The sequence below is a fragment of the Tursiops truncatus genome, chromosome 15 (assembly GCF_011762595.2).
Source record: "Tursiops truncatus isolate mTurTru1 chromosome 15, mTurTru1.mat.Y, whole genome shotgun sequence".
Classification (NCBI taxonomy): domain Eukaryota; kingdom Metazoa; phylum Chordata; class Mammalia; order Artiodactyla; family Delphinidae; genus Tursiops; species Tursiops truncatus.
Window position 1 is genome coordinate 48486680 of NC_047048.1, and position 288358 is coordinate 48775037.

The 288358-nt window shown below is 39.6% G+C and overlaps 1 protein-coding gene, 1 long non-coding RNA gene and 1 pseudogene across 10 annotated transcripts; 1 reads left to right on the forward strand and 2 right to left on the reverse strand.

Moving 5' to 3' along the window:
- Positions 1-6675: 6675 nt before the first annotated feature.
- On the reverse strand, positions 6676-45871 carry BTBD3 (BTB domain containing 3). 9 transcript variants are annotated; one of them, XM_033839081.2, is made up of 6 exons: positions 45732-45871; positions 25887-25927; positions 14939-15224; positions 14361-14451; positions 13674-13792; positions 6676-10663 (listed from the first exon to the last, which is right to left on the reverse strand). In XM_033839081.2, the coding sequence occupies exons 3-6, from the start codon at positions 15079-15081 to the stop codon at positions 9631-9633; spliced, it is 1386 nt and encodes a 461-aa protein (XP_033694972.1). In that variant the 5' UTR covers positions 15082-15224; positions 25887-25927; positions 45732-45871; the 3' UTR covers positions 6676-9630. The 9 variants fall into 9 exon arrangements, with proteins under 9 accessions (XP_033694972.1, XP_073648758.1, XP_073648755.1 ...); XM_073792657.1 differs by lacking the exon at positions 25887-25927 and adding an exon at positions 44729-44821 and having other exon boundaries at positions 45732-45868; XM_073792654.1 differs by lacking the exon at positions 25887-25927 and adding an exon at positions 38953-39091 and having other exon boundaries at positions 45732-45862.
- Positions 45861-182111, forward strand: LOC141276517 (uncharacterized). The gene is made up of 4 exons (XR_012326212.1): positions 45861-46208; positions 47875-48108; positions 142293-142442; positions 180608-182111. It is a non-coding gene; the product is annotated as an uncharacterized lncRNA (long non-coding RNA).
- On the reverse strand, positions 56106-56676 carry LOC101337594 (transmembrane protein 14A pseudogene; annotated as a pseudogene).
- Positions 182112-288358: the final 106247 nt, after the last annotated feature.

A 288358-nucleotide genomic window follows, 5' to 3' on the forward strand; every position in this document is an offset into this window, starting at 1 on the left:
ACATGCAAGTTCGGAGCCCAAGCCTCAAGAGGCCTTGCACGTTTCCTCCAGATGCAGGTGACTTTCATGTGCCTCGGCCGTCGCCACGGGACCACGCCTGGGCTAGCTTTCTGGAGGATGAGAGGCAATCGGAGAAAAGCCACCCCAGCTAACCCTCACACGTGAGGCCAAGTCAGCAGAGCCGCCAAGACAGCCCGCAGCTGTTCCGAACATGGGAACATAAATGCATTGCAGTGCTACACTGAGCTTGTGTGTGTCTGCTACACATTATTTGTATTTGCATTATATGTATTTGTACTTTAACAAATGTATTTTAAGTATGTCATTCTGGGGGTCAGGTTGGAGGTAAGAAGAAGAGAACAGCGAGTGGGGGCTACAGAACAGGCTGGGCAGGGGCTCCACCAGGACCAGTGGGGGCGGGAATATCAGCCTGGGTTTGGAGGCTGGGAGAGGAGATCCTGCAGGCCAAGTGGCCAGCACGTACTTGAAGCAAGTGGTATGTTAGAGAGACAGGGCTCAGAACTGGAGTCCCCAGCATGGGCAGGCACTGAGACCAGTTAATGGTGATCAGAACTTAAGCAGGTGGCATGGTCCAGTGGGCCAGAATTGGGACCAGACACTGATGAAAGGGCTGGGGCTATGAACTCAGGGGTGCAGGTGGAGGGCTGGGGGGTACAGAGAGATTGACAAGAGTGAGCTCAACAGAGTTCAGGGTCAAGCAGTCAGGGAGTCAGAGGCTGGGCCTTCCGAAACCCCTAGTTTATTTCATCCACTGACGCAGACTGGGGTCGTTTGGGGTGAGCTTCAGGGTCCATGGGTTCGGAACATAAGCTTCAGACTGATTTCAGGGTGTGTGCGTGGTGCCAGAGCCCCCAGCAGGGAACAGGGTGCTGAAGCTAAGTGTCCATGTGGGTGTATTTTTTCCAGCACATTTTCTACACCAGGGGTTCTCAACCTTTCATGGGCATCAGAGTCCCTCATACCTGCTCTCAGCTTCACATAAACGCGACTGGCCCCTGAATGAGAATCTCTGGGGGGTAAGGCTCCTGAGGGCTTATTTTGCAAAACAGAGAACCCAGAACAAGGGACCAGGAACTAACTTCCAGGAAACCAGGGCCCAGCACTGGCTCAGGACTAGGTAAGCCTACAGATGGAGGACATCGTGGGGAGGGCAGGTGGAGAGCCACCCACAGTTGGGGGACACGGACTCGGAGCTGCCGGGGCTTCTGACACACCTGTGTTTACCTGAATAAAAACAATTAGCCCTTCAAATATTCCCTGTAATATTCACATCACTCATAATGAAGGTCAAACCTGCTTTCAACACACAGCAAATAATGTCAAATTTAAAACTGATTTTAATCCCCAAATAACTTGGAGAAGGGGTTATATCCAAAACTGTCTGAGTCTGTAAGCCAAGAAAAAAGAGCTTATTTTGACTCTAGCAGAACTCGCAAAGGGGACATTCTTTCACCTGCAAAATAGACTCCTCCTGGAAGATGTCTTCAAAAGGTCTTTCGAAAACCCACTGTGTACTCTTTTACAGAGTAATTTTCTGAATCCTAGATAACTTCCTAGCTTTGAAGGCGTCTGACATGCTAGAATCCACCTACCTCAGTGGTCTCTCATTAACACGACAGAATTTAAATGCTTACTAGAAATACGGCTAAAATATGAGAATTCTTCAACAATATAGCTCTTTGTAACTTTATATACTCCCTACCTATTGGCCATAGTTTATTTAAAAGAACAGCAACAAAATGACCCTTTTTAATTGTCTGCGTTGACAACTTTTAAAAAGTGTGTATAAACTAAAACTGGTTCTCATAAAGGCACATGAGGGAAATGCATGGGTTTAATTTGTGGCCTTTTATATTTTGTTTCACTTAACACTTTTATGATACTTCCTGTTTGCCAGGTACTGTCACAAGTGCTTTAGAAATCTTAATCATCATAATAACCCTATTAGGAAGCACTATTATTACTGCCATCTTTCTTGAGGAAACTGAGGCTCAGAGAGGTTAAGTAACTTGCCTGAATTCACATGCAGCTACAGCTTCAAATGCAGGCAGTCTTCCTGCATCTAAGTTATAAGCCAGCACCCTAAGTTGACTCTCTTTGCTTTTCCTTCTTCCTAAAAGAATCCTAGAATCAAGGGTGGGTACCTATAAACCATCTACAGAGGATGGTAGAGTAAAAACTGTCTTCTTTCCCTTTCCATAAGGCTAAATATAAAGCAAGAGGTTTCATTCCAACTTCACAAGCCCCCTTTTGACTGGATGTCACAGCCACTGCACCCTGGTTGTCTCTCCTCAATGTTTCTAGAATCTTCATCCTTCTCTCCACTTCCTGCCCCCCTTTGATCTTTGCTTGCATTACTCACAGCCCTACCCTCTCCTCCTGCCTCCAGTCTAATCCAGTCTACCCTTCCCTAAGTTCAGAAAGACGTTTGTAAATCACGAAACTGCTGTCTCATCTCAAACCTCTTCAATGTCACTGCTTTTTTCTGTGGATAAAAGCAAGTTCAGCCCAATATGTGAAGTGCTCCACGTTCCTGCCCGGTTTATCATCCTGCCCCAAGGCTGGCACACAGCAGACGGCCTCGTTCTCCCACAGGTACCCTTTACCTGAGCCACATCCAGCTGTTCCCAATCCCATCCCCCTGCTGTTTCTCTCCTGGAATTCCCTTCATCCCTATCCCTTCCCTCTAATTTGCGTCATCAGTCTCCACTAGATAATTCTGCACTAGATAATTCTAATGCATCCTTCAAAACCCAGCTCAAGCATCCCTTTTTCTTCCACCCAAGGGTGATCTAGATGACCCTTTCCATTGGTTCCACGGTAGCCAAGGCATTTCTCTACTGCCCCTTAACCCTACTGGTTTATTTCTGTACTGGCCCCTCCCTGACATACCACTCACTTAGATGGGTGCTACTCAAAGTATGATCTGCAGACAACAGTGTCGGTCAGCATCATGTGGACGTTCCTTGGAGAGGCAATTTCTCAGGCCCCACCCAAGACCAACCAAATCAGAGGGCAGAGGCCAGCAATGCACAACCCTCTGTGCCAACAGCACAGCAACACTGCACCGGACCAGAAGCTTCTGAAAGCACTCACCTTGTCTCATAGCACCTCTTACTGCCTGGAATGGAGCCAAGAATCCACGAATGATCAATGAATGAATGAACATTGAGTTAATCCTCTGAATGATTCATTAAACCTGATATGTCTTTCCTGGGGAGCTACATTATCCAAGAAACACTAAATACTAAAATACACTAAAAACTCTTTAGTCCACTTATGCCTCCAAATATTCTTAGAGTTGAAATTTTTCTTGAACTTTGAATTGGATAAGGCTCAGGAGTTCTGAGGGTTTGTTTCAGCACTATTTGAAGAGATGCTGAAATAACTTTTAAGTTTAGGGCTGGCTAAGGCATGCACAAAAGTGAAAATTCCTAAGATGCATAGAATGTCTCTCAAAAAGTACATTTTTATGTATTCTACTATAGAGCAGAAGGTAGTAACCTCCATTTCAAGCCTTGAAAGATTGTTTGAAGCTTCCTTAAATAGTCATTATCTCCCCTTTGATTATTTTTTGAACATAATAGTTTAGGAATGAAAATGCAAATTGTACAGCCACAGTAAAGACTGCTATATATCATATTTCACAGACTTTTCCAGATTCTCACAAAACAGTCTTTATGCTGTATGCTGGTCATGAAGGTTTACTGCAGCACTTCTTATTAAAATTAACAAGGCCTACAATGAGGTAACACCTCACACCAGTCAGAAACCCCATCATCAAAAAGTCTAAAAGTAACAAATGCTGGAGAGAGTGTAGAGAAAAGGGGACCCTCCTACACTTCTGGTGGGAATGTAAATTGATGCAGCCACTATGGAAAACAGTATGGAGATTCCTCAAAATACTAAAAATAGAGTTGCCATATGATCTAGCAATCCCACTCCTGGGAATATATCCGGACAAAACTTTAATTGGAAAAGATATATGCACCCCTATGGTCATAGCAGCACTATTTACAATAGCAAAGACATGGAAGCAACCTAAATGTCCATCAACAGATGAGTGGATAAAGATGTGGTATATATACAGTAGAATAGTACTCAGCCATAAGAAAGGATGAAATAATGCCGTTTGCAGCAACATGGATGGACCTAGAGATTACCATACTAAATCATGTAAGTCTGAAACAGAACACCATATGGTATCACTTATATGTGGAATCTAAAATATGACATAAATGAACTTATCCAAGAAACAGAAACAGACTCACAGACATAGAGACAGACTTGTGGTTGCCAAGGCGGAGGGGGTGGGGGAGTGACGGATTGGGAGTTTGAGATTAGCAGATGCAAACTACTATATGGATAAACAACAAGGTCCTACTGTAGAGCACAGGGAACTATATTCAATATTTTATAATAAACCATAATGGAAAAGAATATGAAAGAGAATATATATATATGTATAACTGAGTCACGCTGCTGTACAGCAGAAACTAACACAACCTTGTAAATCAACTATACTTCAATAAAATAAATTTTTAAAAAATTAAATTAACAAGGCCACTAGGATGACTTATTTTTAAAGTTTTCCAGGTACAATTTCATTCCTCTAAAACAAATTGATGTAAAAGAGATAGTCTATTAAACTGTTCACCTAAGTCATAAAAACAAAAAATACACCTTAATTTTGAAATAATTTTCTGTACTGCTGTTGCATTAAGTGAAAAACTCATCCTTAAATTCTAAAGCACAGCCTCTCTTCACAGCACTTAGCTTCGTTACTACCAAGAACAGCTTAAAGAGGAATCAGTAGGAGCAAACTAACATTTCAGTGGTAGTAGTCTAATAGGCAACTTTAATTATGTCCTGTACACAGACAAAAGTACATATTTGACAAAGTAAAGGGTGGGTGTTTTGTTTAACTATGTATCTTGAAGTGAGGAACTTGTTAGAAGCTCAAGTATAAAATAGTAGCATCTGCTGGCAAAACTGCTGTCCAATGGACATTTAAGTAAACAGGCAAATAGAAAACTACCATTATGAGGACATTTAAGATCTGCATAAATAGGAATTGCACCTTCCCCACCACCCTCACTCAAAAAAGGCTCAGAAGAAGAAACAGAGGGGAGATGCCCAAGTTGGGAAAAGGTACCCAACGATTCCTCAGTGACTGATCTACAGATGCTAGTGTCTTACACTGCTTGGTGTGTGACAAGGTGAACCACTGTCTTCCTCTCTTCCTCAAAAGTATTTTCGTCTCACCTACCTGACCATATCTTGGTTGAGAAACTTTTCTCACCAGTGCTTAGGTTGTTTATGGAAATAAACGAAGAGGTTCTGTTGTTGAAATGTTCCCCCGGTTTTAGTTTTGTTAGATGATCTATTCTAAAAAGTGGAGGATAACGTGAAGTTTTGAGCAAAGGAAGTAGTTGGTCAATAAATGTAAATGGCTCAGAAAAAAATGCTGAAATCTATTAATTATTGATAGAAATCAAAAGCGTAGTCATCTACTGCAGCATCTCAAAGGCACGCGCAGCCCTCTCTAACAAACACTTAAGGTACCCCCGGTTTTCAGGGCCACTTGCTTGTTTCGGCCTCTAAGTTTCATGCTATTTAGTTCCTCAGGAATGCTTTTCTCCTTCCTGTTTTTTTCCCAAGTTTAAGTCCATGGCTTTTGTAGGCAAGCCAAAGAGTCAACTGGGAAGAAAGTGTAATTTCAATGACATTTTGATCCTGAGTGCCGACAGAAGAGGAGGATCATTTCCAATTGTCTTGGGATACTGAAAACAAACACATGTGGATTAAGTTTAAAGAGCACCAGAAGAGATAATGGCTAAGACTTTCCTGGATTAAGGATCTTTGCAATCCAGGTTGTATCTGTAATTACACTGATGAGAATGGGTATTTCCAGTTCTCTTACTCTTTGGAATAATTCCAAAAATCCTTTGAGTAGGTATGCTATAGAAACTGAACTATGAGTAGACGAAGTAGTTAAGCAAATACACAGGGTTTCACAATAAACTCTAGTATAAAAGTAACAGAAAGCTGTAGTAAAGCAAAAAACATATGTACGTGTGTGTGTAATTATACGAGTGTGTGTGTGTGTATATGTACTTGATATAGGGAAATATAATGGAAAACAGTTGAGGACTTAAAAATTATATTCACGATTGTCATATGACATTTATCTTTTTTATTCCTAGACGTAAGCAATTATAACAAAGCAGGAATAAGCAGCAGCACTGGTCACATCTAAAGCTAGATGTGATCTGGTATCAACAGCCCAGAGTACAGGGAGATCTACTAGACATTTGAGCAACTCTACCCAGAATGCCAGCCAACCACAAACTCCATTCCTGGAATATAAATGTATCCATTCACTCCCTCTCATCAACTTCATTCACTCCCTCTCATCAACTTAACAGTCAGGCTTTCCACAATGCAACTGATTAACATATTCATTGTTCTTTTATGCTTTTGCCTCAGATTTTTACTTCTTTAGGGATCAAGGATATGTGAATAACTCAGCAAACAAATGCTCCTGAAAAAACCATCTCTGTAAAATATAAGTGGAACCAAAAGTGCCAGAATGAGTTTGTTGTTTTTTTTTTACTATTTCAAGGGACCTACAAAAATGCTAAGGAAAACAAATCTATGAACCAGTTTTATTTTATTTTCACTTAACATGATTATATACATTCATGTGTCTAACAAGATCTGCACTGTTACATTAAAAATACAGTACAATAACATTCAACATGAGGTACTTCATATTTATATATTTTTCCTTCATAAATAATGCTGTAAGCTACTGAATTCAAGCACTCTGATGCACAAGTGGCTAGTGTCTTGAATTAGCGAGCTTATTTAAACACCTTAAAAAAAAGACGGTTCAGTGCAACAGTTATGTAGAAATTAGACCATTTACTTAAATACTATATTAAGATATGCTTAAAGAATGTTACATTAGAACTGCTAGCCTAGCTCCCCTTATCCCCAGGATATAAACAATGACAAAGACTGCCAGGTACATTGGGAAAAGCATCTACAGGGCATTGTTCAATAAAGTTGCATTTATACACTACAGTTGCCCGCCTTGTCAGAACAATGGTTTCTAGTTTTAAAAGCTACAAAATTTGAGATTACCAAAGAAAATAAAGCAAGCACATTAGCCTTAATTCCATGTCACTGAAAATGCAGAAGGGAGAATAGGATTTAAAAGATAAAATTTTCTTGTTTTAAATACAACTTTCAAATTTAACCCACAGATCTTGGCACCAGCCAATCAGATGATGGATGGGTTTTGGTTTTTTCTTTTTCAGGTGATAGCAATTAATATAAAATTAAGTTCTTCCACACCTAGTGTACAGGATCTCACGTGGCTCTCACCCAGCGGTTCCCCAGCCTCTGGAGGGCAGCTACTAACAGGAGCACTGACCATGGGTGTTACTGAATGAACAATCTTCACTCTAAGGTTATCACACCCATCGCCAACAACCTGATATGATGAAATTAGTGCTAAATAAAGTTTCTTCTCCTCTGGCTTAAAAATTAGTGCCTTCCAATTAGGTATATAGTCTACCAATTTGCAAGGTAACTATGAGTTACCGAAATGTTTAACCATAATTTATAAATAAAACCCTTTGTAGAAGTATTTTTTAAATTGAAAACGTACCTTTATTTCATAGTTTGCCAAAACTACTGTCATCTTGCTAATAAGAAATAATTGTTAGATAATTTTGGAAAGTTGTCCTGGGAATACTCATCTATAATCACCGTAATAGCTTTTGATCATCTACGCTAACAGACATAGGTAATGGTAAAGGTGATTAAAACATTTCCCATAATCCAGTGTTCTCCTCCATCAGGGAAGCCAGCCGAAGCGACAAGCCCATGTCTACAGGGGGAGAAGTGGCCCAGAAGCACAGGCAGTCACTCACTGGGGCCCGGCTGGGGCCAGCAGGGGGACCATTTCTGTCCCAGCCCTCACTGACCAGGCAGGGAGGAGACAGTTCCTGAGCTGGCACGCACCTGAACGCGCACGGGCACCCACGCACACACCCACCCCAGGACTAACCCCTGCTCCAGAGCCAGCTTCGGGCTCACAGAGCAGAAGAAGGAGGCGGCCAGTGACCACACTCTGGGTGGCGGGGAAGCCATCTCAGGATCACGCTGGGCAGAAAAGCTGCCCAGAAACACATGGATACTTCAACTGGGAGTGGACACAGTGGACACCACCAGGGTCACAGGCACTAAGCCAGCACAAGCCTTCGCTGAAGGAGAATGTTTTGATGAGCTTTTCCCTCCTTTGTTTACATTATCCGTGGACAAATAAGAGAGCTGGATGTGATGCTGAGGCAGTGAATATTAGGTATCACCAAGTCTATCGCTCTAGACCATTTTCTAAAAACCCTGCAGGCATATATTGGCACTTTAAGATGGCCAGAGGCCAGATTCTAGCAGTCCAGGAACAGGACAGAATTATAATTAACTAAGAAGATACAATGTGGTCAAAGTAGATCCGGTGAAATACATTACAGATTAAGAAAAAAAAAAATCAATGAATAAAATATCTCATTACATTAACATGTGGTGCTACAAAACTAATTGTTATTCCATTCATCTAAAGAATTGTTTGGTCCTCTTTTCATGGGAAAAAGGGAATAGGAATTCTATACAGTACAACTTTTGAAAACCAGCAAATGGCAGGGATCAGAAGCTAAGCAGGGAAAAGGGTCTGACTTTTTCAAACTCTGTATTATAATTTGCCATCCATTAAACTATCTGTCGTATGGGACTTTTTTAGGCTTCCTTTTAAAACCATTTTAGTTTAAATTAATAGGCCTGCAACTTTTTCCTAATGACAATAAAATTTTATAATTTAGTTACTTCTAAAAGAAGTCTCTGTACTGCAATATTCTGTCTTCTAAACTAAAAGAATATAAATCTGTCTGTAGCAAAAGTCATGACCTAAAACTTCCAATTTCTTACTTTACATTGACACTTTGCAGTTTAAAACTTAACAATCTTATGAATTTAGGATTTAAGAAAAAGCAATGCCCAAAAGTAAAATATTTAAAAGGAAATAAAATAAGAAGGTAAAGTGACTACTGTCTACTTTCTTAATTATTAATTACCAAGCAAAACGTCTTTCAAAATTGTACACTGAGGTTTATCTGTTTTTTGGGAAGTGAAGGGTTCTGTTTAAAAATAATTCTTGTTATTGTTATTTTAGACTATTTATTCCTATTTAAAATAAAGCCCAAAAGGGAATCTGAGGTGATCTGAAAATTGTCCTAAGAGGGACAAAACTGGGAGGTCAGTGGGGCAGTTGGAAAAGAACTCAAAATCTCCCCAGATGTATAGATCCAACTCTAAGAACCACAAGCCTTGATGAGAACTTGGCTCTTTTACGCATAGAGTTAAAAGCTGAATGCTGCATTTTTGCCTGTACATAATTAAAAGGTTGAAAGAAATCAGAACCTGCCTACAGCTCCGTTCATTACAAACTACCTGCGCTGATTGCATATCTGCAGCTGAGCTAAGCATCAAGCAAGCAGGAGTGTGGTGTGCACCTCAGAGCCTGCACTGCTCCGGGAAGCGTGCTCAAGCGTAGAATATAAGTTCGGGGATCTGACCCCCCTGCACCCCAGTGCCGTTGGTGCTGTCCGACGAGCACTGGAACTGGACAGTGACTTTGCCACACTGAACTTCTGTCATGCCTTCCTGTCCAAAGTAGCTGAGCTCATTGCCGTCCAGGATCACGCTGGCCGTGTAGAAGGTGTCTGGCTCAATCTGCACCGGGTACTCGAACCACACGGGGAAGGTGTTGCTGGAGCCGTCTGAGAAGTACTTGCTCAAGTTCTGCCCCAGGACGACACCCTGCCGCTTGAGTTCGATCTTGGCACTGTACTCGGCTGAGCCGCAGCTGGAGCCGTACAGCCCGAAGCCCGCGATGAACACCCTCTTGTCGACGGCGAACTGGATGCTGTCGCAGCGGCCCCGGTAGCGCCACTGGTTGCTCCGGTAGGCGCACGACTGGAAACGGTGGCAGCGCTGCGGGACGAGGCCCTTGCGGGCTTTGCTCACGAACTGCAGCTCGGGCTTCTTGGCCGCGGTGTACCAAAGGAAGATGTCGTTCGTCTCGTTCAGAGTTAAGACTCCAGACTGTGCAGCACCGTTTGCAAAATCGTCCAGGGCCATGGTCGGGATGCGGATCAAGTAAAGCGCCTTCCCGAGGACCTTGCGCTTGTTTTCAATGCTCAAAGCCAGATCTTGTCGCTGGCATTCCACTTCAGCCCAGTTGAGAGCTGCCTCGAAAACCACAATTTCTTTGGCATTCAGAGTTTCCCTGCGGAGGATACTTTCTAGTGTCTGGAAGTCAATATCACAGAACCCCTCAGACTTGAGAGCGAGCTCGGCCTGGGCGTCGATCACCTCCCAGCACCGCTGGGTCAGGTCCGGTTCCTCAAACAGGCAGCTCTGGGACAGGAGGACACAGGCGTTCTTGGCGCTCAGGCTGGTCTCCAGGAAATTGACGCAGGCCCGGGCGAGGTGAGGGACGATGTACTTTTTGGCAGCATAAAGAGTGGCCAAGACTGTGTCAGCAGCCAAGTCAATTTCATCACAATAGATGTATCTGCAAGAAACAGCGCTGCATGTAAACGGAATTTTCACAAAAATGAGCGTGTCCAGTGAGAAAAGATGTAACTACTTTCAAGTTAGTTCCAAGAAAATCTTATGTAACAGTTATTACAAACATGATTAGAGATTAAAACAACATCTGAAATACATTCATAAGTTATTAATATTTCAACTTAGTAGAAAGTTTGTATAATTAAAGACATTAACTTCATGTAACCATTCTAGCCTCTATTTTAAAGCTACAAAATATAGAAGATACTAGAACATTCAAGAAAGGGCTGAAATCAAAAATAGTGAATATGAGGAAAAAATATAGCAAAATTCTATTATATATACTATACTATATTTAGTTAAAAATAACCCCTATATGTTTTAGGAGAAATATATGTATGTAGACTTACTTAAAAATTTTTCTGCAAATTCAGATGGAAACAAGTATCTTTAATATCAATACTGTAATGTTAGCAATGATTGCATCTTGACGCTTTTATATAAGAATGACTTGGATTTTCCTTAAACACAAAACAAAACCTGATCTTAAGATATTTTTCAAGTAGTTCCAAGTTCAATAGATTTTTAAATATGGGCTCCAATGCTATCTTCCGGTTAACTTTACATAGAATCCAACGCAGGCTTTGTATCTGGCTTTTTTTTTTAAACTCTAAATTCTTTCTTCTCCCCCACACATTCCTTCCACCTTCAGAATTAAAGAATACATTATTTCCAGATACACTTAATTAAAAAACAAAGTTAAGAAAGTCTAAGTATGCACTATTTGTGTGCTTCTGTGAAGTGTCCCCATTTCAGGAGATAAGACACTTCTTATTGTTTTGGGGGACAGTGTCAGTCTCCCAAGACGCTATGTAAAGATAGAAATCATCTGCTTCTTTTAGATGCTGTGGCTGACTAAGAGATAGTAATAACTGCACATGAGTAAAAAATACATACTAATAACATAATTAAAAAATGTTTCTAGCTACTTGCTGTGACATTTTCCTTACTGAAACACATATAACAGGAAATAAGCAATAGCTTCTGTAACAAAGTACAAAAATATAAGGATGGCAATGAGAAAAATGACCACAATCATGAATGGAACCTGAATTTTTTCTCCCAGGAAGCCCTTACTCTTTTCTGATAGACTAAGCCAGCCACTGGCAAGATGGCAAGACTGCTCGACTAAATACCTGCAGCACCAGGACCATGGGGAGGATTCTGCAGCACGGTCAGCACTTTGTAGCTCTTACCCTAGAACTGGCAAATGAGCAGTCTTCCCTTTTTCTTGACAGCCCCCTTTCCAGTAGTACTGGCTACTCACCCACAATGCAGGGGTGAGAAAAACCTGGCCTCCACTATCCCAGGCAACTACACTGTGCTGATCAAGCCCAGCATGACAGTAAATGGCACTTGCTACATTTCTGATTCTTACCACTTTACGTGGACTGCTCATATAATTTTAAAAACCTGTATCAAGATATATTCTAGGCAACACATTTATAAGAAAAGATGCCTGTCAAATGATGAATCAAATGGCTTAGGTGAAACGGAATTTTGTGACTCGTACTCGGGTTTCCTAATTATGTACATATGTCTGCGGCAACACAACAGTCTACTTGACTACAGTGATGACAAAATGCCGAACTAGTGTCAGCATTCTCCTCTGCAACAGAAATAATGTCAAATATACAAAGCTAACTTCACTGGGGAAAAAAACAAAACACAAAAATCGCTACAGGTAAAACTGAGTTCTGTATGTATATCTCTAAAACATTACCAAGGTCACAAAGTGTCTGTTCGTTAAAAGTAGCGGATTAGTTTATGTTTTGGTACTTCACGTGCTCACTTGCCTTTAATTTCCCTATCTCCCACTATGAAAGTTCTAGAGAGCAACAAATGGATTTCAAAACTATACTACACATAAAGAATTAAACACTTTAAAGTTCTGGAACTAACTATAATACTTATTTTTCAGTAGGCAGAAGACAATATATATCAGCATTTTAAATGTTTGTGGGATTACTGTCCAACTTGTTGAGCCAATGAGTAATTTTTTTCAACAAACATTGTAATTTATTCCAGTGACTCAAAATCCCCACAGCAGCAGGTAACCTTGAACTCTGGTACACTTTGGTGTGCTAGAATAAGAATCAAGAAAAATCACCTAAACATTACTTAGAATAATCGCTGGACCCTAACCACACAGTAGACTATCTCACTGTCCAGCACCAACACAGGTCACAGAAGTGGATTCTAGTTATCTGGTCAACATTTACTGGATTCTGCAAAAGACCCAGGAGAGAGAAAACTATTTTTTAAATAAATTTATATCTTATAACTTTACATTTCTGTATGACCAATTTAAGTTTTTCTGAACATATCCATATACATCTATAGAAAATTATTCATCTTTCAAAAATTTCTCCTCTACTACAAAATGCAAATGTCTCTTATCCTTGAGAAACAGCATCTGACTTCATGTGACAGCATGTGTACGTATGTGTGCATCAAGATCAGACAATTTCAACAGATAAGAAGTTTTATAATTGCTGATAGGAGACAATAACTCCTAGAAAACTTAAAAACCTCCTAACTGGTAGTATTTAAATAATGTATATAATTTCTGGAATTGTGAAGCAAAAATATAATTTATGTCTTTTTAAAGACTTCTTCACACACAATACTTTCAGAGAGAACATGCTCTATTAGATAACACACCAGAAAGTTCTTTTGCTTTAATTATAAGTCATTAAAAATGAAATCACTATACGTGCCACTTGCCCCCAAATTCCATGTCAAGGTGTGATTGTAAACGCCTGCTTCATTCCACATGCTCCCCATGAAAGGTGCACAGGAGTTTTCATCAAAAACACTTACAAGGTAAGCAGCACCCACTTTCTTCATCAGTCTCTCTTTTCTATTACCTGGAAGTTATACTTAACTGTGAAGCCATAAGAGCACAAAAACAGCATAAACAAACTCTTTCCAAACATACGCAAGATGCTTACTTCAGCATAGCGAGAAAAGCAGCAGGGTCGACATCTGGTATACGGATTTCATCTTTGTCCTCGGCAAGTTCTCCGTAAAACATTGCATGGAAAACAGAGCTCCCAACAGCTAAAACATACTGTGGAGAAAGGGAAATCTTATTTCATGCACTAAATTGAAAACACTTTCAGCACATCAATCCAGAAAAACAACTCTAAGCAATCAGCTTTAGTGGACACAGAGCACCTAACACCTGCTCTACTGACAAAGCCAAGGTACAGTGGATCTGGCCATGAAAGCAAAAGACAGAAGTTCACGCAAACCAGTCTCTATGCTGCTAATTATCAAGGCTTTAACAGACTGATGCTCAAGTTCCCTCATTATAAAATAAATAAAATAAAAGCTTATCTAACAGATTTCTCGGAGAAGGGTAAACATATGACTTTCCTAACCTATCACAACAACTTCCCATGACTGTAGAGTTAAGAGGGCATGTTTTTGTGTGAGACATAAAGCAGGGTAAAAGGAAACAAAGAAAAAAAATTAAGCGTGGCCAAGGCCCTCTGGAGACGCTGCACTTTCTCTGTGATCGGGTGAAACACGCACTGCCTGCCATTGGCAAGCTGCCCACCCCAAGTTCCAGGCTCACGGAGAGGGTCCCTCTTTGTAAATCTCAGTACTAAACGAGTAATGCATCTGTTGCTTACTTTGTGTCCTGGCAACCGCTGAGTCCCACCTGGTGGCCCAACCACAAAATGTACATCTGCCATCAAATCATTATTGAACATCACTGCATTTCTGTAAACAGAGGCAATTCATTAATTCACAGCGTTTTAACACCCCCTCCCCAACATACAAAACCCACAAAAGATTCACAAGCTAAACAACAGTTTAATAACTTCAGGGTAAAGCTACAAATAAAGGTTCCAACTATACAACTGCGTCTGTAATCACTGCAAACACATGGAAGTAACTGAAGTTTTTAAAAAAAAAAAAGTTATCCAAACTTTTCTTTAGACTTAAGGACAAATAAAAGGTTTCTATCTTCTATAACCCACAGACACAACCCTGTCACCTAAATGTTACGGCTTACAAAAACATTTTTATCTAAGAGGAAAACAGCTGTACTATTCTGGAAAAGATACAAGGCAGTTTTCCATTACCAATAAAGCTTCTGGGAAAAGAGGAAACGCAGATTTATGTTAAAATACATTACACGTTGTGCAAAAGCAGAAACTTCAACACAGGAAAACTTTTAAAGTAAATATGCTGGCCCGGCACTTACCTCTCTCTAATGGTGGGATAAAGACCCTGCCAATTCGGGGCCGGAATAAGGTTGTTGTTACTGAGATTCTGCTGGTGGTACTGCTGGACAGTGGTGCTGCTGGAGTTGGCTGGTTTTTTTCGGGGGAATATATCAGCAGCCATCTTCTTCTTCTTTTTAGTCTTCAAGGTAATTATTTCATAACAAACTGGAGGCAACTTGCTGCTGCTGCTGCTGCTACTGCTGCTGCTGCTACTGCTGGGATTTGTTTTCTTCGAGCTTTTCTTGGACCTGTTCTTTACCGTCTCTGGAAGCATCAAGAAGAAGGTGAGACATTTCATGTTCTTTTCCTTGTCATCTACCATGAGTACAGTAGGTCTCTCTTTATAGCCAGATATTCCAAATCGGTGTGAGCATCAAGGAAAAGAGGCTAGCACGAGCTAAGATGAGAGCAGAGACCAGCAAGCTGATATTTTGCTTCTTTTCTCAGCCGGGCAAGGTGACCTTTTTACTATGTTGAATTAGAAACTGGCTTTAAGTTTTATCCAGTACTGGGTCTGTTAAATACATCCCCATCATGATTCCTGTTTCTCTTATTTGCTCATAAAAATAACCCAGTTTCCTAGATCACCTGAAAATGCTACACTGCGCGAAGGTGACAGGCAGAGAGCCGTAGCACTTGTTTTCTGAATTAGGTTAGCAAGATGTGCTGGAGCCGCGTGAGTCTGTTCGGCCGGCTGAAGTTGTGTGGTGAATGGATCGGAGGAGAGTAGGTATTACAGCCCTGCAGATGGAGTCAGACAGCCAGTGCTCGGAGCCAATAGCTGAAGTCACCAGTCATGATTGGACCAAGCAAAACAGTGACACCTATTGTAGTGTGCATAGTTCTGATATTAAAGGAACAGCAGTTGCATTCTCTTGGCTACTATATTATTGTACATTTAAATAAGATAAACAACCTATGAGATATATTTGAAAACAGGAAGAGAAGAGTTTATGTCCACGGATTTTTCTTCAGTAGATGTGCATTTTTATTCCCCCAGTTAAACAAGCAGGGACTGATATCTACTGTTTCTAGTAAAATCTTTATCCCGGCAGCATTCTAGTACTTCAAACAAAATCTTCCATTCTACCAGCTAAAAGGGATTATTAATAGCAAAACCATATTAAACACATTTATTACAGCTTAATGGGAAGGAATGAAATTTTTCTTTTTCCTTTTTTAGTCTCTTTGAATGCAAGTTATAGTCTAGTACAAATAAGAGATGAGGTCATGTGTTCATTTTACCCCCCCAGTGTTTTCTAGCTCCTATAATGATCTTTGACAGGAGTCCCAGATCACAAAATACTGTTAATTAGACTAAAATGATACCAGTAGGTTTAGCTGCACTGAAACATAAGACACATTCTGGATGTAAAAATAAGATTCAAATGAGACAAATCTGGTAATCAGTGTTTAAAGGCTGTAATTCACTAAAAATATGTGAAATGGGGCCCTGTTCAGGACTTCAAAAAAATTCAACCTAAATGTTATGGTTACATGTAGCCTCATCACAGTTTTAAAGAATGTAATTCACAAATTCTAACACAAAACCAATAATAAGGCTACCCAAAATGATACATGCTGCACAGTTAAGATGCAAACAGGTTCTCTCGGCTTTGAATCAGAACAGTACTAACTACTACATGGTTTTTATAGATGTGAATCCTCCAACGTTTCTAGCTTTGCTGAGTAAGGAAAAACCAAAACACCTGCTGCGGGTTCCACACATGCACATACATTTCTAGGGGGGCCTAATGAGGAGAATGAAGCACTATCACTCCTACTGGCTTGAAGGGCGGCAGCCACGTGCTGCCCCCACCTGATGCACCTTCATGACCACAGCCCTGCTTGCTGCACCACATCCATCGGAATAATGAGTTCCTGAGAGCGAGGGCCCAACAAATGGGAGCTTTGGTTGCTGTTATAACCGACAATCTACTAAAGATAACACAACTAAAATCAGACTTTAAATCCCTGGGACCTGGAATCACTAAACTGAACCAAGGAATATCCTCTTTATTGTCATCATTATTATTCTTAAACCTGTTTACAAAGCCACTGCAGGACAGACTGTGTGCAAAGAGAACCATGGTCTTTAGCACAGGTTGTTCACCCCCATTTCGTACGAACTCTGAAGTGCCATGTATTTACTACAAGTACCGTATTCCCAGTCATAGGGCTAACACACACACACACACACACACACACACACACACACACACACTTCCAATTGCCTGCAGACACACTTCACCACACAATGTGTGTGTGTGTGTGTGTGTGTGTGTGTGTGTGTGTGTGTGAGAAACAGAGAGAAAGAAACACATGGAGAAAGGCACAAAGAAGAAACAAGTGAGTTCCTATTACAGCTAACTTTTCAGAATATGATTAAAAGCAAAGGATTTCTCTCCTGCTCAAGTGCTACTTAACTTCCTGACCATCACCATCCTAGGAAAGTCCCCAGGACAGGGAGCTCCTTTTGACTGGGATTAATTCCCTGTGTACTTCTAACAAACCTAGTAGCTGGCTCCTTCAGGTCAGAAGTAATCAATTAGAATGGAAGGGAAATGAAGGGTTTTGAGACAGACTTACCAGCAGCTGGAAAGCCAAAACAGACGAAAAGCATTAAAGACAGACACAATAACTTAGAAGTTTTGTGGTTTTTATTCATTTTGCATATAGTTCAACACCCTTTACCAGAAGCCTCCAAAAAACACTGCTCTTATACCACTAAATAAAGGAAAAAGTGCACATAATAGTTTAAGAAAGAAAATTATATAATATATATATTATATAATAATATAAATTTTAGAAAATGAGGGGTGGGATAGGGAGGGTGGGATGGAGGGAGACGCAAGAGGGAAGAGATATGGGAACATATGTATATGTATAACTGATTCACTTTGTTATAAAGCAGAAACTAACACACCATTGTAAAGTAATTATACCCCAATAAAGATGTTAAAAAAAAAATAAATAAAAGTAATGGTAAAAAAAAAAAAAAAAAAAAAAAGAAAATGTTCTTTATAAAATTAAGTTTCAGTTATTTAGAAAATTAAGTTTTGTGGAGAAGCTTGGAAATATTTATTAAACTGGAATCACCTAGAACAGTGCTGCAGAGAGGGGCCTTGTCCTTATTCATGGATGTGAGGACCGATGAGCACAGCTGTTTTAAAGACTTTTTTTTTTTTTTTTTTTTGCGGTACGCGTGCCCTCACTGTTGTGGCCTCTCCCGTTGCGGAGCACAGGCTCCGAACGCGCAGGCTCAGCGGCCATGGCTCACGGGCCCAGCCGCTCCGCGGCACGTGGGATCCTCCCGGACCGGGGCACGAACCCGTGTGCCCCGCATCGGCAGGCGGACTCCCAACCACTGCGCCACCAGGGAAGCCCTAAAGACATGTTTTTAACTACAAAAAATAATCCAGTTTTTTAAAAAACAAGAAAGATATTTTAATTTTTGTAGCCAATTTGGAAAGGCATGAAAATGTGAATAAAATCAAGACAATGAAAAGCTTACTGAGAGCCACCGTTTCTTCCCACGATAATAAGACAGTTAATATAAGGTCCCTGCTACTGCACGTGTGGTCGAAGGAGCAGCAGCAGCACCTCCTGGGAGCCTGTTAGAACCCATGGCCTCAGCCAGACTCTGCATCAGGATCTGTATTTTAACAAAACTCTCCAAGTAATCTATATTACATTCAAGTTTGAGAAAACCTCATACACATGACTAAGGGAATGTTACAAGGTCTTCCCAATGTTCCGGTATCAACATCTGGAGCCGCGTTTCACATTCAAGTGAATGGACAAATAATTAAAAATAATTTAATTTTGAACCTTCATGTCTTGTTCTGAAATTCTGATCAGCCCCTAAGTGTCAAATTCTATGATTCAGATGTGTAGACAGCCAACTGAGAGGTCCCCAAATATTTTTCAATTTTCAGGAAAAGAAGCTCAAGCCCAAATTATTTTAAAGGGCAGTGACAGAGACAATTAGGGGGAAAAATAAAGGATTAAAAAATGCCAAGTGTGAAACAGATGAACCACCTAATATTTTAAAATAATCTACTTCAAATTCTATTTCAAAAAATTAGCACTGTGGTACAGCACAATTAGCGATCAAATAGTCTAGTTCAGTCCTGGCTCAGCCACTAAAAATTAAAGAGCTGTGTGTGTGTGTGTGTTGGGAGGGGGAGGGAGGGAGAGTGTCGGAACACATCATTTAGCCTTTAAAGCGCCTACACAATGAAGAGGTTCATCCAGAATTGATGAGTGTTTCTCAAACTTTACCCTCAATCCACAGTAAGAAATCCATTTTGTATTCAGACCCGGTACTAACACCCACAAACACATATATCTATATACAGATGGAAAGAAGGTCACAAAACAAAACTTATGCTTAGCATGTTATGAAACACTCTGGTATTTTCTGTTTTATTCTTTTCTTTTTAATGTTGGTTTTGATACAGTCCATTGATTTCATGACGACAGTTTAAGTAACACTGGTCTAGATTATTTCCAAGGACTTTTAAGGCTTAACATCCTAGGGTTCTTTCCTATCAGGAATTTGGACTAGGGGCCACTAGACAAGGAAGAAGGCAAGGCTGCATCAACTTAATGGAGCCCATGAAACAAACCCCTCAAATCACATGCAAAATTGGGAGTCTGCGTTTATTTTTCTGGAAAGAGAAGCCATATCTGTCTTTCAGAGTAATTCATGATGCAGAACATAATAAAATGTTATGGAAATCGCACATTAATTTGAATAGTCAAAATATTCATTGTATCATTTTATTTTCTGCTTTCATTTCTATAGTCTATCTCATTAAACACAAATTATGGCTTCTTTCCCCCCCTTGAAATTAAATATAAATAGTTAAAATCCCATCTATTGAATCTGTAACCCATAAACATCACCCACTGGGTTGAAGAATAAAGAATACCAGTCTGGTATCTACTGTCAAATTTCACGTCTAAAATTTCTTTCTGGCTAGCATACCACTTGTTCCTACACGTCCTGAATTTTAAAGCTGTTATGAGACATGGTTAATTTGCCCTATTAAAGTAAATAACTAGGTAAAGTCAAGAAGCCCATCAATCTTTTATGAAAGTATTCTCAAAATACAAACATGCTGATCATGCAGTGTATTAGGTGTCGGGCATGCAATGGTGAGCAAGATTGGGAACCAAGCTTAAAAGGTTAGCGAATAGCAGTGGATTTCAGATAATTTTATAACTGCCGGAAAGTTCAATCACCTTTATCTCTTCCCATTCAATTCCTCATAATAATAAAATTATGAACAGAATTAAGCTCACTTAGATCAAATCATCCTCTTCACCACTGGAAGGTTTGCCAGACATCCGGTCTTTATTTGGTATTACAGAATCTTGTTTATTCAGTTTGGGGACTTGAGTAAGGTTTGGAACTAAAAGGGACTATAGAAATCATTTAATGCAACTCTGTCCCACAGATAAGGTAACTAGGGGTCCAGAAGATTACGGGATTTGTGAAAAGTCCACAGTTAGGTTGTGGGGCAATGTCCAGACTAGAGCGCAGATTTCCTGACTGCTTGCTTAATTGTGTCTGTTCCACTCGCTCTAGTTTTCACCCACAGTAATTACCCCACAATCTTATGTAATGCTTTATCTTCACATTTCTAATCTACTTCAAAAGAAAAACACACGTCCGAATTTACAGATATGAAAACCATGAACATATATATACTCTGTACCCTGCAGGAAGCAACTGCTAGAAGAATGGGAGGACACTTTCTGGGAAGAAACGGAGAGGAACTGTAACAGGAAGGAACACAGGAGCGCAGCAGCCATGAGGAAGCCACTCAAAACCAGAAGAGGCTCTCCAGTAAAATGAAAATTAGAAAGCCAGCCATTCATGGTTAATACCAACAAATGCGATGTCAACAACTAACAATGCTGGCAACTCTTGTTTAACTTGCTCCAACCTTGCACTCCTTGTCTGGACTTGTATTTGGTTTACTACAAGACACCTAAACAGCTACAGGGTGGACACCTCCAGAACCTAACAGAGGAGAGTAATATAACCTGATAAATTATGACGAAAGAGTGTTTTGGTTTTGCTTATCTTTCTCTTCAGTACTGAGCGAAAGTTATGTTTTGATCTGGGAGGTATAAAACATAAGTGACAAAATGGTGGCAATCCCTAAAGATAGCAACAGTTGCTGGAAAACAGACTATATGCATGTTAAATTCGGAAACAAATACAGTCAAGCGCTGGCAGCACCGTATAGTGGGAAAAAAAGAGCCAATAACTAGCGAACCTAGGGTTAGTTACTTAGAATCTGTAAACCTCATTCTACTCATCTGCCAAATGGGGTGATTCTACCTAGCTCATCCCTTTCAGGTTTCTCCTGAAGGCAGGATTACATGTTTGTGAAAGCACTTTGATAGAAGTTGAAAACGCTCTGCAAAGGTAAACTTCCACTATTAGTAACAATTGTACCCAAAGCAGGAAATATTTGTGATACAATTTTCCAAAACACAAAAACCCAAAGATTCATCTGGCTCCCTGCCCTCCTAATCTTCCTGGCTTACAGCTACTGACATTTCATCCATCTGCAGGCTTGCTCCAGCCCCACCAAGCAGGCTCCGGTTTGCTGGGGCTCTTGTTCAGATTTTGCAGGTGAGGTTCAATAATCAATATCTCTGTTGTGCATTGTGATCAGGTCCCAAACAATGCCAGGTGTGCACCTGGAACCCACATTCCAGGCTGGGTGTCCACTGGACTTCAAGGCCACCTGTTGGTGGATACCCAGCCGTACCCACCTCCTGAGAGAGCCCAAAGTGGCAATTAGTCCAGAGCCACCCAGCAATGTCTACATTAGCAACTCAATTTGGTCTCTCAACAATGACCCAATTTGAATTCTAGCACCAAGGGTGATGATAACTAAGACAAACACTTGGGCAAGGCATGCCTCTGTGTGGCTGGAGGGATGAGGCTCATGGGCTGTTTCACTAAGTCATTTCCTATTCACCACACAAAGTTCCAGTTAACCTTAAAATTGTACATTAAATTTGGAAAAAATGCCCAAAGGTAGAATGTGACAATTCTTTGAAGGCAGGAACAACGATTCTTTTAAAATTTCATGTAGCAGTTAACATGATATTTGATGATTATAGCTATGTCTATGGGTACCTTGTTTGGACTATTAAACAACTCAGCTAAATGCCGTATCATTCTCTATCATGTGTTAAATGAGGTGATCTTGAGAGGAACATATAAAATATATCATATGAGATACTCTAATGATAGGTATTTAAAAAAATACTATAAATTCTTTCGTAAAGTTTAAGATCCTTTAGTAAACAAGATAATCAATTGCTAATTTTTATATACTCTGAGTGATCTCATGTTAAGTTTCCTTGTGTGTGAAAGTTGTTGACTACACAATATCTCTTATCGTTTCCAATTCTAGATTTCTAGAATTAAAGAATCTGTATAATGTTTGTTAGAAATAATGATTTATTTAATATAATTTTCTTTATATCTTAATATTATGATTATAACCAAAACCCAACTAAAACTCTATGTATGTATATATAGACATGTGCCACATTTAATTGGTTATAAGATTCCTTTTCCCCCCCCACTGCAACATTTTAACATCTCTGAAATTGGGCTGAATCTTACAATTGATGGCATTTTATGAGTATAACTTCAGGCTCCTCCCCTTTCTCACTGGTACATAAAATAAAGGCATACCTTACAATTGATGGCACCTTACAATCAGTGAAATAAGGTAAAATATATATAATTCAACAGAAAAAAAGGGCTCTCTTCTTTAGGTTGGTTAATTATTCCCCTAACCAGGCAAGATGCCGGCTCAGAATTCTGGCTGAACTACATTAGAATAATTGAGCTTTCATCAACCAGTCATTTGATAAAGTATATAATCACAATTCTCAATTGAGACTGCTACTATGACAACCGATGATATGGTAAAAAGTCTACATGGAAATTCCAAAATGAGAATTTCCATTGCCAGGACTGGTAAGAGTTTCAGCATTAATACAATGTATTTCTCCTAAATTCTCATGGCACACAACTATACATGTACTTAAAACTCCTTAATAGAAGCCTATTAACTGGGTAATATTTGCTAAAGATATTTTATCAATCAATCAATCAAAGATTTATTAACCTACAACAATGTGATACATAGGTTAAACCTGGAGCTAAATGACTCCTTTGAAATTATTAATAATTTTCAAACAAATAGAATCAATATTAAAATATTAGTTTTAAGAGGGAGAAATATTATTATCATATTACAATGATCCCATTATATGTATGACTTTCTCCTAGGTACTTGAAAACAATTTATCCAAAGAAAAGTAAAACCAGGCCTCAGGAGGTCTCTTCTGAGAAGGCCCGAAGGGGGGCTGTTCTGACCCAACAGGGGACATTAAACCTATTGGAAATTCTGGAAAGAAGGACTCTGCCTGACCACAGCTGCAGCTTTTTCCAGGTCGGCTGTTGGCTTTAGTTGACAGAGGAGGAAAATATGTTTTAGTCAAATAAAAAATATTTTTCATAGATATTTTTTACTTTGCCTAGTATATTTTTTTCTGATATTAGGAAGATAATAACCAAACTCATCTCTACACTCAGATCATTAAAATCCAAAGGCCCTCTTCACTTACGTACTTAACCAAAGAATGTCTGGCTTTATTTGATAAAGCCACACTTTTCCAATGAGCACATGGAACAGGAAGAAAAAATCCTGACCACCTTCAAACCAACCTTCACACCATTCTATATCAGTCCTGTTTATTAACAGGGTAGATGTAACAAACCAATTTCCCAAACATCTACAACTTAGTGAAAAAGCTCTGCAAGATAAAACAAGATTCCCAAACATAAGTCACTTCACTGTGCATTTGCCCTCAGTCACTCAGGGGCACTTAGAAATGAGCACTGCTCTCCTCTCCCTCAACATAGTACAGCCCCCCAAAACACTTGAGGGAATGATATACATTATCTTACACTAAAAAATTTTATCACTGTAAAATCAGTAGGATAGTTTTGTTAAAGGCAAGGCGAGAGAAAAACAAAAACCAAAAAGCTTTAATTTCCTATTTTAGCAAAGTCACATAGAAAAGACAAGTTACCAATTTTGTGTTTTGACTATCACCATACACGTATCCACAAGAGCCTTAGTTAATTACTATTTAATGAAACGCCTTCCTTCATTTTTACAATGTATGTGACTAGAATGAAATATAGTTATTTTAAGCAAACAATACAAGATCTAAAAATAAGAGATCTGCTATACTGAGAGAAATTGTGCTACAGGAAAACACAAACACATCTGAAATTACCAGGCATCTTCAAACCCAATTTTTAATATATCCTTTCTAGAGTAGAGACCACCAAATGAAAGTGAAAAAAGCACATACATTTCTAAACTGAGTCACAAAAACATGTTCTAACAAAAAATCCACGTAGAATTAGAAGCCCGTGATGGAGGGTTATTATAGAAACCAGCTTCTGGCAAAAACTCAAAGTAAAATCTGTTTTAAGTCCAAATAAAAAAATATGTTTTACGCTACTTTTAATTAGCTTTAAAGTCTACAATTCCCCATGATTGTTGTGAAGGACACAATATAAAGGCACACTGTACTGTAAACGCTGGCATAACCTTAACTATATCAACACCAAGTAACATTCAGAGACGACCACCATTTGCTGCAGGAAATAATTATTTGGCACCAATAAAGTACCCCTTGTTGCTTCTATCTCTCATGCTGTTCTAACCAGAATAAAAGTTGAGGGGTTTCTATACAGAGTTTCATTGCATGTGTCAGAACTAAGAAAATGAGGTACTTTAAACAAAAATTCAATTCTAATAATATATTTAGCAAGTTTTCTTTTTGTTTGTTTTTTTAATTAAGAGCTACTATAGGTCAGTACAACTGCCCGGAGGTATAGTATAAAATTTAGTTGCTCATAAGATAATGCTCAAGTAAGTTTCATTTAGAAAGTCAAGACTATTCGTGAAAATATGTTCTCAAATTTGGGTTTCCCCAATCTCTGCATCACACGACAATAGGTAGACAGTATTTACATGTGTACCTAAGTAAAATGAGTAGATTAAAAGCATTCGAGTCAAAAATATATCTTCGAAAAGTGGCCACTCAACTATTAGTGCTCCAAATTTTTTAAGTAACACTCAGAGAAGCAACGGTTTTACCACAGTCAAGAACTGCCTAGACTCATACAAGATCCATGGTATTGATGATGACTGGAACCAAACCAATGAAGAGTTGACAGTCTCTGAAAAGGGTGATCAAAATTAAAGGAGTCAGGTCTCTGCATAAGCATTTTACTAGCCAGCTGTAGGGATGCCATGATCCACTGAGAGTTCAGTACAGGAGACCTGGTTGATGTCAGTATTTGTTTAATGTAATACTCTCTCATAAAATTTAAAATATGGCATAAAAAGGAAATGAAAAGGGGTATTTATTAAGTGGCATGTGGCCAAGTTTTTAAAATTAATTAATCCATTTATTTTTGGCTGCGTCAGGTCTTCATTGCTGCACGCGGGCTTTCTCTAGTTGTGGCGAGCGGGGGCTACTCTTCGTTGCAGTGCATGGGCTTCTCATTTTGGTGGCTTCTCTTGTTGTGGAGCACGGGCTCTAGGAGTGCGGCTTTCAGTAGTTGTGGCTCGCGCTCTAGAGCGCAGGCTCAGTAGTTGTGGCACACGGGCTTAGTTGCTCCGAGACATGTGGGATCTTCCCAGGCCAGGGCTCGTACTCGTGTCTCCTGCATTGGCAGGCAGATTCTTAACGACTGTACCACCAGGCGAGTCCCAGCATGTGGCCAAGTCTTAACCAACTACTCTGTGCTGCTCTTCCTAAAGAGGTTACCATGTGAAAGGAGGATGGTCTCACCTGTTGCTTCAGCATGCTAGGAGTGCAGACCAAGCATCTATCTAGGAAAAAAAAGAAGAAATTCTGTCTCATCTTTCTCAGCGAGAGGAAGCCACACAGTTTGCAGTGCATTCTGGATCTCCATGACCTGACTCCAAGCCCTGTGACTTGTACTCCTCATTCACTCACTTTGCAAACAAGACTATTCCTGAACTGAAATGAGCCCACTGCCTCCCGCCATCCTCCCTGCCCTCTCTTCCTTACAGCCCACCTGTCAGAAGCCTACCCATCCTTCACAATGCAGTCCACAGACACCTCTACAAGGAAGGTTTCCCAGCCTCTCCACGCTGCACTTTCCCACATTTCATCCTGCCTTAGGCAGTCTGACTAGGTGAGTTCTCCAAGGGCCTCACCTCCATGCCTCCCAACAAGAGATAAAAGCACCACACTCACACCTGGCTTACAATCATTCTATAACAGGAACGATCAAGTCCAGCACTTATAAGTCCATCTAGAACCTTAGATTGCATTGTGGAGTGCAACTGGTCCTGGGCTAACATGGTCTGAAACCAAGGGCTGTCAAGTTTCCAGCTGTCCGAGATGCAGGTTTACACGAGGTACAGTGGTAAAGAACTGAGACATCTGTGAACTGTGTCCTGAGGCTTCCCGAACATGTCTAAGCACAAATGTGGTTTTATAACATTGCATCCATCTAGCATCTAGTCCAACTGAAAATACTAAAGCATGACTTAAAGCAAGTCCCCATAGGTGCTCAGAGCAAGGCTTCGCTTCATTAGAGTCTAAAATTTGATAGATATTCGCATAGTCAGAGAGAAGTATGGGCTAATGAGGAGCAAGACTCAGTTACCCAGGAAAAAGCTGCCTTTATCAACTGGTCTCAATTCATGGCCTGGCGTATTTATTTATAGCACCAGTAGAGAATTTTAGTGATTTAATGAACTAGAAAGGATAATAAATCTCAGCAATTCACTTGAAAGGAGGAAAGCAGTCATATGAATAATCTTAAAAAATGGATAATTAAGAAGACTTTTATATGTGGCTTTGAAACGTGTTTCGTCTGTACTTAACGCTGAATGCAAGAATTTCTACTACATTAGACACACCCAATCTTCAAACAAAGTAATAAAACAGGCCTGTGTGTTCAGGACTGAGTATATGAATAGTCTAGAAACTCACCTCTACCCTGCAAACAAACCACACTGCTAGAGATGGGCAACGTCACATTTCAGATTACTGCAGGGCACAAGCACAAGCAGAAAAATGCACTTCTTAACACGTGTCTGTCTCGGTGAAACACTTTACTAAGAAAAACTGGAGTGTTAAGTAATCACATGTTTTATTTTTCTTCCCCCAAAATAAAGAATTTTCAACTTCGGTCTATGTATCATCTTACATTACTGGAGTAAGCATAAATGGAAATGGTCATATCAATAGTGGAGGAGCTGAATACCCTAGCCATGGCTGCAAAGTCTCTTGCTGGGTTGGTGTGTTTATGAAAGGAAACTTACCAGCAGCAATGATTTTTAAAATCATTAGTAGGGTTGATAATGTAAACAAATTGTTAAAATGTAGTGGCTTGAATTGTGTGTTGGCAAAAAATATAGCTTGAATTTCTAAATAACGTATTCAACTGGTTATAAAAGCACATTTTTTGGAAGGTGGGATGAAGTAAACACACTGTTTTGCGCCTGTTGGTTAAAGTGTGTGTCTTACTGTGTTAAGTATTTTAAGCAATTCTGAACTGCACTGGTTCAGAAGGTACTTGAAGTAGATGCAGTGGCTGAGGCCCTCTGAAACCTCTCTGTGACATCTGGCAGTGGCGATACATCACCAAAAGCCATCACAGGAGGAGCCATCTGCTCCCAACAGAAAAGGGAGGCTTAAACAGATAAGGACTGGTCCACAGTCAGGCTCTGTGACTCTTGCCTTTTCACAACTGAAGCTGCTGGTTCCTATGCCTGGACAGTCACTCCAGTGGACCCTAAGCAGCCAAAGTGAACAGCACTGAAGGACCTGTCAAGTGGCCTTGCCTTCCCTATGCCTCCCCACCCACACCTGGGGTCGGGGGTGGGGGGCTGGGGGATTTAGGAACAGTGATGAAACAGCTTGTGTGAATAGATCAGCTACTGTGCATTCCTTTGCCATAATCCATATATTATTTCATTGGGGAATCTCTATGAGATGCAGTAGTAAAAACTGTTGATTTTATTAAAATCTCAGCCCTTGAGTATACATTTTCTTAATATTCTATGTGATGAAATGGGAAGTATGCTTAAAGCATTTCTGGTGAAACTGAAATAGAATGGTTGCCTTGAGAAAAAAAATACTTGTGCAAATGTCTGTGTGAGAGCTGAACCAGCCATTTTTTTCATGGAACACCACTGCACTTGAGAAAATATGCAAAGTATGCTTATTCACACTTAGGTATTTAGCAGACATTTTCTCAAAAATGAATGAAATGAGCCTGTCACTTCAAGGAAAAGTGACTATTTATTGCCAATGAAAAAGCAAAAGTTAGAATTTTAGAAATCTTGATTATTGCCACCATGAGCTTGACAGCTTCCCAAGCTATCAAGACTTCTTAAAGACTGTTTCTGATTAACACAGGTGACATCAGGTAAATGTAATTTTTTATATTGTATAATAATACATGTCAACATTTTAAAGATCTGCATAACTCAGTGAACCAATGTTTTCTAATAACAATGCTATTACATTACAGAATCATGCATGTTGGTAAAAGGTCCATTCAAAGTACAAGACAGATCAATGGATTTTAGTATAAAAAGAATATAAAAAGTTCACTGATGGTTTTAGATTCCACATAGCAATCAACCTTTAAGAAATTACCATTCAAGTTTTGCTGAAGTTATCATAGAATATCCACCATTATCTGAAAAGACTATTAAAATACTCCTTCCTTTTCCAGCTATATGTGTGAGGCCAGATTTTCTTCATAAGCTTCAATCAAAACATTTATTTTTTAAACAAGTAAGTGAATATTAAATTTTTTTCTGTTTTCACTTCTATTCCAGTAAATATTAATAGAGATAACCCCTATAAACAAAAGCTCTTTGGGTTTCTTAAAATATTCAAGAGTATAAGAGTCCTGAGGTCAAAAAGTATAGGAACCACTGATGCCTCACCTGGCATCATAAGGAGTTTGGATTTTATTGTAAGTATGATTGTGGTAAGCTACTAAACATTTTCAAAGAAGATCCTTTAAAAAAAAAAACAAAACTGTAAGTGATCAGGGCCAGGTTTTTACACATACCTGCTTTTTGGTTCTACTCTACTAGAAAATAATAATTCGCAGAGCATAATTCTCAACCATTTTTTTGCACATTAGGTAGACAGAATGGAGGACATGAGAAAATGACAATCTCTGACACAAAAAAATTAACAGCAGTTGGGGCTTCCCTGGTGGCACAAGTGGTTACGAATCCACTGGCTAATGCAGGGCCATGCAGGTTCGAGCCCTGGTCCAGGAAGATCCCACGTGCCGTGGAGCAACTAAGCCCGTGTGCCACAACTACTGAGCCTGCGCTCTAGAGCCTGTGCGCCACAACTACTGAGCCCATGTGCCACAACTACTGAAGCCCGTATGCCTAGAGCCCATGCTCTGCAACAGGAGAAGCCACTGCAATGAGAAGCCCGTGCACTGCAATGAAGAGTAGCCCCCGCTCGCTGCAACCAGAGAAAGCCCGTGCACAGCAACAAAGACCCGACACAACCAAAAATAAACAAATTAATTAATTAATTTTAAAAAATACTTAAAAAAAATTAACAGCAGTCAAGGAGCTAATATTGTATTTGTTCTATTACATTGTTTGGCACCTTACCTTTACCCCAACCTCAGAAAATTCAAATACAAGGTACAAGATATATCAATTGACACCTTCTTTGAAGATCTTAAGAGAAAAATTTAAATGAACTTTGAGTAGACAACTGTCTCTAGCTTCATATAAACTAGCAAGAAAGAAGCAAGTTTCTCTCTCTGATAGTTTGCTCTCTGCTATAGGAAAATGAGAAGTAGCAACTGCTGCAAGGTAAGCACAGCTGCCAACATTTAAGAGAATTTGTTATTCACTTTTTTCCTTCATTTAGAGACACACATTAGACAGAAACTGCCTCCCCCTCCAACACACCATTTTAATATCTTCCTATATACTATTTCTATATAGTACAGTATTTGATATTATGTAATATCAAAATATTCTTCTATAATAAGTAATTGAAAACAGTATGTTGGAAATAAAGTTTAGGTTAGGACTTTGAAGAAGTCCAGACAAAGGAAATACAGCAGTGACTTTTCATTTAAAAATTGCTTAAAATATATATATATATATATATACACATATACATATATATATATATATATATATATATATATATATATATTTATTTTTGGCTGTGTTGGGTCCCTGTTGTTGCCTGCGGGCTTTCTCTAGTTGTGGCGAGTGGGGCCTCCTCTTCGTTGCAGTGTGCAGGCTTCTCATTTTGGTAGATTCTCTTGTTGCAGAGCATGGGCTCTAGGCACACGGGCTTCAGTAGTTGGGGCACGTGGGCTTAGCACTTGTGGCTTGCAGGTTCTAGAGCACAGGCTCAGCAGTTGCGGCACAAGGGCTTAGCTGCTCCGCGGCATGTGGGATCTTCCCGGACCAGGGCTCAAATCTGTGTCCCCTGCATTGGCAGGTGGATTCTTAACCACGGCACCACCAGGGAAGCCCTAAAAATTGCCTTTTCTTAAAAAGCTGGTGTTCAAACACTTCCTCAGCTTCATTCTTGAAACGATTTTAGAGGTTGTGCATGTTAGTAGGATTGTGATCCTCCTAGTTACCTTACATTCAGTAATTATATATTATTATAGAAAGACTGTAAAATCAAAATACTGGTTGATCTGACCTCAAGCATCTGATTTTCATATAACCCAACCCAAACACCATTAGGTATCGACATCCCTAACAAACACCCACTTGGTTGAGCACAACACTGGCTGGTGACGATTTTGAGAATGTGTTGGGAGCTGTATACTAGCCCAGAGTTCAGGATTGATTTTGGCATTTTGAGGAGTCTTTCATGGCAGTGACAGGAGAAAGGAGATAATAAAGTAACCCAGAATGTCAGGTAAGCATGGGCTGATCCCGTAAGTCCCAAAGAAATACTTGTTGAACAGTGTTAAATTAACTAGAAAATCTATTAATTCCTGTAAAGATATTCTACAGCATTTACTGAAATATGTGCTGAAATCCTTCGGGGGAGGGGTGGGGAGTCTGCAGAGAGACTGGTAGGGAGTGGGAGTGACTGCCCTTCCTGTTCCAGCAGCCGGGCCAGCTTCTAGCTCCTACTCACCTCATCTCCTGAGGCTACAGGAGGGATGAGGGAAGAAACCAGGAACAGGGAGGGAGCACTCTGGGATGCACCCCTGCCTGGGTGGGTGTCTTACACGGGGGTGGGGGGAAGGGCTATGCAAAAGAGGAAGCAACAGCTAGAACAGCGGGTTTGGCATCTGAACCTGCATCTGGAGCGGGAGGTGCTTCTGGGCCCCTTCTCATATTTTTAATGTGGACAGTAAGATTATTTTAAGAAGAGAGGCCTGCTGAACTCTAGTTAAGAATTTTATCATTTTCTAGACTTCCTAGGAATGTGATTCCCCAGTAAGCCCCCCAAAACACATCTAAATGCAGTTTGACTATTACACTTGACTTGCCACTACACGTCCCATGAACAAAGGTATGAAAATAGGTGGCGGTCTAGATGTGAGCCCTGTCTTTCCAGAGACCTACAGTGTAATGCCTGAAGGCCAAACTCAGTCCCTCACTACAGAGTACGTGTGTTTGCTGGTGCTGCTTCCGAAAAACTGGACAATACAAGAAAAGGTGGCAATTAAAAAAAAAAAAACTTCACAATGAAAACAAATACTTACACAGGTCCTCAGCCCAGCTGTAGAACTATAAAAAACAAGGTGTGTTTTCCAACTGGGCTATCCATTAACAACCTAAACTAAGGGATATTGTGCAATTCAGCAGCAGAGAGGCAGGTCAATGCTTTCCATTCAGTCTTGGCCAACAGTACTGACTGTTTCCAGTTCAAAATAAAATAAACTGTAGCAGTGGTAAGTCTTAAAGAATGAATTGTCACACTAACAAAGCAGAAATACAGAAAGGGCAGAAAGCAGAAACAAGAAGAACTACAATCCCGCAGCCTATGGAACACAAACCACATTCACAGAAAGATAGACAAAATGAAAAGGCAGAGGGCTATGTACCAGATGAAGGAACAAGATAAAACCCCAGAAAAACAACTAAATGAAGTAGAGATAGGCAACCTTCCAGAAAAAGAATTCAGAATAATGACAGTGAAGATGATCCAGGACCTCGGAAAAAGAATGGAGGCAAAGACTGAGAAGATGCAAGAAATGTTTAACAAAGACCTAGAAGAATTAAAGAACAAACAAACAGAGATGAACAATACAATAACTGAAATGAAAACTACACTAGAAGGAATCAATAGCAGAATAACTGAGGCAGAAGAACGGATAAGTGACCTGGAAGACAGAATGGTCGAATTCACTGCTGTGGAACAGAATAAAGAAAAAAGAATGAAAAGAAATGAAGACAGCCTAAGAGACCTCTGGGCCAACATGAAACGCAACAACATTCACATTATAGGGGTCCCAGAAGGAGAAGAGAGAGAGCAAGGACCCGGGAAAATATTTGAAGAGATTATAGTCAAAAACTTCCCTAACATGGGAAAGGAAATAGCCACCCAAGTCCAGGAAGCGCAGAGTCCCATACAGGATAAACCCAAGGGGAAACATGCCGAGGCACATAGTAATCAAAATGGCAAAAATTAAAGACAAAGAAAAATTATTGAAAGCAAGGGAAAAATGACAAATAACATACAAGGGAACTCCCATAAGGTTAACAGCTGATTTCTCAGCAGAAACTCTACAAGCCAGAAGGGAGTGGCATGACATCTTTAAAGTGATGAAAGGGAAGAACCTACAAACAAGATTACTCTACCGGGCAAGGATCTCATTGAGATTCGATGGAGAAATCAAAAGTTTTACAGACAAGCAAAAGCTAAGAGAATTCAGCACCACCAAACCAGCTGTACAACAAATGCTAAAGGAACTTCTATAAGTGGGAAACACAAGAGAAGGAAAGGACCTACAAAAACAAACCCAAAACAATTAAGAAAATGGTAAAGGAACATACACATCGATAATTACCTTAAACATGAATGGATTAAACACTCCAACCGAAAGACACCGGCTTGCTGAATGGATACAAAAACAAGACTCATATATATGCTGTCTACAAGAGACCCACTTCAGACCTAGGAATACATACAGACTGAAAGTTAGGGGATATAAAAAGATATTCCATGCAAATGGAAATCAAAAGAAAACTGGAGTAGCAATACTCATATCAGACAAAATTGACTTTAAAATAAAAAATGTTACAAGAGACAAGGAAGGACACTACATAATGATCAAGGGATCAACCCAAGAAGAAGATATAACAATTATAAATATATACACACCCAACATAAGAGCACCTCAATACATAAGGCAACTGCTAACAGCTAGAAAAGAGGAAATCAACAGTAACACAATAATAGTGGGGGACTTTAACACCTCACTTACACCAATGGACAGATCATCCAAACAGAAAATTAATAAGGAAACACCAGCTTTATATGACACAACAGACCAGATAGATTTAATTGATATTTATAGAACATTCCATCCAAAAAGAGCAGATTACACTTCCTTCTCAAGTGCGCACAGAACATTCTCCAGTATAGATCATGTCATGGTTCACAAATCAAGCCTCAGTAAATTTAAGAAAATTGAAATCATATCAACCATCTTTTCTGACCACAACACTATGAGATTAGAAATGAATTACAGGGAAAAAAATGTAAAAAAAACCACATGGAGGCTAAACAACATGTTACTAAAAAACCAAGAGATCACTGAAGAAATCAAAGAGGAAATCAAAAAATACCTAGAGACAAATGACAATGAGAACACGACGACCCAAAACCTATGGGATTCAGCAAAAGCAGTTCTAAGAGGGAAGTTTATAGCAATACAATCCTACCTCAAGAATCAACAAACATCTCAAACAATCTAACCTTATACCTAAAGGAACTAGAGGAAGAAGAACAAACAAAACCTAAAGTTAGCAGAAGGAAAGAAACAATAAAGATCAGAGCAGAAATAGAAACAAAGAAACCAATAGCAAAGATCAATAAAACTAAAAGCTGGTTCTATGAGAAGATAAACAAAATTGATAACCCATTATTAGCCAGACCCATCAAGAAAAGGAAGGAGAGGACTCAAATCAATAAAATTAGAAATGAAAAAGGAGAAGTTACAACAGACACTACAGAAATACAAAGCATCCTAAGAAGCCTACTACAAGTAACTTTATGCCAATAAAATGGACAACCTGGAAGAAATGGACAAATTCTTACAAAGGTATAACCTTACAAGACTGAAGCAGGAAGAAATAAAAAACATGAACAGACCAATCACAAGTAATGAAATTGAAACTGTGATTAAAAATCTTTTAACATACAGAAGTCCAGGACCAGATGGCTTCACAGGTGAAGTCTATCAATTAGAGAAGAACTAACACCAATCCTTCTCAAACTCTTTCAAAAAGTTGCAGAGGAAGGAACACTCCCAAACTCATTCTATGAGGCCACCATCACCCTGATAACAAAACCAGACAAAGATACCACAAAAAAAGAAAATTACAGACCAATATCACTCATGAATACACATGCAAAAATCCTCAACAAAATACTAGCAAACAGAATCCAAAAACACATCAAAAGGATTATACAGCATGATCAAGTGGGATTTATCCCAGGGATGCAAGGATTCTTCAATATACACAAATCAATCAATATGATACACCATATTAACAAACTGAAGAAAAACCACATGATCATCTCAATAGGTGCAGAAATAGCTTTTGACAAAATTCAACACCCATTTATGCTAAAAATGCTCCAGAAAGTAGGCAAAGAGGGACCCTACCTCAACATAATAAAGGCCATATATGACAAACCCACAGCAAACATCATTCTCAATGGTGAAAAACTGAAAGCATTTTCTCTAAGATCAAGAACAAGACAAGGATGTCCACTCGCACTACTATTATTCAATGTAGTTTTGGAAGTCCTAGCCATGGCAATCAGAGAAGAAAAAGAAAGAAAAGGAATACAAATTGGAAAAGAAGAAATAAAACTGTCACTGTTTGCAAGTGACATAATACTATATACATAGAGAATCCTAAAGATGCCACCAGAAAACTACTAGAGCTAATCAATGAATTTGGTAAAGTTGCAGGATACAAAATTAATGCACAGAAATCTCTTGCATTCCTATACACTAATGATGAAAAATATGAATGAGAAATTAAGGAAATAATCCCATTCAAAACTGCAACAAAAAGAATAAAATACCTAGGAATAAACCTACCTAGGGAGACAAAAGATCTGTATGCAGAAACCTATAAGACACTGATGAAAGAAATTAAAGATGATACAAACAGATGGGGAGATATACCATGTTCTTGGATTGGAAGAATCAATATTGTGAAAATGACTATACTACCCAAAGCAATCTACAGATTCAATGCAATTCCTATCAAATTACCAATGGCATTTTTCACAGAACTAGAACAAAAAATCTTAAAATTTGAATGGAGACAAAAAGGACCCCGAAAAGCCAATGTGGTATTGAGGGAAAAAAACGGAGCTGGAGCAATCAGACTCCCTGACTTCAGACTATACTACAAAGCTACAGTAATCAAGACAATATGGTACTGGCACAAAAACAGAAATACAGATCGATAGAACAGGATAGAAAGCCCAGAGATAAACCCACACACCTATGGTCAACTAATCTATGACAAAGGAGGCAAGGATATACAATGGAGAAAAGACAGTCTCTTCAATAAGTGGTGCTGGGAAAACTGGATAGCTACATGTAAAAGAATGAAATTAGAACATTCCCTAACACCATACACAAAAATAAATTCAAAATGGATTCGAGACCTAAATATAAGACTGGGCACTATAAAACTCTTAGAGGAAAACATAGGAAGAACACTCTGACATAAATCACAGCAAGATCTTTTTTGATCCACCTCCTAGAGTAATGGAAATAAAAACAAAAATAAACAAATGGGACCCAATGAAACTTAAAAGCTCTTGCACAGCAAAGGAAATTACAAACAAGACGAAAAGACAACCCTCAGAATGGGAGAAAATATTTGCAAGCGAATCAACGGACAAAGGATTAATCTCCAAAATATATAAACAGCTCATGCAGCTTAATGTTACAAAAACAAACAACCCAATCCAAAAATGGGCAGAAAACCTAAATATACATTTCTCCAAAGAAGACAATACAGATGGCCAAGAAGCACATGAAAAGCTGCTCAATATCACTAACTGTTAGAGAAATGCAAATTAAAACTACAATGAGGTATCACCTCACACCAGTTAGAATGGGCATTAGAAAATATACAAACAACAAACGCTGGAGAAGGTGTGGAGAAAAGGGAACTCTTTGCACTGTTGGTGGGAATGTAAAGTGACACAGCCACTATGGAGAACAGTATGGAGGTTCCTTAAAAAACTAAAAATGGAATTAGCATATGACCCAGCAATCCCACTCCTGGGCATATACCCAGAGAAAACCATAATTCAAAAAGACACATGCACCCCAATGTTCACTACAGCACTATTTACAATAGCCAGGACAGGGAAGCAACCTAAATGCCCATCGACAGACGAATGGATAACGAAGATGTGGTACATATATACAATGGAATATTACTCAGCCTTAAAAAGTAATGAAATTGGGTCATTTGTAGAGACGTAGATGGATCTACAGACTATCATACAAAGTAAGTCAGAAAGAGAAAAACAAATATCGTATATTAACACATGTATGTGGAACCTAGAAAAATGGTATAAATGAACTGGTGCAAGGCAGAAATTGAGACACAGATGTAGAGAACAAACGTATGGGCACCAAAGGGGGAAAGTGGCGGGGGAGTAGGGTGCTGGTGTGATGAACTGGGAGACTGGGATTGACATATATACACTAATATGTATAAAATGGATAACTAATGGGAACCTGCTGTATAAAAAAGTAAAACAAAACAAAAACAAAGCATAAATACAATGATCCCATCTTCAAAGACAAGGCAAATTCATCAGGTGATACATTCAGAATGTGGTGCTTGTGAAATTTTCTTTGTAATACGTATGGTAACTGAGGCTAAAATGTTTACACTCTCTGAACATGGGGACCTCCCCTGCTCATATACTATTAGAGAAAAATAAAGTAGATTTTTAAAAAACTAAGTAATTAGATAGTTTTTGAGGAAAAAAATTAGAAATTGAAGAAAATGTTCACATTTTTGTGTTCAGGTTACTGGCATTGGGTTTACACATTTCTAGAGATACGTACATAGTGGTTTTGGTTTATTGTCTATTCTTTGGCTGCCTTCACAATCTCTAAAATAATCATCTTTTTCTGGCACATGACTCACCTTATTTGCACAGTAATTGCCACAGTAAAAAGCCTACAAATATTTCTTGCTCGATCAAAAGAGGAGAGGGAGCCTGATGTTTCTGAGGTATTCTCAGATTTAAAGGACACAAAAGGAGACTCTAGAAACTCTGTAAGCAAGATGGTTGCTGCAGGGATGGTCACAACACATCTTGTCCGGGGAACTGAAGCTAAAGGCCTGAGAGCTTTTGACTTTGTGGATTTAATATCATGTTCAACTATGTGCTTCTCTGTGCCTCTGAAGGATTTCAAAATCACCTTATAAAAGAATTTATTTCAGCTAGAACCTCAGAGGATAAAAGGACTTAAAGGAGACTGAGAGATGGGGAGATGTCCTGAACAGCAAGAAAGCACAAAAGGAGAAAACAAGTGGTTGCATTCCACTTTAACAGATGGGTTAAAGAATAAACAAAGGAAGAGCACATCACTGATATTTACCAGAGAGCTCCGGCTCCCTGTATTTTGAAATGTTCCCAAGGTGAACCCACTGCCCACCGTTGCTTAAAAAACTGAAATCCAAAGAGAGCAGGTTCTAGAATTCAATTCACATCATTCAGATGTGAATCGAGTCAGTTGGCTAAGGCTTTCTGACAGTTAAGTGACCTGTTCCTACACACTGGCACAGTTTAGCACTTTACAGACAGTATCCTATTTAATCCTCATAACCACTCTCTGTATTATTATACCATTATAAATTATACATGTTCTTCAACTTCCCCGTTGCTGATGGGATGCTAAATCACCAATGCTAGATCCACAGATGCCAAAGGACTACACTGCTTTATGAAAAATTCATTGGAAAAAAAATGGAGAACGCAGACTATGTTCATTTATTCAAAAAACATTTACTGACCATCTTCTATGTACCACACACTTGGGACACATTAATGAACAGACATAAAATACCTGGCCACATGGAACTTACTGTCTAGCAGGGACGGGAAAAGAGAATTCACCAAAAATAAACAATAAATAAATAAGTCATACGGTAATTTAGAAGTTAGTAGATGCTATGGAGAAAGGAAAATGTAAAGCATTCCAAGAGGGATACCAGACACAGTTTGCAACTGTAAACAGCATAGACATCACTGACGAGGTGGTTGGTAGCTTAGTGAAGACCTGAAGGCAGTCAGAGAGCTGGCCATGAATGCATCTGGGGAGAAAATACTACAGGCAGAGGGAAAACCCAGCACAAAGACCTAAAAGTGGGAATGTGCCTGGAGGGTTCCAGGATCAGCAAGGAGGTAAGGATGGCTGGAATGGAGAGCATTCCATTGCAGGGAGAGGAGTGGGGAGGAGGTCAGAGGTCTTGGTAACCAGAAAGTGTCAGGCTTTGTGAATCATTATGAGTGACATGGAGAGCCAGAGAAGGGTTTTAAGCATATGCAACCTATGGTTATTATGTCAATAACATATTAAAGGAAGGCAGGGAAGAAGAAAGGAGAGGCCACTGCATACCATCCAGGCAACAGGTGCTGGAGACTTGGAGGAAGGTGCTTGCAGTAGACGTGAGAAAAGGGGTTGAACTCCTGGATTTATTTGGAAGACAGGATTCTGGATACATCTGGAAGATAGAGCAGCAGGATCTGCTAACAGCCTGGATGTAAAGTGGGAGAGAAAGAGAAGAGTCAGGATGATTCCAAGGTTTCGGCTTGAATAACCCCAAAAATGGAGCTACCCTGACACCAAAATAGGGCAGGCTACAGGGAGAGCAGGTTTACAGAGGAAGATCAGAAATTCTGTTTTAGTCCTTAAAATTGAAGTATATTTTACGTATTCAAGTGAAGAAGTCAAAAAAGTAGTTGGATATATGCATCAGGAGTTTAAGAGACCTACTTCAACTGGAAATACACATTGGGAGTCTAAAGGAGCTACATGGTACTTTATTAAAATCTTACAATTGTTTGTGACAAGAGTCCCACAAGAACTGAGCCCTGAAGTATTCCAAATTAACAGGCTGGTGTGAAAACAAACAAACAAAAAACCACACACGTTTTTAAAAAAAATGACTGAAAAGCCAGTGGTACAGAAGGAAAAGCAGGAGACTGTGGTGTCCTCAAAATCAAATGAAGAAAAATCAAATCAAAAGAGAGAATGACCAATTATATCAAGTGCTGCCAAGAGTAAAGAGGAGAATTGATTGTCAGATTCTGCAATTTACAATATTTTCTTTTGAAAAAGCCCTGGTGACTCTATCCCACACAGCCCCCACCACAGAAGACATGAATATCCACTGAATGTGATGTTATCTTTTAATTTTGTCACAAACTGAATTCATTTTTCTAAAGAATTATTCAGAAGGAAGGATTTACTCCAGTTTAATATTTGGGACTCAAGTCAGTAGATCTGTTAAGAAATACCAGTGATAAACTGTAGCTGCTAACAGTAATCTGCTAGTTCCTATTAACAGATTACTGCTAATTGAATTCCATTCAATTCCTATCCCTTAAAAAATAATAATGAAAATACCTCTAGGTAAATTGGAAATAAAAGGATAGATTTCCTCTGTCCTGATGAGGAATTATGATAAAACAAAAGCCAATATTGTACTACTGTTTTTTCTATTAAAGAACAAAAGTTTGCACATTACTGCCATTACTATTTGATAATGTTCCAGATGTATTTTATAATGTTCCAGAATGCTAACACTAGTGCAGCCTGCCATAAAACCAAAATAAAAGGTATAATTATTAGAAAGAAGTAGACACAAGTGTCATTACGTAACTAGGAAACCCAAGAGAATAAACTGCAAAGCTCTTAGAGTAAGAACCAGCTATAAAATAAACTTACAAAAATCAACAACCGTCTCTGTCAGTAACAGGCAATTTGAAGAACCCATCACAACAGCAACAAAAACATAAATACCTAAGAAGAACCCTAACAATAAATATTAGGACTTATATAAAGAGTAAACAAACAAACAAAACACCTCTGCTAAGAGACAGAAGGTCTGTATAACTTTTCACATCCCTTCAGAGAAACACTGACTACTTTATATGTACATGACAGTCCTTGCCAACGAACCAAAATAACTGGATATTTCTCAGTTCTAAGGATTCATCTGCAGACCATTCCAGGTTAAGATGGCACGTTTAACAAAACATTCAAGCACATCCTCTCTCTAAACTCCACAAAAATGGCAGTAAAGAGTTCTTTCCAGGTCTTCCCTGGTGGCGCAGTGGTTGACAGTCCGCCTGCCGATGCAGGGGACATGGGTTCGTGCCCCGGTCCGGGAAGACCCCACATGCTGCGGAGCGGCTGTGCCCGTGAGCCATGGCCGCTGAGCCTGCGCGTCCGGAGCCTGTGCTCCGCAACGGGAGAGGCCACAACAGTGAGAGGCCCGCGTACCGCAAAAAATAATAATAATAATAAAAAAGAGTTCTTTCCAGAAGACAAAGATGCAAGGACTTGAAGAACTGTAGTGGAAATTACAACAAAATCATGAAAGTGGAAAGCAGATGGACAAGTAGCAACTCAGCAGCCCTAAGAGTGAAATGCTCCACCACCAATGAGAAAAGCTGAGAAGCACTCCAGTTTGCTTCAAAACTGGAGAAAGGGTAGCGGGCTAAAATAAGGTTAGCAGCCTTACTTCCCGGATGCCCTTCCCACCTCCTGGCTGTGGAGCTCTGGCCCACAGTCCCTGCCTGAGCCCAGCAAGACCGGAGACTGATTCTTGGGAGAGTAGATAAAACAGGTAAGTATTTGGACTGTGAGAGCACCAGAACCTTCCCCAAAGTGAAGAGGATGCTAAGACTCCAGCCAGATGTCTCCCCAGCACTGGCAGCTGGACCCTTTCCTCAGCGCAGGGTGCTGCCTGATGACCACCCTCTGACCAACCCAACAGGAAAAGACCTCGTATGTGGTCCCAGTGAAAAAGAAACCAGTAACAGTCAAAAGACTGACACTGAGGAGCCTAAGGGGATGGGTGGAGGGCAATGAGAGATAGGGGACCACTTATTTTACAATAAGTATTTTAGTATTCTTAGATTTAAATTATGTGCATGTATTAGTATAAAGATAGTAATACAATTTTTATTTGAAAGGACAGATGACTATAATTATGATTTTTAAAAGAACAGTGTGACTTCCTCTAGCAGATACTTCTATATATTCTAAATGTACATTTAAAAAGATTTAACATTGATTAAGATAAGAGGTCAATGATAGATAAGTAAGACCTAAAACAGAATCAGACCCCAAAGCTAGTCAAGATCTTAAAATATAATAAAGGGAAGACCACAACCCATTGAGGAAAGGATGGACTGTTTAACACATGGTGCTAGTAGACTAGATGGGCTGGCTCAGGAGGGGAAGGCGCTGTAAAACAATTCACATCCATGCGCTAATATAGAACTAAATGTACAAGCCTAATAGATTTCCAAAAGTTTCGTTTCATTTACCTCACGTCTGTTTATATTTTCAAACGTAAATATTTACAAGGAAAAGTCGTAATGGACAAGATGGAGAGAGCTGACTACATAAAAGTAAAAATATCCTGTTGTTTGGAAAATACCATAAAGTAAATTAAAAGACAAATAACGAGCTGTGGAGGAAAAAAAAATTACAAATATGATAAAGGCACAATGCTTTTTACATTAAGAGCACATTTATATTATATGCTCTTCATATTACGAGCATATGTTATATAATATATATAGAATATTTAATTATACATATATTATCTCTTTATATTAAAAGATACTTTAACTCATTTTTAAAAATCATCATTTAACAATAAAATGGACAAAGTACCTGGACAACTCTCAGAAGGCAAAATGAACAAATAAAAAGCAAATTATTAATTTCACTAGTTACCAAAAAAATATGAATTAAAGTAAGACCACATTTTTATAGAAGATTAGGAAAGATTAAACACTGGAGTGCTGATACTATGGAAAGACCGTTCAGTGTGTAAGGGCATCGATGTGCTCTGGCATAAGCAATTTGGCAACAGGCCTCAAGAGTCATAAAAGAGTTCACCTCTGCCCCAGGAATTCTGCTATAAATCTAGCCTGAGCAGGTCAGAGACAGTAAGACTTTCAGACAAGGGCATTTACCCCAGCTCTGCCTGTGTGTCTGCTACTACTTTCTGAGACTACATCCTTTGCCAGACTCTGTTGAAGACCTTCCTCTATCTGGTTCTTGCCATCGCTCCAAAACTCTATGTTGCCAGCACAATTATTACCCCCATTCTATGGATAAAGGAAGCACAATCAAATAATTAGGTAATTAAGGTCACTTAGATCAGAAGTGGCCAAGCTAGGATTTGCAACCAGAATTTAATATCATACCTCCAAACACTGAAAATGGAAATATGTCAAAAAAGAGAAAACTAGCTAAATAAACTTTGGCATAGCTATCATTAAAAATCTTATTTTCAAAGAAGATTTAAGGGCATAGGAAATGTCTGTGATATATTAAGCAAAAAGGCAGCATTTAAAAATACAAATGAAATTAAAGTGCCAATTTTGCTTAAAAGTATATATACGCAGACAAATAAAACGGGACAAATGGAAAGCATATCATCCCATGAACAGGTGATTATTTCTGGATGTACCTGTGATTTTTATTTTTTTAACTTTTTTTGGTAATTCCCAAAATGTCTACAACAAGGACAATGGCTTTTCATTTTAAAATGTTTAAAAACCATAGAAAGAATAGAAATTCTCAACTGTAGATGCTTAGAAGGCCTCAAGTTTTAAACATGGAATGAAAAGTTTAGGTGAGCAGTTACTGCCTTAGCTGCACAGCATTACTGCTGAACTACAAGGTCCATCAAACGAGAGAGGATTTTCCACTATTATTTTCTTCTCAGAGTGAAATGGGGAAAATTAGCCTTACAGAATCTGCTTGATAACCAGAAAGTTAACTAGCACATAACACAAGAGTAAAGAAAACCTCTGCAATCCCCAATAGATGCTGGGAGTCACTATACTACCATAAGCATTTTGAACTGACTGATCGAATTCTGATTATTATTTACACAGTAAAGTTGGAAAGGTTTCATAAAAACAAAAAGCCTAAAGACACGTAAATATGTCTGTACTATTTTGTGTGGAACAGTTTTAAGAGTTCCTTGCAAGGTAAACTGGAATTAGTTGGCTGCGGAATATCTGTTTTGAACGTAAAAGAATGAACATTTTAAAAAAATTATCTTCGTTTGGATGTGTGTGTGTTGGGGAAGGGAAGGAGTGGGTGAATCTGTAGACAAACTGTGCCTTTCCTTTGTTATTTTAAAGTATAACGTTACAAGTGGTTTAACTTTTTGCAAAGAATCATGGCAAAGCACTTTCTAGGAACAAAACAATTTACAAACTGACAATGACATTTTTGGGCCACAAATTAGCAAAGGTTTTTGCATGGATATAGGATTATATTTCACTTTTAAAATTTCTTAAATATGTCTTCGGAGTTTAGAAAAATGATGCATATACTTCGTAGATTTGTGTGCCCCAAAGAAAAAATAAAAATAAAAAAAGTTGCTTCCACCTCTTTTGGAACTTTGTTACACAAGTTCTTAGTGCAAAGACTGGTAAAGGTAGAACAGAAGAGCTGCTAGCATTATCACTCCATACAACAGCATTAATAAATAATTCTGAAATTACTTAGTGAGAAAAAGTGGAATTGCGTGAACTCACCCTTACCTGAGCTGAGGCCAAGAACTGAAAAGGGTCATTCAAAATCTTTAGAAAAGTTAGAGTCCTATTCAGAAAACCAAAGGTAGACCCGTCCACTTCCCCTGGAAGACCCGTTGCTGTGGTAACCTGCAGTCACCCCTCAGAGTCGGTACATGCTGGGGGAGGGGATCCTCCCAGAGGCTGGAGGATGGTTAAGAGGGGAAACGGGGGAGGGAGGAGGAAAGAGGGTTAAAAGAAGATGAAACCCCTTGGGTGCGGCAGGGGTCAGGAAGGTGGGCTTACTACTAGGAAATTCAACACGCCCAAAAGAAATTCAAAACACCAGTTAGAACAATGTCTGGACGCTGGAGTCGTATTATACAGTTCAGCTAAAGTTTGAACCATTAGAGGCGCTTCCCTCCCTCCCTCCCCGGCGGGAACAAACCACTCTTTGTGAGTTCCTGTCTATGGAAAACGAAGCCAGAGTTTCGTCTCATCAGTTACAAACTGAATGCTACTTTGCAAAACTAAAATCTTGACTTTCTTAAATTAAACCTATGCTTCCCAAACTCTGCTGCACTATTGGAATCACCGAGGGAACTTTATAAACTACACACCGTGTTTTAATTGGTCTGGGGTGCAATTTTGAGCAGAGTTTTAAAAGTCTCCAATGATCCTTTTGTGCAGCCAGTTTTAGGAACTACAGTACTCTAAGAAAGGAAAAAAGAAAGCACAGTTATCTCCCTTTGTCTTTTTACGGCTAATAATAGAAATTAGCTGGGTTTCTCCAAGCACACACAGGACAATAGGTTTCTTGATAAATAGGAGTCCCCGGTATGCCCTAACAATACTTTCTTTGAGATTAAAAAAAACAAAAACTGGCAACATAAGCCCTTTCTTCCCAAGAGAGCAAATATCCTTCTTACCGAAACACCAAACTTACACATCTATTTTAAGAGCGAATTGGCAGTGAATACAGCTCAGAACTTGGAGGACGAGCTCCAGGACCAGAAAGAAACTGAACCCGCAGAAGCCCACCAGCATTCGCGGGGGTCCTGCGGCCACAGGGGCTGGGCGAAGGCCGGGGTGTCGGTCGGGCCCCGCAGGCTGCACCCCAGTAAAGTTGTTCCAGGGAACTTTGCTCCCGTTTCCAACCCGCGCCTCCCCGGGAGAGGGGCGCGGCCCCGCCACCTGCTCGACGCCTAGGCTGCTCGGCCGCGCCCCCTCCTTGGACCTCGGCCACCTTCGGGGGTCGCGCACTCAAAGAGCGCCCGTACTGCCGGCAGGAGCCTCGGGGGGTTCGCCTCGCCCCTCCCCGGCGTCCTCAGCTGCAGCTAGCCCTACCCTCGGGCCCGGACGCCAGGACCTCCGCGCGGGGCCAGCACCGTCCCGCCTGGAGCTCTTCCGGAACCCCACCCGCGCGGCCAGCGCCTCTCGAGCCGGGACGGGGGATCCGGGCGCCCCCACAACCCCTGTCCCGACGCCGGCCGGCAGCCCCGTCTCTGCCCAGCCAAGCTCTGCCCCTCCGGCCCGCGGCCGGGAGCGCGCCCCTGGCCCGGCGGTCCGACGCTGCGCACGCGCGGAGGCGCCCGTCCGCTCGCTCACGGTCCCCTCACTTACCGCTCGCTGTCCTTGTCGCCTCAGGCAGCGCCCGCCGTCTGCTCTGCTTACTGCTCGCTGCCCCGGCTCGGTGCCCGCTCCTCAGGCCCCGGCCCGGGCACTCCGGGAACCAGCGCCCGGCGGGCTCGGCGGGCACCCGCACGCAGGGCACGCTCCGCGGGGCCGCGCACGCGCGCACCCGAGCGACGGGAGGGGCGGGGCCGAGCGAGCTGCGCGCCCGGAGGCGCCCCTGGATACCGGGCATGCGTAGTGCCTTTCCCTTCCTAGGGTCTGGTGGCGTAGCGGGCTGTGACCCTGGACCTGTGAAACGTAGGGAAGTGGAAGAGGGCCAAAAGTCACCCTTCGCTGAGAAGCAAGTTCGCTGTTGTCCCACAAGTTGCAGTCTTCTTCTCTGTATCATTCGTCAATTAAGGTGTTAAATATTTATTGAGCACCTACTTTGGCAGAGACTTTGTGCAGAACACAGGGCATCCTCAGGTAATGGTGAATCGATTGCGTTTGGCTTTGGGATTCCTTTTCGGGCACTGAATCCAGCCCTCTCTTTGAACAGATGAGAAAAGTGCATAAATAGAGATCTTCCAGTACCTGAAACTGCAAACCTTAACTACACTCTTAAGCAGTTTGGGGAAGGAGAGTTGCCTCTGGCTGGGGTGATGAGAAAACTTTGAGAAGCCTGGAAGGGTAAGAGATGGAGTTAGAAGATAAGCTCACCTGGGAGAAAGGTCAACGCAAAGGCAGAAACTGCAAAAAAAAAAAAAAGTCAAGTAATATACGAGCTCATGAACCTTCTTGGGGACAAGTTTAATCTGAATGTGTTTTTCATAGTGAAGGGCAAAAACGGTGGCAGGAAGGGTACTTGAAGCTCGTCTGGAAAAGATTTTTGATGCTTCACTTCAAATTTTCAGCTTTTTTTAGTGGATAACTGATAAATACTAAAGGTGTGAGGGAGAAGAGTCTGGTGTTTCTGGCGGTCTGATTAGATGCAGAATTTTGGAATATAAGGTGAAGACTAGCAGTGAAATTCTGTAGAAGTAGAAGGGTCCTGAATTCAAGTGTTGGCATCAGAAATAGAATACATGGAAACGTTTTCAGAGATTGTGAGATTGTGAAGGACAGGATTCCCTAGTTTTTGTCACTGCCTGTTTGGGTGTAAAGAATTGTTTCTCATGACAGACACCTACTTCATTAGATTAGATCATCATCCTTGGTAGATATTTATTAGTGGATAAATTAGACCTTTAAAATGTACAGCTACAATCACTAAATGCTTCTTTTAACATGAGTTTGGTCCTGGGAGAATACATTTCTACTTAATTAAAAAAACATTAATTTGAGAGACAGTATATGTAGTGAAAAATATATGGACTTTGGAAAACAAAAACCCCTTTTATAAAGTCCAGATGCTCTGAAACAAACTGTCTGATGTCATGCAAATTACTCAATATCTGTGAGCCTTACTGTGTTCGTCTGTAATGTCAGGGAGGAAGAAATTTTCCTCTTCCCTTTTAGGTTCTTCTGGCTGGTGTAAGAATTCAATTGAGACAGATTAACAGAAGAAAATCAAACAACAGTTTAATAACATATGTGCATGGCAGAGAGCCAGGAAAACGGAGTAACTCACCAAAATGACTGACACCCTTATCTTAAATAGTATCTTCAGTTTAAAGGCAAAAGAAGATGTTGTGGGTCGTGGTTTGGGACTTGAAAGGGGGAGAAGGCAATTCATATAAATGTTTGGTAAATAACTGTTTGCTGGGTCAGGCAGAGACAATGGGACACAGAGTGGACTTTGATCTCTAAGCCCTATTCTGCTACCATCCCTAGCCCATATTTTTTGCAGGTATCTCTGGTGATAGCTCTATTCCTGGAATAGGCCCTATATCTAAAATTTTTAGGCAATTGGGGGGGAAGGTCGGAATTTCTTCCTAAGTCTTTTGGGCCTTGATTGTTTTCAGTTCTAAAAAAAATCTGCATACCAAAGAGACATTTTGGGGTGGCAAGTTTTGTTCCCCTACAGTAGCATGGAATCATAATATTTACCTTGTATGATGGTTAATTTTATGTGTCAGTTTGGCCAGACCACAGTACTCAGATATTTGGTCAAACATAGTCTAGATGTTTATGCGAAGGTATTTTTTTTCAGGTGAGATTAACATTTAAGTCAGTGGACTTTGGAGCGAAGCAGATTGCTTTCCATAATGTGCGTGGGCCTTATACAATCAGTTGAAGGCCCAAATAGAAAAAGACTGACCTCCCCTGAAAAAAAAAAGGAATTCTGCCAACATACTGCCTCTGGACTTGAACTGCAACTCTTCCCTGGGCCTCCAGCCTGCTGGTTCACCCTGCAGATTATGGATTTGCCAGCCTCCACAATCATGTGAGTGAATTCCTTAAAATAAGTCTTTCTCTCTCTCTCTCTCTCTCTCTCTCTCTCTCTCTCTCTCTAGTTGAAGAACCCTGACTAATATACCTTGCAAGGTTATGAAGATTACATGAGTTAATTATCATCTGAATCTGAAAAATGGGGATTATAATCTTTAACTTATAAGGTTATGACAAATTAAATAAAAATGGGTAAAGCACCCAGCACATGCTAGGGTCTGAATAAACGGCAACTGCTATTACTTGTAAATGAATACCAGAGGCAGAAACCAAAAGAGGAGAGAGTGTGGATATTGGCACTGTGAGATTTTCTCAGTTCACTGGGTAATACTATTAAATTTTAAAAATTGATATAGGAGGTAACACAATTTTGGTCTCCCTAGCTATGATATACCAAAAAGGTGATACGTATGAATATTTTAATTATTTTCAAATAAATGCCTAATGAGCCTAAAGATAGACTCTAGTTGTACTCTTAAAACACCAGACATGCAAAGCAGTGACATGATTTCACGTCTGAACATTTTATTTCAATTTAAGTGCCAATTAACTACTTGCTGCTAGGATGGAGCAACCTAAGGAGAGTTTACACTGGAAATAATTTTTAGTCTCAGAGTAGATGCATGATGTAGCATTCAATCAGTGTGTTTATTGAATCCCTTTTGGGGCAATCCTGTAGCTATTGGGAGCATGCAAAAATGGATAAGATATTCCATTTAATCTACAGATATTGCCATTTGTTATGTACTAGGCAACCTCCTTGCCCTCGGGGAATTGATCAAAGAGCCTATGAGTCCATAGCTATAATGTAAGGCAGAATGTGGCAAGCGCCTTAGGAGGGGCATAAATGATTGAGCCAGTTGTACTTTGCACAGTTTGGTTTGGCACACGCCAATAGGGTAGAGCAGCATCTTTTAAAAAAAGTTTGAACAAAGCTGGTAAGTGTTAAATAAAATAACATTCTCATTCCCCTGACTCACTTGCTTCAGTTCAGGGTTTACAGGGTATAATAAGAGAGGGCGAGGCAGGAGGGGCCTTTTCAAGCCATTCAGAGGTAAAAACTCCTCTTTTCCTCGTTTCCTCTTTCTTTTTCCGTCATGGCTGTTGTTTTGTTTAAAGGAGAATTTAACTTCAGAGTTAAAAAAAAAATACTTAGGTAAATTCCCCTGACCTCATGAAGATTTATGAGGAGAATACCTAAAAATCTAACATGACAATAACAAACAGTGGGGATTGGAGTTCATAAAAGGACAAGGAATAATTGAGTTGGAAACCATGAGCCAGGTGGACAGAGATGGCCATCATGTTTGTTCTGTAGCCAGGGCTGTCATGCTGTGACCCCCGTTTTCCTTTTGGCTGAGAATGAAATATTCCACTGTGGATGAGAGTAAGCCAACTGCAGGACTGACAAAAGCAAGTGATTTAGGGGAAATACACAGCATTTTAGTAATTTTTAAATAATCAGGATGTTATTTTATTATAAGAATTTGTGAATATATTCATTTCAGGAGCTTTGCCACAGTGAGTGGGAAATAAATTAATCTGGGATTGAAGGAAACTCTATACTAGAAAAGGAAGAGTTTTAATAAAATTGAAAGGAATAGCCTCCAGCCATGGATGTTAATTATCATCTGATGAATAATAATGATGATAATAGGAGATGTGAAATAAGTTAAAATAAATCCTGGGCCAAATTTTTTTTTAAAATTACCAACTCTGGAATGGTGCCTTGCAGAATTAACCAATGTGCTCACATTAAATGGTTTAAAATTAGAACTAATACATAGCTCTGCACTACAGATATACACAGCATCCTCTCTCCATGATTTTTTTTTTCTCCATGATTTTTTAAAATTAATACTATTCAAAAGAATTCAACCTGTTGAGTATCACAAGTAGAATGTTGCCTACTCAGTAAAGAGATTGGCAATATAAATATTTCTTATTATAAGAATATTTGATCATGAAAAATAAAAATATAAAATAAAATGGCTAGCAGGCACAATATCTATTATTTTTTCCAGTTCTACCTCCCTTTAATATTTTATGCCGCTGACAAAATGTCATTGACACACAACTTTTCAATAAGATGACTTTTGCACATTTTAATTATACCTGTAGTTTTAAATCCTAAGTAAATGTTCCATCAATATGACATTTAAAATATTAAATTGAGTATAATCATAAAAATTAAATGCATGTAAATTATTTTGCATAAGCAACGACAAAAACTGTGCGACAAACCCAGTACTGGGTTATAGAGGGTTGTTTCTTTAAAAATGAACCTCCTACACTACAGAAAATTATATCCAGTTTTCCAGAATGTAAACACATACTACATTAAGCAAGGTTTTGTAAAGTCACATGAATATTAAAATTATTTATATCCCTTATATTCTAGTTTAATGGGACAGTCTAGGTCAGTTCTAAGAAAGAAATGTTAGCCACAAATTTGAGCTAGATATGAAATTTAAAATTTTCTAGCAATATTTTAAAAAGTAAAACCAGGTGAAATTAACTTCAATAATGCATTAATCCAGATATTCAAAATATTATCATTTCATCATGTAATAAATATAAAAAATTATTAATGAAATATTTTACATTTGCTTTCATACTACATCTTCAAAATCTGGTTTGTATTTTCCTCTTACAGCTCATCCTAATTCAGACTGCAATTTCAAATAATTAGTAGCCACATGTGACTAGTTGCTATCGAGCTGGACAGCACAGATCTAGGACTAGGTTGTTGGTTCTCAAAAGTGGCTGCACATTGGAATCACCTGAGAAAAGATGAAAAAATGTTGATGCCTGTGTCATGGTCCCATGATTCTAGTGTATTTGCTCTAGGGCATCACCTGGGCACTGGGATGAAAAAAGAAATTCGGGTGATTCTAATATGCAACTAAGTTTGAGAATCACTAGTTTTATTTAAGGCATTATCAAAACTTAAATATTATGAGACCGGTGTCAGTTGTTCTTTACTTGAAACCAATAGCGTTTAAAAATCATGCTGAAACATACTAGCGGTGTAGCATATATAGCATACGTGGCACATGTGCATCACTAGTATTTCTTAATAAAATTAACAATTGCTAATAAAATTCCAAGCTTTGATTATTCAGGCCATGAGTTCTGATGTAACATGGACAATTCCAGGTAAAGATTTACTTCAGTGCTTGGTGAGAACTGTTGTGTGTTGGCACTTCTGTATTTGTTCTGTGGAATTTTTACTTTATGATTGTTTAGAAAATCTCCTAATAGAGAAACACCTCTGACAATGGGATCACAAAACTTTTCTATGATGCCTACATTTATTTAATATGTTTAACTCTTGCACTCAACATCCTACTGCCAGTATAAGAGCTAATTCACATTCATGACAAAAATTTCCCACCTTGCTTTCTACTCCAGTCATTGTTGATTATCTGTACCTAACATATCAGGTATATCTAATACCTCTCAGTAATAAACCACTCTAGGAATTAGTGGCTTTAAGACAACCTTTATTGCTTCCATCGAATCTCTGGGTCTGCTGTGCAGTTCTGCTTCTAGGCCAGGTGGGGTGCCTGGAACTAGTTGGTCTAGGATGGTCAACTGGAATAGCTCAGCACTGCTCCTCGTGGTCTGTTCGTCTCCAGTAGGCTAGCCCAGGTGTGTTCTCAGAGCAGTGGTGGCCCTCCAGAAACTGTGAAAATACCCAAGCACATTTTAAAGCCTCTGATTACATCAAGTTGACACTGTTTCATTAGCCAAAGTAAGCCACATTGGCAAGCCCAGAATGGATACAGGCATTAATTAATTTAATCTGCCATGCCTAGGTCTTATTTGGTTAGTCCTATCACATTTGATTCCATACATTTCCAGTTGTTCTTACTCTGCAAGGTTTCCTTTTCAATCTCTTCAGTAATTGCAGTGTTGACTATCTCTCCCTATTGTAAATGGGATCTCTCTCAAGTTTTATCAGTATCCTTCTGTCTTGTAGAACTTTTCTTTGAGGTTTAGTCATTTTTACACTTTTAAAACCTTTTTAAAATTGGTTATATGGGTAAATAACAAAAATGAATACAGTCTTTGATTAACCCAACAATCAGTAAACAGATATGTTTAAAACACTATGCAGTCTTGAATTCTAAAAGGGTTTTAAATGCTATGTATTTCATCAGAATTCTAAACCTGACTTCAAAAAGATTAAGTAACAAGTTCTCATATGCATACAGTTGTTGATAAACACTTCCTACTTGTCTGTTATCCATTTAACGTTTGTAGTTCACACGTGTGTTTTTCACCTCGTAATTGATGGCTCAATTCATCATGTAAAACCATTCCCGGTTGAATTTTGAGGAAAACATACTAAAGAGTTATATGGAGAGATTTTCTTAAACCCAGACATTAAAGTAAGAGGCATTGTGTTTTATCACTTGATTATATGACTGAGCTGTGTTTTTAAGAAATAAGCAAGTACATTTCCTTCTCTGGGTTTGCTTACTTGGCATCTGTGGAGGTTCAGAGTCCTATAGAAACCTTTTTTCTTTTTCCCTTTAAACAGGCATTGTAAATTGTTTGTTACTAGATTATAACCTTATAAGAGTAAATTACAGTTCATAGAGCTGTGAGTTACCATGCAACATTCTGTGCCTACATGAGTGAATGACAAAAAACAGACGAATAAAACACCACCTACTTGTATTGTGCTGTTTGCCGTTCTAAAAAGGGTTATTACTGTGCAACTCCCCATAAAGCTGGAGAAGGTATTCTTTCTGATCAAATAAGTTGGACCCCGAGAAGCCCTGTGGAATCTAATTCTCCCAAGGTTAGCTTTGTGGGTTTGGAATATTCCAGAATGTGACAGCAGAAAGTCATATCCCACCAGACCATTTAGCTTTGATTTTCCTCAGAACCAAACCTCCAAACAGGATTCAAGTGCAAGTAGTGTGTTTGGAGGTGATCCAAGGAAACACTGAGGGTGAAGCGGGGAAGTGAAACAATGAGCGGGACGCAGCCAGGTTACCAGCTGGAGCTCAGTCCTGTGGGGGACTGGGGGGACCGAGTGGGGAACACACACCAGGGATGTCCCAGTCGAGGCTGGAGGGAGCTGGGATTGTTATCCATCAATTCTCATCCAGTCCATCAAAGACTGAGGTTCTGCTCCCAGGGAAACTGATTTCCCTGCACTTCCATTCAACCTTTGCTTATGAGCTGAAGGTGGTTCAGTGGCCAGAAAAAAGGCAAAGAATCTCAATTGCTGGCATCTGGAAGACAGGCGTTTTGCACCAGTAAGTGTGAAGGGATGTGAGCAGGGCAGCTCCACATGCACCAGGTAAACACAGACACGGAGAGGCGTCATCAAGTCCCTTCCCAGGCAGACCTGAGTATTATCTTCATTCCCCTCAGTGATTGCCTCTTGTCCTCTGATTTCTAGTCCTCTCTGATCTTCTCAAAATGTGATGCTGTCAATGGAGGTATGCTCTAAAGATGTTCACAGGAGGCAGTGACCTACTGTGCCAGAGAACAACATGGGTTTGCCAAACCACCTGCTTACTTGCACACCTTAGCAGGGCACCTTACATCCAGACTGTTTCCAGAAAGTTTGGGAAAATTGTACAAAGGTGTCAACGTCTTGGAGAAGATCTGAAGACAAAGGCATTAGCAGATTTCCATCCAGAGCAGTTGTTCTCACCTGGAGGAAATTTTAACCCCCTCTCCCTTCCTGGAGATATTTGGCAATGGCTGGAGACCTTTTTGGTTGTCACAATGTGGGGGGAGGGGACTATTGGCATCAGGTGGTTAGAGGTCAGGGCTGCTGCTAAACATAATGTACAGGATAGCAGCTCCCACCCCACAAAGAATTAGCCATCCTAAAAGGTCAATTGTGGTACTGTTCAGGCACTCTGATCTAGAGAAAAAACATCAGTGGGAAAGGAAGAAGCTACATATCATTCATTCCGATTTCCTCTCCTAATCTTTTCTCCCAATTTTTGCTCTAACAAAGTTTCCATTGATTTCTAAAGGTGTTTCTAAGCATCTTGGGAAGCTCATTATGTTTGTGAAACTTTAGTAAATTGAATAAGGGAGTAGCAGTCTGACCTTTTAAAATGTTTCCAGATGCTGAGCACTGGATTGAAATGCTAAATCCAGAGAACCATCTAATGCTGATGAGTAGTGATATGGCAAAAAGGGCAGTTTTCTCTTGACAAACCAAGTCACAAAGGACAGAAAGACACTAACACTCAGTGATTAATTTCTGGAAACGTGACTAAACGAATCAAATTATGTATCATTTGATGCCATTAAATTTGAGTTCCTGCATTATACGTGGACCTTTTACTTTTCAAGCATTCTCAGTGTGTGAAATTGAATGTGCCATTTACAAGCTATCATGTAATTTTCTGTTTTCTGAAACAAAAGCAACAATCTGGGTACATTAAAGACCATTATATAATTGACAAACCTGCTTTTTAAAATTTGATCCAAAACATTTACAAATACTATCATTTGCCAAAGGGAGCTATTCCTTAACAGTGAAAAGTCATTTAAAAATTAAAACCTCCCCTACCTTTTTCCAACAGGAATATCTTCCATGTGTATACATTTTCACAGTTTATGAAGTTTTTTTATATCCATTAACTCACTTGATTTTCAAATCAACCATATGAATAGAACAGATATCATTTTCCCCACTTTTAAAATGAGAAAGCTAAAATTCAGAGAGCATTATTTGCTGAAATAAAAATTTGGTTGTCGGAATTCCCTGGTGGTCCAGTGGTTAGGACTCCACACTTTCACTGCTGAGTGTGCAGGTTCAATCCTGCACCCTGCAAGCCATGAGGCGTGGCCAAAAAAAGAAAATTTGGTTGTCTTACAAATAGCCGACACTATCAACACTACACAGTGTCAGCTGTTTGTAAGACAACCAAATTTTTATCACATCATATTACTTCGACTTGATGTTTAATTCCACGTTTTAAAATTTTTATCGAAGTATAACATACACATGGAAAACTATGCATAAGTGTGCAACTCAATTAATTTTCACAACCTAAAAGCATCCATGTAACCAGCACTCTCACCAAGAAACAGGACATGACCATCATCCAAAAGCCCACCTCATGCCCCTTTTGGACACCACTACCCAATTCCCCAGGATAACAGCATCCTCATTTCTGACAGCGTTGACTCATTTTGGCTGTTTTCAAATTTTCTATAAATGGAATCATACACTATGTCTCTTTTGTGTCATCCTTTGCTCAGTATTAAGTTTGTGAGCTCCATTCAGATTATTGGGGGTGGTTGTAGGTCATTCTGATTGCTGTATAGTATCCCATGTGTGACTGTTTCAAAATTTAGTCATCCAGTGTGATTATCGATGGGCATTGTGGCTGTTTTCCAGTTTTTCCCTGTTCAAACAGTGGTGCTGTGAACTTTCTTATACATGTCTTTGGTGGACAGAGGGACATATTTCTGTTGGACTTATACCTAGAAGGAGGATTGCTGAGTCAGAGGATTTGAATAAGTCAGCCTTGGTAGACATTGCTCAACAGTAGTGGTTGTACAGATTTACACTCCCACCAGCATTGTGTGACAGTGCATGTTTCTTATCCTTGCCAACACTTCATATTATCTGTCTTTTTTCATCTGATTCCTTCCGTTAGGTGTGGTATTACATCATGGAAATACTACATTTCGGTTTTAATTTAACTTAATTTTTTAAAACAGAATGTGTTTTATTTGAATACTGAATACGTTCTGTTGTTACAGAGTGTGCTGAGGCTGAAGTTTTTTAAGGAAAAAAAAGGCAGTAATACAATTAAAATGGAAAAAAAATGATTTCAAATATAACACAAATGACAAATAGATAACATTAGCATTCTGTGAAGCCCACTTAAGGGGCATTCCATCATCTGATACGTTGTAGTTTAATTTAAACTTATTTCAGACATGAGTATTTGGAACTATCAAAAAAAAACCACATCTATAAAACATGACAGCAAATCAAAGAGTGTATCACGATTTATTAAATATCTTTCATGAAACCAGTATGTGATAATTAGAAAACAGTTAAACCATTTGTTTAAAAAAAACCCTTAAACTATTGTCCATATTAGAGGTGACGGTATGTCTTTTATAGTTTGTAACATAAAATAAGACCATGTTGAACTTTCCATATTGAAATTTATCTTTTCAATACAAAGAATAGGCTCTGGCTGTTACATCAGAATGACACAAATTTAGGTTTCAGTTCCTCCGAATTCTCAGAGTGAGACAAGAGCAGCAATAAGACAAGTCTCAGAAGCATCATGAGGCTTAAACCTGCAGCCAGCCCCGCTGGCATGATTTACTTGGATCTCTTAAACCTCACTCCCATTGTGGTGTCCAGGAAGAAAGCTGTAAACAGTGATCGTTTTACACCTCGCTTGTCATTGGAGACACAGTAAGCTCCATAACCAGCCGAAAATCCAACAAAAAGACCAGCAATCAAAGATGGAACGCCACCTCTCTGCTTATATCCCAAAATGCTTACGGATGCCGCCAGGGCTGCATAACGAAAACCAACCAGGTCCATTGGCAAGGTCAAGTCTGGTGTAGAGTTACTTCCGTTGAATTTCTCTCTCCTCTGGGCCAGTCCAACTCCTTGAGGACTAAGCTCAGGTTCAGTTCGTCCTGTCTTTCTCACAAGCATCAACCTCACTGCCAAGCACTAGGCAGGTGCTCAGTAAATACTTGCTACGGTCTGGAAGCTGACCCCGCCGCCAGTGCCTTCTGACTCTGCGTGCTACCTCTCGGCACTCTCAATTTTAATTTTAGTAGTTGGAAGCTGAGCCTCTTGGCATCCCTAGCCTCTAGATTAAACGCTGATTTTCACACTAAAATTGGCTTTGTTGTCCCTAGTTCCCACATACATAAACGCAGGGCCTTAACACCCACTTCAGAGCCACCTGGTTATTTCTGATTTTCCATTTAGCCCGGAGGACACTGCTTCTGGATTTTGTCCCTGACCACTCGCTAGTGTTTGGTACCCACGAGACATGTGGTGAGGCATGAGGCGTGGTTCACTCAGAACCACGGATGCCGAGCCCCTAAGTGTACCATGTCTCCACCAAGAGCGGTTCTGCCCAGCACAACAAATGCTGCCAAGGTCCAGGGCTACTGAAGAGCATTCTGTTCTCCCTTCACGAGAGTCATATTCTGAGTTCCACTATAAGAGATTCTTTGTTACCTGGGCCCCAAAGCATTATCTCTGCCTCCACGTGCATCCGCTTGTCCTGACCCAGCTGGCCAAATCCCATGTTCCGGATCCTGTGTCATGACCTTCCTCTCTCCCTGGGTTAAATATACTTGATTGCTAGAGGGGCTGGGAAAAAACATCTCCTACTGGCCTCTTCATCCGTCTCTTCCTTCCTCCCATTTCTGACCCAGGAACTGCCTCCCATGAGTGAGTGCCTTCATCTAACTCCAACTGGTCTCCAAATCACAATTTAGCATAGCCTGGGATATTACGCTATAAAAACATTGTTTTTCTGAGAGGAGGGATACTTTGGAAGTTAGAAAATTATGAGCTGTCCATGATATAAAGAAGTATATCTGCACTCTCTCACTGAGTCACAGGACTACACAAGGTCGATAGTCCCCAGGAAATGGAGAGGCACCTGGACTCTTGAAATTGGATATATTCAACCTTCAATACCCAGGCACCTAATGTCTACAGATTTGCCAATATCTGTAAAGAATGACTGCAATAAGAATCTTCTCTAGTCCTGGTTTTAATTTTATTAACTGGGTAGATTGTCATAATAATCCCTTATATATAACCACCTTCAAATTAAGTGGCTTAAAATAATAAGCGTATAGTTAGTTCATGAATCTGAGGGTAATGACTTAGTCTGGGCCAAACTGAGCAGTTCTTCTAGCCTTGACCCAGTTCACTCACGTGTCTAGATTCTTAGCTGTCTATACAGTCATGGTTTGGATGGCTGAGGTGACTAGTCTCTGCTCTGGGTATTTTCCCTCCTTCCTCTGGGACCAACAGGCTAGCCTGGGCAGGTGCTTCCCGTGGTGATGGCAGAGGGCAAGAGCAAGGAAGCCCAGGTGTGCATCAGCTTTTCAAACCTCTGCTGGTATTATGCTTGCTGACATCCCATTAGTCAAAGTAAGTTATGTAGGTAGAACCAGAGTCTAAGTGGAAGAACTGCAAAGTTTGATGGCTAAAGGTATGTGTACAGGAAAGGGTAAAGAACTGGGCTATCACACGAAGTAAACTTAGACAAGCCACGTAATCTTTTTTTTTTTTTTTTTTTTTTTTTTTTTTTTTTTTTTTGCGTTATGTGGGCCTCTCACTGTCGTGGCCTCTCTCGTTGCAGAGCACAGGCTCCGGACGTGCTGGCTCAGCGGCCATGGCTTATGGGCCTAGCCGCCCCGCGGCATGTGGGATCTTCCCGGACCGGGGCACGAACCCGTGTCCCCTGCATCGGCAGGCGGACTCTCAACCACTGCGCCACCAGGGAAGCCCAAGCCACGTAATCTTTCTAAGCCTCATTTATGTTAGTAAATTAGAGATGATCGTAACCCAGAACCCCCCTCCCAAGTATTTCTAGTGATTTAAATTGTGATAACTGGGTTGCAAACATCTAAGTTCTTTATAAACTGTGAAGTGATGTACACATGTGAGATACCATTATGATGATGATGATGGTGATGTGCATTATTCTCTTTATTATATTTACGTGTTGTCCCTAATAATTGGCCTACACTGTCCCTGAGCAAAACTCTGAAGTGTGTTAGCTTGGCTTTCAGTGCCCCTGGCCTGACAAGTGAAGTGGCCTCGTTTTTACTAAGCCTCTCAGGAGTGTCCATTACAATAATCTACCCATTTTTAGGAAGCAGTCAATAAATGGATGAATACAGAATATGAATAGATGAATGAATAGATGAATGAAGTTTTCAAGGAAATGACTAGTCAACCCTTGTCCTTTCTTGCATTCAATCAAGATGAATTGGAATTGAGTGCCTTCTCTGGTTAGAGCTCCCTCAACCTGTTAGTAACAAGTACCAAGGATTCAAATAAGAAGAGAGACAGCTGCTTCCCTGGAGGAATTCACAGTCTATGAGTGAGAAACACTTCCAAACAAATTCAATTACAATGTGAGGCATACTCTATTGGAGGTGTGCGCCAGGTGAAGTGAGATCAACTGTGTCTTGTTAGGGAAGTAAGGGGAAGGTTTCAGAGGAGGCTGTTTGGAGCAGAGAGGAATGAGTGGCAGTTGCCCAGGCCCACAGGTAGGGGTGCACATTCCAGGCCAAAGAAACAGCCTACCCAAAGAAAGGATCTCAGAGAGGTGGCATGTTGGAACATTGTTTGGTTATACTGGAATTTACAATAAGATCCTGGGTTTAACGGGAAATGTAAGTTAGACAGATGGACAGGTGGGCAGACCTTTTATATTATCCCAAGAATTTTCATTTTGCAGGGAGGGGAGGGCACTGAAGAGTTGGGAAGGGAGTGTCATGTTCAGAATTTAGTATTAGAAGGACGACAGTGTCAGGGAGGACAATAGGAATGAGATTGCAAGAGTCCAAGTGAGAGGTGGCCCATCCCTGATCCTGGGCCAAGGAGGGAGGGATGAAGAGAGAAGGGTAGATCAGACAGAAAGTCACTAGAGCTAATGGGACACAGGAATCAACTTGATGGAGGAAAGAGATGTACCTGCCCAGAGCAGGAGCATAAAGAGTATTCAGTTAGGCACTGTGTGAGTCAGTCAGTGGATTGCTGGCATTTACTGAAGGCTTGCTTTGGGCAGACCAAGGAGCTAGTTACTGTGGTGCATCTAAAGATGCTGAAGATACAGGCCTCTGACAATTAGTACACGAGTGGCTGTAGTAAGTCACAGAATAGAAAAAGAGCTTTTATTGAGGAACAGTCCTTGTGCCATGAGATCATCAAGAAAGGGGTGAATGACCTTGATTAATTAGCTTTTATTTTAGGGGGCTGGGAAGTCTCATTCTAAGCTTGCATTGTTCGTGTCTCTATTAATTGTCCTAATGGATCCTATTCCTCACATGGAAAACCAGCTAAATGCCTTTCTCTCTTTCTAACGTGTGAAAAATGAATAAGACTCGAATGTAGAGTTCTCGAGAATCTTTTTAGTGCCCGTCTTGCTTGGTGATGGTTGTTTTGAAGAACATACAGTAAGTAACTAAGTAAATTGACTTACTTATCTGAAACATGTATTTTGAGAATTTTGTCATAGCCCAGTCAATTCGGAAGCAAATCATTTACAGTTAGAGGAGAAGAGCCTAACCCTTCACAGAGGACGTTGAAACTTTCCCACAAAGTATTGAGAGTGACTTCAAGCAGATTATACACTTTTCTTAGGGAAAAGTGGACTAGTGTTAGTGGGGATACTACATGAAAGGACTAGGTTTCTCAGCCACAGTGCAGATCACACTGGCATCAAGTCTGATAAGTGCTTGCATCAGGACCATGGAAGATTTGGTAGAAATCTATGTAACCCCTAGATACTGTGTTAACTCACAGTGTTTAAGCGTTAGGTCATCTGATTGGGCAGCTAGTCAGAAAGAACTCAATGGAAAAATATTGAAGAAAAAAAATCATTTCCCTGAAATAAAATGTCTAAAGAGAGTGATAAACTTACTTGCTGCCCCTTTCAAGTATAATGGCTACACTAATCAGAGTTCATCATAAGTTTTCATTTCTTTCCCCTAGTATTATAAATCATAAGGAAATTCAAGATTGGTTTACTCTCTTGAGCAAAAGGTAGGCAGGGAATATAAATGAATAAAGAAAGTGAGCTAAAAACTATGGACCTTGTCCCTTTGTAAGGGAAGCACCTACATTTCCATCCCCTGTCTACAGTTGCCATGTGGGAATGAGAGGTCTCATGTTATCAGACCTTCTGAGGATTCAAGAATAATTGGAAATTTAAACACTTCTAATATTAAATTTTTTTCAATTATTAAAAAACGACTCTGCTAGCCAAATATCATAAATTGCAAGGACATTATTTCACAACAGAATAAACTATGAAGTTATTGCTTACCTTTGAAGTTATTATTATATTTTAAAGTTTATAATTAACCTTTTGATATTGAAATAAATTTGATTTATTGCTTAGTTTTAACTTACACCTACTTTTGTTCTCACCCCTTTGCATTCTCAGTGTTATGTTTAGAGTCTTAAATGTAAAACCAGTCCCTTAACCAATATCTACTTATCCCTACTCTCCTTTCTGGGGATTCCAATGTTAGAAGCATCTTTAGTATACATAGATACCCATATGGACCACTGTGAACTTCTAAACATCTGTAGCCAACAGGCCAGTGAAAAGAACAATAAACAGAATCCAAAACTGGTATTCTGTTCCCGTGTAACCTCTATTTTCTAGTCCATGAAGACAGAGGTATCACTGATTGCTATACAACAGTTAAGGTCTTTGGAGAACTACAAAAAGGCCTCTTCGAGTATATGTATCTCTAAACTATCTGACCTAAACATTTGTACTTTCTAATGTGAAATAGAAATTTGCCACGGTGTCGTGTTTTGCTCCAACACAAATTTAATTTAGTCCAACAATTTGAAAAAATGAAAAGAAATATTTCGCTGATTGGGTTAGCAAATATTAGAAAGATTACAAATACCAACTTTTGATGTGGTTCTCTTTCACTCCAGGAGGAAGTGTAAGTTGGTGTAACTCTCAGAAACTCAGTTCAGTATTGTGTTATCTAATTAAAAAATACACACACCTACCCTTTGATTTAGCAATTCTACTTTTAGGCAGCGTATTGTAGCACTTTTCATAATCATAAAGCAAAAGCAATAATTCAAATGTTGTCTTAATAAATCACTGTATGAATGATGCCAGAGCCAGTGGTATGTTTTGCATTCACTGAATGCCAAATGGTGTTGACATGGAAATAATATATGTGAAGCAAAAAAGTAGGATTCACAACATTTCTATTATGGTACCATTTTTATTACAGTGCATGTACTGATATGAGAGAGAAACAGAGAGAGAAGAGAAGAGAGAGAATGGATGAGAGAACAGGCAGCCCTTGCTTTGCATGGTAGTGCAGCCTGTAAAATGGATTATGCAAGCTGTTCCCTACAACCTGTTTTAATTGTATAAAGAAATGAAAAACTAGTAAAATTAATCTCTATTTAGTATACTCTAATTTAAAACATTAGAAGCACTGGGAATTAAAGTGTTTCATTTCTTTAAAAAATTATCAGTAGTAGTTTGAATATCACTTGCCTTCTCGTCATATAACGTATGATATGGAACAAGCATCTTTTCTATGTCTTGGTGAATTGTTATCCTCCTTTTAAAGTCTGGGTCACCTTCCAGCATTTTATTCTTTGCACCGTCAAAGTCATGACATGTGTCTGAGAGTTTCCTTAATGGAGAGACTTGGTGGCATCACGTCCTTTGGGACATCTTCATCCTTTCATTAGAACTACATTCCACATTTGTGTCTATAAATGTACCTTCACTTAGTTCCTCTTCAATGGCAGCAGTGTCAACATTCCAGTGGTCCGCTATTTCTTCCATAACCCAGTTACATTCATTCTATCCTTATTTCACTTCCAACATCATCCCTTAAAAAGTTTTTTTTTTTTTTTGCTGAAGTTTCACATTTTTGGCCAATTTCCTCTTTCAGTTATTCATTTTTGAAAAATGTAACAGAGGTTTTATCCCTGGGAGATAGGGAGGCAACACAGGTACAAAGTTTGCTGTCTGTGTGAATGGAATAACAAATGCACAGAGACCCATCACTGACAGACTTTGAAGGAAATAATATCTTTGGCCACTGATCATGATGCATATCTATTATTTGTGAAGTGGTTGCTGGGCCCAAGAGCGAGAAGCAAAGTTTGCCCTTTATGCAATTACAGTTAATACAACAAGAAAACTGAAATTTGAACCACGTTGTTGGTTATAACTAAACCACGGTAGCTGGAAGTTTTGCATGTCAACGCCATGCAGATCAAGGACCGTAAACAAAGAAAGAGCCAGGAAGAGCTTGCAGCAAGATATTAAGGAGGAGTGCCTGTCTCTGGTTATTGCATTTGTATATGGTTTTATATTATTCAAAAAAATACATCCTTATGTGTATTCTAAATTTTTATACAATTAATACATATTATTTGTATAATACAAAAATAAACATTATTAAGAAAAAACGTAGTGCTTATTTTTCACTCTTATAAAACCCAATTAGGCTTTGATGTGAACAACAGATAGAAGGAGACAGTCCAGAGCGTTTGGTGGCAATGGAAACTGTTCTTTAAGAAATCTAGGAAGCGCACAGGAGGGAGAGGGATGCAAGCTGGAGGGGAGATGTTGGTTGAAGGAGTTATGTTTTCAGTGGAACAGACTCTCAAGCATGTTTAAAAGCTGTTGGAAAGAGTGTGGTTTAGACTATGAATAAGAGAAACAGGATAACTGATAATGTAAAACCCCTGAGAAGCTGGGAGGGGCAGGAGTTCAATCAAGCATGGGGAGGAGGCTTGATCTTGGTTGCGAAGAGGGCCACTGCTTTCACTGAATCAGAAGAGGGTGGTGAGAGAATGAGTTTGAATGGGTGGGGACGTGCATACCTGGTATCCACTTGCTCCTCTAATGAATTTTTAGCAATAGCTTTGAGCCAAGCACCGTCTTAGGTGCTTGAGATGCGTGAGTGAATGACACAGACAGAGAGCTTGTGGAGTTAGAGTCAATTTTGGTTACTTTTTCCTTATTATACTTTTTGGTTTTATTTCATGTTAAAGGGTAATGTGGCTGTAATTTTTCTGAGAAGGTAAGGGTCAGGCTATTGCTGTAAGGAAGCTGGAAGGGAGTTGGGGAGGCCCAGACGGAAAGTGTAAAAACCTTGTCATTGAGGGCTGGACAGAGAAACTTACTCCATTTGGGGGGGCACTGGGGAGATCCTTTTGAAGCTGAACCTTTGCCTTTATGAAAAACCATTGTGTGGACTGTTGCGCAGCTCTCTCCAGTCGAGCTTGGCTCCTAGGCAAAGATATAGAGAAAGCAAAAAAAAGAAGGTTTAGCTAAAAGAAGAGTCTTAAATTAATTTTCTCCCTGTGCATTTGTGCCCAATTTTATCTCTCCTTGTTTATCCTTTATCTCCTTTACCTTGAGTGCACTTGACAAAAGTTTATCTATTTTATTAATATGTTCAAATAATTTTCTTTTTTCCCCTTTTATCTCCAATATATTGTTTTTACCTTGATTAATTTAACTCTCATTTATCTTTGTTCATTTCAATGCTTTTTTTCTCAGCTTTTTCCCCATGAATACATAGTTAATTTATTATTTTTCTTGCTTAATAACAAGAGCATTTAAGACTATACATTTTTCTGAAGATAGTTTTGGATCCATGCAGTTGATTTTGATATATAGTGTTCTTAAATTTCTAAAATGTTTGTCATTTAGTTGTAATCTTTCATTTTATCTTTTTCTTCCCCAAGAGTTACTGAAAATAGAGTTTTTTAGATTTCCAGTGGGTTAGAGTCAATTATTATATATTTGATTTTATTACATTGTGGTGAAAGAATTGGGTGGTATAATTTATACTATTACTGAATTAAGGTATATTTATGTCCTTATATGTTATCAAATTTTGTAATCATTCCACAGACAGACACTTGGAAATAATGTACATTGTTAATAGGCTTAGAAAATTTGCTAATCATTCCTTTGTACAACCATTCCTTATTGAGTTTCTAATATGTGCAAGGAATCACGGTAGGTACTGGGAATGTAGGGAGAACAAGATAGTCAGGGTCCCTGTCCTGATAGAACTTATGTTTTAGTGCAAGAGACAGGGAGAAAAGAGTACACCTCAAATAAAATATAAGTTGCTATGAGTGCTATGAAAGAAGCAAGGAAAAGGACTTGAGCTAGAGATAGCAGACTGCACTCTGCATGGGGTGGTCAGGAAAGGCCACCAGAAGAACTTACACTCAGGCAAAGTCCTAGAGGATCATAAGCTACTGGCCAAATAAAGCCTTGGAGGGAGATCTTTCCCTGGAGAGAGACTGGAAGAGAACCAGGGAGCTGGCGGTACTTGCAAGGGAATGATTACAATGAGAGGTCATGGACTTTGGGCTAGACAGGGAAGGGAGGAAGAAATAAGCAATCAGAAAGTTACAGGGCCAGTATTTTGGAAGCCTCCAAAGAGCTGAAGAATTGGGGGCCATGGGGGTTTGTGATTTAGTGATGTAGGTAGAACAAGGGTGGCAGACAGAGAGTGGGGTGTTTAAACTCAAGATTTTAGAGACAGTGCAGTTTTTGGTGATGACTATCTAAAATGTAACCAGGGAGGGGGTGACTGAGTTGGACATAGTTGTTGAAGGGGTAAGGATCCAGGGGTCTGGAGCGTTGGAAAGTTCATCTCTATGGACGTTGTTGTATGACTTTGGGCAGAGAAGAAAGCTAGAGGCCAAAATCAGTTTATTGTACTTTATTGTTAGGTTCCCTATATTTTAAATAAATTTAATCTAATTGATTTGTTGACGTCTCAGATTCATGTTAAATCCTCCTGCTGGGATTATGATTTTTTGCTTTATATGGTTGATTCTCATTATTGGCAGTAGTTACATTCTAAAAGTACCCGGGAGACTGAATTAGCAAATACTAAGTCATTGCTCCGAGGGGAATGTTAAGTTAGGTTCCTGCAAGCCTCTGATCACAACATTTTTGTCCATCAATCAATATATAAGCTTGTTTTATGTGTGTTTCTGTTTAAAGACACTTTATTGAGTACGCATTTTTGATTCATTAGCATTGAGCCCATGGCCCACAGTACCATAACTTACATCTGAATGAAGCGTGTCTAACCCCTGTTTCCTCCATAAGGCACATTCAGCCTTCTTGCACTTAGGGATGTTACTCACACTTCAGCTCTTTGTTTAGAGTAATTTTAAACAGGGAGATCACCAACAAAAGCATAAAAAAATGTGAAAAACATGGCACTAAATAGACCATGAAAAGGACACTGGTTTACAGCCTGAGAGCTGAAACAGGTGAAACCCTGTTTGACCTCAGCGGTTAACTGCACATCGGGAGACCCAGTTTTTATGCCACTCTGCACACGTCTGTGAATGACTGCAAAAGTGCCACAAGTATTGATTTGGGGGGTATAAATAAAGTTTTTCAAGTAGGCAAATTCGCAAATATGGGCTCTGTGAATAATAAGGAACGGCTGTATATTGTGAGATTATTAATTGGCTGATTCATAACTATACTCTTTTCAATGAAGTTTTTATAATTTTGGAAAATTAAATGAACCCCTTTGCCCAAATTAAAACTTTCTGTCTCAAAAGCTTTATTTTGGCTAATGCTTATATTGCTATTCTTTGTTTTGTTCTGTTCATTTGTATTTTCCTGGAATACACTTCTTCATATAGCTGAATTTTGTTTTTTGAAACAATCTGAGAACCATTGCCTTATGATAAGCAAGTTTAATGAACATTAGTTGTTATAACTGTTTTGGCCAATTTTATTTGTGCCACCTTCTGTTTTGACTTTAGAACTCCCAGGTTTTGGGGAATTTCTTTCTCCTGCCCTTTGCTACATGATCAAAATCTGTTTGTTCCTTTTTTCCTTCTGTGGTCACTTGAAAGTTACATCATAATTCTCCACTACTAGTGATAACTTTAGCATGGATTGCTATTGTTTTATCAAAAATTGAGTAGATACAATAAATATGGTATAAAGCATACGAGCAGATAAAGAATAATCATGCAATGAACACCCTAGTACCAGTAATGCAATTTGATAGATGGAACAGAACGTTTCTATTAGAATTGAAGTGCCCCATTTCCTATGCTATTCCCATACCTACCATTTCCCTCAGAGGTAACTAGCTTGAATGTTGTGTTGTATCATTCTTCTGGTTTTCTTTTTTGTTTTACCACTTATGTTTATAACCTAAACAACATGTTGTTTTCATATTGCTTGTTTTTAACTCTATATCAATGGACTCAAACTGCATTAATTTTTCTGTGACTTGCTTTTTGGGGCTTAATATTGTGTTTTTGAGATTCATCCAGGTTGATAGATTTAACTGTTCATTTTCTAAAAATTGAATTACACAACTTATTTACCCAATCTACTGTTGATGGAAATTTGCATTGTTTTTGTTTGTTTGTTTTAGTGTTGTATTGGCGGTGCCATAAGCATTCTTGTATAAATCACCTGACATGCAAGAATAATGGTTTCTTCAGGGTATATTCTAAAGAGTGAAGTTGCTGGGTCATAAGATCAGAGCATCTTTAGCTTTCCTAAACAATGACAAATTTTCCTCAAAGTTTTTGTTTCCTTCTGTGTGAAGTGCCTGTTATGTCTCTTGCTCAATGTCTTTTAATTTTGAGTTGTAGGAAGAGAATGGATGGATGGATGGGTGGATGGATGGAGATAAACAGATAAATATCCTAACACTTTGGGTCAGTTATTAAGTGCTGCAAATATCTTCTCCCAGTTTTTAGCTTGACTTTTAACTCTCATTGATGTCTTATTTAAAACTTTATCTTACAGACATTTACATAATGACATAATACTTACTATCCTATTATAACTCACTTAATCCTCAAATCAACTCTATGATGTAGGAACTATTATCAACCTTACCTTACTTTTGAGAAAAGAGAGGCAGGGAATGTAAGTAATGTGCCGAAGTTCACAATGGTAGTAAGTGGCAGAGCCAGGATTCAAACCCAGGGCATTAATCTCTCAAGTGTGAGATCCCAGCTCCTATTCAGTGCTGCTTCTCTGTGCACTGAAAATCCGAAAATTCTAATTTTAATATATGCAAATTCATTAACCTTGTTCTTCTCAACTGAATTTTCTGTATCTTCTTGAAGAAATTCTTCCTTATCCCAATATCATAAATATGATTGTCCAGACCATTTCCTGAGAATATTATAGTTTGGCCTTTCAAACTAAAGTTTTTAATCCAGTGGAAATTATGAGTGTGTGTGTGTGTGTGTGTGTGTAGTAAAGGATCCAATTTCATTCTTTTTCCATAAGGATAACCAGTTGTTAAAATATTGATCTCTCTCTGCTGATGTACTATAATGTTATCTTTGTGATAACCATAGGGTAAAAACTACTAGAAATAAGTGAATTTAGTGATCAACCATTTGGGAAAAATCTACCACTTACAATAGCATGAATGGTAACTGAACAAAATAATATGTGATAGACCTGTACGATGAAATCTCCAAAATTGCTGAGGGAAAAAGAGAAGACAAATGAAAGGAGAGCTATACCATTTTTAAGGATCAGAGGACTCAATATTGTTAAGATGTCGATTCTGACCAAAATAGATGCATAGATTCAAAGTAAATTCAATCAATATTTCAGCTAGTGGTTTTATGGAAAGTCACAAGCTAGTACTCAATTTTATTTTAAGTCGGTTTTTGGCTAATCATTATTTCTCTACTGTTGATGATTTACAGAAGTAAATTTAAATTCTCCATATTGATTTTGTTCCAGCAAACTTGCTAAACTCTCTTATTCATTATAATAATATGCCTGTAGCTTTTTTGGAGGAATTTTTTTTACTAGACAGTCATATTAACTCTGAGTTATGACAGCTTTATTTCTTTCCTTCCAATCCTTATGTTTTATAGTTCTTGCCTTATTTCACTGGATAATACCGAATAGAAGTGGTGACAGCAGGCTTTTTTCTTGTCTTTTCTTTTTCCTGTTCTTAAACACATTAGAATTTTCACATAAAATTAGATGCTTGTCATAGTCCTTCCTTCTTGCCTCTTAAGATACAGTTTATCAAATTAACACAATTTCTTTCCATTCCTAATTTGTTCAGGAGTCTTTCTTAAACACATAATAAATGTAAGCTTAATTTCATGAAACATCCTTCCTAACTCTATTGAGATTATTTTAATATTTTTTTCTCTTTTAATCTGTTATTCTTTTTAACCTTTACTTATTCCTTCCCTAATGCTCTTCCTTTCTTTATGTAGATCTGAGTTTCTGACCTATATCATTTTCCTTCTCTCTAAAGAACTTCTTTTAACATTTCTTGCAAGGCAGTCCTACAGGCAACAAATTTCCTCAATTTTTGTTTGAGAAATTTTAAATTTCTCCTTCACTTTCAAAGGATAATTTTGCAGGGTAAGGAATTCTAGCTTGGTAGGGTTTTCCTCTCAACACTTTAAATATTTCACTGCACTCTCTTCTTGCTTGAATGGTTTCTGAGAAGTCATGTAATTCTTATCTCCTCTGTAGATAAGGTGTTTTCCTCTGGCTTCTTTGAAATGTTTTTCTTTTCTTTGATTTTTTGCAGTTTGAATATGCTATGTCCAGCTGTAGTTTTTTGTTTTGTTTTGTTCACACTTTTCCTGTTTGTTGTTCTCTGAGCTTCCTAATTCTGTGGTCTGATGTCTGAAATTTGGGGAAATTCTCAGTCCTTATTTGTTCAAATATTTATCTCGTTCCTTTCTCTCTTCTATTTCTGGTGTATCCATCGTGGGTATGTTATACCTTTTGTAATTGTCTCACATTTCTTGGATATTCTGTTCTGTTTTGTTTATTTTCAGTCTTTTTTCTCTCAACTTTTTGGTTTCTATTCACATATCCTCAAGCTCAGAGATTCTTTCCTTAGCCATGTCCATTCTACTAACTAGCCCATCAAAGACATTCTTCATTTCTGTTACAGTGTTTTAGTCTCTAGCATTTCTTTTTGATTCTTTCTTAGAATATCCATCTCCCTGCATATATTACCCATCTGTTCTTGCACGTTGTCCACTTTTCCCATTAAAGCTCTTAGTATGTTAATCATAGTTATTTTTAATTGCTAATCTGGTTATTACAACATTCCTCCCATATCTGACCCTGGTTCTGATACTTGCTCTTTTTTTTTGCCTTTAGTATGCCTTGTCATTTTTGTTGAAAGCAGGACATGATATACTAGGTAAAAGGAACCGTAGTAAACAGGCTTTTGTAATGTGGTGGTGAGTGGTAGGGGAGAGGAAATGTCCCATGGTCCTGTGATAGGTCTTGGTCTTTTAATGAGCCTGTGCCTCTGGACTATGGGCTTTACAAGGGCCTCTTTGTCCCCCCCCACTTAGATGGGGCAGGATGGCTAGAGGGAACTGGAGCTGGGTATTTCCCTTTCTCCAGGTCAGTTAGACTCTGATAAAACCCCAATAGTTTAGGCTGTGGTTAAATAGTTTACCCTGAGGGCAGGCTTTGTTAAGAATAGAATGCTCTGGCATATTTCAAAATAGCTACTTTTTCCCTCCCCCTGCTGGAAGCATGAAGGGATTTTTCTCCTACCTTCACTATGAGAACCTGGTAGAGCTCCAGGAGGTAAAACTCACAAATGTGGTGTCCCTCTTCCCCCAAGACTGCATCCCCCTGGAGTTTTTAACTCTCAGACTTATCCACGCTGAGGCTCCAACAATTCATCAGTTACAGTTGAGATTTTCTTACCCCCCAACTGATTCTTGCAGAGGTTTCTGCTCCTGTAAGTTGCAATTCTCTTTACCTGCCTGTCTGTGTCTCCAATATTTAGGGCAGCAGTTTGCCCTGCTGGATGGATGAATTCTCTGATAGATCTAAGAAGAGTTGTTGGTTTTCAGTTTGTTCAACATTTTACTTGTTAGGGCAGAGTAATGACTTCCGATCTCCTTACATGCCAGACCAGAAACCAGAGTCTTTTAATGTGTCAATATAGTGAATTTTATTAAATTAATTTAATATGTAAATTATAGGTATATAATTACATATATAATTTAATGTATAAATATGAAATATAATTTAATTTTATATAATTTTGAACCAACATCCTATTCCTAGAATAAATCCAACATGGGGTTTTCTATACTCTGCTCAATTCAGTTTGCTAAAATTTTCTTTCAGATTTTTAGACATATGTTACAGAATATCCTGTAAATTTCCATTCCCTGAGCTTCTTGTTTGGTTTTCGTGACATCATTATACACACCTCATAAAATGTTAGGGGATAGTCTTTCTCTTGCTGTTCTTCAGAAGAGTATGAGTAATATTTAAATTATCATTTCTTTGAATGTTTAGTACAACTTTGCCCACAGATCTGTCAGAATCTGGGATTTTCTTCATGGAGAAGCTTTTAAGTGCTTATTCCTTACCTTCAGTGGTTATAGGGCCACTCAGATTTCCTGTTACTCTTGAATCAGTGTTGATACATCATATTTTGGGGAACTGGTTTATATTCAGTTTTTTTTGTTTGTTTGTTTGTTTTTTTGGCATTACATTATTTTAGGTTCTTTTTAAATAGCTATAATAGCCAGAGTTATGTCTCCTTCATCTTTCAGCTTATTTCAAACTTTATTCTGATTCTTTGAAGTCTGAAGTATAGGTAAATTTCTTCAGGCACTATCTGTTTCTGCCTATGCCAAGTGCTTGGCAACTGTGAAACAGGGATCATTTCTGTTTTAGAAACAAGCTAGTTGTCTACCAAAACATTTTCTTCCTCATCCTAGGTACATAACGAGACTGTTATGTACTGGATGAGACTGGATGACTGCTCCAGTCATCCTTGGAGCTGACTATGGTCTTGAGCCTGAGTTCTTGTCCATGGAATATGAGTGGAGTGGTGCACCCATCTCCAAACCTGGCCTGCAGAAACCTTGCAACTGAATGAACACCCATTTCAGTTATCTGTTGCTGTGTCACAAACAACCCCCAAGATCTAGTGCCTTAAGACAGCAACTGTTTTATCATTTCTCATGAACCTGTCAGTTGACTGGGCAGTATTTTGCTAGTCCTACCTGGGCTCAGTTATGCAACTACATTAAGCTGTAAGTTAACTTGGGCTGGAAAGTCCAAGATAGTCTCTTTCGCACATAAGGGGCCTTGTTACCACTGTGAGCTGGGGCGTCATGATTCTCCCCTTTGTGGCCTGTCTCTCCGTGTGATGTCCCAACTCTCATGGCCTCTATGTGGCCTTTCTTTCCAGCGGGACCCGGACATCCTTTCAACATGGCAGTTGGACTCCAAGAGGGAAAATGTGGATACTGCCAGCCCCCTCACAGCTTGAGCTCAGAAGCCCCAGGAAGTCGCGTCCCCCGCATTCTACTGGCTGACACATGTCTCAAGTCCAGCTCAGCTTCAAGGGGTGGGGAAGTAGATTCCCACCTTTTATGGGAAGAGCTTCAAAGTCACAATAAGATGGGCACAGGGAGACATGATTCACTGGGGCCATTTTTCCTATTCTGACACATCACCCCTGAGCGTCCCCACACAGCATCCTCTCCCTCTCCCCGTGACAGGTAGATGCACATGCTCAGGGAGCCCTCCTGAGCCCTGTGATGAAGACAGAGGGGCTTCTGTTAGAGAGCACCTCACCTCCAGCTCCTGTTCTCTGGCAACTGCATGTGGTATAAGCAAGAAATAAACATGGGTTGTGTTAGGCCACTGATATTACAGGGTTTATTTATTAAAGCAGCTAATCTTACCCTAAAAATAGAACTTGAAGCTAAATTCACAGCTTGAGGTTTTTCAGACCATACAGGTAATATGAATTGGATTGCAAACCTGAGAGAGGAATATCTTGTGACTATAGACTCTCAGGGGATGTTTTGTCCTTTCCACTCAATGCCAAGGTCTGAGGTAATCCACTTGCCTTGCTGATCCATGTGGTGTGAAGCATGGGAGGGCTTGGAAAGGGTAGGCAGTGAGGACAATTTATTTCTTCATTTATCTTTACTCTGAGGATCCCATTCTATGTGGGTGAGCTCTGGCCTTGTCTCCTGATCCCAGCCAACCCTACCCCCAAATCAGGCTGTGAAAACCAACAGATCTCAAGTTCCCTTGGACTTGCAAATGGCCGCAGCCTGAAGCTGGCCTTGACTCTCCACTGGACTGTATGGATTCCTGCCCCCAATCAGTGTTTGGCCTCTGAGAATTCCAGACTTTCTCACCCACTCGTGCTTGCATTTAAAAATATGTTATTTATATTTTAGTTAGCATTGTAAATTGTTTTCACTAAGAGGGTCAGTCTGGTTCTGTAAATTTGAACACTGCCAGAAAGATAATCAGACATTTGTTTGTAGTGGTATTTAAATTTATGATAAATTTATGTGTTTCTCATGACTTCTACAGATGAACTCATCTCAGTCTACTTGTGTGAATTTCCTATTCACATCCCCTGCTTTTTAAAAACTGGACAATAGTACCAAGTGTGCTCCAAGAAAAGTCCTGATGATATTTCCACTCGCTGTGATCTCTGGTGGCTAGTTTACATCCCAGAACCACTAGTAACATGAAAATCGACACCACCCCACCTTTTCCTGCACACAGGGACTTATTGAACAGCTCATTCTTGCCTTCAAGTCCTGCTTTTCAGAGTTAGGTAATGTTTGTTTCATTCCACTGAACTCTCTCCTCTTTCCCGGGTAGTCTGCTATGAATTTTAGGTTTATCTGTGTTTCCTTCAGTTTAGCATTCTCAGCATTAAATCTATGTCTCAGTCTGAGTTCTCCCAGAAGCAGACCCTGAGACAAGCATTCAAAGATATGTATTTATTTGGGCGGTGATCCCATAAAGCTGGATGATCCATCAAACCAAACTCCCCGTTTGCATTATGAAAAGAAGATAAATGGGAATGTCCAGGAGGCAGAATCAGTAAGAAAAGAGGGTTAAATGAATAGCACCCTGTTCTATAATCACCTAAAGTAACCAAAATGATTACGATGATGATTAGCACTTATTGAGTATTTTCCATGAGCTTTTCACGAAGTTTAATTCATTTGAATCTCAAAACATCCAGTGAGGTAGGATGCTTCTTATATTCCCATTTTACAGAATGACAAATTAAGGCATGGATGGATTACTTAGTTGCCTAATGTCACGCAACTAGTAAGCAGTGGAGCAGAGTGTGAACACAGGCACCCCGAGGAGTTCCACACTCCTAAATACTAAGCTATGTATTGCCTCTCAAGTTTATTCTAGAAATGGATGTCCACTGTAGGAAATTTGGGAAATGTAGAAAAGCAGAAAGGAGAGAATAAAATTTCAGACAATTGTTTCAGTCAAATCTTGATCCCAATAGAACTTGTGAAATTTATGAGGTAGGAATTTTTAATCTGCTTTAAAAGTGAAAGAGCTAACACATTAGGAAAGCTACTCAAGGAATTGCAGCAAAAGGAAGAGGAGGGAAGAGAGGAAAGGAGGGGGGAAGGGAGGGAAGAAAGGGGGAGGTAGAACCAGGATATAGGGACTTCCTTGGAGGTCCAGTGGTTAAGACTCTGTGCTCCCAATGCAGGCGGCCTGGGTTCAATCCCTTGTCAGGGAACTAGAGCCCGCATGCTGCAGCTAAGACCCGGTGCAGCCAAATAAATAAATAAGTAAATATTAAATGAGATAAAATAAAATAATAAAATAAAAAGAACCAGGATGTAAACCAGGTTCTTCTCCATCCAAAGCACTTTATTTTAATACTCCAGTTGGCATGGGAATTTATTTCAGGAACACATTATGAGATCTAAGGACAATTCCGTTAGACTGTGTGGGTGCATGTTTAGTTGTAAGACTTCATAAATCTTTGAATCTGCACATGGAGTTTGAAGGACTTTGGTTTCAGGTAGCTCCTCTAAGGTCTGACATCACAGAAACTAGCGTTTACTTTTAACTTTATACCTTTGGGCTGGACATGAAAGTGACTGTATACTCTCCCATAGCCTTTTAAGAGCCTTGTGCTTTTTGAGGCTTATTGCATATTTAAAATCGACTCAAAATAGTATTCAGGTCATTTTCCTACTAATAAAAGGGGTATGATCTAAATGATCAAAATAAAATGAAGGTATATTATGCAATTTTAAAGGGAAGTGATTTGCTCTTTTTTATTTTAAGCACTGAAGTAGAAAGATGGATAGAAGAAAGAAATCATTAAAGGAAATTAAATTAGGAGTCAAGGAAGGGCAGGCTAATAACAACCAGCTTAATTATAATGATTTATAAAGACTCATTACAGGATGGTTTCCAAATATCATTCATTGGATCACAACAGATCTGACCTGGTACATCTTAAGTAAGCTGCTTCGTTAGCAATCAGTCTGGAATCTTGAGGACTGCCAGGCAAGCATCTGCAATCTGTTATTAGTGGGGAAAAACATAAATTATTTCAAGCCATGAAGTATGTGGTTGTCACTTAATGCACCATTATTAGATATTTTTGAGAGTATTGGACAAATGGCACAGTTAGGAGGAGCCAAACCTTCTAATTTAAGAAAACCTTGAGATGGATTTTTCATTTTGTGCCCAGGCTAATAATTAAAGCCTACTTTACATTCTTTATTTTGTCTTCGTGTTTTGCTTTCCGACTTTGGCTGATGGTTACTGTCTCTGGCCTAGATTAACTTTTTCCTTTTGTGAATAAACATGAATTATCTATAAGGAACCTTGTACCTAAAATGTCTTATAGTTGTTAATTGCTCAATTCCTAAGGCTTTCTGAGCTTTTTCACAAAGTGGCTTCAGTTTGTATGGGTTTTCAATGTGCTAATAGCTCGCCATTTAAAAACTAGGGATTTTAATACAATTAAGTTATCTCAGATGGTTTGTGCAGCGTGACTTGAAGCGTGGTCCCCAAGCTGGCAGCATCAGCATCACTTGGTGCTTGTTAGAAATACAGCTTCTCAGGCCTCACCCAGATGTACTGATTCAGAATCTCTGGCAGGCGGGACCCAAGAATCTGTGTTTTAAATAAGATTTCCAGGTACTTTTTTTTTTTTTTTTTGCAGTATGCGGGCCTCTCACTGTTGTGGCCTCTCCCATTGCGGAGCACAGGCTCCAGACGCGCAGGCTCAGCGGCCATGGCTCACAGGCCCAGCCGCTCCGCGACATGTGGGATCTTCCCAGACCGGGACACGAACCCGTGTCCCCTGCTTCGGCAGGCGGACTCTCAACCACTGCGCCACCAGGGAAGCCCCCAGGTACTTTTTATGTGCAATAAAAATATGAGGTACAGGAGGTTATGGCTGGGGTCAGCAAGCTTTTTCTCTAAAGGGCCAGCCAGATCGTTAAGTATTTTAGGCTTTGTTGGGCCATCTCTGTCACTATACAGCAGAAGCAGCCATAGACATGGGTATGGCTGTGTTTGAATAACATTTTATTTATAAAACACAAAATGGGCCAGACTTCACCCAGGGGCCATAGTTCGCCAACCCCCTGGGTTAGAGCATGGAGTGCTGGTTGTCCCAGGGTTTAATAGTATGTCTGGAAATTGGGAGACAGAAGGAAGGAGAGCTAAATTTGTAAATGACTGCTATGTACAAGGCATCTCTTATTTACCCCCAAAACATAGGCCTGCCGTATATAGCCATGAAGATCACGTGCTGAGAGCAGCAGTTGGTGACATTTGGATTTGTATAGTACACAGCCTGGATAGCTTTATGTGGGGGTCCTAGGTTTGCATCATCTTCACGTTATGGGTAAAGAAACTTGCCCAAAGATATACTACCAGCCGGTGTCAGAACCAGGATTAATCCTGGGTCTGTCTGGTTGCAGAGGCTGCGCCCTGCCCATTGATTCTGCTGAAAAATAGGTAACATAGCTGACCCTAGCTGCGGGCTATATATATTCCCCTTTCAAAAAGCATGAAGGCAAAAACTTGCCACTGGACATTGGAAGAACGAGAAAGAAAGAGAGGACTGTGTGTGTCAGTGAGAGACTCCAGTACTCCATGTACTGTTGACAATACATGAAAAACAACAGCAACTGAAAGATTACTTTGGAACAACATCGATATTAGCATTCTGGCAGGTTGGTGATAAGTTATCTATCAGTTAGCTATCACCACATAACAAACCACAGCCAAACTGAAAATAAGAGTTTATGATTGCACTTGTGGTCTTGACTCAGCTCACTCGTGTATCTGTGGTCCCCTGTGGGTTGGGCAGCAGCCCTGCTGGCCTTTGCTGCACTCTCCGTCATGTGTGAGAGTTGGCAAAGTGTAGGCTAGTCTAGGATGGTCTCAGCAGGGACCCCTGGGCTCTCTTCCATGTGGTTAACCTCTCCCGCAGGTTAACACAGGCTTTCTCTTGTGGTAAGATCTCAAGAAAGAGGGTGAGCAGGAGCGTGCAAGCCCTTTTGAGGCTAAGACTTAGAACTGGCAACCCCGTCATCAGGACTGAATCTCCCCTCAGCAAAAGATGGGGTCATTTCCCCACTTCTTGAGTTTTGTCTGCCTTTGTGATTTGCTTTGGCCGATAGATTGCAGCAGAAGTGATGGTGAACCACTGTAAGCATAGCCCTCCAGTGGTCTTGAGCCCTGCCCGGTATCTGTGCCCAAGCTAGCCTGCTAGAGGTGAGTGCCATATGGAACACAGACAAGTTACCCTAGACTAGCAGCTCCTCACCCACCCACAGCTGACCAGAGAGGTGTGGGCGAGCCTAGTGAGACAAGAAGAACCAGCCACCCGAGCTCAGCCGAAACTGTGGACACACAGAGTGCTGAGCTGACCACAAAGTGGTTATTTTATGGCACAAAAACTAATTGATAACAGATGTCATACATGCAAAATGACCACATTCTATGGACGAGGTGGGTAGTATTGAATCTTTCACTCCAATTTGAACTTCAAAAAATCGTCTAAAAACCAGTGCGGATCTCCTGGCTTATCTGTGGCTGCTATCAATTCCACCAGCATCTTTAGAGGTGTGCTGAGAAGTTTACAGAACATAATTCTTATCTGCAAGAAATTCGTAGTCCTGTGGGTGAGCCAGCTCTGTAAGTAGGTACATGGCAATGCAATATGATACACATTGACATAGAGCGTTGGAAGCACAAGGCTGTCAAAGAAGAGGGTGTGATTTACTGTGCTTGGAGAACTTGAGAGTGGCTTTCCAGAACTATTTCCTGTGCAGAGGGAGTGAAATTCCAGCGTAAATGACCTGTGCAAAGGTGACTAGGTTCCAAAAAACACAGTGGGTTCAGGGAATAATAAGGCTGGAATCTAGGACATTTAGCTCTCTCTAAGCTCTTATGTTCTGGGATCCCTACTTTTCCCTCTGTTTATCCAAGCCTTTGGGGTAGTAACCGCATCTTTCTCATATTCATGATCTAGATTGCCTCAACCCTAGAAGTGACAATGGCATTGACATTGCTAATAACTGGTTTTATCTCTGTTTTTCCTCTGTTCTCTGAGTAAAAAGTTCCTTTTATTAAATCCTCTCGGACAATACTTAGTGTGCCTTCTTGTTTCCTAACCGGAGCATGACCGATCCAATTCTTCAGGGAAATGATTCTGAGATTTACAGGCTAATATAGAGGATAATTTTGCAGAGGATTGGGTGGGGAGAATGGAGACAGGAAAACATGAAGATCAGGACAGGACTGCAGTTTCTTCCAGGCTAGAGTTATAGGGAACCTTACCTAAAGCAGGGGCCATGGGAAGGAGAACATTTGCTCAGCGCAAGATAAAAGAGTCACCCTTGATTCTCCTTTTTCTCTCTCTACACCCTCAACCCCACCCCAGCACACGCACAGACAGCAATTCCATTAGCAAGTACACTCAGTTCTCCACGCGGGAATGTTCTGAACCTGGCAGTGCTTCACTACATCTGCTGCAGAAATTCTAGTCTAAGCTGATGCCTTTCCTGCCTTGATGATGACGATAGCCTCCAACTTTCTCCCCTTCTCACTCTTATTTCCCAGATAAGGCAAATCCACAGAAATAGAGTATAGATTAGTGGTTGCCTTATTCAGAGAACAGCCAGGGGCATTCTTGAAAAACCATAATCCAGACCATATGGTTCCGTGCTTAAAACTCTCTAATAGATTCCCCTGGTAAGAGAGAGAATTGAAAGCTTTCCAGGTGCTGGTTCCTCCCTTCTCTCTGGTGTCATCCTACACCTCTCAACCCCTTAGTCATCGTCCTCCATCGGCACTGGTTTTCCTCCTCCCTGAATTCACCGAGCAACATCCTCCTCTGAGCTTTGCTCTGGCTGTATCCTGTGCAGAGAACATTCTCCTACTGGCTGCCCCTCAGCTGCCTTTTTTCATCCTTCCAGTCTCAGTTCAGAGGTCATCTATTCAGAGGGACCTTTCTTCTCTTTCCTTTCTGATGTAGAGCTTACCTTATCTCCTCATGTTCATCACCTCACTGTTTAATTTTCTTCGCAGCATTTATCTGAATACATTTTATCTCCTTTCCTTTCTCCCTCCTTCGTTCCCCCCTCCCTCCTTACCTCCCTTCCTTCCTTCCTTTTTCTGTAGTTTATTTTCTGGCTTCTCTCATTACAGTGTAATCCGCACATAAACACAAGGGCAGGGACCTAGTACACACTCAATAAGCAGTTTTTAGAGGGATGAATGCTAAGTTTAAGGAAACATTTCTGAGGTCAGTTCTATAGGCTGTGGCGACCATTTGAGCACGGGAGAAAGGGAAAAGGGAGGAATGGAGAAAAACTCCTAGATTTCTTTTTTTTTTTTTTACATCTTTATTGGAGTATAATTGCTTTACAATGGTGTGTTAGTTTCTGCTTTATAACAAAGTGAATCAGTTATACATATACATATGTTCCCATATCTCTTCCCGCTTGCGTCTCCTTCCCTCCCACCCTCCCTATCCCACCCCTCTAGGTGGTCACAAAGCACCCAGCTGATCTCCCTGTGCTATGTGGCTGCTTCCCACTAGCTATCTTTTTTACATTTGGAAGTGTATATATGCCCATGCCACTCTCTCACTTTGTCACAGCTTACCCTTCCCCCTCCCCATATCCTCAAGTCCATTCTCTAGTAGGTCTGTGTCTTTATTCCTGTCTTACCCCTAGGTTCTTCTTGACATTTTTTTTTCTTAAATTCCATATATATGTGTTAGCATACAGTATTTGTCTTTCTCTTTCTGACTTACTTCACTCTGTATGACAGACTCTAGGTCCATCCACCTCACTACAAATAACTCAATTTCGTTTCTTTTTATGGCTGAGTAATATTCCATTGTATATTTGTGCAACATCTTTATCCAATCATCCGATGATGGACACTTAGGTTGTTTCTAGATTTCTTGTTAAAATCAGGCTACTGGGTGATGACAACACTATCAACCAGATCAGGACTATCCTTAGAAGAGTGCATTTTGGAGAGAAAATGATGAAATTGATTTGGGACTATGAGAGTTATATGCTATAGAATACTTCGGGAGAGGTCTGCTGCACAGTAAAAATCTGGGTCTGGAACTCAGGGAAGTGGGGGCTCTGGAGACAGAGCATTCATCACCATCATTATAGATAGATAGACATTTATGCAAATATTTATAATTTGGCAACCCAAATTATAACATATACACTTATAAATATAAGCATTTAAAAGAGAAATATACTCACAGATTTGAAGGATCACATATACATTCATAAGTATAAAATGTAATATATAAATATATTCATAGGTATGAAGATATATGCAAATGCCTACTTCATAAATGTAAATGTAAAAGGGCTTTACATTCTAGGACAAGTGCAAATGGATATAAGCCAGGTCGATGGGAAAAAAAGATGGGATTTGTGAATTTTAGAGGCTGTAGAATCATTCAGAATCATTTTAGAAGCATATTACTTTGGGCCAGTCCAGGATATATTTAGGCCAGACTTCTGGCATTTGGTATTGTAGTAAGCAAACAGTTTGTATTTCTGTTTCTTTGGTTTTATGTCCATTTCTTGGTCCTCCTGAGTATCTGTAGTTTTACACCAGGGGAATTAGAGTGGGATTGTTTATTGCAGTCATCCTACTCTTCTCTGCTGGTTTTCCCGCAAACAAATCTCACCAGATTATGTGTAAACTGGTGAGAAATCCAAAGTGAAATGTGTATAGTTGTTCTATTTTAATGCTCTTATGGTGGAGATAAAAGGGTTCCCTCTACATTATGACCTTGAGTGTTAGAGAAAGAAAACCTTCTTTATTTCACTGCTTGGAGGGGATGCTGAACTTGTAAAATAACCATATCTATCATTAAGTAAATCACTCTTTCACAGGTCTTTACTGTGTTTTGATATTTCCAATGTAACCTAAGTTTCTTCCTGATAAACTTGTTACAAGGAGGTACCACCTGGCAGGTGTAAACAAATAGGTAAGAGCCCGTTAGCCTGTGTACATTCTGTGTCAATAGGATGCTTTCTGAATGTTTTTAAGTGATTCATCTTTTCAAGTACATTGAATATTTTCTCTGAAATATATTTGATATAACTAATTTGTTTAGAAATTTCCATCTTCTACATTTAATTCAGCAATTGTTTGTTACCTGTATATTAAACAGTACATAAGTATGGGAAGAGGTGGAAAGGGAGTGATACCAGACCCCAGCCTCCCAGACTTGGAATAGAAGTATCTGAGTCACCACAATATAAGGTATGCTGTGAACATTTAATACCACACTTATATTATCTCCATGAATCTTGGAGTCATTCAATAATCCCAGAGGTATTATTCAGAAAAGGAGGGGGAAGGAATGACATTGCAGTGAGGGGCACAGACCCTAGAGCCAGATTTCCTAGGCTTGAACTTTGGTATATTCATCAAAGTTAAGTGGTATTTGTGGCTATAACAAAGATCCCTGAAATCCCAGTGACATAATACAATGTGATTTAACTCACATGCCACTGCCCAGGGTGAGTCAGGAGGAACTCCTGTCTCCCCCTGCCTGCTGCAAGAGGTGATTCAGAGGCCTAGGCTCTTCATGGGGTGGCTTTCCATCTTGGGGTCATTTGCTTCCAGCCAGAGAGAGAGAGAGCATAGAAAACCATGCCATATATTGGCGGGACCAGACCGGAAAAGTGGCCTTCACCACTTTTGCCCACATTCCAGTGGCCAGAATCAGTCACATGGCCCTGCCTTGATTCAGGGGCAGTTGGAAGTGAAGCCTTCCTGCATCACTGGAAGAAAACTTGGTTTAGCGCCCACATAGCATCAACTTTGCCATGCCTGGCTCTACCATTTGTCAGCTTATGAGTCTCCCTGTGTCTCTGTTTCCTCATCTGTAAAATGGAGATAGTAATAGCACTCAAATGGTTGTTACAAGGAATAAGTGTGTCAATATATGTAAAGTGCTTAGAAGAGTGCCTGGTAAGCACAATTGAAGTAAGTTAGCTATTCCTACTTTATATGTGAGAAAAATTACCATAAGGGAGATAGGAAGGGCTATAGCATTTCAGAGTGGTAAGAGACTATTTTTATCGAGGTGGGGTGTGGCTAGCAGAATAGCCCCCCGCAAAGATGTTTACACTGTAAACCATGGAACCTATGAATATGTTTTGTTGCCTGGCAAAAGGGACTATGCAGATGTAATTAAGGTTATGGACCTTGAGATGGGGAGATTATCCTGGATTATCTGAGTGGGCTCAATCTAACCACATGATCCATTAGGAGCGGAGAACTTTCTCAGTCGGAGGCAGAGGGGATGTGACAGAAACGGAAATCAAAGAATCTAAGCTTGACAAAGTCTGGCTTTGACAACAGAAAGGCCAGGGATCTCAGTACTACAACCACAAGGAGCTGAATTCTGCTAACAACCCAAGGAGTTTTACAGTAGATTTTTTCCCCAAGAACCTCCAGGTAAGAGCCCAGCTGGTCAACACCTTGACTTCGTCCTTGTGTATGTTTAGCAGAGGACCAAGGCGAGCCTGCCTAGACTTTTTACCTACAGAACTGTGAGATAATCAGTGTGTGTTGTTTTAAGCCATTAAGTTTGTGGTAATTTGTTATGACAGCAACAGGAAACTAATAAAAAGGAGGGTCAATAAAGTATTCATAATAGAAAAGACACTTGAGATGAATTTGATTGACAGGCAGGATTTTGTTACTTGGATAAAGTGAGAGGACATTTCAGATGGACCAAACAGCTTTGAGCAAAGGAGGGGACTGGGAAAGTGGGGTTGGGGGTTGTCAGGGTCGAGTTTCATACAGTATCAGGGATTTATCTGCAGGGGTTGGTGCTTAATTCCACAGCAAATGAGGAACGATTGCTGGATTTTGATCAGAGAAATGATGTGCTCAGGGGCATACGTTAGGAGGGTGTGGAACAGTAGGTAAATGGGAAGAGTCACGAGCTGAGATGGTGATCCAAGTACTTACACAATAGATCATGAACTAAGGCGGTAGCTTTGAGAGTGGAAAGGTGGACACTCAAGTAAGACTGTCCTGGGTTGGGTTCTCCAGAAGCAGACCCTGAAGCGAGCGTCCATGGGGAGGTAATTTACCAAGGCGTTGCTCTCAGTAGAAACCAATGAGGGGGTGAGGGAAGCAGGACAGGGAAGGTGAAGACACAAGCAAGAGTGAGCTTTCAGGGCAAGCCCCAGCCTCAGCCTCATCCTACAGGGAGCTCTGGAGCATAAATGTCCCTGCAGAGTTTGTTTTGTTTGAAGGTAAGGAACTGGGCTTTCATCCTTCTGCCCTGGTCACTCTTTGGCTGTGGGCCACCCCAGGGTGATATGAACTCCCAGGCGTCGGGAGTAAAGAGTTCCAGTAGTCTCAGGGCAGCTCTCTGAAGCAGACCTCAGGTACGAACCATTGGAAGCAAAGCGACACAGGCTGGTAGATGGACGTGGAGAGCTGGTGAGAGGGACGCCCTGGGTCTGGGAGCTCACCGACAGTGCCAGCTGTGGAGGTTTGTGCAGCTTAAGGATGGGGCAGTTGATGGGATGTGAAGGTGAGCGAGATGGAAGGGAATTGAGGGCGGCACCAATTCCACAGCCCTTTGCCCTGGGAGAATGATGGTGCCAGGGACAAGAATAGGGACATCAGGAAGGAAAGTTAGGCCAGATGTAGAAAGACAGGGAAGACGGTGGCATCCCTTTGGGGTACAGAATGTGCAAAACTCTCTTTTCCGTGAACACATTATTTAGAACACCAGAGGCTCAGCTCAATTTCCAAGTGATGCAAAGACCCTAAAACTTTCTGAGTTGTATGAACTCCAAGCTCCTGTGATGGTGGGGCTCCATTTCCTACCTCAATGCCTTGATTTCTTTCCATTTTCCAAAAATATCTAACTAATTTTCACGTGGTCAGAATGAAACATTATTAAATGCTTTCACTTACTCTGAGGAAACATAATTGGATGGCAACGTTTCATTGCTACTAAGGATGAAAGTTGAACTAGATATTGATGACATTAGTATATTGCTCAAGTTAAACAGAAATGAACAAGAAACCATTATGCATTTTCTCTGGGCTCCAGGGTTAGTCTAAATGAAAAAAAAAATAAGTGCTGTCGGTTATAGTGTACACAGAAGCACACTGTGGCAAACAAACTAAATTGTGATAAATGAAAGAAAGGACCAGGCACTCAAAGAAAAAAAGTATTTCCTAATCTAACAAATTACTGAATCGTTACTCCAGCAAGAAGAGTGGGGAGAATACCGTGTTCTAACTTCAGTTCCATTTAGCAAATGATTCCTGGGTGCTCTTTATATGCAGGAAGCTATTCTAGGTCTTCTGGGAGATAGAGAATGCCTGCATTGGCTCCTTGGACAGCCTGCTGGTCTAATATGTGAGAGGTACATCCTTGAAAAGCAACCTGGAGAGTCCCTACAAGCTTTGTCTCTGGAATGACAGTGTAAATTTAATTCCTATGGTGCCATTAAGCTACGTGATCCTGTGCAAGTCATTTCACTGCTTTATTCAAGATTCATTGATTGACACCTGCCGTGTACCATGCATTGCAGATAATGTAACCTTTAAGCCGCCTTGGAGCACAGGGGGGTGATAGCATCTTCCTCAGAGGGATGCTTCAAGGATAAAATGACCTCCCCTTAAAGTGTGGTTCCTGGATGGGCAGCATCCACAAAACCTGGACGCTTGCTCGAAATTCAGATTCTTGATTCTGTCCCACACCTGCTGAATCCCAGGCTCTAGGGAGGGTGTCCTCAAATCTGTATAACAAGCCCCCCCACCCCACATGCTTCCCAGGCAGGCTCAAGTTTGGGAAGCACTGGATCCAATGAGGGAGCGTATAAGAGCTGGCATGACGTGGTGACTAAGACTGCAGGTGTGGAGCCGGGCTGCCTCCCCATCTGCACGTTGGATAACCTTGTAACAACATACCCTGAAGCACAGTGTCTCTGTTTCTTCATTTGTTCAGTGGTGAATAGTGAAGTAGGGTGTATGTAAGCACTTAGAAGAGGATCTGGAACCTTGTTTCAAGAAATACCACCCATTGTCATTATTAAAGGACTTAGCTTGATAAATATTGGCTATTATTTAATGCACGGGGATGCTCAGTGTATTAAGACCTTTGGGTTCAAATGAAGATTCCAATTCAAGTTAGCTCTAAGGCCTCAGGCAAGTGCTTAGCTTCAGCATCTCTGAAATGGGAATGATACTAGCAACTGTCTACTGGAGTGAATTCTAAAGGTAGTGTGCAGAAGGCCCCCAAAAGTATGACTTTGGCCTTGGTCTTGCAAACTCTTATCACTAAACAAAGTGCACAAATTTCCAATTTGTGAAAACCCAGTCTTATGGCCCAGGGATCCTGGAATATAAGAGAAAGATGAATCTTAAGGTCTAAAGTCAGGAAAAATTTTGAATGAATAACAACATAGGAAACAGCTAGATACCAATATCATAAGGAATTTGTGCAAACCCAGTTTCTGTGTAATGGAAAGCATAGAAATCAACCAGGAGGAAAAAATAAATCAGAAGTAGAAGAAGAATGGTTTGGAATGTTGATTGATATATCAGTCAGCATGGGCTAGGTTATTCTGGATAACAAATAGACCCTGTATCTCAGTGTCTTACAATCAAAAAAGATTAGTTTCTTGTTCATACTTTGTGCCATTTGTATGCTACATGTAGCTTTGTTCCACATCCTCTGCACCTTGAGGTGCAGGCTGACTAATCTGTGCACTATTTATCTCTGAACACATTAATGTGGCAATTTCAAACCACCACAAAACTTCAGCAGTATTCAGGAATAAACATTTACGCTTTTTGCTGAGTCTGCATGCCTGCTGGACAGTTCTGCTGATCTGGGTTAGGCTCAGTTGGTCTCAGCTTGGCTCCCTTACATATTTGGTGGTTGACTTGCAATAGACTGGTCTAGGATGGTCTCAGTTGGGACATCTCATCTGTGGGCCCCTCATTCTTCATCCTCATTCTTCCACAAGCTTAAGCCAAGCTTTTTCACATGACAGTATCTGGGTACCAAAACAGTGAGTGAAGCCCTCCTGCAAATTAGATTATGAAATAGCACATCATTGCTTCTACCACATTCTATTGGCCAAATCATGTCATGGACCAGCCCAGATTCTAGGAAAGAAGAACTCTGTCTTTGATGGAAGTTGCTACAAAATCACATTATCAAGGCAGAGATGAAGAGTTGCAATCATTTTTGTCATCAGGTCTTAAAATCTAGAACATTGTTGGTCAAAAAAGAAGTGAACATAGGAAATGTCCTCTTGTAAGTGACACACATCACTTCTCTCATATTTCTTTGTCAGAGCAAGCCATATGGCCAAGCCTGAGGCCAACGGGGTAGGGAAATAGAATACTGTATCACAGAAAGGGCAGTGAATATTTGTAAAAATAATAGTCTTCTCAAAAGAGAGAGAGGGAAAAATACAGGTTTCTTCAAGTGTGTTGGTGCCTCACAGACATTATACTGGCAGGAGAATGTTTCCCAGATGTTAGACATGACATGGAAATGTTAATAATACCCTTTTATGCTTCCAAAGGGTTGTCCCTTAAAAGTCCCTGAAGCATTTAGGGACTCCCACTGTCATAATCTCCAGTTCAGTCAATACAGCCTATTATCAATCTGACCCTTGGAAGCAGCAGGCGTACCCTTTGTGCCTGATGTGGCAAATAGTACAACATACCCCCAAAGAACCCTGAAAATCGGTATGTTTTCAAAAGTTGATTCCCATTCAGTCAAGGTGCAGCAGGTACTAATCCAAGTTCACAAACTCAGGTGTGTAAGAAATTCAGCTCTTTTTATTTCCTGTAACTCTAGTTAATTTCTATTATGAGACTCTGTGGCACAATGGAGTACAAATTTGATTTTAATTAATTCAGGGTTTCCACATGCTTGCCTAGGACTGAATGTCAGCCCTGGGGCTTTCATTGTGCCGTGGCTTGAGTGGTGTGCGATCAGGGATATGGAGTCCTCTGTCATGTTGGCATCTGTTGAGCCATCCTTCATCCTGGTTCTCATCTTTGGTCCTACAGACCAAAGATGCCAATCCTACAGTCTGTCTGTAAGATCAGACAGACAATCCTACAGTCTGTCTGTAAGATCCCAGAGGGGGCTCTCTCTCCCCCACCTCAGGCTTGCTGGACACCTGGGCTCTGGGCCACATCAGCTGTGGGCAGCCTGGGGGTCTATGTGAATCCCTTCACGATTGTCATGCCATCCTGGGTCTTCAGGAGGCACTCTACAGACCCTACCATGATGGGGTTGAAGGCAGGGTCTTTGTGAGTTTGATCAGGGCCAACTGTCTAGACACAATCTGCTTCCCTTTCCATCCCAGGCTCTTACTGACCACCTAGGATTTTTACCAAAGGAGATCTAACCCCTTCCTCACTTCACTCCTCCAAATCTATCCTGTTGTTGTTTATCAATCCTGTCCCAAGAAGTTGAGTCTGAGATTTCATGGTTTCCTCTCTTAGGCAACCATCCCCATGCTCCTCCCTGCCCTCAAGTTCCTTTCTTTTGTTTGAGGGGTGGGTAAGCTGGTGAGCTTTGCTTTTGCACATCTTACCTTGTCCCAAATCTATTTTATTATCTGTGTGTGTGTGCTCTTTTTTTCCTACAGGACCTAAGCTTTTAAAACTCAAAAGCCTGGAAAGCAGTTGTTGTTTCTCCCCTTTTATCTTCCATTCCTTGAGGTAATAAACATAAAGATGATGCTGCTGGAATGGGGGTAAGGGGAAGAGATAGGAGTTAACAGGAATTAGCAGGAATAAAAATAACAAAAGCAAAAATGATTTTTTGATTGTTGGTGTGCTGGTAGATGCTTAATAACCATTCTTACATACACACACACACACACACACACACACACACACACACACACACACACACACACACACACACACAAAGCCTGGATTTGTAGTGTTTGTTGGTTGCCATGGCATAAATACCCCTACCATGGTTGATTTCAAGTTACCAATATGACATTACTGAATATAGAATTGGGAAGAGATGAGCAGTAGTGCACCATTTTGTAGCATTTTTGCCATATAGGTAAAAAAGACAATCTCAAGAGCTTACATAAGAGCAAATGTAGTAAACTAATTAGAAAGTGAAGAATTGTGAGTGCTAATTAACTTTTGTTTTTTAATATAATTTATTTAAATGTAAGTTTATATAATTTAATTTTTAGTAACAGTTTTCTTTAACCAGCTAACAAAATTCCTGAAAATTTAACAACAGGCTCCCAGCACACCGCAGTTGTTAATATTTTGAATACAATTGTTAACATTTTATAACCATATTCCTGACACAGAGGAAAGTAGCCTTTTATTGCTGAGTGTTGAATGGGTCACTTATCATTATGAACTGTTTTGGGTGCCTCTGAGCCCTACCTCACACCCTTTCAGACTCACTTGTGACGCATCTGTTGCCATCAAGCTCATGCTTGTTTTGTCTTTTGATTTATGCTCAGCACACTTTTTTGTTTGTTTGTTTTTGGTTTTTTTTGCGGTACACGGGCCTCTCACTGTTGCGGCCTCTCCCGTTGCAGAGCACAGGCTCCGGACGCACAGGCTCAGCGGCCATAGCTCACGGGCCCAGCCTCTCCGCGGCATGTGGGATCTTCCCAGACTGGGGCACGAACCCATGTCCCCTACATCGGCAGGTGGACTCTCGACCACTGCACCAGCAGAGAAGCCCCACACTTTTTTTTTTTTTTTTTTTGCCTAATGTAGAAGTGTGGGGATAGTTTATACCCACTGGAGCAACCCTTGACTGATGGGGAAAGAAGGTGATGGATCATTACTCCTATCTGTCCATCCTCATTTACAACAAACCTCAATTTCCCACAGTTATGGTAACTCCATAATGGACAGTTCCATTGAATATCCCCCATACTTCTTACATTCTCTGTTTCCTTCATTTCTGGTCTCTGAGAGAACCTCCCAACAAACTACCTATACCTAAGCCCATGTCAGGTTCTGTTTTCAAGAGAACTCTCGATTAAGTCACTGACTTTAATGTCACACTACTAGTTTAGAAGAGCTTATGTGATTCAAGGGTATCTGTAGTAATTTAAACCATGCACGTGTACTTTTCAAACAGAAAGACTATGATATTTGGACTAGCAATTTAGATTTCGTAGAAACAAAACAGATCAAAAAGCAGTGGTTTAGGCACTCTCTGGTATAGAGACAGATAACTTTCTCTCTCTACATGCCTTGGGACTTCAGATGACCTAAGGATAGGCCTTAACTTTCTGGGAAACAGCCTTATGAGACCATCTGTAATCATCTGGCTTTACAAACATGTATTAGATGTGACAGATTGTAGTTTTCAAGATGACCATAATAAGATCTCTCATCCTACTTGTTCTTCTTACAGTGTGAGTTTGACACACTTGCCATCAAAAGTGGGGTCTGTGTTTCCTCCCCTTCATCTGGACAGGCTTGCAGTTACGTCAGAAGGAATGAATGCTGTGGATTTCCAAGGCTGTTCAATAAATGGCAATGTAGCTTCCACTTGGTTTTCTTAGGACACTTTCTTAGAACTTCTTACAGCCACCATGTAAGCAGTTCAACTGCCTTAAGGCCACCATGTTGTGAGGAAGCCCAGTTTAGCCCATGTGGAAAGATCACAGGGAAAGTCACTGAAACAGCTTTGAGAGAGGCCCATCCAATCCCCAGCTGCTCCAGTCTCTTGCTGTTCCAGAGGCCCCAAGCCAGAAACACCCCGGTGAGTCCTTTCTGAATTCCTGTCCACATAAACCATGAGAGATAATAAATTGGTTGTTATTGTTTTAAAATTACTAAATTTCCAGTGTAATGAACAATAATAATTAAAATGAAAGAGTTGCTCGATTCATGTACCTCTCTTCACTTTGGCGGATAGCCAGACTTACTTCCTATTGTGAGAGTAAGGGGCAGGATTGCAGCTCAGCTGGGGAACAGTTAATTACTATAAATATATGTGGTTTTAAGTTTGGAGATAATAGTTGCAGCTCTTGACGACTGAAACAACTAAGTAGTAGATGGGTATATAATGCTGAAGGCGTCTTGGGTTCTATATTTTTAAGTAGAGATATTCTTTCTTTTAACTTTATAATTTTTATATAATTATAAATTTACAGAAAGTTACAAGAATGGTACAAATAAATCCCATATACCATTCATCCAAATTTACCAATTATTATTTTACCACATTTGCTTTATCATTCCCTCTCTCTCTTTCTCTCCCACCGCACAGGCACAAATACACACAGATGCTTTTTTTCTGAACTACTGAGAATAAGTTACAGAAGCTAGGCCCGTTTGCCTCTAAGTGTATATTTTCTAAGAACAAGGATATTCACTTCAATAATCAAAGCACATTATCAAATTCAGAAAATTTAATATTGATAGAATACTAATATCCAACCGACAGATATTATCTGAATTTCTGCAATCATATCAATAAAGTCCTTTTTACTTTTTTTCCCACTCTGGTCCAGGATCCAATTCTGGTTCACACATTGCATTTAGTTTTTGTGTTTCTTCATTCTCAAAAAGAAAGTTACTCTATTTTTCAGCTTTCTAGAAAAAGATGTCACTTTCTTTGTCATTACTATTAAAGAGATACAGGAAGCTCATCTGGCCTTCTTATGCTTTTGCAAGACTGTTTTGGAGACTGCACTCCAATACTGTCTATATCTCTGGCTTTACAAAGTTAGAATATAGAAAAGCTTTTGCACAGGTCTAGACGTGGCTGCTGCACTGTTAGCAGCTACCCAAGTAAACCCAGCGTGTCTGTGGAATTGAAAAGCACCTACGATCTGACATTTAAGAATCTAAAGAATAAATCAGAATCTGTAGGATTGGCGTTCCTTATGAATAAGTAATTAGTAATTACTACTGTTTCTTGAAATTGGAAGTATTTGTTTGTGAGGCTCTGAGAGGGTTATGTAATGTATTTGCGTTTGAAAACACAGAAGTACTGGATCCTTATTCTCTCTCCATCCATCTGACTCTTTGAGGCACTGGCCTGTTTTCTTTCTGACTTGTGAATTGAGAGTGGTGTAAGCTCACTGATTTCTTTTCTTCCCTTTTTTTCTTTTTAAACTTTATTGAGAATAGTTGATAAATATAATTGTCTATATTTAAAGTGTACAATCTGATGGTTTGACATACATATACATTGTGCAGTGATTACCAAGATCAACATGATTAACACATCCATTACTTACTAACATTTTTTTTGAGGTGAGAATACTTGAGATTTATTCTCAGCAGCTTTCAAGTGTACAGTAACATATTATTAACTAGAGTCACCACACTGTATATTAAAGCCTCAGAACGTATTCTTCTTATAACTGAAAATTTATACCCTTTGACCTACATCACCCCATTTCCCCTTCTCCCTCCCCCAGCAACCACCATTCTATTCTGTATGTCTCTAAAATCACTTTTTTAAAAAAAGATTCTATATATAAATGATGCAGTATATTGTCTTCTCTGTCTGACTTATTTCACTTAGCATAATGCCCTCCAAGTTCATCCATGCTGCTGCAAATGGCAGATTTTCTTTCTTCTAAGGCCGGATAATATAAGATATATAAATAAATAATAAATATATATAAATAAGTATATAATACAATATATATTACATTTTCTTTTTTTTAATTTATTTTATTTTATTATTTTTTAACATCTTTATTGGAGTATAATTGCTTTACAGTGGTGTGTTGGTTTCCGCTTTATAACAAAGTGAATCAGCCATACATATACATATATCCCCATATCTCCTCCCTCTTGCGTCTCTCTCCTACCCTCCCTAACCCACCCCTCTAGGTGGTCACAAAGCACCCAGCTGATCTCGCTGTGCTATGCGGCTGATTCCCACTAGCTATCTATTTTACATTTGGTAATATATATATGGCAATACCACTCTCTCACTTCGTCCCACCTTACCCTTCCCCCTGCCCGTGTCCTCAAGTCCACTCTCTATGTCTGCATCTTTATTTCTGTCCGCCCATAGGTTCTTCACAACCTTTTTTTTTTTTTTTTTTTAGATTCCCTATATATATGTGTTAGCATACAGTATTTGTTTTTCTCTTTCTGACTTGCTTCATTCTGTATGACAGACTCTAGGTCCATCCACCTCACTACAAATAACTCAATTTCATTTCTTTTTATGGCTGAGAAATATTCCATTGTATACATATGCCACATCTTCTTTATCCATCCTTCTGTCGATGGACACTTAGGTTGCTTCCATGTCCTGGCTATTGTAAATAGAGCTGCAGTGAACATTGTGGTACATGACTCTTTTCGAATTATGGTTTTCTCAGGGTATATGCCCAGTAGTGGGATTGCTGGGTCATATGGTAGTTCTGTTTTTAGTTTCTAAAGGAACCTCCATACTGTTCTCCATAGTGGTTGTATCAATTTACATTCCCACCAACAGTGCAAGAGGGTTCCCTTTTCTCCACACCCTCTCCAGCATTTATTGTTTCTAGATTTTTTGATGATGGCCATTCTGACTGGTATGAGGTGATAACTCATTGTAGTTTTGATTTGCATTTCTCTAATGATTAGGGATGTTGAGCATTCCTTCATGTGTTTGTTGGCAATCTGTATATCTTCTTAGGAGAAATGTCTATTTAGGTCTTCTGCCCATTTTTGGATTGGATTGTTTGTTTTTTTGATATTGAGCTGCATGAGCTGCTTGTATATTTTGGAGATAAATCCTTTGTCAGTTGCTTTGTTTGCAAATATTTTCTCCCATTCTGAGGGTTGTCTTTTTGTTTTGTTTACGGTTTCCTATGCTGTGCAAAAGCTTTGAAGTTTCATTAGGTCCCATTTGTTTATTTCTGTTTTTATTTCCATTTCTCTAGGAGGTGGGTCAAAAAGGATCTTGCTGTGATTTCTGTCATAGAGTGTTCTGCCTATGTTTTTCTCTAAGAGTTTTATAGTGTCTGGCCTTATATTTAGGTCTTTAATCCATTTTGAGTTTGTTTCTGTGTATGGTGTTAGGAAGTGTCCTAATTTCATTCTTTTACATGTAGCTGTCCAGTTTTCCCAGCACCACTTATTGAAGAGGCTGTCTTTTCTCCACTGTGTATTCTTGCCTCCTTTATCAAAGATAAGTTGACCATATGTGCGTGGGTTTATCTCTGGGCTTTCTATCCTGTTCCATTGATCTATATTTGTTTTTGTGCCAGTATCATACTGTCTTGATTACTATAGATTTGTCGTATAGTCTGAAATCAGAGATCCTGATTCCTCCAGCTCCATTTTTCTTTCTCAAGATTGCTTTGGCTATTCGGGGTCTTTTGTGTTTCCATACAAATTGTAAAATATTTTGTTCTAGTTCTGTGAAAAATGCCACTGCTAGTTTGATAGGGATTGCACTGAATCTGTAGATTGCTTTGGGTAGTATAGTCATTTTCACAGTGTTGATCCTTCCAATCCAAGAACATGGCATATCTCCCCATCTGTTGGTATCATCTTTAATTTCTTTCATTAATGTCTTATAGGTTTCTGCATACAGGTCTTTTGTCTCCCTAGGTAGGTTTATTCCTAGATATTTTATTCTTTTTGTTGCAATGGTAAATGGGAGTGTTTCCTTAATTTCTCTTTCAAATTTTTCATCATTATTGTATAGGAATGCAAGAGATTTCTGTGCATTAATTTTGTATCCTGCCACTTTACCAAATTCATTGATTATCTGTAGTAGTTTTCTGGTAGCATCTTTAGGATTCTCTATGTCGAGTATCATGTCATCTGCAAACAGTGACAGCTTTACCTCTTTTTTTCCAATTTGTATTCCTTTTATTTCTTTTTCTTCTCTGATTGCTGTGGCTAAAACTTCCAAAACTATGTTGAATAATAGGGTGAGAGTGGGCAACCTTGTCTTGTTCCTGATCTTAGTGAAAATGGTTTCAGTTTTTCACCATTGAGAATGATGTTGGCTGTGGGTTTGTCCATGTGGCCTTTATTATGTTGAGATAAGTTATCTCTATGCCTACTTTCTGGAAGGTGTTTATCATAAATGGGTGTTGAATTTTGTCGAAAGTTTTTCTGCATCTATTGATGTTTTATGGTTTTTATCCTTGTTACAGGATTATTAACTTGTTAATATGGTGTATCACATGAATTGATTTGTGTATATTGAAGGATCCTTGCTTTCCTGGGATAAACCTGACTTGATCACGGTGTGTGATCCGTTTAATGTGCTGTTGGATTCTGTTTGCTAGTGTTTTGTTGAGGATTTTTGCGTCTATGTTCATCAGTGATATTGTCCTGTAGTTTTCTTTCTTTGTGAAGTCTTTGCCTGGTTTTGTTATCAGGGTGATGGTGGTCTCGTAGAATGAGTTTGGGAGTGTTCCTCCCTCTGTTATATTTTGGAAGAGTTTGAGAAGGATAGGTGTTAGCTCTTCTCTAAATGTTTGATAGAATTCGCCTATGAAGCCATCTGGTCCTGGGCTTTTGTTTTTTGGGAAACTTTTAATCACAGTTTCAGTTTCAGTGCTTATGATTTGTCTGTTCATATTTTCTGTGTTTCCTGGTTCAGTCTCGGAAGGTTGTACATTTCTAAGAATTTGTCCATTTCTTCCAAGTTGTCCATTTTATTGGCATATAGTTGCTTGTAGTAATCTCTCATGATCCTTTGTATTTCTGCAGTGTCCGTTGTTACTTCTCCTTTTTCATTTCTAATTCTATTGATTTGAGTCTTCTCCCATTTTTCTTGATGAGTCTGGCTAATGGTTTATCAATTTCATTTATCTTCTTAAAGAACCAGCTTTTAGTTTTATTGATCTCTGCTATCATTTCCTTCATTTTTTTTTTCATTTATTTCTGATCTGATCTTTATGATTTCTTTCCTTCTGTTAACTTTGGGGTTTTTTCTGTCTTCTTTCTCGAATTGCTTTAGGTTGTTTCTTTGAGATTTTTCTTTTCTCTTGAGGTAGGCTTGTATTGCTCTAAACTTCCCTCTTAGAAGTGCTTTTGCTGCATCCCATAGGTTTTGCGTCATCATGTTTTCATTGCCATTTGTTTCTAGGTATTTTTTTAAATTTCCTCTTTGATTTCTTCTGTGATCTCTTGGTTATTAAGTAGTGTATTGTTTGGCCTCCATTTGTTTGTAATGTTTAGATTTTTTCCTGTAATTGATATCTAGTCTCATAGCATTGTGGTCGGGAAAGATAATTGATACAATTTCAATTTTCTTAAATGTACCAAGGCTTGATTTGTCACCCAATATATGATCTATCCTGAACAATGTTCAATGAGCACTTGAGAAGAAAGTACATTCTGTTGTTTTTGGATGGAATGTCCTATGAATATGAATTAAGTCCATCATGTCTAATGTGTCATTTCAGGCTTGTGTTTCCTTATTTATTTTCATTTTGGATGATCTGTCCATTGGTGAAAGTGGGGTGTTAAAGTTCCCTGCTATGATTGTTTTACTGTCGATTTCCCCTTTTATGGCTGTTAGCATTTGCCTTATGTACAGGGGTGCTCCTGTGTTGGGTGCATAAATACTTACAATTGTTATATCTTCTTCTTGGATTGATCCCTTGATGGTTATGTAGTGTCCTTCTTTGTCTCTTGTAATAGTCTTTATTTTAAAGTCTATTTGTCTGATATGAGAATTGCTACTCCAGCTTTCTTTTGATTTCCATTTGCTTGGAATATCTTTTTCCATCCCCTCACTTTCAGTCTGTATGTGTCCCTAGGTCAGAAGTGGGTCTCTTGTAGACAGCATATATATGTGTCTTGTTTTTGTATCCATTCAGCCAGTCTATGTCTTTTGGTTGCAGCATTTAATCCATTTACATTTAAAGTAATTATTGATATGTATGTTACTCTTACCATTTTCTTAAGTATTTTGGGTTTGTTATTGTAGGTCTTTTCCTTCTCTTGCGTTTCCTGCCTGAGAAGTTCCTTTAGCATTTGTTGTAAAGCTGGTTTGGTGGTGCTGAATTCTCTTAGCTTTTGCTTGTGTGTAAAGGTTTTAATTTCTCCATCAAATATGAATGAGATCCTTGCTGGGTAAAGTAATCTTCATCGTAGGTTCTTCCCTTTCATCACTTTGATTATGTCCTGCCACTCCCTTCTGGCTTGCAGAGTTTCTGCTGAAAGATCAGCTGTTAACCCTATGGGGATTCCCTTATATGTTATTTGTTCTTTTTCCCTTGCTGCTTTTAATATTTTTTCTTTATATTTAATTTTTGATAGTTTGCTTAATATGTGTGGTGACGTGTTTCTCCTTAGATTTATCCTGTATGGGACTCTCTGTGCTTTCTGGACTTGATTATTTCCTTTCCCATATTAGGGAAGTTTTCAACTATAATCTCTTCAAATATTTTCTCAGTCCCTTTCTTTTCCTCTTCTTCTTCTGGGACCCCTATAATTTGAATGTTGGTGTGTTTAATATTGTCCCAGAGGTCTCTGGGACTGTCTTCATTTCTTTTCATTCTTTTTTCTTTATTCTGCTCTGCAGTAGTTATTTCCACTATTTTATCTTCCAGGTCGCTTATCCGTTCTTCTGCCTCAGTTATTCTATTGATTCCTTGTAGAGAATTTTTAATTTCATTTATTGTGTTGTTCATCATCGTTTGTTTACTCTTTAGTTCTTCTAGGTCCTTGTTAAATGTTTCTTGTATTTTCTCCATTCTATTTCCAAGATTTTGAATCATCTTTACTATCATTACTTTGAATTCTTTTTCCAGTAGACTGCCTATTTCCTCTTCACTTGTTTGTTCTGGTGGGGTTTTTTACCTTGCTCCTTCATGTGCTGTGTATTTCTCTGTCTTCTCATTTTGCTTAACTTACTCTGTTTGGGGTCTCCTTTTCGCATGCTGCAGGTTCGTAGTTCCTGTTGTTTTTGGTGTCTGCCCCCAGTGGCTAAGGTTGGTTCAGTGGGTTGTGTAGGCTTCCTGGTGGAGGGGACTAGTGCCTGTGTTCTGGTGGATGAGGCTGGATCTTGTCTTTCTGATGGGCAGGTCTGCATCCAGTGGTGTTTTTTGTTGTGTCCGTGACCTTATTATGATTTTAGGCAGCCTCTCTGCCAATGGGTGTGTTTGTATTCCTGTCTTGCTAGTTGTTTGGCATAGGGTGTCCAGCACTCTATCTTGCTCGTCGTTGAGTGGAGCTGGGTCTTAGGTTTGAGATGGATATCTCTGGGAGAGCTTTCACCATTTGATATTACGTGGAGCTGGAGGCCTTGGTGGACCAACGTCCTGAACTAGGTTCTCCCACCTCAGAGGCACAGGCCTGACACCCAGGCGGAGCAACAAAACCCTGTCAGCCACACGGCTTAGAAGAAAAGGGGGAAAGAAAGAAAGAAAGTAAAAAAATAAAGTTATTAAAATAAATAAATTAAAAATAAAAAAATTAAAAGTAATAAAAAAAAGAAAAAAATAGAAATAAAGAAAGAAGAGAGCAACAAAACCAAAAAAGAAATCTACCAATGATAACAAACTCTAAAAACTATACTAAAAAAACGGACAGACAGACCCCTAGGACAAATGGTAAAAACAAAGCTATACAGACAAAATCACTCACAGAAGCATACACATAGACCATCACAAAAAGAGAAAAAGGAAATATATATATATATATCATGGCTCCCAAAGCCCACCTCCTCAATTTGGGTTGATTCGTTGTCTATTCAGGTATTCCACAGATGCAGCGTACATCAAGTTGATTGTGGAGATTTAATCCGCTGCTCCTGAGGCTGCTTGGAGAAATTTCCCTTTCTCTTCTTTGTTTGCACATCTCCTGGGGATCAGCTTTGGATTTGACCCTGCTTCTGCTTGTAGGTCACCTGAGGGCGTCTGTTCTTCGCTCAGACAGGACGGGGTTAAAGGAGCAGCTGATGAGGGGACTGGCTCATTCAGGCTGGGAGGAGGGAGGGGTACGGATGCAGGGCGAGCCTGCGGTGGCAGAGGCCGGCATGACATTGCACTAGCCTGAGGCGCGCCGTGGGTTCTCCTGGGGAGGTTGTCCCTGGATCACGGGACCCTGGCGCTGGCGGGCTGCACAGGCTTGCACACAGCTTCCTTGGCGGCTGCAGTAGCAGCCTTAGCGTCTCATGCCTGTCCCTGGTGTCTGCGCTGATAGCCGCGGCTCGCACCCGTCTCTGGAGCTTGTTTAGCGGTGCACTGAATCCCCTCTCCTCGTGCACTCCAGAACAATGGTCTCTTGCCTCTTAGCAGTGGTTCACTAGCCCCCTTCAGGCTGTGTTCACGCAGCCAACCCCAGTCCTCTCCCTGGGGTCTGAGCTCCAAAGCCAGAGCCTCAGCTCCCAGCCCCCACCAGCCCCAGCAGGTGAGCAGACAAGCCTCTCGGGCTGGTGAGTGCTGGTCCGCACTGATCCCCATCTCTGCCAGTGAAGGGGCTTCCTAGTGTATGGAAACCTTTCCTCCTTCACAGCTCCCTCCCACTGGTACAGGTCCCATCCCTATTCTTTTGTCTCTGTTTTTCCTTTTTTCTTTTGCCCTACCCAGGTACGTGGAGAGTTTCTTGCCTTTTGGGAGGTCTGAGGTCTTCTGACAGCGTTCAGTAGGTGTTCTGTAGGAGCAGTTCCACGTGTAGATGTATTTCTGATGTATTTGTGGGGAGGAAGGTGATCTCCATGTCTTACTCTTCCGCCATCTTGAAGGTCTCCTTCTATATTACATTTTCTTTATCCACTCATTCGTCAAAGTACATTTACGTCATTCTATATAGCTTGGCTATTGTGAATAATGCTGCAATGCACATGAGGTTGCAGGTATTTCTTTGAGACACTGATTCCAATTATTTTGTGTATATGGTCAGAAGTGGGATCGCTGCATCATATGGAAGTTCTATTTTTAATCACTTGTTTCTTCTTAACCTAGTAGCTCCCCACATTTCTAATGTGTCTATGTTTATAGTAACATGTCAGAGTCATACATCGGGATGGATTCTAGACAAAATGGGAAAAGAAAAGTTTGATCATGTTTGCAGAAGTTGAGTACCACAAACGTTGTTTGTGAAATGAATAAACAATACCACTTGCGTGTTAGACTTCAAAATTATGCTTTTGTGATGAATAAAACAAATTATTTTGTTGAATGAATTGAATAATATATTATTGTCATCGTTGATTTTATCAATCAATAAATGTTAAAGTATAACGCTGTCAGGTCCAAGACACTCCACTGATTTTTCTTTAAAAGGAGCATCTATTGCACAAATAATTATTGGCATTATTAAGTAGTTAATGGACTATCTCCATTAAACGAGTCCCAGTCAATATTCTACTTCCCACCTGCTTCACCAAAAAGCAGCATATTCCTTGAGTTGGAACATTTTAGTTCTATAGAAAAAAAGTAATGAAAAAATTTTGACATATGGTTTGGTGATGGAGTTAGTAAAGAAATATCATCGTGCATGCTTAAAAAAATAAGTGTAGATTATGAAATGCTTTTAAATGTTAAGAACTTTGTAATAGTCATATAAGGCTGGGGCATAAAATCTTGACTTCAGCTCAGTTTCACATATTATGTACTGTCCTAACATAACCTCCAAAAGAAAGACTTCAAATTCAGTGCCACACAAAGAGGAGTAAGAATGTTTGCAACATCTTGTCAGAAATAAGATAAACCTGTATATACAGTTTAAAAGTAGAAGAGCTATTTTAAGCTCATCTGTGTGTTACAAAGCTCAGGACTTCGATTTCCTTTCATGTCACTAAGTGGAACAGTCCAATAATCCATAGCAAAATGCAGGGAAAGGGGAAAGAAAAGTTGAAAAGTTACCAAAACATTAATTATGCTTTTGAGAAACCTGCCAATGCAGTAGTGTTAAGCCCAGTAGCCTTTCAGGGCTGTGTGGGAGGGTTATGGCTTTCTCCTTCGTATACAAGAGGAGCCACCGCTGGATCCAGCTTTTTTTACTGTGATTCTTTTGTTCTCACTGCTCTGCATAAGAAAGAGAAAATGTTCTTAAGTAGTGTAAATAAGGTCTAAGAGCTAATGGGTTAAAATGAAGCTGTTGAAACCATAAAATTTGAGATGAAACTCTGAAGCCTTACTCTGACATTATCTAAAAATACAATAGTTTTCCCTGATAAAATATTTCATACACATAAATTATTTCTGTCTCTGTCTCTCACACACACTTTTTGGTGATGGCTAGATTAGCATAAAATTTTTCCTTCAGATACTTATAAAAATGCAAGCCTTTGGAAAAGTAATTTGAATTTATATTTGAACAGATACTTAATGAAACCAAACTATCAGCCAAACATGTTGTGAGGTGCACTAATTGAATCTCAAACAAAATTCAAACATATTTAACTGTGCTGAAAACACTGGAACAAAGTATATAGTCTCTAAACCTATTGAACAGAAACAAAACCGAACCATCAGTATCTTTTTTGATCCAAACCAGTAATTCATTTGGAATTTCTATTCCTGCTTTTAACTGAAAATTTATTCTGAAAGTGTGTCGGGTTTTATGTGGCTGTTTGGCCAGGTTGCTTACTCCTTACAGGGAGCCCCAGTATTCCTTGGAGCTCCGTTATAGGGAAGCAGCTATGAGGACCCTGGAGAAGGTGCACGATTTTTTTTCCAAAGCAAAGATTAAGTATAGTTGTCAAAGATAATAATAATTCCCACTGTTTTCTCAATTATTCCTCGGTTTTCTCTGTTGGAGAACCTTTTGAACAAATATCCATCCCACTGGCAATCATTTTAATTGGAATTTAGGAGATGGCTAATATACACAATAATACATCCAGATAAAATCAATGATCCTAAAAGGCCAAGTTGTTTTTGCCACTGCTCCAATTAAAGTGCAGCAGTAAAGAGCAGAACCGACATTGATTTTCCTTTTGCTTTTTTTGAAAATAGATCTTTTCCTTGATAAGCAATGAAAAAATGTATTCTACAGAACCTTTTTTTCTTTGTGCTGTATAAAGTTGCTTCTAATGTACTCTTGGTTATCTAGTTGATAATGAGCAAAGTTTATACCAATTAATCCACTGCTATGGTATTTCCTTTTGCTTGTTTTCATTCAATTCATTTCAAAATACCAAGGTGGAAAAAAGCAAAGACAGGAATTTAAGCTTGTCAGCTGCATTGAATATGTCACTCAAAGGCAGATTAACTATAGCAGTTTTACACACGATGTGGGGAGAGCATGCCCAAAATTATATTCAGGACAATAAATGAAATATACCAAGGTATTAAAGATTTTTAAAGAGGCTGTAAATTACAGGGTTTCCCTGGTGGCGCAGTGGTTGAGAGTCCGCCTGCCGATGCAGGGGACACGGGTTCGTGCCCCGGTCCGGGAAGATCCCACATGCCGCGGAGCTGCTGGGCCCGTGAGCCATGGCCGCTGAGCCTGTGCGTCCGGAGCCTGTGCTCCGCAACGGGAGAGGCCACAACAGTGAGAGGCCCGTGTACCGCAAAAAAATAAAAAATAAAAAGAAATAAAAGAGGCTGTAAATTACAAAAGGGAAGTACTGTTTATTTTATCTGAGTATATCACACCAAAGTGATAACCTAAAATTTAAAATCAAAATGTAAGTTTGACTTTGGAATACTCCCTTTCAACACTGTCATACACAACTGTGTCTATTTATAACATGAGTGCTGGAGGTGGGGCAGGGAGAGGAAGTGAATCATCAAAGATGTTTTGATTTCATGACAAAGATTCAATTGGAAGCTTACCACCCTGATGCACAGTACTATACCATATGAGTGCATACCTTGAGTTACAATTTCCTGTTATTCTTTATTCCTGTAAAACAAATGCAGCCCAAACGTGGAAGAAGAGTATAGTGGGTATAAAATGTATCTATCACTACAGGCTATGACAGAAAAAGCCATCCAAACCTCCATCCTGTTTCAATAATATCTATTTGCACGCATCAAGGAAACACAGGATTCTTTGTGAAAACCTCCAATGTGCTCGGAAATGTTTTATGGTCATAAAGTCACTCCTTTCCTGATTTAATATTAGCTCCAAGGGAGAAGATTTTTTTCTGCTGAATGGTGGCACCCTTCAGACCAATAAGGATCCTTGGAGGGTCTTTCTTCTCAAAATGAGTTATGCCCGGACCTAGTGAAGGCTGACGGGAACGCGTAACCAAGGGTGTTTACAACCCTGGGTCCCTGGGTCAGATAAGGGACCACACCGTTAGCCTCCACTTTCCTTTGAGAGCTACACAAAACATTCTCTCCTGTCAAATTGGGAAACTTCCATTAGTACTCATTTCTCGAAAAGGAATTATGTCTGCATCTAGAATATACACATTACCAAGATGAGCTTGGAATTGGATCTTGTTTAGGCAATCAAAACATCTTTGGTGATTCATTTCCCAACACTGAACTAAAAAAGTGAAGGCACAAATAACCACACTTCACACATAATTAACTCGAAAGGCAGCATTTCGCTGATCTGAAAGTCATTTCTAGATCCCAACTTCATAGAATTCCCTCCTCCTCTATCCCACAATGGCCCGATCCCCATCCACCTTCCCCCGTTATTGCCCACGTGGGAAGTGTATAAGATGCATTTGACATGCATTAGGGGGTGCAAATGACTTTTACATCATTAAGTGCAACTGAATACTCAATCCTGGAGTAGGCATCTTGTTTATTTTATAAGATATGGGTTTAGGATTAGGAGGAAGGTTCACTGTGTTATGCGGAAATGCAATCAGCATATTGAAAAGAATTGGGATCCTCAAAAAAAATAAGTTGGCCCGTTTATACAAAATACAAAAATAGTCAAAGCTTATCTGTGCTGTTAGAAGTAAGGACAGAGGTATCGCTGGTGGGGATAGTTACAGGAAGGGAACAGATAACGTTCTGTTTTTTGGTGGGGTACAAAAAGATGGAGCAAGCTCTACACTCCACGTGCACTTCTAGAAACTTTGTTTCTATTCAATAATGAGAGTAGAAAATTTACAGGCATGTCTAAGCAATGCCGTTTGCTTTTAGATCCAGTCATAGAACTGCTGATGACCCTTGGTATTATGATTTTTAAACTTTTCATTTTGAAATAATTATAAATTCACAGGAAGTTGCAAAAGATAGTACAGGGAGTCTCATGTAACCTTTACCTCGTTTTCCTAAGTGGTTCAATTTTACATGACTATGTTATAACCCCAAAACCAGGAAATGGACATGGGTACCATGTGTATGTATATAGTTCCAGTCATTTTAATCACATAAGTAGATTCCTGTGATGACCACCAACCAGAGACAGAACCATTCCACTCCCACAGAAATCTCTCCTGCTGCCCAGGGTCAGGTTCCACCCCTTCCTCGCCACCATTCCTAACCCCTGGTAGCCACTAATCTGTTTCCTATCTCTATAAGTTTGCCTTTTTGAGATTTTTATGAATGGAATCATACTGTATATTACCTTCTCAGATTGGCTTTTTTTTTTTTTAAACTTAGCATAATGCCCCTGAGATTCATCCAAGTTGTTACGTATATTAGTAGTTCACTCCTTTTTATTGCTGAGGCTTTCACAGTATGATGTAGATAGTTTGTTTAACCATTTACTTATTGAGGGATATCTTGGTTGTTTCTAGTTTGGGAATATTATAAGCAAAGCGGCTGTGAACTATCATGTATAGGTTTTTGTTCAGACTTAAATCTTCATTTCTCTGAGAGAAATGCCCAGGAATGCAATTGCTAGGTTGTACGGTAGATATATGTTTTGTTTTTTAAAAGAAATTGCCGAACACTTTTCCAGAGTGGCTGTACCATTTTACATTCCCACCAGCAACACATGAGAGATCCAGTTTCTCTGCATCCTCGCCAGCATTTATATTATCATTATTTTTACATTTTAGTTCTTCTAATAGGTGTGTTGTGATAGCTCATTGTGGTCTTAATTTTAATTTCCCTAATGGCTCGTGATGTGGAACAACTTTTCATGTGCTTATTTGCCATTCATATATCCTCTTCAGTGAAACATCTCTTCATACTCTTCAACTTCATTTTGTTTTCTTTATTTTTGCTATCTTGCCTAATTATGTCCCTCAATATTTTTAGCTCCTTCTTAAGATAACTAAAAATCTTTCCCTATTCCAGTATCTACAGGTTGTTACTTCTGCTAGTGATGACTCATTCTTCCCACTTGTTTCCAGAGTGCCTCTGCTTTCTCACCCCCTTTACATTGCTCATCCTCTTCATTCTGTCCAGAAAGTCACTTTCTAGACTCTTTGCCTCTCTTATACTCTGGTTACTGATGGAACTTCAAAGTCCTAGTGGATTCACATCAAATGACAGCATTTCCAGGAAGCCTTGACTTTTCTTACCAAATAAACATAATCATGAATCCCTTAAATTGGCAGCATACTTTAAAAGATAGTTCCAAGTGGCACCCTGGCAAATGCCGTTAGCACCCTATCCATACGGCATTTGGCATATTTTCCACACTGACTTCTTTAGCAGCAGCCACTCCTTTCTGTGTTTTTCTGCCCAGAGGCTTTCTCTGGCTTCCAGGGGCTGCTCTGCTGGAGCAGAAGTGCTGCGAGTAGCCCTCGATCAACGTTGAAGCTTCCTTGCTCCTGACTTGAGATTATTGATTGCCCAGAGTCCCCAGGTGGGATTAAGCCCCCCGTTGCCCACGGTGTTAACTGGCTTGAAAACACGCCTCTTACTGACTGCCTTCCCTGTCTTACTTTCCTGATGATATTTTCTGAGGTCCCCTTCTGCATAAACTCAGATCATTGTCTCAGGTTCTTCTTTGGGGGAACCCCAAAGTAGGTGAGGGGGATCTGGTTGCAACATCTGTCACCCCACTGATTGCCAGGGTTGATTCGGCTAGGCGGGTGTCCCCTCCCTCCCTCACCACTCCATGTGCATCCCTCCCGAAGCTGCAAGCTCAGTCGAAGAGGACCACCTTCCCCGATAGAGGAGGACTGTTCTTCAGTCAAGGGTATACGAGTAGCTGTGCTCCCCTGCTCGAACCTCCAAACAAGCTCTCAAGGTACCAGTCGGGCTGCTGTGGAGTAAGCAAGGATAAACGTGGCTGGAGTTGGAGATGAGCTCATGTAGAAAAGTTCTGACTTCCCCCTTGTTCAAATAGAGAATGAGAACAAGTGGCTGAAGAGAGTTTTATGGCCAAATTGCTTGGGAAATGTAATATTTCTCATTAATGTCATCAGTGTCTAAATCTTCAATGTATCATCAATGCACACAGGCTATTTCTCCTGGTATTTTAATGACTAATACACATAGTCAAACTAATTAGAAACCTTAGGATATTCTTGTTATATGGAAAATTGGATGCACAAACAAGGTTACAGGTTATATATTTATTCACTAAACATATATGAAGGCAGCGCACATAGGTTACATCTTGCGGTGGAGTTAAAGTGACAGTCTGTGAAATGGGCAGAGATACTAGCCCTTTTCAGACTGGGATGTACTGGTCATTGAATTTTGGTTAGACCTTACTCATGCTACGTTCTCATGTTATTAATCTCAAAGATGAAACAACCTAAATCTTGACATAAATCCTTCCCAAACCAGGGGGTTAAAGCATTAATACCAACTAGCTATATCTGTGACCAGAGGTCATGAAAGTTTTCTGCAGAGCTGAAAAATAGATTTCATTCTTGACGTGAGACATTGTCATTTATCAAAGAATTGATCAAAGTCTGTAAGATTCAGTGACTTTGAGGAGAAGAATGTTCCCTGGAGACCAGGCTGAGAGGTATCCATGAGGAGAAGAATGTTCCCTGGAGACCAGGCTGAGAGGTATCCAAATCCATTTCACTTCTGTTTGAAGGTAGACTTTCAGGATTTAAGTTACGCCATGAACATGAAAAGATGCCTGACATCACTAATCACTGGGGACATGCAAATCAAACTACAACGAGATATTACCTCACACCTGTAAGAATGGCTATTATCAAAAGGACAAGAGATAGCAAATGCTGGTGAGGACGTGAAGAAAAGGGAACCCTGGTACACTGTTGCTGGGAATGTAAACTGGTGCAGCCACTATGGAAAACAGTATGGAAGTCCTTCAAACAATTAAAAATAGAACTACCATATGATCCAGCTATTCCACTTCTGGATATATATTTAAAGAAATGATATCAGGACTTCAAAGAGATATCTGCACTCCCATGTTCATTGCAGCATGACTCATGATAATCAAGACACGGAAACAGCCTAAGTGTCCATTGACAGATGAATGGATCTCTATATATGTGGAACAGATGAATGGATCTATACATATGGATCCGTGTATATAATGGAATATTATTTAACCACAAAAAAGAAGGAAATCCTGCCCCTGTAACAAGATGGATGGACCCTGAGGGCTTATGCTGAGTGCAATTAGTCGGACAGAGAAAGACAAATACTATATGATATCAGTTATATGTGGAATCTAAAAACATAGAACTCATAGCAACAGAGAGTAGGATGGTGGTTGCCAGATGCTAGGCTGGGAAAATGGGGAGATGTTGGTCAAAGAGCACACATTTTTAGTTATAGGATAAATAAGTTCTAAGGATCTTTAGTACAGGATGGTGACTATAGTTAACAATACTGTATTGTACACTTGAAAGCTTCTATGAGAATAGAGCCTTAATGTTCCTACCATAATAACAACAACAACAAAATGGTAATTATATGAAGAATGTGTTAACTAACCTCATTGTGGTAAATATTTCACAGTATATACGTGTATCTAATTATCACATTGTACACTTTAAACTTATACGATGTTATACATCAATCATATCTCAATAAAGCCAGGGTGGGGAAGAGTTATGCCATGAACAGGGAAAAGAAATATAAATACAGTAAGTCCATCTTGGCATCTTCCTTATATGTATTTTCAGGAATAAAATATTTAAGAAGGGATAATTTATTTACATTAGACTAGCTTTCTCTTAGTTGTGTACCTTCGTTTTATAATCCTGTTATCATTTCTGCATAACAAATTAACCCCCAAACGTAGTGGTTTAAAACAACAGAAGGATTTATTTTGGGCAGAGTTCAATGGGGGATAGCTGTCTCTGCTTTACTTGGCTTCTGATAGAAAGGGGCTGGAATGCTATAATCATCTTAAGGTCTATTCCCTCATGTGTCTTGCTGAGAAGATGAAATAGTTGGGGCTGGCAAGGCCAGGGCTCCTGGGGGCAAGGCTGTCTATCTCTATGGGAGGTCTCCACATGGTCTCCCCTTCTTTGTAGCTTCATTGTAGCTGAACTTCTTGCGTATTGGCACTGGATTCTCAGAGTGCACATCCCAAAGGATTGCCATCAGGCAAAGCCATATTGCCTTTTATCACCTAGTCTCAGAAATCGTATATCACATCTGCCAAAGCCTATTGACTGAGACATTTACAAGGTTTACTCAGGTTCAAGGGAGGAGACACAGCTGAAGGAGTGTCAGTGTCACATTGTAGGAAGATGTTTGGCCATCTTTGGAAAATACTGTCTGCCATATCTTGCCTTTTCTAATATGTGCTGAACCGCAGACCTGCAGGCAAAATAGCTCACAGCTTTTGAGATCTGAGTCTGGCTCCCTGAACTGAAGGACCGGAAATGATAAAAAGATTAAGAAAACACTCATGTTACATACATTTTTATACCTGGGCATTGCATTGGAGTCAGACAGAACTGAGCCTGAATCTCAGCTCTGCTATTTTCAACTCAGGTTTTTTCATCTGCAAAAACGTGTGGAATTCCTATCTCAGGGTAGTTATGGTGATTAAATGAGATAGTTCAGGTAAATCCTGAACATAATGCCTGCCCATATGGTTACTGGTTTCAGAGGGGAGTGTGAGTGATGGAGATAGAAATGAATAGTAGTAAAAGAAGTGAAATATTTTTTAAAATGTCTGTTTTGAATCATCTCTGTAGGTTTTCTTCTGTGGTTCCCCTAAATTAACCAATAAGTGAGCTTCCTCTAGTTTTATACCACTCAAGCTCATGACCATTAGTGCTGTGTATTTGATGAATGCACATGGATTTGAATTAAACAGAATCAAATCAAGCGCCCTCTAAAAAGAATACCTCAGTTCTGTTCTCGGTTCAACCCATGAATCACTGTGGAACTTGGCACTGGTAAGCTTTGTGCGTTTTGCACAACTATAACATTGCCTTAGGGTTGACCCTTTCCACTGTAGAAGATCTATCAGTTAGGATCGGCAGTGAAACCCACAAATAGTGAGTGTGAGACATATGGCCTCCAAAGGGAGGCTGCTGCCCTTCAGAAAGCCTGTGAGCTCACCAGGGGCCCCCAGGCTCTCTCCTTCCATCCGAGGGCCCCATACTGCTTGCTGTCAGGGATCCTCATTCATCATGAAACCTCAAGCTCTGCTGGACGTCTTTCACTGCTCTCTTCAACTGTTCACCTGCTCTTACTTTCTAGCTCTGCATTTCATTGAAAGCCTTTAGAATCTTTGAGGGCAAGTAATGTGTGTACTACTTCTTTCATCCTTACAGGTATTTTTAACACCCACCACTGCCTAGACACTGTTCTCGGCCCTGGAAAGTCACAATGAGCTACAGAAGCTCCCTGTCTTAGACTGGGCTCCCCCAGAAGCACACCTGGAGACATGGATTCATGTGCAAGTAGCATATTTAGGAGGTGATCTCAGGAAACACCAGTAGGTGGGTGGGGAAGTGGAGCAGTAAAGGGAGGAGCTGCTAAGGGGTACGTTTTCCAGCAGGTTCAACACTGTAGACAAGTGGAGCTTGATCGTGCTGGGGAGCCCTGGGAAACAGTGCAGGTTACATTCCTCAGAGTGATCCTACCCAAGTGGGCAAGGGGCTGGGCTGTCTATACTCCCATCAACTCCCAACAGGGCAATTCCTGGGCCCCTCTGCAAAAGCTGGTCCCAGCAGCTAGAGAAAGCTCTCAGGCAAATAATTGTGTGTGATAAAAGGTGGTCCAGGGTGGACTGAAGTAATGAGTTGAGGGGATGTATTAGTTTTGTGGGGCTACTGTAACAAAATATCACAAACTGGGTGGCTTAGACAAGCAGAAATTTATTGCCTCGCAGTTCTGGAGGCCTGAAGTCTGAAATTAAGGTGTAGGTAAGGCTATGCTTCCTCTAAAACTGCAGAGGACTCCATCCTTGCCTCTTTCTAGCTTCTGGTGGACCGCTGGCAATCATCGACAGTGCTTGGCTTGTAGGTGCAGCATTCCAATCCTGTGTCCATATGTGGTGTTCTCCCCATGTCCTCATTTCATCTTCCTTCTCGGTGTGTCTCTCTCTGTGTGCAAATCTCCCCTTTCTATAAGGATACCATTTAAATCAGGGTCCACCTCGTTTTTACTTGAATATCTTGGTAAAGAGCCTATTTCCAAAGAAAGATATGTTCTGAGGTACTAAGGGTTAGGATGTCAACATAACTTTTTGGGAAGACAATTCAACTGATAACAGGGGGTAGAAGTGGGGTGCTGGCATCATCTGATGTAGTTTCTGCTTTAAAGAGCCTATACTCTAGTGGGAGGAAACTAACAATAAAGAAAAAATATAAGTACAATATATAAGATATAGGATGGTCGAAAGTGCAATGGAGAAAAATATAAAGAGGAAGTAGGATATTTCTTTGTAATCCCTAAAAGCCTTAGCACAGTTCTACACACAATGCTGGGGTTAAATAAACGTTTTTGTCATGACTACATGTATAAATATAGAGAGCATTACTATTTTTTTAAAGGTATTTTTTAAATTATGTGTAACACAAAGTTACTTAAGTCAATAAATTTTTAAGGAATTTCACATGTTCTGATTCTTTCCACTGCCAATCACCTTAGTTCCTCCAAACTCATAATTTTCAAGATAAAATAGCCCTTTCAAAAAGTAGTTATCATGTGAGTCAGCCCACAATTCTTTTTTTTTTCTTTCTTTTTTTTTTTTTTTGCAGTACGCGGGTCTCTCACTGTTGTGGCCTCTCCCATTGCGGAGCACAGGCTCCGGATGCGCAGGCTCAGCGGCCATGGCTCATGGGCCCAGCCGCTTCGCGGCACATGGGATCCTCCCGGACCGGGGCACGAACCCGTGTCCCCTGTATTGGCAGGTGGACTCTCAACCACTGCGCCACCAGGGAAGCCCCAGCCCACAATTCTTTTAGTTAAGCTTCTTTGATCTCCAATGAAATATGGATACACTTCAAAATTCCCCACCTGTAATCTTTGGGATCCAATTTCCTCAAGCGATTTACTTTAGGACCATGTTTAGGGTCAGGAGATGGATCTGCCTGGTTCTGAATTTGACACCCTCTAAAAATGTATTAGGTTCAAATCATATTCACTCCTAAGCCATCACATATTCACTCCTAAGCCATCACACAGTACAGATCGTTGGGACATGCCAATACCTAAGATGAAAAGTTTGTTGGGTTTTTCATAGTTTACTTGGCAGAGAGCATTACTATTTACATTGTTATTCACTGGATGTTTAATATCCATCAGAGATCATACAATTAGTGTACTGGGTCTTTGTGGAGCTTTTGTGTCTCTTGTTATTTTAATGGTTTGTTTATTTACTTACTAAGGACTTTTAGCAACTCCAAATGTTGAAATGTTGAGATCACTAAAGTGATCAATTAGAAGAAAATTGTAATCTCCCTGCAGAATTACTTTGAGGAAGAAGGGTTAACATTTTGATATATATGTTGATATAAGGTGCCTCCAAAAAAAGCAGTTTTATAAAACATTAGCCTGAAAAAGGAATGTCGACACTGAAACAGTCTCCAGTTTACTTAAGGTGGTCACAGTGATACCTCTTTCTATCCATCTCATGAGGCTCTCATTTGGTGCATTTAATTTTATTATTATTATTTTTTAAAGAAGATGTTGGGGGTAGGAGTTTATTAATTTATTTTATTTATTTTTGCTCTGTTAGATCTTCGTTTCTGTGCGAGGGCTTTCTCTAGTTGTGGCAAGTGGGAGCCACTCTTCATCGCGGTGCGCGGGCCTCTCACTATCGCGGCCTCTCTTGTTGTGGAGCACAGGCTCCAGACGCGCAGGCTCAGTAGTTGTGGCTCACGGGCCTAGTTGCTCCGTGGCATGTGGGATCCTCCCAGACCAGGGCTCGAACCCGTGTCCCCTGAATTAGCAGGCAGATTCTCAACCACTGGACCACCAGGGAAGCCCTATTATTACTTTTAATGCAACTCCTTAGCAACTCAGAAAGGGACATTCTAAGCATTGAAGGTATAATTATATACCACAGTTTCACAGTGGTAGAAATTATAGCAATAAAACCCTTCTAACTCTGTGTATTGTGGGGAAAAGTGACATTAATGCTAAACAGTGGGTAATAAATGAGAGGTGTTGTGAAGCAGTACAGTGACAGAAAAGTCCCCTTGCAGATCTTCTTTGTTTTTTTGAATAATTTCCAGTTATAAAAAAAAGGGAACAGGTCCATACTATAATCCCTTTCTGTTATTAATTGGAAGACGGACAATTTTAATCTTATTTTGACAGTCCTTACCTAAACTGTTAACAGTTTCTTTACTCTACGTTGTTAGATTAAACCACCAATTGTAGTTGTTGGTGACCGGGCATCCTCTCTCTGCTCTTTCAAATCTTGCTCCCTGGGCTCCATGCCCTGAGACCCAGGAGGTTCCACTCAATACTGGTCTTAAATATACACTTTTTTTTTTTTTTTCCTGAAAGCTACTAAGCACAGTTTGAATGCCAGTGCTTTCAATTAAACCTTCTAGGTTTTGTACTGGTGTTAAATAGGCCACCACCAGGGTTGGTTGCTTCCAATAAATGTAGAACTAAGGGAAACGGTAGTGTGTAGAGACAGATGATCTTTTTAAACAGTATAATGGAGATAAAAGATTGAACAAACTGCTCTTTTTCTTGCTTGAGTTAGAATAGAAACGTTGTAAATGATACTCTTAAACAACTGAACCACAGTAAATATATCCACTGACAGAGGAAAAAGAAAGAAAGAAAAAGGGCCTTTAGTTAACTGTGTTAGTGATTGGCAACTCATATGTCAGAACAGAAAAGAGAGCCGATCCAATATTCAGGGTTGATTTCATATTTAACAAGATTACATAGTGAAGAGACATTTAAATGATTGTCTTTCCTCCCCTGTCCTTCTTTCTGTCTTTTTGTGGCACGTGTGGAGGACCAGGTCAGCTTCCTCTAATTGCCATGCACTTTGGAAGGCCAAGAGGACAGTAGGCAAGCCCGTGTCCCCTGGCCCCCCTCACCCCCTGCACGCTCACTGTATGCAGTTATGAGTGTCTTCCTGAGCACTTTCTCTGTCAGTGGAAACCAGGCTTGGCCATTCACAGGGCAGGTGAGTGGTAGGGTGAAGTCCTTGTCCCTGGGGACAGTGCTTAATCTTCCCCCTTCAGATGAGGCAACTCCGAGTGAGGTGTGTCCTACACTCTCCCCAGATGTCCTCAGTTGGATGGAGCTCCAGTTGCTCACAGTGATAATCTGCCTGTAACGCACCCAGTATTTGCTTCCTTCCTTGCCTTGTCTTGTTTCCTGGAATCGCGCCTCCCCCCACCCCCACCCCCACCGCACCATAAACTACCATTACTCACATCCTCGTGTTACAATCACTATGAAGATTTTTGTGTTTTAGATATAAAGGAGCTCTTTGGCCTTTATAATTGCCCTTTTCTTCTTTTCTCAAAGCAATATTCACAGTCAGTCCAGATTTTTCCAGAAACCTTTTAATATTGCTTTTTTAAAAAGCCAGATCAGATTGTTTATGTCAGCATGATTCTGTCCTCTAACCCTGTATGGTCTTCTTACGCTCTCCCTTCTACAGGATTAATTAAAGCACTTGCTTCACAATCCAAAGGTTAAATAAAGTAGCCTGGGTCATACAGATCGGTTTCAAGTTGAAGTTGTCCTGACCAAAACTTCCTTTCCAACCCCCAATGCACACCATCTCCCAATAGTTTAGAGGCCAAGTAGCACAGCGGTCACTGGCTTGGTTGGAGGTTGTTAGCTTCTTCTTTTCCCTTAAACAGCACAAGAAAAGAAGGGAAACCAGGGCCAGGGTCCAGAAAGTTGCCTGAGACTATCGTGCTTACGCTTTTGTAGGCCAAATGGCCCATTACTTGTGTGTGGTTAATAATCTTTCTGCAGGCCTTCCTCAAAGGAGAGCAATAGTGCTTAAAATTATACCTTTTAAGGGAGGAGTCTCCATATGGTTTCCTAAATCTTAGAGAGGAAGGTATCACGTCTTTTGGAAATCCAGTAAGCTTACCCCTGGTCTAAAATATCCAGGACTTTGACACGTACATACTCTGGTTAAATAAATACATCAACAATTGTTTGAAAAATTGGTCTATGAGCAATAGTAGCAATAGTGGTTTTCTTTTTTCCTTCAAGGAAATAATTATTGAGATCCTACTGTGTACATGTTTTAAAAGCTGGTCCCCTATGCATGATGGGGCCTCACCAAAACTCAGGCCTGGGGGTACTTACTGCATCATGGAAAAGAGTCTGTTCCCTTCTGCTATAAGTTTCCTTGCATTGTGGTGTTTACAGAAGTGATTGTGTCATACCCAAGGAAAAGAAGCTCGCAGGATGAATGGGAGGATTAATGGGGAGGTTAAGCTCTTAAACAAATGCAGCTCACATTTATTTCTTGTTTTTTTGACCAGGATCCCAAACAGGTTTGCCCAAGAAGCATTCCAAAATGAGTTTTGGTGATTAGCTATCATATAGAAAAAGAAGTAAGATAACTGACCTGTCCTTTGTAGAAACGCTTCAACAATAGGACGAGGATTCCTACAAAATCTAAATATTGGTTTGTTTCCTCCATCTAGTTATCAGTGTCCACAAAGGCCATAGAGATATAATTGTTAAAGATTAAAGATAGGCACCCATAGAAGTCATTTCTCTAATTTGTTCCTTCAGGAGTGTTTTAGATGGTATAAAAAAAGTACAAAAGTAAATACCATGGCCAATACCAAAGTAGTATATTTCCCATGATAGGGAATGCCTTCAAGTAGATAGAAATGTGATATGATCAGGGCAGTAATGTAGAAACAGAACCGTCATGTAGGATATATCCTATAGAACTATATAGGTAGCTGGAATATAGAATTAGTTCAAGAAGTAATAGTAACAGCCAGTATCATTAGAGTGACCTGCATCTCTCCAGAGAGCTACTGAATCATAATCTGAATTTTAAGAAGATACCCTGCACAGCCTGAAGTTTAGGAAGCATTGCCATAGAGCCTAGACTTATGCTGTTCAATACAGTACCCACATCCATGTGTGGCTACTGAGCATTTGAAATGTGGCTAGCCTAAATAGAAATATGCTATGAGTGAAAAATACACACCAAATTTCAAAGATGTAGTATAAGAAAAATAATGCAAAATATATTACCAGAGATAAAGAAGGCCACTTCATAGGGGTAACTTCCTCAAGAGGACATAATAGAACTTCAACATACATAAAGAAAAAAAACTGATAGAAATGAAAGAACACATTGGCAAATCCACAATTATAGTCAGAAATTTCAATGCCCTGTCTCATCTCAATAACTGATAGTTGAGGTAGGCAGAAAATCAGTAAGTATAAAGAAATATTCTTTATAACATTTAAAAAAACATTCTTTTCATGTGCACATGGAACATTTATCAAGACAGACCATATTCTGGATCATAATACAAGTATTAGTAAATTTAAAAGGATTAAAATCCTTTATTTATTTAAGAATATTTATCACAATGGAATTAAAATAGAAATCAATAGCAGAAAGATCTCTGGAAAATTCTTATGTATTTGGAAACCAAATAGCACATCTAAATAACCCGAGAGTTAAAGAAGAAATCAAAGAAAATTAGAAAGTATTTTGGATTGAATGAAAATAAGACAACATATCAAAATTTGTAGGATGTTGTTAAAGCAGAACTTAGGGAGAAATTTACAGTATGTTTAAGTACCTATTTCACAGGAAGAAGGAAAGTCTCAAATCAATGACCTCAGCTTACATCTCAAGAAACTAGAAAAAAGAAAATAAATTAAAAATAAAGTAAGCAGAAGAAAGGAAATAATAAGATCAATGCTTACATTCAAGAAGTCAAAAATAAGAAAACACTAATGACAATTTGTGAAACCAAAAGCTGGACCTTTTGTGATGATAAATACAATTGATAAACCTCTAGCTAGAGTTAGCAGGAAAAAAAATAACATTAGGAATGAGAAAGATGATACTTATAGGGATACAGTAGGATAATCAAATAGTTAGCTTAGAAGGCCCATTAGGGGATTGTAGATAGAGAGGGAACTTCAGGGGACTTTGGGAGACCACAGTAAGATTAATGATCACTCAAGAAAGTAATGGGAAAATCCTGAAACAACGTGGGGTTGCTTGACTCATAAAGCAGAGCAAGTCACTTAGCATCAAAGCCAGATTGGCTTGCCTAACAACAAAACCAAGCTAATTTGCTTAGCAACAAAACCGTGCAACAGAAGCATGAGACTTGCCCCGAAACAATAAAACAATAGTGGAAAATAAGGCCTGCAACCTGCCCAGTGGTGTCAACAAGTTAATGACCCCCGGGACATGCTCTTTGCACACAAAAAAACAATCATTTATGGAAGGTGACATTTCAAAGAGAAAGACCCTCATTGTACTGAGACCTGAAGTAATTTTTCCATAGTGCCATGACAGTCCTGGCCTGACCATGTAGGGACAAAACTCCCCTGCCCAATCTGGAGGAAGGGCTGATAATGGAAGCGTGACATCTACTCAAGAATGAAAGTAACCATACCATTTTGCATTCCCACAAGCTTCTCCCCCTCCCCTTTCTTCCTCTGATTATAAAAATGTAACCTACTAAGTACTCAGGGCAGCACAGCACTCGCCTGCCTGCTTATAAGCCTCACAAGCATCCTATTCTAATAAATCACTTCTTACCTATCACTGCCTCTCACTGAATTCTTTTTGCGTTGAGACATAAAGGACCAGAGCTTTTCGGAGCCCCATGAAACGCCACCTAGCGGTTTCAATACCACTATATGTCCTACATATGTTTAAAATATAATAAGGGAAAATTATGAACAACTTTATGCCACTAAATTTGATAACCTAGATGAAATGGACAAATTCCTCGAAAGTCCCAAACTACCAAGGCTGACCCAAGAAGAAACAGATAACCTGAACATCCCTACTTCCAGTGATTAGGATATATAGCTAGTTTATCATGATAATTTAAAGAAATTGAATTCATAGTTAAAAGCCTTCCTCCAAGGATAAATCCAGGCCCAGATACTGGTGAATTCTGTCAAACATTTAAGGAAGAAATAATACCAACTTTAGGCAAAATCTTCCAGAAAATTGAAGAGGAGGCAATACTTTCTGACCCTTTCTCTGAAGCAACCATAACCCTGATATCAAAATTAGACAAAGATATTACAAGAAAAAAAAAAGGACAGACCAATATCCCTCTCTCGGGAACATAGGTACAAAAATTCCAAACAAAATTTTAGCATTTCAAATCCAACAATTTGAAAAAGAGAGAATACCTCATGACCATGTGAGGTGTATTTCAAGAAAACAGGATTTATTTAACATTCAAGAGACAATCTATTTAATGCACCATATTAAAAAAACTAATAAGCAAAAATCTTTGTGACTTTTGGTTAAGCAAAGAGTTCTCAACAAAAGTACAATCTATAAAAGAAATTGATAAATACTTTTTCAGAATTAAAACTTTTGTTCTTTGAAAGACAAAGAATGAAGAATTACAGACTAGGAGAAAATATTTGCAGATTGAGTATCTCACAAAGAACGTTTATCCACAATATATGAAGAACACTCAAAACTCATTAATAAGAAAACAAACAGCCCAATAATAAAATTTGCAAAATATTTGATCAGACACTTCACTAAAGAAGATATGTGAATGGCAAATACACACATGAAAAGGTGTCTTAAGATCGTTAGCCATTAAGGATATGCAAATTAAAACCTCAAGAGGATAACACTACAGACCTATTAGAATGACTGCAGTAAAACAACAACAACAACAATGCTAAGCGCTGATGAAGGTGTTCCACAACTAGAAGAGATACGCTGCTTGTGGGAATGCAAAATGATATGACTACTTTGGAAAAGAGCCTGGAAGTTTCTTACAAAGTTAACCATACATTTGCTTTATGACCTACCTGTCCCACAACTGGGTAGTTACTCAAGAGAAATGTAAATTTACATTTACACGTAAACCTATATACAGATGTTTATAAGCAACTTTATCTTCAAAACTGGACATGACTAAATGTCCTTCGATGGGTGAAAGGATTAAAGGTACATTCCTAAAAGAAAGAAGACTCACAAGAAAAAGAGAGGAGACTATTGTTACTTGCCACAAGATGTGTAAATAATTACATTATTTTGCTAGTTTAAAGGAGCCAGACCCAAAAGGCTTCTACTGTATGATTCCATGTATATGACATCCAGAAAAGGCAAACAAAAGGGATGGACAGCCCATTGGTGTTTGCCAGGGTTCGATTGGGGGGAAAATTTGAATACAAGGAAGGAAAGAGAGGGAGTTGTTTTGGAGGCTGGAACTGTTCAGTGTCTTGACATTCATGGTGGATACATGACTCTGCATTTGTGAAGGCAGAATAATAGCCCTCAAAGATGTCCACCTCCTAATTCGCAGAACCAGTAAATAGATTACCATGATGAAGAGGCGTTAAAGTTGTGTACAGAGTTAAAGTTTCTAATCAATTGATCTTAAAATAGGGAAATTATCCTGGATTATCTGGGTGGGCTCAGTATAATCACAAGTGTTCTTAAAAGTGGAGGAGGGAGGTGGAAAAGTAGGTCACCGTGATGTGATTTGAGAAGGACTCATCTTGCCTCTGCTGACTTTGGAGATGGAGCAAGGGGGCCATAAGCCAAGGAATGTGGGAAACCTGTAGCTGCAAAAAGCAGGGAAAGGGATTCTACCCAGAACCTTCAGAAAGAAATGCAGCCCTGTCAATGCCTCAGTTTTAACCAAGTGAAAATCATGTAAGACTTCTGTCCTACAGACTGTAAGATAATATATTTGTGTTATTTAATGCACTCAATTTGTGGTACTGTGTTATGATAGCAATAGAAAACTAATGCAGTATTCATTTGCCCAAACTTACAGAATTGTGTATCAGAAGTGGACTTGATGTTAATTAAAAAATAAATTGAGGGCTTCCCTGGTGGCACAGTGGTTGAGAGTCTGCCTGCTGAAGCAGGGGACACGGGTTTGTGCCCCGGTCCGGGAAGATCCCACATGCCATGGAGCGGCTGGGCCCGTGAGCTATGGCCACTGAGCCTGTGCGTCCGGAGCCTGTGCTCCGCGACGGGAGAGGCCACAGCAGTGAGAGACCCACGTACCACAAAAATAAATAAATAAATAAATAAAAAACCCTTAAAGTTACATAGGTGGTTCACAGTGTATTTCTGTTGGACAACACCAGTGTAAACCATCTCAAAAGCAGGGAATTACCTTTTTATCCTGAGTATTTAGCACAGTGGCTGATGTGAAACACTGTAACTACCAAATATATGTTAGATGCACATGTGAATTAGAAAAGGTGACTGGCATTGTGCCCTGCTGCTCTTTTCAAGCTTATCCTCCATCCCCCAGAAACTCAAGGACCCCCCCCCCCCAACATTCCCTCTGATACATTATCCTCTTCCTAACCTATTTCTGTTCCTTGTTAGAGCCAAGGAAGATGCATATAGATTAATCCTTTGTTTTAAAATGTATGTGAGTACAGGGACTCTGTTTTACAAGCAAAAGTTGAGTACATACAGGCAAATGCCTGTGTACTTGAGCTAGAGAATATTTAAAATAAAGATAATCACAGAAAATACAAGGCTTCGGTTATCTTCAAGGAGTATGTGGGCACCTTGGATGAAAAGATTCAAAATGTAATTACCCTGCATAGTCTTCTGAACTCAGACACTTCAGTATTACTGTGTATTATTTTTGATCATCAAGTAATTTTTACAGTGTCTTATTCTCTAGAAGAGGCTTAGGAATTTCATATCTTTCTGTTTTCAAAAAAGGAGACAAAGACTGCTCTTACTCAGATAATAACACTTTGTGTAAAACACTTTCATCCTTAATGTCTGGAATATAAACAAAAATGGAAGAAACCATGAAGATCTTTAATTTCCATGGCAAAAGTTAGCTCACATGGTTCAAGAAGATTCTTTACTTTTTGGAAGAATTGAAAACTAACTATTGTCCCTTAGATAGGGGCTGTAAACATCCTGAAATTACAAGTAAAATTTATGTGCGTTTTTTTCCTGGAGACAAGAAACATACCTTTCATCAGCATCACAAAGAGAACAGCCACTGCATTAGCAGATGCATAAGAGTCCACTTCTGGAGGAGAAAAGAAGAGTTATTTCATATATATTGCTCACATACCAATTTTCCTAAAATGTGTTTTGTAGAACAGTGGTCCCAAAAGCATCTTTAAGAGGAAAAGGATTCCACGGTGAAATCATGGGAAACATATTCTACTTTATGTATTTTTGGAGATTCTTAATACACAGCACTCATTTTTTACATCATAGGTCTTGAGAAAATTTACTTGAAAGTTAAACTCCACCTCTCACCATAGAGCAACATTGCTGGTGCATATTGTATGCACACACTGTGACTCTAAAGCCATATATTTATTTGTTTTAAATCTTTATTGAAGTCCCATATATTTTTAAAATCTACAACTGAAAGTTCTTACATCTGTTTATCTTAAAGAAAGCTGTTTTTATGAATGAAAGGTATTTTAGCTTGTGAATGATTTTGTCTAAATATCAGTCTTTAATATATACTGAAGGAAGATACTTTCTCATTTAAGAAGGAACTATGACTTTATTCTAATTGGATCCAACAGTAAAAAACAAAACAAGACATACCTACACAGTTGCTATTTCTTCCTTTTACATTTCCAAAGAATTTGGTAGAAAACTTGCTGGAAAAAAAAAAAAAATCACGTCTTGAGCTCTTTCGGGCACTCAATTCACAGATCTCATTGAATCCTCACTACACAGTGTAGTATTATACACATGTGGGATCCCAGGATCAGAGACGTTAAGGAAAAATTTTTTAACTAGCTTTATTGAGATACAATTTACATACCATAAAATTCTCCTGGTTATAATATACATACAATTCAGTAGTTTCCTTTTTTTAATTTTTAAATTTAATTTTATAATATTTTTTATACAGCAGATTCTTATTAGTCATCAATTTTATACACATCAGTGTATACATGTCAATCCCAATCGCCCAATTCATCACACCCCCACCCCCACCCACTGTGGCATTCCCCCCTTGGTGTCCATATGTTTGTTCTCTACATCTGTGTCTCAATTTCTGCCCTGCAAACCAGTTCATCTGTACCATTTTTCTAGGTTCCACATATATGCATTAATATACAATATTTGTTTTCTCTTTCTGACTTACTTCACTCTGTATGACAGTTTCTAGATCCATCCACATCACAACAAATGACCCAATTTTGTTCCTTTTTATGGCTGAGTAATATTCCACTGTATATATGTACCACTTCTTCTTTAACCATTAGTCTGTCGATGGGCATTTAGGTTACTTCCATGACCTGGCTACTGTAAATAGTGCTGCAATGAACATTGGGGTGCATGTATCTTTTTGAATTATGAATTTCTCTGGGTATATGCCCAGTAGTGAGATTGCTGGATCATAAGGTAATTCTATTTTTAGTTTCTTAAGGAACCTCCACACTGTTCTCCATAGTGGCTGTATCAATTTACATTCCCACCAGCAGTGCAAGAGGGTTCCCTTTTCTCCACACCCTCTCCAGCATTTGTTGCTTGTAGATTTTCTGATGATGCCCATTCTAAATGGTGTGAGGTGATACCTCATTGTAGTTTTGATTTACATTTCTCTAATAATCAGTGATGTTGAGCAGCTTTTCATGTGATTCTTGGCCATCTGTATGTCTTCTTTGGAAAAATGTCTATTTAGGTCTTCTGCCCATTTTTGGATTGGGTTGTTTGTTTATTTAATATTGAGCTGCATAAGCTGTTTATGTATTTTGGAGATTAATCCTTTGTCCGTTGATTCGTTGGCAAATATTTTCTCCCATTCTGAGGGGGTGTCTTTTCATCTTGTTTATGGTTTCATTTGCCATGCAAAAGCTTTTAAGTTTCATTAGGTCCCATTTGTTTATTTTTGTTTTTATTTCTGTTCCTCTAGGAGGTGGGTCAAAAAAGATCTTGCTGTGATTTATGTCAAAGAGTGTTCTTCCTATGTTTTCCTCTAAGAGTTTTATAGTGTCTAGCCTTACTTTAATGGTCTTTAATCCATTTTGAGTTTCTTTTTGTGTATGGTGTTAGGGAGTGTTCTAATTTCATTCTTCTACATGTAGCTGTCCAGTTTTCCCAGCACCACTTATTGAAGTGACTGTCTTTTCTCCATTGTATATCCTTGCCTCCTTTGTCATAGATTAGTTGACCATAGGTGCATGGGTTTATCTCTGGCCTTTCTATCTTGTTGCATTGATCTATGTTTCTGTTTTTGTGCCAGTATCATATTGTCTTGATTACTGTAGCTTTGTAGTATAGTCTGAAGTCAGGGAGTCTGATTCCTCCAGCTCCATTTTTTTCCCTCAAGACTGCTTTGGCTATTTGGGGTCTTTTGTGTCTCCATAAAAATTTTAAGATTTTTTGTTCTAGTTCCATAAAAAATGCCATTGGTAATTTGATAGGGATTGCATTGAATCTGTAGATTGCTTTGGGTAGTATAGTCATTTTCACAATGTTGATTCTTCCAATACAAGAACATGGTATATCTCTCCATCTGTTGGTATCATCTTTAATTTCTTTCATTAGTGTCTTATAGTTTTCTGTATACAGGTCTTTTGTCTCCCTAGGTAGGTTTATTCCTAGGTATTTTATTTTTTTTGTTACAGTGGTAAATGGCAGTGTTTCCTTAATTTCTCTTTCAGATTTTTCATCAATAATGTATAGGAATGTAAGAGATTTCTGTGCATTAATTTTGTATCCTGCAACTTTACCAAATTCATTGATTAGCTCTAGTAGTTTTCTGGTAGCATCTTTAAGATTCTCTATGTATAGTATCATGTCATCTGAAAACAGTGACAGTTTTACTTCTTCTTTTCCAATTTGTATTCCTTTTATTTCTTTTCCTTCTCTGATTGCCGTGGCTAGGACTTCCAAAACTATGTTGAATAATAGTGGTGCGAGTGGACATCCTTGTCTTGTTCCTGACCTTAGAGGAAATGCTTTCAGTTGTTCACCATTGAGAATGATGTTTGCTGTGGGTTTGTCATATATGGCCTTTATTATATTGAGGTAGGTTCCTTCTGTGCCCACTTTTTGGAGAGTTTTTATCATAAATGGGTGTTGAATTTTGTCAAAAGCTTTTTCTGTATCTATTGAGATGATCATATGGTTTTTATTCTTCAATTTGTTAATATGGTGTATCACATTGATTGATTTGTGTATATTGAAGAATCCTTGCATCCCTGGGATAAATCCCACTTGATCATGGTATATGATTCTTTTAATGTGTTGTTAGATTCTGTTTGCTAGTATTTTGTTGAGGATTTTTGCATCTATATTCATGAGTGATATTGGTCTGTAATTTTCTTTTTTTGTAGTATCTTTGTCTAGTTTTTGTATCAGGGTGATGGTGGCCTCATAGAATGAGTTTTGGAGTGCTCCTTCTTCTGCAATGTTTTGGGAGAGCTTGAGAAGGATGGGTGTTAGCTCTTCTCTAAATGTTTGATAGAATTCGCCTGTGAAGCCATCTGGTCCTGGACTTTTGTTTGTTGGAAGATTTTTAATCACAGTTTCAATTTCATTACTTGTGATTGGTCTGTTCATATTTTCTATTTCTTCCTGGTTCAGTCTTGGAAGGTTATACCTTTCTACGAATATGTCCATTTCTTCCAGGTTGTCCATTTTATCGGCATAGAGTTGCTTGTAGTCGTCTCTTAGGATGCTTTGTATATCTGCGGTGTCTGTTGTAACTTCTCCTTTTTCATTTCTAATTTTATTGATTTGAGTCCTCTCCCTCTTTGTCTTGTAGAGTCTGGCTAAAGGTTTATCAATTTTGTTTATCTTCTCAAAGAACCAGCTTTTAGTTTTTTTAATCTTTGCTATAGATTTCTTTGTTTCTATTTTATTTATTTCTGCTCTGATCTTTATGATTTCTTTCCTTCTGCTAACTTTGGGTTTTGTTTGTCCTTCTTTCTCTAGTTCCTTTAGGTGTAAGGTTAGGTTGTTTATTTGAGATTTTTCTTGTTTCTTGAGGTAGGACTCTGTAGCTATAAACTTCCCTCTTAGAACAGCTTTTGCTGCATCCATAGGTTTTGGATCATTATGTTTTCATTGTCATTTGTCTCTAGGTATTTTTTGATTTCCTCTTTGATTTCTTCAGTGATCTCTCAGTTATTTAGTAACGTATTGTTTAGCCTCCATGTGTTTGTATTTTTTATGTTTTTTCCCCTGTAATTGATTTCTAATTTCATAGCGTTGTGGTCAGAAAAGATGCTTGATATGATTTCAGTTTTTGTAAATTTCCTGAGGCTTGATTTGTGACGCAAGATGTGATCTATCCTGGAGAATGTTCCATGCGCACTTGAGATAATGTGTAATCTGCTGTTTTTGGATGGAATGTCCTATAAGTATCAATTAAATCTATCTGGTCTATTGTGTCATTTAAAGCTTCTGTTTCCCTGTTTATTTTCATTTTGGATGATCTTTCCATTGGTGTAAGTGAGGTGTTAAAGTCCCCCACTATTATTGTCTTACTGTCAATTTCCTCTTTTTTAGCCATTAGCAGTTGGGTGCATATATATTTATAATTGTTATATCTTCTTCTTGGATTGATCCCTTGATCATTATGTAGTGTCCTTCCTTGTCTCTTGTAACATTCTTTATTTTAAAGTCTATTTTATCTGATATAAGTATTGCTACTCCAGCTTTCTTTTGATTTCCATTTGCATGGAGTATCTTTTTTCATCCCCTCACTTTCAGTCTGTAGTTGTCCCTAGGTCTGAAGTGGGTCTCTTGTAGACAGCATATAGACGGGTCTTGTTTTTGTATCCATTCAGCAAGCCTGTGTCTTTTGTTTGGGGCATTTAATCCATTCATGTTTAAGGTAATTATCGGTATGTATGTTCTAATGACCATTTTCTTCATTGTTTTGGGTTTGTTTTTGTAGGTCCTTTTCTTCTCTTGTATTTCTCACTTAGAGAATTTCCTTTAGCATTTGTTGTAGAGCTGGTTTGGTGGTGCTGAATTCTCTTAGCTTTTACTTGTCTGTAACACTTTTGATTTCTCCATTGAATCTGAGTGAGATCCTTGCAGGGTAGAGTATTCTTGGTTGTAGGTTCTTCCCTTTCATCACTTTAAGTATTTCCTGCCACTCCTTTCTGGCTTGTAGAATTTCTGCTGAGAAATCAGCTGTTAAGCTTATGGGAGTTCCCTTGCATGTTATTTGTCGTTTTCCCCTTGCTGCTTTCAATAATATTTCTTTGTCTTTAATTTTTGCCAATTTGATTACTATGTGTCTTGGCGTGTTTCTCCTTGGGTTTATCCTGTATGGGACTTGCTGCACTTCCTGGGCTTGGGTGGCTATTTCCTTTCCCATGTTAGGGAAGTTTTCAACTATAATCTCTTCAAATATTTTCCCTGGTCCTTTCTCTCTCTCTTCTCCTTCTGGGACCCCTATAATGCAAATGTTGTTGCATTTAATGTTGCCCCAGAAGCCTCTTAGGCTGTCTTCATTTCTTTTCATTCTTTTTTCTTTATTCTGTTCCTCAGCAGTGAATTCCACCATTCTGTCTTCCAGGTCACTTATCCATTCTTCTGCCTCAGTTATTCTGCTGTTGATTTCTTGTAGTGTAGTTTTCATTTCAGTTATTGTATTGTTCATCTCTGTTTGTTTGTTCTTTAATTCTTCTAGGTCTTTGTTAAATATTTCTTGCATCTTCTCGATCTTTGCCTCCATTCTTTTTCTGAGGTCCTGGATCATCTTCAGTATCATTATTCTGAATTCTTTTTCTGGAAGGTTGCCTATTTCCACTTCATTTAGTTGTTTTCCTGGGGTTTAATCTTGTTCCTTCATCTGGTACATAGCCCTCTGCATTTTCATTTTGTCTATCTTTCTGTGAATGTGGTTTTTGTTCCACAGGCTGCAGGATTGTAGTTCTTGCTTCTGCTGTCTGCCCTCTGGTGGATGAGGCTATCTAAGAGGCTTGTGCAAGTTTCCTGATAGGAGGGACTGGTGGTGGGTGAGCTGACTGTTGCTCTGGTGGGTAGAGCTCAGTAAAAATTTAATCCTCTTGACTGCTGATGGGTAGGGCTGGGTTCCCTCCCTGTTGGTTTTTTTGCCTGAGGCAACCCAACACTGGAGCCTATGTGGGCTCTTTGGTGGGGCTAATGGCAGACTCTGGGAGGGCTCACACCAAGGAGTACTTCCCAGAACTTCTTCTGCCAGTGTCCTTGTTCCCACAGTGAGCCACAGCCACCACCCCCCACCTCTGTAAGAGACCCTCCAACACTAGCAAGTAGGTCTGGTTCAGTCTCTCCTGGGGCCACTGCTCCTTCCCCTGGGTCCCAGTGCTCACACTACTTTGTGTGTTCCTTCGAAGAGTGGAGTCTCTGTTTCCCCCAGTCCTTTCAAAATCCTTCAATCAAATCCCAGTAGCCTTCAAAGTCTGATTATCTAGGAATTCCTCCTCCCATTGCCGGACCCCCATGTAGGGAATCTTGACGTTGGACTCAGAACCTTCAGTCCAGTGGGTGGACTTCTGTGGTATAAGTGTTCTGCCATCTGTGAGTCACCCACCCAGCTGTTATGGGATTTGATTTTACTGTGATTGTGCCCCCCTACCATCTCATTGTGGCTTCTCCTTTGTCTTTGGATGTGGGGTATCTTTTTTGGTGAGTTCCAGTGTCTTCCTGTTGATGATTGTCCAGCAGCTAGTTGTGATTCTTGTGTTCTCACAAGAGGGAGTGGGAGCACGTCCTTCTACTCCACCATCTTGGTTCCCAGTCATTTCTAGTATATTCAGAAAGTTGCATAAGAATCAAACTTTAGAACACTTTTATCACCACCAAAAGAAACCCCATACCCATTAACAGTAAATCCTATCCCCACCTCACCTCTAGCCCTAAGCAAGCAGTAATCTACTTTCTGTCTCTATGGATCTGCCTATTCTGGATATTTCATATAAACAGGAGCTCACGGTATGTGTTTTTCTGTAACTGGCTTCTTAGCACAATGTTTCCAAGGTTCATCCATGTTGTGGCATGTGTGAGTACTTCATTCCTCTTTATGATGGAATAATATTCCACTGTAGGGCTGTGCCACATTTTATTCATCTATTCATCAGTTAGTGGACATTTGGGTTGTTCCACTTTTGGGTTATTTTGTGAACATTAGTATTCACATTTTTTTGTGGACATGTTCTCAATTCATTTGTGTATATACCTCAGGGTGGAATTGTTGGGTCATATTGTAACTCTGTGTTTGACTTTTGAGGAATTGCCAGACTATTTTTCTCACCCTGAATACTCTCAACTGAGCTCACATCTGCTTTTGAGCCCCTCTAATGAATTTTTAATTTCAGTTATTTAACTTTTCTACTAGACTTTCTATTTGATTCCTTTTTATAATTCTGTCTCTTTATTGATATGCTATGTTTGGAGACACACCATTGTCACACTTTCCTTTAATTCTTTAGACATGACTTCCTTTAGTTCTTTGAATATAGTTATAACAGTTGACTTAAAGTCCTTATCTAACTGGCCAACATCTGGGCCATTTCAGAGACATTTCCTATTGGCTGTTGTTTTCCTTTTGTAGAGGCAATACCTTCCTGTTTCTCTGTATGTCTCATAATTTGTGGTTGAAATCTGGACATCGTAGATAATATATTGCAACAACTCTGGTACCACATTTTTTCCCTCACCCTTCCACTCCTGTTTGTTTTTATTGCTGTTTGTTGTTGTTGTTGTTTCTTGTTACTGCTTTTTGTTCAGCAACTTCCCTAGACTTAATCTGTAGATTCTATATTCTCTACAGTGTGTTCTCTAAGTTCTCTGCTAGCTTTAAAAAAAAAAAAATCTTGTTTTTATTTTTAAGACTGGACCTAGGGTTCACCCTGTGTCAGTATACTTTAGTGGTTGCATGGATCCTGATGGTTCAGATTTCCTTAATTGCCTTGAGACAGTACATCTTCTTCCCACCTTTTGCACGAGGTTCTGTTTGAAGCATACCTTCAAACCTCAGGCAGTATAGGAGTTGGCCTTATCTTTCACCTCCTGCTTGCTTAGGACTTCAGGGTCAGTCAGAAGTGAATGGCTGGGCTTTCTCCTTACTCGGGTCTTCCTGGGCTCAGGGACATCCCTGGTCATGGGCATAGCCCTGCACATGTGAACAATCTTCTAGATCCTCGGGAATATGTCAGAGCTTTTCAAAGTTCCCTATGGTCATCTAATTCTCCAAATCTTCCTTTTGCATTTTGGTGAGGTTCTTGTTGGTCTCAACTGAAGCATACAGCCTTAGGCAGCTGTGATGTTAAGTGTTAGCAGTAGATTGCTGTTCTTTTCACTAATGCCCTGGGGATAGGACTTTTTCACCTGATTCACCTAAGCTTCAAGTCAAATCAAACAGAAACAACAACCTGGGCGTGGGGATTTTCCAGGGAGCTGCTAATTTGATCAAAAAATTGACTGTCCTCCGGAGATGGAGCTTTTACTGCAGCTCCAAAGTGGCCAGTGTCCTATTGAAGCTGCAGGCATTCCATGGCCACCTCATCCCTCAGCTTCGGAGGGAGGAGGATGGGAATATTGCCACGTGAAAATGACACAGACTTCACTGGTTTTTAATGAGATTCAGTAGCTTTCCTTGAATAGATATTTTTTGAATAGCTATTTTGTTCTGGGCCTTTGGTTAAACTCCAGAGTTACCAAATGGTTGAATCTGATCGTTTTGCTTGTATTTTCATTGTTTGTGGAGCAGTGCGTTCACTGAGGTGCATGCTTCACCATTTCATCTGGATAGTCTTAATCAAACTCAGGTATCTCAGAGTAAACAGCTATGCTGTTTATTGAGCATCCCTGTGCTTACTCAATAAATGACTTAATGAATATAAAATGCTCAGAAGAGTTTGGGGCATACATTGTAAGTATTATGAGATAGCTGTTATGATTGTTATTCTCCTGCCCTCTGCAAGAGCAGCTTCTCTCTTCTGCTTCAGTGTTTGTTGGAGCACAGTGAATGACAGACTGTTTGAAGCTGCAACTCTATGAAGCCACTGATAACTGAGGAACACATTTAAGATGTGTTTTCAAAGAGTTAACACAACAGCTAATAACCAGTGCAGAGAGTTTCAAACCCCAAGCTAGCAACGCAGATGGATAGCATCTACTCAAGCCTGGGAGTAAAACTAGGGTCAGTGTGGGCAGTGACTGGAAAGAAATTCAGTGTGATGACAAAGGTACTAAATCATACTGAAGGTGTCTCCATTCTTCAATTTACCCTTTTTAAATAACGTTCTTTTACTTTTAAAAACCTAATTGAGTAGAAAAATACTATTTCTCTTTTTTTTTTCTAAACTCTATTTCTAAGGATTGTAGCTGTCCATGGTCAACCTGCTAAAGTGCTCTCATGTTGATTAGAAGTGAGATAGCTAGAAGGAAATTAGAAGCCTCCGGAATTAGGTTATTTTACCTAAACCTTATAAATGGAGAACAACTCCCCATTCTATATAGGACAGATATATTTGAACTGGGTAGCATGATCGCTGTGAGGGAAAACACCTTTCGGAGCACAATGTAGAAACAGAATGTCTTAACTTTTAAAAGAATAAAAAGTTACCTGATATTACAAAAGCTTTAGATAATCCATGACATATTGACGTAAAATCTATGGGCGGTAGATCCAGTAGTCTTAAAGATGCAATAAGACAAGGCTAGGTATCTATATTTATCAGTGAAAAAAGGAAAGGCCTGCTTTTGAATGACACTGGAATTTAGACAGGAAGAGACGAATCTGAGAGAATGGTGCAAGGATCCAAATTTGAATACTGTGTTTTCATTTTATTTTTGTTTGGAGAGAGGCAAAAATCTATGTTTTTTTTTTTTTTTTTTTTTTTTTAAGGATAGCTAGAGAAAAGGGGACAGGCCAAGATATTCTCTTGACCTAGGTGCCCTGCATAGGTGCCCAGGTACCCAGGTTTGGAAGGAATTTTTCCCTTCCCTCTGTAGGCTTCAGGTGCTCCAGGGAAGGCTGCATGGATCCACGATTGGAAGCTTTGGAAGCTCAAGGAAGCAGCTCAGCTGCAAAGTAGTCACTGCACTGCAGAGAATGGTGGCAGCTGCTTCTCAGATGGAGGCCATCAACCAGAGGGATTATCAGTGAAGATGTCAAGGGGTGGTGTGTGAATTCAAGTGAGATCCACCCCTAAGGAGTTCTGGAAATAACTATTTGAGGCTCAGGGGAGGAACCTGACCTACCATCATGCTCCAACCAGGGAAATCTGAATTATTGCTAAGAATATGATTGCTTTAGTATCTACACTGATGACGATTGAAAACACCCCTAATATATGCCCAACAATGTAGTATATATATATTTTTAACATCTTTATTGGAGTATAATTGCTTTACAATGTTGTGCTAGTTTGTGCTATATAACAAAGTGAATCAGCTATATGTATACACATATCCCCATATCCCTTCCCTCTTGCGTCTCCCTCCCATCCTCCCTATGCCACCCCTCTAGGTGGTCACAAAGCACCAAGATGATCTCCCTGTGTGAAGCAGCTGCTTCCAACTAGCTATCTATTTTACATTTGGTAGTGTATATATGTCACTGCTACTCTCTCACTTCATCCCAGCTTACCCTTCCCCCTGCCCCGTGTCCTCAAGTCCATGTCTCTACTTCTGCATCTTTATTCCTATCCTGTCCCTAGGTTGATCAGAACCAGTTTTTTTTAAGATTCCATATATATGTATTAGCATACGGTATTTGTTTTTCTCTTTCTGACTTACTTCACTCTGTATGACAGACTCTAGGTCCATCCACCTCACTACAAATAACTCAATTTCGTTCCTTTTTATGGCTGAGTAATATTCCATTGTATATATGTGCCACATCTTCTTTATCCATTCATCTGTTGATGGACACTTAGTTGCTTCCATGTCCTGGCTATTGTAAGTATAGCTGCAGTGAACACTGTGGTACACGTCTCTTTTTGAATTATGGTTTTCTCTGGGTATATGCCCAGTAGTGGGATTTCTGGGTCATATGGTAGTTCTATTTTTACTTTTTAAGGAACCTCCATGCTGTTCTCCATAGTGGCTACATCACTAACAGTGCAAGAGGGTCCCCTCTCTACACCCTGTACAGCATTTATTGTTTGTAGATTTTTTGATGATGGCCATTCTGACTGGTGTGAAGTAATACCTCATTGTGGTTTTGATTTGCATTTCTCTAATGATTAGTGATGTTGAGCATCCTTTCATGTGTTTGTTGGCAATCTGTATATCTTCTTTGGAGAAATGTCTATTTAGGTCTTCTGCCCATATTTGGATTGGGTTGTTTGTTTTTTGTTTTTTGTTTTTTTGATATTGAGCTGCATGAGCTTCTTGTATACTTTGGAGATTAATTCTGTATCAGTTGCTTCCTTTGCAAATATTTTCTCCCATTCTGAGGGTAGTCTTTTCATCTTGTTTATGGTTTCCTTTGCTGTGTAAAAGCTTTTAAGTTTCATTATGTCCCATTTGTTTATTTTTGTTTTTCTTTCCATTTCTCTAGAAGGTAGGTCAAAAAGGATCTTGCTGTGATTTCTGTCATAGAGTGTTCTGCCTATGTTTTCCTCTAAGAGTTTGTCAGTGTCTGGTCTCACATTTAGGTCTTTAATCCATTTTGAGTTTATTTTTGTGTATGGTGTTAGGAAATGTTCTAATTTAATTCTTTTACATGTAGCTGTCCAATTTTCCCAGCACCACTTATTGAAGAGGCTGTCTTTTCTCCACTGTATAGTTTTGCCTCCTTTATCAAAGATAAAGTGACCATATGTGCATGGGTTTATCTCTGGGATTTCTATCCTGTTCCATTGATCTATATTTGTTTTTGTGCCAGTATCATACTGTCTTGATTACTGTAGCTTTGTCGTATAGTCTGAAGGCAGGGAGCCTGCTTCCTCCAGCTCCATTTTTCTTTCTCAAGATTGCTTTGGCTATTTGGAGTCTTTTGTGTTTCCATACAAATTGTAAAGTTTTTTGTTCTAGTTCTGTGAAAAATGCCATTGGTAGTTTGATAGGGATTGCATTGAATCTGTAGATTGCTTTGGGTAGTATAGTCATTTTCACAATGTTGATTCTTCCAATCCAAGAATATGGTTTGTATCTCCATCTGTTTGTATCATCTTTAATTTCTTTCATCAGTGTCTTATAATTTTCTGCCTACAGGTCTTTTTTCTCCTTAGGTAGGTTTATTCCTAGGTATTTTATTCTTTTTCTTACAATGGTAAATGGGAGTGTTTCCTTAATTTCTCTTTGAGATTTTTCATCATTAGTGTATAGGAATGCAAGAGATTTCTGTGCATTAATTTTGTATCCTGCAACTTTACCAAATTCATTGATTAGCTCTAGTAGTTTTCTGGTGACATCTTCAGGATTGTCTATGTATAGTATCATGTCATCCACAAACAGTGACAGTTTTACTTCTTCTTTTCCAATTTGGATTCCTTTTATTTCTTTTTCTTCTCTGATTGCTGTAGCTAAAACTTCCAAAACTATATTGAATAATAGTGGTGAGAGTGGGCAACCTTGTCTTGTTCCTGATCTTAGAGTAAATGGTTTCAGTTTTTCACCATTGAGAACAATGCTGGCTGTGGGTTTGTCATGTATCACCTTTATCATGTTGAGGTAGGTTCCCTCTATGCCCACTTTCTGGAGAGTTTTTATCATAAATGAATGTTGAATTTTGTCATAAGTTTTACTGTATCTATTGACATTATCATATGGTTTTTATTCTTCAATTTGTTAATACGGTGTATCACATTGATTGATTTGCATATATTGAAGAATCCTTGCATCCCTGGGATAAATCCCACTTGATCATGGTGTATGATCCTTTTAATGTGTTGTTGGATTCTGTTTGCTAATATTTTGTTGAGGATTTTTGCAACTATATTCATGAGTGATATTGGTCTGTAATTTTCTTTTTTTGTAATATCTTTGTCTGGTTTTGGTATCAGGGTCATGGTGGCCTCGTAGAATGAGTTTGGGAGTATTCCTTCCTCTGCAATTCTTTGGAAGAATTTGAGAAGGATGAGTGTTAGCTCTTCTCTAAATGTTTGATAGAATTCACCTGTGAAGCCGTCTGATCCTTGACTTTTGTTTGTTGGAAGATTTTTAATCACAGTTTCAATTTTATTACTTGTGATCAGTCTGTGCATACTTTCTATTTCTTCCTGGTTCAGTCTTGGAAGGTTATACCTTTCTAAGAATTTGTCCATTTCTTCCAGGTTGTCCATTTTGTTGGCATAGGGTTGCTTGTAGTAATCTCTCATGATCCTTTGTATTTCTGCAGTGTCTGTTGTAACTTCTCCTTTTTCATTTCTAATTCTGTTGATTTGAGTCTTCTCCCTGTTTTTCTTGATGAGTCTGACTAATGTTTTATCAATTTTGTTTATCTTCTCAAAGATCCAGATTTTAGTTTAATTGATCTTTGCTATCATTTCCTTCATTACTTTTTCATTTATTTCTGATCTGAAATTTATTTCTTTCCTTTTACTAACTTTGGGTTTTTTCTTTCTTCTTTCTCTAATTGCTTTAGGTTGTTTCTTTGACATTTTTCTTTTCTCTTGAGGTAGAAATGTATAGCTATAAACTTCCCTCTTAGAACTGCTTTTGCTGCATCCCATAGGTTTTGTGTCATCGTGTTTTCATTGTCATTTGTTTCTAGGTATTTTTTGATTTCCTCTGATTTCTTCAGTGATCTCTTGGTTATTAAGTAGTGTATTATTTAGCCTCCATGTGTTTGTATTTTTTACAGATTTTTTCCTGTAATTGATATTTGGTCTCATAGCGTTGTGGTCAGAAAAGATACTTGATATGATTTCAATTTTCTTAAATTTACCAAGGCTTGATTTGTGACCCAAGATGTGATCTATCCTGGGGAATGTTCCAAAAGCAGTTGAGAAGAAAGTGTATTCTGTTGTTTTTGGATGGAATGTCCTATGAATATCAATTAAGTCCACCTTGTTTAATGTATCATTTAAAGCTTGTGTTTCCTTATTTATTTTCATTTTGGATGATCTGTCCATTGGTGAAAGTGGCGTTTTAAAGTCCCCAACTATGATTGTGTTACTGTCGATTTCCCCTTTCATGACTGTTAGCATTTGCCTTATGTACTGAGGTGCTCCTATGTTGGGTGCATAAATACTTACAATTGTTATATCTTCTTCTTGGATTGATCCCTTGGTCATCATGTAGTGTCCTTCTTTATCTCTTGCAATAGTCCTCATTTTAAAATGTATTTTGTCTGATATGAGAATTGCTACTTCAACTTTCTTTTCATTTCTATTTGCATGGGATATCTTTTTCCATCCCCTCACTTTCAGTCTGTATGTGTCCCTAGGTCAGAAGTGGGTCTCTTGTAGACAGCATATATACATGTCTTGTTTTTGTATCCATTCAGCCAGGCTGGGTCTTTTGGTTGGAGTATTTAATCCATTTACATTTAAGGTAATTATCAATATGTATGTTCCTATTGCCATTTTCTTAATCGTTTTGTGTTCATTTTTGTAGGTCTTTCCCTTCTCTTGTGTTTCCTGCCTAGGGAAGTTTGTTTAGCATTTGTTGTAAGACTGGTTTGGTGGTGCTGAATTCTTCTAGCTTTTGCTTGTCTGTAAAGGTTTTAATTTCTCCATCGAATCTGAATGAGATCCTTGCTGGGTAGAGTAATCTTCATTGTAGGTTTTTCCCTTTCATCACTTTAAATATGTCCTGCCACTCCCTTCTGGCTTGCAAAGTTTCTGCTGAAAGGTCAGCTGTTAACCTTATGGGGGTTCCCTTGTATGGTATTGGTTGCTTTTTTCTTACTACTTTTAACATTTTATATTTAATTTTTGATAGTTTGATTAATATTTGTGTTGGCATGTTCCTCCTTGGATTTATCCTGTATGGGACTCTGCACTTCCTGGACTTGATTGAGTATTTCCTTTCCCATGTTAGGGAATTTTTCAACAATAATCTCTTCAAATATTTTCTCAGACCCTTTCTTTTTCTCTTCTTCTTCTGAGACCCCTATAATTTGAATGTTGGCACATTTAATGTTGTCCCAGAGGTCCCTGAGACTGTCTTCAATTCTTTTCTTTCTCTTTTTCTTCATTCTGCCTTGCAGCAGTTATTTCCACTATTCTGTCTTCCAGGTTACTTAGCCGTTCTTGGTCCCGAGAGACGGGCATGGACAGCTAACACTGATCCCGCTGCCACCACGAATCTTGTGTGGAAGCGCAGGTCAGTACCCACACACCACCCCCACCCCAGATGCCTCAGTTATTCTGCTATTGATTCCTTCTAGAGAATTTTTAATTTCATTTATTGTGTTGTTCGTCATTGTTTGTCCTTTAGTTCTTCTAGGTCCTTGTTAAATGTTTCCTGTATTTTCTCCATTCTATTTCTGAGATTTTGGATCATCTTTACTATCATTACTCTGAATTCTTTTTCAGGTAGACTACCTATTTCCTCTTCATTTGTTTGGTCTGGTGGGTTTTTACCTTCTCCTTCATCTGCTCCATATTTCTCTGTCTTCTCATTTTGTTTAACTTATTGTGTTTGGGGTCTCCTTCTCGCAGGCTGCAGGTTTTTAGTTCCTGTTATTTTTGGTGTCTGGCCCCAGTGGGTGAGGTTGGTTCAGTGGCTTGTGTACGCTTCCTGGTTGGGGGGACTAGTACCTGTGTTCTGGTGGGTGGGGCTGGATCTTGTCCTTCTGGTGGGCAGGACCACTTCCGGAGTTGTGTTTTGGTGTGTCTGTTAACTTAGTATGACTTTAGGCAGCCTCTCTGCTAATGGGTGTGTTTGTGTTCCTGTCTTGCTAGTTGTTTGGCATGGGGCATCCAGCACTGGAGTTTGCTGGCCGTTGGGTGGAGCTGGGTATTAGTGTTGAGTTGGAGATCTCTGGGAGAGCTCTCATCAATTAATATTACGTGGGGCTAGGAGGTCTGTAGTGTTCAAGTGTCCTGGACTCGGCTCTCCCACGTCAGAGGCTCAGGCCCAATACCCAGCCGGAGCACCAAGACCCTGCCAGCCACACGGGTTGGAAGAAAAGGAAGAAAACACAAATGCACCCCAAAACAAATGGTAAAAGAAAAACTAAACAAACATCTCCAAAGAAACATACACACACACACACACACACACACAAAAAGAGAAAAAAGAAAAAATAAAAAAAGGAAGAGAGCAATCAAACCAATAAAGAAATCCACCAATGATAACTAGCACTAAAAACTAAACTAAGATAAACATAAGACCAAAGACAAATCAGACGTAGAAAGCAAACCCCAAGTCTACAGTTGCTCCCAAAGTCCATCGCCTCAATTTGGGGAACATTCATTGTCTATTCAGGTATTCCACAGATGCAGGGTTTATCAAGTTGACTGTGGGGATTTAATGCACAGCTCCTGGGGTTCAGCTTTGGTTTTGGCCCTGCCTCTGTGTGTAGGCCACCCTCAGAGATCTGTTCCCTGCCCAGACAGGAGGGGTTTAAAGCAGCGGCTTATTAGGGCTCTCTTGCTCACTGATGCTGGGGCGAGGGAGGGGTACTGTAGTCATAATTGGAAGGAGGGGTGAGCCTGCGGTGGCAGAGGCCAGCATGATGTTGCAACAGCCTGAAGCATGCCATGTGTTCTCCTGGGGAAGTTGTTCCTGGATCATGGGATCCTGGCCGTGGCGTGCTGCACAGGCTCCTGCGGGGGTGGGGTGGGTATGTGTGCAGGTAGTGACCTGCACTTGCACACGGGATTCTTGGTGGCAGCAAGAGCAATGTTAGCTGTCCATGCCCATCTCTCGGGTCCAACATGATAGCCGCAGTTCTTGCCTGTCTCTGGAGCTCACTTAGGTAGTGCTCTGTCATCTGTGGGCACACGGAACAGGAATCCCCTCTCCTCATGTACCCAATGCAGTGGTCTCTTGCCTCTCCAGTAGGTCTGGACTTTTTCCCGGGCTCCCTCCCAGCTAGCTGTAGCACACTAGCCCCCTTCAGGCTGTCTTCACGTGGCCAGCCCCAGCTCTCTCCCTGAGGTCTGACCTCGGAAGCCTGAGCCTCAGCTCCCAGCCCCCACCCGTCCCAGCGCATGAGCAGACAAGCATCTCAGGCTGGTGAGGGCTGGTCAGCACTGATCCTCTGTGAGGGAATCTCTCCCCTTGCCCTCAGTACCCCTGTTTCTGCACTCTCCTCCGTGGCTCCAAAGCTTCTCCCCGCCCCACCCCCACCAGTGAAGGGGCTTCCTAGTGTGTGGAAACTTTTCCTCCTTCACAGCTCCCTCCCTAGGAGGTACAGATCCCGTCCCTATTCTTTTGTCTCTTTTTTTCTTTTTTCTTTTGCTCTACCCAGGTACATGGGGATTTTCTTGACTTTTGGGAATTCTGAGGTCTTCTGCCAGCATTCAGTAGGTGTTCAGTAGGAATTGTTCCACATGTAGCTGTATTTTTGACGTATTTGTGGGGAGGAAGTTGATCTCCATGTCTTACTCCTCTGCCATCTTGAAGGTCTCTGTCTAGTATATTTTTAAATCTGTGGTGTTTACAGCAATTCTCTAAGACTGCTTTTATCCTCTACACTTAGTAGATGAGAAAGGTAAGATGTAAAAAGGTAAGCAGCTTTCCCAAGGGTGCACACTTAGTATTTGGCAGAGCCAGAATCAGAACTCAAATCTTCTTCACCCAAAATGTTATTATCATTCCAGGACATCATCTCTCATGCACCTGTGGAAGTATGCTTCTTACTTGCACCTTCAAAGTGTCTGGATACCCATGTAAAGTGAGCAAAGAAGGCCCATAAACATCAACAACAACAACAACAAACATCAAAGGAAAAAGGCAAAGAAATTCAAAAAGAACGTCTACTGTTAGTGTGTTTTTTGGTCCTACAAAATCACAGTGAGAAAACGGGGAGGATGGAAATTTTTCTGCAGGAAAAGGGCTCAAAAGAGTGCAAAATAAACCTGACTCATAAGCTATTACTGTGATAATTTAGTGTACAGTAGCTGAAGTAACAATTGCTTTCTATTCATTTACCCAAGTTGGGAAAAGAAAGTTTCTTTCAAAAGCTGAGATGCTGATAATTGCTTATGTGAGCTTCCATTTTAAAGAAAAAAGTGTTGCTGAAGCTGGCACTGTTCGAGGGGAAGGGTAGTCAGTGTTGGAACATTTTGGATGAATTTTAAGAATTGGATGATGAAGAAGAAAACTAATTATGTCTAAATATAAATTAAACTATTTCTCGAAGGATACAATAGTACAGAATTACGCAACAAATTAGCCAGCAAGATATTACTATTCCAATCGAAATTATGCTGGTACATGAGAGATGCTAACCTTTTGGATAGACAATGTTGATTAAAAAATTGCCAAGAATCTTGGGCAATTTATGTAGTTGATTTTCTAAGATGTTGGAGATTTCTGTGCTGACATTGATAGTGAGCCCCATTTTTATGGACTGAATTGTACCTCCCCCAATCCCTGTGTTGGAGCCCTAACTCTCAGTGTGACTATATTTGGAGATAGGATCTTTAAGTAATTAAGTTTAAATGAGGCCATAAGAGTGGGGCTCTAATCCAATAGAACCGGTGCCCTTATAAGAAGAGGGAGCAACAATAGCAGTGCCCACACAGAGGAAAGGCAAGGTGGTGACATCCATCTTTGAGGCAGAAAAAGAGTCCTCACAAGAAACCTGTGCTGCTGGCACCTTGAACTTGGCCTTCCAGCCTCCAGAACCATGAGAAAATAAATGTCTGTTGTTTAAGCCAGCCAATCTGAGTATTTTGTTATGGAAGTCTGACCAGACTAATACACTTGCGCAGCAACAGTTCTCAAATTTGAGTGTGGCTATTTTATGTGGCTTATCATTTGTCAACATCATTTAGCATTCTTCTGTCAATCAATAGAGAATGTTTCAACATAAGTTAGTGATTTTAACTACCTTTGTGTCAATTTTAAAATGAGTGACGTGAATTAAGCCTGGCAGATATCTTTCTTCTCTCAGTTTACTTTCACTGCATATCATTTACATGGATCTCTATAAATTTTCTATCTGCCTGACTTTTCTTTCAACTAGAAATAATTTTGTTACCTTTTGAGTTGTCATTTAAATACCACTTCAAGTATTTTTACAAGGACTTTGCAATATCACAGGAAAAGTGTTGGTCTTTTAATTCCATAATGCCTTTGACATTCATCCAGGAAGAGGAAGTGATCTAAGGAAAGTACAGATGAAGCATGCATAGTTTTTAGAGCTCATGAAGGGTATGGATGAAATAAAGTTATCTCCAGGTATTTATCATGCTGGCCATCCATTCTTTCAACATAGTTTTTGAGCACTAATGTTGAACTAAGTTAATAAAGACACAGTGGGCTTTATGCAAAATACTCATTTCATCAGTTCTAAGCCAACTCCTCTATGACCCTTTACTCACTTTAACTAGCTTTCAAAATAACCCTATTCCTCTGTGGACTCTTTTAATGAAAGAGACCCTTTTTACCTTATTTCAATGTTCGAGAGACTCATATGTATTACATGCTCCAAAATATATATTGAATTGTGTTGAGGGCTACCTAAGCTAATTAATATCTTTTGTCCCTTAAAAACTGAATTCAGTAATAAAACTGCAATAGAATTATAGCTATTTCATCCTAAGTGCCTTTTAAAGTCAAATTTTTCATGCTCTGAGACCCAAAGAATGCATATATTTCCCTGGAAAATGGGGCAACTCTACAAATTCATGACAACTCCTTCAAACAAAAGGATAAAAGTGGATCAATTTAGCCAGACAATAAAAATTAAGTTACTTCTATTTTGACTAAAGAAAACATCTTCTTTTATGGAAGAATTTCAAAACTGCAAATTACAATTTAAAATGATAGCTGAAGGGCATAATCTACAGGAAGGCAATTTTTGTAAGATATATTAAACTTGAACTTTTATATTATATTTGATGAGATGTAAAATCATAGCATTTTAAAACCCAAAGAAGGGGCCTTGGAGAGCTCCCACTGAAAAGCAAATCACAAGAAAGAACTCTTCTATGTGTAAAATGCAAATTTGCCTTTGAAAGACGGAGCAGCATTTCCCCAGAGGTCCATGTGCAGAGTGATTTTCAAATAAAGACACCGATAATAAAAAACATTTTGTTCTCTTAATATCTGGTTAAAAAACCCCACACACTATAAACCAAAAAACAGGCATCCATCACCTAATGTGACTCTGCTAAGGATACTGCACGTTGCCATGGCACCACTGCAGGCTTGCTAGCTGGCCTGTCCACCTGGGAGAAACCTTGCATTGCATCCTCCACACCCACACGGTCTTAGGAGTCTCGACACTTTGTTATGCTTTGTTTTTTTCCTAATTTTCCATCCTGACACTAAATAAATAATCCCTGGGCTTTGAGATATAGCAGAACTAGCAAAAGGTTTGGAATCAAACATAGCCAGGCTTGGAATCAACCCCCACTCTGTTTACTAAGTAAGTGGTCTTGGTCAGCCACTTCATCGCTCTCATTTTCAGTTGAATAGTGAGACTAATGATGCCTGCTCACGGCATTGTAGGAGTTAGAGACAGTGCATCTAATCTAGATACTGTTTCTAGTACCCAGTGGGCACATTTATCATTATTCAGTTTATACGTGGAATTGACCAATTTGTCATCCAGCTGTAGTTTCTCAGTTTCAGTCTGGATTGAGTTGTGACCTCAGTCATTTAGTTTACACCCTGTGTGGATCCAAACTGGTTTGGATCAAGTCAAGTGAAAAATAGCACTAGACATGTTCACCTTTATTCTAATTCAGAATCAGTGAAAGCCATGATATCACATGCTGTCACAAGCCATGATGTCCATTTACCAAAATAGTGGCACACACACACACACACACATACACACACACACACACAGAGTTTCTTTGAGCAGCTTTTTGAGCAACTTTAAGACCTCTCGCCTAAATGCACAAGAGTCATGATGAATATTACGAGCAACTAGGTGCACAAGCGTTACTGAAAACTACTCTGTATCAGGCACTTTACAAGATGTCTGGGTAGCAACCATGAACCAGATGTTCACAGTCATGGACTTCATGGTATCATAGAGAAAACAGAAATTTAAAAATACTTACAAACCCCTTTCCAGCAGATTTTTTTTTACTACTCTTACTTCCCATGAAAATTTAACAATCAGTTTCCTCAGAACCCAGTTCTCAATTATGAGGCACTAGCTATTTCCTGCTAAAGTAATAAGGCTCCAGGACCACACATTTGTATTAGTACGTAGTGCTCTTTTGCCAAAAAATAGTTCAATATCTGGACTGAAGATTTCTGAGCAAAGGAAGAAAAGTGAATAGGAATAGAAATTGGTGTCACCTGGTCTGGTCGACCCAGGTTAAGTGTATGTAGTAAATAATCCACCACAAAATGTGTTCTCATCCTTCCTATTGATTTATTTACCTTTAGTGATAGAGAATGAATGAGCCCAGCCATAGTTATTATGTATCTTACACACTTGGTCGCCCAGGCTGGGTCTATTAGCAGGAATACACTGGTCCATCTGTACAATGAAAGTCTGGATTTTAAAAATTCAGGTTTGAAAAGGGATCGGGTGTGTGGTTATGAGAGGTGGGAGATAGGAGAGGCGGAATCAGGCAGGTGGTCCAAGGGTACAGACTTCTAGTTATACGTAAGTACTAGTAACGTACAGCAAGATGACTATAGGTAACGTTGCTGTATGATTTATAGGGAAGTTGTTAAGAGAGTAGATTCTAAGAGCTCTCATCACAAGGAGAATTTTTTTTCTTTTTACAATATATGTAAGTCAAATCAGCGTGCTGTGAACCTTAAACTTATACAGAGTGTATGTCAATTATGTCTCCATAAAACTGGAAAAAGTCAGGTTTGAATTGGTCATATTTCTTTGCAATACTCTTTGGCAGTATTTACAAAGCTAAATAGGCCTGTATTCTCTGATTACATGCATGAATTTTACATCTACTTGGGGATAGTTGTTGAAATTTTCCACTGATCACTTTGAAGCACAAGTTTTAAACCTTAATTTTGAAAAATAAATCAGATATGCAAAAAATTAGAATGAATAGTATAATGAATCCCATATACCTATTATTCTGAATCTTTTTTTAAAAAATTGGTTGCATTTGATTCATGTGTCCAATTTTTCTTTTATTTACTTTTTCATAATGTAATTTATTTTTAATGTGGATAGCTTTATTTTCTACCTAACAGTCTAGTAATTTGACAAAGACAGATGACCATCAAATACATTTATGCTGCATTAACGTAATGAATTGAACAGAAACGCATACTATGTTTACCAGATAATATGTATGAGAATTCTTGTGGCACCACTATCTTAATAGCCCCAAACTGAAAACAACCCAACTGCTCATCAATAAATAGCAGAGTGGCCAATCAGTCATGGCATAATTCATGCAATGGCTTGTGACATAGCAGTGACAATGAATAATGTGCAACTCTACACAACATCCTGCCTGAATCTCATGAACATACTGTTCAGTGAAAGAAGCCAGATAGAAAAGTGTACCCTGTATGACTCTCCTTCTTCCTAAGCAGGCTGGACTAATATACAGTGTTAGAAACCAGGATACTAGTAACCCTCGAGGGTAATGACTGAGAGGGAACCCAGGAAATTTCCGGCCTCCTGATGATGTTCTACTTCTTGATGTGTGTGCTGGTTTTATAGGTGTGCTCACTGAGTAAAAATTAATTTATGATTAATTATTAACTAATTAATTATGGTTTGTGCGCTTTTCAGGGTATGTGTCATACGTCTTTAAAAACTCCCGCCTCAGAATTGGGTCTCTCTCATAACAAGTGGAAGTGGGGAAAACTGGTCAAAAAAATCTATGAGAAGATAAGCAAGTTCATTTTGATCACTGTACCTAAAAAGATCTAAGAAGCAAAGGTGAGTCTGACCGCTATCTTTCAATATCCGCACCTTCTTTTTACCCCTTAGTTTTCAATGTTTCCTTTTGGACATAATTGAATCCAGTGACTGATGGCCAGTAATTGCATCAGCACTTGCTTGAATGTGGTCCTTTTATTGTCCTCGTTTAATTGTTGGTGTGCCCCACGCCAGTGAAATGGACAATGCAGTATTTTGGCTAAAAGCCTCCCAGGTTATGAGTAAACAGGCTGCTCAGACAGGACATTGCAGTGACACAGCTCACTGGATTGTCCGGTTGGAATAGAAAGCCAAAGCTGAATGAATGACTTTGTTCTTCTCCAGAGAAGACCATTGTTCTCATGTAGGCATCTATTTATTCACCAATCAGTCACAGAGCCACGACCCTACTCCAGGCCCCGTATTTCAATGTTGGGGACGGGAAAACAGCCACATGCAATCCCCGTCCTCATGGGACTGATGATTTAGCCAGGGGGTTAATGCATTTAACAAATATCTTAAATGATGGGCTATACCATAAGAGTGAATTATACAAAGGGCCTTGAAATAGAGAAAAATAAGTAACGGATCCTTTCTGGGGATCAAAGGGGACTTTGTTGAGAGGGTAACAATTGCACTTGATTACAAAGAATAAGGTGGAGCTTTGGAAGAGGAAAAAGAGGAAAGGGGAGTCCAGTGCGAGGCAACAGACTCTGTGAAATCATCGCTGTTAACGTGTACCTATGTGCCATGCTTGGGGGGAGTGGGGGAGAGGGGAGCTTAGGACAGCAAGGCTGTCCAGGCGGGATTACAGATGCATAGAAGATGCTGTTGGTGTCCCACCGAGACCCCTTTGCCTGGCCAGTGTGTTCTTCCTTTAGCTGCTGTGAGTGTTGGTTAATCTCTGCCACTTCTCCAGTCTCCCCATTCTGTAGGAGCCACCTCATCCAGAAATGCCTGAGAGGTTACAACCTCACCAGGGAAACCTGCAGCCAGTAGCGATCTGGGGGTGTAAGAGCCTGCTCCTTGCTTCATGACGAGGCAGCTCTGCGGTGCTGTTCATGCCTCAGAGCTCTTGTGGGATGGGGTGAGCTGAGACTCCAGCCCAGGCCACAGTCTCGCTTGGCCCCTCGAACCCGTCCTTTCCTGCTTCCCTTACCTCCCTTCCTCTGAGGACACACCTTACCAAAGGACGGGCACAACAGTCCCTGACTCTGCTTTTAGGGAGTCTCACCTAATACTTCAATTTTGATTCTGTAAATAATAGGGACCCACTGAGCATTTTCAGGCAGTGGATAGACCCAATCAGAACTGGGTTTTGTAAAGTTAACACTGTCATAACTTTGACTGCAACTTGGAGAATAATTTCTCCTGTTTTTCTTTAATGTATACTGCTTTTAAGCACTGTTCTGATATAACTTCTTGATACCCAGTGTGTGTGTGTGAGATTCTGTTTCTGTGAGGAAAATGTGATTATGTGATTGCGTCTGGGAACATGGAAAGGGCGTTTTCTCTTCTGTGTGTTTATTATTTTATCGTAATTGTGCTCCAGAATTTTCCCCTTTATTTAATTGTTTTCTGATAATGGTTTTATCAGTAGTACAGTTTTATTCTGTAGCAGTAATTCTCATTTCCGTGTACTTTGTTTGAAAAACATTCTTATCCTATAGTTCATTATTTCACAATATTATTAGAATTTGAACTTTAATAATTGAATCACGGGTGAGAGAGGTGATGAGCTCTCATTGGTGACCTTCTAGGGACCACTTGAATAATGTTATAGGGTTTCTTTCTTTTTCTTCCCTCCCTCTCTCCCTCTCTCCCTCTCTCTTTCTCTCTCTCCCTCTTTCTCCCTTTCTTTCTTGCTTTCTTTCTTTCTTCTTGGATAATTCAACATGTTAAATGTATAACAATTAGGTTTCTGTCTTAGAATAATTGCCTTTTAAATTCTGTTTTATAAAAACTCACTCTTGCTAATTAGTTGACCTTTATAAATAAAATATACATGTTTTATTTAACAGGTGCTGGGGTGATGTAGGTGTTTGCTGTAGAGTGTCACTGGAAATACAATTGCCTTTCCAGAACTGTAATTCTAGTCTTGATTCTTGCTATGTGAGGAAAAGAAATTTATGTATCTATACAATTTCTTCTCAGTCACAGGGGAAAGGAATAAACCTTTTTAAAAATTTATTTAATTAATTAATTTATTTTTGGCTGAGTTGGGTCTTTGTTGCTGCACGAGGGCTTTCTCTAGTTGCGGCGAGCAGGTGCTACTCTGTTGTAATACGCAGGCTTCTCATTGCAGTGGCTTCTCTTGTTGCAGAGCACAGGCTCTAGGCACGCGGGCTTCAGTAGTTGTGGCACGTGGGCTCAGTGGTTGTGGCTTACGGGCTCTAGAGCGCAGGCTCAGTAGTTGTGGCGCACAGGCTTCGTTGCTCCACGGCATGTGGTATCTTCCCAGACCAGGGCTTAAACCAGCGTCCCCTGCATTGGCAGGCGGATTCCTAACCACTGCGCCACCAGGGAAGCCCTAAACCTTTTTTAAAGATATTAAATACATTAGAAAGACATTGAAAACTTCAAATGAAGAATTACTCTTATTAAAAATAAAGATGTTATGCTCTCCTTTTATCTTTACCTGAGGAAATTCTTTTTAATCTGCAAAGCTAACTCACAATATCACTACCTCTATGAGAAGGGGACTGAGGACCATAATATTCATTCCTGTTTTTCTAATCCAGAAGCCAACTCTTCCTCTGAACTCCTGTAATATTTAGTTCTGGCCTTCTTTAACTGCCTTTGAATGCTCTCTTGGATTATAAATACGTAAATTTCAGTTAGCTATTACTGCATAATAAACTCCCCCAAACTCAGTGGCTTAAAATAATAAAAATGTATTATTGATCATAAGACTATGGGTCAGCTGGGCTATCCTTCGGGTCTCCTGTGGGCTCACAGCTGTGTTTATGGTCAGCTGTAGACTGGGAGGTGGCCCTGCTCTTTGTTGCTGGGTCCTCATGCTTGGGGCTCAGCAGCCTTGAGGTGGTCCAGGGTAGCTTTGGCTGGGACAGGTGGGCTGGAACTGGCACATGGGCCCTCCTGCTGCATTTATTAGTGAAAGTAGCTCTCGAGGCAGCCCGGGTGCGAGGAGCCAGAAACTGGCTCTGCTTCTTGATGGAAGGTGTCACAGAACCACGTTACAAAGAATGTGGTTCAGAGGGGAGTGAAGCACTGAGGGCTTTCTGTAGTGAATATATCACATATACACATGTTTGTATACGTGTCTTATCTCTCTCAGTCTAAAATCTTCTTGAAGGTAAGGGAATATTTTTTCTTCTTGTATTCCAGCATTAACAGTGCTGTTCAGAATGAACCTCTGTTGGTTTTAAGATCACAGCATCTCTCCCTCTTTTCAACTGATAATAGCTCTATTTTTGTCCTTTGTTATCCCTATCCAGTGTGATCCTAGTGGGTTTCTGGGTTTCTCAATTGGGTGTCCTAACCCAAGAGCTAGTCGAGGGATCAGAATGAAACTAAGGCTGAAACAATGAGAGTCTTTGAGAAATTTGATCTGGAAGACCCATTTAAGGAGAGAATGTGGTTGAAGCTGAGCTCCTCGCCTTCTCGAAGCCTGGTTCTTCCTTCAAATTTGAAGCCTCCCAGTAAATATCCTTTATCTTTGGAAAAACATCTGTCATAGGGACCTTACACACTGCCAACTCTCAAAAGTTTGTTGAATGACTGAATGAAGGCAAGAGTCCTTTGATCACCAACTATCTTTATCATATAAGAGTATTTAGCATAAGCTCTCCTAGGGCATGGACACCTTTGGTTTGGTCTGCCCTACAGTCTTTTCTCCAAGAACTGCCCCCCTCACATGCTTAATGAGGAACCAGCAAGTTACTGCAAGGGCACCTTAACTTGGGACCAAAGGATATTTGGTTGGGATAGCCAGCAAGTCCCTCAAATTTGTGAATGGGGATCCAAGACAGTCAGATAATCTAAAAACATAATATGTTAAATTGACAAGCTGTGAAGCATCTTTCCAGCTAAACAGAGATTTTTTCTGTGAGTGTATGAATTTGGGCAAGTCACTGGACCTCTCTAAGCTTCAATTTCCTCATCTCTAAAATAGACCACAATAGGTTGTCCAAGGCGGTTTAAAATATTACATGTGATCCTGAGTGTGAAGAACCTTCTATAATTCTTTGTAGTGTGAAGTTTAATTTCCTCTTATTCTCCCGTGTGGCTCTCCTTTCATAAAATATCTGATTTTGGGGTTCCTGAATTCCTTTTACCACAGATCGCACACAAAACTCCTATTATGTGCCACGTACTTTGTTAAGGTCCTTATTTAGTAGGAATAATACTGAATTCTTGTATTCCACTAGATGAAGTGATTTGCATATATTGACTGATTCAGTTCTCATAGCAATATCCTGGATGGATACTTTTATCATTTTACAGGAGAGGAAACCAACCCAAGACCCTGGCCTTTGATTCAGTTTCTTCCATCTCCTTCATCTTCAGTCCTTTGCCCAGTACTTTCTTAGTTTTGTGCCCTTTGGCTCAGAGCAAAAATGCTGATATTTCTGTGGCCCCCAGGCGTAAAAAGATGAAGCTGCTCACAACTGGGGTTGACTGGGCTTTGGTGCTCTGCTTGGCTCACATCCCACCTAACACCCCCTTGTGGCTTAGAGTATAAAAATTTCAATTGTCTATTTGCAAAGGTACACAGTTTGGGGTGATTTTAGAATGATTTTTTTAACAATAAAGTTTGGGGGAGAAAAATAGTTTTCTGAAGAAGACTCTCAGGTAACCAGAACACACAGCCTTCCAAATTGTCCTTAGAAAATGGACAGAGGCAAAGTACAAAGCTGGTCTCTAGTGTTACGGTATTTTATAAATTAAGGCTGATTCTACTTGTTAAATGACTCTTATTGCTGTCAACATGTTCCACTGTGTCATTTTCTAATGTAATGATCAAACGCCTAGGTTTCTAGATTAGCAATAAAGATAAAATTGTTTTAGAATCCATCCCCCCACTTCCTCACCTACTTTTTCTTTTCTTTGCCAAGAGTCAGGATTCTCCTAAGAAGACAAAATGTCTTTTTTTTTAATTTTTATTTTATATTGGAATATAGTTGATTAACAATGTTGTTATAGTTCAGGTGTACAGCAAAGTGACTCAGTTATACATATACATGTATCTATTCTTTTTCAAAATCTTTTTCCATTTAGGTTGTTACATAATATTGAGCAGAGTTCCCTGTGCTATACAGTAGGTCCTTGTTGGTTATCCATTTTAAATATAGCAGTGTGTACATGTCAATCCCAAACTCCCTATCTATGTCTTCCCCCAACTCTTCCCCTCTGGTAAACCATAAGTTGGTTCTCTAAGTCTGTGAGTCTGTTTCTGTTTTCTAAATAAGTTCATTTCTATCATTTCTTTTTAGATTCTGCATGTAAACGATATCATACGATATTTTGGCACATGAAAAAATGTCCAACATCGCTAATTGTTAGAGAACTGCAAATCAAAACTACAGTGAGATATCACCTCACACCAGTCAAAATGACTATCATCAAGAAATCCACAAACAATAAATGCTGGAGAGGGTGTGTAGAGAAGGAAACCTTCCTACACTGTTGGTGGGAATGTAAATTGGTACAGCCACTATGGAGAATAGTATGGAGGTTCCTTAAAAAACTAAAAAGAGAGCTACCATATGATCCAGAAATCCCACTCCTGGGCATATATCCAGAGAAAAACATGGTCCGAAAGGGTACATGTACCCCAATGTTCATTGCAGCAGTGTTTACAGTAGCCAAGACAAGAAAGCAATCTAAATGTCCATTGACAGAGGAATGGATAAAGATGTGGTACATATATGCAATGGAATAATACTCAGCCATAAGAAGGATGAAATAATGCTATTTGCAGCAATATGGATGGATCTAGAGATTGTCATACTGAGTGGAGTAAGTCAGACAAAATGTTTTGATATGCAGATTCCGGAACTAAAGTGTTCTGCCCAGCATTTGTGGGGAGAACACTTTTCCAGCATTTTTTATTCATAGTGCCTGTGAAAAAGAAACATGCTCACAGCCTCATTACTGAAGAAAAGGGTTGTGTTTTAAAATATGTGAATAATTAGCTCTACAAGGAAATTCTAATGGGAGGGAACAGCAATAGATCTCTATGTGATCAGAAGCACCTCTAGCAAACCATTCACTGAACAAGGGAGGAGGGAATACAGCTGTTGGTAAATATTCAGAATTGACACAAAGCTACAAGGAGGGACGATCAGAAACTTTCTCAGAAGACCTACTATGTGATAGTCACTATGCTCCCCTAAATTTCACAATAAACTTGAGTGGTGTTTATTATGACCCCCATGTCAGAGATGCTGTTGGTTCCCTTGCTTCAAGGCGGGACCAACTCTGGTGTAGTTCCAGCACCAGAACTGCCCATGGTATCAGACTGAAGCTTGACTTCAGCTGAAACCCCAGCCTTTCTTAGCTCCTTTCCCTGCCCTCTCCTGCTTTCCCCACTCCCTTTCTCCTGAGAGCACTCTCAATAAACCACTTACACAGAATTCTCCATCTCAGCCTCTGCTTCTTGGGAACCTGACTCAAGATGCTCCACTTTATTGATGGAATAAGGGAATCTCAGAGAGGTTAGAAACTGGATGAGCATAACCCAGCTCATATATGGAAGAACTGGGATTCAAATCTCAGCTTTTCTAACTTTACCAAGCTATTTCTTAATCCCATTTTTATGCAGAGTCAGTAGCTGAGATACTTAAAATACTCTTCTGTCTCTCTGCACTTTGGTACCAACACCATGCTGGTGACCATTTGCTGGTGACCATGGATCAAGTCTTAAGCCTACATAGCTGGTTCCAGGTTGTCAATATCTCTACTTGGATGTCCAGGACGTCTCAAACTTAACGTATCAAGCACTGAATACCCTATTTCCCCCCAAAGCTGTCCTTTTTGTAGCTCATTCCAACTCAGTGGATGGCGACTCCATCCTTCTGGTTGTCCGGACCAGAATCCTTGGACGCACCCTTGATTGCTGTTGTTCTCTCACACCCTCCTTCCAATCAATCAGAGAATCAGTCTTGTTTTATCTACATTCAAAAAGTAGTCAGAGGGCTTCCCTGGTGGCGCAGTGGTTGAGGGTCTGCCTGCCGATGCAGGGGACACGGGTTCGTGCCCCGGTCCGGGAAGATCCCACATGCCGCGGAGCTGCTGGGCCCGTGAGCCATGGCCGCTGAGCCTGCGCGTCCGGAGCCTGTGCTCCGCAGCGGGAGAGGCCACAACAGTGAGAGGCCCGCGTACCGCAAAAAAACAAACAAAAAAGTAGTCAGAATACTACCAATTTTGCTCAACCTGCACCATTACCACCATGATCTGAGCTGCTGTTATCTCTTGTCTGGGTTGGTGCCAAGCCTGTTAACTGGCCTTGCCCCAGTCTTGCCTCCATACAGCTAATTAGATCCCTCTGCTGGCTCTCATTTCCTTCAGAGTAAAAGGCAAGGCTTCAATAGGTCTACGAGACCCTGTGTCATGTGCTGCACCCCACCTCCTGTTACCTCTCTGATCTCTCTCCTACTCCTCTCTTCCCTCTCTCAATCCTCCCCTGGCACACTGGCCATGTTCCTCGAATGCACTAGCCATGCTTCTGTGATAGGGCCTTTGCACTGGCTGTTCCTTCTGCTTGGGACACTATTTCCCAAGATGTTTTACATGGCTCCCTCTCTCACCTTCTTGGAGTTTTTGCTCAAGTATCACCTTTTTATTTAAAGTTGCACCCCAACCCTAATAACAATCAATATCCTATATCTTACTTTTATTTAAAAAAAAATTGTCACACTTACCTTCTTCCAATATACAATGATAATGATTATTAATTAATTAATTAATTTATGTTTTCTTCTCCTTCTCTCCCCATTAGAATGTAGCCACTTGAGGGGAGAGATCTTTGTTTTTGATCACAGATGTATCCCATGTGCCTAGTAGCACTCAGTAAATACACACTGAGTGAACAAATGAATGAATAAGTGAATGAAACTTAGAAAATCAGTTACTTATGAAATTTCAAATGAAACATTTCAGATTGTCTATTTTAAGATGAGTTAATCATCAGCTGTTTCTTTTTTTTCTTCTACATTAGCATTTTCCACTCTGTCAAAGGACACGTTAGCCATCCTATATCAAATGGGGATACTTCTTGGGTTCATGGGGTGCTACAAAATCCATATTCCCACAGGATTAAAATGTTAATAGTCTATTTACACTTTGCTTGCTCATAAGTTTAATCCCCAGTTGCCAAGGAAGGAATTATAACAAACCTCTTCAAATCTCATAAGAAGACATGTAAGTATATGTACTCATAAAAAAGGACTGGAGAGAAACATCTCAAAATACTACTCTGTTCTCTCCAAGAGGCAGGACTCTGGGGAACTGATATCCATGTCCTGTGCACACGTCTTCTGAGGGTTTCTACAGGCTCTGGAACACTTTGGGTCTGGTTGAACAAAAGTTTCAGTCCCTTTCTCATGTCCTCCCTCAAACTGTAAAATTAGGGTGCTGCACCCAAACTTTAATATTCTTTCATCTTAAAGAAGGAAGGAACAACCCAAATATTTAAAAAATATCCCTTTCTGTATACTCATTATCCTTCAGTTATATGTATATTTTTCAACCACTTATATAGCTTTGAAGTTTGGTCTTTTATACATTTCCAAAAGGCCATGTTTTACAAGTGACACAATTGTCTTTTCTGTTTTTTTTTTAAACAACTTTATTGGAGTATAATATCTTTACAATGGTGTGTTACTTTCTGCTTTATAACAAAGTGAATCAGTTATACATATACATATGTTCCCATATCTCTTCCCTCTTGCATCTCCCTCCCTCCCACCCTCCCTATCCCACCCCTCTAGGTGGTCACAAAGCACCAAGCTGATCTCCCTGTGCTATGCGGCTTCTTCCCACTAGCTATCTATTTTACATTTGGTAGTGTATATATGTCCATGCCACTCTCTCACTTTGTCCCAGCTTACCCTTTCCCCTCCCCATATCCTCAAGTCCATTCTCTAGTAGGTCTTCATCTTTATTCCCATCTTGCCCCTAGGTTCTTCTGACCATTTTTTTTTCTTTTTTTTTTTAGATTCCATATATATGTGTTAGCATATGGTATTTGTTTTTCTCTTTCTGACTTACTTCACTCTGTATGACAATCTCTAGGTCCATCCACCTCACTACAAATAACTCAGTTTCATTCCTTTTTATGGCTGAGTAATATCACATTGTATATATGTGCCACATCTTCTTTATCCATTCATCTGTTGATGGACACTTAGGTTGCTTCCATGTCCTGGCTATTGTAAATAGAGCTGCAATGAACATTTTGCTACATGACTCTTTTTGAATTATGGTTTTCTCAGGGTATATGCCCAGTAGTGGGATTGCTGTGTCGTATGGTAGTTCTATTTTTAGTTTTTTAAGGAAACTCTATACTGTTCTCCATAGTGGCTGTGTTAATTTACATTCCCACCAACAGTGCAAGAGGGTTCCCTTTTCTCCACACCCTCTCCAGCATTTACACAATTGTTCTTTTGGATGGTACAAGCTCTGATCTGACTACTGTTGGAGGGTTATAAAGTCTTGGTATCCTCAACACTCTGTGACAAATTGTGAGTGCCCTCTTGGTGATCAACAGTGATGACTGTCCCCATGAAGATGAAATTCCCATCTACTGCAAGTACGGTATTGAATCTGTAGCTTAATGTGTTCCTGGCTCCTCAGGCGATCAGTATTTGCCCCCAAATAGCTTTGTGGAAAATAAGTGATCATTGACAGTTAGAGGTCATGCCCCATAAATATTAAAAGTTCTGGGCCGCAGGCATGTTTCAAAGTAGAGCCTGGAACTGCTCAGTTATTGGTAGCATCTTTCAAACTGCCAACAGCAGGCCTTTCAAACTAATCAAAATTTAAGACAAATAAGGTAGTTTCCTTTTTGACATCACTTTTTGTGGATGCAGGATTTTGCAAATTCAGAGCCTTCCAAATATATCCCATAGGAACACAATGTGGGTGACCTTGAAAATATTGCTCACCTTGCCGTTTAAGGAGAGAGGATCCCTCCACTTCCCCACCGGCAGTACTCTGAGAAAATAACCAATGGCTTCAGCAAGAAATAATGTTAACTAGACAGGGTTAATTACAGAAGGGGTAGAGAGCATTCACTATAATTGTTAATAATGAAGGTTTTGAGAAGAGATGTACGTATTCTGAAGTGGCTTGCAGATCAAAACCTGTCTGGATTTTTGTGTTTTGTTGAAAGGAAAACATAAACTGTGAGGACCAATTATGTTGAGCTACATTTAGAAACAATCAACTTGAAAAGAGAAGTTTATTCCTTGTATGTGACCTGGAATTCTTCCCATCTGAAAACAGGTGCAGAGAAGGCTCCATCTCGTGAGATGCATAAACATAATACATTTCTTGAGGGCATTTTTTTCCCCCTCAGATACTTGTTTTTGTTCAAGATTGTTCCATTGTCAATTAAATGCTAACTTCACTTCCATTCTTTGCTGCAAGGAAGTGCTTATTCATTAACTGGAAAGAAAAGGAAAGAACCCACAGCTGCCCAAGGGGTTAAACTAAACACTTTCTGTTTTCAACATCATCTGCCAAAAATAATGCATGACATTATAAGAAGAAAAAGATAAATATACTTGGGGATTTGAGAAAAATCAATTCATTTTATCATTGCATTATTTTTATGAGAAAAAAAAAAGCCAAAGAACTGTTTGCATTATGTGTGCAAATCACAACCACACATATTAAAATACAGAGGCTTTTTTTTTTTGCGGTACGCGGGCCTCTCACTGCTGTGGCCTCTCCCGTTGCGGAGCACAGGCTCCAGACGCACAGGCTCAGTGGCCATAGCTCACGGGCCCAGCTGCTCCGTGGCATGTGGGGTCTTCCCGGACCGGGGAATGAACCCGTGTCCCCTGCATCGGCAGGCGGACTCTCAACCACTGCGCCACCAGGGAAGCCCCAAAAGGCTTTTTTTATCTCAGTTCCTGAGTTCTGCCTTAGCCAAAAGTTAGTTTCTCCTCAAAGATGTGTAAAGATCCTTGGGTTTCTAGAAAACTCTTTAGTGAATGTGTCACTACCCTTAACAGGATTCTGATGGTTCTCTAAAAGTTATGACTACTTCCCTAAATTACTATTTGTACTTTTGTAAGAACATAGTTTATTCATTAAAAAGATGTGCTTTCAAATTCTTGATCAACAACTTCCTTCTTTTTTTGTAACTTAAGGAACAAAGGGAAAACAGTTTTGAAATTTATTAAAATATAGATTTTTTTAGTATATATTGGAGCTATGGCTACTTAATATTGATTACATTCATTTATTAAGGATATTGATTGCATTACTTTTGTATTAATTAATTGATGCTGATAGTGTACAGGATTCTACCACAAAATAAAAATTAAAACCTGTGAAAGTCACTCATTATGATTAATTTGTCAGCAGGTTGTTCAATGCTAGGAGAGTATTTCACTTCAAAAAAATTGCTAATTCTATCTTCTTCCTCAACTGTTTCAGTGGCAAGGAATTATTCCTTACAGTTCAACTTGATTTTTTCTCTTCTTTGGTCCTTAGAACATGGAATTGATCTGGTCACAACATCTGCAGGATAACACTAATAAAATTGTTCCTAGGACAGAAATTGATTAGTCTTTTATTTGCCTTCTTCCATGACTCTTTAAAAACTTCTTCACTTTTCATAGAATGCTGTATCCCAGTGTTGCCATTATTTCCAAATTCTTCTCATCCTCCAGTTCTAGCTTAAAGCCACTTTCCCCCAGCAGCATCTCTCAGCCATCCAGTCCTTCCCCCCACGCCAAAGTGATTTTGCTCACCTTCATTGTTATAACTCAGAACTTAAAAAATGTTTTTTGCGTACCTCTAATTTTCTCCCATAATTTTTGGCTGTATTTCATTATACGTATGCTTTTAATATATTGCATACTTTTGGAAGGCAGAGCACATGTTTCATGCATTTTTGTATTCTCCATTCCATTCAGCAAAGTTCATTGTGTAAAGGAAGCCCTCTATTCACGTGATGCTTTTATTTTATGTATACCAACACACTGGGGGTAAGGGCAGGTTAAATGTCAAGTTTTTCAGTGAAGATGGTAATATTTAATATAGCCTTCATATTCTGTATTTCTCAGGTTAAGGAAGAGAGACACAAAAGTTATGGTGACATAAAGAAAGTTCAGGATACACAGAGGAAAAAAAGGAAACTCCTCAGTGCTGTAAATATCAATCATGTTTTTTTTGTTTGAAATTTCCTACTCCATAGTAACAGGAAAAGGACTAGAACCCAGAATCCTTTAGAGATAGCATCATTTCCTGGTAAATATGAAAATGTACTCTCAACTTCTTTGGAATGGCTTTTAATGAATAATGAATGCCCTTGAAAGGATATGCTGCAGCTTGTCTTAAGCAAAGCTAAAACATAAATAAAAACAAATGCATTGTATTCCCTCTGTACCTCTGTTTTTTTTTTGTTTTTGTTTTTGTTTTTGTCCTTATATTAGGAGAAAGGGAGATATGGAATGTCGGGAATTGTTTGTAAAATTAGCGCACATTCCTCCCATTAACATGGAAAATATCTGACCCACGGTTGCCCCATTCTGTTCACTGCTGTGGATACACTATGGATAAAAGTATCTGTTCTTCCACAGCCTCCTGGCTGCAGGGGACAAAACTCTGGGTAAGCAAAGTTGGATGGTTTTCAAAACTGTCATCCTTAGTATATTTACGGACACAAAGAGACTGTCATTAAATTTAGTCAGTGACCCTGAGCTTGGAATAATCTCAAACTGGCATTCTCAGCCAGGGGTGAGGGCGTGGGATGAAAGTCTAAGGAGCAATTAGGGGCAAATAACAAAATTAGATTCCAACGCATGGGGTGAGAGGTGAGTGGAAGAGAATTGAAATGCTGATTGGGTGATGTCAGGTAATTCAGATCTCACTAAAGAATGCTTTCTTCTTTGCTGAGCAGTACTACAGTTACTCAGCAGGGTCAGCTGCTGGCAACATTATTATAATGAGCCCTTCTGGAACTTGGGCGTCCACAAAAAATCACCTGAGGATCCTGTCAAATGCAGATCTGAGGTGGCAGGTCTGGGCTGGGGCCTGAGATTCCATATTTTTTCTCTTTTGTTTTTCAAATTGCTGAGTTCTTTCTTCTTTAAATTCTATTTATTTATTTATTTTAAAACACAACATGATTATATTTTAATACACAACCCAAATACAAAACACCATGGTAAATTGATGGCAATAAAATATGGTATTTCATTTGTATTGCATGACAAATGGTTAATATCCTTAGTCATAAATGATTTCTTAGAAACCAGTAACAGACATTGATATACCAAGGGAACTGACAAAAAAAAAGAAGAAAATGAAATAACACAAGTGACTGGTAAGGATTAAGGATATATGAAGATGACTGAGCTGAACAATAACAGAAGAAAAGCAATTTCTTTGTAATATATTACCAAAGATTAAAAATCTAACACTTGTACAGTTTTAGGAACAGACCCACATAAACATGGGGGAGCAAGATTAATGAGGTCCCATCTATATAGTAGGGGAAAATCTAGTTTGTACTCAAGCTATAAATTTTGGATATCTTTAGTCCTAGAAGTTCCAATTCATTGGAATTATTTCAACAAATTAGTTGGATAAATTTACAATTTATATATAAACCAAGTTTACTGCATATTTTTCTTTTTTTTAAATTGAAGAATAGTGGAGTTACAATATTATATTAGTTTCAGGTGTACAACACAGTAATTTGATATTTTTATAGACTATACTCCATACACAGTTATTATAAAATATTGGGTATATTCCCTGTGCTGTACATTACATCCTTGTAACTTATTTATTTTATACCTAGTACTTTGTACCACTCAGACCTCTTTACCTACTTGCCCGTCCCCTCACCCCTCTCCCCTCTGGTAACCACTAGTTTATCTGAGATTCCACATTTTAACTGGCTCTCAGGTGATGCTGATGCTACTGGTCCTCAAAACACTCTGATCAGAATAACAAAGGTCTACATTTGCACTATCTAATACAGCATTTGACGGCTACATGTAGATATTGAACACTGAATTGAGATGTGCTGTAAGTGTAAAATACACTCCAGATATTTTTTTAATTGAAATACAATTTAAATACCACAAAACTACCCCATTTAAAGTATACGGTTCAGCAGTTTTCAGTATACTCACATGGTTGTATAACCATCACCACTGCCTAACTCCAGAACATTTTCATCACCACAAAAAGAAACTCAGTATACTTCAGCTATCATCCCCCTCCTATTCCCGCTTCCTCCCAGACACTGGCAACCTACTTTTTAGGTTTTCTTTTTAAAGCAAGAAAGAATCTACTTCCTTTCTTTATGGATTTGCCTATTCTGGATACTTCGTATAAATGGAATCACACAATAGGTGACATTTTGAATCTGGCTCCTTTCTTGTAGACCATTGTGTTCAAGGTTCATCCATGTTGTAGCAAGTATTCGCACTTCATTATTTTTAATGGCTAAGTAATATTCCATCATGAGGATACACCACATTTCATGCATCCATTCATTTGTTGATGGACATTTGGATTGTGTCCATTTTTTGGCAATTATGAATAATGCTGCCATGAACATTTTATACAAGTTCTTGCATGAATATATGTTTTCAATTCTCTTGAGTATACACCTAGGAATGGAATTGTTGGGTCACATGGCAACTCTGTTTCAATTTTTACAGAATTGTCAAAATTGCTTTTCAAAGTGGCTGGACCATTTTTACATTCCTTCCAGCAATTCATGAAGTTTACAATTTCTCTACATCCTTGCTAACACTTGAACCAATATTAAAGTATAATTAGTAACTAAAGTCTATACTTCATTCAGATTTCCTTGGTTTTGGCCTAATGCTTTTTTGTTGTTGTTCCAGGATCCCATTCAGGATACCACATTACGTTTGGTTGCCATATCTCTTCAGGCTTCTCTTGACTATGACAGTTTCTCAAAATTTCCTTGTTTTTGATGACCTTGGCAGTTTGAGGAGTATTGGTCACCTATGTTGTAAGATGCCCTTCTATTGGGATTTGTCTAATAATCTTATGATAATGAGGCTGGAGTTTTGGGTTTTGGGAAGAAAGATTGTAGGTAAAGATCATCACATCAAGGGTGCATACTATCAACAAGGTTTATCACTGTTGATGTTGACCTTGGTCAATTGGCTGAAGCAGTGTTTTTCATGGTAAAGTTATTCCTTTAAAAAAATTATGTTCATAAGGACTCATGGATATTTATTTATACTTTGGGTTATAATCCAACACTATTTTATTTTGTTTTGATCAAATTATTGCAGGTTTGACCATTGAGAACACTTCTAGTTTGACATACTCCAATCATTGTGAGGTTTGTTGTTGTTTTGAGCACTTTATCTTCTGTCACTACAAGATGTCTAGGCTCATCTTGTATATTTCCTTTCTTAGTTGTAGAATCAGCCACTTCTAGGACCCCTGAATCCTTTTATTGGATAATGTTATTCCAAAACAAGATTTAGGCATTAGGTTATTTGAGATCTTTCTTGTTTCTTAATGTAGGCATTTATTGCTCTGAACTTCCCTCTTGGAACAGCTTTTGCTGCATCCCATAAGTTTGCTATATTATATTTCCATTTTTATTTCTCTCTAGATATTTTTATTTCTCTTTTGATTTATTCCATTGGTTGTTCAGCAATATGTTGCTTAATCTCCACCTGTTTGTGAATTTTCCAGTTTTATTCTTATAATTGATTCCTAGCTTCATATTATTGTGGTCATAAAAGGTGCTTGATAATATTTCTGTCTTCTTAAATTTGTTGAGACTTGTTTTGTGACCCAACATACGATCTATCCTTGAGAATATTCTATGTGAGCTTGAGAAGAATGTGTATTCTGTTGTTTTTGGATGGACCATTCTGTAAATGTCTGTTAAGTCCATCTGGTCTAACATGAAGTTTAAGTCTAATGACTCTTCATTGATTTTCTGTCTGGATGATCTATCCATTGATGAAAGTAGGAAATTGAAGTCCCCAACTATTATTGTATTGCTGTCTATTTCTCCCTTTAGGCCTGTTAATATTTGCTTTGTATATTTAGGTGCTCCTATGTTGGGTACATAAATATTATATTTACAAAATTATATCCTTTTTTTGGATTGACCCCTTTAGGAGTGTGTATTTTATTCCAAGTGTGATGGGAAGCTGATGGCAGGTTGTATTTTCCAAAGTTGGCAGCAAACATATCACCTAACTCATGTGCTCTTCCAGAATGTGAACTTATCATGTCCCCATCAAGAGGTGGAGTCAAATTTCCCATCCCTTGATTCTGGACTGGCTTTGACTACTTCAATGAATAGAGTATGGAGGAAGTGACACAGTATGATTTCTATGGCTGAGTAATAAAAGGCCATACCCACTCTGCCTTGCTGTGGGAGTGCTTGTGCAAGCATCCCTGAGGCCACTGTACCAAGGAAGCCAAGCTACATGGAGTGAGCATGAGCAATTGCCTTGGTCAGCAATCCTAGTCTTGATGCCATACATTCAAGTGAGTGAATGAGTCTTCTGATAATTCCAGCCACCAGACATTGAATCACCCCAGCCTTTGAGTTTTTCCAGTTTAAGACATTATGAAACAGACAGTCTACCCCCTCTGTGTCCTGTCTGAATTTCTGATGCACAGAAAATTTGAGCATACTAAAATGGTTGCTTTAAGCCACTAGGTTTGGGGATAATTTGTTATGTAGCAGTAGCAACTGGAACAGGGCTGTTGGGGTCTTTTGGCTTGGAAAGTGATATGATTGTATTTGTATTTTAAGAAGACTACTCTGACTATGGAGATCAGACTATAGCAAAGCAAAAGTGGAAATGGGGAGTCAAGGGAGGAGGCTGCTGTTTTTGCACAGGAGAGAGATGATGGTAGTGTGCGTAGTATGACATTGGCATGAGAGAGAAGACATGGAGCTGGAGCCATCAAGACTTGCAGGTTAAAAAAAAAAAAAAAAAGACTTGCAGATGGATCAGTCAAGGGGCACAAGAGAAAGAGAGGATTCAAGATGAGTAGGGGTTCTGGACTGAGAAACTGGGTGATAGTAGAGATGAGGAGAATGGAGGGAGGAACAGATTTTGAACATATTTAAGGTTATGGTAAATTTGAGGCATTCCAGTGAAGATGGCAGTGTTGAGAGATACTTGTATGTGCCTGCAGTTTAGGGTAGAAGTGGAACTTGAAAAATAAAATTGAAATATTCAAACATAAATGATACTTAAAGCCATATGCTTAGATGGCATAATTTAAGGAATAACTATAGTTAGAAAAAAAGATGTCCTTAGACTGAGCCCTCAGATGCTTCAACATGAAGGGGAGGAGTAGACATCATGGAAATAACAAAGTAGGAGGAAAACCAGGCAATTGCAATATCCCAGAAACCATGTGAAGAAAATGATTTACAGAGCACTGATTCATGGGGTGATGCAAGTACTGCTCATGGATCCAGCGAGTTTAGGAATGAGAATTGACCATTGTATTTGGCAACCTGCAAGTCATGGGTGATGTTGACAAGGCTTATCTAGTGAATTGGCAGAGATCAGTGTCTGAACAAGAGAGAGGAAATAGAGATAAGAAGGATAGGTCACCTTCTGAGGTGATTTACTGTAAAATGGCAAAGAGAAATGGTAGTATAGTTGAAGAGAGATATGGAGTTAAAGAAGATGTCATTGATATTGAGAGATGACGTAGCATGTTACAGAATGTTTGTATGCTGCTAAGAATGATTTAATAGAAAGGGAGAAGATTGATGATGCAGGAAAGAGATAGTTACTTGGAAGAACTAAATCCTTGCGTGGGCAAGTGGTGATTCAGTTCAGCATCCATGTGGAGCACAGAGAAGGAAACATCTTCCAGTAGGGGAGGCAGAGCACACAGGATCTGAGCAGAAAGGTTGGTAAATTGGATGTTAGAGAAGATGGGAGTTCTCTTTGATTATTTTTATTTTCTCAGTGAAATAGGAAGGTTGGGTCTAGGTGCTGGGGATGGGAGAACTGAGATGTAAGATAGTTATCTCAAAAAAAATAATAGAGCAAATTGACCAGGGAATTGTAGAATTTCTGGGAATTGCTTAGGTAGCACTTGAGGTCAGTGGTCATGAATATAAGGTGAAATTATTCATCAGGGTGTGGAATTTTTCTTCAGCCATGTACAACTATTTGAGAGTGGGTTCCATGAATTTAAAGAGGAGTTGGAGTTTTGTTTGGTGATTTCAATAGAGAGATGATGGAGTTGAGATGATGTGGGTTGAATTATTGTTCCAGTTTTCACTTCCTCCAGTAAATAGGATTATACATCTATACCCCTCCAGTAAATAGGATTATACATCTATACCCCTTGCCATGTGACTTGCAGTGCCTGCCATTAACCATTGTTACATGGGCCCAGCCATGTAACTTGCTTTGGCCAATAGAGTACAAGCAGTTCTCATATAAGCAGTGACTTGAAACATGCTTGTATGATTTGGCTGGTTCTGTTCAGTTCTTGCCATCACCATGAGGAATACCTGCTCCAGGCAACTGCATGTCCCAGAATGAGGTCATGCGGACTAGATCTGAAGCAAGCTTGCAGCTTCATACAGAGCTGCCCCAGATGCCCTGCAGATGCACAATTCAGAAATACCTCCCTCTTTTTATCAGCCATAGAGATTTTGGATCATTTGTAGCATTATTTCAGCAGAATTCTGATTAATTCATGAGAGTATGATCCTGCATATGATAATATGAGGGTGTCATCATAATGATGAATTGAATCTAATCCAAAGGAGGAGGAAAGCGAAGCTATAAAGGAGGAAATGGACAGTGACAAGGTGGCTGAGTCAATGAGTCAGAAGTCACATTACAGAGGGAGTCAGGCTACTAGAAGGTGTGAGCTAGAAAGATGGGGGGAGTGGTGAGAGACTGGGATACTTGAACTTGAGATTTGGAGGGGGCAAAGTTACTGGTAGTGTCAAGGAAATGACAGGGTCCAGAGATGGCCATGGTAATGTGTGGCTAAAGTAGGAGACTTTAGCAGACAAGGGGAACTGCCTCTTCTTTCCACCTTGACTCTCGCTTCTGCTAACTTTCAGAATTTACATTTTTTTTCCTATACCCTGGTCAAAGAAAATGCCCTCAGGACAGGATATGAAGATCAGGTATTATTATTGTTGTTGTTGTTAGTCTATTATTAATAGAATTAATAATAAATTGTCAATTACTTATTAACGTATATTGACCATTTACTGTGCATCAGGCATTGTGCTTATTGCTTTACTTAAACTACCTCATTTAAGCCTCACAACAACTCTGAGGTGGGAAATTCATCTTGCTCTCATTTTACAACTGAGGAAATTGAGACTTTCGAGACTTCAATCACTTCTCCAGGGCCACTTACAGGGCATGGGTTGAATGAGAATTCAGGTCTGGATTCCAGGCTCTGAGTCCTGAGTGATTCATTTATCCAGCCTGTGGCGGGCTGCTCAGGGGTGGTCTGTGGGCGATTCTAAACAAGTTGGGGGCATCAGTAGCCCTGGAGGGGCTATACAACAGATGCCTAAAACAATATATTGTTCTCATGAATTAAGAGTTACGCAGGGATCTCCTTAAGTCCTCACATCAGGCATATAATTAAAACTCAATGGGGAGTTAAGAGACAAAATTGAGACTCACAGGCCTATGCAGTGAAGATTGTTAGTACTTCCCTGAGAATGAGATTAAGTATAGAAAGGTGGAGAGGGGCTGCCAAGATGGTGGAGTAGAAAGACTCCCGGTTAAAATTAAAATGTCCTGATGCCCAAGTCACACTCTGGACTGATCAAATTTGGCTTACTGAGGCTGTGGCCAAACATCAGTATTTCCAAACTCACCAGAGGATCTCACTGGGGCCATCAAAGTTGACGATCGCTGGTTTAAGAGAAGCAGGTCCTAATATTTGCTGGTTCTACCTAAGGTGTCATTGCATTTCTGTGATGTGGGATTTGGGATGCAGGAAGTAGCAGGTGCTATAGGAACATTGATGTCAGAAGACCTGGAATGCCAACAATGGCCCCTTTCCTCTTTCCACACTGTTTGCGAGAGCAAAGCTGTCATGTAAATGGCTATTTATTCCGTTTGATCTTACCGCTCTCTTCTCACTTGTTTTTGCTGTTTTCCTCCAGTTTCTACATCTAGCTTTCACTTGATTTGCATCCAGTTCTGCCTCTGCGGAAATGAGCTTATTTGGCTGCTTAGTAGATAAGGTAATGACTCCTGAGAATTCCATTTGAAAGCAGAATGAAATCTTCATGATTTTCACTATCCCGCGATGCATTCATCCTAATGGATGTGACTAGGTCACTTGGGCTGATTTGGAGAAGCATTCTTGGCTTTGTGTTCTGAGTCCTTCTAAACCATCTTGCAGGTACTGACTCTCTTCAGGCAGTGCTGGCTGTTGGGAGTTGACACGGAGTCTTGAGCAAAAAAGGGAACAAAAGCCAGCCTCTGACATTAGTATTCTCAGGCATTTGTCCAAGGGAAGCTGGAAGAGAGAACCTGTATTTATAACCTGTGAGAAGGGTATCGTAAGCTTGGGTGGTAGGAAAACACTTAAATATCAGGGAATCTGTTTCTTTGCTGCACTGGTCTTTACTTAACCCTTTATGGGCCTCGGGTAGATTGACTGCAAAAACTTGCTGAAATGATTCACCCCTCCCTGGAGCCGCATCACCTGCAAGACTAGGTAGCTCCTCCCATGCAGAAATGGAGTCAATTTCCCCACCCCTTGAATCTAGATGAGCCGTGTGACCTGCTGTGACCAATAGAATCCAGAGGATGTGACGTTGTGTCAGTTCTGAACTGTCTCTCAGGAGGCCTTACACTCTTCTGCTCTCCTGTCTTAGAACTCCAAGCTGCCTGCTGGAGCAAGAAACCACAGGGCAGAAAGTCCAGTTGTCCCAGCTCCAGCCCTTCTGGAGCATCCAGCCTGTCTCCCCTAAACATGTGAGAGGGCCTAGCTATGAGAGCAGAGTACCTCCTTGACCCGGTATGAATGTGTGGATCCGGCCAAGACCAGAAACGCCGCCCAGTTGGCCCATAGACTCATAAGCAGTCATTCTTATTATTCTAAGTCATGGAGTTAGGGGTTGTTTGTTACACAGCAATAGTTATTTGATAATGGCCTCAATGATTTTATCTTTGAAGAAAGGATTGGTGGGCTGATTTTTACAATAATACAATACAGTAATAAAAATATAATACAATATTAATAATAATAATACAATAATAATAGTACAATAATACATAAATACAATAATCACCTGTAGATGTCAGTCTAGTGACTCTGGATCCACTGAAGCAGGCTGGCTGGGCCCCAAATTCCACGCTCCTGTAAACTTCACAAGTGGCTCTGAAGCACAGCTAGAACGAAAGAAGTCTTGGAAGGTTTCTTTCTCTGGCACTAAAAGTGTATGATTCTCCCATAGCAGGCCCCATTTTAGGGTTGTAATTCACCATAAGAAGCAAATGCCCAGATAAAGTCAGAATCCCATGAGGCCATCCCAAGAATGAAAGGGCCCAGACTCTATAGTGAAACTCTGAGAAGACAGTAACCCCTGGACCTTGAACATGTTTACCAGCCTCTTCTCTTCTCTGTCTTGACCAGACATTATTTTCTTGCAGGAAACAGAAACTCACTGAATAAGTCATGGAATTTCTTACATGGTTTAAGGAATTCTCTCAGAATATATGACAGAAAATACAGCCAAGCTTTTCCAGGCTTGGACTTGGAAATGAGAGCATCAGGAGCCAATGATGTCTTGTTTGCTCTTACACACTTTCTCTTTTACCTTTTCTGTCTCCCCACAAGAGCTCCCTGATCCCCCTGTGTACGTCTTTCATTCTCCTTCCCTCCTTCTCACAGACTGCCTTTCTCTAATTGCTCAGTAGCCTACATACTCTCCCTAAAGAGAGGAGATTCAGTCTTGGAATTTACCTGACCTTCTGGTTGCAGACAACTTAATGTCATTGTGTCCTAATTACAAACTGCCAGGAGGAGGACTATGGTCCAGTTCGAATCCAAGGTCCAAACCTGGTCAAACCCCCATGAAAGGGAGAGTTCTAAAGGGCTTCCCTTTTTGGGTCTGAGAATAGGTTCACAAAAAATAAAGTGTGGAATTGGGAGGGAAATATTCCTCAATGTAATAAGTTACTTTTATAGGATAATTTATTATATTTACATTGGTTCATCAGGTCAAAACATATAAAAATGAGGGTGTGGAGAAAAGGGAGCCCTCTTGCACTGTTGATGGGAATGTAAATTGATACAGCCACTATGGAGAACAGCATGGAGGTTCCTTAAAAAACTAAAAATAGAACTACCATGTGACCCAGCAATCCCACTACTGAGCATATACCTATAGAAAACCATAATTCAAAAAGACACATGGACCCCATTGTTCACTTCAGCACTATTTACAATAGCCAGGACATGGAAACAACCTAAATGTCCATCAACAGACAAATGGATAAATTTGTGGTACATATATATGATGGAATATTACTCAGACATAAAAAGGAACAAAATTGAGTCATTTGTAGAGACGTGGATGGACCTATAGTCTGTCATACAGAGTGAAGTTAAGTCAAAAGAGAAAAATAAATATCATATATTAATGCATATATGTGGAATCTGAAAAAATTGGTATAAACAATTTTATTTACAAAGCAGAAATAGAGCCACAGATGTAGAGAACAAATGTATGGATACCAACGGGGAAAGAAGGGGTAGGATGAATTGGGAGATTGGGATTGACATATATACACTATTGATACTATATATAAAATAGATAACTAATGAGAACCTACTGTATAGCACAGGGAACTCTGCTCAATGCTCTGTGGTGACCTAAATGGGAAGGAAATCCAAAAAAGAGGGGTATATATATATATGTATAACTGGTTCATTTTACTGTACAGTAGAAACTAACACAACGTTGTAAAGCAACTACACTCCAATAAAATTTTTTTAAAAATGCATTGACCAAATTTCTGAAATACTTAAAATTTGTTTATACCAAATCACTATTACTTACTATCGTATGCATATATATATATATATATATATATATATTTTTTTTTTTTTTTTTTTTTTTTTTTTTTTTTTCGATATGCGGGCCTCTCACTGTTGTGGCCTCTCCCGTTGCGGAGCACAGGCTCCGGACACTCAAGTTCAGCGGCCATGGCTCACGAGCCTAGCCGCTCCGTGGCATGTGGGATCTTCCTGGACCGGGACATGAACCCGTGTCCCCTGCATCGGCAGGTGGACTCTCAACCACTGCGCCACCAGGGAAGCCCGTATGCATATATTTTTGCAGTTTTCATTATAATTCAGGTTTTTGTCAAAGAGGGAAATACTATTTACCTTGAATGTGTAGGTAGTGCCCCTCAGTTGGCATAATACAAATGTAACACTTGCTTTACACCTTTTCGGCACAGACTTGAATTTATTCTTTCTCCCTACAGAGGATGTAGAGAATCATTTTTAAATGACCAAAAAATAAATAGAAACCTTCAAGAATAATTTTACCAGCATTCTGGTTAATCTGTTTCATGGTTCTATTCCCAGGGGTAAGGCATATGTGCTCAAATTAAAGAGAGGATTTGCCTGATAAATTTGGAAGGCAGACAAATGATTGATGTTTTGCTATATTTACCAGTAATGCATTTTTCAAAGAATCTAAATACACAATACCATCACACACAGTCTTTACTTAATTTCAAGATATAATAAATTGTATACTCAAAATTAAGTAAAACATAATTTACTTTTCTTTTACAGTTTAGCAAATGTTTTAGGAAGCCACATCGAATTTACAGACATGACCTCTGACATCATGGAGTTTTATGGTTTAGTGAGGGGTGGACATTAATCAATTAATGATACAGATCATTGTTAGTTACAAAAAGTGGAAAGGACAGTGATGGAAAATTGTAAGTAGCTTTGAGAATGTAAAATTAGGACACTTTGTTATAGGGTTAGGGGGGTGACAGGGTTGAGGAAGTGATGTTTGAATGGCAATCTGATGGATGCATAGACTTGAACTAGGCAAAGACTAGTTGAGGTAGAGGGATCCTTATGGTGTAGAGAAGTGCAGCATTGGAGAAAGCAATGGAAGGTCAGTGTGGCTGGAGCCCAGAGTGTACAGGGAAGCTAAGTAAGATTGAAGAGAGTCAGCTTCCACATTCATGTGAGACAGGGCCTTACATGACATATTCGGGATTTCTGCCTTTATGCTGAGAACAGCAGGAAACCATTGAGTGGACTTAAGCAAATGAGTGGCTAGAAAAGATTTTCTTATTAGAAAGATTATTCCAACTGCTGTGTTGAGAATGGCCTAAGGAACAATGGACGAGAAAGATGTGGATGGAACAGTTAGGAGGCTGTAAGCAAGAGGTCATGGTGGCCTGAAGTGGTGGTAGTGTTACGGTAGGGAAAATTGTACCGGTGTGAAAAGTATTTCCAAGGAGGGATCAACAGATCCTGTTGATGGACTGAATGAGGAGTTGTGGTAGATTGATTGCAGACACAACCCTGATTCTTCACTCTGCCTGCATCCCCTTTGCCATTTAACTTTGAAGCATCCTCTGCCTCTGTCTCTGGACTTGGCCATGTGCCTGGCTTTAGCCAGTAGAATGAAGCAGAAGTGCGACTGCAATGGCTCCAAGTCTACAACTCAAGAGGCCTTGCTCTTCCTTGTGACTCTGTCATCTTCATGAGGACACGCCCGAGGTGGCCTGCTGGAACATGAAGGACACACGGAGCAGACTCCAACTGCCCAGTCAGCCCCACTGAGTCTGGTCTAGACCAACGGAGAGCCAGCGGGTGCACAGCCCAGTGAGCGAGCCCAGCCAGAAGACATGGAGCCCACAGCAGATTCTCTGCTGACCCCTGATAGATGAGCAATAAATGCTACCATATTACGACACTGAGGTTTTGTGATTTTTTTGTTACAAGCATTATTAGATAACTGATACAGGAGCAAGGGAGAAAAATATTTAGAATGCCGTCATTCATACACACCACTATTGTAGTTCAACATGTTATATTATCATAATGCAGCACTCAGAGAGAACAGGAAATAGGATGGATAAATTTTGATGGGAGGAAATTATGACCCTGAAAAGTTCCTAACACATAGTAAATAATTAATCAACATTTTTCAAAAGTTGAGTCTATAAAAGTCTTGGTCCTTAGTAGTGAATAATACTAAAAAAGAAGATTCCAAAGGCATAGTTTAGATTTTTCACTTATTTTTCATACTTTGTCATATGCTTGTTGTCAAAAAATTTTTTTTGTATGTTCAGTTAACCATTATTCTAAAAAAAAGGTAGAAAATCATATAGCATGGCAATGCATAAGAAAAGAAGAACTAAATTAAGCTGGCAAACTCCTGTGTTTTAGAGCATTTCCTGTTTCCTTGCAATTTTTTGTTGGTTTTGTCCCTATTTTTACACTGGCTCACCGGAGAGTCACACAGAGGAAGACACAGTTTATGGCCGGCACAAAACAGTTCCCAGCAGCGACACTGTTAGTTCAAAGTTGCATTTCTTCAAAGAAGATGTGAAAGGAGAAATTGAACAAAAAGTCCATTCCTGGGGCTTGACTGTGAAAGGGAAGCAGGTATGGACCAGGCCACTTAAATGCAGCCCTGACATCTGTTTATCGATATGTGTAGAGTTCCCACACTTTATCGTGGCCACTAGGGTGAAGGTTTATAGTAAGTTTTTTCTCTCAGATGAGAGAGGAATTCAGATATTTAGAGGAATACAATTGCCTCCTTTTCTTTTCAATTTGAACTGTGATTTCTTGATATTATTTTTGGATGTCCTCAAGTGGTTTTGAAATGTTAGTGTATATAGGAATTATTAGGGAGGTTGTTAACCATAGATCCCTGGAGATTCTGATGCCGTAGGTCTGGGGTAGGGTCCAAGAACCTGCATCCCCAGCAGGCTCCCATGTGCTGCTGATGCTACTGGTCCAGGTACCATACTTTTGAGTGGCAAGACCTCAGAGACTGAGGTAGCCCTATTCACAACTCCAAAGAGAGAAATATAAAAACATTCTCTTAGGCAAATTATTTCTATCTTTTTTTAAACCTTGCCCTACAAGTGGTCTTCAATACTGGTCCTGCTTTCTAATTACTGCCCAAAAAGCATGAGAGCAGATCAACATACTAAGTTGGAAAAAAGGCTTATTTCTTCCTAATAACCTATTAGCAATCATTGAAATTTGTAAAAAGCTACTACTGCTTTTCCTTCCTTTTGTGAGTCTCATGCCTTCCAGTATTTCACAAGGTCCATCAAGCCAAGGAACCAAAAAATTGTGAGTCTTAAATGAGAGCATGTGAAGAGTTTTGTTCTATCCCTTACCTGCAGTGGCTTCTTGAAGGAAGGCAGTTTAAAGCTGAGACATAAAAGAAAACCCATGGGTGGGAAGAGTCAAAGCTTCCTCCTCAGTGAGGTTGCATTTTCCATTTGATGGTCATCAGCACATGTAGAAGACAGAGCAGGGTTGTGCCCACTTTGCTGCAGGTTTTGCCTGTTGAGCATTATTGGAGCTATTCAGGTTTTTTCCAGCTTCTCTCATGTCACTGACATAGTCTGAGTGTGTGACAAGGAGTGAAGGTAGGTAGGAAAAGTGTTTCTGGCTTCTGCTATTTCTTCTTAATTCTTCCTAATTTTTGTTCATTTTATAGAATGAGTGCCTTGCATAAAATACAGAAAAGCATAAGAATAAAAGAATTTGTGGGTCTATTTCCCAAAGAAGATCCCTGTTAATATTTTAATTCATTTCCTTCCTATATTTTTAGGTCTGTACAAACACATGAATGTTTTTACAAACCTGCATATACAGGTTTGAATCAGTTTTTCTTTAATAATATCGTGGGCATTTTTTTTTTTTTTTTCGGTACGCGGGCCTCTCACTGTTGTGGCCTCTCCCGTTGCGGAGCACAGACTCCGGACGCGCAGGCTCAGCAGCCATGGCTCACGGGCCCAGCCGCTCCGCAGCATGTGGGATCTTCCCAGACCAGGACACGAACCCATGTCTCCTGTATCGGCTTGCAGACTGTCAACCACTGCGCCACCAGGGAAGCCCCATCATGGGCATTTAAACAAGATTTTTAATGCTGTAGCATTTTCATCTTTATCATTTATGATAATTTATCGAACTTACTCCCTGTTGCTGGTTCAGATGTTAAACTCAACATTTCTCTCTCTCTATCTCTCTGTCTACATCTCTCTCTCATACATTTCTGAGCTTCTGGGAGAATAAGAAGTAAGGTCAGAAGCAAAAGAAAAGCTCAAATCTGGAGAATATTAAAGTACTAGAAACAATGTCTGTCCTGGGGATATTTGCACATCCCTAATTGCCTGGAGCCTGAGTTTAAATTGGCCACACACAGGGGGACAGGAGACAAAGCCTGGGACCCCAACAAGTAAGAAACAGAGCTAAACCCTAGGAAAGGTGGGGTACACCCATATAGGAGAACTTGAGGGTATCTGCTGAGTTCAGCCTTTGCTCTGAGTATCAAAGGATGAAAACAAAACAATAATGATAGTGCCAAGCTTGTGGAGGGCGTCTCCTTCTAGGTACCTGTAATATCCTATTTCTTGATTTGGGTGCTCACTGTACAGATATGCTTAGTTTGTGAAAGTTTATTGAGTCCTTCACTTAGATATGTGCACATTTCTGTGTATATATATTATACTTTAACAAAAAGTGAAAAAAAGATCATAATGCCTCTATGACTTTCCCCCAGACTCATAAGGTGAGCATGTGTTTTAATTTGTGCTGGAGTGGTAGGGTTCCCTATCCCTGGCAGAATAAAATGCAAATTTGCTTTGGAGAAAAGTAAATTAAACTCAGAATGTTCACAGATAAAGTTCCAAGGATTAATAAGTATAAGAGGAAGTGAGCCACCATGGGAGAGAGTCAGCAGAAACAGCACATGGATTCACACCTATAGTGACAGTCATTATTGGAATTACAAGACAGTGAATATGAAATAATTATGATGCACATAGTCAAGAAAATAAAGGAGTATTGAAAATGTGACTAAGAAATAGGAAATATCAATATTGTACTTACCAGCAAAAGAACTGAATAATAATTCTAGAGTTGTAAAATGAATTTTAAATTAGAAAATCAACAGCTTTAAAAAATAATATGGGACTTCCCTGGTGGCACAGTGGTTGAGAATCTGCCTGCCAATACAGGGGACATGGGTTCGAGCCCTGGTCTGGGAAGATCCCACATGCCGCAGAGCGGCTGGGCCCGTGAGCCATGGCCGCTGAGCCTGCGCGTCTGGAACCTGTGCTCCACAACAAGAGAGACCGCGATAGTGAGAGGCCCGCGCATCACGATGAAGAGTGGCCCCCGCTTGCCACAACTAGAGAAAGCCCTTGCACAGAAACGAAGACCCAACACAGCCATAAATAAATAAATATAAATCGTATGGGCTTCTAAGAAGACCTCTGCTTAAAAAAAATAATAATAATAATATGCAATTTAAAAATGTGTACTAGGCAAGAAAAAGTAGAAAGAAACATGAAATTAATTTTAATAACATTTTATTTAACCCAGTAAATTCAAAGTAATATCATTTCAACACACAATCAGTATAAGATTATTAATGAGATAATTTACATTTTTTCATACAAGTCTTTGAAATCCAGAGTGTATTTTACACTAAAAGTACATATCAATTTGGAGTAGCTACTTTTATACATTCTCTATACACACACACACACACACACACACACACACACACACACACATACTCACTGGAACTTATGTTTTTCTACTATATGTAGATGGGCATTGGTCCAAGATGGAATATATGAAACAAAACCCTTGATTTAGATAGATACTAATGTTTTTTTAATTAAAGTTTTAAAATATATTTTTAAAGTTTACTTTCCATTCACAGTTATTGCAAAATATTGGCTCTATTCCCCATGCTATACAATACGTCCTTGAGCCTATCTTATATCCAGTAGTTTTTATCTCCCACTCCCCCACCCTTATATTGCCCCCCTCCCCCCTCCCCACTGGTAACCACTAGTTTGTTCTATATATCTGTGGTTCTACTTCTTTTTTGGTATATTCACTAGTTTGTTGTATTTTTTAGATTCCACATATAAGTGATATCATACAGTATTTGTCTTTCTCTGTATGACTTATTTCACTTAGCATGATGCCTTCCAAGTCCATCCATGCTGCTGCAAATGGCAAAATTTCATTCTTTTTTATGGCTGAGGAGTATTCCATTGGTATATATATGGAATATGAATTCCATATATATTGGAATATTGGTGTGTGTATATATATATATATATATATATATATATACACACACACACACACACACACACATACATACACCACATCTTCTTTATCCGTTCATCTGTTGATAGACACTTAAGTTGCTTCCATATCTTAGCAATTGTAAATAATGCTGCTATGAACATTAGGGTGCATGTCTCAGTTCAAATTAGTGCTTTTGGGTTTTTTTCAGATAAATACCCAGGAGTGGAATTGCTCTCCACTACTAGTAGATCTATTTTTATTTTTATTTTTATTTATTTTTTTTACTAGTAGATCTATTTTTAGTTTTGTGAGAAACCTCCATACTGTTCTCCATAGTGGCTGCACCAATTTACATTCCCACCAACAGTGCAGGAGGGCTCCCTTTTCTCCTCATCCCCACCAACACTTGTTACTTGTCCTCTTTTTGATGATGGCCATTCTGACAGGTATGAGGTGGTATCTCATTGTGGTTTTGATTTGCATTTTGGTAACAGTTAGTGATATTGAGCATCTTTTCATGTGTTTGTTGGCCATCTGCATTTCCTCTTTGGAAAACTGTCTATTCAGTTCTTCTACCCGTTTTAAAATGGAGTTATTTGGTATCATTTGCAAATATTTTCTCCCATTCAGTAGGTTGTCTTTTTGTTTTGTTGATGGTTTCCTTTGCTGTGCAAAAGCTTTTAGTGTTAATTTAATTCAACAGATGTGTGTAATTTATTGAACCATTTCCCTACTGAGAGATATTTAGTTTTCTTTTTCCTGTTTCAAATAAAGCTGCAAGGAGCATCCTTTATACAAAAACTATGTGGACTTGTGTATTTCCAAGGCACTGAGTTTCAGATATGGATTTGCTGTGCAATGGATGATTTTAACAGCAGATTAGACACAACTGAAGAGCTACTTAGTGATGTGGAAAAGAGATCTGAAGAAATTACCCAGAATGCAGTAGAGAGAGACAAGAGAATGAAAATATGATAAAGCACTTAAGATGCATATATGTCTAAACAGAGACAAAATAAAGAAGGGGTGTAGGAGTGTTCTTAGAGATGATGCCTAAGATGTCTCCAGAATATATCAAAGATAGCAGTCCTCAGATTAAAAGGTCCCAATGAATCCCAAGAAAAATAAAAGGAACTCATCGCGATACATGATAGTGAACTCAAGGTGCACCAAAGACAGAGGCTCTCACAATCAGTTATTTTAAAAAGCAGAAAAATAGCACATACAAAGGAATAACTATTAGAGTAACAGCTGACTTCTAGCAGCAACAATGGAAGGCAGGAGTCAGGGAGTAAGATCTGTAAAGTGCTGAGAGAAAATACCTGTCAATCTGTAAATGCATACCTTGAGAAAGAGCAAGGGGGAAATAAAACATTTCCAGACAAAAACTGAGAGCTTTTACAAGCAGTAGACCCTACAAAGGGAGAACATCAGGAATTTATTCAGTTAGAAAGAAAATGATTCTAGAAGGTATGTATGAATGAAATGAAACAAATCGAAACTAAAATAATGAATATGTTGTTAAATCTAAACAAATATTGATTAAATGTAACAATAGTAATATCTAATTTGGGAGGTTAAAAAATCAAGATAGACCTGAATTCTGGACAACAACCAAATGTTATTTGACAGGAGTGACTGGGGCTGATTCTTTTAAAGTTCATCTATTTTTTAGGAGAAGAGTTAAGATGTTTATTAACTTTAAACGTCTTAAGCTAATAATGCATGTTAAAATTTCCATAGGAATCTCTTAAAAAATAACAATTGAATGTAGAACTTTCAAGTAGATGTTAAAAAAAATAAAGTGGGGAAATTAAACCCCAGTTGAAGTGGCATAGAGAAAGGGTAAACCAACACATAAACAAAATATAGAACAAGTGGGTAGAAAATAAGCTGAGAAAAATAAAAATAAATATATCCACACTCATAATCCATAAAGTAAAGAACTAAACTCCCCACTAAAATTCAATGATTTTTTTTTTCTGTCTGGATAAAAACAAATAAGTGAATGCTTTTTAAAAGACAGAGGGCACAGAAAAGTTGAAAATTAGAAACATAGAACAAATGCCTGTCATATACTAATTAAAAGAAAGTTTTAGGGGTATAATAATACAAAACAAAATCAAGTTATAGCAAAGAGAATTATAGGAGGGAAAGAGGATCATTTACATAGCAACAAAAGTGTTTATTCATCAGAAAAATATTTTATAAACTTGTATGAATCTTGCAAAATAGGCCTCAAATAAATAAACCAAAAATGTGTAAAACTACATAGAGGAAGCTAAAAAATCCACCAGCATATCAGAAGATTTCAACATACCTCTCTAAGTGATTGATAAGTTAGTCAAACAAAAATAAGGCTATAGAAGTTCTCAACAATATAATTAACAAGTTTGACATAATAGATACATTTAAAATACTGTTCCTGTCAATGCATAGGATTGACATAGGCCAGAAAGAAAGTCTTAGGCTAGGCCAGAGAGAAAGTCTTAACTTTCAGAGATTTATAATCGTAGTACCACATACTCTAACTGCAACATAATTAACTTAAAAATTAATAACAAAGTGATACCAGAAAGAAAAGGATGTGGAATGATAGGTAGGGGTTAATTTGTCCAATATGGGCCCCCCTGAAGACTGGCCTTCCAGAAGAAGAACTGCATCCTTCAAAGCTCCATGGGAACTGGCTATAGTTCAGCACTTAAGATGTCAACTGAAGGCTTGGACCACAGCCCTTGGATGGATCCTGACAGGAAAACGGCAGCTGCCATACACTTAGCTATCAACACAGAGCTGACAGGAGAGAGCTGGGCCATGACTCTGCCACATCTTATTTTTTACTGTGTTGGAGCCTCTGATCATATAAAAAGAGATACTCATGCTTCCTCAATAGTGATTCTTGAAAACCTTCAGACCAAGATGTGGGATTTCCTATCCCAGAGTCTGACTTCTGGCCACGTCAGTTTGTTGTGTGCTGCCTCAGAGAGTGATCGGGACAAGAGGAGACCCACTCACTTATACTCATGCCATCTCTGTGAGTTTTCCCCAGTAGAAACTCCTTCAGCAGGTTTGATGTATGCAATGCTAGTTCAGTTGCCCTTGTTTGTACTTCATGGAACAAAGAGACTGTCAGACATCAATGGAGGGAGTGGAAATTGGCAAAGCCTCTTTGGAAAATAAGCTGGCATTTGTAATCCAGTTGTACATGCACAACACCAGTGCCCAGGAAACTCCACTCCAAAGAAACTTGCACACAGGTACACTGGAATGGTCCTTGCTCTGCCATTTTCTAAGCCAGTGAGGTGGCACCATGTAAAAAGATACCATTCTCTGCTTGGAGAAGAGCAACCCTTAGAGACAAATGAGAATCTGGGACGGGCCCTTCTATTGCTCCTCACATTGTCTCCCAGAGAACCAACTTTAGGGCATGGAATTCACAAAATGTCAACTTCTTATATCATCTGTGTAAATAACCAGGCAACATTTTCCACTTTGACATTATGGTTTCCAACATTTCTGAGAAATGGAAATAAAAAATTAAGAATGTACCACTGCAGTCCTTTAACTTTCTAGAATATATAGAAAGTGTAGCCTTTTGACACCATAGCAACGAATGACTTGATGATCAACATGAATTTTCAATTGTCCATCGTTTACTCTGCTGTTGTGGCTACTCAACCAGTATTTGGGGTTTGAGAATTTAAGCTTCGCATCTTTTTAAAAAAATTCTAATTTCTTTTTTTTTCCAAAATTGTCCTGCGAGGCTATTGCTTAGCATAATGGAGCTGGCGTAGGCATAATACTCCTGACTGTTCTTAGGGTCCCTTTAAAAATTCTTCAGGAAGATAACTTGCAAGCACCAACGTCCTAACAAAGACATCTACAGACACACATATTTACCTAGATATCAGAATTAGAAAAATCAATAAATTTTTATGCCTCCATTTCATAGGTAAATTAGAATTTTATTTTGTTAAAGTGGATGTCTTTTAAATTTATGTTCGTTTACTTGGCATAACATCGTCATAAAACGTATCCTACTCTTGATCTGGAACTCATTTTTCCTTTACAGTGTTTCCCTTTGAGCTACGTACCATATGGAGAAATAGAAAAACACAACTTTCCTGATTATTTACATTCTTTTGGATTAGAATCCCTTTGGCGATAGCATAAAAACCACACAAGACTTTTGGCCCCAAAAGTCAGCAGAACATGCTCACTTATATGTGAGATATTCCTCATTTGGGACACATTCATCTCTACCTTCTTTTAAATCTTATCATACCTGTTATTGTTGGTAGCATCATGACTGTTCACCAGCACCTCCTCTTCCAGGTGCACAGGACAGTTACACTACCCTCTCCTTAGAAGTTGGCATAGCCACGTGGCTTGCTTTAGCCAAAGAAATGGGAGTGAAGTCATAATTTCTGGATAGTGGCATTTAATGGTTAGGATAACGAGCCTGAAATGCCGAGTTAACACCTGTAGGTTTAGGAATCACTGCACTTGAGAGTCGCCTGTGCCCAATGAATGCACTTTTGGAAAGCAAGAGATGAGCTTTTGTTGTGCTAAGTTGCTGCAGATTTTGTTGCTGCAGCCTAATTTAGCCTGCCCTGACTAATGTAATGTATCAAATAGTGTACTTAAGGGAGAAATGCCTCGACTAATAAAGATATATTTTAATGGCCCATTTCATCAACAAATATTTTGTTATCAAAATTAAAATGAAAAGCCCTCCATTGACAGTGAATCTATTATTCTTCCAGTAATTAAGTCTCGAAATCTTGGAATTATCTGTGATTCTTCAATTATGATATTCACATTTAATGATTTGCTAAGTGTTATTGATGTCATAAATGGAGATTGGTAGAGGCTATGGTTCTAATTCCTGTTCTTTAAGTTGCTAACAAATGTTTTGGAGCAAGAGACTTAATATCTATGTGTCTCTGTTTCTGTATTTTTAAAATGAAAGTTGGGCTACAATATTTTAAGATTAATCTTCAGCTCCAATATTTTATGACATTTTAAGATATTTCTCAAATAAGATTTTTGTTTTGTTCTGTTGTGCACTTATTTTGTCACAACCTTCTATCAGCTCATGTTCTGGGCTCTTGCCCATTCTGCATCCAGCACGTGGGTTTCTTATATCTCACCTTTAAGTACTCAAACATCTTTAATTCCTTTCTACCGTATAGACCAGTTGCTAGATGCTGTGCCCTGTAGAGCTGAGTGTTTTAAAACCCATAAGCTTTTTCAACTTTCAGACAGGTTTGGAAACCACAGCTCAGGGGCAGAAATAATAAATGTCTGCCATTGCTTCCCTAGCACATGTCTGTGGCTGACATCTGTAATCAAATACAGTACTTCCCCTTCTTGAGTGTGGGTACAACTTCAAAGTCACTGTCAACATCAACCTTTAGGAAGTTACTATTCGTTAATCAGAGATTTAGACTTTTGTTGAAATGTTTTTACTGTGTAATGCGTAAAAGTCCACCTTTAGCAGTGCTCCAAGTCCTCCATGATCTTCTCAACCAACTCACCGCCCACCATCTATTTCACTTTTCATAGGAGAGTTTGTTATGGCTTTATATCCTCACTTGTGTTACTTCCTCCATCTAGAATGACTTCTATGAAAAAAAGTCACACCCATTCCTCCAGCAAAAACTCAAACTTCTATTACACCCACTGCCTTCTCCAACCGCATAGGCTCTCCTCTAAAAAAATGTTTCTCTTCTAAAAATGTTTACTGGTGTTTCCCACTTTCTGAGTGTCACCCCACCCCCATGACTCTAATTATATCTCTGGAATTTACCGGCAGGGTATATACATATTGGCACATAGTTACTATCAATTTTGGTAGCATTTAAAAATGAACGAATATTTTATTAATCACAGCTGCATCCATTGGTTGGAAATATGGCAGAATTCACATCCAGGAAGCATTTATTCAGGCTGCTGACGTTATTTGGTGCACATAGGAATTACACCTTGAAAGAAGTCTATGACACTCCACTAGTCCATGACCACAGTGGGAAACACTTCATTAAGGAGTTCATGATGCTCTCCTCTCTTGGTTATATTTTTTTAGGGGAGGAATCATATCTAACATTTGTCCATAGCATGGCACCTTTCCCAGGCTCCCAGCATCATCCCCAGCTACCATATAAGGATAAGCAGACATAGAAGAAAAAATTATGTTTCCCTAAAATGCTGCTGCTAACACACTGTTTAAAGATATTGAGATACGTACCAAGTATGAAATAAACAGGAAGGAAGGCACGGCAAGAACATTTGTTCTGTCTCAGTGTTTCTCAAAATATGGCCCGTGGACTGGTGCCAGTCTGTGATGAAAGAAGTGCCAAAGTTGAGAGTAAGCATTTAGAAGATTCTAACCAATTTTCCTGTTATTCTTTTTTTCTGGTAATATTCATTGCAATGTAATTTCCTTGACTGTTGAATCTCATAATGGAATTCTGGGCTTATAGTTTGTATGCCTTTGCTTACTTTTTATTTCATTTTCTATTAATCATTTTTAAAATTTTACAGATGCATATACCTTTGACAGATTGGAAATTAAAAACAAAATAAACTAGCCCTTCCCTACAGATCATTTCAGAATTATTACCCTATCTATCTATCTATCTCTATCTGTTCTGATTTTCTCTAGATCATTTTCCTATGTGAGAAGGGACTTCAGCTAGCATTAAAATGCCTATTTTGATTATTTTATGGTAACAGGAAAAATGTTATATCTTACAGTTCTCTTAGAGATAATATCAGTTACGCAGTGGTTGTTCAGCTTTTAAGTTTGAGACCTGAAATCAGCTCACCCTCCCTCCTCAGGGTGTGTTGTTATATTTAGAAAAACGAAGAAAACTGAATAGGTGGTGAATAGAAAACAAATTGTCCAACTGAACTTTTGAATTTCCTGCATTTGGCTAGCTCTAGCTTTAAATCATAAATATTATTAAACATGGATTCCTGTCCCAGAAGAATGAATAATAACGGTTATATCCTAGGAACAGATGACATATTGTGCTCAGAAATACGTTTCCATCCACAAATGCTGGCATTTAGAGGTTACCAGCTGTATTTGGGGTATAGGAGGTATAAAGCACATTACAGGAATATAATTTTAGAGTTGCTGAGGTCATGTGGGGATTTGGTTCGCCTCCATTTTCATTTAAATCATATTCACAAGTAATGCCATTGTGGATGAAGTTATCTCATTAAAGTGTCAGACATTTTAGACTCCATTTCCATGTGCCTTATTATATGAAGACCTGCAACTTGAAATTCTCTCCAGATTAATCTGAGAGGAAAATACAGGCTCTCATTCTGAATACATCCCAGAAGGGATTAAGTGACCTGATTTCAAGAAAAAAATGGAACAGGCTATGCAGTGAGTAATTTGCCTCCCAGCAAAATAAAAGTGACAAACAACAATTTTATTCATAATAGAAGTTTCCCCCAAAGCATACTTTTCTGCTAACTCTGGCATATTCTATTTGCAAAATGTTTTTAATGTATCTCATGTCATGTGCCTCTGTTTGTGAGTTCAGGTTTTCCTCTTGCAGGAGCATGAAATCCAACATCTATTTTAAAGTAAAATTAAAGATTTGCAGAAGGCATAAGAAACATATCACAGCAAACACATAATTTCCTTGGAAAGTAGGCACTCTGAGTCTCTCGCCCTCCAGGAGAAACATCATAGTTATCTAGTGAATATTATCGGTACGTTTGTATTTAATATGCAATCTACTTGTTTTATTGAACATGCTCCGATTTTGTCATGAAATGAAAACAAATAATTGTGGCAGCTTTCCTACTGAAGTAAAATTCACAATATACAGAATGATTTATTAGGGAACCTACTAATTGAAAAATAAATATATTTTTATACATGTATATAGACAGCCTAGTGCTATCTCCTCTTCATAGCTCTCTCATCTGGGACTCAAATTAAATTTATTAATGCAAAATTTTGGGGTGCCTTAGTGATGGTTTTGTTTCAGTATAGTAAGTCAAATGGAATATTAGTTAGTCCAGATTTAATGGGTTTAAAAATAAATCATTTTAATCTTTTGACCCAGAAAGTGATTCCTCTTTTTTAAGACTTTATCTCAGTTTAAGAAATTTTATATCATTACTTTTAAGTCAGAGCTTTAAAGATTATCACCATTTTTTTTTACTCAATAGCATCTTTCAAAAAAAAAAGAAATATGTAAAAATGAGGAAGAACAGACCAAAATAGAACATCCAGCTCATACTTTAGTCTGAAATATTATTTCTGAAAATACTGATAAATTGACTCATCCTTTTGGTCCTGATATCAGGAATGGGTTAAAAACATCTGACAGGGTCACTAAATGTGGATTGGCCATTATGTGAAGTTTTCAAGTGCTTTCTGAATTTTTTTTCTAATTACACTCTTAAATGTTTGAAAAGTGGTCATGATCAAGGACTGAATTTAAGCTGTGCCTAGTGCCTTGCCAGTCAGCACCTTTGATATATGTCAAGATTGAGCAGAGATTTCTAATATGGGATCTGATGTAACAGAGGAATGAGATGCCAAACTATAAGATAGAAAAGCTGAGAGACTGGGGAAAGAAACCCAAACTTATCAGCATTTTCCTTACTCTGTCTTGTCACAGGCAGTGAAATGCTTTGAAAGTGATCTCAAGGAGAAGACAAATTCTGAGTGTAACAGTGAGATTTCAATGACATGGAGAAGCTGGAGAGATGGCTGAAATCCACGGATTGTGAAACCTCCCTCAATCAACTTTCCTCAGACCTGGTGTAAGAGGAATTGACTGCTGGGTCTTGAAGGCATTGTCACATCTGGCTGTGCCTGGAGAAATATCTGTGCTTCTATGCTGCACATCGTGAGTAAATATGGAATTAAATATTTTACATTTAAACTTTAAAAAAGAATAGAGCAGCTATGTATACATGTGAAACCATAAGAAAAGTGTTTTATTCTTATTGTTGCTTACTTCAAATTATGACTTCTTTTCCTGGACTTTCAACAATCCTGCCCTCCCGACTCCCAGAGTAATCCATATATCATGGTAGAAAGTGTGGTCATGTCCTAAAACAAAACAAACTCACTCAAATTACCTTGTTTTGTTGTCTTTTGGGATAATTGTTCAAATGGAAGAGTTTTTTTAAATGAAACATATTTCTCTTTTCTTTTTCCGCTTTTCCTTGTCAGTTCTTGGGGAGCTATTCCATCTAAGCACTAGTTTAAATGGTGAGTAATTTCACTTTTTAGAACTTCTAAACCAAACATTATTTTGGTCCCATCTTCCCTGAGTAAATTTCATGAGGATATACCCCAAAGGCTTTAACTTGATGAGAAAAGAGTTGAAGAACTAGGACAGTGCATTGGGGGTCACCTGTCTCTAAGGTTGACGTTAACAGCAAGGAGAAAGGTGAGAAAGTGTGTACTTCCCTCTTTAGGATGAGACCCACTTAGGTACCAATGCACAGTGGAGACTTCTTATTTATTGGAACTAAGAATTAAATCTGGGCAGGGGCTTTCCTGGTGGCGCAGTGGTTAAGAATCTTCCTGCCAGTGCAAGGAACACGGATTTGAGCCCTGGTCCAGGAAGATCCCACATGCTGCGGAGCAACTAAGCCCGTACGCTACGACTACTGAGCCTGTGCTCTAGAGCCCATGAGCCACAACTACTGAGCCTGCATGCCACAACTACTGAAGCCTGCGCACCTAGAGTCCGTGCTCCACAGCAAGAGAAGCCACCACAGTGAGTAGCCCCCACTCGCTGCAACTAGAGAAAGCCCACGCACAGCAATGAAGACCCAACTCAGCCAAAAATAAATAAATTAATTAAATTTTTTAAAAAAGTCTGGGCAGATTTCCAAAATAGGCAACATTTTCTTTGTCTTCAACATGGTCCCCTTTCAGATGTGTGGCTCCTCCTCCCATTTCCCTCTGGAATTCGGCATTCCTCTCCACCTCTCCTCCTTTCCTCACGCAAATCCCTAAACATAAATCCTGAAAATCTGCTTATAAATCTCTTCCACTCTCATACTCTAGAGAAGATAGAAATACTTGTTCAGAAGTATTTCCTGTAAGAGTATTAATGGTTTAACAGGCATCAAAGTGAAGAGTAAGGGAGAAACAGTGGAGTTCTGGCATCCACCAGCGGTGGGAGGGGTCTTGGCTGGGTTGAGGTCAAGGGGATTTCATGGTCCCCTCAGTGAGTCAGGTCCATTTCTGAGTGAGACTTTGTCTGGTAGATATCATTACTAGCACTGGTGAAAAGAAATAACCTGCTCTGCTCTGCTTCAGCAAATCGTGTGTATTATCCACGAGTGTTCCCATCATTTAAGTAGCTCTTTTGACTGAGCACAGAGGGCAAAGAAGAGAAAGTAGAAATTAGAAGTTTTCAGAGTTCCTACTCTGTGCAAAGCCTCTTACATATTAGCTCCCTTAAGCCTAATTAACCCTTTATAAAATAAGTTTGCTTCAAAAAATAACAGCAACCATTATTAATTTTCATTTTATTTTATTTTCTTTGTATTCAAGTATAGTTGATTTACAATATTGTGTTAGTTTAAGGTGTACCACAAAGTGATTCAGTTATATATATGTATGTATGTATATATACATACATATATATATTATTTTTTCAGTTATTTTTTCCATTATAGGATATAGTTTCCTGTGCTATACAGTAAATCTTTGTTGCTTACCTATTTTATGTATAGTAGTTTGTATCTGTTAATCCCATACTCCTCATTTATGTCTCCCCTCTTCCCTTTCCCCTTTGGTAACCATTAAGTTTGTTTTCTATGTCTGTGAGTCTGTTTCTATTTTGTATATAGATTCATTTGTATTATTTTTTCGATTCCACATACAAATGATATTGTATAATATATTTCTCTTTCTCTGTCTGACTTACTTCACTTAGTATGATATTCTCTAGGTCCATCTATGTTGTGCAAACAGCAATATTTCATTCTTTTTATGTCTGAGTAATATTCTGTTGTCTGTATACATATATGTATATGCACACACACACACACACGCACACCACATCTCCTTAAGCCAATTGTCTGTTAATGGATACTTGAGTTGTTTGCATCTCTTGGCTACTATAAATAGTGCTGCTGTGAATGCTGGGCTGTGTGTATCTTTTTGAATTGGAGTTTTCATCTTTTCTAGATATATACCAGGATTGGGATTGCTGGGTCTAGCAACCATTATTTATTGATCTCATGTATAACAGTTTCCAGTTTATTATCTTATTTAATTCTCATATTAACTCGGTTAAATTGGTATCATTACCAATTACCCCTGTTTCCTAGATTGGGAAACTCAAGGTTAAAAGCAATTATCCTGTTGACCTGTAACTATAGAGCTGGGGTTATGGGCCCATTTACATTTTTCATAGGATTAAACAATAGCCAATGGTTACATAAGTTGGAAATGGTTAAGCTGAGAAGTGAACTAAGGTTTGAATCGACCCAAAGCCAATGTCAGTGCTATTGTGGTTATGAGTGTGTGTGTGTGTGTGTGTGTGTGTGTGGTTGAGATAGATATGTCTTTTTTGCAATCTTTTCTGACTTTCTAAATTCTTAGCCCTTTTCGTGAACTAATAAATGATTAATTTAAAAATAGAGAAATGTAAGGACAAAAGAAAGGGAAAAAGGAAAACATGGGGGCAAATATTTCTCCAGTCAAAACCAAAAGACCATTAGGATATAAGAGGAATAAAGCATAAGCAACTTAGATAAAGAATGATCAATAACACCTATCTGTGGAATGCTGCTAAAGTGCTAGTCATTGCCTTAAATTTGATAGATGTTCACACTTAAGCCTCCAACAATTCTCTGAAGTAAACCTTATTATTTCCACTTAAAAGATAAAACAATATGATACAAAGATGGTAAGTAATTTACCTGAGGTCAAACTTCTAGTAAGATTCAGGATGTACATACTAGGGATGCTCCTTTCTAAGGGTATTTGATACCATCTCTTCCAACCTTTCCTCCTAGGCTCAGATATCAATCCTCTCTTCTAAGGAAAGAAGGCAGTGCCCAGAAAGAGTTCTGCTAGCCTGGACTCTGGCTAGTTTAGATAATATCATTTTCCTTTTGGCCAAGGTGAGAGAGGTGGAGATGCCCTGACTTTGCTTTGAAAGTTGAGAGCTCAGAGACTCTAGCCTGCCAAAGGAACAGAAGGGAGAGCTCCAAGTTCACTGCCTTGCCAGTCCAGACCTTTCAAGGCAGAGCTAATCAGGTCATCTTAATGTTATTAGCTGATGGGAAAGATAAGAAAATATAGATTGAAAATGTTTAGGATAAAAATTATCATAACAGGGACTTCCCTGGTAGCGCAGTGGTTAAGAATCTGCCTGCCAATGCAGGAAACACAGGTTCAAGCCCTGGTCTGGGAAGATCCCACATGCTGCAGAGCAACTAAGCCCTTGCACCACAACTACTGATCCTGAACTCTAGAGCCCGTGAGCCACAGCTACTGAGCCCTTGTGCCACAACTACTGAAGCCTGCGCTCCTAGAGCCCGTACTCCACAACATGAGAAGCCACCACAATGAGAAGCACGTGCACTGCAACAAAGAGTAACCCCTGCTCGCCACAACTAGAGAAAGCCCGCGTGCAGCAATGAAGACCCAACACAGCCAAAAATAAAAAAATTAATTAATTTTAAAAAATTTTCATAACACAGATAACTGAGGAGATCAAGATGGCGAGTGGAAAGATGCTGAGCTCACCTTGCCCCATGAACACGTCCAAAATACATGTACATGTGGAGAAATCCTCACTGAAAACAAACTGGAGACTGGCAGGAAGACTCTTCTACAACCAAGGCTGTAAAGAAAGCTACACACAAAGTAAGATAGGAAGGGAAAAGAAGCGATCAGTTTGGGACCCACACCCCTAGGAGGGGACACAGAAGAGCAGAGGGGTATCACGAGCTCAGAGATCCTCCTCCCTGGGGAGTGAGGAGCTTGAGCCACATATTGGGCACCCCAGTCCTGGCCTCTAACATTGGAAAAATGAGTCCCTTAGCTGGTTTGAAAGCCAGTGGGACTTACCAGAGGACTGTAAGAAACAGAGACTCCGCTTGTGAAGAGCTCACACACATGCCTGTTTACTCCAGGGAACAAGGCAGAGGAAACAGATTGAGAACAGCCCAGGGCTCTGGCCAGTTTCCTGAAATTGTCCAGCACATGCCCCAGCCCACACCAGGTGCTGGCTCAGGCCTCTCTTGCTCCAGCGCTGCTTCCCACTGGGGTGAAGGTAATGTTGCCCAGAAGAAGAATGCACACACAGAGGGAACTGAACCAACTTAGAGTCAACCCTTAGGGCTTCTGTTGCAGCACCCTGGGACCACCACCCCACTTAGGGTGATGATGACCACTGAGCATAAGAGAAGTCCTGGCTCACACCTGGCTCTGGCTCTAACCCCTTCATCTCTAGCCCTACCTCCCACCAAGGTGATAGCTGCCAGCACACTCTGGGGGAGGATGTCACTTGAGCTCACTTCAGATCTAGCTCTCACATCAAAGCCACCGGGCACACACAGACTGCATAGAGGTGCTCCCACACAAGGATACCCCTTGAAGACCAGGATAGGTAACCATTTCACCTAATTTCATAGAGAGAGAGAAAGTTAAACAAAATGATAGTTTAAGGAACCTCTGGGACAACATCAAGTGTACTAACATTTGCATTATAGGAGTACCAGAAGGAGAAGAGAGATAGAAAAGGGTCAAAAATGTATTTGATGAAATTATGGCTGAAAACTTCTCGAACCTGAAGGATACAGATATCCAGGTACAAGAAGCATAGAGGATCCCAAACAAGATGAACCCAAACAGACCCACACCAAGACATATCATAATTAAAATGGCAAAAATGAAAGAGAGAATTTTAAAGGTGAAAAAGCGAAAAAAAAAAAGTAACTTAACAAGAGAACCCCCAAAAGGCTATCAGCTGGTTCTTTAGCAGAAGTGTTTCAGGCCAGAAGGGAGTGGCATAATATATTTGAAATGCTGAAAGGGAAAAACCTACAACCTAGGACATTCTACCCAACAATGTTATCATTCAGAATTGAAGGGGAGACAAAGAACTTCTCAGATAAGCAAAAACTAAGAGTTCATCAATACTAAACCAACCCTACAAAAAGTATAAAAAGGTCTTCTTTAAGTGGAAAAGAAAAGCCTACAGGAAGTAAGAATTTATAGGAAAGGAAAAACCCCACTAGTAATGGCAAATATGTAGTAAAGGCTGTGGATCAACCACTTAAATAAGCTAGTACAAAGATTAAAAGACAAAACTTATAAAATCAATTATAACTACAATAAAGTTAAGAGATAAACATGAAGATGTAAATATGACATCAAAACCACAAAACATGAGAGAGAGGAGTAAAAAAGTGTAGATCTTTTGGAATGTGTTTGAACTTAAATGACTTTATCTGTTTAAAATGAGTAGATATAGTTACAGGTCAATATATATCAACCTCATAGTAACCACAATTCAAAAACCTACCATAGATACACAAAAACTGGAAATAAAGGAACAAAAACATACCACTAAAGAAAATCATTAAACCACAGGCAATAAACTTAAAGAAGAAGAGAAGAACTACAAAAACAATCATAAAATAAGTAACGAAAGTGGCAATAAGTACATACCTATCAATAATCACTTTAAATGTCAATGGGTTAAATGTTCCAATCAAAAGACATAGGGTGGCTGATTAGATTAAAAAACAAAACCCATCTATATGTTGCTTACAAGAGACTCACTTCAGACGTAAATACACACACAGACTGAAAGTGAGGGGATGGAAAAAGATATTTCATGCAAATGGAAATGACAAAAAAACTGGGGTGGTAATACTCATATGACAAAGAAGACTTTAAAACAAGGTCTGACAAAAGGCAGAGAAGGACATTATATAAGGGAATCAATGGAAAAAGAGCATATAACATTTGTTAACCAAATCTAAATCTATAAAGCAAATATTAGCAGACATGGAGGAAGAAATTGACAACAGTACAATAATAGTAGGAGACTTTAATACCCCATTACACCAATGGACAGATCATCCAGACAGAACATCATGATCCCTGTTTTAGAGGATGAACTGAAGCTTGGCATGGTTATAGGTCTTAGGGTGAAACGGCCTATATTTGGAATAGACAGTGACACACCCAGTTCTGTTCACCCCTACAGCAGCTACTTCTTCATTTCTGCAGTGCTATCTCATAGAAGTTTCCAGTTGGGCCAGATGGAAGCCCTAGAGAATAAAACTAATGTTTTAAAACCTCCTTGGCTGTCATTAAATTTGGGTAGACAGGCAATTACCTTGTTCAAGTGTATCAAAAAAATTAAGAATGTATCATTTTTCATTATGTGAAAACTCAGTTTCTACTTGGTATCTTTGCATATTGCTTTCCTCATCAGATAATCTTAGAAAGATGACTTTATTTTCAAGAGTTTTGATCAAATGCAGATTCCCAATCCTCTCAGTTAATTCTAAAGGATGTCTCATATACCAAGAAACAACACTATAATTTAATCAATAAATACTTATGGAATATGTACTATGTGTTAGATACTGCATTATGAATGGGGAATAGGATCGTGTTTTACTAGGGCAATGCTAGCTACTACAACAAATAAGCTCCCAAATCACCGTGACTTAACACAATGAGAAGCCCAATATGGATGTTCTGGGTTGGGTAGATTTCCCCTTGTTTGTGACTCAGGTTTCCCCATCTTCAAAATATGGCTTCCAAAATCTTTGTCCTTTTCTCTGTTCCAGTCAATTTTAAGGAAAAGGAGTACAGAGCATTGCTCGTGAGAATTTAAATGGACCTGTTCTGGAAATGGTCCCCATCACTTCTATGCACATTCCATTGGCTAGAACTCAAGTACGGCCACACCCGTCTGTCTGGGAAAGGTGGGCTATCTATGTACCCAAAGAATGAATAAAACATACTTTCTTCCTATTCATTTGCCACGTACGATAATATAATCGGGGAGGTGGACATTAGCTAGATAACATGTAAAGCCAATGAGCAATTTTAACTGTGTTGGTTATTTTTAAGGAGAGGAATATGGTGCAAAGACAGCCTATTATTTAGAGCTGGCTTTGACCTGAATAGAGAAAGGGGGAAGTCTTCTCTGAGGGAGTGAGACATGGATCTTAAGGCTGAGAAGGTGAAGAAAGGAGGGAAGATTGCAAAGGCATGGGAAGAATTGCTCATGGTGAACAGGTGGGACAAGGAAATGCAATGCTAGAGGCAGAATGAGGCTGGAAACCCCTAACTTGCAGAGCCTGTGGGCCATTTAGGAGTCCAAATTCTCTCCTATGACAATGCAAAGCCAATGAAGACTTTCAGTGTCTGAACTGACCTGGTCAGATTTACATCTTAAAAAAATACCACTCTGGCCACACCGTGAAAATGGGTTGAGGTTGCAGGGGGGAAATAAATTTGGGGGGGCCTTTTGGGGGCTGCTGTAGAATGATAATGCCTTCGAGGTGGATGATGGAGGTAGAAGTGGGAAGAAGAAGAAGGAGTAGAGACATTTAGGAGGTGAATTTAATCAGACTTAGTTATAAACTAGACTTTGCTATTTATCTGTTTAGCGCTTTTGCTGGATGGTTTGCCTCTTTATGGCTTCTATGTTTAATGATGAATTTTAAGACTAGACAATGTTGCTGGGATGCAGAATGCTAGCTTGGATAGCCTTGGGCCATACTTAAGCAAAAATGCAATGGAGATGTAGTTACCGGTGGCCCGGCATCCTTTGTTATTATCTTTCTCTGTCAAAACCTTCACCTTGGGCTTCCCTGGTGGCCCAGTGGTTGAGAGTCTGCCTGCCAATGCAGGGGACACGGGTTCATGCCCCGGTCCGGGAAGATCCCACATGCCGTGGAGCGGCTGGGCCCGTGAGCCATGGCCACGGAGCCTGCGCGTCTGGAGCCTGTGCTCCGCAACGGGAGAGACCACAACAGTGAGAGGCCCGCGTACCGCAAAAAAAAAAAAAAAAAAAAAAACCTTCACCTTTCCCGTTTAATTTCAGTCTTCCATCTTGACCTCAGGGGCAGAGAAAGTGGGTCTGTACACCTAATTTGTTCCATGATGTGTCATGTATGGGCATCTGCATTTCAAAAGAGGATTTTAGGGGAGAAACATACCTGTTTGAAGAGATTAAGTCAGAGAATTATAGCAATGTTGATTAGAATATTTGGGTGGCCTTCAAAGCATGCGACATGGGTGCCATTTTCAGTGCCTTTAATAATGCCATTGATTCTGGTTCTACTTGGGGCCTCCTAACTCTGGTGGGAGAAGCTCCTTAGAGCAGCCCGGACCTGGACCTGGAGTTTCCCCAGGTCTTCTGGGCTGAACTAAGATCTGAAGCTTCCGTCTTCTCTTTCACAGCTTGACACCACTGGGCAGTATTTGAAAGCCAGAGGGATATTCCATTTCTTGCTGAAAATATACATATGCTAGAATTTTAAAGTATTTTTGTAGGTACACAACAATTAAAAAAAAAAACTATGTATTCTATTTTTGTGTATGTGTAGTTAAGGAAGCCACAAACCACTCATGAAAGCTTTATTTATGGATGCCCTTCCACTGTGGTTAAGAATGTACTGCTCTATTTGGAAGCAGATTATAGGAAACCATGCTCTTTTTCTCTCTTGTCCCCCTCTTCTACGACTAAAAATATGGAAATAGAACCGAGGTCCTATGAGGTGACACCTGATTTATCCCTAGATGCCTCCACGTATGTGGATGTGTGTGGGTGTGTCTACGTGAGTCAGCCTTTTCACTCAGTCAGCTCACCAGCTCAGCCCCCAAAATACCCACTTACTTTTGAGCTGAAGTCAGAGCCCAAAAAACACAGTCCTGTCCCTCCAGCTGGAACTGGGGGGAGAAAAACAGAATTTTGTTGCTAGCAGATCCATCCCCTTGGCAGAAAAACCCCACGTATACCTGTTCAAATAGATCTCCAAAGATTTTCAGTCTCCCAGCATTTGGTTGACATAAAGAGTGTAGTGTGATTCTTCATTTATTTTACAATTCAGTGAGCACCAAATTAAGTTTAATAGCCATGATAAACACACACACGCACACATACCTCTCCATCCCCAATTAAAAAAGATTTATCACATTCTGGCTAATAATAAACACTTGGTTTCAGCTCTTTTTTTAAACACCGTGAAACTATTTTAGGCCATTTAATTGTTATTAAACTGTAGGATTTGGAGCATGTTTTCAAGGGACATTGTAATGCTTTAGCTACAGCCTGTAAATGTTGCTGATCTTTGTATTCAGAGGAGAGTATCTAGTGATGTTCAATAATCTTGAGCGTCGTGTGTGTGTGAAGGTGGCAAAAGTGCCACATATCCTACAGAGTCCATTGAAGCAAGGCCGGGTATTTAGATGTTTGGGTTCTTGTCTTTGTGTTGAGTTTTGAGACACTCTGGCCAAAGAGGTCTTCCCCACCAGCCTGAATATTCTCAGAACCATTGACTATTACAGCCACCTTTGAGCCTTATGCTAAAGCCAGAACAAAGCTGATTTTAATTATGACTTTGTCCAACTGCTGCCAATATACTCAGTGAGTGGCGGGGGGCATCCAGTGTTATGACTGTAGCGGAAAATACCCCCTCCCGTTCCCAGTCCCCTTTCATCCCATTATATGCCTGAAAGAGGCTTTAGAACACTGGCAGCCAAATCCTCGGGGGAGGAGAAAAGACCGTGGTTTGATGGAAAGGACAGAAGGAAGAGAAAATGAAATTGCTCTATTTGAAAATCCCAACCATTATTAGCTACAGAAAACGTAATAAAAATAGAGATCCCCAGGTTAAGAGTTTTGTGCTGTGGACAGTTGATGCACTGTCAGTATCATCTGGGTTGCAGAAGTTTCTAAACTTCTTTTTATCAGGTGAACTTTTTTTTTTTAATCAGAATGATGTAAAGGATTCCACATGTAGGACAGATAAAGCAGAGTTATATTGTTTGACCTGACGTGGCCTGGAGGCTCACACACTCAGCTCTTCCCTAAAGTGCCCCTCAATTTCTATACAACATCTTCATGGGACCTCAGCACTCTGTGGAATCCAGTTTGAGAAACAACTTGTATACTTGAACCCATTGCTTTAAAAGATCCTATGGGCAGTGATTTAGGGGCAGCAGTGAACATCCAGCTGTGATATGGGAGTGTAGGCAGAGAGGGCAGAGGAAGTGTGCCTACACAGAGCCGTGACCGTTGCTTACTTCTGTGGCAGGCGGTTGGTGTATGTGTATATGCCATATTGGGTCCATTTATATATTGGGTCCTCATCTGACAAAGGATTTTTCTCAGGGCACAGAACCATCTATGGACAAGTTGGCTCCAAGAAGGAACATGAGGAACGTCATTTCCAAAATCCAGCAGTATGATTTTCTGACTTCCCTACAAGATTCTAGAATGGGTCTATGATGGATGGCTGACTCAGTTCCTCCTCTGAACAATCTGATTTGTTGTTAGTGAATGAGTAATTGCACCCTAAGAGGATATAAATATGGACGGAGAAAAGTGGTAACCAAAGCTAAGACATAACTTCACAGAATTTTGAAACTCAGAAGCTACCACTCAGCCCCTTCTGGGACACTGGTCTGAGTTGTCCTAAAAGCACGGCTGAGGATCAGAGACTGTTCACCCCACTCCAAAATGTCCTTCGATCATAGCCTGTGAAATGCTTTTATTTACTGATTAGGTCTTCCTATTCTTCAGCAAGGGAAGTAGAATTCAGTTGTGACATGAGAGCCTTTGAATCAGAGCATCTTAGTAATTAAAAAGATATTTTAAAATATTGAATAAAACTTCCAGGACAAGATGGTGAAATAATGGCTTTTTCCCCTTTTCCCTCCTGAAACCTGCTGACATGAGGATAGGAAGGATAGGATGGAAAATTCAGAGACCCCAACTAGATACACGGATGATTGCTGAAGCCCATGGCCACAGACAATAAAGAGTATTAGCTAAATATGGATACATTTAGATAAATTGAAGGGACAATGTCACAAATAAATACAGAAACAGATTTAAAGCGGTATTCTCTGAAAATACATTGGAGGATTCTGTGGGAATGGTAAAGAAAAGGAGCACGGTGGGAGTCAGAAAGGGGTAAGAGGGTAGACCCCTGAAATGTGCTGTTTGGCTTGGTGCAGCAGTGGAGACAAGGACTAAAGGAAGCATACTTTGAACATACTACCTTTATTGTTGTTCTTTCTCATGGCCTCCCTGCTTATTCTAGAGAACTGGCCTAAGGCTAAGAAGATTCATGAAAGGAAGTGACTAACAGCATCATGAGGATTCATCGGTGTTGACTGTAAAGAATGATGCTGAGTGTGAGGGTAGCTGTATATGTGTGTGTGTTGGAGAGGGGGTGTAGGTATTTAAAGCGGATACAAGCTTCCTCGGGCAGAAACTAGAAAATGAGTAGAAAACTATTACAAAACTGCATAGCGATTTTCACACTCCTGCATTTTCAGCCTCCCAATTCTCTAGGCAGTCACCTAATCATCCCCCGCACACTCCGACCCTAAAAAGCTATCTGGATGTCTGTCAGTAATTGAATGTTGGAAGAGAGTTGCCCCCATTCAAAGATCAGGAAGAAGCCAAAGTTCTCCATGTGGAAAGCAGGCAAAACTTCATTCCATATGCATTGAGCAAATATTTGAGCACAGGCAATGTGCCAAGTTCTGTTCTTGGCTCAGAATAGATAGATGGAGATAGAGAATGAAGCAGACAGAGAGGTCGTGGCACTTACACTCCAAACGGGTGAAACGAATGTCATATGCAAAGGACAGGTGAAGATTCTCCTGGGAAACTTCCTCTGAATCAGAGGCCCCTCTGAGTGAATTACCACACATGCTACACACTCAAAGAAACTACAGAGACCAGGCGAACTCATATAATAATAAATCAGACAATAGATGATAAGACCAAAGAAGGAGCTGGAAAGTAAGCAGGTAGTACTCAAAAACTGAAAATGGAAATAACAGCATGGCTGGAAAGCCAAGCAGTGTAGAGGTTTGTCTCTTATCTGCCTTCCACAGGCAGGGGGTGATTGGGGACTTCCACACCTGGATGAGGACCAGTGGGGAGAGCGAGCCTTAGTGAGCTTGTCACAAGTCCTGCAGGAGAGGCGAGGATCCCTCAACAGAAAAAGGCTGGAGGTGCACCTGAGGAAGGAGTCCTGGCCGCACACGGTGATCCCTTGTGAAAATTCACCCAGCTGTGCTTTGTGATTTATTCACTTTTCCACGTGGGTGTCTTACCTCAATAGAAAGTTTGCTAAAAAACAATTGAGGTGTATAGGCGATGATGAGAGAGAAATGAAATTCATGGTGGAGAGAACAGCATCAAAAGCATGATTCAACTGCTATGTGTCTATGTGTGCTTGAGAGAAAGGGAGAGAAGGAGAGAGAGAAGGAAAAAGAGAAGGAAAGAGGGAAGGAGAAAGAAATGTGGTTCTTTATTCCTAGAGCATAATGCATAAGGTGCTTGGAAATCTGTGCTTACAAAATGGAAAGTGATAGGCACAGACCTTTAGAAAAAACATTTTTAAAGTTGCAGGAAATAGAATGACTATGACAAATGGGAGGTGTCAGGTTGAAGTTCTTCCATGATAAACCGCTGGTTAAAACTAACACACACTTTCAGGTAATGACAGGCTGCACCTCTCCAGGGAGCTGAGAAGAGGAAACACAAGAATATTTTGTATCTGTTTTGTCATGGAAAATACCCTAATGCCTGGTTGCAAAGAATAATGAAGCTCACTTATTAATTCTTTTATTCCACAAATACTTGAACTTCTACTACTGGCCAGACCCTGTAGTATATGCAGGACATACACTAGAGAAGATATTGGCAGGAGAGAATGGATAGTAAGAGAGAAGACAGGTGGAAGAAAGGGAGGAGACAATGAATCTTAACTTTAGTATTAAAGGCTTTCTGAGCAACAGGGATGGAAACATGTACAACTGGTAAAAATAATAGAGACTGGCAAGAGGGAAAAATATTTTTGAGAGAGGATGAGGCTAAGAGAATGACATGTTGAGTGTATGGCATCTGTAATAGAATGCTAAAGTCAACATTTCCTGTTGTTTTGGAGTCTGATGGAGTTGCCACACCGTCTACATAGGACAAGCATGACAGCCAGGAGCTATTGCTATGTCCCTGACTCTTTCCGGCACCTGCCTTCCTTGCCTGATGGTTTCCTCCGGCTGCTGGTGCCCGCTGTCCCTGCACGTATTCGTAGCGTGTTGGAAGTGTCAGGGAATTAACCACTGCTCATGTAGAGCACTTCCAATCAACGATAGAGTGATTATATAAATGGTGTATGTTGTACACAGATAGAGTGGTGCATACATGCCCCAGCTCCCTCACCCCCAGGTGGGATAACTCGGAAGGAAGCCTGTGTTGTACACTAACTCTCAGAGTTTTTACCCATAGCGATAACTCGATTGAAAAACACACCCCATACTGGCTTCCTCCTCCTACCTGTCTGTCTCCCCTGCTCCTCAGTCTGTGTTTCTTGGGATCACCTTCCTAGTTAATCTTCTTGCACTCGTGTCTCCAGATGCTTCTGAGGGAACCTGAATTAAGAAAAACAAGAAACTAGTTTTTCAGCTCCTTAGCATATCACTCCTATATGGAGAAAAGGAGATGAAGAGAAATGAGTAAGGCTGAGAGTGTGGATTTACATGGAGAGAATTGCTTGGAGAGCGTGCATCTCCCCCCACCTTATGGGAGAGGTAAGAGTGAAGTTAGGTGAGGAGGGGGACACCACTTGGAAAACCTGACCTGGGCCCATGGAATTTAAAGGTGGGGGGCACAGGGTTTGCTGTGTGACTCCTGGCTAGAGAAGCAAAAGGGAGAGCAATTAAATGGAACTGGGCTAAGCGGGGGCGATAGACACAGGTGGGTATTTGCTGTGGGTCAGCCATGCACTCACAGGAAGGAAACAAGATTTACGTACTGATGTTGCCAAGTGGCTATGATCCTTCCCTCTTTGTATCCACACCCTTTCAGTGTGCCTGGACAGCTCCTCCTGTTGAGAAGTAGAAGTAAGGTCTATTTCCCCACCCCTCGCATCTGAGCAGGACCTGTAACTTCCTTCGGCCGATAGAATTTAGTGGGAATGACATTGCACTAGTCCCAAGTCTATGCCTCCCAAGGGGCTGCCAATACTTTGACTCTCTCATGGAAACCTGACCAATGGGCCACGTGAATGAGAATAAGTTAGCCTGCTAGAAGGTTGGTGACCACATGGGCCAGAGTTGAGTCAACCCAGTTGCCTAAACCAGATCCCTAGACAGAGAGCAGAGCTGACCATCAGCTGACCGTAGGTATGGAGGGAGCCCAGTGAGAGCAGCAGAGCCACCTAACCAAGCCAAACCGAGTCCAGATTGCTGATCCACAGAGCTGTGGGCTAAATAATTAGCTGTTTTTATAATTACTAATTTGGGGGTGGTTGGTTACACAGCAGATTCTTACTGATGCAAAGAGGGAACACTTATTTAATATGGATCATACTGAATTTTTTCTATCTGGAAAATGAGACTATTTTTAACTTTCTAAGAGTAAGTTGTAAAGTATGTGATTTGCCTAAGAGAGTGTCCAGGTTGGGGGGAAAAGGGCACCTCACTGCTAGACTCTCACCCCTTCATTTATATCCCTACCAGTTATAAAGTGTTATGCAATTTCTAGAATTTTACTGAGTTCTAAGCACTTTTACTTGATTGGAAGTCTCTTGAGGCTGAGAATCATGGCTGATCTATTTTCCTGGTGAGATAATATAGCTATTATCTATATTATGTATGTGTGTGCCTGCGTGTACCTGTGAAATACGTTCGATAATTAAAAACTAGTGGAAAACTTCCTCTCAGTTTATTAAAACTATTTGTTTTACCTTTCATATAACACTATTGCCTGGAGTAGTAATATTTTCTTCACAATCTAAAAGTTTTAAAATTACTACTATATTGAATGTGAAAGAACTTTGAAATATTAAATGAGAGTGATGCCACGTATGGGCTAAATGGGGTTCAAGAGAGAAATGCTCCAAGAACTTGGAAGTAAGATATGAAAGTGAAAGTACAAAATCTACCCATATGGAATTTGAGCTGGAATAAACAAAGTCTCCCCACAGACCCACACTCGGCCAATAAAACTAAAATGACCCTTGACTGAAAGCAAAAGTCCATCAAGGGTGGGGAGTTGGGCAGGAAAGAGAAGATGGTTGATCAAAATGAGATACTATATAAAAAGGACAGTAAGGCAAAATAGGGTAGAAATGATGAAAAGTTGGTGGGCTTGAGAGATTTTACTTAAAAATTATTCATTTTCATCTGTAGCCGTAAAGTTGCATATAGTATTTTTTATGAAGATGTTAATCTCTTTTTTGCCATGGCTGTGTCTCGCTCTTTTCTTTGTTCAGTTTATTTTTGCTTTTGCTCTTCTCCTTTAACAGAATCATAAGATATTTTAATTTGTTCTTTTTCTATTTTTTCCATTTTAAAATAGTATAAAATTTCCTTTTCTTAACTGTTGCTTAATTTTGCTCTTTGTATTTCAATTCTTAGGTGAAAAATAACTTTTTTTGCCAGCTTTCTTTTTTAATAATGAAGGTAATTAAGGCTATAAATTTTCCTCTGGATATAGCTTTTGATGTGTTCTGTAGGTTTTGTTATGGAGTGTTCTTTTTCATTGCTTTCTAGGAAGGTTTTAATTTTCTTTTTAGTTTCCTTTTTGATCAAAGATTATCTAGAAGTAGGCTGCTTCATTGTCAAGTCATTAAGATCTTATTGGTTACCATTTACTTATTTCTTTCTAATTTTCTTCACTTCTGATCAGAGAATGTAGTTTATAAAAGCTGTCTACTTACACATTTTTCTATTTTTTTTTCCTTAGTGGCCATATATATGACCAACCTTTAAAAATGTTCCATGACTATTTTAAAAAGTACATTCAACCATAAGGTGACATATCAACTTGCTTATTATTTGTATTTTTTAGTCTGTGTCCTTCATTTTTTAGCTAGATCTTTCAATTGTGAGAGAAATACATTGATGTTTCTACCATTATTATATTTCTAGCAAGTTTTTCTTTCTTTTAAAATAAATTTAAGTATTGAGCTGCTACAGTGATTGGCTCATCTCAGTTATGACTGCTGCTCCTTCTACAATTTGTCATTTATCATTCTCTGTGTTGTCTCTTTTGATCCTACTTGGTTCTTTTACCCTTAAATTACATTTTGCTGATATTAATATTGCCACTTTTACTTCCATTTTGTTTCAGTTTTTCTGGTATCTCTTTGCTCACTCCATTTATCTTCATATTATTTCAAAATTATTCTGAGAATGTTCCTTAAATATAACATCTGGCTGTGGTTTATTTTATAAAGAAATGTGTTGCCTCTGTCTTTTCATGATAGATTCCTCTTCTTTTATATTTTATACAGTGACTGATATACTGGGCGTATTGCTTTGATCTTATTTTATGTTTACTATTGGACAGAATGTTGTTTCTTTTTTTTCTTTGTCTTATTTTTTCCTGCTTATTCTCTTTTCCTTTTTGCTAATTTGAAAAGTCTACTGTATTCTTCCTTGTCATTGATGATTCATATCTATTCTCTTGATCTAAATGATCTAGATAACAATGTCTACTACTCTCTAAAAAAGAAATTCCCTCTCCCTCTTGGGAAGAAAAATCATTTTCTTCCTACTTTACGCCATTCCAATAAAATGAGATTTTACAAACCTACTTCCATTCTCCTCCCCTTCTTTTTTTTCTTGCCTTTAAAAGATGTTGCAATCTTTTTACTGCCTCTCTGGTAACCATTTCTCCTAGGCTTGACTGATAAAGTATAGTATATATTAACTCACTGAAGGTTAATTTACTTGTTTTTCTCTAGATTAGTGTTTTACAATCTTGGCTACACAATGAAATCTCTTGGGGAGTTTCAAAAATATCAAATGCCTTGGTCCCACCTCCAGATATTCTGATGTAATTGGTCTGTGGCATGACCTAAGTATCAGATGTTTGTAAGCTCTCACACGTGATTTTAATGTGCAGCTAAGGTCAGACAACCCTTTCCCAAGATCATTCTCATTGACCCAGCACAGTTAAGCAGTGGGACCATGACCTCAGCTTGGCCAGCTATACTCTCTCCCAGAACGCTGAATCTTGATAGCAGATGGCATAAGTATTCTGCGGTGCACCCATACCAGGCCAGGCAGCATCCTCTACTCTGTGGTCTTGCTGCATCTGTCATCCAATCCTTTGCGCACTCCCTACCTTATCAATTAAAAACCCCCTTTGCTTAAGCAGGGCAGAGTCATTTTCTGTTGCTGACAGCCAAAGAATCTTAAGCAAGAGAATCCACGAGCTTTTCATCACTCTGTACATCTGCCGAAGATCCTCAATCTGCCGTGCTGATCGCTGTCTCAGCACCTTGTATCGTGCTCCTTCCCACACATCAGGAAAACTGAAAACAGAAGGCAGGAGAACCACCCAAGCTCCTATTAAAGGTTAGTGACTTAAAATTCACATTTGTACCTTCAGGTCTGTTTCCTTGCTCCATCAGTCATGACCACACCAGAAATCTGGTTTTTGTTTACTTGATTTTAGGAAAAATGTAAAGAAAGGGCGTTGCATAATTCGATGGACAAGTCAGAAAGCATATGACTAAACAGAAAAATTGGGAAACCTTCCATAGTACCAGACAAGGAGAGCACAGGTATCTGCTTCCAGAAGAACTCTCTGTCTCAAATACACATTTGCATGGAGACCAAAGTGGAGATGGTTGAAGAAGACATAGGATATTACAAGTTGCTATCTGACACTTATTATCTCTCCTGCACGTGCACATGCACTTTAGGTCAAAGTCCCTGGAAGCACTTGATTTACTGAAGGTAGGCTCTCAGGACAACCTATAGTGAGGTAAGGGAAGCAGAATGGCGCAGGGGAAGGAACTGAACGACCATGTAGTCACAGCTGGAGCCTGGCCTCAGCCTGATCTCATTGGGAGCTCTGGAATGTGAATTAAACCACTGAGTTGACTGAATTGAGGCACGGGGGACTGGCCTTTTGAACCCCCATATCAACTAGTCATTGGTAATTCCCTCAGGCATTTCCAGGACAGCAGGTAAATCCTCTGGAGCAGGGAGTTCTTAGCAGCCAACACTCACAGTAGCTGGGAGGTGGGGGCACCTGCTGGCCAAGGTGATCCAATAGCAGCTTCTATACCTGGATGAATACGGTTAGTGGCACTGTGCCTCAGTATTTACATTTGTGAAATGCAATAAATAGTCCCATAGTCCATATAACTTTAATACTGAATTATTTTGTAGGACAAGATATTTCTTTCTTTGCATACCTCAAAACATGCCTTCTTCATGTACTGGTTACTGCTTGAGAAATCACCTTTCTCTTAAAAGTTTGATTCTAGTGGAAATGCAAGGTCTCATAAAGGAATCCTACCTTGAGCACTTGAGTACACCCTACTGAGCAGAAGGGCTAGTTACTGATAGCTAGCTGAGGGATCGAGATTCCCTGTGTTCTGCCTGTGTGGACCCCTAGCCATGTGACCTTGCAAAAGTGATGAACCCTCTCTGGGCTGCACCTTCGTCATTTATCAAAGTCAGGGGTCAGAGTACATGAGTTCTGAGTTACTCTTGAACTCTAAAAATTTGTCGGTGGCTGATTTCATTTCTCATTTCAAGCAGCGAGGAGGCAGAGATAATTTCTTTTGTTTACAAGGGACAAGTTTTCATCTTGCAGCCTTAATACAAAAGCAAGAGAAAGAAATGTAATAGCACTGAGGCAACAGCAGCTTTTCTTTATTTACATTCAGGGTCTCTGATACGACATATTGGACGTGTCAATGGGATGTGATTTATTTTGCTTCATAACATTTGGGAACAGATATTTGGTATTTCATCCAAGGAAAGCAATTTGCAGAAACCTTTTAGATGGTGGCTGGAGCATCAGTAATCGCTGCCATTTCTTTATGCCAACATTTCCTTAAAGCTGCACAATCTTTCATTTTAATCATCCCTCTCAGCAGGCTCCTTCTAGGGCTCTGGAGCAGGGCACCCACCCCTCAGAAATGAGCTTCTATTTTTAAAGGCAACAAACTCCCTATTAATCGTGTGAAATCTGCTCAGATGGCTGCTCTTCTGGGTTCTCTGTGCCCCCGCCCCCTGCTCTCAACGCCCCATCTGCACAGCCCTCCCCTGGAAGATATTTTTAGCTGTTAGCTGCTACATCCTTGAGAATTACTAGGTGGATGCTACACTTTGCTTCTAAAGTAAACATTTTAGAGATTCTGGTTTTCATTCCTAATATTTTTCAGAAGATGAAGGATGCTACTCCCTAATACAGGTGCCTAAAGACTTAATCTCAACTTTGAATCCTTTGTCTACCTTGGAATCCCTCATTCTTACAAGGGGCTAAATACTCTAAAAAGTTCCTTGGTCTTTTCCTCGTGTGAGTCAGCAGTCACTTTGACCCATCATTCCCGATGGTCTCTCTCCAAGGCAGCCTTGGGAACTACATTGGGAGGGGGAAGTCTGCTCTCTCCCACTGCATACATTTTCCCTAAGTGTTCAAATCTGAAATCAGCAAACAAAGATGCCTCAGTAAGACTACAGTGCTGGGACCTAGCAATTATGACTTAAGAGCACAGCATGGTACCCCAGGAAGCCACAATCACCACAGTATTTTCAAAGCATCTTTGGGAATTTCAAAGAATAATGTTTACATGATAAGAGTTTGACTTAGCAAATATGAATATCAGTGCTCAACTACCCGACTCTTCACAACAAAAACTGTATTGTTTTGCACGTTATCACCTGTTTTGGTTTGCGGGTTGTAGTCTTTTGAAATGTTCTTGAATAGGTTTAGATGCACGTGGGAAAAAAAAATCCTAAGCGAAATGATAAGCAGGGAAAAGAGTCTACCTTGCACCTCCTTTTCCTAATCTCCTTCCAAATATACACGTACGTGTGTTTGCATATATTCAATATTATGTTATACATTTTATATTATCTTACACACCTATACATATACACATTTATGCACATGCACATATATATAAGTGAATCTTCATTGTTTTGCCCCAATATTTTGCAAATTGTTTTGGATCTTCTTTTTTTTTCATTAAACACTTTATCTTGGAGAACATGTTATATCAAAAAATATAAAGTCTCCTTTTCCATAAATGGCCGTGTCACTTTCCATTACTTAAATGAACCAGAATTTATTTAACAAATCCTGATAACTAGTTTCCAATTAGAAAGGAATACTGTGGGAGAAAGAGGAGGTCTTTGTTCTGTACAGCATTTCAGGTTAATTACTCTTTGGTTACTTGGGGGCGCTTTTGTGAGTTTCTGGGAATTCAGTTTTAGGTTTGGCCACAACCTCTTCCCACTCCCTTGCTCTTTCCTCTCCCTTTTATCTACAAAACCTTCAACAAATTCAGGTGATTTCTGTGTGGTAGTATTGTTAAAAACAAAACAAAACAGTCCAGAATGCCTCCTAACAGTGAGTTCTCCATAAATAAATAAATAACCCTCCAAACGAAAGACCCTAAATGTTTAGCTAAGGTGTGTTTGTTTCCCTGCTTTATGTTTCCCAGGGTCTGTATTTGACCAGTACAGAAATCAGCCATTTGTTCTTCTTGTTCAGAGCCTGGCGTATATTTTCTCTATTCTGGACACTGTTCCAGGAACCACAGGAGAGAGGCGTCCTCACAGAAGCCTTGACATTTGTCGAACAATGAGCAGGTTGAGGTGACAGGGGTAGGCATCCCGCAGGAGCCCAGGAAGCTCTGGACGGTGGCTGTGGAGTGGCTCTGATGACTTCGGGAGCTTGGGTATCTGCTCTGACTGCCTGCATCATCTCCTGTCTGGGGATAAAGTGAGAGGACGCTTCAAAGAAAAAGCACAGCTGGCTCCGAAGTGGCATTTTCTAAAGCAGCCTTGGCATTCAACCACATTTACCTCCTTAGTTTACAGAGGGAAGTGAGGCTACTCCTTCCATCCCATTTCCCTCAGCGCTTTGTAGCTCTGGAGTCTTATGTGAGTCTATGCCTGGACTGACACAGTTTGGGGAAGACCATCTCCCACACACCAGCAGATGGCTGGCACACCTGCTTTCCTGAGCCTCAGTTCAAAAACCAATTCAACATTTCACTTGTACAGGATTTCTGTGTCAGATTTTGCACCTTTCCTAGAGAAAATGCTGAAAGGTAAAACGAACTCCTGGAAACATAAATTATTTTAATAGCAATTGTAAAGCAATATATTTATTGCTTTATTTATTTATTATATTTATTGCTTTATAAGCAATATATATTTATTTTATATATTGCAATATATATTTATTTTATATAAGCAATATTATATTTTATATAAGCTTATATTTTATATAAGCAATATATATTTATTGTATATATTGCAATATAAGCAATATATTTATATTACCATTTTTCATGCTTTTTAAATGACAGCTGTCTTACGTCGGGTCCTTATAAACAGAACCTGAGCTAGGGATTTTGGTACAGGTGATGTAATGGTGGAGAGTTCTCAGGAAGAACCCATACGGGAGCGAAGGAAGCAGGATGGACAGGGAAGTCAGGCATGGATGTATACTCCGATGGAATCTGGCTTTAGCTTGGTCGCACTAGAAAGTTCTGGAACATAAAGCGTTCCACCTAGTTGCTTCCCTGGAGGTCAGGGGCTGGTCTTTTCTACCTACATATTTGTTGGTCATCATCTGCCCCTGGGCGTTTCTAGGGGTCTCTCCAGAGGGCAAACATTCTGCAAACTGTCTGCAGCCAACATTCAAAGCAGCTGGGAGATAGTCCACCAGCCTGACCAGTGGGGTCAACCCATAGCATAAAGCTAAGCACTTTACTTTGTGACCTGCACATACAGTGCTATGTACTAAAAAAGAAAGTATTCCCAAGTAATGCTTATTTATCCACTTGTGGTTCAATGTGAATAATTTCTATTTTTTTCTAGTCTATCCTAATTCATAAAAAAATTGGCAGTCATGGCCCACTATTAGGTGGTGATCTACAGTTTGAAAAACATTGATATATGTGTAGGTACTCTTTAAAAGCCAATCATTTTAAAGTGATTTAATTAGATTTTTTTATCCTGATATATTTTTAGTGACACTTCCAGTGTCGCACAACTGGAGTGACCACATAATTGACCATCTGAATTGGGACCCTTTATTTACACTTACACCAGGACAACAGGCAGTCACCAGGCCGTCCTGAAAAACCAGCATGCATATTCGTGCTACAAAAAGCCACTAGAGGTAGTTTTCAGTAAACATCTATCGAGCACTTATTGTATACATTAAACTGGTGTTAAGATGTATAACAAAATGTACAGTTTCTTCCTTTGGTGAAATAGGCATCAATCAAATATAATCATGTAAACAAGGAAAAACAGCAACTGTGATGAATGCTATGAAAGAGAAGTTGGTTTCCATGAAGGGAATTTGACAAAATCAGGGAGCACTTCCCAGAAGAAGCAGTACTTGTGCCCCACTGAAATCCAAAGGACAGAAAAAGATATAACCATGTAAAAGAGGCAGGAAGGGCCATTTGCATCTGCAGCAACAGCATATGCAAAGGCCCAGTGTAAGTTAAAAGCAGGTGAGCACCAGAGACTGGAAGATGCACCCTGTCATTTATTTTATCCATAGGTTTTTAATTTATTGATTTTATCCAATAGCGGTGTTTTAGGACCCAGGGTATATCAGGGAATATGACAGATGAGTTCCCTGTTCTCATTGAATTCCTATTTTGGAGTCTGTATGTGGACATAGTCAATAGGTAATAAAATAAAAGTAACTGATATAATGTCATATAGTGCCAATTGCCAGGAAGAATATAAAATAGGGTCACATGATGGAGAGTCACTGTGTTGTCAGGAAAAAGTGTACCAGAGAGAACGGCATTTGACCTGGGACAGACCTACAAAGAAGGGCCAGGAACATCTTGATGCAGAACAGTCCAGGCAACAAGAACAGCCAATGCAAATGCCTGGGGTGGGAATAAACACGGTGAGTTTGAGGACCTGCAAGATGAGTCATGTAAACATTTAGACATTTAGAGTAAAGAGCAGTGTGGAAGGAAAACAGGTCAGAAGGGAGAGAGGGCGATCAGTCATGCAATGCTGAGGATTTTGGAGTGTATTCCAAGTGCATTGTGACATCATGAAGAGCTTCAGTAAGGAAGTGGCCATGTGAAATGTGAGTTTTCAAAGTTGGCTTTGCTGTGAGAGGATGGGCAGTGGGGGCAAAGAGTAGAACCCAACAGACCTGTTGGGAGGCAAGCGGCCATGGGGGCTTAGACTAGGGTGATTGCATGGAAGACAGAAAGAACTGGATGAACTGTGATATATTTTGAAGGGAGAACCAACCGGATGTAGCAGAAAGGAGTGAAATCAAGAATGACATCCATATTTTTGCTGGATCAGATTATCTCAACATTTGCATCTCAGGGGGCAAAAGAGAAAGCAGGATCCTGTTTTAATGAATCAAAAAAATGAGAGTGTTTCAAGAAGGAAGGATGTTGAACTGTCTTGAGAGCTACTGAGACATCAAGAAAGATGTGGCCCAAATGGTGACCACTGGAATTGGCAACAGAAAATCATCCTCAACATTGGAAAGATCTGTTTCAGTGGAGTGTTGGTGACAAAATGATGCCTGGACGTGTCACCCTCCCTAGGACTATAGATAACATTTAATTAAATTTTTTTTTATTGTGGTAAAAAATATGTAACAAAATTTGCCATCTTAAGCATTTTTACCTGTACAGTACAGTAGTCTTAACTATATGCACATTGTTGTGTAATAGAGCTCTAGAACTCTTTCATCTTGCATTTCCATTTCTTCAGGATCAATTTCTGGAGATTTATTTTTTTCCTTTGATTGGGCCATGTTTTCCTGTTTCTCCTTATATCTTGTTATGTTTTGCTGTGACTTGTATATTTGAAAAAAACAACCATTTCTTCCAGTCTTTATGGATTGACTTTGTACAGGAAAAGACCTTCTTCACTAATCAACCCAGCTAGAGATTCTGGGTATCTCCAAAATCTTTTCTAGTGATACATCATCTTCCCCAGGCTTGTGAGTATAATTTCCCAACTAGAGAGGCTTGGCTTGCTGGCTTATCTTTATTTTACTAAAACAAACAAAACAGCATACCCATTTTTTCCACCTTCAGTCTCCTGCCTCTGGCTACCACCAATCAGTTCTCTGTATCTATGTGCTTCATTTGTTTGTTTGTTTTGGGTGTGTGTGTGTTTAGATTCCAGATGTAAGAGAGATCATGTGGTATTTGTCTTTCTCTGACTTGTTTCACTTAGCATAATGCCCTCGAGCTTCATACACGTTGTTGCAAAGGCAAGATTTCATTCTGTCTTATGGCCAAATAATATTGCATTGAATATATACATAATTTCTTTATCCATTCATCCCTTGGTAGACTCTTAGGTAGTTTCCATATCTTGGCAATTGTAAATAATACTACAATGAACACGAGGGTGCATATATCCTTTTTTAATTACTGTTTTTATTTTCTTTAGATAAATGACCAGAGGTGGAATTGCTGGATCATATAGTAGTTCTACTTTTAATTTTTTGAGGAATCTACATGCTGTTTTCCACAGTGGCTGCACCAATTGACATTCCCACCAACAGTGCAGAAGGGTTCCCTTTTCTCTACATTCTTGCAGCACTTGTTATTTCTTGTCTTTTTGATAATAGACACTCTAACAGGTGTGAGATGATATTCCATTGTGGCTTTTATTTGCATTTCCCCTATGATTAATTATATTGAGCATCTTCTCAGGTACTTGTAGGTCATCTGTATGTCTTCTTTGGGAAATTGTGTATTCAGATCTTCTGCCCATTTTTTAATCGGATTGTTTGCTCTCGAGTTGTATGAGTTCTTTATACATTTTGGATATTAACTCCTTATCAGATATATGATTTGCAAATTTTTCTCTCATTCAGTAGTTTGCCTTTTCATTTTGTTGATGGTTTCCTTTGCTGTTCAAAAGCTTTTTACCTTGAGTTGTTACATGTGTTTATTTTTGGTTTTGCTTTTTCTGTTATTCAAAAAATCATCACCAAGATCTATGTCAAGGAGCTTCCTGCCTAAGTTTTCTTTTAGGAGTTTTATGGTTTCAGGTCTTATGTTCAAGTCTTCAATTCATTTTGAGTTAATTTTTGTATATGGCTTAAGATAGTGGTCCACTTTTATTCTTTTGCATGTGGCTGTCCAATTTTCCCAACACCATTTATTGAAGAGACTGTCCTTTGTCCATTTTATATTTTTGGCTCCTTTGTTGTAAGTTATGGGTTTATTTTTTGGTTCTCTATTTTGTTCCATTGATTTATGTGTCTGTTTTTATGCCAGTAACATACATACTATTTTAATTACTAGAGCTTTGTAATATAGTTTGAAATCAGGGAGCATGATGCCTCCAGCTTTGTTCTTCTTTCTCAACATTGCTGTCTTCACTTGTGGTTTGGTTACTTTCTTTTGTGATGTATTTATATTCCTGTCTCTTTATCTTTTGTGTATTTACTATAGATTTTTGCTTTGTGGTTACTATGAGGCTTACATATAACAACTTATGTCTATAATAGTCTGTTTTAAGTTCATAACAACTTAAGATTGATTCCATTCTAAATCTCAACATTTTTACTCTCCCCCACATTTTATGTTTTTGATGTCATAATTTACTCCTTTTTATCCCATATAACCTTTAATTATTATAGTTACAGTCATTTTTTTACTACTTTTTGCCTTCATATTTGCTTTGTAAGTAACTAATCCACTACCTTTACTATATATTTACCTTTCGAGTAAGACTTATACCTTCACAAGTGTTCTTGTTAGTAATTAGTGCTCTTTCTTCTCAGCTTAAATAAATCTCTGTAACATTTCTTGTAAGACTTAGTGGTGAGGAACTCCTTTAGCTTTTGCTAATCTGGAAAACTCTTTCTCTTTCCTTCAATTCTGAATGATCACTTTCCCAGGTAGAGTATCCTTGGTTGGAAGTGTTTTCTTTCAACATTGACTATATCGTGCCACTCTGTTCTGGCCTGCAAAGTTTCTGCTGAAAAATCTGATAATAGTCCTATGAGGATTTCCTTGTATATAACAAGTTATTTTTCTCTTGTCGCTTTTAAGATTCTCTCCTTTGTCTTTAACTTTTGACATTTTAGTTATAACATGTGTTATGTATACATATAGCTGATTCACTTTGTTATACAGCAGAAACTAACAACATTTTAAAGCAATTATACTCCAATAAAGATGTAAAACAAGAAATTATGTCTTATGTTTCTTTTTTACAGCTTGTAATTTCTTTCTCCCTCTGGTGCCTGTCTTCAGTACTGCAGCTTCCCTGGTTTTGCAGCAAGCCAAGGGGCTCTCTTTTTTTCTCAACAGTTCCCAAACATCCAAGATCTCCATCCATGCTCAGTGTCAGACAAGATGGGAATCAGTCCCTTAGGCAGCCCCCTGAAAAGCCAGAGTGTTGGACATACATTTCACTCCTCTCCTTCCACCTTCCACCTCCTCTGCCAATTGAGAAGCCATGAATTGGCTTTACTCCTAATTGTGCTGAGCTGTGCTGGCTTGGGGGAGGCTTTACATGGGTGAGAGGTAGTGGATTTTCTAACCCTGTTTCAATGTTCTTGGCTTTCAGCATGCCTCACATGCTGCAACTTCTTAACCGGTTTCTCACATTCTCATAAAGGCTTTTGGACTGTTGTTAAGTCAGCACCTCTCTGGGAGAACAAGGTCTGGGGCTTCCTAGTTTGTCATCTTACTCTATAGACAAAATTTTAAAAGAAATAATGCTGTGAGAGTAGAGAGAGAGGGAAGATAGCTGGAAGTTATGAAGACAAGAGAGAATTTTTTTAAATGTAGCAGGTGCTAGATCATATTGCATGCTGATGAGAATAAATCAGTTGAGATCAAGAGACTGATGATGCTCTACACTAGACATGAGGTTTTCAAGCTTTCATGTACATTGGGAACATACTGTCAGCTTGTGAAGACACACATCACTGAGCCCCAACCCAGAGATTCTGATTCACCCCAGAGGGTCTGGGATGTGGCCCTAGAATTTGCATCTCTAACAGGTTCCCAGATGATGATGATACAACTGGTCTAGTGACTGTACTCTGAGGACTGCAGCTCTAGAGAAAGGAGGGAACATGGTCATTGAAGAGAACAGAAGAGCTTGGATGCAGAAAATGTGGATTTTTTTTCTCTTGGTTTTGCTGTCTCAGGAACATCGAGGGTCGGTATTGGTCAATCAATGTTGGTCAATCAACCAACATAAGTGGAATGTTTTGTCGTGTGGTTATAGAAACCCTAGAAACAAATAGAGCGAGTAGTCATTCCACACATTTCCCTTAACTGTCTCTATAACTGTGTCTATTCTCAGCTCTCTTTCCGTGTAGATACAGACATGAGGACATTTATGCATTTCCCACCAGCTCAGTTCACGCTCAGCCATGTGAAATTCCTCTTTGTTTTGCTCAGAATCCTCACTTCTCTTTCACAGTGTTTTTCAGATGCCTCTAAAGTCCTACTCTTCTCCTCAGGTAGCAATTTGGAGCAGATGTAGTGATATCTCTGACAGGATCAGTGAGAGTTGAGAGGAGCTCTGGGGACATGGATCTCATCAGCTTGTCAGTGGAGATTCCAGGATTGGCCACATTTTAATTTCTGTAGCAATTCACACATCAGGGAAACCAGGCCCCCAGTAAGCTCAGCGAAGCTCGAAGTTTCAAAAACGTGGCAACAGCCCAAGGGTTTTGACAGAATCTGAATAGTGCCTTCTCAGTCCACCATAAGATGGTTATGTTACACACACACTCACACACACACACACACACAAAACACACACACTAAATAAACACAGTTAACCTGTGATGTGCAAAGAAAAACGTCAAAATTTTCACATTTTAAAACTTATCAGGGAAAATGTTTTTATAGAAGAAAAAAATCAGCAAATTTTGGTTAAAAAAAAATCATCTCTGTCTATACAAGCTGCATCTGTTCAGGCGTTCTGTCTTCTCCCATCAGATCTGCTTGAGCTGAAATTCTCAATGTGTTAAAGTCAAATTCAAGTTCTTTCAGGGTCTGAGAGGATGGAATGTACTGAACACTCAAGTGCAGTGAATTGAAGTGGAAATGAAAGGAAATCCAGTTTGCAGACTTTTTTCCCTCTCTCCCTCCACCCTTTGATGTGAGGAAAGAAGTTCAACTTCCCTGGGTGGTGATAATGGAATTTCTTTTACAGTCAGATTCTTCAGTATATAATCCAACTGTGTCTTAATCCTTCCTACTTTCTTTATACCCTGTGATGTAGGCCTGAAGCCCTAACTGGAGAGGCCCACACAGCGAAAGCCAGAATTGGAAAGAGCAAAGCAAAGCAAAATGTTTCGCATCAAAATAGAAATGAACAGAAACATGTGGAGTAGAGTTGGGTGGGGAGGAAAAACAATAAAGCCCTTTTTATAGTACATCCCATTACTTCACCTATATTCTAGAAAATCTATCTCAAAAATTGTTTTTGCAAAAGAAACATGGTATAAATAATAATAATTAATTATTATACAGAACATTAAATATTATAAAATCTGACTATCAAGCATAAAATATCTATATTCAAATCATTAAATGCTTATGTTATAAACTAATTATAATATTTATATTACTATATTTTATATCAGTCAATTATATATCAATTATAAATGTATTTAAGTACATATAATATTAAATAAAATAACTAAAAGAAGTACTTAAAATCAGCCATAGAACAATGCATGTTAAAGTTGAGTCTTAAAAAGTGAGCCTGAGTTTATTATTTGAGACTTTTTTTTTACCTTTTCTTTTTTCCCAGTTTATACTAATGGTATAATGAGCTAGAATATAGTCTTTATGGAGAAAAAGAAATGCTTTTAAAGGATAACTTGGGAGACAAGTTTTAGTTCTTTTGCCAAATTTTAGTATTAACCAACATATCTAATGTTAAAATTTCCAGAGAAATTGAGTACAACAATTTAGAACAAACAAATCTGAAAGTTCTTTGAAAATTATAAAACAATATAAACTCAGGTTTTTATCATTGAGCATGTAAAACTCTGTGCAATTCACTGAAATTGAAAGAAAGGTAGTCCCTGGGCCTGTTCCCCCAGGGAGCTTGCAGTCTAGTTCACCAGAACATGTGATGCCAATTGTATCCATGGACAATTAATGCTAAAGTCAGTCAGTGGAAGGTGAGGTCCCTATCAACTGGAGTAGCCAAGAAATAGCCTTGTGGGAAACATGGAATTTGAAGGTATCAAAGCACAGCTTAAATGGATGGAGAGAAAGAAGTAGGGGTGGCAATTCAGGAGGGTAAGAGGAAAAATCAAAAACTAATTTGGAAGATGTTAGGAGTTAGAAAAGGGATCTAAAGGCCAGAATCAAAACTGATTTTGTGAGAGACCAGAATCTGACTCTCTCATTAGAACAATGAGAAAATGTAGATGTAAAAGATCAAGTGACCAGCACAACAGAACTAAAGTAGCCCAGCTACTATTATCGACTTCATATTTCAAAGAGCTCCCTATTTTTAATTCTAAACTCTGCTTGTAGTTGCATTTTCGACTGCGTTGCAACAGGAATGGCAAATGGATTTAATTTCAGCTGTTAATTATATTTGATTGGTAGTAGCAAGTGGCTGCTTAGACAGCTTGTTAAGAAGGATTCTGAGGCAGCATTTGAGCTTTGGCTAAGCCGGCATGAGATCCAGGCTTGATTATCAATGTCTGTCATGGACAATGAAGGGGGAAGCTATGACACGTGTGCCCTGCATTTGCTGTTTTGGAAGTGGGATCCTGGGCAAGACACTGAAGGCCAAGTGAGAATTGTAGCTACTGAGGGAAGTTCTGAGATACAGAAGGAAAAAGTTTAGTACTTTATTGCCAGGACAGGAGACAGCAGTTTGATGGGGGAGCAGGTTCTGGGGAGATAGCCACTTCCTGTTTTCTTACCCAAGACCTGAGAGAGAAAAGAGGATGGTGTTACCAATGACATATTTATACCTCACTTGACAGTTTACAAGGCATATTCATATTCATTGTTTCATTTGATCCTTATAAAAGGTCATTTGTTAATGCCAGTATCCCCACATTACAAACAAGGAAACTGATGTTTAGAGAGAGAGAAGTGTCCATTCACCATGAAGCTACAAAGAGGTGAAAAAATAGAATGACTTCTTGAGGCTCTGACCTGTTTCTTCATGTTCACTTCCTGTTTATTCATCAGGCTGCAGATAACATGGATTCTGGAGCCTGATAGCTCACCTTCAATCCTGCTTCCCCACTAACAGACGTGTGGTCTTAGTAAAGCTCTGAAATCCTCCTGTGTCATTGCTTCCACATCTGTAAAGGGAGATGAAAGTAGCACTGACCACACAAGGTTGTGGTGGTCCCATTGGTCAGTGGCCAAGTAAGTGGCCAAGTGAGTGTAACAATTGAGTTGGCTTTTATTATTATCTTGTTCACTTCTTGTGTCTGTGGTTATCTGTTTTGCTCTTCTGCAGATAATTTTTCTTTCACTTAAACAAATTTTCTGATTTTCAAAATAGTATATGTACTGGGGAAAACTGGAAAGATGTGGAAAACTGCAGTAAAGAGATTTTTAAAATACCCTTAATTCTCTAACATGTACATTTTTATCTAAATAGGTAAGCATATTTGGGTGGGCTGTAGACTGGGAATCAGTCATGGTAATGAGGAAAAATATTTTCAGTCTATGAGGAATGAACCCAGAGGGTGAGGTTGGAAATGCCAGATGTCAGTTGATTCCTCTAAAATTTTGTTTTCTCAGATCTGTAAGCCAAGAGAATTGCCATAATTTTATGCATCTAACACTACATTTTGTTGGTGACTCAGTGACACTCCTTTATAAAATATATCTAATTTAAGCTGATTATTAAGGCAGCCAGAAAAAAAAATTTTTCCTTTAACTCCAGGATATTTTGAGGAAGATTCTGTAGGATTCCTCTCATGCTGCTAACTTGGTCATCCCACCCATATATATGCTCATGGCTGAACCTAGAGTTTATTGACTCATTATTTAAAAAGTGAAGACTGTTAAATTATTGAGCACGCAGCTCAAAAGCCTTGCCTTTTGATCTGAGTGCTCATATCAAACTTCATGAGTCCATGAGTGTATTGCAGGCCAATGTTTTATATGAGGAAACAACTACTTCTTCTGGGCATCATGTATCATCAAATCTAAAACAACATCAGGTGTAAGATTCACCACTCTTTTGTAGGCCACTAAGAAAATGCTGTCAAATAATTTTAAGAGACCATCCATTTTAAGATGCAGCCCAATTTCAGAGAGGTTAAAATGTGAAAAATGATCATCGTAGAACTGATGAAATATGTAATGTCTTTTATACCTTGGGAAGAAATTCTTTGGGGACAGCATTTGATCATTTGAAGTTGTGTGGATCTTTCCTCAGCTTCACACTCAGTGGACAGCCTTCAGTTATGAATTCTCTTATTTAAAATGGACCCCTGAATAGGAGGGCCTATGAAGAACCTTTATCATTATCCAATTCACAAGTTAGAGCTACTGCGAATGACCGCCTGGCAAAAGAGCTAAACATGCCCAGCAGCTGAAAATAGAATTATGTTCTTCACTCCCTTTTGTGATTCTCAATCACCAGATGTCACATGAAGATAAGAGACATCACACACACACATACATAAAATGAACAAAAAAGAAGCACTATTGAATATACCTAGAGGGATAATCTACTGAGAGTAATTTCTGCCTTATCTGAGCTGCTAGAGGAAAGAGGAAATGAACTAACCCCCCTCCCTACTCTACACACCTATGATGGTTAATTTTATGTGTCAACTTGACTGGGCTAAGGGATGCCCAAATAGCTGGTGAACATTATTTCTGAGTGCCTCTGTGAGGTGTTTCTGGAAGAACCAGGCCCTCATAATAAATCTCTTTCTATATATCTCTATACATCCTATTGGTTCTGTTTCTCTGGAGAACTTGACTAATACATTGCCCGAGAACAGGGAAGATCTTGCACTTGTGGGTAGATAGCATCTTTGGGCATCAAGAGACAAGATAAAGAAAACCTCTACCTGGAATTATGTTGGGAATATTGGGCTCATCCTGGAGTTAAGTTGGTGCTTCTGGGAGTAGGAGAGTTGTGCATCGAGAGGCTGTGTAATGTTGCAAAACAACATGCATGATTGTTTACATCTGTATCCATGGCTTTTTCTGACTCTGCATCTAATTTCCACTTCTTGAATCTGGCCTGGTTGTGTGACTTGCTGTGAGTAATAGAATGTGGCAGAAGTGTCAGTGAGTTAGTCCTGAGTCTGGACCTCAAGAGACTTTGCACAATGGCACCAATGTTCTATTGGTGTCCCTGTCACTGTCATATGAATACACTTGGGATAACCTGTTGAAGGATGAGAGAACACATTCCAAGAGGAGGAGATAGAAATCATTCCAGTTGTCCCAACTGAGGCCACAGGGAGAGGATATGCATGCAGGATCAGCAAAACCTCCAACCTGACTTGTAGCTGACCTCAGGCACATAAGGGAACCCAGCAAGATCAGAAGAACCACCCAGCTGAGCTCAGTCTTACCTGCCAACACATAGACTGCTACACAGAATAAATGGTTATTGTTTTAAGGCACTTTAGTTTTTTTAATGACTTGTTACATAGCAGTAGCAGGGTTGAAGAGAGGGGACAGCTGATGAATAAAGATGTTGTCCCTGCATTTGGAAGTGTGGGCAAATAGCAGTTGTGGAGGTGTGATGGGCTGGAAAGAGTATGGCTGGAGGCTGTTCACCAAAAACCCATCCTTAGAAGAAGCAATGGAGGACCCGTGTAGCTGATCCAGTGGGCAGGCTGATCCATGCAAACTCCCAGCACCTGCAGTCTTCTTCATTGATCTACTCTTGGGTTACTGGAGATGTTTTGCCAAGACACGCTGATGAGCAGAAGTGCCTGGAAGGTCATGTTCCCAGGAATTACCAGTAGCCAGTGACTGCTGAACGTGAGAGCCCAGCTCCCTTGTTCCAAGGAGGGATAAACTCTGAGTGTCATTTATACTTCGAGCTCCCCCACAGATCAGGCAGAGGTTGAGATCTCACCTGAAATCTCCCCCTTACGGTTTTATTCCCTTCCCTGTCCTATTCTCCCACCTCTTACCATTTCCTCCTGTTTCACGTCCCTAATCAACAACTCAACCTGGTCTCAGGATCTGCTTCTGGGGAACGCAACCTAGGCCAGGTGATTTAGGGAGAACGAGAGAAGCTGTGTATAAATTAATCTAACTTCGCATGTGGCCCCAGGTACTGGCATCAGATTATTCCACTAAGCCGTAAATAATAGAAATTACTTATTACCTAAGGCATTTATTACCAGGGAACAAGAGTAAGTTAGTAAAACAACTTTTTGTAGAACTGGAAAATAGTTTCTGTTCATTTTCTAAGCTCATTTAATAAACATATATTTAAAACATAGCATATAGTTTTCACTTTTTAAAAAAATTCCTAATTCAGACTATTTTTAAGTTGTTCCCTGCTTTAGATTTTACTTATTTTTGATGTCAAGAACAGTGGGAAGTTCTGGAGGAAGATACCAAATTCATGATGTGAAGATTGCAAGTATTAGTGATAATATTGAAACTAAAGCTTTATTAAACCCATGCATCCTTAGGTCACAATATTCAGAGCAGTAACAACAAACATGAAAATTAGACTGAAAAGGAGGAAATTACATTATTTTTCAGGAACAGAGAGGAGATGCCACCCAGCAAGATGAGCTTGGAGCCAACTTCTGCTAGAACGGTCCCAATTAGCTATCCCCATTTAAATACATCCAGAAACCTCTTAAGAACATGACACTATAAATAAGATGTTTAAATTAGAGCTCGTGAAAAGTGAGAAGATAATAGATGTGAGAAGCAGATTTAATCACAGCCTGGGTGCCTCCCCACCATCTCCCTTAGTATTTTGCATGTCAAGATGTGAAGAAGAAAAAAACAGAGTTGAAGTCAAGATTTTATTTCAGATTAAAAAAAATTACCTCTTGTAAATGTTAATTCAAACCAAGATAAGGCTCAGTATTTACATGGTGCCACTGTCAAAATTTGCCATTATCTTATACCATTACTCTTACGTTAGACACAATGCCTGGAACACAATGCTATCACGTTATAGCCTTATTTGATGCTAGTTTTCTTTTAAGCTGATTGAAATTGCATATCTCTCTGCTTCTATCTTACTGAAGAGACGAGGACAACTTCCATTTTATTCTGTGGAAACCTAAGGAATTAATTAAGCAAATATTTCTACTGTTGTTCTTTGAGGAGGTGGATGAAGAGCTCAGGTGAACTTGGGTCTCCATAGAGTGAAGACGGCCAGATCAAGTGTAAGCACCGCTGCATATCTGTTGCAATACTTTCTGTTTAATCAAAAAACAAACTGGTATTCCTCAAGTCTTCCCTTATACTCAGGACTGAAATTCTGGAGGAGTACAGAAGTATTTTAAGCCTTATCCCTGTCCTGAGTGAGATTACAATGTAGTGAATAATAATGAATAGGTACTTGATTGTGGATTTTGGTATAGTTGGAATAACAAAAGCCACAAAGGGTTAGAATACTGAGGTTTCATCCTTTGTGTACACTTTGACTAGTGGCAGTGGCCTGGAGCATTGTGTTAAGTAGGACTCAGAAGTGGTGTCTGGTATCTCAGCTTGAGTTGCATGATTGACCAGCACTATGTGCTGTGGACAGGGAGAAGTGGTGGCTGGTGTGCAAACCTGGGTTTGAAATGGCACTTCATCTGGGCCTTGAAGGATGTGTTGGGTGTAAATGGGGAAAGAAGAACATTCTACAATAAGTGAAGACGGTAGCAAGGATGAAAAATGAATTTCTATGTGTGTGGCTCAGGAGAGGGACCAATTTGATCAGAGCAGAGAGTGAGTTACAGGAGGGATTGTAAAGAGAGATTAGATGACAGGGGGTCTTGAAAACCAGGAGGAAGAGTTTAGATTTGATATGGTGGAAACTAAAGAGTCCTTGACAGCTTTACAAACATTATACTTTGCAACCAAAGTGGGCCTTAGGGAAGGTGTATCTGGTGATCATATGAAAACAGAAATGGAATGGATTTGGAGGCAGAAAGGACCAGCTTAGAGCAATAAACAGCCTCAGGAGGCCAAGGATGGTTCTGAGATATTTTGAGGGTGACATGAAAAGGCATGATGACTTCCTGTCTCTAGAGAATGGAGTAACCGACTCCAGGAAGCCCACAGGAACCCAACATGTAATGGGAAAACCAGGCATAAAAGCAATCTTTCTCTTCCTTTTTGGCAATACCCCCTACTCAAGTTTTCATATCCAGAGAGAAAAAAGAAACTGATGCATTTACCTCTGGAAGTGTGGTAGCACAGCAGTTCTCACATTGTGGCCCCTGGGACAGGAGCACCAGTATTACCTGGAAGTTTATGGGAAATGCAGGTTCTCTGGTGCAGCCCCAACTCGTGAGTCAGAACCTCTGGAATGGAGCCCACGAGGCTGCTCTAACCAAGCCTCCAGGTGGTTCTGGTGCCACGGAAGTTTGAGAACCACTTCTGTAGCAAAGGGCTCCCGAAACTTCCAGGCACATCAGAACCACCTGGAGGCTTGGTAAGAGCAACCTCGTGGGCCCCGGTGTGGAGGTTCTGATTCAGCTGGCGGGGGTGCAGCGGAGATGTGCCTGCCTCCCCAGCTGATGCCTGGCCTGGACTGCACACCTGGAGGAGTGAGGCTGAAGAGGCCACTGAAGCCTCCTGACGGTGGCCCTGATTTGCTGAATGACTTCCTTTTCCTGCCAAACAGTGAGCTTACTGTCTTTTCTGTTAGGAGGTTCACATATTAAATCTTGACCATTTGGGTAGCGAAGGTGGTGTGGGGGAGAGTTACCAAGATAGAAAATAGCCTCTGCTCCATAATTCATTATAGGTAGATGTAGACCTGTGATCCTTCAGGAATGGGTGTTTTGTCAACAAGGACCTACTGTGTAGCACAGGGAACTCTGCTCAATATTATATAACAACCTAAATGGGAAAAGAATTTGAAAAAGAATAGATACATGTCTTTGTATTGTATAGCTGAATCACTTTACTGTAATCTGAAACTATCACATTGTTAATCAACTATACTCCAATATAAAAGTAAAAAAAAAAAAAAGAAATGGGTGTTTTGTGGGTGATTGAAGCAAAGGACTTATATAAAAGCAGGGACTTACATAAACTCTTATATAAAAGCATTGATTGAGATGAGACGGGAACATTTCTATTCTCAAAATTTCCAAGTTTTCTCTCCCAGCCATGCAGTGGAGGAGGGAGCCAGCTCACAGGAGTGGGAGATCTCTGTCGAGAATTAATAAATAGAGAATGTGAAGCTATCCTGGGTGCCTTCTTTCTTGTGGTCTGCAAATACATAAGGAAGGATATGGGAATTAGTGTAACGTTAATATAATTATATGTTAACGTATAATTAATCTGGTAAAGGTGATTCTGCTTTTAACTCAGTTGTTCCTTCAACAGCCACATGAGCAATGTGGGAGCATCCTAATTTAATGGGTTAGGAGTTAGCCTTAGAGGAATGTTGCAACTTGCCCCAATTCAGGAAGCTAGTCAGAGATCACAGTGGGGACTCCAGCTGCCTGTGTGAGACCCAGAGCCCTGGTTCTTTCTCCTGCACCACTCCACAGTACAGGTGCCAGCCAAATGCTTCGTGATCTACTTTGCTTCTAAGAATATTGCTATTCACGTTACACTCAGAACACTAACCCAGGGAGCAAGGTGAATGTGTTCTTGTTGGAGACCTTTCTCGTTCTAGCTCTTGCAGGAGACACCCAGTGGCGATACCAAGTTTGAAATACTAAAGGTGAAAAATTAAAGCCCACACCAGCCTCAGTTTCCTTAACTATAAAATAGGAATAATAACCCATCATAGGGTGTGTCTGGGACGTAAGAAAAATGTGTTAAATAATAGGTATTCTTATGTTTATTTGTTATGGTAGTTGATAGGCTGTTTAATTGAAAGAACTGGGCAGACTGTAAACATATATAAGCATAGGAAATATTACATAGAATTAGGGGAAAAATTAGTGAGTATAGTGGACTGATGGTGCCCTCCCAAAAGGTATGTCCACTTCCTAATTTCTGGAATCTGTGCATGTTTCCTTATTTGGAACAAGGATCTTTGCAGATGTAATTAAGTTAAGGACCTTGAGATCATCCTGGATTATCTGGGTGAATTCAGTGAAATGTGTCTTTGTAAGAGACATACAGAGGACATGATGGACACAGAGAAAGTGACATGAAGACAGAGGCAGAGATTAGAGTGATATGGCCTCAAGCCAAGGAGGCCAAGGATTGCCCGTGGCCGCACAACACTGGAAGAGACAAGGAAGGGTTCTCCCCTAGAGCCTCCAGAGAGAGTACGGCTTTGTCAACACTTTGATTTTGGACTTCGGGTCTCCAGAACTACGAGAGAATACATTTCTGTTGTTTCAAGCCAGCCAGTTTGTGGTAATTTATCACAGCAGCCACAGAAAGAAGCAAACACAGTGAGTGAAAGGAATTGACAGCATTTGCTTCCTTCCCATAGAGTTAGGAGCTGGCACCCAGACAAGTCTTTAAAGCAGGTGAGATGTGTCTTTGGCACATTACCATCTTCTAGGTGTGGTGGTGGTAATGTGGATGAGATTTCTTTTCAACTCTCTCCAGGCCCGTATTTTCCTGTCAGCACCTACATTTCAGACATCTGATAAATCTCTTCATCTTCCATCAAAAATCACTCTGCCATGTCCCGCTCTTCTAAGCAGACAAAAATGTCTGGACAGGTCAGTGAAAATGCATGCCACACCTACAGCTCTGCCTGAGGTTGGTTCCCTGGAAGCAGAGCCTGAGAGAGGGATTTTTGCCTAAGTGATTTATTGAGGGAATGATCTCAGAAGAAAACAGGGGGTGGGTTAGGGCAGGAGAAGAAAGTAAGCAAAAGATGTGGATTTATGTGAAGTCTAACTTTGGCTTGATTCTGCCCAGAATAAATGACACTAGAGTTTTGGTTTTGGTTTTAATTAATAGACTTTATTTTTTTAAAGCCGTTTTAGGTTCACACCCAAATTGAGCAGAAAGTACGGAGAGTTACTATATAATCCCTACACCCAAATACATACAACCTCTCCCACTATCAACAGCCTGCGCCACAGTGGTCCTCTTATTAAAATCTTGGAACTTATATTGACACATCGTTATCACTCATAGTCCATAGTTTACATTAACATTCACTCTTTGACATTCTCTGGGTTTTGACAAATGTATAATGACAGGTACCCATCTTTGTAGTATCATACAGAATAGTTGCACTGCCCTAAAAATCATCTGGGATCTGACTATTCATCTCTTCTTCTCCCCTTTGCAACTGGGTGGCAAACTTGAGGGATTAGCATGGATCATGGATTTAGTCCTGGTCATGTTGACTTTGAGGGGTCTCTGAGTGAGATGATTGAGCTTGAACTTAGAGATCTTGGTGAGAGATTAAATTTAGTGACACATCTGTATATAGATGTCATTTGAAACCAGGGACATGGGTGGAAATACAGAGAGATAATAGCAAGGGCTATGTCTTCAGAAATGCCAATGGTTAATGGTCTCTGAATGACAAAGATCCTGCAGATGAGACAGAAATGGAGAGAAAGGGGAGTAAGGAGAAAACCCAGGAAATCCTGACATTGTGGAGTTCAAAGAGATGGAAGTGTCAAAAAGAAGGATGTGTTTGAATCCAATGCTAATGAAAAGTCAAATAAGATGAGCCCTGAAATATGTTCACTGGATTTAGAAACATGGAGGTGGATTGAGTGATGGAGAGAGAAGACAGATTGAATTAGATTGAGTAGTAGGGCAAGCAAATAGAAATGAATAGAGACAATTATTTTGAAGGGATTTAGTGTAAAACAGTTTTGGTGGTACCATTTAAATTAATAGCAAATGGTTCTGACCACCAGCCAAGTGCAAGTTCTCAAGTATTGCGGAGTGCTTAAAGTTCAAGGTGGCATCTTTGTCCTAAACAAAATGCAATTTAGTATTGAACATAAGACATAGACCCTTGATAAGAATATAGAAAGAACTCATGAAGAGATGGAAGAAAATATTTACTGAGCCTTTATAACATTTCAGAGATAATCATTTTTTAAATACAAATACTGTAACCCTATGGATTAGGTAATTGGCATATTTGTACCATAAAAGGGATACATATTTGATGTAAATAATTTTAGAAAATTTCGGTAAGGAAATGGAAAAAAAAATGACTCCTACACAGATATAAACATATTCTGATTTTTTTAAAAATAAATTTCTTAGAGAATTTAAGTTGCTTTCACAGTGCCAATCAAATATGTTGAGAAATCAGAATTTGAATGTTACTCTGTCTGATTTTACAATTTCTATTTTCTCTTCTAACCATACTCCTGATAGATGCATTCATACATTTAAGAATACATACCTAACAAATTGTGTAAATTAGACATTCCTGAGAGAGAGAATTTCATATGAGGAGGATCAAATATATTTCACACAGCAACTGGCGTTTGAGCTGGGTCTTCAAAGACAAATGAGATGTAGATTGGGGTCAGCAATCCAGCCCACCGCTTATTTCTGTATGGTCTGTTAGCTAAAAATGGTTTTTACACTCTTAAATGTAAAATGTAAACAAGACTATTAACCTTTCAGCAAGAATAGTTGCTGGATTTTGCCTCTTGGTTCACGAGGCCTAAAATGTTTACCATCTCACCTTTTACAGAAGAAGCTTTGCTGACCTCTGATTTAGAGAAATATGTGAAAAATGGGACCCCAGATGAGTACAGTGCCATGAGCTCAAATCTAGAGGGAGAAAGCATAAGGGTTGTTCTCAGAATGCACAGGATAGTCATGTGAGGGCCTGTATACTGTGGTCAGGCCCTAGAATGCCTTCAGTACCAGGCAAAGAGGTCTGTTCAGCATTTTGCTACAGAAATATTTGTATAATTATCTCCCTAGATTTTGAAGTTCTCCTGGGCAACAATCATATTTTTCTTACTCGTGGGCCCTCAAAGAGGCTGGACACAAGGCTGGACACAGACTACCAGCTTAATCAATGGTATTGGATAAGCAGCCTCTTTGATGAGGCAGCTAGTTGGGACCAATTTTTTTTTTTTTTTTTTTTTTTTTTGGTACGCGGGCCTCTCACCGCTGTGGCCTCTCCCGTCGTGGAGCACAGGCTCCGATGTGCAGACTCAGCGGCCACGGCTCAAGGGCCCAGCCGCCCCGCGGCACGCGGGATCCTCCCGGACCGGGGCGCGAACCCGCGTCCCCTACATCGGTAGGCGGACCCTCAACCACTGCGCCACCAGGGAAGCCCCTGGGACCAAGTTTTAATCATCACCAGAGAAAGTTTGAATCCTTTCCTCTCTTCCCTTTCCATGAGAAGATCTACTGTTCATTAGTGATCATACATGGACAGTCACAGCCTTCCCTAAATACAGCACTGGAGCGCCAACAAAATGCATCTTTGTAGAAAATGGTAGGGGGACCAAGGAAAGCAAAACTCCCCAGCAAATTCTTGAGCCTGACGCACACCTAACTGCAGTGTTGACAAGAAAAAGTTGGCCCGTTTGAGTGCAAATGTGATCTTCTAGCTGGATGATGATATTCTTGTAAACAAGGCGCCTACGCCCACGTTGGAAATAAGGCTGTTCAGCTCGCAGTAAATTCTGTTCTGAGCCAAAAGTTGAGGCCGGAGACCCTGAGCGGCCTAATCAAGGCCATGATTGATGAGGTGTCGGCGACTCTCAGACACAGCGCGCGACGCATCCAGTCACCGAGGATGTGAATGTTGGTCATCATGTCACAGCACCTGCTGCTGACTGATACCTGGGACGCAGGAGCGTGCCAGGGCGAAGGATGCGCTTGACAAGGCCCTCCCCTCCCCCAGCGCCCACAGCTGCTGGGAGGAAGGCAGCGGGCATCTGCCATCCGGAAAGACAACATGCAGCCCCGCAGGGAAAAGCAGCGTGGGGTGGGGGAAGGTGGCGCGTTCCCGATGCAAAGGGAAGGATGACAGGTGCTCTGAGGAAGGCTGCGTGCGCTGCTCCGGGTCCTGGCCGCCTGCCACGCTGCAGAGCCGCGCCGGCCCTCTGGCCGCCTGGCAACCACCACCTCGAGGCCTTCTGTCCCTTGGCAACACTGCTCTCTGAAGGATGAGGCGGCCTGCAGAAGGGCGAGAAAAACCGCACACGGCATTGTTTTCCAGGAGTGGGGAATGTATTTTCACCCAGGCAAAATGATTTTTAAGATCTTTGCCCTGTTCCCCAATCTTGCTTTACGGATTGACTTGCCAGCCAATTCCAGATTGCTCTTCCTCTTAGCATTTGCAAGGTGTGGATTGTTCTGTGTTCTCTCCTCCGACAAGTTTGCCTCCGCGGGGCTTTCTGGGAGGGTATTTGGAGCGCATTGGTAGCGCCGCAGTTCAGTTCCAGGAAGGAAAACAGGGAAGGCAATTAACTCTCCAAAGCAACCCTGTGTTTAAAAAAATATTATTATGCAAATCAAGCTAATGTGCCTCTAAATTCATTAGGCGTGTCAGAGGGTTAGTCACCTTGGAAGGCGCATCAAAATTGGCAGAGACATTTCTCTTCTGAAGGCCGTGGGGCTTGACCTTTACTTGGACCCCTGCTCTTCTGCTCAATACATTTCCCTGGTTGGGGGGGCGGTGCTGCTACTGAGGAGGGGGCTTATCAGAATCCCCGAGGGAGAGGTCCCACCGAAAATATGTACTTTCTTGTAACGGCATGCGCCTTTCCACTGCAGCCCCAGGTAGGTCGAATCCCCAAATGTAGTCCAAACCAGTACCAGATCAACCAGGAAGGAAATTCAATCCAAACAGTAAGAACAAAGTGCCACAGTAAGAATTTCACAGTCATTCCTCAGGTCTGGGACTCCAGGAGCTGAACACAGAGAAAGTCAAGACAGATTATTTCCATCCTCACTGCTTTTTGGTATTTGGAAGCATGTAAAGATTGCCCCTTTTGGTAACTTCATTCGGTGAGCTTGGAAAGTGGGGTGGTACGTCTGTTTCCTGCCTGGATTCTCCTAAGTGTCGGAGGTAAACTTCTGCCTGTGCCTTAGGATGCTGGGTCCTCAGCTGAGCCCAACAAGGATGGACATACATCATCCATACTGTTTGTTTTCCTTCCAGTACTCTTATTTTATTAAGGTATAATTTACAGACAATAAAATGCACAGTTTTTAAGTATATGGATCAATGAGCTTTGACAAGTACATACTTCCCTGGTACCCATCCACCACCCATCAGGATAAAGAACTAGGTGCAGATACACCCATCACTTCAACAAATCCCCTCGTGCCCTTTTGTTTCCATCTCTCATCCATCAGAGGAAACCACTGATTTACTTTCTGCCACTACAGATTAGTTTGCATTTTCTAGAGTGTCACATAAATGAAATGATACAGTCTTTTTTGTCTGGCTTCGTTTGCTCAGAACAATGTTTTTGATGTCCATCCACGTAGTAGTATATTATCAGTAGTAATAGCAGTTCATTCCATTTATAGAGCAGCATGCCATTGTGTGGCTATACCACAATTTAAGCATTCATCGGTTGATAGACGTTTGGGTTGTGTCTGATTTGTGGCTCTTATGAATAAAGCTGCAGTGAATCTTCTTACACATGTCTTTGTATGGCTCTATGGTATCATTTGTCTCAGGAAGTACCTAGAAGCGAAATTTCTGGGTCATAGGGCAGGTGAACGAATTTAACATTATTAGGAACTACTCATCCATTTTGCCAAGGAGCTATACCATTCTCCACTTCCTATAGCAGTGTTTGAGAGTTCCAGTTGCTCCACATCCTTTCCAATGCTTGGTATTACTAGTCTTGATTGCTTTACTATTGCAGTGGGTGAGCAGTAGAATTTCGTCGTGGCTAAACTTTTTCAAAGCAGTTGTTTTCCTGAGGACCCAGTGCTGAATTCTAGGGGAGCCTTAGCTGGGTGGGGAGAGTCAAGCATTTGAATAGGAGGAAGGTTTCTATTTAGAGTCCGTCTGCATATTTCCATTTTTAAAAGAAAACCTCAGAGCAGCAATTTGAGCTCAAAAGTCCTCTCCAGAAGTCTAGTTTCCCTACCAGCTGTTTATAAATATTTACTTTCACATTTTTAATAATAACAGTGTCTACAGCAAAAGTACCAGGCACTTTAAATTATAAATATTCATCACAGAGGTTGCAAGTGTTTTTATGTAGGACACGGAGAACTCTGCCTATCTCTACCTACAGGTCTATGGAAAGCTTTCTGGAAGTGTAAGTGATTAAGAGCACATACCCTAGAGAATAAACTTCCTTGGTTTGAATCCTTTCTCTGCTACGGGTGTGACTTAAGTCGTTTTGCCTCCTTAATGGACCATGATATCCTCCTTCATACACTGCTGTAGTAATCAGTCTACCTCCTGGAGTGGTGATGAGGGACATAGTGCATCTAAGATATGAAGCCCACTGTCTAGCACATGGCAACTGTATAATAAAATCTAAAAAATCATAAAAGCAAATTTCCAGAAAAGGTTTACCCTCTCTCATCCTCCTTTTCTCCATCCAACACAACTGCAGGGCTGGCTTGGTGTCTTGGGGGCCACCCAGAATTAATGTGCTGGGTCTCAGGGTCTGTAGGCAGCTGGTACCTAACATAATTTCAGGCTTCTAAAGCAACTCTCTCTGAAGGAATATATCTCTGGCTAATAGGACCTGGAGGGATTTGCGAAGGCCCTGACTTTTCATGCAAATTAACGTGAAGCTCCTGGAATTGTGTACAAAAGTGCACAGGAGTATTTTTTTCCCCCTGGGATCCATAGCTTGCAACAGATTCTCAAAGAGGTCTGGGATCTCAGACCCCTTTGGAGCTACAGTAAAAGGAAGAATGGCCACTGGAGAGTACGGAACAGACTCGGGAAAAGAGAGATGTAGGATTGAGCTTCAGCTCTGCCGCTTATCAACTCATCATCCCTGAGTGGGTTACTAAGTTACTCTAAGCTTCAGTTCCACATTTTGAAAATGATAAAAGCAATAATAGTATCCTGTACCTTACAGGGCTCTTGAGAAGAATGAAAGAATGATGTGATTGGCACCCAGTGGTCAAACAAATGTTAGTTCCTTTCTCCTCCCCTGATCTAGCTTCTTAATGATCGATGTTCTCCCTTGATGCCCTCCCCCCCATTTTTCTTCTATCCAGGGGCCTTTTACAGAAAGTCGTTGACTCCTGATTTAAACCCACTTCTAGTCTCTCCTTGACACTTTGAGGATATGGGAGAAGGCAAGAAGATTCAAATGGCCTGGAGACAGGATGGAGAGGCTGGTCCGAGGCTGTGATCCCCTAGTTGAGCTGATCTGGGTCCAAGGTCCATGATTTCATCATTGACTGAGCAACTGGGCTCCCTTCTGCTTATTTAGGAGTTTAAGATATTACCAAAATCTCTACCCTTTATAAAATCAAAAAGAAGAGAAACTAGCTGGATGAAAAAGAACTCCCAACCCAGTGGGTTTCAGAGAATTTATTTCTTCTAAGCTCTTTTTAAATATAAAATCTATATTTCTATAAATCTCCTAAGAGAGTTTGGGAACTATAAATCAGGGACCGAATATAAGAAAAAGATAAACCTTTCAGCATAAATGATGTGGAAGGAACAGAGTGGAATTTAAAGAGTTGAAAAATCTTAAGGAGTTGAATATAGAGTGCTGTAAGCTGAACATCTATCTATTAAGTGACTGTGAGACAATGATAATTAAATCAGCAGAAAGTATGTTTTTGATGGAAATAAAGTATTAGGAAAGGAGGATAAATAAGCTTAAACATTACCTCAAAGAAATTTCTAGGTCTCTGATTCAAAAAGATATTTCTTTTTTTCTCCAACACAGTGACATTTTGATTCAAATTCTTTGGGGCTTTGTTTTCAGAACTGTCCATAGCAAAAGCAACGTACATATCATTGCTGAATGTGGAAAAAGAAAGGACTTATGAAAAACAAGCACAGTGAGGAGGGGAGGAGGCCCAGGGGGAACCGAGCTTGCACAGGTAAGTCTGCCAATGACAGCATACCTGGCCTAAGGGAAGGGGAAGTGGAGAGAGAGATGACCAGACTCAAAAGAGCCTCCTTTGAAAACAACACATGAGGATGAAACTTACTAAAGGGGGGGGGGTGGATGAAACTTACTAAAGGGCGTGGATGAATGTCAGCAAAGCCTAGTGTTTCAAAACTGACTTTTCCAAAGGAATATCTCCATTAGCTCTGGAATGATCTCTAGTCAGTGCCTGAGAAGTTTCCATCTCTTTATTTCCTTACTCCAGGGTGGATGGATGGAGACTGTAACTTGAAGTTTCTCTTCCTCTTCATGAGACGAGGTAAGAGCAGATGCAGAGTTAGTGTAGGTGAAGCCAGGGTTTTCTTCCTGTTTTAGGTTCTGTGAGCAGAATTAAGTGCACATGGAGAGAGAGAGAGAGAGAGAGAGAGAGAGAGAGAGAGAGAGAGAGAGAGAAAAAGGAATAAGTTCAGTATGAAAATGCAGAGAACCTTGGGATGGGGTTTACTTGTGTCTTAGGTTCTGTTGGGTCTAGAGCTAGAGATGGGGATTCTTATGGAGGCAATTTATTGAGGGGGGGCTCTCAAAGCAGACATGTGTGAGGGGAATAAAGGCAGCAAGTTAAGGTAGGGGATGGGGTCAAGTAAGAATATGATTCTAGCTTTAAGCCTCATTGCCTGGGGAGTTCTAGAGCATAAATTGCACTACAGAGTAATTTCCACCTGAGGCAAGGAGAGTCGATTTGTACTTGCCCCCTACTGTCCTTGGCTGAAAACATTGGCTGCTGGCCATTTTGGGGGATGGGGGAATGACCAACCTCCCTACTTACCTCTCAGTCTACCTACATACAGGTGAAGTGATTTCAGTTGTCGAAAGCCAATTAAAGTAGAGGGCTGCTCTGAGCCATTAGCATCCAGTACTCACAGCAGCTGAGGGAGGTGTTCAACAGGCCATAAAATGAGGTTTGGGTGAGGCACCAATAGTACCTACTATATATGCTAAGGGTTGACCTCTTACAAGGAATGAGTAGGTCACCCAGTACTGAGTGCGATGGAGTGGGTCACTAGGGTTGGGATGTTTTGTAAGCAGTTGACTTCTGGCAAGGGCTGGAATCAAGGCAAATCCTTTTCCATCTAACCCAGACATCTCCCTTTCTCACCTATGTATATGAATATTCATTACATTCATTACATCATTTATTGGGAGTTGATCATTTTTCTTCAAAACCATAATTGAATATGTATTGAAAGGCAATATTACTAACATCACTACTTAGGTGTAGGTCCTAGGAATATTTAGTCTCTATCGATGTAAATATGTTTTTCTTTTCTAAAAGAAGAAAAACTATGTGCCTTCACGTTTCCTTTAGTTGAGAGAAAGTTTAACACCATTCTTATTTGCTTCTGCTCCTTTTAAAGATGGTCTTTTTCTATTTTATACTTAATTGTAAATCAGTAGGATGGAAATCCTATTCAAGATAAAACTTAACTGCAGTTCCCTTCATATATTTCATCGATACTAAGATGCATGCTTTTCCACATTCTGATATTGCCAGAATCATGATACATCTTGCTTCTTATAATCCCTGGGAGTTAGGTCAAAGTTAGGACCTAGCAGCATTGCATGGGCCTACAAAAACTTGGTCATCCATTCATTTACTTTATGTATCATGTTGGTACTATCTGTGTTCTGTTTAATTGTCTTCCATAACTTGATCTTGAAGTGAAATATTCTGAAGGCAGAAATGCATACTAGAGCTTTGGGGTATAAATTATATATTAATGAAGCAAATATTTGATGTTAGAAGAATGAATGCAATTCCATATTTTCTTGCAAAGCCACACCAATTGCTTTATGTGAATAAAGAAAGGAAGATTTTCACAAGTAAAGTAGTGAAGATTTGTTATTGAGGTACAAGGAAAAAAATGTGACCTATCCCAAGCCAACCAATGCAACTAAAGTCGGGGAAATTATCACATCTCTTGGAATATGTGAAAAAATAAACAAAGCCACAGGAAGCTGATGTGATTGATTCATGTGTTGTACAAGACTATCATAAAGGCATGGTGTCATAATTTAACTGGCAGCTGTTTTCTTCTTTTTAGTGTTACACGTGCATTTTGCAATCAATAACGCGTAAACTTTCATGAAACATCGTGCTAGTCAACAACATAATTATTCACAAGAAATTATTTTGGAAAATAACTTGATGGGTGATGAAATCTGGATGATGATACCATAAAGAACATACCTAAAGTCAACAAAGTTAGGTTTGGTTAGGCAGCTGCAGCAGAGGAGAATAGAGTTCAGAGAAAGCCTGGGAGCATTGCAGTAAGCGGGGGTGGGGAGAAGGCTCTTGATACAGTTTGGGCTTATGATAAATTTAAGGAGAAATTTAGGAAGCAGGGGCTGGTTCTAGATTAGATACTGCCAAGAAATTAGGGTAAATTTTGTCTAGAAGGCAGGAGGACCAAAGTGAAGCTAGGATTGTCATTGGTAAAGAACAACAGTCACTCATGTTAGTCAACAGAGGGGACATGGATGACCACGGTCATGATGTAGTCATCTCAACATTACTGATACTCTCAGTTGGGAACATTGTGTCCTGGCTGTAGTGGGGCCATTGTAGGATGTGAAAAATTCACTGGACTTGGAGTTAAAGGCTTGGGTTAAAGGCCTTGCATCTTTTGAGTGTGGGAATTTGTTCGGTTTTTATAACCTTTCTGAACTTCAGTTTCCTAAAACTATAAAATGGTTCTACTAATATGTGCTTGAAATGGTTGGTGCAAAGAGATAAATGGAAGTATTTACATAAATGACAGTGGTGAGCTATCCAAAAAATGCAGATTCCTTTAGGCCGTTCTGGACAGAAGGCTGGCGGGCCCTGGGCCTTGAGTGGGGGCGGAGAGGTTTGGGAGGACACACCGTTTGGGCTGCCAGGAGATTTTCTTGCTGTAGAGGGACACATTCAGAAGCAGAATGGCCACGAGGCTTGCACACAGCTGGAGAGTCAGGGCCTGCCTGATGCATCTGAGATCAGGTTCTCCCAGAAGCAGACTCCGAGCCAAACGTTCCTGTGAAAGTGATTTATCAAGGAAGGGCTCCCTAGAGAGGCCAGTAAGTAATGGGAAACAGGAAAGGGAGAGGGAGGAAGCCAAGCACGGGTGTGATTGCAAGTGAAACCCTAGCCACAGCTGGGTCCCGCAAGGGGATCTGGAGCATAAGTGTCAACTCAAGGCAAGGAGGTTGGGCTTTTTCACTTCTGTACCTGTCAGTCACCAGCTTGGGCTCCTTTTCGAGGCAGGTCTGCGCAGCTGCGCTGCCCACCGAGACAGGAGACAACCATGACTAGCAAAGCATGCAGAGCTGGGGAATGGGTGCACAATGCTGATAAGAGTCATAGGAGAGCATCTGGAAGGGGCACCCACAGTGCCCACCTGGGCTGAGGGAACATCTTCAAAGAGCCTTCCCTGGACATACTCATGGCTGTCTTCTCGAGTCCCTCAGTACTGTTGGGATGTCCTACGGCTACCATGCTCGCCTGGAGAATCAGCGCTTCCACTGTAATCTGTCACTTCCTGGTGCGTTGCACTAATGAAAAGGCTAGCATCTCAAGTGAAATCTGTCAGAGAAAACATTTAAAAGATGTCGCTCTGTATGGCGTGTCACTGGAGTGTGATATGACTCCGGGAGCCCTGTTAAGAGTAACGAGACAAGATAAGACTGGGCAGATTCATTCCGCAGAGCACAGCTCAAGGACTGAGCTAATATTATTACTGACCGTAAATGTTATTAGGGAGATGTGGAGAGGATGTTAGTGCCACTGAGCATTACAGTCAAATCTCAATAATGACCAGCGAAGCAGGCTAATAAATTGTAGATTACGCGTGCCATGCATATTCATTCCTTCAGAAACCTCAGCTTCCTGAGCTGCAAGGATTTCAAAGGCTTCTGCTGCAAGCACTGGGCTTAAAGCCACACGGGGGAAAAAAAGTTGGCAATTCCTTTAGAATCCTCTGAGTCTTCAGCTACTGAGTTACCTTCCTTCCTTCCCACTAATGAAAACGGAAAAATAGAGTCAAGATGCAGATTTGCTACTAGGTGGGAAACTCCTGAGTGCTGACGACACATTGTGTTGGGTCAGGAGGAACCAGGAAACCAGAACAGCTTTGGGTCTCACTTGTAACGCATTGTGTAACATCAGGCCTCCCAATCTTGTTTCCCTGGCTTTGGGGCTTGCCAGGCACATCTTGGAAAAATAAAAAGTCCTTGTCATCAAGAAAGAGGATGCCAAGAAAGAGGTTTCTGCTCTCACCAAAAACCCACCCAAGAAAATCAAAGGGAAACCCTTCAGGAGAAATATTATCATTGCACCAGTGAGTTTTATGTTCTGAGGATCTCCTGGGAGCCAGAGTTTCTTTAGAACTAGTGCATGATTTCAGAAGATTTTGTTTCTTTAAAAAAATTCATTTTGGTGGACATGTCTCCTCACCTCAGGGTTTAAGAGGTGGAAGATACAGTATTTCCTATATGCCGTTTATCCTCACTGGCCTCTCTTTACCTGAGACGCTGCTGCCCCCTGGACTCAGACAAAGGAATATCCACGTATTCCTACTCTCCCTCCCAAACCACTGGACTCCCAGGAGTGAACGTGCTGGAAAATAATAACTCAGCAGGCTTGTCTTTGGTCAAAAATAGAGCTGTCACATAATAGTGCTCTTACAATTCACCTGTCTGTTCCCACTCACCTTCTTATAGATGAGAAAACTCAAGTTCAGAAACCTGAGCCTCTTTCTTGTGTTTGAGTGACAGGGACAGCAGTCCTGCAGGCATTGTAACTTCCAGTGACAAGCGCCTACAGTCTAAGGTGGAAGATGCGGCTCCTAGCATTGGCTCCTCCAGCCATCAGAGATATGGATTTTGAAAAGAGTAAGTTTGGAGATCTCTTTTGTTCCACCGCAGCAGTTTCACATGGGGTCTAGCACAGGAGAAGGGAACTCCGTATCTAGAGCCTGCGTTTGGTGAAAATTCTCCTGGAACTTCTGAATTTTCTCCAAAGTGAAGGCTAACCTGCTCAGGCTCATGTTGGGTTCTCTCCGGCCCCACGGGTGCCTCTGCCGTCAGAACTCACGTCTCGGGAGCTGAGCCGCCAGGCCCAGGATAGTGCTTCTCAACGCTACATGTTCTTCCAAGAGCTCTTGACAGAGAGAGCTCTGTGGCTCATTAGGCAATTACTGGGGGCGAGGGGTCTTACTTAACTATCTCAGGAGTCATGGGCTGTTTATATTAAACAAGAAGAAAAGGAAAGGAAAAAAACACCTTATTGACCTGATAGAAGTTTCCATTATTTCCTGCTTCTTCACCCTGAAAATTATGAGTTTAACATTGAAGCATAAGTCTTAAATATTAGGATGAGTAATCTATGTCTTGGTATTTTAGAATTTTGTGAGAATCTCTTCTGCTATTAAATATTATATGAACATCTTCATGGGAATTAAATATTTCCTCTTTCAGCTTTTCTCCCTCCGCCCTGCCCCCTCCTTCCTTCCTTCCTTCCTTCCTTCAAAGGATACTGCAGGGTTCATTAGAGTTCTAACTTCATCTTGGCCACAGTACGTGGGTTCGCTGATGAGCTCTGGGGACGATAACACGGTTACCATGCACCAAGTAGCTCTATCTCAATCCCCCTGCTGACCAATAGGCCAACGCATGAGGTGGAAAGCACTGAAAAAGAGCAAAGGGAAATCAGAGACTGTAAACTACTAGAGGAAAAACATCTAAGTTCCTCTTTCTTACAAGAATGCTACCAGCAAACTGTCTGATGATGCAATTTAAATTTGCTATGTTTTAGACCTTTCTGAGTATTTCTCACTAAAGCTTAATTTGGCAGGGAAGATAATTGAGCCTTAAAAAATTTAAAGTTTTTATGCACTCATTTTGCAAATATTTAATAGTTTTTTGTTACTTGATTGTCACAACAGTAATTCCAAATGTTTATTCTTTTCATAGCAAGTCATCAGCACATCCCCTAGATGAAGGAAAACTGATTGATCTGAATATCTAAGTGATTTGAGGTGGGAAAATAGAGCCAAAAAAGAGTAAAATGGGATCTCACACTTTCATAATGCATCTGCCAGTGACTACTGCTGACTTTTAGGGCACATTTTCAGGAGGAGGAGATAGGGAAGAAGGAGTAGGAAAAAAAGGATTGCTGTGGTTCAGGCTATACGTTTAAGAAGTTTGGTCATTTAAGGATGAACATAAATAATGGAAGCTTGAAAGGGACAGTGAGGAAAGGGAAGTTGTAAATGGGCTTGGAGAGTTTCTTTCCCAACATCCACCAGTGAAAGACCCTGGAAATTGATCTATTGATCAACATGCTATTTTAATTTTCATTCATTTATTTTTATCATATGCTGGTATAATATTGGATACTGGAGATACAGCAATGAAAACAACACGCATAACCAGTGCCTTTATGGAGTTTATCACCTGTTATTTATTTAGTACCTACTATTCACCTAATTCAACCTGTATTTATTGTGCAACTATTTTGCATAAGGTCATGTGCAAAAGTGAGCAAGATATAGAACTATTATCAAGCAGTCTGACAGTAGAAAAGATAAATACTGAATTCAATTCTTAAATGTATACAGTAGCTTCGCTTATGGTGTCTCAAAGAGTCTTCAGAACCATTTTGTGAAAATTTTAGATAAGGATTATTACCTCTTCATTATTATTATTATATCTTAATTATTGAAGAGTAAAAAAGAGGCTCAGCAGATTTAAGTGATTTGCCCAAGTACACAACCAAGGAATGGGGAGATGGCTGGGCTGTAGCTTTGACTCCCTGTTTTCTTTAAATTAGGCAGTCTCCTTTCAGCAAGTGTTCAAATACAAAACAAACAGAAGGTTTTTTTAAAGAGTCTTAAGGCTGTTAAAGGCTATCACTTAGTTCACAAAAAAATTCCTATTCTCTGTGAGTAAGATAAGGGTTCAAGAAAAAGAAGTCTGGAATTCAAGGTCGAGCAGTTTGTATAGAAGCATATGCTGTTTCTTAGTGTTTATGAAATTTGTAGTTATAGTAGTGTCTATGTGTCTCAGTGGAAAACGCTGAGTTTTGGAGTCAGACAATTTGAATTTAAATCCTGATCTTGAATTCACTAGCTGAAAGATTTCAAGCTAGTTATTCACTCTGTGTTCCAATTATTCATTCTCACAGGCCAAGGTGAGGATTAAATGAGACACTATATATAAAACATCTAACTATTACTAATCAGTAGTATATATAACCCTTATTTTGGAAGACGAATGCTTTTTAGAAGGGAACATGAAAAGTTGAGGGGTTGGGTTTTATTTTTTCTCTGCCTGTCTGTAACAGTCAGGTGCACACAGATTACTGTTTGGTTGAATAACTAGGGACTGGAGCCTAGCAAAGTTTTGACATATGAAACATCACAGTCTACCCCTTATGGACTTGGTGCCCATATACATCTCCTTAAACCATATTTAATAACCAAATAAAGACAGTAACAGAGGCACACTTCCATCTAAAATGATGTAACTAACTATCCTATTACAACTGAAAGTGTTCTAATCTTTCCCCAGAAGAGAATCCAAAGTCCTTGGGTGATGTTCTCTCTTCTCCTTGGTATCCTGTAAATTAAATACAATGGAGCAAAGTTAACTATTATTAATACATCTTATAAGATAAGGGGGTAAGAGAGAAAAGACAAAAAATATTTGCTATTCATACACACATAAACATGTGCATAACAAAACAAAAAGGCATATTATAACTGTTAAAGTCTTAATTTCAGCAACTGGCCACATGATTTTAGCCACATAGCTAAAGTACCTTCTTCCACAACCCATTCCGTATTCCCTCTACCCTCAGCATGCACCTCAGCTAGTCATGTTTCTTTGCCTTGTGGGGTGACTCAGACCATCATTCCTGCATTCCTGAAGGGTCTGGACCATTAGCAGTCCTACCTTCATTGGACTGTTGTAGTTTTCCATTGACTTGAATCACAGGGCATGGTAGCTCCGAGAGACAACCTAAGGGATCTCCTGTATTCCAGATATTCTCCTTTGCACTTCCAATTACAACCCAATTTCTACTTGGTAATCAAGATCAATCACCCCAGTCAGTAGAGTAATATTGTCTTTGCCTGTCGATTCAGAGGCAGGAGGAGCCCCAAGTGGCCAGGTGGCAGTCTGAACTTCTGTTTCAATGGAATCCTTTTTATGTTTCCTAGTAGAAGAATTTCTTCCTTTGGAACTAAGACTTCTAGACCATCATAGCATAAGGTCATGGAGATAGAAGGCAAAGATTTTGCTACTGGGTCATTTGCAGTAACAGTGAGTGATACCTCTCCCATTTCCATCTCTTGATTCCTGGACCTGTCAATCCTGGCTATGAGAAAATCAGCACCATATTTTGGATGCTGATTTAGATATTAACCACAGCTTTGAAACGTATTTCCATCTCACTGGGACTGTCACTGAATCTTCAAAAGGCCATCCCAGTGTTCTTTGAAGTATCTGCTTCAGTATAATGGGAAACATGATGGATTTCATAATCCTGGGCCTAGGGCTGCACTTCATTTGCTGTGAAGTGAGTTCCTTGATTGACTGGACGATACAGTGTGTGGAATACAGTGACAGTGAATAAGGCATTCTGTACATCCACAGTTTTGGCAGAACTATTGTGTTCAGGAAAAGCAAATCATATCTGGCATAAGTGTCTGTTGCAGTAAAATGTATAAATTTTTGGCAGTGAGGTGAAGTCATTCCTCAAGGAGACAGGCCCTCCTCTTTATTCAAGGGGTTCTGAGTCTTAAAATTGAATCAAATCTGGGAATTGATTGAGGAGACATGAATCTCTGTTTTGGTGATATAAATTAGATTTCTATTCACTTCACCTAGAACCAACCACTTATACAAATCAAGTAAGAATTTAATAGACTGCCTATCTATTTCTTTTTTAGGGATACCATGATCAATTAGCCAACATCATAGGCATCAGACAGTCAGATTATTCTTATTACTGCCTTGATTCCACGGTCCATTATGGTAACCATGCCCACTTTAATTTGGTAATTAAGTTGTGGTACTTGGCCCTGCCACCCCGGGATCTAATTATCCCCATTTCATTTAAGGATCAGTGTTTGGCGGCAGGCAGCAGCTCCCAAGGTAATTTCTGACCTGCAGAGAAGAGCAGTCACAGAGCTCTTCAAGGATGCAGGGTTCCCCTCACAAATTTATTTCTCACATCTGATGAAAGGATGGTCCCAGGGTGGGTGAGTAGGTCTTAAATGATGAATCCATTCTGACATTTCAATTTCCCTAGGACTTTGGATACCTTCCTCTACAGCATAAAAAGGCAGTCCTGGCATTTCCACCTCATTTAATATAAGTTACCTTTTGGTCCATGTTTCAGCAAACCAGCAAACAAACTGATAGAGATTTTCTAACCCCTCAGCTGCAACATGAAATGAAGAAACTCTGCTTAGTGGGCCCATATCAATAAATAAGGTCTGATAAAACTATATATTCCTTACACTGTTATCCCACATCCTTAATAGCCATCCTGACACATATTACCCAAATATCTGTCTGTATAAATTGGAAAATCATGCTGTTTTTTGGGTGTGTAGTGTACTTCATTACAGGTCATACTTTGCATCTCATTCTCTGGAGCCAGTTGGAAATTGAGTCTCATTATAGGTCTAGAAGCAAAAATGAATGGTGGGGATAGTTCCTGAGAGGAATCAAGAGTGTCTTTCAAGGCAACTACCTCAGGCGAGCTCATTACGGCTTCTTCAGGCAAAGCAGGTTGAACCTCCTCCAACAGAAGTAAAATGGCCTCTTCTATTGCCAAAGAAGATTCAGCAGAATTTACGGGTTCAGTGCACCCAGGTTCACTGGGATCTTCTATATGTCCTGATTCTAATTTTCAGGATCCCTTTCCTTCTTAATCAATGACCTCACCTTAACAGAGGACATCCATAAGGTTGAGAATTCAATCTGCATTATAATTCAGCTACTCTCAGGATGAGACTGTGGATTTTGTTTTTAGAAATCTCAGCACTGCAGCTACAGGAGATAAAGGTTTCTTTCAGGGAAGGTGTAGAACCTTTCAAGTCATTTGCCCTTTCCCTACTTTCTCCAGCGCAAGTAGGAGCAACCGGCCAAATCCATTATATTCCTTAGGTTGTCCAAAATGTTGTACAATATCAAACACATGGCTACCCAGAACCCTACCCTTTATAGGTATTTGATAGTATCCAATGGTGATATTTTGTCTATCTCTACTGCCACATCATACTGTGTATTATCAGTACCCTCTTTACCACTAGAAATATTCATTAGTGTCTTTAGGTCTAATCAAACTAGAGAATTTATTCCAGAAAACTCAGAATCAATTTAGAAACCTCGTTCTTAAGATTCTATCCCTCTCAAAACACTTCTACTATAAAAATCTGTATCAGTCAGTGTTCCACAAGAGAAAAAGATCCAGTAGGACACACAGACAGACAGACAGGCACACACACATACACACAAACTCACATACTTCTGTATCAAGAGATCTATCATAAGGAATTAGCCTTTGCAATCATGAGGACTGGCAAGGCAACTCTAAAATTCATAGAGTGGCCCATCAGGAAGAGAGGTCCAGAAATTCTTGGGCACAAGCTGAAGTTACAGTCCACAGGCGGAATTTCTTCGTCCTCAGGGAAACATCAGTTATGCTTTTAAGGCCTTTCAACTGATTGGGGGTGGCCCATCCAGATTATTGAATATAATCACCTTTACTTAAAATCTACTGGTTGTAGACATTAGTACATCTATAATATATCATCATGGCAACACCTTTAATGTTTGATTGAATGACTGGGGAGTATAGCTTAGCCAAGCTTACATAAAACTGGTCATGGGACTTCCTTGGTGGTGCAGTGATTGGGACTCTGCACTCTCAGTGCAGGGGGCCCAGGTTCAATCCCTGGTCAGGGAACTAGATCCCACATGCATTCCGCAACTAAGAGTTTGCATGCTACAACTAAGGAGCCAGCGAGCCACAACTAAGGAGCCCTCGAGCTGCAACTAAGGAGACAGCCTGCTGCAACTAAGGAGCTTGCCTGCCACAACTAAGACCCAAAGCAACTAAATAAATTAATTTAAAAACAAAACAAAACAAAAAGATTGGTCATCATACTATCCACCAAAGATGATTTTTAAAAGTAAAATTCTGTTCTTGCTTCGCTTCAGTTTTTGTTATCCCTATTTCCAGTGTACTGACGTTAAAAAATATATACTGAGATAGAATTTTTAAGCTGAGTCCACAGTCACTGATTGTTATTGATGTGTTCACATCAGCCATGGGTACCACCTTGTGTGTGTCTTGTTTCACAGGCATTAAAATCCACATGGGGGCTTCCCTGGTGGCGCAGTGGTTGAGAGTCCGCCTGCCGATGCAGGGGACATGGGTTCGTGTCCCGGTCCGGGAAGATCCCACATGCCGCGGAGTGGCTGGGCCCGTGACCCATGGCCGCTGAGCCTGCGCGTCTGGAGCCTGTGCTCTGCAACGGGAGAGGCCCAAAAAAGAGAAGTAATCTTCAACTGATCAAGGCACTGACTTTAAAAAAAATAAAATCCACATGGGATCTGGTTCACCTGAGCACTCGGCATGCCCTGGAAGAGCACAGGGTCACAAAAGTTCAGCCAGAAGAGAATGGAGAGGGAATGGATCTTGGACATAAGCACAGTGACCGGTTCATAAGTGTGTATTTCAAAACGTTGGGACATTTGTTCTCACTCTCTCTTACTCCCCTCCCCTATCTGCGGGTTTCCTATCTTGCTACTCGGGTGTTATCTCTTTACCCACACCCATGAAAGCCAAGAATTGGTCTTGTGTTCAAAGTCCTCAGGGGATAAATCCACTTCTAGCATCTCTTCTTCCTCTCTGCTCCTCACTCCCCAGAGCCTAAAGAATGCTGCATTCTCCTCCTCATTTTTCTCAGGTTCCTGTAGCTGACACACCAACAGGAATAGAAAGTGCTAGAGGAAGTCAATAAGACACACTAATTCAGTCTCAGCTGAATTGTTTCTAGAACGGTCTATGTTTAATTCCATGCACACATGAATGGCTTAAGCTAGGCTTTGAAGCACATGCCTTATTAAGGACATATATAGAAAACATCTCAAAGTAGTAATTTTTGAGCTTTCACTTTTTATCATTTCATTTTTATCACGACGTTTCATCTTCTCAGTAAGACACATCTCCATTGCCTTGAGGATAAGTAGATCATTAGAGAGAAAATGAAAAGAAGAAACAGTCAATGTTCAGCTTTCTGACTTCCAAAACAGTCTTTTGAGAATCAGAAGGGATGTCTTGAGTGAGATGGGATGATGTTTTGGCCATAATCATAGAATTAGAAAGAGAATAGCGAGTCTTCAGGTCAAGATGGCATCTTTGTTCAAATCATACAGCAAGAGAGAAAAAAATATGTACTTAAAAAGACATGGCTGGACTCAGATAAAAGCCAAACATTTCCCTAATCAAGGAAATGAATAGAAAAGCGAAATGATGAGCAGAGCAGAAGGTAAGACTTTGTGGCACTTTGAATGTGAAATAAGCAGTAGTCACAAGGGGTTTTTGTTACTTCCAGGTCAAGAGGACCGGAAGAGTTCCACAGAAGATGATGATGCTTGGATGAACACCTCCACTTAGGAAGGTCTTTTCTTGAGAATAGGGTTCCTAGGGAGCCGAAGCCTGAGAAAGGTGGGGACATAGTCACATCTGCACGACCAGGAGCTGTGAAAACTGGGTCATTGATCTGAGCCTGGATCTGCCACGTCCCCAGTGTGACTGCTGGTAATAGAACTTAGCTTCAGATTAGGGCCCAGATGGGCCCCAAAACAAACACACAAGCAAAATAATTCATTGTAAAGCAAATAAAAAAGGGAAAATAGAACATTTTGCCAAACCAACAGAAGGCAGAGGAAGAGAAAACAGCAATAAAGAAAAAGCATGGTTATCTGAAACCAAAAATAAGGTGACAGAAATAAACCCCACTAGGCTCACAGAAGATGTAAATAGATTAGACTTTCATATTAAAAATCACAGTTTGTAAAATTGAATTTGAAATAGGCTGCTTCCATAAAACAAAAAAAATCTAAAACAATTCCACATAGAAAGATTCAAAATAAAGGCATGAAAAACAAAACAAATTCTTAGTAAAAAAAAACCAGTGTAAGAAAAGTAATACCTGATAAAATAAAATTTAAGATGTTATTAGCATAAAAAAGATACCATATAATTATGAAAAAAAAGCCAATAGGAATCCATGCTGATTATAAATTTGTAGGCACTCAACAACATAACCTTTAAGCTTAATAAAAGTAAAACTTGCAGAATTACCAGGAGAAATGAACAAACACAGTAACATTGGAGATTTTAACAAAACTCTATCAAAAATGGATAAATTAAGATGACAAAAATAAGATGCATATAACACATTTAAACCACAAAATTTATAATATTGATCTATTATATAGTATTGTTTACTCACTGATTAGTAATGTGACTCCTGACATATTTTTCTTTGTTTCACATTCTACACATCATGTTTTTGGATTAAAAAAAAAAAAACATGTACTGAAATGTTAAAAACTTCCATGAGAATTATAAACACTGAATTTATTATCACAATACGGTGGAATCTGCAAGGGAGAGGTGATTTTTAAGATCTGAAGGAACAAAAACTTAAGAAAAGCCAAGCTAGAGGAACATTGCCTGGGATGGGAAGTGTGGTGTAAGAGTTCCCAAGGGAACCACAGGAAATACTTGGAATCAGCAGTAGGAGAGATCCATGCCCGGCTAGTGTTCAGCCCTGAGAGCTAACTCAAGCCACCATCTTGTATTAACGCTGTGTCTCCCAGGTGGAAGAGCTATAATAGTTGCTCATCTCTCACTATGGATATTGGAACTTCCATCAGTGATCATCAGGACAGCACCCATAGACATCCTAGTAGTGGAATGCCACTTGTGCTTTGGGACTTTGCTTAACCCTGTTTGAATTGCCTGGTGTGCACAATACCCTGTGCAAATATTCTGTGACACCTGTAAGCACAAACATACTACCCTGTGACCTCAACAAACAATGGAATCCTTAATGGCCAGAGGAATTGTGGCTTGAAGGGCACAGCCCAGAACTGGTCACTTGCACAGTGGAAACTCCTCCATTACAAAGGATGCTGAAGAGAATCTACTACTTTCAGATGCTACTGTTTACTGGTTACAGTTTTCCTCCTAAGGCTGAAGTTAAATGGAACAGACAATATGAATAATTTTTTTTTTCAGAGAAAAAATAGCTTTCATTGTCAACTCTTTGAAGAGAACACACAACCAATTACTACTTATTTAATAAAAATTCATCTAAAAGAGAGGGATTTTCACTGGGAACTAGGAAAGGATATTTTTGTCTCCTCTTCCATCCATTCTCTCTCCATGTTTTCAGAGACTCCTTCATCTGTCTGTCCCTCTACTCTGCACAGCCATATGTAACTACTGAGCTCACATACTCAGATGTGAATGAGGCCTTCTCTAGCAGCTTTTGACACCCCTCTTCATACCCTGTGCCCAGCCGTCTACCTTTTAGGGACTGAATGTTTGCATCCCTGCAAAATTTATGTGTTGAAACTCTACCCTGATGTGATGGTATTAGGAGGCAGGGCCTTTGGGAGGTAATTAGGGTTAGATGAGCTCATGGGGGTGGGGCCCTCCTGAGTGGGATTAGTGCCTTTGTGAGAGTCACTGGAGAGCTTGCTTCCACTGCTCTATTCTCCACCATGTGAGGATAACAGGGAAAAGTCTCAGCCTGCAACCCAGAAGAGGATTGTCACCAGAACATGACCCTGCTGGCACCCTCATCTCGGACTTCCAACCTCCAGAGCCATGAGAAATGAATATGTGTTGTTTATAGGACACCTAGTTTCTGGGCATGTTGTTAGAGTAGCCTGAGCTGACTCAGACTCTCCCCGACTTTTTTCCTCTTTTCCTGTTGCCCCCTGTTGCCTTCCCCTCTTCCCAGTTCAAGTAAGGTGTACAACCACCTTCTCCTCCATCCCTGCCCTTCCCTCCACATTTACTATGTCCTACCCAACACTGCTATGTACTGTGTGTACAGTGGTGAACAAAATAGAGACTGGGCCTGCCCTCATGGGTCTTATAACCTGATGTGGAAGATTGATAGTTAATAATGAACACAGCTGAATATGTAAATGCAAATTCTGAAATGTGTTATAAAAGGAAAGGATTTTATTCTGTGAAAGAGAGAATAGCATGGCAACGGGTTTGATTTGAGGGCCCAGGGAAAGAACGGCCATGAAGCTGATTCTGAAGGATGATGAGCAAAAAAGGAGTTGCCAGGTAAGGAGAAGTGTGTGGGCTTTACAGGCTGAGATGTTAGCAGAGCACTTTTTCCCCAACAGGAAGGGAGGAGAATATCTTTTTTTAGTTTATACACATGGAAGAAAACTTGGTTTATTTGAAATTATGGGAGTCCCAAATTTTCTACTCAAAATCTTTAGAATGTTTCTGGCATCTAGATTTCATAAAAGAAATCAAAGGTCAGCCAAATTTTCTTGTTTACGTATCACTTTTTTGCCTTTATATTGTTTCTGTTGAGTACTTCTCGTATCCATATATTGTTTCTTTGCATTTAATATTTTCACTATGTGTTAGAATAATATATTTAATTACTGTTTCCTGGGTCAGATCTTCATTTATCTCAGGATATTTTTTCATTGTGTTTGATTAGTTTGATGTGATATCAACTATTTGCTCCTTCTTTTTTTAAAAAAACACTGATTTTTCACATTTTTACTCTCCATTTCCTGCTATAAAATTACACTATATTCTCTCCAACTGTTTTTAGCTTTGACTCCTTTTCCTCGAAATTCTGGCAGAAATTCCCAAGTGTTTAATGTAGGATCAATTCTCCTCTTTATGGAATAGCTACCGTTTTCCCTCCAAGAATTGTTGACCCCACATAAAGCAATGATCTCCAAACTCCTTTTCATCCTGTCCTTAACCCTATGGTCATGATGGACTAGACAATGAACAGGCATCTGTCCAAGCCAGGCTCAATAGAGTTTTCTTTCTCTTGAGAATTTATAACTGGGATTTAGAATGATATTTGGGTTTTAACATCCTATAGTTTCCAACTTTTGGTTCTAGACCCTTCTCAGACCTAACAGGTCACAGAGTCCACAAAAAACCCTGTATATTACTATTAAATTCTCTTTTTATGTTTATGTTTGTACAATTGTGTTTTTGTAACTTGTGGTCAAAATAGTTTGCCTAAGTCCAGGTATCAGGAGGAATTATTTCAGTCTTCTGAATAGCTGCTCACTCTAACCTACATGTAGAGGATTAGGAAATATTTAAAGAATTTAAAATTGATGAAATACATTTTTCTGCTTGAACAGCAGAAATTTGAATGCCAGTTGCATATAATGAATACTTACACATTGCGGGTTTGAAAAAGAAAGATAACGGATTTAAAAGGCATTAGGAGACTTTCCTTCAGCTCCGTGTTGCCTTTGATGTTCATGAAGCCTGTTAAATCTAAATCCCTGTCAGGCAGACACAGCAAAGCAAGAGGAGGTCTGTTGTTTCCCAAAGCAACGGTCATTTCCACTTGGTCCAGAAGACATGACTTTTTATCAGAAGTTCAAGAATAAAATAAATGTTTTCCTTATTGTGTGGAGACATAATCCAAAGACTTTCAGATCAAAGCATACTGAGAGTAGAATAAAGTGATATAGAATGGTTAAGGTAAGATCAGCACTTTCTTAGTCCAGTTATTGGTAGCTGTGAAGTGTATCTACCAAAGTTCAAGTAATCATTCAGCTAGAAAGGAATATGTAAAAAAGATAAATCTTGCTTGTGTGGCCAAAAGACAAATCAGAGATGTCTTTAGGGAATTGGGAGCCTTGAGACTCATCATTAGTTGTGTATGGAAGGTAAAGTCTTGAAACAGAAGTAAAGCACAGCATAAAAAAAAAAAAAAAAAACTAGAACACAGGATAATCCCCATTTTATGAGTTCGTGTTTACACAGACCAAAAGAAGAAGCAAAAGAGTTTATTTTTATTTAACAATTTATCAGTAATATTAAATAATAATAAAACTACCACTCATTAAAATTTGTGTTACACAAGTTATAGTTCTTAAAGAACAAACAATATTCAAAGGCCTATGCCAGAAAAGAAGACTGAAAATTAATGAGCTAAGATTTTAACTTAAGAAAAAGCAAAAACAACAACAACAAAAAAATAAAACTAATTAAACTAAAATAAAGCACTTTAAACCTAAAAAAATAGGAAATAAGTAATAAAACACAGGAATTCTTAAAAATAAAATAAATGTACTGTAGACAACACCTTATAATCCTCTAACAACCTCTAAGCTTCTAACAGGATATATGAAGGATAAAGGGCATATGTCGAGTAGATAATAAAATGATAATAGAGATAACTATGGAGAAATGTGCACCAATGTATTGGAAAATTTAGTGAAATTGAGGAAAATTCCTAGGAATGTGAATAATTCCAGAAAATAGAAAATTTCAGCTGTCTTACTCTCATCTTACTTACATTTAAAGAAAAATTATACTAAATAGCCAAAGAATAGATCATTCTAAATTTAAGAAAAATCTTTCAGAGACTAGAAAGAGAGGATACTTTGAAATGTATGTCCTGAAGCTAATAAAATCTTGATACCAAAATCAGCGTAGGACAATAAGATAAATGGAAATTATAATTCAATCAGTCATTGGCATGGCTTTGATTTATTCAAAGTCCCCCTCAAAATCAATAAGAAAATTCATTCAGCACTGTAAAATAAACACCATACATATCAATACATCATGACCAAGTTGGACTTATTACTCATATTTAAAATTATGATGTCATATAACTCTCCATATTAGGACATTGAAAACAGAAAAATATAACAACTTTATAATTGTAATAAATTAAGAAAAAATTTGATAAAATTTTACCATTCATGAAAAAATCAGACAAAAAGAAAAAGAAAACCTCTTCACAAAAACATCACTAGAGTAGATCACTATGTTTTATTTATGATAGAGTCATATGACAGAATAACTTACAACAGTGAAAACAAATGAAGTTGAGAATTACATGCTTATACTTGAATAAATAAACATATGTTATAGAAAAAAATTAAATCATGGAATATCATAGTATGATTCCACTTATATAACTGCTAAAAATGTGCAAAATTACACACAGTTTAGGTTTATACTATACATAGGTGGTGGAACTCTAAACATAATAAAGGAAATTGTTAGCACAAATTTAGGAGAAAATATTTTTGGAGTGGGGGGAGGAAAGGAGTGTGATTAGGGAGGGGAACACAGGGATTTAAAACTACTATTAATGTTCTAATTCTTAAGCTGGTAATTATTATAAGTTTTCTTAAAACACTACATACACATAATCTGTCCTTTTTTGTAAGGTAGATTTCACACTAAAATATTTTAAGATAAAATTAAATATGTTGAAACATTCCATTTACAAAAGCAACAAAAGCATGAAATACATAATAGGAAACGTGCAAGTTTAGTATAAAAAATCTGTTGCATAGCATGTCTTGACTTGAATAGAAATATGACCTTAAAGTATAAGATCCAGAGGGCAGACAGCAGAAGTAAGAAGAACTACAGTCCTGCAGCCTGTGGAACAGAAACCACATTCACAGAAAGATAGACAAGATGAAAAGGCAGAGGGCTATGTACCAGATGAAGGAACAAGATTAAACCCCAGGAAAACAACTAAATGAAGTGGAGATAGGCAACGTTCCAGAAAAAGAATGCAGAATAATGATAGTGAAGATGATCCAGGACCTTGGAAAAAGAATGGAGGCAAAGATCGAGAAGATGCAAGAAATGTTTAACAAAGACCTAGAAGAATTAAAGAACAAACAAACAGAGATGAACAATACAATAACTGAAATGAAAACTACACTAGAAGGAATCAATAGCAGAATAACTGAGGCAGAAGAACGGATAACTGACCTGGAAGACAGACTGGTGGAATTCAATGCAGTGGAACAGAATAAAGAAAAAAGAATGAAAAGAAATGAAGACAGCCTAAGAGGCTTCTGGGACAACATTAAATGCAACAACATTTGCATTATAGGGGTCCCAGAAGGAGAAGAGAGAGAGAAAGGACCCAAGAAAATATTTGAAGAGATTATAGTCGAAAATTCCCTAACATGGGAAAGGAAATAGCCACCCAAGCCCAGGAAGTGCAGTGAGTCCCATACAGGATCAACAGGATAAAACCCAAAGGGAAACATGCTGAGACACATAGTAATCAAATTGGCAAAAATGAAAGACAGAAAAATTATTGAAAGCAGCAAGGGAAAAATGACAAATAACATACAAGGGAACTCCCATAAGGTTAACAGCTAATTTCTCAGCAGAAACTCTACAAGCCAGAAGGGAGTGGCATGATATACTTAAAGAGATGAAAGGGAAGAACCTACAACCAAGATTACCCAGCAAGGATCTCATTCAGATTCAATGGAGAAATCAGAAGCTTTACAGACAAGCAAAAGCTAAGAGAATTCAGCACCACCAAACCAGCTCTACAACAAATGCTAAAGAAACTTCTCTAAGTGGGAAACACAAGAGAAGACAAGAACCTGCAAAAACAAACCAAAAATAGTGAAGAAAATGGTAATAGGAACATACATATCGATAATTACCTTAAACATGAATGGATTAAATGCTCCAACCAAAAGACACAGGCTTCCTGAATGGATACAAAAACAGGACCCATCTATATGCTGTCTACAAGAGACCCACTTCAGACCTAGGGACACATACAGACTAGAAGTGAGGGGATGGGAAAAGTTATTCCATGCAAATGGAAATCAAAAGAAAGCTGGAGGAGCAATACTTATATCAGATAAAATAGACTTTAAAATACAGAATGTTACAAGAGACAAGGAAGGGCACTACATAATGATCAAGGGATCAATCCAAGAAGAAGATATAACAATTATAAATATATATGCATCCAACACAGGAGCACCTCAATACATAAAGCAACTGCTAACAGCTATAAAACAGGAAATGAACAGTAACACAATCATAGTGGGGGACTTTAACACCTCACTGACACCTAGACCAGATAGATTTAATTGATACTTATAGGACATTCCATCCAAAAACAGCAGATTACACTTTCTTCTCAAGTGCACATGGAACATTCTCCAGGTTAGATCACATCTTGGGTCACAAATCAAACCTCAGTAAATTTAAGAAAATTGAAATCATATCAAGCATCTTTTCTGACCACAACACTATGAGATTAGAAATGAATTACAGGGAATAAAACATAAAAAATACAAACACATGGAGGCTAAACAATACATTACTAAATAACCAAGAGATCACTGAAGAAATCAAAGAGGAAATCAAAAAAATACCTAGAGACAAATGACAATGAAAACATAATGATCCAAAACCTATGGATGCAGCAAAAGCAGTTCTAAGAGGGAAGTTTATAGCTATAGAAGCCTACCTCAAGAAACAAGAAAAATCTCAAATAAACAATCTAACTTTGCACCTAAAGGAACTAGAGAAAGAAGAACAAACAAAACCCAAAGTTAGCAGAAGGAAAGAAATCATAAAGATCAGAGCAGAAATAAATGAAATAGAAACAAAGAAAACAAGAGCAAAGATCAATAAAACTAAAACTGGTTCTTTGAGAAGATAAACAACATTGATAAACCATTAGCCAGATTCATCAAGAAAAAGAGGGAGAGGACTCAAATCAATGAAATTAGAAATGAAAAATTACAACAGACACTGCAGAAATACAAAGCATCCTAAGAGACTATTACAAGCAACTCTATGCCAATAAAATGGACAACCTGTAAGAAATGGACAAATTCTTATAAAGGTATAACCTTCCAAGACTGAACCAGGAAGAAACAGAAAATATGAACAAACCAATCACAAGTAATTAAATTGAAACTGTTATTAAAAATCTTCCAACAAACAAAAGTCCAGGATCAGACGGCTTCACAGGTGAATTCTATCAAACATTTAGAGAAGAGCTAACACCTATCCTTCTCAAACTCTTCCAAAACATTGTAGAGGAAGGAGCACTCCCAAACTCGTTCTATGAGGCCACCATCACCCTGATGCTAAAACCAGACAAAGATACTGCAACAAAAGAAAATTACAGACCAATATCAGTGATGAATATAGATGCAAAAATCCTCCACAAAATACTAGCAAACAAAATCCAACAGCACATTAAAAGGATCATACACCATGATCAAGTGGGATTTATCCCAAGGATGCAAGGATTGTTCAATATATGCAAGTCAATCAATGTGATATACCATATTAGCAAATTGAAGAATAAAAACCATATGATCATCTCAATAGATGCAGAAAAAGCTTTTGACAAAATTCAACACAATTTATGATAAAAACTCTCCAGGAAGTAGGCATAGAGGGAACCTACCTCAACATAATAAAGGCCATATATGACCAACCCACAGCAAACATCATTCTCAATGGTGAAAAACTGAAACCATTTCCACTAAGATAAGGAAAAAGACAAGGATGTCCACTCTCACTGCTATTATTCAACATAGTTTTGGAAGGCTTAGCCACAGCAATCAGAGAAGAAAAAGAAAGAAAAGGAATACAAATTGCAAAAGAAGAAGTAAAACTGTCACTGTTTGCAGAGGACATGATACTATACATAGAGAATCCTAAAAATGCCACCAGAAAACTACTAGAGCTAATCAATGAATTCGGTAAAGTTGCAGGATACAAAATTAATGCACAGAAATCTCTTGCATTCCTATACACTAATGATTAAAAATCTGAAAGAGAAATTAAGGAAACACTTCCATTTACCATTGCAACAAAAAGAATAAAATACCTAGGAATAAACCTACCTAGGGAGACAAAAGACCTGTATGCAGAAAACTATAAGACACTGATGAAAGAAATTAAAGATGATACAAACAGATGGAGAGATATACCATATTCTTGGATTGGAAGAATCAATATTGTGAAAATGACTATACTACCCAAAGCAATCTACAGATTCAATGCAATCCCTATCAAATTACCAATGGCATTTTTTACGGAACTAGAACAAAAAATCTTAAAATTTGTATGGAGACACAAAAGACCCCGAATACCCAAAGCAGTCTTGAGGGAAAAAAACAGAGTAGGAGGAATCAGAGTCCCTGACTTCATACTATACTATAAACCTACAGTAATCAAGACAATATGGTACTGGCAAAAACAGAAATATAGATCAATGGAACAAGATAGAAAGCCCAGAGATAAACCCACGCACCTATGGTCAACTAATCTATGCCAAAGGAGGCAAAGATATACAATGGAGAAAAGACAGTCTCTTCAATAAGTGGTGCTGGGAAAACTGAATAGCTACATGTAAAAGAATGAAATTAGAACACTCCCTAACACCATACACAAAAATAAACTCAAAATGGATTCGAGACCTAAATGTAAGACCGGATACTATAAAACTCTTAGAGGAAAACATAGGAAGAACACTCTTTGACATAAATCACAGCAAGATCTTTTTAGACCCACCTCCTAGAGGAACAAACAAATGGAACCTAATGAAACTTAAAAGCTTTTGCACAGCAAATGAAACCATAAGCAAGACGAACAGACACCCCTCAGAATGAGAGAAAATATTTGCAAATGAATCAACAGACAAAGGATTAATCTCCAAAATATATAAACAGCTCATGCAGCTCAATATTAAGGAAACAACAACCCAATCCAAAAATGGGCAGAGGACCTAAATAGACGTTTCTCCAAAGAAGACATACAGATGGCCAAGAAGCACATGAAAAGTTGCTCAACATCACTAATTATTAGAGAAATACAAATCAAAACTACAATGAGGTATCACCTCACACCGGCTAGAATGGGCATCATCAGAAAATCTACAAGCGACACATGCTGGAGAGGGTGTGGAGAAAAGCGAACCCTCTTGCACTGTTGGTGGGAAAGTAAATTGATACAGCCACTATGGAGAACAGTATGGAGGTTCCTTAAAGAACTAAAAATAGAGTTACCATATGATCCAGAAATCCTACTAACTGGGCATATACCCAGAGAAAACCATAATTCAAAAAGACACATGCAACCCAGTGTTCATTGCAGCACTATTTACAATAGCCAGTTCATGGAAGTAACCTAAATGCCCATCAACAGTCTAATGGATAAAGAAGATGTGGTACATATATACAATGGAATATTACTCAGCCATAAACAGGAACGAAATTGGGTCATTTGTTGAGACCTGGATGGACCCAGAGACTGTCATACAGAGTGAAGTAAGTCAGAAAGAGAAAAACAAATATTGTATATTAACGCATGTATGTGGAACCTTGAAAAATGGTATAGATCAACTGGTTTGCAGGGCAGAAGTTGAGACACAGATGTAGGGAACAAAAGTATGGACACCAAGGGGGGAAAGCTGCGGGCGGGTGGGGATGGTGGTGTGATGAATTGGGCTATTGGGATTGACATGTATACTCTGATGTGTATAAAAATGGATGACTAATAAGAACCTGTTGTATAAAAATATAAATTAAATTAAATTTATAAATTTAAAAAAAACAAAAAAATAAACAAATAAATAAGAACCAATATTATAAAGATGTTAAAGATATAGTTTAAAAGACCAAATTTGTCAGCATTTTCTAACTCAATTTATAGTGTCTGTGTGTCTTCCAGATTAATACAAATAGAAAAAGGATTAATCTTTTTTTTTTAAATGTATTTATTTATTTATTTGGCTGCATTGGGTCTTCGTTGCTGCACGCGGGCTTTTCTAGTTGCGGCAAGCTGGGGCTAATCTTCCTTGTGGTGCACAGGCCTCTCATTGTGGTAGCTTCTCGCTGCATAGCACTGGATGTAGGTGCGCGGGCTTCAGTAGTTGTGGCATGCAGGCTCAGTAGTTGTGGCTTGCAGGCTCTAGAGAGCAGGCTCAGTAGTTGTGGCACATGGGCTTAGTTGCTCCGCTGCATGTGAGATCTTCCCGGACCAGGGCTCGAACCCATATCCCCTTCATTGGCAGGCGGATTCTTAACCACTGCGCCACCAGGGAAGTCTCACAAAGGATCAATCTTAAGTTCTTTCTTTATTTCCATGAAATGCCTCCTTTCATTTTCTAATCTTTCCTTGAAAAGTGAAACTTCAGTAATTGGATATCATTTTATTGCCCACCTGGAGCAAATGCATACAGAAAGCGGTGATCTTCACAGTGCTGCCCTATGGGTCCATCCAAAGCAGCATGTTCTGCGTAACCAATGCATTTAAGGACTGTGAAGAGGAACTGGCCCCCATCTTCTCTACTCTAATTTCCCAAACAATGTCTGTGAATATAGAGTCTTCACAACCTGATTTCCTAATTAAGAAACTGACATGTTTGGAAAAGATTTTAAATGACAGTGTTTGTCAAGCTGTTTGTTTAGTGAACTCTCTGGGTGTGCTGTTACACAAGAACTGTCTTAATTAAGGTTAATTGGTGCATAATTAGGGTGGCTGCTGACTTAAAAGATTCCACTAGTGATAAAGTGATGAGAACCCTTAATGTCTAGACAGAAGGAGAAAGCAATCACAATAAGCCAAATTTCAAGACACACTCTGTCTCCACTGTAGGGGCCACACCCTTGGTTTGACCTGTTTAGAAGAGCACATCTTAATCCACATGTTTGGGAACTCCTTGTGAGCTTTGGATAGAGCAAGTCTGATTCCAGCCTCATGGTAGTTAGAAAAAACAAAGAAAAATAAATGTATTGGTGCTGCTTATTCTAAACTACGTTAATATTTAGCTCAGGTAACAATCAATCAACTACACTTTCTCTGGATTCTTATGTTTTCCCTTGTATAAAGGGAGCAATGGGGTGGGTAGGAAGATGGGCACAGAGAATAGAGGCAAAATTCTTCTCAATATTGGAGAATGGACCAGAAAGAATGCAAACACGAAAAGAACTCAAAATTAGGTTATAAAATTATTTTCTCTGGCATCTTTTTAAAACAAGATGAAAGCATCTAGCAATGGCTGGCTTTATTAAGAACTTATTTGGTAAACAACATAGATAGTAAATGAAAATGAGATAGCAACATGAAAAAGAAAAATCTCCTTTCTCCCCTCACTTGACTTTCAATCTTGTACTGCAAAAAGAAATCAGTCTACATTTTCTAATTCACGCAAAAGAATTTAGTGAAAGAGAATTACTGGTATATTTTAAAGATTCAGGAGCTCAAAGCAAGAAACTATTATGGACATGGCAAAGAGACTTAAACTGCTGTGCCCGCCCCCCCAAAAAAGAAAGAAAAGTTATTTGGAAGCTAGAGATTGACTAGAATTTCCATAAGGAAGGGCCTGTTTTCCCTTGTTTTCGTTTGCGGCTTGTTTTTTTAATTTCCAATCCATCATGCACCAGTATTTTAGTAAAATACAATATAAATGAGTTACTAAATAAATTAAAAAAGACATAAAGCTCAACATCAGGTTAAACAGACATAAAATAATTAAGTGTTTTATATACAGTTGTTATATAAGCTGATAAGTATTTCTTTTCAATTTCTGTTGTAATCCCTGCGCAGAGCCCTGAGAAGTAGTGGGATCACGGCCGCAGAATTCCGTGCACCAGACACCGGCGTGGCTGCCCCGCCCATCGGGGGGTGGGGGTGGGTCCAGCTCTGCCGCTGGAGCATGCGCAGTCCACTTCCGCGTTCATTCCGGTGGAGGTCTTTTCCCTCACGGCCTTTGGAGCAGAGCCCTTCCTCTGACCTTGCCAGGCCTTTGGCCGAGGCTCCCTTGCACTGTGACTCTGAAGGGCTAGAAGTCGCAGGGGAGGTAAGAGTCCATGAGCATTGGGGTTTACGCGACGGGTGGTGTGAACCAGACTCCTTACAAGGAGCCTGGGAGGAGGGGCCTACAACACTCCAGGTACCCAGGTGGTTCTCATCCCAGGACCCCGCTTCCGCACCTGTAGAACTGCTGAGATTTGGTGAGCTTTTTCTGGGAAGAGTGGTCGGGGCTGCAGCGCCTGGGCTTGACTCCGCCATGCTCTGCGCCTGCCCTGATGCTTAGCTCCCTCCAGCCCATCCTCTCCCTGTCCATCCGTCAGGACCACACACCGGAACACACCCAGTGCGCCTCTTTGAAAAAAAAAGAAATGCTGCTCTATGAACCCCGCTTTGAATACAGCTGGACCAGGTAAGCCAACTTAACATCAGTCTGCACTTTCTCCAGTTGGTTGTTGCTTAATAATTGTTTTATAGTATATCTTCCCTCTTCATTATGGAGATTTGAAATGTCCATAAATTCGTAAAACCTTTTCTCAGGTCAGATCCACTTACGCCTCTGACATATTTAGGTATTCTTCCAAGAATACTTTATTGCTTCAGAGATACGATTTACTGCTCCCTAAAAGAATAGGTGCTAATAGGTACATTGCTTGCATTTGTGTTCAGTTTGAATACGTTGGACTTGGGGCAGATGAACCTTTGATAAATTCCGTTTCCCCCCGCACCCCAACCAATAATGCTGTGTTTAGCTGAAGTAGCCAGATTGGGACTAGTTTCCTGTAGCTGGTTGGGCCTTGCCTGGTGGTGTGTTCCCCTGGAAATTGAACCTCCCTCTGGGACACTTAGTGGAAAGTCTTTGCTTAGGATAACAGTCCTCACTGAAGATAAGAAAACTCCCTCCCACTGAAGAGTGGGCTAAGATGCCATCTAATTAATCAGAGCGAGGAGCTTCACAGGCTACCTGTGGGGCTGGCAGGTGAGTCACTGTACTTTCTGGTGGTGCATCCTAATTTTTGAGACATTGGATCACAGACACATGCTCTGAAGGCCAAGGATTTAATTTATCATCTGAAAAAAGGTGGGCTATTACAAGCCTCTTTTCAAAAGCATTTTTATTACCATATACAGACTTCTGCTTAGCCCACATCAAAGTGAATTCTGTATACCATCATTCTGTGAGAATCAGCAATTTACAAGTTTTCAGGATATTGAGAAGCAATGAAATACATCAATGTCTGATGCTCTACTGAACATGACTAAATCTCCTTAATGGCTTTGAAGGCAGTCAGGATTTTCGCATTCCTCTGTGTAATCATTAAAAACAACACTTCTCACAATGCTGGGCAAGAAACATAAAAGAATGGATGCGCAGACTGATTCTCTTTTATTCTGTGACATATTTTAGCTGTTTACTGAGCAAAACTCTGATAATTTTGTCCATTGTTCAACCATTAAAACTACAGTTGTAGAGTTAGCGGCAAGAGTGGTTATTCAAGCTTTTGTATTATTACTGGTCCATGTGTAAGACTTTTTGGTTAAAGCATTTACCCGTAGGGGACATTTTTTTTAAGCCATTTTATTGTTAAAGTTTTCCAAAGAAGCTTTTAGAAAAACCTTCCTAATTTTTTTTCTCCTCTTCTAATTATAAGGGAGCGTCCAACCTCATGGCTGTTGATACAATACCAAGAATTAGAGCAGAAATGGTCTACTCACCAGGTGGTTGATATATGCAAATTAGGGACTTCTAATTTATGTGACCCAGGGAATTGCCATAAAGCAACTTAGGTTCTTGGTCATTTAAGAAATATATTTTCCTAACTGACATTACAATAAATAGAAGATGTCCTTTTAAAGCTTGGAGAGGTAACTATTACTTCGAACTATATGAAATTGCCGTTATTGTGGGTCAAGAATTGTCAGGTATTGGCAATTTCATGTGGTCCACCCTAACAGATGATGTGGCATGTGTTTTTAGACTTATTAAGGTTTGAGTCTGAAATGATTCTAAAAAGAGCAACTTGGATACTTTTGGTAGATGGCCTGAGATTTGCCATAGAGTCTTACTTAATATTTTGAAATTAAAATGGATTTGCTTATAAAAAAGAAGAAAAAAAACAGATTTAGCTGTGACATCCTGTTAGTATCGAGAAGAACATCTAGGGATAGTGAGTGATGTGGTTTAATGAGCTCTAGGTGTGGCCATTGAAAGCAATGTGATTCCTTATCTTGGCATTCAAAATGACATTTGAGAGAGATACATTAAAGTGGATGATCATTTGAGGAACTTTTCAGTGTTGATTTCAAGATATAAAAATATCTGTTTATAAATCTTTGTATTGATTTGAAGATATACAAAGTTTGTTTAAATCTTTGTGTTGTTTTTTTATGCACTAAAGTGGGCAATCCTGCTGAGCTTTTCAGGTTATTGTTGATTTCAAGATACACGGAACCAGTTCTGTGGGCAGTTAATATTGCTCAAGTACCCTCCCAGTTTGAAAGGAGACTGACCTTTCTGTAGCCACATAAATGGGCGTTCTATGGAAGTATCAAACTCCCAGTGATTTTATTCAGTATAACTTGCCATTGAATTTGAATGTTTAGAAAGTAACTTCCACTCAAAAATCTTGCCATTGTCAACAGTAATTTGGATCTTTAAACATCTATATTCTGTATTGGAATGATATGCTGTATTTGTGAGCGCAAAGTAGCCGTGTGAATTTTTGGACAATGGTAAAGCAAATGTGTCATCTCTAAGGCTATTCAAATTTGGTAGTATTGTCACCGTTTACCCTTCCCCCTCCCCATAGCCTCAAGTCCATTCTCTAGTAAGTCTGTGTCTTTATTCCTGTTTCACCCCTAGGTTTTTCATGACATTTTTTTCCCTTAAATTCCATATATATGTGTTAGCGTACGGTATTTGTCTCTCTCTTTCTGACTTACTTCACCCTGTATGACAGACTTTAGGTCTATCCACCTCATTACAAATAGCTCAATTTCGTTTCTTTTTATGGCTGAGTAATATTCCATTGTATATATGTGCCACATCTTCTTTATCCATTCATCCGATGATGGACACGTAGGTTGTTTCCATCTCTGGGCTATTGTAAATGGAGCTGCAATGAACATTTTGGTACATGACTCTTTTTGAATTATGGTTTTCTCAGGGTATATGCCCAGTAGTGGGATTGCTGTGTCGTATGGTAGTTCTATTTTTAGTTTTTTAAGGAACCTCCATACTGTTCTCCACAGTGGCTGTATCAATTTACATTCCCACCAACAGCGTAAGAGGGTTCCCTTTTCTCCACACCCTCTCCAGCATTTATTGTTTCTAGATTTTTTGATGATGGCCATTCTGACTGGTGTGAGATGATATCTCATTGTAGTTTTGATTTGCATTCCTCTAATGATTAGTGATGTTGAGCATTCTTTCATGTGTTTGTTGGCAGTCTGTATATCTTCTTTGGAGAAATGTCTGTTTAGGTCTTCTGCCCAGTTTTGGATTGGGTTGTTTGTTTTTTTGTTATTAAGCTGCATGAGCTGCTTATAAATTTTGGTGACAAAGCGAGAGAGAGGCATGGACATATATACACTACCAAACGTAAGGTAGATAGCTAGTGGGAAGCAGCCGCATAGCACAGGGAGATCAGCTCGGTGCTTTGTGACCGCCTGGAGGGGTGGGATAGGGAGGGTGGGAGGGAGGGAGACGCAAGCGGGAAGAGATATGGGAACATATGTATATATATAACTGATTCATTTTGTTGTGAAGCTGAAACTAACTTACCATTGTAAAGCAATTATAGTCCAATAAAGATGTTAAAAGAAAAAACAAATTTGGTAGTATTCATTTTCAAAGTATATGTATTTATATACATTCTGAGTAATAAAACATATCATTCCAAGCTAATAAGCAGACTCTTAAGAATTATACATATATTGCTTTGTGCTTATGAAGTACTACTTACCGAAGTCCAACTTTATTGTCACATTTTAGTCTTAAATGCATTAATATCAAATCAGCATCTTTCAAATTTTTTCATATCTATCTTTCATTAAACAAAATTTATTTATTCCATACCACCAATGTACTGGATACTGAGCAAAATGTTTTTGTATATCTTATAACATTGTCACAACCCTATAAGTATCTGTAATCCCCATTGTCTGTCCTCAGATATACACCTAGTGACTGGAGCCAAGTCTTTCCTTTTTCATAGTATAAGAATTGCCTGAAATGCATACTGCACGAATAACTAGATGTTTTGAAATTCCTACACTAGTATGTCTCAGATTTTGATAAAAGTCACCTGGGAATCTTGCTAAAATGTTGATTCTAATTCAGTTTCTTGGAATAGAGCTGGAAGTTCTGCATTTCTAACAAGCTCGCAGGTGATGCTGCTGACCCATGTATCCCATCTGGAACGTCAGAGGTCTACACAATTAAATGCATGGTCAGGTAGAGAATGACTGCTCTTTGAAATAGACAACCGCTTTGAGGAGAAGAGGTGTCAGGAATCAACCATATCCTATAGAGCTGCCAACAAACAGTATTGTAGGTGTACAGGCTCCTGGAACTCACAAAATTAAATAGGAGTTGGGAGATGTGGGAGACGTGTCCAAAGGTATTGTAGTTTGGTGAGCCTATGCAAAGCAGGAGCAAAGGAATAAGAGATGGTCAGAAATAGAACAGTCAGGGATGAAATAAGGAAGAGACAAGTGGAAGTTATGGGGAACCACCTTCACACCCTGTTACGATTGGCCTCTGGTAAATGAGTTCTTAAAAATAAAAGATTCCTCACCTAAGAATACACCTTAATTGGAGCACTCATCACACAAGACTATCAAGACTAGTCTGATTCTCTGTCTCCTGGAGGGCAGAGACTATAATTTGCTCACCTGACAATGAATGAGAGCAGGAAGATGCTGAGATCGGGCACTCTCTAACTCTGGTTATCCATCAACCAGACTTCGGTTAGTAGGGATTAGTTCATTTGTCATGTAGTAACTTAATATTCAAAACGTTATACTGGGAGCAGCAGCTTCACCTGGGAACTTGTTAGAAAAGCTAATTCTTGGTCCCCATCCCAGACCTACTGTATCAGAATCTGCAGATTAGCAAGATCCCCCAAGTGATTCCTATGTACTTTAAAGTCTGAGATGCACTGATATAGCAAAAAGCAGGAGTCTAGGAGAAAGATTGGATTGGCTGCTGGATTTTGATGATAACACTGAGGAGTGTGGGAAAGAAAACTGACTTTTACTTTCGGGCTTACCAAAGAGAGGAAGCTTAGAGGACACAAGGATGCTGGCTTCACTAAACCAGAGCTGCAAATCTAAAGCTACTGCTCGGAGCAGAAAAGAGCTCTTTGGACAACACTATAAACTTGGACACACCAAGCAATGCACAGAGTATTGCCTCTCAGGGCCAGAATGCCTAAGCAGTTACTTTCCTGGCAGCATCAATGACCACCTATTACCAGATCCAGAAACAAGAGGATTTGCAGCTCAGTCCAACAGCAGTCACCTCTGTCACTTGGATAACCTTGCATCCCAGCCCAGGGAAGGTACATATGGGGAGTTAACATTGTTTAAGGAAAACAAAACAAAACAAAACGCAGTTATCTTTCTCCTTCTTCAGAGTGCTTTCACTCCTTTGTAGAAAGCTACCTCTTTAAGGACATAACACGCGTTACTTTAAACTGTAGAGTCAAGATCAAAAGCAGCTGAGGAAGAAAGATGCCAGCTGCTTACAGCTCCTTGCCTCTTCCTCTATTATGATACTAAGCACGTTGCTGGGATTGGTTTACAGGCAGTATAAATAGCATCTCCTTTGTTACACACCATACCAAACCACATTTATTTAGCTCAGGATTCTGGACTTATTTGGGCAGTTCCGGCCTTAGTTGGCATGTGTTTGTGGTCAGCTGCTGGCTTGGCTGGGGGCTGGCTGTTCAAGGTGACCTCTGTAGGCCACTTCGTTTATGCCTCGTGTGGTCTCTCATCCTCCAGCAGGCTAGCCCAGGCTTGTTCATATGTCAGTAGTAGGGTTCCAAGAGCGCAAGCAAGGTATGTGAAGTCCCTGTGTCCCAGTCTGGAACCAGCACATACTCACTTATAGTGCATTTCATTGGCCAAAGTCACATGGCCAGCCCAGACCCAAGGGTTAGGGAATAGACACAAAATGCTTTGGTATACTACTGCAACTGCTGTGAATACAGGGAAGGGGAGAACTGTGCCCATTTTTGCAGTTGGTCTACCACACAGATTAGATGAAGAATCAGGAGACGTCCACAGGCAGGGACCCTGCTTCATTCATTTGATTTCTCTAGCGCCATCTTGGTGTGCTCGGCACCTGACACTTTTGGGCATGTAACAGGTGTCTTAGAAACAGTTTAATTCGTTTTGGTTTGCTCCTTAAATAGGCTTTGAAATCTCTGATCAGAATCAAAATTCTGTTAAAATGTGATGATTACCATACAGAGATTATCTGATTACTCTGACTAGGAGAAAAATTGCATATTTTAAAATATTGCATATTTAACAATTTATAGGAAAAGTCATGGTAAGAAAATTAGAAAACATGAAATTTGAATGACCTTGTTGAAAATAGGCCTTGCCTCACTTAATAAAAATTCTGACAAAAAGTTTGCCCAAAGATATTTATTATAACATTCTTTATAAAACAAACTGTGAGACTAATAAAAGTATAATTCTAAATTTAGAGGATGGTTCTGGTATATCCACCTGACAGAATATTAAACATCTATTATAAAGATGTGGAAAATATTTTATAATGAAAATACAATAAATATATAAGTATTCATATGAACTTTATTATATATTTTATATGTTATAAAATGCTTAAATATAATAAATATGCTAGGTATATTATCAATATTACTTACATTTACATAATACATATTTATAAAATTATATATAACTTTATTTGATGCAATATATTATATAAACATGAATAATAGTTATTCAGGGACTATGATTAAATGTAAGGTGTGGCTATATATGGGCAGATGAGCTACAATTACTATGTTTTTGCTTTTCTCTATTTTCCAAATATCCTTCAGTGTAAATATATGTTATGCTTAAAAAAGTTAACAGAAAGAAGGAAAAAAGGAAGGAAGGAGGGAAGAAAGGCTTCCATCTTGTCTTTTCTATAAGGACTCTTCCTATCACATCACAGGTTGTTCTCTCGGTCATTTAATTCATTCCCCTAACTTCTAGTAATACCACAGCAAAGTTACCCAGAAAGTTCCAGGGAACAAGTTCAATGGTTCAACAACCTTCACAGTTATGGAATTCTACGCTCCTGGAAAGTTTCGTTGGGAAGAGCATGTAGGTTTTAGTCATGGGAATAGCAGATATATGGGCCCAAAGACCTAATGTGACTTTACTGGAAAAGTTGAATATCAAGGACAGTCTTGAAGAAGAAATTGTCTTGGTGGCAGTGGAGGATGAGGGTGAGAGGGACGTAGGAAGTCAGTCTTATCTCAGGAAGCCATGTGATGAAAGGGAAAGGATGCAGATGGCCTAGGGTGGGGGAGGGTGGGGAGACAGAATCTGCTGACTAAGGTCACATGTCAATGATGACAGAGGGGTATTTGGAGATGACCATTAGGAAGGAATCAGAAGGCAGTTTCAATTTGGAGTCATTATTGTGCTATAATTGCTCCTTGGGCTGACTTGCAATGGAGAAACACCAGTTTCATCATTTTTTATCATTATTTTTAATCTCAGTCAAGAGATCTCCTTTTCCTTCATTTTCTTTTTCCTCCTTTCCTTTCTCTTTTTGCTTCTCCTTTTCTTCTTTCTCTTCCTCCCCCATGTTTCACTTCCCAAGTCACTGCCAATCCCCAGCACAAGGAATAATCTCCAAACTGATGGACATGTAAGCTCCCAGTCATGATTTGATCGTCCTTGAGTGTAGTTACCCTCCTCTAATAGTCGACAGTCATCCCTATTCACTCCCACCTCAGTATTCTCTTCTAAATCATTTAAAATCTCTCCACTGCAGACTTCTTTCCTCCCTGATTTATAAACATGGGATGTCAGAGACTTTCTTCAGGCTGGTTCATTTAAATATTAAAACATTTCAGCAGTGTGCAACCACCTTTAAATTTCAGCTTTCATGGCTTGTGCTTTTACTAAATTAATTGTCAGCACTTCCATAGCATTTGTGATTTTCAAAGCAGTCCACAAACGGTAATTAATGCTAATGCTACCCTAAGAGAATGCTATAACTAGCTAACTGACTGAACTTAATCTCAAATTATTTTTAAATGGTTTTCAACTTCTGAGGGAAGTTGCAGAGAACATGGAAGAGTATATAGTGTTTGCTATCCTTTACTGCCTCCTAAAAGTAATGATGCAGCAAATTGAAGTGAATCATTCTCAAAAAGATATTAAGGTTTGATCCACCTGGAATTAATCATCTCTAAGGTTTACCTGTTGCCTAAACTGCATTGACCAAAGCAGTGCTTGGAATAAACATCTGAAGACAAAAATACTTCATAATCTGGCCATCTGTTTTCTCTTTATTTACATGAATTGCAATCCTAAGATTTTAATCACCCTGCTTTCTTTGCTTCTTACCGCTATTTGCAAAACAAAACAAAACAAAAACAAAAGATGAACAGAATAAAAATATGGTTTGCCCTGCAGTCAATTAATTGCATTTAAGCATTTATTTAATACCTACTAAGTGCCACATGTACTTCCAGGGGGAAGAGTGAAAACAATAAAATAAAGCAAAATAACAACCCATTGTTTTTGCCTTAAGAGTAGCCTTCAATTTAGTCATGAAATTAAGCTAATATGTAAAAATGATAAACAGTTACTAGGCTCTGGGTCCACAGTGCAGTATGGGGGGGAAAAAAAGAAATCCTTATGGACTGGAGGAACCGGGTGGGGCTTCAAGGAAGACTTAAGTATGGAGTTGGCATTATTAGGTGGGTTGGTGGGTTTTGAACCACTCTGAAGTATTAAGGGAGCCACTACAAGTTCTTGAGCAGGAGGTAGGCAGGTAGAAGAACTGTTTTCAGCTGAGTCATAAGCAGGATATCCTGGAGGTTGGATAGATGGAACATCAGCTTGAGGACTCAGTGGGAGGGACAGAGAGCATTGGACTCAGATGACCGTGGGTTTAAATTCTCCTTTGTAGATGGATGACCTTGAGAAAATTCTATCCCTCTTGAGCTTGTTTCCTCATCTGTAGAGGGGGGTAATGATAATTGTACCTAATGTGTGGTGATGTGAGATTTAAATGAGGTAGTACAGGAAAAGTACTATCCTTGACCCTGGATAGAGGCATGATGGAAACTTGTATTAAATGATAGGGATCATTTTTTTTTCTTTTGATCAACAAATGAAGCATTTTTCCATCTATGTCCTAGTTGTGTGTTCTCCTTCACGCTGAAATAGAAGTCTTAAGGCTTGCATTTCTGTTTCCTGGGGTATGTCAGACTGTTCTAAATGACCATATTAATAGAGCAAAATGAAATACCCAAGGGTATTTAAAAAAAAAAAAACTATTCAAATTTATTACTTAGCTGACAAGAAAGCAAAGAGTCTTTGAGAGCTACAGACTTGGTGAAGGCAGGAATCCAGTGGGTCAGAGGAAGGCAGGGGGTGGTTTCCAGAAAGCATCTATTGAACCCATGTGATGTGGAGCCTGGGTTTTCACAGCTTCCTGGGCGTGCTTGAGTTAGGTGATAAAGCTTTCAGCTCACAGCCCACCAGTGGGCAGTGTATTTGGGGGGTGCCATCTGCCCCTCAAATTGACCACAAAGGACTGTGTCTAGCTATAAGGGTGAAGGGGGAGTAAGTCTGCCCCACCTCCTGCTTCCTAATGCAAGGAAATTGCCCTCTTGAGCTTTGGCTCTGGGTGGAAGGAAAAAAAGTCATCTTAGAGAATTCATAGCCAGCCCACACATGAGCTTGAATCTTGAATTAGTCTGATTTGTGTGCTCCGAAAAAGCTTCCAGCTGAGAACTTCGTATAAAGTATGATGATGCTTCCAGGTACCTGGCAGAAAAAAAAAAAAAAAATCCCACAAATCCAAATCCTCCCTAGACCAGACCTTCTCAAATTCTGCTGTGCATGGGGTTATGATTAAAATGCAGATTCTGATTCGGTAGGTTTGGGGCTTGAGATTCTGCAAGTTTACAGTCTCTCAGGTGAAGCAGCTACTGCTGGTCCATGGATCACACTTTAAGCGAAAAAGCCCACCTTCAACTCAGAGGTCTCCAAGAAGGTCCACAGAAAACATCCCAAGGATATGAAATCACAATCCGTGACTTTAAAAGACAAAAGAAAGCAAAATCCAGCAGGAACAAGAGAGAGAATTAGACCAGCAAAGATTTCAGATATTAGAATTATCCAACTCAGAATATAAAATGGATGCTTCGTGCATTTTAATAATTTATGAGATCAAAAATGAGATCAAGGAGAAAAAAACTTACATGAATATCTGATAAGGTCTAGAAAAGTGGAAAAGAGCTTATAGGCATGAAAAATATACATATATAATTATAAAGTTTTATAAATTAATGGATGGGTTCAATAGCAGATTAAATGAAGCTGAAGAGAAAATTATTTTTTTAACTGCAATATAGACTTAAAAAATGTATTTAGAATGAAACAAAAAGACAATGGAGTAGAGGAAATATCTGAAGAAATATTACTAGAGGATTCTCTAGAATTAAAGATAAAAAGCTTCAGCTTCAGGATGTCCAGCAAATTTGAAACAGAATAATATAAAATAAATCTATGCCAGAGAGAAGCTATTCAAAGTTACTTAGTGAATAAGATGAATTAACCCCGCCCCCAAAAGGTCAATTAACTAATTGTCAACTTAACAGCAATAACAATGGAAACCGGAAGATAGTAAAACCATATTTTCAATAATTTGGGAGAAAATAATACCTAACCTAGAGTTTCCTATCCAAACAAATCAAAAACCAACTATTTTTCATAATGAAAACAAAGCTTTTTCAAAAGTATAAAAACATAATTTTGGGACTTCCCTGGTGGTGCAGTGGTTAAGAATCCACCTGCCAATGCAGGGGACACGGGTTCGAGCCCTGGCCCGGGAAGATCCCACATGCTGCGGAGCAACTACTGAGTGTGCGTGCCTAGAGCCCATGCTCTGCGACAAGAGAAGCCACCGCAAGGGGAAGCCCGCGCGCCACAAGGTACAGTAGCCCTCATGCGCAGCAACAAAGACCCAATGCAGTCAAAAATAAATAGATAAATAAAATAAAATAAAATAACATAGTTTATCATCAGTAGTGTATCCCTAAAGGAAATTCTAGACAATGTATTTCAGACAGAAGGAAAATGATTCCAGATAGAAATTTTATGAGGCAAGGAGGAATCATTAGCAAAAAAAGTATTTTTTTAAGAGACATAATACACGATAACAAAAAGAGGGGAGGTGATATTGGATTTATCATGTTTAATGTCCTCGTATTGTCCTTGAGATTTTTTAAATTTATTTTTTATTACTCATCAGTCTTATTTTTTAAACATACCACTTATTTTGTTGGAATTGTCAAAGACTGCATTTAGATCTCATAATGCTTTTATTAAATGTTTACAACAGTAAATAGTTTGACTTCAATAAATATTATTGGTCTTTGTGTACTGATCAATGCATGTTATCCATTGAACGATTTCATAGATTATCAATTTATTTTATGTGTACCAAAGATAAACTTTTGTGTTTGATAAGTGAGTTTTCATTTTCCGTTTTTAGGGAAACCAACAAAAGGAGAGAAGCACAATGTGTAACTTTGAAGCTAGTGGAAATGAAATGAAAAAAATCAATGTAAACAAAGTCAGAAAGGAAAGATGAAGTAACATAGAAAAGATGGCCTACATTAAACACACACAACAATGGAAATAAACCTAAATATAATAGTAGACATTGACGTTAAGTATAATAGATTTTAGTGGATAAAAATTGATTAAACGTTTCAGACAATGATTGTCAGATGTGAGAAAAAAGGTAAACATCTGAGTGATTCCTGTAGTGTGGTCCTTGGGCCAGCAATATTAACGTCACCTGGGAAATTGTTAGAAATACAGATTCTTGAACCCATCCCGGACCATCAGAGTCTGTGATGGTAGGAGCTTTAACAAGCCCTTTGAGAGCCACTGCTCCAGCTACATGTTCTCTACAGAAGACATGTTAAAACATGAAAAGAGACCCCTGAAAGGATGTTAGTCGATAAATACACAAATGGTCACATTGAGTTCTGTGCAGCAGTTGCAAATCAGCCATGTAATATATTGGTCAAAAGTGCAGATTCCAGGACCTCACCCGATATCTGGTTATCAGTCTTTGGTTGGCCCTAAGATTTGTCATTTTAAATGTGTGCTACATACCCCAAGGTGTAAGAGCCACTATTATACTCAAGGGAAGTAGAAAATCTTTGAATTCCTTGGCCAAATCGGGGTCTGAGGATCATTGAGAAAAGGAAGAGAAGCGTCAGGACTAAAGTGTGGGGCCGGGGGATTTGTGAAAGGGAGTGGCCAGTGGACAATTAACTGGCAGTGCAGAATGTAAAAGAATTTTATGAACAGTGATACCTAATATTCCATGTGAATTGTTTCCATGGCTACAGTATACCCCCAAACTGATCCTTCTAAATCCTAAATGAAATCAGCCACACGCAGACATGCATTGTAGGTGTTTTTTGTTTTTGTGTTTGTTTCTTGAACGTCGATGAGGCTTATGTGGGTGGTGGTATGTAGGTTAACAGGTGCTATCTATATAGGATGAGAAGGCCATCTTCCTCTGCAGATGTGGTGGCTCAGAGGGGGGATTTAACACTGGAAGCATCCCTGGACTCCTCAGATGTCTTGGGGGAAGACTGATATTCCAGTGAGGATAGACTGGGAACGTGAGCAAACTTTCCAAGCTCTGAAGAGTTAGGGACACCCCAGATGACATCTGGCTCCACAATTCTTGTGCCAATCCTGGTATCACAAAGTAAGAGTTCACTGCTGCTTGTTGACTCGCCTTGACTGAATCTTTATCTTCATTTCTGAAAAGGATATGAAATTTTAGGTCTAGGCATGTGAATTCTCTGACAGCAACGAGAACAGTGCTCACTTTCTGTGGATAGCCAAGTTTGAGAACCTGACCACACCCTTGAAATGTACGCCTCATTTCATATCACTGGGGCTGTGTTTCCTGCAAGCACCTCAGAACTAACTCTATCCTTACTGTTATCCATCTGCAGGTTATTCAAGGATTCAAGCACAAAGCAAGACTTATACTGTGTCCTAAATCTGTCAGTGGCAAGTGTTAAGCAATACAAAGTACTAGGTAAACAACTTAGAATAATAACTTGGATTTAAGACACTGTTGGAAAAAGTTATGATGTAGTCAGGACGTATTCAGCCTGTTTGCCGAGTAAAGCCTTTTTTTTTCCTGTGTGGAAAGAAAATGAAGTCAGTTTTTTTCCTTCCTGGGATCCATCTTGTGCACTGAAATATAAAAATAAAATAGAATTTGAATTTCAGATTTCAGATTTCCTACTTGAAGGAGCTCAAATCCTTGGCAAAGCTGTGGATTACTAGGCGGCAACATAGGGAAGAAAATACAAATTATAGAGGCACCAGCTGCTGTTTAATATTTAGGGTGAACTTACATCCCAGTGTTGGCCTTGAGGGTAGAGCATATTTTCTTGAGAATCAATCTAAATCCAGAAGTTAAACTTTACTATGACCCAAAACTTGAATAAATGATAATCATGAAAATTGGACAGTTGTGACTTTGTGCTTATTTTACTTAAGTTAGTTATTATCTGGAGAGTGCCAGATCTTTAAAATGTAGAGAAGAAAAAAAACCCATGCAACTCCCAATTCCACATTCTCAGCTATTGCACATCCTGTGAAATCTCAAAGTTTACCCCATGATTTCTGTGAGTCCTAAAAAACTTATGGTGTCTTCTGTTTCTGAGCTTCTGTTTTCATCTACAGTATTTACGCCCCATGTCATGTTGACCCCAAAATAAAAGTGGTCTCGATTTCCAGTAGACACTATCATAAAAAAGAAAACTATACAAAAATCCACTCACATGGACCATGTATATGGTTTCACTCGTAATTTGGGGTCCTCGGAGAAATTACAGTTCACACTGTCCATTAGGAAGCTGTGGGTCGTTAACACAACCTTTGCTGGCTTTATTGACTACCCCCCTGGAGTTCTAAGCCCTGTTTTTTTTTTAAAATACATGTATTTATTTTTGGCTGCATTGGTCTTCGTTGCTGCACATGGGCTTTCTCTAGTTGCGGCGAGCGAGGGCTACTCTTTGTTGCGGTGCGAGGGCTTCTCATTGCTGTGGCTTCTCTTGTGGCACAGCATGGACTCTAGGCACGTGGGCTTCAGTAGTTGTGTCACGTGGGCTTCAGTAGTTGTGGCTTGCAGGCTCTAGAGTGCAGGCTCAGTAGTTGTGGCACACAGGCTTAGTTGCTCCACGGCATGTGGGATCTTCCTGGACCAGGGCTTGAACCCGTGTCCCCTGCATTGACAGGTGGGTTCTTAACTACTGTGCCACCAGGGAAACCCTAAGCCCTGTTTTATGTGTGAGGGAACGGAGGCTCAGAAAGATCCTGGGATTTGCCAAAGTCACACAGCCAACTAGGGCAGGCATTGTATCCATCTCCTTTAATTCTAGATCCTTTTGCAATGTTAGTGGAGAAAAAAAGAGTACTGGTCATGATTTGGCACTAACTGCACATACGAGCCTGAAAGTGTACTTAATGTACCTATCCTCGAATTGCTGACATAAGTGAATTGTTTCTTTTTTGTGCCATTTTGCTTCAAATGATTTGCAGAGAAAATAAGCTATTGATTTTCCAAATCTTGTGCAAGTTATTGGTGAAGGGTAAGTACTGAGATTTCCAACTGGGCTCTAAAATGTTGACAGCAACAAACATTATAGTGACACTACTGTGAGTATGGAGAAGGGATGTTAAAAGGTCACTACAGTCTGTGTCAAGGCAAATTGACTGGACTGAAATCAAGAAGGAAAAAAGAGCTGCATTTGGGGGGCAAAGAAAAATAATACAGCATTGTAATGAAATGTGTTTAAATTTCAGCCAGAGGAGGAAAAATCTGGTGTGCAGTGACCAGTCACTGTCCACTTTATTATTATTATTTTTTTTTACGGGAAACCGTGGACTCCTTGAGACAAAGAAATAGTCCAGATGAGCAATGGGAATCAGACCAGCAGGTCCAATTATAACCCAGAGGCATAGTTCGGCAGTTATGTGCTGTGGAAAAAAAGACTTCTGGACCTCCATAAATCACCCCAAATATCCCCATTCTTGACAGCACCACCATTCAAGGGCTTATCTTTTGAGCTCAAAGGATAGCATTACTAATGTAAAAGATCTTTAGCCTATTGAGGGAACAGGCACTATATATAAATCTCAACTAATAGTCTCTGAGAAATAATCCAACTTTTAGCACATAAAAACTTTCTGGATTCCAAGAACAAATGTCACCAGCTGAGGTGAAATTACATATTTCTGTTGCTTGGTTCAGTGCAGGAACGTTTTGAGAATAAACCGTGGGGCTATGACCCCATTTCACAACCTACCCACAATAAATTCATCTTGTAACTTCACCCAAACAACAGCAGCTACTAACACCCCTTAGAGAGACAGATAAAGTAACCTTCTTTGGTAATCAGATGCTGTTATTTTCAGGATATGTTTTACTGAACAATTTTCTGTGTTTTTGCAATAAAGAAAATTATTTTGACCTTTGTGCACCTACGTTTGTTTAAAAAAATATAAAAACACAACTGTCCTATTTCTAGCTGTAAACCAGACTTTGAGGGAACTTTTGGCTGTGGTTCTTATTTGGATTGACCTGGCAGTGAATATATTGTTTTGATCCCTGTTGAATCTGGGCAGTCACAATTTTTGTGCATTCAGTTAGAATTCAGAGGATTATGTATGCCTCTTTTTATGCAAAGGATAGATAAATACATCCACATTCTTTTTAGAGATCAGGACGAAAACTACAAAAACAGCAGAGTAACACCTCAATTAACTCAATTACTGGAGAGATTTATATATAGATTTGGGGCTAAACAAAAGTTAATCAAGAAATCCTTTTTTTTTCCCTCAACATTTTTTAAATTAAAAAAATGCTCTAAAATCTGTTAATTTAATAAGTATATTGTGATGACACACTAGACCCTCTCCTTTTAATATAGTGCAGGATTGTCAGGTAAAAGCATATGGGTTTGGGCTTAATTTATACTTAACTAAAATATGCCTCAAGATTTTGAAAAACATTTAGTAATACATAGCTCACACTTACATGGTACTTTCTGCGCCCCATTTACTTTTCTGAGTTTTGTATGGGTATCTCTATGTATGTATATGTACACATACATATACATTCACACATTTAATCCTTATTCCACGCTGGAAAGCAGGTACTGTTAGTAATATTCCCATTTTACAAATAAGGAAACTGAGGCACTGAGAAGATAAGTAACCTGACAAAACTACACTGCATGGAAGAACCATGGTGGGAATCCCAACACTCTGGCCCCAGAGCCTGTCCTCTTAATCACTATGCTATATTGCCCTGAGGTCAAGTCCTTATTCGGCTTCTTCTAGGAGGGAAACAACAATTTCTGGAGGATTGAGGTGCTGTGGTTTGCTGGTGTGGGACAGAGTGGGCGTAGATTAAATTCCTTTTCTTCTGTAATCAGCTTCATGACCTTGGGAAAGTCACTTTGGGCCTTAGGATTCTGCTTTTTGCCATGAATTAAAGGGGTTAGTCTAGACCCAAGCTGTCCATTAGGTAGCCCCTAGCCAAGCACTTGAAACGTGGCCAAATTGAGATTGCCCTATGTGTAAAACCCACACCAGGCTTCAGAGCCTGAGTATGAAAAAAAGAATGTAAAATTATCTAGTGTTCTTTTTTTAAAATTAATTAATTAATTAAAGGTTGCCTTGAGTCGTCGTTGCTGCACACGGGCTTTCTCTAGTTGCAGCGAGTGGGGGCTACTCTTTGTTGCGGTGTGCGGGGCTTCTCATTGTGGTGGCTTCTCTTGTTGCAGAGCGCGGGCTCTAGGTACGCCGGCTCAGTAGTTGTGGTGCATGGTCTTAGTTGCTCCATGACATGTGGGATCTTCCCAGACCAGGGATCGAACCCGTGCCCCTGCGTTGGCAAGCAGATTCTTAACCACTGTGCCACCAGGGAAGTCCCTCTAGTGTTTTTTATATTGTTTATGTGTTGAAATGATAATATTTTGCATATACTGGGCGAAATAAAATATATTAAAGTTAAATTCACCTGTTTATTCTTCTAATGTGACTATTAGAAACATTAAAATTCCATGTGAGACTTATGTTGTGGCTCACGTGATATTTCCACTGGATTGTAGTAACAGTTCTTCACCCACATTCGCCTTGATATTTCCAAGTGAAACACCTCGATAGGAATAGGCAGGGAGATGCACAGTTCCAGAAACATTAGCTTTATTATCACGATTTTCTCACTTGCTTAAGAAAATTTTAGACTGCATGTTCATGACATTGACATTATAAAAATAACTCAAGTCCTCTCCAAGTCATTAAAAAAGTTAGTTATTTGCAAATGTTGCTGTTTGTTATTAGGAACAAATTATTCGGCCACACTTCAAACTGAGTTGTCATTCTGGTGTGTCAAGATATCACAAGTGCCCCAGATATTTCTAATAATCCTTCCAGTACTGAGATTCTGCAGTTCTGTTTTTACAGAAGCCCAGCCATGGACTTCCTATGAGATGACAATGGACAAATAAAGATACAAAGGTTTATAATTTGGAGAATGTCAGGCGTACTGTCATCATTTGCCTTTTTCTTAAAGAGGAGCTAATGATCTTGGGAAGCTGCCAACAGTGGACTCGCTGGAGGAAAGCAAATTCAAAGTGATGGGACTAACTGGCCTGGCCAGGAGCACAGACCTGGTATTCCTCTCATGGTTTGCAGTTATGCCCCTGGGTTTGCTTGCTGTCACAAGGAGCACTGTTTCTACCTGCACAAGGTGTGGCAAGAGCAGCTGTGTTCTCAGTTTCCACTGTCAGTGTTGCTGAAGGCAAGACACTTCATACAGCTGTCCCAGCAAGCCCTGGGGATAATCTGATCGTCTACCTTTGCCCTGGCATCATGCAAGTTGGATGATAAAGATCAGCTTCTGGTTAAAAGTTATACTTCTGGATAATTTACCATCTTCAAGGTGTTGTGGGGTGATTCATGGAATATAGAAGGTGTCGGCCGTCGGATAGGATATAGGATAGTGTATTATATTAATATTATTATTATCAGTAGGATAATAATAATTCAGAAAAGAATTCTTAAATTTTCTTTAAATAATATTGTCAATCATTTCACTAAATCCATGCAGTATACTACAAATGTATCTCAGATAAAAGATAGATTTATCAAATAAGGGATGGGTTGGAGCCAAAGAGGATAAAAACCACTTGAAAAACTCCTTCCTTCCCCTATCCTTGCCCTCCCATCCTTCAGATCATAATCAGAAGCCACAATAACACAGGTGGATCATGCGAGCTTTCTGCACTCAAGGGGTTAATATTGTAATACAGTGGTGCTCAAAGTGTAGCCCCTGGGTCACAGCACTAGCGTCACCTGGGGACTTAGAAATGCGAATTCTTGGGTCTCACCCCAGGCACTGAAGCAGACACTGGCGGTGAAGCTCAGGAGCTGATGTTTTTGTTTGATTTTTTTTTTTTTTTTTTTTTTTTTTGCCGTACGCGGGCCTCTCACTGTTGTGGCCTCTCCCGTTGTGGAGCACAGGCTCCGATGCGCAGGCTCAGCGGCCATGGCTCACGGGCCCAGCCGCTCCGCGGCATGTGGGATCTTCCCGGACCGGGGCATGAACCCATGTCCCCTGTATCGGCAGGCGGACTCTCAACCACTGTGCCACCAGCGAAGCCCAGGAACTGATGTTTTAACAAGCCCTCCAGAATAATCCCCACGTGTTAAAGTGGGAGAACCTGTGCTGTGTAAACACTGCTGGTTCTGGACCAGATTCCTTTTACCTGCTGATGCCTTCACCTGTGAGTATCTGTGGGCAGCTAACAGCCCACAGCTGCAACCTTTGCCAAACAGTTGTCCTTGGTTGAAACCCCTTGCCCAGACACGGAGACACCTCAGGGGTTATGCTCCAACCTCCACTGTGGAGCCTGGCCAACCAGCAACTGATGTGGGCATACCAAAGCCCCTTTACTTCAAGGCAGGATGACTCTGTAGCATGGTTTGTACTGCAGAGTTCCTCTGTGGGATCAGGCTGATGTTACACTTTGACACCACATCCTTGCTCATCTCCTTGCCCTTCCCTGTCTTGCTCTTTCACTCCCTTATAAGGAGTCCTCCCTCAATACAGCACATGCACCCAATCCTTGTCTTAGGCTCTGCTTCCAGAGAATCTGCTCACCTACAATCACGGGTCAGAAAACTGTGGCCTGCAGGCCAGTCACCAGTTTGTGCAAATAAAGTTTTATTGGAAAATAGCTCTGCCCGCTATTTACGTATTGCCTACGGCTGCTTTTGCACCACCGTAGCAGACCTAAATAGTTGCGACAGAAACTGTATATTTCACAAATTCTGAAATACTTACTATCTAGCTTTTTAAGGAAAAATTTGTTGATGTCCACCTAAGACATTAGCCAAGATCAGTTGGACAAAAGCTAGAAGGGAACAAAGATTCTACCATGTATTAAGCATGGGTTAGAAGCAGTGGTGTTGCTGGAGCCAGTTATGCATGTCTCTTTCCAGCTCTACATCACTTTGGTTGCTTGAAATCAGCCATGATGGGAATATTTCCAGATGGGAATATTTCCAAATGGAAATTGGCAAATTCTACAAAACAGATTATTTTTTTCCTGGAAAGCCAGGTGTTAAGTATTTACCAGCACACCACTGGTTCTAAGCCAGGTGTCTTATACCCTTTAGCATGGTACAGAGAGTTAAGACTCTTTAATGGAAGGCAAGAGGAAAACAGGTTGAGATCTCCCAAGTACATATGAAAGCACTCTTAAAACAGTGATTTTCATTTTTTTTAAATACAAAATCTTTCTCTTGTGGCCACGTATGATCTCTGGGATCTGCCTCCATTTAAAAAAAAAAATTATTTCTATACTGGTCTGCGCTATTGGCTAAATTTGCTGTGAGATGGGGCCCTCCCTCAGCTCACTCTAGCAGGTTGTCTCCTTGTGGTCAGTCTAGGAACTCACAGCTTTCCTAACAGATTCTCTTGGGCATCTGTTTGGTCTCAGAATTTCCAGAATCTATACAGATCTAAAATTTTGTGACTGCTCAACAATCTCTTCTTTGGTTTTCCTACTAGGAGTGGATTATGGGCTCTATCTGGTTAGCAGTCTAAATGTGAGGGTGTTAGGGAGTTTTTATTCTTCTAAAATAGAAGAGGAACAGGAGTTAGATTTTCCACAAAAATTTCTTTTGGGGGAATGTGGTAACCAGCCTATAAGATCCCAGTGGTCTCCACTATCTGTTAGTTATTCCCTGCGTCATTCCCTCCTATGTGAACAGAGATGCCCAGGGAGGTGGGGCAGAAGTGGCAATATGTGGCTTCCAAAGATAAGTCATAAAAGATACTGTGGCTTTGCCCTTGCTCCCTTGGATCCTTCATTCTGAGGGAAGCCAGCTACCATGTTGTGAGGACACTCAAGGAGGCCACTGCAGAGGCCCTCAAGGATGAGGAGAGGAAGTGAGGTCTCTCACCAACACCCAGCACCTGAGAAGTGGACCCTCCACCCCAGGCAAGCCTTCAAAGGACTGTAGCCCTCCCCAGCTAAGTGGCTTTTGAATCCCTGATCCAGAGAAACCACATGAGATAATAAATACATATGGTTGTGTTCAGCTGCTAAGTTTTGGGGTAATTTGTTAAGCAGCAATGGCAAACTAATACATGCAGTGTTTATGCCCTTCATTGGTTGTTCATGATCAATCGAAGTTTGAAACTATCATTTACTTTGGTCTGCTGCATACCTAAAAGTATTTTTGACTCAAAAGCTAAGGAAAGTCGTATTAACCTGTGAGTCCTCCGATATGTCACTGCGTCACTGCCAAACAGCACTCAATAATGTGCTGACCTACTCCTCCAGGTCAGAGAGCAGTTTTGCTTAATGATCCTGGCTTGCAACTGATTTTGTTTAATCACGGTTCATTAGATTTACTTACTATAAATTCAATGAGGAGATTATTAAAGGATGTTGCCTGAACACAGATCCAAAATCAGGGCTTACTGGCGGCATTTGGAGTCTTAAACCAACCTTGTCATATAATTTTTCTCATTTTGTAAAATATTTTTCGCATTTAGAGTTTTAACAATTACATTATTTTGTGGTTGAATCATCTGAAATGCTTTTCCTAGCACTGGAGTCATGAAAGACATTTATGAGCTTTGCCCCATGAGTTGCTAATGCTGCAGCGAGCTCTTTGCCCCCTCAGGCCACCTCTTCAGATCTGGTCTAGATGAGAAATTGCTCTGTCTTCCTGGGGAGACCACAAGGTGTGTTCAAAACCCAGTGTGTCCGGGCTTTCACCTGAATGATTGAGCACACAGTTCACTTTCCACCTTTGCCAAGTCGCTCATGAAGTTACAACTAGTTTTATGTCTTTTTTATCGGGTTCTGTACATTTTTCTCATCTTAATTTGACTCTTCCTTAATTGGAACTTTAACTTTGCGTCTTTTTTAATCTTTTAAAAATTATACTGAGAGAAAGACACTGAGGTTTCGTTAAAGCTGTGTTTAGTGCATGAAAATTATTAACAGTTTTAAATTTCCCATCCTGTTTGGAAAGCTTATCCGTGTGCTTGTTTCCACTCTATAGAGTGATACGGACTAGGATGCAATTTTCATGGATAATTGTTGCCATAAAAAAGTCTCCAATCACGTGTGATCCCTGCATGAAAAAAAATTCTTACAGTGACAACCCCAAGTTGGCACTTGTTGTGAAATTTTAATGTACTAACAGTCTCTCTCCTGGGCAGAGGTTCCATGTGGCAGAAGTTGGCAGGACAACTATCTTGCCATCTTCTTTATGCCCCCTCTCCAGTCCTCTCTTGGTCCCTCCTTCCTTTCAGGATTCTTTTCTTCCACATCACCCTTCAGCCCTTCCCAGGCCTCATCTGGACCCCAGCTCCATGCTTCCTGGCCTCACCTTCCTATCAAATTCCTCCTGCCTCAGTGCTGTGGTTTGCAAATGCACTTTATAGCAAGACCCTAACTGAGTCTTATACGTTCCTCCAATAGACAGATAAAAGCAGTGGGTGTTTTTAAATATATATTTATTTGCAATTTTCAGTTCATTAGATTTACTTACTATAAATTCAATGAGGAGATTATTAAAGGATGTTGCCTGAACACAGATCCAAAATCAGGGCTTACTGGCGGCATTTGGAGTCTTAAACCAACCTTGTCATATAATTTTTCTCATTTTGTAAAATATTTTTCGCATTTAGAGTTTTAACAAAAGCCCCGATTTAAACAAATAAGTTGTGGCACATGCTAACAAGTTTGTAACAATTCACCTTGACCTATCAAAATACACTTCAAGCATGTCCGCAAATTTGAAAATGAAATAAAATATTTTGTTTCAAAATAGAATTATTTAAAATACCTATCTAATTACTTTATGTATCAAATTTTGATAAGCATTCATTTGGGAGAGATAGAAAATTCATTTCATATATACTTAGTAACATAAGATATTCAGCAATCTCATTTAAAAAAATTCTCAGTGCTCATCTTTTCGGCAATCTACACAACATTTCAGAAAAGCCAGTTTTTTTCCTTTTGCTGACATGGTAAGAAATGTTTCATATGCCACATGATTTTCTGTGAGCCAGACTGAGGTCATTCAGCTCAGGGAAAAAAATCCAGCGAGGTGTGCAAGGTTGGGCAGCTGAGTTCCCTCTGAGCTGTGGTTATTAGCTAACAGAGTCAGGAATTTTTGACCCCATCCAGCTGATCTCTGACTGTTAATGTGAAGTCAAGCACAGTAGTCAAATTCGAAGGAATTGCTCTCATTTTGCTCCTTCTTAAGTGTCCTTCCGCCTGGGGCAGCCAATGCCCAGCTCCATCAATTGAGGAAGAATCAAGAGGTGAGGGAACCCGGCTTGTGCAGACCCCAGACTTCAGTCTTTTCCTCTTTTCCAGACTTTCATAACCTCTACCCTCTCCTCAGGCACCGCTCTTCTCACCCATGTCCATTAAGTCTTGGTCATGTGAGGCTCTGCCTCAGTTGGCTTCACCCTGTTATTTTATGCAGTAGATCATCCAAATAAACTTATTCCAAGGAACAGAGCACCTGTCTGCATGCACAAGGCAATGCCTTCTCATCCTTTAGTCATACTTTATGGATAAAGGTATACAGGATGTATATTTCAACAGACAGAATCTTAGGAATCTCTTACCTTAGGGCTCCCTATAAACATCTTCAAGTAGTGACAATGTTTGGAAATCATCATTCATGTTATTTCAGAGAACTCACAATCTAATTGGAAGGCCACCTGTCATAAAATGACAACATTGGTGCTATATATCATTCAACACTTTTGACAGATATTGGCATCAAAGTCAATGCTCACCTGACTTTTCAGCGATGTTTAGATGAGAGCTTCCACTCCTGCCATTGTTGGTGCCATTGCCTTTGCACCAGCAGCACAGGTAGTCTGACCAAAAGTGCCGAATTATATGATGGCAAGTTGACAACAGGTGTCAACATTTAACAATATATCCCCCTCCTGGATGTCCAGTATTTTGCAACAACAATCTTCCTGATGTTCATCTGCAGAAACACACTTCTTAAAAACTAAAGCTGAGATGGTCACAGGGTCGGTCATCTTTGTGTTCACTTAAATTAAATTTAAAATGGTCACAAGCTCATTGTAGGACAAAGCCTCATGCTCCCTGTTTTCAGCAGGTGAAGATGCTGACAGTGTGCTGTTGCTCTTTGACCACGTCCTCCCCTCACTCACATTGCAGTAACTTTTTTTAATGACACTATAGTGTATTGTATTTTAAAAAATTTAAATGTACTTATAGTGTATTTTTTTTTTTTTTTTTTTGCGGTACGCGGGCCTCTCACTGTTGTGGCCTCTCCCATTGCGGAGCACAGGCTCCGGACGCGCAGGCTCAGCAGCCATGGCTCACGGGCCCAGCTGGTCCGCGGCATGTGGGATCTTCCCGGACCGGGGCACGAACCCGTGTCCCCTGCATCGGCAGGCGGACTCTCAACCACTGTGCCACCAGGGAAGCCCCTTAGAGTGTATTTTAATCTTCGTGTCTAAACGTTGCTTGCATACATTTTTTATATACATTTGTGCAATTTTTTTGCTGAAAAGAGGCTGAAATCATTAGTTTTAGACTCTGTGTGCTTTAAATTTGGCACTGTAACTTGAGAAGGGCTATATGAAAAAACAGAAAAATTTCAGCACATAAAACACAGTGAACACTTGGGCAATTTTCTGCCTTACAGAGGTGAAGCCAAATACCCAGCTGCCATCTTGTGCTCTGTTGTCTCCTGGAGACTCGTGAGAATTTTCACTACAATACTTTCGCACTGTCCCCAGTGTGACCCTCTTTGGCTGAAAAACCCATTGCCGGTCACATAGGATAGTGTGTCATTTCCTCTTGTGCCTGCTCAGATCTCCATTCTAACAACACAGTTCTTTTTGCTTTTTCATTATTTATGCTGTGATCCATTTCTGGTTTTAAGAGCAATTTTATTACCCTCACTTGAAATATTATGACAACATTTATAAGTATAAATGATAGACACAAACACAAAATTTGTAAAGGCTAAAACTCTGACATCATCATGGCAAAATGTGTTCTGTGTTCACTTATCGCATCATTTCCCATGTAGGTGCAGAGCCTGTGCTATGCATGGACCCCTCTGGATGGGGTGGAATGTGGTGAGCCCTAGCTGCAGTTTGGAGTTCACATGCACAGTTTTATATGTGCAGACATGCTCACTCCTACAGAAAACTGTGAGGGCAGAATTTAAACCTCATCTTGCATGTATACAAGTGGAATATATGCAAGGGGATAGTAGGAAACTACTAGACATCAGCACAAAATCTAGTTGAATTGGCAACATGGCTTAAGTTGGTGGTCTCCAATGTGTTAAAAATTTGGACTCCAACACATTTGAGTATGCAAATTAAAGCTTTAAAATATTTTAAAAATAGAAGTTGAATCAAACATATGCTGGGTCCCTACAGCATATTCAAATGCAGTTTGACAACCATTGCTTTCACGCAGCTGAGCTGTTAGTTAAATTCAATATTGAATGTATGAATAGCCCAAAATACATTAATTTGCTTACTTAAAAAAGGATACTTGCTGGGCTTCCCTGGTGGCGCAGTAGTTGAGAGTACGCCTGCCGATGCAAGGGACACGGGTTCGTGCCCCGGTCCGGGAGGATCCCACAGGCCGCGGAGCGGCTGGGCCCGTGAGCCATGGCTGCCGAGCCTGCGCGTCCGGAGCCTGTGCTCCGCAATAGGAGAGGCCACAACAGTGAGAGGCCCGCGTACCACAAATAAATAAATAAATAAATAAATAAATAAATAAATAAAAGGATACTTGCTAACCCAAATAAAGCTCACATTGGTAGCGTTGCAGGAAGTATAAATGAGCCTAAGAAAAATTTTCCAGTGAGCTGGCTAAAAAATGCAGAGTCCTGGGCCCCATGCTCATTGATTCAGAGTCAGTAAATCTGGGGTTGATCCCAATATTATATATTTTCAGAGCACCACTGGGGGCTCTGATACAAGTTGTACGTGCATCATACTTTGCAAAATACTGGTCTTGAAGCTCCAGTTATCTGAAAGCAAGCCAATGATGGCCGTTTTCTCCGGAGAGCTGTCTGAATGTCATTCCTCCTAGTGCCATATGTTCACTTCAGACTTTGCTGTGAAATAGGAAGATTGAGTTACTGTTGCAGAGCTCTTTGTTTTGTTGCACCAAGATAGCTGGCAGTGGCCTTTAAAAAAGACATATATTGTAAAATCCAGAGAAACCCGGTAAAGTTAATTAACTTTATCACCACAATTTTTCCCAGCTGTCAATTAACAGTGTTTCCACAAGGAGAAATTCTTCCAGCACAGTAGTAATTCTTTTAATCAGAGTAACAACAATATAACTTTAATGTGTCATTCTGTTTTATTAAGCAAATCTTACCAACACCTGTGGTGTTGTCACTGAACAGCACAAAACAAGAACACCCTCATGAAGACTCCATCAGTATAGGGGTACGATGCTGGTGACTAGACAAGAGGTGTCTACTCCAGTGCCAGTTATCTTGGGAACATTTATCCACCTTTCTGTAGCTTAGGTGGACAATATCTGGGCGAGACCACTGCTGGGATCCCCCTCTTCTCTCCACAGCCTGCCATCATTTGATTATCATTCTCTCTTCGCTTGAGTTTCCCTAGGAGAAGGCCTTAAGGGCTTGAGCGCAAATTGTCTGATTGGGAGATACAGGAAATACCAAGGGCCTAGGGGCCTGCGATCGGACAGGGAAGAAAGTCAGTACAGGGTAGAGGCCGTGTTAACAAGCAAGTTCGCACTGGGGGCAGCGGGAGCTCCATCTGAATCTCTAAGAGACCGTGAAGTAAAAGGGTTTAACCTGCATGAGGGAGAAGGCATGGGGCTGGACCACCATCAACTTCCTGTGCTGCACGGTCAACGGCTGCTTCCGGGAGCTGTTTTGGCTTCCCTTTTATGCCAGTGGAGCAGGCTCATTACTCAGAAAAAGTCCCCCAAGCCAGAAAATTAAATTCATCCTAGAATCTCCCACTAAAGCACTTCTAAAGGTAAACTCAGGTGTGGTTGAAAGTGGCTTATTATGAATAAGAAAGACATTCCTCTCCCTTCTATCTCTCGGGAAATTATAAGGGTTATAGGAGCTCTGTGCCAGGAACCAGGGACAAAGACCTAATATATATTTCTTATATCATAATATCACAACCCCTATTAAATTGGTTATGTAGGGCTTCCCTGGTGGCGCAGTGCTTGACAGTCCGCCTGCCGATGCAGGGGACACGGGTTCGTGCCCCGGTCCGGGAGGATTCCACATGCCGCGGAGCAGCTGGGCCCGTGAGCCATGGCCGCTGAGCCTACGCGTCTGGAGCCTGTGCTCCACAACAGGAGAGGCCACAACAGTGAGAGGTCCGCGTACCGCAAAAAAAAAAAAAAAAAAAAAAAAAAAAAATTGGTTATGTAGATTAATTCCCCCAAATATCTTTGGAATCCCCGCCCATTTATCTCCCACCGCCATGTTGGCTTGGGTTCTCAGCACCTTTCCTCTTGGTCACTGCAGTAGCCATGTTACTTGTGTAGCAGCTACACTTAACCCTTCTGAATTTTCCTCCATATTTCTCCCAGTGATACTTTTTTTGGGTAAAACTTTAAAATTCTTCACACGCACAACGCATATAAAAATAAGAAGTACAGTTGATCCTTGAACACAGGGATTGGGGTACCGACCCTCCATGGAGTTGGAAATCTCTGTATAGTTTATGGTCCGTCTTCCATACACACGAGGTACCAACGTACCTGCAGTTCCACATTTGCAGATTCAACCAACTGCAGACAGAGTAGCACTGTAGTATTTACTATGGAAAAAATCCCTGTATAAGTGGACCCGTGGAGTTCAAACCTATGTAGTTTAGGGGTCAGCTATTCTCTTGAACTCGTCATCTGTTTTAAAAAATATACTCATGGACCTGTATAGTCCAGATCCCTCTCTGTTCCCCTACTTGAAAGTGTAATCCTGAATTTCAATGTTAAGCACACCCATGCATTTCTTTACAATTTTACTACATCTAATTATATCACTAAACAGTATTTGAATATTCATTATGTTTGAAAAATTTATATTCTGAGTATCTTCTGTAGCTTGATTTTAGTTTACTTAATATCTTTTGAGATTCTTTTATGTTCATGAGTATATTTCTAGTTTTTACATTTTCACTGCTGTTTAATGCTTTATTGTATGAACAAAATTTATCCATTCTCTTCTTGGTGGACATTTATTTCTCTTACTGTCCTATTGCAACTGCAAGAACATCACTGTACCTGTCTCTTTTTGTCTGTGGATGAAATTTTCTCAGGGATGCTTAATTACACAGAAGTGAAGTTGCTGGATTGAGAGAGAAAGATCTTTAACTTAACCAGTTTTGCCAAATTCCTCTCCTAAGTGGTTTCCCACATTAGTGTTCTATCAAATAGAATATAAGGGTTTCCATTGTTTCACATCTTAACCAACACTAGGTATTGTCAGGTAAAATAATAAATAATTTTAATGTTTATTTCCATCATTTACTAGTGATACAAAGAATCTTTTGTATTTTTTGTCAATTTGAGCTTCTTTAGATCCTTTATCATTTTTTTAAAAATCTTTATTGGAGTATAATAGCTTTACAATGGTGTGTTAGTTTCTGCTTTATAACAAAGTGAATCAGTTATACATATACATATGTTCCCATATCTCTTCCCTCTTGCGTCTCCCTCCCTCCCACCCTCCCTATCCCACCCCTCTAGGTGATCACAAAGCACCAAGCTGATCTCCCTGTGCTATGCGGCTGCTTCCGACTAGCTATTTTACGATTGGTAGTGTATATATGTCCATGCCGCTCTCTCACTTTGTCACAGCTTACCCTTCCCCCTCCCCATATCCTCAAGTTCATTCCCTAGTAGGTCTGTGTCTTTATTCCCATCTTAACCTTAGGTTCTTCATGACATTTTTCTTTTTCTTAGATTCCATATATATGTGTAAGCATACAGTATTTGTCTTTCTCTTTCTGACTTACTTCACTCTGTATGACAGACTCTAAGTCTATCCACCTCACCACAAATAACTCAATTTTGTTTCATTTTATGTCTGAGTTATATTCCATTGTATATATGTGCCACATCTTCTTTATCCATTCATCCGATCATGGACACTTAGGTTGCTTCAATCTCTTGACTATTGTAAACAGAGCTGCAATGTACATTTTGGTACATGACTCTCTTTGAATTATGGTTTTCTCAGGGTATATGCCCAGTAGTGGGATTGCTGGGTCATATGGTAGTTCTATTTTTAGTTTTTTGAGGAACCTCCATACTGTTCTCCATAGTGGCTGTACCAATTCACATTCCCACCAGCAGTGCAAGACTGTTCCCTTTTCTCCACACCCTCTCCAGCATTTATTGTTTCTAGATTTTTTAATGATGGCCATTCTGACTGGTGTGAGATGATATCTCATTGTAGTTTTCATTTGCATTTCTCTGATGATTAATGATGTTGAGCATTCTTTCATGTGTTTGTTGGCAGTCTGTATATCTTCTTTGGAGAAATGTCTATTTAGGTCTCCTGCCCATTTTTGGATTGGGTTGTTTGTTTTTTTTGTTATTGAGCTGCATGAGCTGCTTGTAAATTTTGGAGATTAATCCTTTGTCAGTTGCTTCATTTGCAAATATTTTCTCCCATTCTGAGGGGTGTCTTTTGGTCTTATTTATGGTTTCCTTTGCTGTGCAAAAGCTTTTAAGTTTCATTAGGTCCCATTTTTTTATTTTTGTTTTTATTTCCATTTCTCTAGGAGGTGGGTCAAAACTGATCTTGCTGTGATTTCTGTCATACAGTGTTCTGCCTATGTTTTCCTCTAAGAGTTTGATAGTTTCTGGGCTTACATTTAGGTCTTTAATCCATTTTGAGCTTATTTTTGTGTATGGTATTCGGGAGTGTTCCAATCTCATACTTTTACATGTAGCTGTCCAGTTTTCCCAGCATCACTTACTGAAGAGGCTGTCCTTTCTCCATTGTACATTCCTGCCTCCTTTATCAAAGATAAGGTGACCATATGTGCGTGGGTTTATCTCTGGGCTTTCGATCCTGTTCCATTGATCTATATTTCTGTTTTTGTGCCAGTACCACATTGTCTTTATTAATGTAGCTTTGTAGTATAGCCTGAAGTCAGGGAGCCTGATTCCTCCAGCTCCGTTTTTCATTCTCAGGATTGCTTTGGCTATTCGGGGTCTTTTGTGTTTCCATACAAATTGTGAAATTTTTTGTTCTAGTTCTGTGAAAAATGCCAGTGTTAGTTTCATAGGGATTGCATTGAATCTGTAGATTGCTTTGGGTAGTATATTCATTTTCACAATGTTGATTCCTCCAATCCAATAACATGGTATATCTCTCCATCTATTTGTATCATCCTTAATTTCTTTCATCAGTGTCTTATAATTTTCTGCATACAGGTCTTTTGTCTCCTTAGGCAGGTTTATTCCTAGATATTTTATACTTTTTGTTGCAATGGGAGTGTTTTCTTAATTTCACTTTCAGATTTTTCATCATTAGTGTATAGTAATGCAAGAGATTTCTGTGCATTAATTTCGTATCCTGCTACTTTACCAAATACATTGATTAGCTCTAGTAGTTTTCTGGTAACATCTTTAGGATTCTCTATGTCAAGTATCATGTCATCTACAAACAGTGACAGCTTTACTTCTTCTTTTCTGATTTGGATTCCTTTTATTTCCGTCTCTGATTGCTGTGGCTAAAACTTCCAAAACAGTGTTGAATAAGAGTGGTGAGAAAGGGCAACCTTGTCTTATTCCTGATCTTAGTGGAAATGGTTTCAGTTTTTCACCATTGAGGACGATGTTGGCTGTGGGTTTGTCATATATGGCCTTTATTATGTTGAGGAAAGTTCCCTCTATGCCTACTTTCTACAGGGTTTGTATCATAAATGGGTGTTCAATTTTGTTGAAAGCTTTCTCTACATCTATTGAGATGATCATATGGTTTTTCTCCTTCAATTTGGTAATATGGTGTATCACATTGATTTGCATATATTGAAGAATCCTTGCATTCCAGGAATAAACCCCACTTGATCATGGTGTATGATCCTTTTAATGTGCTGTTGGATTCTGTTTGCTAGTATTTTGTTGAGGATTTTTGCGTCTGTGTTCATCAGTGATATTGGCCTGTAGTTTTCTTTTTATGTGACATCTTTGTCTGGTTTTGGTATCAGGGTGATGGTGGCCTCGTAGAATGAGTTTGGGAGTGTTCCTCCCTCTGCTCTATTTTGGAAGAGTTTGAGAAGGATAGGTGTTAGCTCTTCTCTAAATGTTTGATAGAATTCACCTGTAAAGCCATCTGGTCCTGAGCTTTTGTTTTTTGGAAGATTTTTAATCACAGTTTCAATTTCAGTGCTTGTGATTGGCCTGTTCATATTTTTTATTTCTTCCTGACTCAGTCTTTGCATGTTGTGCATTTCTAAGAATTTGTCCATTTCTTCCAGGTTGTCCATTTTATTGGCATAGAGTTGCTTGTAGTAATCTCTCATGATCTTTTGTATTTCTGCAGTGTCAGTTGTTACTTCTCCTTTTTCATTTCTAATTCTATTGATTTGAGTCTTCTCCCTTTTTTTCTTGATGAGTCTGGCTAATGGTTTATTAATTTTGTTTATCTTCTCAAATAACCAGCTTTTATTTTAATTGATCTTTGCTATCGTTTCCTTCATTTCTTTTTCATTTATTTCTGATCTGATCTTTATGATTTCTTTCCTTCTGCTAACTTTGGGTTTTTTTTGTTCTTTCTCTAATTGCTTTAGGTGCAAGGTTAGGTTGTTTATTTGAGATGTTTCCTGTTTCTTAAGGTAGGATTTTATTGCTATAACCTTCCCTCTTAGAACTGCTTTTGTTGCATCCCATAGGTTTTGGGTCGTCGTGTCTCCATTGTCATTTGTTTCTAGGTATTTTTTGATTTCCTCTTTGATTTCTTCAGTGATCACTTCGTTATTAAGTAGTGTATTGTTTAGCCTCCATGTGTTTGTATTTTTTACAGATCTTTTCCTGTAATTGATATCTAGTCTCATGGTGTTGTGGTCAGAAAAGATACTTGATACAATTTCAATTTTCTTAAATTTACCAAGGCTTGATTTGTGACCCAAGATATGATCTATCCTGGAGAATGTTCCATGAGCACTTGAGAAAAATGTGTATTCTGTTGTTTTTGGATGGAATGTCCTATAAATATCAATGAACTCCATCTTGTTTAATGTATCATTTAAAGCTTGTGTTTCCTTATTTATTTTCATTTTGGATGATCTGTCCATTGGTGAAAGTGGGGTGTTAAAGTCCCCTACTATGAATGTGTTACTGTCGATTTCCCCTTTTATGGCTGTTAGTATTTGCCTTATGTACTGAGGTGCTCCTATGTTGGGTTCATAAATATTTACAATTGTTATATCTTCTTCTTGGATTGATCCCTTGATCATTATTAGTGTCCTTATTTTTCTCTTATAATAATCTTTATTTTAAACTCTATTTTGTCTGATATGAGAATTGCTACTCCAGCTTTCTTTCGATTTCCATTTGCCTGGAATATCTTTTTCCATGCCCTCACTTTCAGTCTGTATGTGTCCCTAGGTCTGAAGTGGGTCTCTTGTAGACAGCATATATATGGGTCTTGTTTTTGTTTCCATTCAGCTAGTCTGTTTCTTTTGGTGGGAGCATTTAAACCATTTACATTTAAGGTAATTATTGATATGTATGTTCCTATTCCCATTTTCTTATTTGTTTTGGGTTTTTTTATTGTAGGTCTTTTCCTTCTCTTATGTTTCCTGCCTAGAGAACTTCCTTTAGTATTTGTTGTAAAGCTGGTTTGTTGGTGCTGAACTCTCTCAGCTTTTGCTTGTCCATCAAGGTTTTAATTTCTCCATCAAATCTGAATGAGATCCTTGCTGGGTAGAGTATTCTTGGTTGTAGGTTTTTCTCCTTCATCACTTTAAATATGTCCTGCCAGTCCCTTCTGGCTTGCAGAGTTTCTGCTGAAAGATCAGCTGTTAACCTTATGGGGATTCCCTTGTGTGTTATTTGTTGTTTTTCCCTTGCTGCTTTTAATATGTTTTCTTTGTATTTAATTTTTGATAGTTTGATTAATATTTGTGTTGGCATGTTTCTCCTTGGATTTATCCTGTATGGGACTCTCTGTGCTTCCTGGACTTGATTAACTATTTCCTTTCCCATATTAGGGAAGTTTTCAACTATAATGTCTTCAAAAATTTTCTCAGTCCCTTTCTTTTACTCCTCTTCTTCTGGAACCCCTATACATCGAATGTTGGTGCGTTTAATGTTGTCCCAGAGGTCTCTGAGACTATCCTCAGTTGTTTTCATTCTTTTTTCTTTATTCTGCTCTGCAGTAGTTATTTCCACTATTTTATCTTCCAGGTCACTTATTTGTTCTTCTGCCTCAGTTATTCTGCTATTGATCCCTTCTAGCATATTAGATTTCATTTATTGTGTTGTTCATCGTTACTTGTTTCCTCTTTAGTTCTTCTAGGTCCTTGTTAAATGTTTCTTGCATTTTCTTTATTCTATTTCCAAGTTTTTGGATCATCTTTACTATCATTATTCTGAATTCTTTTTCAGGTAGACTGCCTATTTCCTCTTTATTTGTTAGGTCTGGTGGGTTTTTATCTTGCTCCTTCATCTGCTGTGTGTTTTTCTGTCTTCTCATTTTGCTTATCTTACTGTGTTTAGAGTCTCCTTTTTGCAGGCTGCAGGTTCGTAGTTCCCGTTGTTTTCGGTGTCTGCCCCCAGTGGCTAAGGTTGGTTCAATGGGTTGTGTAGGCTTATTGGTGGAGGGTACTAGTGCCTGTGTTCTGGTGGATGAGGCTGAATCTTGTCTTTCTGGTGGGCAGGTCCACGTCTGGTGGTGTGATATTGGGTATCCTTGGACTTATTATGATTTTAGGCATCCTCTCTGCTAATGGGTGGAGCTGTGTTCCTGTCTTGCTAGTTGTTTGGCATAGGGTGTCCAGCACTGTAGCTTGCTTGTCGTTGAGTGAAACTGGGTGTTGGTGTTGAGATGGAGATCTCTGGGAGATTTTCACCATTTGATATTACGTGGAGCTGGGAGGTCTCTTGTGGGGCAGTGTCCTGAAGTTGGCTCTCCCACGTCAGAGGCACAGCACTGACTCCTGGCTGCAGCAGCAAGTGCCTTTCATCCACACGGCTCAGACTTTTCGGAGGTCTGAGGTCTTTTGCCAGCGTTCAGTGGGTGTTCTGTAGGAGTTGTTCCATGTGTAGATGTATTTCTGATGTACCTGTGGGGAGGAAGGTGATCTCCACATCTAACTCTTCCGCCATCTTCCCCTCCATCCCTTTATCATTTTTTAACTAATTTGTATTTCTGTTATTGACTTGTTATATATGCATAGCAAAAGATATACCCACAGGCAAAGTAATGACCCCCATAGTTGTCTCTATCCTAACACCCAGAACCTGTGTATATGTTACTTACATGGAAAAATGTGACTCTGATTATGTGATTAAATTAAGAACCTTGGGTTGGGAGATCATCCTGCATTATCTGTATGGAAGCAATATACTCACACAAGTCTTTAAAAGCAGAGGAGAGAGGCAGGCGTAGGTCAGAGAGATGAGATGAAAGCAGGAGAGATTCAAAGCATGAGGGGGACTTAACCTGCCACCCTTGACTTTGAAGATGGAGGAAAGAATGTGTGTGGCATCTGTTAGCTGGCTTCCCTGAGCTGACAGCCAGCAAGGAAATGATGACATCAGTCCTATAAATACCAGGAACTGAATTCTGTCAATAACCTTAAAGAGAAAAAAAACAGATCTCCTTGGGAGCCTCCAGAAAAATATACAACCCTGCCAACACCTTGAGTTTAGCCTGTGAGACTACAGAACTGTAAGATTGTTAATTTATGTTGTTTAAGCTGTCAAGTTTGTAGTAATTTGTGACGGCAGTAATAGAAAACTAATACAGTCTTCCCTTGGTATCCCTGGGGGCTTCCTTCCAGGACCCTTGCAGATACCAACATCCATGGATGCTCAAGTTCCTTTTTCAAATTTGTGTAGTACAGTTGGCCTCCCCATCCCAGGGTTCCACATCAGCAGATAGGGAGTGACAGGTGTACATGCATACAGAGGGTACTATTCCTTGTTTGTGTATACAGCTTGCATATATTTTTTCCGAATCTGTGGAGCATCATCACACTTTATAAATGGTGTCTTTTAATGCACAGAAGTTTTAAAATACAATGAAAGTTAGATTCATCTTTTTTTCTCTATTATTTGTGCATTGTAAAAATAAGTTCTTCCTATATACTACAGTCATAAAGACATTTTCTGCTGTCAACATTTAAAAATGTGTATTGAAGTATAGTTGATTTCCAATATTATATTACAATATTCACAATATTTTCTTTGATGAGAGTTTTATCATGAATGGATGTCAAATTTTGTCAAATGCTTTTTCTGCATCTATTGAGATTGTCATATGATTTTTGTCCTTTCTTTTGTTAATGTGCTGTATAAAAATGATTCTTTTTGCAGATATTAAGCCATCTTTGCATTCCGGAATAAATTCCACTGATCATGGTGTATGATCCTTTTTGTATATTGCTGAATTCAGTTTGCTAATATTTTGTTGAGGATTTTTGCAACTATATCCATCAGATATATTGGCCTGTAATTTTCTCTTTTTGCAGTGCCTTTTTCTGGTTTTAGTACCAGGGTAATTATGGCCTCACAGAATGAATTTGGGAGTGTTCCCTCCCCTTCAGTTTTTGAAATAGTTTGAGAAGGATAGGTGTTAACTCTCTTTCATATGTTTGGTAGAATTCTCCTGTGAAGCTTCTGGACTTTAGTTTGCTAGGAGGTTTTTTTTTTTTTTTTTTAAATTACAAATTCAGTTTCATTAATAGTGATTGGTTTGCCCAGATTGTGTTTTTCTTCCTGATTCAGTCTTGTAAGGTTGAGTGTTTCTAGAAATTTGTCCATTTCTTCTAGGTTGTTCAATTTGTTGGCATATAACTATGGTATTCTCTTACGATTTTTTTGTATCTCTGTGATATCCGCTGCTGTTTCTCCTCTTTTATTATTTTATTTGTGTACTCTCTCTTTTTTTATCTTGATGAGCTTGAATAATGGTTTATCAATTTTGTTTATCTTTTCAAGAAAAAAAAAGAGCTCTTGGTTTCATTGATGTTTTTTTTTGATCTCTCTATTATTTATTTCCTCTCTGATCTTTAT

Excerpts from the sequence above, each read along its gene's own strand:
- BTBD3 (XM_073792654.1), bottom strand. The coding sequence starts at position 39,058 with ATGTATCCAGAATCCTGTCTTCCAAATAAATCCAGGAGTTCAACCCCT. Across the intron at positions 15,225-38,952 it reads CAGCACCTGTTGCCTGGATG|AGACGGTAAAGAACAGGTCC; the intron begins GTATGCAGTGGC and ends TGATGCTTCCAG. Across the intron at positions 10,664-13,673 it reads GCTTTTCTCGCTATGCTGAA|ATACATCTATTGTGATGAAA; the intron begins GTAAGCATCTTG and ends TGTTTCTTGCAG.